Consider the following 237,500-nt stretch of genomic DNA (forward strand, 5'->3'; position numbering starts at 1 on the left):
TCCCTGGCTTTCTGTTGCTGTCCTGGTTAGTGAGGTTAAAAAAAAACGAAATTGAGTTCAACGTCATGAAAACCTAGCAGGAAATCTCACAAGTAGAGCGGAACAGATGTTGGGAAGCTTCACTGTATAAGTAGTTGATGGAGCTCAGTGCTATTGAGTCGAATCTGAACAAGGTTCAGAAGACACAACAATGAAGACAGTGGTCCAGGAAGTGTGACCTTGAAAATTCAATACTCTTTACACCAGTAGGAACTGCCAGGCAGCACAGAGAAGTTTTAGGACGTGATGATTTTGCCATAGGGTGATACCCTTGTAAATTGGGTCTGAAGGCTATGGATTGGCACCAAATTTTGGTCCTGTTTGGCCTAGTAATCAGCGACATTCAATATAAGATGAGACCATATCAAACAATGGCCAGCCCCGTGTACCATCTTTGAAAGACAACCCAGAGGTAATTAATGAAGATAGTAGTTGTCTCCTGGGATGTCACCATTAGAGCTTAGAAATTGGTCCATGAACTCTTTTAACATGATCTCTTAGGGTCTGCATTTCATTTCACAGTGTTTCTATTTTCAGTTCTAAACATTTTCCTGGGTAGGGGTAACATGAAATAGTGAAAATGGGGCTTTACAATTAGACATGAGTCAAGAATTTGAATTCAAGTTCAGCCACTTACTAGCCATGTGTTTTTGGGCAGCTACTTAACCTCTGAGCCTTGCTTTTCCTTTTTAGTAAAATGAGATTTCTGTGGTGATTACATGAGATGAAATGTATGAAAGCTTTGGCACAGAGTAAGAGCACCTCCTTCCTTGAGATAATGGGTTTGAAAGTTACTATTCCCCTGGAATAGTAACCGTATTACTATTACTAAAAGTCTGACACTATTCCCCTAGAGATGTAACAAAATGACTGCTTTCTCTAGTATTAATGTTACTGGATTTGTTGGCCAAGTTGTACTCTCCTCATCTTTTTGGAGAGGGTGTGAGCTTTGCCTGGTGTCTTTGTTTTTAGTTTCTTAAAATCAGGCCCAGTCATGACTCTATGCCTTTGTGTCTATAGTATCCTTTGCCTAAAACGCTCTTCCCTCCAGAGTGAATGCCTAACTACACCTTTAAACTTATTGCTGGGGATGTATCACCTCTCACAGGCTTTTATGAACAGAGTTAATATCTCCATTCTCTGTGCTTCTCTAGCACCTGGAACATTATAATTACTTCCACACATGTCTTTTTTTTAACAGAAGCCAATAGCTACATGTGGCTCCTTACACTTAAATGAAATAAAATTAAATGTAAAATTCCATTCTTCAGTCAGATTGAGTACATTCTTAGTGCCCAACAGCTACTTGCATTGGCCAATGCAGGGAATATTCCCATCATTGAAGAAAATTCTACTGGACAGTGCTGTTCTAAATTGTGAACACTTCAAAGGCAGAAGAACTTGATTTTAAAAAAGTGTCTATGTTTCGACTTGGATTGGCAAACAGTAGGCACTTAGTATTTTTGAATGCGTGGCTTAAAAATCATAGAATAGCCTCTCGATTTCTAATGTATGACCTCATTGACTTCTCTAAGCTATATTATTTACTATTTTTTAAATTTTTCATTTCTTATTTTGTTTTTCTGATTATAAAGATAATACATGTTCATTACAGAAAAATTTGGAAAACCCAAAGAATATATACATATATTCCACACCCCAAAATAAATCATATATCCCTATTAACATTTTGGTGTAGGCCTTCTAGATTTTCATGTGTATAGAGGCATAGTTTTGTTTTTACAAAATTGAGATCATTGTATTCATAGTCTTTTGTAATCTACTTTTTTTTCACTTATCTTGTTGATACAGCTCTCCCCCATTGTGGTGAAATCTACATTATCATTTTTAATTGCTGCACAGATTTTCATAGTATAAATATACTACAATTTAATGAACAATTATTTTACATTTGGATAGTTACCGATACTTATTATAAATAGTTTCTGCTCTATCTATCTATCTATCTATCTATCTATCTATCTATCTATCTTTATCTTTGCTCACATCTCTAATTTGGATTCTCAGTGTAGGTTTCTAAATATGGAATTACTATTTAAAGGAATTGCACATTTTTGAGAATTGAGTCCATTTTATCTGGACCAGTTTTTTTGATGTCTGCCCTACGACAGACCTGGAGCCCTATATGAAGATGTGTCTGCTCTCTGAGCAGAGGATTCAGTGCTCTGTGACTTGTTCCATTCCTTTTTCCAGAGATGCCCAGCCATCTGTGACTACTTCTGACTATACAAAAGCCATGAGAATAAAAAGCCATGATATGTTTCCATAAAGACTAAACCAGCTTTCTCTTTAGCATAAAGGAATTTTTTAAATGGAAAGAATATTACTTGGTAAATACAAATATTTATAATTGTCAGGGTGCACAATATCCAAATTTTACAACTATTAGGACCAAACAAATAACCCCATCTGTTTACACAGGATTTAATTAAACAGTTGTGAGAAATAATGTAAACATTGTCAAAATGTGAACGATTCCTCTGCAGTGGAAATGCCTGATTCAGGGCTCTCTCTGGTTTCTGCAGATTATATGGATGATGACATGTTTTTCCAAGTCATTAACTTGGGCACAGCTTTGGGGCCAAATGAGAAGCTACGTTCAAACCATTCTAAGAGTCTGGGTGATTGGTGGGGCTGACAAAGGAAAGACCCTCTGTCATTCACCACCGTGGGAGCATTTGGGGAGTGTGATTGCCTGTGATTACTCACGGTTCAGTGATTCCATTGTTTCATGAAAACCTGGTTTCACTGATATTAAGAGAAAAAGGTAATTGTGCCCCCATCCAGGCTATTCAAGGTGACACTGTTCAAGACATTTCCAATGGGTTTTATTTCCTTTAGAACATTATCCTGTCATATTTTACATTAACATATTTTTTGCATTACATGATAGAAAAATACAAGCAAAGATAAGAAAATAAATGTCATGCCACCAGGACTCTTTCAATTACAGGGGACAGAAACCCAACTCAAAACTAGCTGAAGCTCAAGGTACCAAGTAATGGCTAGGTCAAGGTCAAAACAGAGCCAACCTCAAGGTGGGCTGGGTCCTGGGCTGCCCACGGCCTCAGGATCGTCCCTCTGAGGCTTGGACCCTGTTGGTCCATTTGTTGCATGTTTGCAGTTTCTCATATTGTAGAAGCCATACCACCCAGAGTTCTGGGTTCCTACGCTCAGTTCTCATCCAAGGGGAAAGAGCTACATGTCTACCTCAGTTTGGGAAGTTTTGGAAAAGAACTCTAATAGGCCAGACCCTGAGACAAGGCCTTTGATACATGGGAGGAGGTCCCAGCTGAGGGAGCAAGGAAAATGAGATAGGGACAGGAGAAGAGTCGTTAAAGAGATTGTCAGTGAGTGAGTTACCACGATGCACAATTGGAGTTCAGGCCCGCTGGGGTCCCGCAGGGGCAACACATGTGGAACACATGTCAGAATTCTCCCACCCGGGGACAGCGAAGGTAGGAGGCAATTGGCTTACAGAGTCCCAGCCAGACTGGCTGAAGATTGTTCCTGAGGGTGTTAATCCCCAGCTCTTATGGGGGCTCTGCATTGGGGCTGAGCAAGTTGCTGTAGTGCTGGAAAAAGGTCTCTGGTAGAGAAACAGAGAGACATGGATGCTTGACAGTGTGACAGAAGTTGTCCTTCACAGAGACAACTAAAACACTCAGTTTGGGAAGTTTTGGAAAAGAACTCTAATAGGCCAGACCCTGAGAAACACAGAGATGGGACAAAGCAATGCGGGGTGGGACACTGACAGCAGCTGCTATGCTCCTCTTCATTTGTCCCCTACTCCATAGACCAACAACACGATACCTTGAGGAGTTCAGGCGTGGTCACATGTTCATCTCTTAGGCCTGGGGCAGCACGCGATGGATGGAAGCCCCACCAAAACCATGTGGAGAAGGGGAAGCAGTTTCCCAAAGAAAGGGTGGGTATTAAATTACAGTTATTAGAATAAGAGTAGGAGGGATGATGAACAGATAATAATAATAATAATAATAATAATAATAATAATAATAATAAAAAAGATATTCACTTTCAAACTTAAATCCTCCTATAGGGTTATAACCACTGAATGTTTTGGTAAATATTCTTCCATATTATATTTATGTGTTTTCCTTCTAAACTGTGATCATACCATCTAGATACTTTATACCTTCATTTTCACTTAACAATATTTACTAAACACTTCAATATATAATGAACATTTTACTATATATGAATATGCATATGTTATTATAGGTACATATAAAATATATGAGTCAATATGTTTTTAAATTTTTGTGTGCTAAATGGATCTTGATTAAAAGTGGACTGGGAGGTCGATGTATGAAATCCCCAGTGGTGCCTCTGCCCAGAAAAAAAGTTTTATTGGTAGAATTCAGAGGCAGCTACGTTAAAAAGAGCACCAACTTTGGAGTCTTAGGGATTAAGGTTTGAGTTCCAATTCTTATAACTACTCATATGACGTTGGTACATGTATTTAATCTCACAAACCTCATATCTTAACTTATGTGTAGGAAATGCTAGACAAAATAGCAGCTGTTACTATTATCATCTGTAAAATGAGGTAAAACTGTCACTATTTGCAGATGACATGATATATATAGAAAACCCTAAAGATGCTACAAAAAAACAACAACTCAGAACTAATAAACAAATTCAGGAAAGTTGCAGGATACAAAACCGATACCCAAAAATCTGTTGCATTTCTATACACTAATAACAAACTATCAGAAAGAGAAATTAAGAAAACAGTCCCATTTGCAATTACATCAGAAAGATTAAAATACCTAGGAATAAATCTGATGAAAGAAACTGAATATATAAATAAATGGAAAAATATTCTGTACACATAGATTGGAAGAATTAATAGTTAAAATATCAATGCTACCCAAAGCAATCTATAGAGTCAATGCAATCCCTATCAAAATTCCAGTAGCAATTTTCACAGACACAGAACAAACAATCCTAAAATTTCTATGGATCCACAAAATAATAGCCAAAGGAATCTTGGGAAAGAAGAACAACGATGGTGGCATCATGCTTGTAGATTTCAAACTCTATTACAAAGCTATAGTAACCAAAAAAGTGAGCTACTGGCCTAAAAACAAACACATAGATCACTAGGACAGAATAGAGAGCCCAGAAATATACCCATGCATAGATGATCTATTAATTTATGACAAAGGAGCCAAGAATATACAATGGGGAATGGACAGTCTCTTCAATAAACAGTGTTGGAAAAACTGAACAGCCTCATGCAAAAGAGTGAAACTGGACCACTACCTTCAAAAATTAACTCAAAATGGATTCAAGTCTTAAACATAAGACAGTGAAACAATAAAACTCCTAAAAAAACCTCTAGGCACTAAACTCCTTGACATCCGTCTGGGCAATCACTTTTTGAATCTGACCACAAACAAGTATGACTACATCAAAATAAAAAGCTTCTGTACAGCAAAGGAAACCATCAACAAAATAAAAAAGCAACCTGCTGAATGGGAGAAAATATTTACAGATCATATATCTGATAAAGGGTTAATATCCAAAATATATCAAAAACTCATACAAATCAATAGCAAGAAAACAGTAACCACCCTAAAAATAGGCAGAAATTTGAATAAATATTTTTCTAAGGAAGACATAAAAATGGCCAACAGGTACATAAAAAGACACTCAACATCACTAATCATCAGAGAAATGCAAATCAAAACCACAGTGAGATATCACCTCATATCCGTTAGAATGGCTACTACGTAAAAAAATAAGAAATAACAAGTGTGGATGAGGATGTGAGAGGATAGGGAATCCTCGTGCACTGCCGGTGGGATTATAAATTGGTGCAGCCGCGATGGGAAACAGTATGGAGGCTCCTCAAAAAATTAAAAATAGAACTACCATATGATCTAGGAATACTGGGTATTTTTCCAAAGAAAATAAAAACAGTAACTCAAAAAGGTATGTGCACCTCCGTGTTCATTGCAGCATTATTTACAATAGCCAAGTTATGGAAACAGCTTAAGTGTCCATCAATGGATGAATGGACAAATTAATTGTAGATATATATATATATATATATCCATTATATATAACGGAATATTATTCAGCCATAAAAAGCATGAAATCTTGTCATCTTTGATACCATGGGTGGACTTTGAGGTCATTATGGTAAGTGAAATAAGTCGGACAGAGAAAGACAAATACCATACGATCTTGCTTATATGTGAAGTCTAAGAAAAAAAACACCACCCAATACGAAAAAACCCAAGCTCATTGATACAAAGAACAGATTGGTGGTTAACAGAGGTGGGGGGTGGGGGGTGGACAAAACGGGTGAAAGGGATCAAAAGGTACAAACTTCCTGTTATAAAATAAGTAAGTCATGGGATGTACTGTACAGCATGGAGACTAGAGTTAATAACACCGTATTGCATATTGGAAAGTTACTAAGACAGTAGATATTAAAAGTCCTTATCATAAGTAAACAAATTGTAACTATGCATGGTGATGGAAGTTAACTAGACTTATTGCAGTGATCATTTCACAATATAAGCAAATATTGAATCATTGTTATACACTTGAAACTAACATAACGCTATATGTCAATTATACTTCAATAAAAATAAGAAATAAGAAAATAAAATGGGGACCGTCACCCCTTACTGACAGCATTGTTAGAGACTTGAATTAGCTCATGTAGGCACTGTGCTCAGGAGGAAAGCCTGACGCATAGTAGGTTCTTAATTAATGATAACTTGCTAGCATGATCCCTTAACCTTATTTTAAGGCAGACTCTCCTACCAGGCAAAAATATTGGGCACCAGAACCATCAAAGGAGTGCCTTATGCCAAAAGAATCTCACACACAGAAAGATTTTTACTTTACCACTCACCACCCTTGAAATTCTACCAATTCAAAATTCATTTAGTATCAAAACCACCCTCTTATAAGGACACATGTGATTGCAATTAGGCCCTCCTGTTCTCCACCACGGATAATCCAGAATAATCTCACCATTTCAAAATTCTTAATCACATATGTAAAGACTTTTTTTCCCCCATATTAGATAACATTCAGAGGTTCCAGGGATTACAACATGGATATCTTCTCTGGAGAGAACATTTTTCAGCCTACTGTTATCTTCCTTCTGGCTCCCAAAGATTGCCATCTGTCCCACACATGCAAAATACATTCACCCCATCCCAACACTCCCTCACATTTCAACCCATTAAAGCATCAACTCAAGTCCAAAATCTCATCTTATCTAAATATCATCATTTAAATTATCTAAATCAAGTATGGTTGAGTCTCTGTATGATTCATCCTATGGCAAAATTCCTCTCCACCTAGGAACCTATGAAATTAGAAAACATGTTATTTGCTTCAAAACACATGTACAACGGTGGGACAGGCACTTATAGACATTCGCTTTCCGAAAGGGAAAAAATGGAAAGAAGAAATTCAAAATGTCAAAACCCAGCAGGGCAAACCCCATTAAGTTTCCAAGCCTGGGGATCTTCTGAGGCTCCAGGATCTGCCCTCTAGGCCCACGATTGAGGCAAGTGCTCCCATCATGTTTGCTTTACAGATAAAAAGGAGGCACAAAGAGGCAACACAACCTGCACAAGATCATACAGCTAATGAGAGATGGACAAGAGTGACGTCTCCAGCAGACAGCCTGCAGGGCCTATTCCATGGAAGTTCTCTGGGTTTATGGAGGGTCCCAGAAAGGTAGGGGGACTTCTGTCATTGCAAATGAAAGATACCTGCCTGACTACATCACCTTTAAAAATACTTCTGGAGCAAGCAGAGCACATGTGCCAGCTGTACTTTGCTCCGCTGCCTACACTCTCTGTGTTGACTTCTTTGATCAAAACCAGGTTTCTCCAATCATGAGCACTTGGAGCGGAGACCCTTGAGAAAACTGGAGGCAGTTTTGCAATGGGTCCAGGTAATCTCCCCGTACTGGTCACGCACATTATCTGAGTTCCTACGTTGGTCAAGGACGCGGGCTTTGGTCAGATGTAATGTGGGGTCTTGGCTCCTCCCCCACTTACTAGCTCCATGACCTTAAATAAGTTATTTTTAACCTCTCTAAGCTTTAGGTTCCTGTTTTGGAAAATGAAGTAATAATAGAACCTATCTCAAGGGTGTATTGAGAGTGAATAAAGTAATGATATAAAAGTGCTTAGCATGCTCCTTGATAAATGTGAGTTGTTGCTGATATTATTGCTGTTATTTCTCTGTTATGGAGTGATCTCTGGAGCTGATATCCTCCCGCAAATACAGTTTAAAGTCTGATTGATCCAGAGGCTAAAAATGTTTTGTTTGTTTTTTTAATTTTTTAAAGGAAAATTCCTCATGTGGCTCCAGCCCTGGGTTATCCGAAGATTCAAATTCCTATGCCCTTCTTCAAGTTCTTCCTATAAAGGAGTAAGTAGGAATATTAAGTAAACTCAATTTTCATCCTCTTACATCTCGCTTAAAATGCATACGTTTCCCCCTTTGTCTTAGCTCTATGTGTGAGAGGAAAAAAAAAATCTTTAGGGAAGAAAAAGTTGCCAGATTCATAAACCAGTTTTCCTATTACTGAGCTTCTGCAAAGAAAGATGCCATAATTGCTCAAGGTGAAGGGAAAGAGTTAAGAAAGCAAATTATCATGAGGATCGACCAATAGGAGCTTTCTGAAGACCAGGGAATATGTTTCTATCTTACCTGTCAGCAGATATGAAGGAATAAAACTGCACACTCACCAGAAGACACCTGTATGCAATTACTATTGCACTAGGTTTTCCTTTCCTACTTTACTTTCACACACACACACACTACAAAGAATAGCTTTGTCATGAGGTTCCAGCCCAAGTAAAGGATGGGGATGAGGTGAAGGCCCAGAAAGCGGGAGTTGCCCTGCTAACAGTGTGAGTGGCAAGCATGGTAAATCAAAATGAAACAAGAAAGATACCGGGGTGGGGATGGGGAGAGATATCTGGACTCGGTTAGCTTTGATTAAATGCTATTTCCCACAACCTGTCTTTGATCACAGATTCAATCTTTAGAAGGCCAGATGTGGACAAAGCCAAGGCAAAGGCTCATGGACAATCGGCCCAGCACTGACTGTGGAATATCTTTTGTCTAATCTAGTGATTTTTTCTTGATTGAGTGAAGCTCATTAGCCAGGGGCCTTAGGAACACATGGGTATTTTGTCCTTTGAGCCAATGATGGAAATTCTTCCTGCAGTAGCCTTCTAGAGTTGCTGATTTTTAACTCCCGTCACTGGTTTCCTGTGGAAAAACTTCTCCAACTGGGTTAATGTTTGACTTGGTTTACTTTCCATATACTGTGCATATTGGGTGATACTTGTATATGCTTATTTATTCAATAAACATTTACTGGCAGTACCTCTAGGCCAGGTATGTGTAAGAATGTAGCAATAAAACTAGACAGATGCAGCCTCTGTCTTCATTAACTTTACCCTCTATCTGGGAAGAAGACTTTTAGGCCATTGTGACAGAGCATGGTGAAGCTTCCGTTGATTAATAACAGCAGACATTAACTGAATGATTATCAGGAGCCAATTACAAAGTGCATTACATGCATTATCTCATTTAATCCCTGTGACAATTAGATAAGGTTAGTAATATTTAATAAATAATAATTGAAGAAACTAAGGCAGAGAGAGGATAATTGCCCAAGATTACGAGCTAGTAGGTGGTAGAGCTGGGCTATGAATCCGGGCAGTTTGGCTTCAGAGCTGGTGCTTTTATCCATTATTCTGTAATTAATGAAGTTCTAGGTAGGGTTGGGGATTGGGTTCTTTAAGCTGGTACTGGTGTTCCAGGTGTGACTTTGCTGGGACCGGAAGGATGAGCAGGATTTAGCCTGGGAAAGCTAGCTATATCAAACATAAACACTTTCAGCTTCTAGTAATGCCTAGTCAATAGTTCCATAATCAAAGAAGAGGTTATTTTTCTACATAACAAAATGTCTGGTGTTAAAGTTTCTAGCACTGCTGCAGAGGCTCTAAGAAATCTGGATTCTAGTCAGAATCCTTTTCCTTTCTTCCAATGGTCGGCAGTAGGTCAGGGTCTCACAATCAATTTCTGTGAAAGCTAGGCAAGCATAGGGGTGAGAGTTTTTCCTTACATACCTTCCTCTTAGCAAGTAGGGAAAATCCTTCTCGTTCCATAGTGACTTCCTCGTACAAATCATTAGCCAGAATTGGGTAATCCACCTCTGGACCACGTCTTGGGCCCACCTTCCCTGAGGCCAAGGATGTCCAGGATTCTGTAGGCAAAAAGAAGAGTAAATTTTGAGTAGGTAACCAACAGCGTCTGCGAGAGTAGAGAATAGTGTTCAAGGCAGAGAAATGCATGTGCAAAAACTTGGCAGAAAACCAGAGCATGACAAAGATGAGGGTTGGGAAGAAGCTTAGTACAGCTGGAAACAAGCTTGACTGATGTCCAGAGATGAAGCTGGAAAAGGATGGAGAGCCCCAAGCACAAAGGGCCATGCATACTGTAATTAATGAAATTTTAGGTAGGGTCAGGGATTGGGTTCTTTAAGCCGGTATAGGCGTTACAGGAATTTACACTTTGTGCTAAAGACAAAGGCAAGTCAACAAAGGATTTTAGACAGGGCCATGACCTGAGATGATTTGTTTAGGAAGATCATCCTGGCAGCTCTGTGAAGTCTATTTGAGGGGAACTAGAAAGACGAGAGGCAGGGAAATTTGTTGGGAAGATGCTGCAATGGTCCAGGTGAGAGATGGTGTCCTGAGCTCTTGCAGAGGTAGAGTGATGGAGAAAGGAGGGCTGCCATATTTAGGAGGTAGAATCAAAGATGATGATTGGATTTGGGAGGGAGGGCCTGAGGGGCACGATGAGAACTACTGATGATGATCACCTGCATTTCCACTACCAGAAACAGCACCAAGAAAAGACAGAACTGCTAAAGCCAATCCTTGGGATTCAAATTTACTATAGTGAGTTGGCAATTACTACAGAAGGAAATCCTTACAGTCCACTCTTTGTAGATTTGAATTTTATTTCTGTTATACATATACATAGGTTACATCATGTACCTCTACAAGCTTACTCTAAGAAGCTGCGATCCCTTGCCCCAATTCACCTCCCTAACATGGCTGTTCCACAATGGCATCTACGTCATTCTTCTGATATTTAGCTTTAACTTCCAACTAGATGGATTATTCTGCTATTTCTTGACTTCTAACTCTGGAAGGATTAGGATTTAGGGTTTTACCTTGTTTCACCTCCTCAATTTCCACCACACATGGACACACAGAACCCCTTCCTCTGAGCCTCTCAATATCATTATATTGTATCTCTGTCATTTTAGGTTAAAACAGTATTTAGTGTTTTCTTTATTATGGCTATGTGAATATCACTAACAAATGAGACATGTAGAACATCACGATTACATTTTCTTTCTTGCACACCGTTTTTTTTTGTTTTGTTTTGTTTTGTTTTAATTTTATTTATTTTTTATTTATTTATTTATTTATTTATTTATTTATTTTTTATTAGTTTCAGGTATACAAGACAAGGTAATACTTAGACGTTCATCATTTATATCCCTCACACTGTGAACCCCCCTCCCCCCATCCACTATCCCTCCGAACTCACACTGAACCATCACATTATATATATAAAATTATAGTTGGCATTCATTAATGTTTAGCTTCTGGTGTACAATGCCATGATCAGGTATCCACAGTATCCCTGAGGTGGTCTCCCAAATAGGACGCATGTCCATCGGATACCCAACAAAATCTTTACAACATTATTGAATACCTTCCCCAAATTAATTTTCAAAAAAACCCTGAGGCCATCTTGTGGTTACCAGCTGCTTCCAAATCCCTTCACCTTTCCCCTTATCCCCAACCCCCCCCACACACACACACCCATCTAACAACTCTCCTTGCACACCGTTTTTGATAATACATTGCCTAGCTTTCTGTTAATCTAAAAGTAAATCAGTATTTAACTCTCCATCAGGAATGGAAACATTCTTTCAAGATATTCAAACATATTAGCTTATCTAATGATTTCACTTTTTTTCTTGGCTACATCCATCTGTGAGGCTTCAATCCTCCTTCTCCAATGTGGACTGGTTGTTCTCTGTTCCTGTGTATCGGTTAGCTATTTCTGCATAATACATCGCCCTAAAGTTTAGGGATTAAAAACAACGATCATTTATGTAGCTCACAATTCAGCAGGCTGGCATTTGGGGCTGAGCTCTGCTGGCTGTTCCTCCAGGCCGAACTTGACTCCCTCAGGCATTTGCAGTTGACTGCAGCTCTGCCTGTTAGGGTTGGGCAGCTGGCTATGGGATGGCAGGCCTCACGGTCTCTTATGCTCCAGTGGGTTAGCCCGGACCTCATGGTGGGGACAAGGATCCAAGAGACAGAAAGGAAATATCCAAGGCCTCTGGAGGCTAGAATTGGAACTGGCTCACCGTGACTTCCATCACATTTTACAGGCCAAACAAATCACAAAGTCAGCCCAGAAACAAGAGGAACAGAAGGAGACTCCCGTCTTGATGGAAGGATCTGAAACGTCACTCTGCAAAGAGCATGGATACAGGAAGGGAGGTCAGCAACTGATGCTATCAATTCCAGCCACCCATCAGTCTGACGCACAGCTACTGTCCTGGGATCTCCTTTCACTGTCACCCTGGGAGTGCATTTCTGACCCTGCTCATTGGATCCCCTGTATGTCAGTCAGACTGCAGAAACCACGCCAGTTATTTTACCTGTGTATGACATGTAGGTTAAAGGGGGTGGCTGAGCTGGTGCTGGTATCTAAGGGGACACAGTGAAGTTGATTGTGCAAGTGTTGGGAAAATTGAAAATTGATTCAACTGTTGCTAAAGGGAAGAACTGTTTCTGCCAGGGTGAATGAACACTTGCCAGTGTGACGCTCTCAGGAACTGCAAGTAGACAGAAAGCAAACAGAAGTCCCCTCTTCCATCTCCAGCCCTCCAGCCTCCCTCTAGCAACCCCCCCCCCCCGCCCCATTAGCAGAGCTTAACAGGGAGCCTGCTGGCCAAGGTAAAGGAGAATTTCAGTCTTGGCCTCGGCATCACACAGCAGAGCCCAGAAGTGTGGATTTGCAGCTGCGAGACAATAAGCTACTAACTGGCACGCCCTGTTTTGTGGTTTCTGTGTCTCGCTCATCACTTGTAATTGCCTAAGGAAGGAATGCATGTAAAGTAAATGTCTTCAGATCTTTAATGTCAAAATTATCCTTAGCCTACCATCAACAATAATAATTTGGCCAAGCATGGCATTCTAGTATGAAAATCACCCCCCTTATTATTTTGAAGGCACAGCTCCATTACCTTCTAGCATCTACTGTGGCCACTAAGTGTGATGCCATACGGATTTCTGAACCTTTGCATGTCACCTGTTGTTGCTTGTTTGATCTTTTCTCTGTGGAGGTTTTTAGGATTTTATCTTGATCCCTGTGTATCTTGACCTTTCACAATGATTTGCCTCAAGTTCTGTGTTTTCTTTTAAAATTCACTCTGCAAAGTACTCGATGGGTCTTTTCCATCGGGAAACTCATTCCTTTAAGTTCTGGGAAATTTTATTGAAATTTAGTGAAGTCTTTGATAACTTCACTTCTTTTTTCTCTCTGTCCTCCGTCTCTCTCTGGAACTATTATTAGTTGGGAAATCATCTAATTTTCTCATTGTTGTTCTTTTGCTGTCGATTCTGCAACCCCCTGCTACCCCCCGTTTTCAGTATGGTGCCCCCAGATGAACATCCTTCTGGTTTTGCCTCTCCACAGAGTACACCTCGATTCTGGGATATGGAATGGTATTCACTTGACTGGGTGAGGCAGGAGCCGTGATACAGACGGTCAAGAGGGTGTCTCTTACACAGACTTTCATCCCATGCTTCTGTTTTAGCCCCACCTGTGCTCTGAATTTGAGATGTACTTGGTGCCTTCAACATCTGAATCTCTAGGGAACGAGAACCGCTTTCCTTTTTGGTGTCCCCCACCTCAGATTTAGCTTCCATCTTGTCTGGGGCACTGAGTCGGTCTCACTTGCCCACCTGCTTTAATGTCTCTGACCCCCCGTTGACCTTGTCAGCACCACTGGATAGCATCTCTACAAGACACCAGCATCTCTACGAGACAACAGAGACATGATCAGCTTAACTGGGAAAGATGGTGAATGTGCTTCAGAGTTGTGGCAGCTGGTTGCCGTCGGGTTCCCCAACGAATCATGGTGTCCTTCACCTTCTGCAGTTCCCTCTCACATTGAATCTGAGCTTGGCCACTGGAGCTGTGACTTGTTAATGTGAGGCAAGCAGAGGCTCATGCACTGGATTTTATTCTCTGGCTGCTAAGAACCCTGAGACCACCAGGTGAAGAAGCAAAGGCAAACCTCCTGGATGGTGAGAGACCACACGGAGGAGAAGCCACACCGGCCCAGCAGAGCCCCGCCCTCGGTCACACCACCTACCACCTACCCGCTGACAGCACATGAGTGAGCTTGGTTAACACCAGCAGAAGATCCACTCATCTGAGCCCAGCCTAAATCATTGACTCACACAACTGTGAGCAAAAAAAAAGATTTTTGTTCTAAGCAATTAAGTTTTGGGGTGGTTTGTTATGCAAGTGATAACTGACACAGAGGTGTTACATTGAAGCTTTCTCTTTTGTTTCCTTTGTATGTGTAGATCACACAGAACAAGATTATGCTGGTTTTGTTCTTGTCATGGTAAATTCACACTTATTTTTATCCCTTTATTACCATTTTGGTGTGGTTTGGGGAAGGAGTAAAAGTAAACATACACATAAATTCTATCACCTTTACCTGGAAAGCTCTCTTCATTTCTCTTTCATTAGCCCAACAGATATTTATTGAGCACCTAGCAGGGAGCAGCAGCCCCAGGAACTTGTAATAGCCCTCGTTTAACCTTTACAATACTACTCTGCATAAGGTATTAGTGTCCCCCTTTATCAGATAAGCAACCAAGACTTGGTGAGGTTAATTGACTTGCACAATTAGTAAGAAGCATTGTTAGCATGTGTGCTCTGAGCTAAGTGTCAACAAAGCCCCCATAGGTCCAATACAATTTGTTGACCTAGGAAATAGGCACTAGAGATGCAAAACTTGGGATGGATGACAGACCCATCGCTGAGTAGACTTGACCTGACAGCTGATTGGATATGAGAGGTGAAGAAGAAACAGTGCCTGAGAATGCCACCTCCTGTTGATGGGCCTTCGACCCAGGACTGCTATTGGATAGCACCACTAACAAAAGGGGACAACAGAGGCATGGACATCTTAATTGGAGAAGATGGAAAACATGCTTCCGAGGAGCTCTCTCAGATCTTTCTTGTCCTCTGCATCTTCAGATTGAGACTCTGCTGAGCGTGGCTGTCACCATTACTTACTGCCTGCTTTTATTGGAGAAGATTGGTTGGTGCTACTTACAGGACATTTTCCCAGGGTGAATGGTAGTTTCTGATCATGTTCCTTGGTGGTGGGTGGGAAGCTAAGCCCTGTGAGGCTCAATACAGTTAATGGCTGTTGAATGGTTAAAACTCCAGGCATTGCTTGGGAAGTATTCCCGGAAAGCTGCCAAATGCCTTTTGCGCTCCGTGTAAGGGAAATTAAGTGCCAAGAAAAGTGTGTTCAATTTAGATCCATCTGGTCTGGGTTGCTTCTTTGCCTTCTTATTCTCTGGGAAAGAGAACGATTCAAAGATACTTTGCTATCATTTTACCCTGCTAAGAAGCAAGGGTGTTGCCGGCCCAGCATATTGAAGAGCGGAGAGAAAAGCTGCTCTAATTCTAATTGGGAATAATCTCACCTCAGACCAGAGCTCATCATCCAGGGTGCTTGCTACCAAGGACACAGAGCTTAGGAGGAAAGAAAGGGTGTCTGGAAGAATGAAGAAGTAACCCTTGCTAGAAAATGGTCTTTTACAGTCCCTGCTAGTCAGCATGTGGACACTGGAGGCTTGGGTGAACAATGTCCCTGGATTCCAAATAAAACCCAAACCATACATTCTGGATTTTCCAAGTGGCGCCTACATCAAATGCTCCTTCTCAGTATTAAATCATGAGTTTAGAGTATCTGGTTAATGAATCTATTAATATAAACCACATGGGTTTATAATAAAAAAGGTAAATCCAAGATAAAGTACATCTTTTAAAAATAGTTGTATTGAGTTGTAATTTATGTATTATAAAACTCACTCATTTTTAAAGCATCATCATTTAAGTGTTTAGTCAATTCATTGATTTTAGTAAATTTGATAAGTTGGGCAACTATCACCACTATGCAATTTCACATTTCTTTCACCCTGCAAAGTCCTCTGGTGTCTGTTTGCAGGCACTTCCCATCCCCACTGCCAGCCCCAGGCAACCACTCATCTGCTTACGCTCTCCACACATTGGTCTTTTCTAGAAATTTCACATAAATTCAATCATATAATATATACTCTTTCGTGTGTCCCTTTTTATACTTAGCATAATCTTTTTTGAGGTTCATTCACATTGTGCCATGGACCATTAGTTTGTTTCTTTTAATTGCTGAATTGCAGTTCACCACATTTCTTCTTCACTCCATCACCAGTTAATGGACATTTTGGTTGCTTCCATGTTTGGCTATTAGGAATAATGCTTCTGTGAATACTCTGTTATAAGTGTCTGTGTGGACATCTGTTTCCAAGTCTCCTGGGCATATACTTAGAAGTGGAATTTACTGGGTTACTTTATTATTATTATTATTATTATTATTATTATTGTAATCAAGAGTTGTTTAGATTCTTTTGGAATTCATTTTGGAAAATCGACACTGTTGGTGACGTGTGAGTCACTCATACGACACTCCAGCACCCATGTGCCTTTGGAACGTTCACGGTCATATACATTGAATCACATACATGGTTTTGTGTGTAAGTGTAGGCTTCTGACTTCTTCATTATGCCTCTAGTTGTACCCAAACATTTCCATATTGAAGTATATATTATTTCAAATACATTACTGTCTTTTAACCTCCTTTTTAACCTCTTTTTAACCTCTCCTCTTTTAATCTAAGAAAGATATTATAATAATTTTTTAAAATCACATATACAGGCAGCTTATATTATTTATGAGCTTCATTTCAGGATAGTAAAGAGGGTATTATAAAATATTTTTTCTTATAGAAAGGGAGCCTTGGGACAGATTAGGGACTTTAAGTGCCGTGGTACCTGTGAGTGTTTAATCCTGTGCTCAGAGATGCTAAATGAGAAAGGCCACTGGTCATCCAGATGTGACGCAAACAGAAAATGAAAACAATTGTCTTGCACCAGTTGCTTCGATCATCAGGCTGTGGCCTCGTTCTTTCAGGCCAGAATCAGAGAGACTAAGAGGGATAAAGAAACCCGAGAGAACCATCATGAAAATGTACAGGAAGAGCTTCAGCTTCTATTACTCGGCCTGCGTTTCAGAGTGAATCACAGCACAGACTCACAGGCTGACCCAGCAAGCTGGGCCCCGAGGCCCATGCAGTACAGCCCCACATTCTACAAATGCAGAAAGGGAGGCCTGGAAAATGGGGTGGGAGGGGCTGACAAGCCACACGCCAGCCAACCAGCTCGGGGGGGGGGGGGGGGGGGGGGGGGGGGGGGGGGGAATCCGAGGAGCCTGACAATTACATGTCTCTTCAATCCATCACACATTCTTTAGTCATTTAGAGAAGAGACTGAGCCCTGCGAGGGGAAAGGCTACGACAGAAAACAGAACTCGGTTTCTCTCCTTCCTTGCCCAAGCAGCTCTGACCCAGACTTTCCTGCCCCCTCAATAAATCCGACCAACCTTCCCAGGTAAGAAGGTAGCACTTACCTGTTGTTATTCAGGCACGTGTGTTTGGGAGTTCGCACCACCTCCCCCCACTTCAGGGGTTTATCAAAGTATGTTTGTGTTCCTTACCTCCATGGAGGCCTGGAAAAGGAAATCATCTCCGCCTCATTCGGTGCTTTTTCGCCCCTCCTTACAGGGACTGGAAACCGCTGATTTGCCCCTTGATCTGGCTCTGCACCCCGTCAGGCTCTTCTCCTTCTCTGGGCTCCTACACCATTTAAAGAAGAGAAGAATGTTCATTAGAGCAGGCAGTCCGACCCTGGGAGATCGGGCCATGCAGGAAGGTGGCCCACGCGTGGTCCTGGAACCCTCTCTCGACTGCCGGTAAACTGGATGCAGAAAGGGACCCCCAAGGTGGGACTCAGCACACCCCACGGGGTTCTCACTGGAAGAGGGTGGTATATGGAGGGGGCAGGGATCTTTTGTCACCCAGGTGAGGTCATCATTGAATTCTGGCTTTTAGGTTTGGGATTTTAAAAAAAGAAGAAAAAAAAAACACTGACCAGGACCTTGGCAACTCATTTGTGCAAGCACTAGTTATCTGTAAAGGAAGCACCATTCCAAGGAAGCCTCTGGAGTCCAGGGTGGTCCACTGAGCCCTGGCGACTGGACTGCACTCCTAAGGTGCAGCGGCACCGTGGCCTCCCGGGGCCCATAGCTCTGCGTGCGCTGCGACGGCCCTGCCTGCCCATCACCCACATGGCGGAGACCCAGGTGCCTGGATGGAGCCCGGCAATTCTTGCCTAGGGCTGGGCACCAACCTTCCTTATATCCACGGCAAGCTCCAAAGCTGGCCTGAGGTTTTTCTCAGTTGTAAGCACACCGGAGGCAGACATTCAGGTCGTTCTGTGCAGCCTCTGTGAGGATCAGGCTTTGGCCGGGGCCCTGATGGATGGTAGCTTAGGGCTGGGCCTCCAGTGTGAGTAGGAAGAGGAGAGCTTGGGAGAGGCGAGCACCCATGCAGCACTGGCTCTGACGTCAGGACAGCCCGCCGTAAAGGCCGGGCCTGAACAATCTGTTCCCAGAGTCCTTTTCTTGTGTTTATGATGGAGAGATCACTGGCTCTGGAACAATTACTGTGTTGCAAATAAAGCATTATGACTGGAGGTGAGAGAAAAACAAATAGCAGGCACTTTGAAATCTGGCTTCTTTAGGGTTTCCCAGGTGTAGAGCCATTGGAGCTCCCGGAGCCCACTGGGAAGCTGCTGGGTGATAGACATTTACGGAGGAAACAGAAAAAAGAACAGTTACCCTGCTTTGGAGAAGAGACGCACATCTAACTGGGAAACTGGGAATGCATGCCTTGCTGGCAAATCGCAGTGTCTGTCTGAGCATCAAGGAAAGCTGAACTCAGGGCTTTAAAAAAAAATGACGTGATCATACCCCCTCCTTTTAAGAACTAGAGCAAGAAACGACAGAAGGGTTATTTTTAACTCAGTCATTTGCTCACTGCTGATTGAGCACATCCTTTCCTTGCACCCAGGTAGATGTATAGAGAAAGCAACTGAGTATGAGAGAAAGCTAGGCAGGGCAGAAAGAGGTCTTGGAGTCAGGTCTTGGAGGCCACTGTCTGCATTTACATCTGACCCTTCAGCTTCTCGTCTTTGTAACCCTCCCATCCTTGGTTTGTCATGTGAAGCCTCATAAAGCTGTTAGGAGGATAAAATGAGGTCCATGGTAAGGGCTTAGGACAGGACCAGGCATCTGATAAATATCTCATCACACACTGGTGGCTATTAAGCGCTTGGCCACCAATGTCCATATGCAGCAGCTAATGTGTGAAATAGCTGGATTTTAGAGTAGAGCAGTGGGATTTTGTCATTGTACACAGGCTAAGTCACCCAACTCTCTCCTTCTTTGTGCACTAACATGAAAAGGATCATTCTTTTTCTGTAGGGCCAAGGTCCATTTCAAGATATACTTCTATTCCATAAAATGTTAAATTGGGCAAGATCAAATATATCATCTTCTCCAGACAGCTTAACTTTTTTAGGTGTACAAGTCAATGTTTTTTTGTATATTTACAGAGTTGACCAACCATCGCCATAATCTAATGTTAAATCACTTCCACCCCTAAGTCGCCCCAAAAAATGTACCCTTGAGCAGTCATTTCCCATTTTTCCCCAGCCCTCCCCCTCCCACCTTAGGCAAATATGAATCTACTTTCTGTCTCTATGGATTGGCCGATTCTGAACATTTTATAAAAATGGAATCATATGTGGTCTTTCGTGACTGGCTTCTTTCTCTTAGCTAATGTTTTCAAGGTTCATCATCAGTCAATGGACATTCGGGCTGTTTCCACTTTGGGGCTATTATGAATAATGCTGCTATGAATGTTCACATATAAGTTTTTGAGTCGACATATGTTTTCATGTCTCCTGGGTCGTAGGAGGGGGACTGCTGGGTCATATGGTAACTATGTTTATCCTTTGAGGAACTGCCAGACTGTTTTCCAAAAGTGGCTGCACAGTTTTACATTTACACAAGCAACGTATGAGGGTTCTAATTTCTCCACGTCCTCACCAACACTTGTCCTTGTCTGTCTTTTTTATCACAATCATTCTAGTGGGTGTGAAGTGTTATCTCGTTATGGTTTTGGTTTGTATTTCCCTGAAGGATAATGATGCTGAGCATCTTTTCAGGTGATTATTGGTCATTTGTTTATCTTCTTTGGAGAAATGTCTATTCAGATCTTTTGCCTACTTTTAATTTGGGTTGTTTATCTTTCTGTTGTTAAGTAAGTGTTCTTTATGTATTCTGGATTCAAGACTCTTATCCGATACGTATGATTTGCAAATATTTTCTGTGCTTTTTTTTCTCACTGTTTTGATGGAGTCCTTTGAAGCATGAAAGTTTTAAATTCTGGTACTTCCCAACTTGTAAATCATCTCTTTTACCACTTACACATTTTTGTCACGTGTAAGAAATAATTGCCTAATCCAAGGTCATGAAAATTTATACCGATGTTTTCTTCTAAGACTCTTACAGCTTTAGCTCTATTTCATTTAAACTAACAAGGAAACTAAGACCCAGTGAAGGTAGGATTTGCTCCAAATTATATTGCTATTAAGTGTCAGATAAGTAATTTTTTAAAGAACAGCTTAATTTTGTACAAAACCCAATTCATATTCATCCTGAAATGGAATCAATCTTTAATTTGAAGCTAATAATGATAAGAATAGATCCCATTTCTTGAGCAATTAGTCTGGGTCAGGCACTGAGCCACATGCATTCATTTGCTTTCTAATTCTCAAAGCCACATCATAAATAGCTACTATTAACACCCTTATTTTAAAGCTGAGGAAATTGGTACTCAGAAAGCTTTCCTAGTAACATGTCCAAATTCACACAGTAAATAAGAGCAGAGCTGGATTTTAAACTCAGGGATCTCACTCTTCTTGTAGGATATCCTATTTGAAAAACTAACGATTATGGCTAAAACCCTAATAAAGGGCTTCTGACAAGATAGGAACCTGCTAATGACATGAATTGGGCCCCAAGTGTCATGCCCATTCCTTGTCACATCTGTTGGTAATTTCTCTTGGTGGGGTTTGGTTGATTTGTGGTGGTGAGAACCCAGCCACAAAGCATCTGGGTTGCAATGAAGTCCTGATTCTTTTTCTTTAAATCCAATTTTCCACTTGGTTTGGCTAGGGCAGAAGGAGGTCAAATTCCGTGGCAGAGGTCAGTCCTATAAGGTGTTTGTCTCTATTTACATAATGCATCGGAACATTTTGAGGGGGGAAAATCCATCTTCACTGACGAGAGCCTTGGGAACTCTCTCTGGATGTGACAAGCAATCCCAAGCTTAGATTTCAGTGTTAGCCACATACAGAGGTCTAAGTTTGCCATTTCAATCAGACATATTTATTTACATGTAGAAATTCCCAGTGGGAAGCTGAAGAACACAACTTAAGAGTGGTCCCCAAGTGGGAAATTGAACAGTACACTGAGCTCCTTTTATTTCCATTTAATTTACCATCGGTATCATTACCATTATTTTGTTAATCATTTCACTAGCAATGATGTGACTTGGGACCAAGGTAATTGCAGCCAAATGGGGAAGCCGCTTATCTGCAGTATATAGTTAGCAAAGGCTTTCATTCACTTTTTTTAGGGGTGAGTATTAGTTCTTTCCTTTATTCATGGAGCTGCCTTGAGATGCTAAAGATATTACGAGCTCCCTGCAGCTTAATGAACTCTACACTGGGTTGAAGAGAGGTTTCTGTAATTTTCAGCTCTCTGCTGCCTGAAACTGTATCCCACTGCACAGGGAAGTAGTTTCCTGAGATTCTAACAAGCCCACCTGTTACGGACCATGCCTGCCCCATGGTTTGAACAATATGGAATAAATGATCAGGACTTTGCACTCCAAGACCTGCTTCTCCTATTTGACAGTGGTGTGACTTTAGTCAAGTTACTTATACTCTCTAAGTCTCTATTTTCTTATTTATTCAAAAGAAGGTAATACTACTTACCTCATAAGGTAAGATGGATAAAAGACTCAGGGCATCCCTGGGCCCATAGTAGGAGTCCAATAAATACTGTTTCTTCTCTGAAAAAGTGCAGGCGTGGAGGACCTTCCTGCCGAATCTCAGGATTATTTGGGAGCCAAGTGCAAGGAAAGCGGTGAGGAACTAGTAACTGAATGTGGGCTACCTATTGGTTGGCAAGACCTTGGAGGGGCTACAGAGGCGTTCCTGATGGGACACAGTCTCCCCTCGAGACTGCAAGGATCGTCTCTGTTTGAAAGCTAGAGACCCCATGGGATGTAGCCTCCCCGCCTCTGCGCTCCACCCACTCCGCCCCGTGCCTCTCCCCTCACTCATGTATCCCATTACTCTCACCACCCTCTTTCATTCCCACTGATGTGCCAGACATTCCCTCCTTCCTCAGGAGGGAACAGGCTGTTCCACAGCCTATTACTCTCTCCTCTAACCCCGTTCACTTGGCTGAAGCCTCCTACTCCAAAAAACCAAAGGGTTTCTTCCTTTATTCCTTTATTCTTCTTGTCATTTTCTTTGTCATGTTCTCGTTGGACATGCCCCTGATAGGCTCTCACTGATCACTTGTGCTTCTCTGCACAGCACAGGTTGGTTTGCAGCAAACGGGCTTCTGTTTGTGTGAGATTTTTAATGTAAAATATCTCCCACCAGCAGAGTTAGTTTTTAAAGCGTGGGTCTGGGAGTATTTTGTTTGCACCATCTCGTTAGGAGGTGTTCAGTAATACTTGTTTAATGAATAAAGGAAGAAACCCTTTGGTTTCTTTTTGGAGAAAAGGCTTTGATGCTGACTGTTGAACTCTCACAGTCTTGAGTTAAGACTTTCGAGCAAAGGCAGAAAGCTGAAACATGAAAGCATTAATATTAGCTGACACAGTGGGCTTTCTATCTGCCAGGAGCTTTTCCAAGTACTTCTATGCATTAACTTGTTCAATCTCCATAACAACCCTATTATTGCTATCATTCCCATTGTAAAGATGAGGAAACTGAGGCATAAAGAAGTTATTTCCAGGTAATAAGTGGCAGAGCCATAACTTGAACCTAGACACTAGCTCCAGAATGAATACTCTTAGCCACTACATATACTTTTCACTCATTCCTCCTGCTCTAGAATATGCTTTTCTTCTCTAGTCCTCCCCCACCCACCACACCCACACAGGTTTTGGGCCTCAAGTTCCAGGTGAAACAGCACTTCCTCAGGGAGACCTTCTCAGACTCCCACCTTAGCTCAAGCCCCAGGTCATCAACACTCATAGCATCCTGAATTCTGTATTCACAAATTCTGAGTGGTTATTTCCTCCCCAATTGCAATTCATGTTTTATTTATCTCTGAACCCTTTGTCGCAACGAGCACAAGCTTCAGCACATAGCAGGTGCTCAAAAAACTTGATCATAATGGAATGCTCCAGTGTCATCAGAAGCTAGGTATTAATTACTATGTTTGATGATATGTCATTACATGTAAAATGTGCATCAATTTGACCCAGTTATCCTACTCTAGACATTTACCCTACAGAGATAATCATGCAAGTACAAAACGCTGCTGCTGCAAGGACTGTTGATAATGGGAAGAAATTAAGAACACCCTAAGATAGTGATCATTAGGGGACTAAGTAAATTATGTTCGCTTGACATAATAGACTCCGATGCAGCCTTCACAAAGGATAATATAAGATTTACCGATGATAACATAGAACCTTATCCACGCTATAGGGGTGAGTGTTAAAAAAAAAAGCGCAGAAGACTAACGGCTCACTTTACTGAGAGCTTACTGTCAGGCACAATTTACATCGACTAGCTCATTCATTCCTCTCAATAGTCCTTTGGAATAGGTCTGTTCTGTTAGACTTCCCCAATGTACAGACAAGTAAACTGATGCGTAAGTGGCAAAGCCATATTTCAACTCATAATTATCTCCAGATCTTATCATCTACATTATACTGTCTTTGTAATCCTGTTACATGATATTGCATAAACACTATGACAGAGATTGTCAGATACTGGATACCCTTGGATATCCATTTTCTCCCTTCTTTTATGGTAACAGGATTTTGGGCTAGGCATATGGCTTTCTGAATAAGGACTACATTTCCCAATGTCCCTTGCAGCTGGGTATGGCCATGTCCCTTAATTCAGGCCAATGAGATATAAGCAGAAATATTATGCATTCCTTTGGCACGTCTCTCTCTCTCAATCTCTCTTTCTTTTTTGTTCCATCTTCTCTCTGTTTTCTAGAATGCAGATGCTGCCCTTTAGATCATGAGATGGGGTCCATATACAATATAGCGCCCAAATGGAAGGAGCCTGGGTGACTGATAGCCTTGAGAACCTTGCCACTCTTAAACCACCTACCCAGACTTCCATGTGAGGGACAACGGAGCTGCTATCATGTTTACATCATTGGTATTTTGCTTGTCTGTTATTTGTAACTGAACGTAAGCTAACACACGCACACACATGGGTGTGCACATACACAGAGACATTCCTGCAAGGATGTTCTTCATCGTAGTGTTAACAGTGGTTGCCTCAGGACTGCAGGATTTGTAGTGATTTTTATGTGATCGTCACAATTCTCTGACAACATGTGCCACTTTTTACAAAAGCAATAAACCTAAAGAAAACGATATCATCATAGCCTCCACTCTCTGCCCTAGTTTTAGTTCAGCAGCCAAATTCTCAGGTACCCGACATGCATGCACAGCACTGTGCCTCTGAATGATTGCTCACCCTGGCTCTCTGGGGTGCACTTCTGGCTTGCCTGACACCGAGGCTCAAGATCACATCTGCACACATGCATCTGCACCACAGCATCGTGTTGAGAGGGGGAGGAAAGATTAGCTCTATGCCCTCCTCCTCCCCAGGAAGGGAAGAAAACCAGAACATCAAGCCAGAAAGTCAAGCCAGAGAGAAGACAGATGGAACTATACCCGTAGGTCATTCATTTCTTGGATAACTATTGATGGAGGACTCATATGTTCCAAGCTCTCTTCTAGGGGCGGGGATACAGCTGTAAACAAAGAGTCTTTGTTGTCATGAAGCATACAGCCGAGAGGAAGGGACAAACAATCAACAAGTATGCATTTACCGCCCTTGATGTTACCTGGCTTCGTTGAGCTGGTCTGTGCCTGAACCCACTGTTGGTGATAGTTCTACTTCTCAGAAGGTCTCAATGTCTCATTGCCTTGTTCATTCACTTGATAAACTCTGAGTGCCTACAAGCGCCGGGCTGTAAACTGGGAATTGAAAGGCAAGCAAGACAGTCTGTTTTCAAGATTTGGCCAGACTGATGGGAGGGTTAGCATGAAGAACAAGGAAATTACGTTGTTATTGTTATTAGTAAATAATAACTAATATTTTTTTGGACATGAATTATGTGCTAAGTCCTTATAGATAAATCATTTCACTTAATCTCACAACATTCCTTTGCAGTAGGCTTTGTTATTGATCTCTACCATGCAGATAAGGAAACTGAAACAGCCCATTGCTTCCCCAAGGTCATATAGCTTGCGCATAGTGGAGCCATGCTGCCTCCCCATAAGGCAGTGGCGAGGCAGCCTGGCTCTGGGGAGGACCATGCAGCTCCCCCAAGCCTCTTGAACTTCTGGCCTCCAGTGTCAACTGGAATTGACCTTTCTCCCAATCAGAGGCTTCTCTGTATTAGCTTATTTAAAGTTATGGTGGATATATCAGGGAAAGATTTAGTCATCTTCCTCAGAATCTCAAAACCTAGACTTAGGCCTGGCTCTGTCACTCAGTTACAAAGTAGCATTACATATCACATTCCCTGTTTGTGCCTCAGTTTCCTCCTCTGTAAAATGAAATGATTAGATGACAGTATCTGTAAGATAGCTTCTGGATCAGCAACTTATTGATATTAAAGATAATTCAATAAGTGGGTCCAAAATAGTTGAAGATGGAGATAAAGGTCCTCTTAAATAAGATACAGAAAGCAAAATCCTTAATAAAGGGAAAAGGTTGGTAAATTTGACTATTTCCAAAATAAAAACGTCTCCATCTTAAAAGACACCAAAATAAGTTAAAGTAAAAACACATGGGGGAAAGTATTTACAAAACACACAGAGACATTCCTGTTTAGGCTACATAAGGAATTTCTCAAATAAATAAGAAAAGTTAACCCAAAAGAAAGATGAGCTGATCCTGACTAGGCAATTCACAGCAAAGAATATTAAATGGACAATAGAAATATAACTACATGCTCAAATTTACTAATAATGAAGGAAATGAAGATTAAAACACGAATGAAATACTGTTTTTTCACCCACGAGGCTGGTAACAAGTAAATATTTGGTATTACCAGTTATTGGCACATATGTAAGGAAGACGTGACCCTGTTAGTGAGAATAGGAGGGCAATTTGGCAATATCTGTTAAAATCTAAAACATTCAAATACTGGACCCAGCAGGTCTCTTTCGCAATATGTCTTTTAGAGAAGCACCCACATCTGCATACAGGAAGGCACATACAAGAATGTGTACTCCAGCATTGTTGGTCCTCACTAAAAATCAAAGCAAAGCAAAACTGGAAGGAGAGGAAGACGCTTAAATGCATGTCTACATGAACCTCATGAGTTCTACGTTGTACAATAACATGTAGAAAATTAAGAGTGTTGTGGAGTCATGTCCTGACCTGGGAAAATCCAGAGGATGCACCAATGGGTGACAAAAAATAAGTTGTGGAACAATACAGAGGATGATGCCATCACAGGAAATAATAACCAACTGTTCCCATAGAAACTGCATAAAAGAGAGTGTGGAAACAAACACCCAACTGACAGCATAAATTAGCTCTGGGGAAAGGAGGAGAAGAAAGAGTGTAGAGGAGGCTTTATCTATACTGTTTAGGTTTGTTTCGAAGGGTAATATATCCATGTATTACTTGTATACCTTGAAAGATGGTTTTGTAAAGTATTAAAACATGTTAGGGGCTGATGATTGGCAGGTTTCCCTTATTCCAACCCCCAAGGAAGAGAATTCCTGTGCCATACATGATAGCTTCATCCCAAACCAACTCACGCCCCCCACGCCCCCGGCATAGCCCTTGTCCAGTTCCGTACTGGACACAGTTCTCTGGAACCCAGCAGAGTCTGTGAGGCCAGGCACTCATCTTCCCCCTTCAAAGATTCCATTAGAGTCGTTTACGGTGCTTTGACATTTGTTCACCCAGAGCTAACTGCAGGGCGAGTCTATGATTACAGTGGTGTTTCTGGTGTTTTACATTTTTTTTTTTCAGTAAAAAGAAAGGTTGAACATGTAATGTTAACACATTCAACCTGGAGTAAAAACATTTCAAAGACTTTGGAAATTGATTTTTGGTGTGAGCAACCTGGAAAACATTTGTTAGACGTTTTGTCGTATGGGTGCTAATTTAGAGCAGTGGTTTTACAAAGTGTGGCCCCTAGATCAGCAGCAGCAGCAGCAGCACCTGGGAACTTGTTAGACATTCTGGGGCCCAACCCCAGACACACCAAATCAGACTCTTTGCAGGTAAGGCCCAGCAGTCGGTGTATTACCAGGCCCTCCAAATGACTCAGGAGCACACGCAAGTCTGAGAACCTCTGATTTACACGACTAAATATAAATTGCCTCTCGGAAAGCTCTACGCATCTACATAGTAACAACCTGAACTGAAGTCTTGTTTACATTTCTACTCATCCTTCGGATCTCAGCTGAATCATCACTTTCTCAGGAAACAGTGTTCTGGTTCTATACATTTTCCATAACCCCATTTTGCATATTTCACAAGTGTATTTTACACTGATTTGTGTAATCATCTGACTAGGATTTGCTCCCCCCCACTACCACCCACCATAATCTGCTTGAGTATATACCACAGGCACATAGCAGGTGTTTGGTAAATATTGGTGAATGGATGGGTGAATGAACAAATCCTTCCTAGCATGTTTTTCCCCTGACTTTTCAACACGTGTTCCACAATTTGATAATGAAGCTTTCGTCATCAAGATCATCACTATTGTTCCCAGATGTGAAACCTTGGTGACCTTTTAAACCTGTCACATTCATTCATCAGGCAGTTGCCAAGTCCTGTGGATTCTTCTACAGGAATGTCTCCCCTGGCTGACCAGGCATTCTCAGAGCCAGTCAAGCCACGTTCTCATCAGGGCACTCTCAGGTGAGGTGAGCAGTCTCTGTCAACCCCAGTCTCTCCCCAGCCCACCTGAGCAATTTCACTTAAACACAGTGTTCGCTAAAATTGTAGATTGCAACTATTGATATCTGATTGGCATTTTACAGTTTTCAAAGTGTTTTTATTTATATTAAAATGGTAGCAAACATTTAATGGTACCTTACATGCCAGGGACTGAAATGATTCCCATGATGATGATAAAGGAGATATTTATTACTTCTTTTATGTTTTCATGGAAGGATAAAGCCAGGGTTAGAGGAGACTAAGTAACTGGGGCATGATTACTCAGCTGCTAAGTGCATTTTGACATCTGACTTTGATTCTGTGACCTGTCCTCTGTGCTATAAGGTCACTCGCCTGTCCTTTATGCACGGTCCCCCAAACTCCAAGCTGTAAGAGCTTGGATTCCATACCTGGTGTCTTCTTGTCACTCATCCATGTCACTCCTCCTGCTCAAAGCCACACAATGAGAATAAGCCTGTACACTGGACAGACGATGGGCTCTGGACACCGACTTGGGTTCAAATCCAACTGTGTGATCTACAACCAATCATTTATCCTCTCTGAACTTCAGTTTCTCTTTTTGTAAAATAAAAATTATGACCTCGTAGGTTGCAAAGAGGACTAGATGAGAGAGTTCACTTACCAGAGTATTCAGGGTAAGCATTAATCAATATTAACTATTATTATGTCTATTTCTGGTTCTTTTTATATCAAATCTGAACTCTATCCCCCTTTTGAGGCTGCATGTAATCTGGGCTCCTCTTTTCTTCTCTAACTGCATTTCTCTTTATTCTAAAAAGAATTGTCTTTCTATCCTCTCAGTACATATCGTACTCATTACCATATTTCCAATAACAAAAAACATGGATGCCCTTTGAAAAATAAAATCAAACAATACCCAAAACTACAGAGAAAAGAAGTTTTCCTGATTCCAACACCCAGAAATCACCACTTTCTTGTATCTGAGTGTACGTTTACACACGTAATGGTACCTAGATAGGATGTGTTCTGAAATCTGCTTTCTTTCACTTAGCAATATTAAACAGACATCTTCCCATGTCAGTAAATATGTTATATCATCATTTCTGATAGCTGCACAGTATGGTATCACATATAATATGTTCTAATAATGGACTGTATTAACTACTGCTGCATAGCAAATCACCCCCAACTCAGTAGCTTAATACACTTTTAATAAATATTATATATTACATATATTCTATGTAAACTATACATGTTCTCTATAAATTTCATATATAGATGGATGTATATGTCCCATGTCTGCAGTTTGGTTGGAGTGTGTCTGACCTGGGCTGGCATCAGCTTGGGTAGAGCTGCTTCCATTTATAGCTGCTCTGTCAATAGGTTGGCAAGAGTGGCTCTCTTCTGTATGTCTCCCGTCCTTTCTGGGGCCAAAGGGCCAACTGGGGCATGCTGTGGAGAATAAGAAACACTGAAGGAAAGCAGAAAGTCTCAAGGCCTCTTAACATTTAGGCTTAATGTCAATTCTGCCCACATACCATTGGCCAAAGCACACCACATGGCCAAGTCCAAAGTCAAGGGATGGGGAACTAGACCTTGCTTGTGATGAAAACATGTGAGTGCAGATTGAGGTGAGACTGACAATCCATTCTACCACATAGATAGTTTCCGATGTTTTACTGTCACGAGCCATTGTGAACCTTCTTAAACATATGAGGTCTGACAATTAAGTTTGAAAACTTGTTGCAGTAATGTTGCTAATCTTTTTTGATATCAGAGGGATTATTCATTATGAATTTGTACCAATTGGACAGTTAACCAAGTTTACTATTTGGAAGTGCAGGGAAGGCTGTGTGAAAAACTTAAGACAACTTGAACTCTTCACCAGCAATTCATGGCTCTTGCATCACGACAATGCACCAGCTCACATGGCACTGTCTGTGAGGGAGTTTTTAGCCAGTAAACAAATCACTGTATTTTAGTCAGTAAACAAATCCCTACTTACCCAATCTGGGCCCCAGTGACTTCTTTCTTTACCTGAAGATAAAGGAAATATTGAAAGGAAGACATTTTGATGACATTCAGGACATCAAGCGTAATACGACAGCTCTGATGGCTATTCCAGAAAAAGAGTTCCAAAATTGCTTTGAAGGGTGGACTAGGCGTTGGCATCAGTGCATAGCTTCCCAAGGGGAGTACCTCGAAGGTGACCGCACTGATTTTCAACAATAAGTTATGTAGCACTTTTTCTAGGATGAGTTCAGGAATTTATTTGTCAGTACTCGTACACTTTTATTTGTCCAATTTTATCTTCTTTTGATAAATTTCTAAAGTCAAATTGATGTGTCAAAGTGTATATGCATTTCATATGTTGGTGCCTACTAACAGTATTCCAGAAAGATTGTATACTCCTAATAATAGTGTAAGAGAGTGGTGGTTTCCTCACACTTTGCTGCTAGTAGGTTTCAGTAATTAAAAAAAAAAAAATGCCTCAATAGAAGAAACATATCTTAATTTTACTACATTTCTTTGATTATTTGTGAGGTTAGAAATACTTTTTGTTTTCTGGCCTTTCATAAATTTTTTGAATGACCCCTTCATACACTTTACCTCATCTCACTCTTTTTCAAATCAGATGTTCACAAAACTAGGATGAAGTCATAGCTACCTTCTCTTAACCTACCTTGTGTGGAATTGTGTGCTGTCACCTCACCACCATACCCTACACTGAGGCAGATGCAATTAGCTAAGTTGGCAAGAAGACAAAGCATTGAAGGGGTTCATGTCCTTCACTTGACTGGGAAAAGCCATGGATCCGACCTATGCAAGGTCAGAACTAGGGCCGATATTCTGTGAAGGGTGACCATCCCTGCACCTGACAATGCCGACTCAGAAAGAAGAGGCCTACTGCAAAACCACTACTACTATTATTATTTTTAAAACAGTACCAAGGGCTTTTATTTTTTTCACACTTATCATGCCATGAATTCATAAGGAATGGATTCCAGCAGGTCAGTCTCCTTTCCACTGGTTTTCACAAAGTGTTCTTCTCTGGGTGGAGCAGGCTGGCGCTTCAGTTGAATCTGGGTACCTTTCTCTTCGGCTTCTTTTTGTGACCATTTTCCTTCATGCGTTTCAGGAAGCTATATTGGCTCTTACATTGCTTAATATGCTGAACACATACACTAAGTCTCTTGGCAAGAATCTTGCCTTAACTTGTTTACAACAATGCCAACTGCATTCTGAGTGACACTGTAGACTGCCAGTTTTGCCATGGTAATTTTACGGGCAATCGTTTTTGAACAGTGTCCATTCTCTGGACGTCTATAGTATCACCTTTCTTGTAGATTCACAGGTATGTGGCCAAAGGAACAACTCCATGTTTTCTAAAAGGCCTAGAGAGCATACAGCAGGTGCCTTTCCTCTTTCCCTTTGTGTCAGTCATTTTGGTGAACTACTGGAAGATGGCATTTCCGGCTGAAAGACCATTGTTATTTTTTTGATGGCAAGAGAAAATACTTCTATAATCAATGCCACAGATATCTAAATGGTTTTCAGTTAAGGGTATTTTAATTTAAATGAATGCACTTCTAAAATCACAATCCTATTTGGCAGATTCTGGGCAGAGAAAGAAAAATCCTAAATCCTTCTGCTGTAGCCAGAAATGCTTTGAACTCAGGAAAGAACGTCAAGAGACCCTGACTTCCCATCCCTTTGCCTTTTTCCAGGGAACCTGAGAGTCAGGGAGATTGTAATGATTAGGCTGGAGGCCACGTAATGTAAGAATAACGACGATAATAAAAGCATATACTCGTATCACTCTTTTCAGGTTCCTGGTATTGCTCTAAGGCCTTTACATATATATTAACTCCTTTAAGCCTTGCAATCACCTTATGAAATTATGATTCCTATTTTGTAGCCAAGGAAACTGAGACAGGAAGGGTATCCTTGCCCAAAGACCCACAACTAGTAATTGGTGGAGCCAGGATTCAAACTCAGGTGATCTGGCCCAGAGTCAGTGCTTTAATCACTTTGCTAGGATTGCCCCCAATGCACAGAATGTCCCTAAGTGGATTCTAAGGAATACTGATCCTGCAGGAACCTGAATGATAGTACATGGGAAAGGAAACTTTGGGTTGAGGATAATAGGTCTCTTTACCTCAGCACTTCTTATGGCCTATATGCCAATCAAAAGGTAGGTTTTAAAGAAGCAAATTAACCATGCAGCACTTCCCAAACATATTTGACCCTTTAAAATTTTGTTTCAGAAAAGATTTTAAAGAATCTGTATCCCATAGACCACGTGCTTTTAAACACGAGTATATAGCATAGAGGGCTTTTGAGTCAGACATCTGGGCACAATGGAGCTGGCATGTGCACCAGCTCAAGAGCCAATGGTTAAATGCTCAGAGATTGTGCAAGCCAGTTGTTACTCTCAGCCATTATTAAAAGTTAAATTATATAACTTTATAATCAAATAAGTTACATTACAAAGGTAATGGGTATGCAAAACTTACCACTTCTTATTTTACTACACTTCTCTATAATCTACGCCTGAAGGTTATTTATGCCTATGTTGTCTATTCATGTCATTGTGTTTCTGTGGTGGAAATATCTGTGTGCTCTGGAGCATCTCCCAGCTCCATGCTCAGTGATGTCGTGTTAGGAGCTCGAACTCAGCCATGGTAAGAGTCTTTAACCACCCAAGTTGGCAAAGATTCCGAACCAAGGCTCTTTTGAGGGGGTCTGTTTTTGGAGAACTGGATGTTAAACGTTTACCAGCACACCACTGGAGACACATATGCTGAAAATACTGATGTCACTATAAGGGTGATTTTGAGAAAGTGACTCTGTTTTCAAACTTTGGTCTATTTCTTAAAACTGTTGGGAGGGTTGCATAAACTAGACTGGATTAAAGCAGTGGTTCCTACAGATTCCTGAATGCTACTCAAGACCTACAGCCTGAGAATCTCCTTTGATGGTGTCCAGATCTGCACCTGAAACAAAGCCCCCCAGGACATGTAGATCTGCGAATGGGAACAAGGGCTGAAAGCCTCCAGGGGAACAGCACAAGTAGATTTCTGGACTAACAAGCTATGAAAAGTTCTATTTCTCCTCTGGCTTTGGCATAAGCAGCAAGCACAAAAGGAACATGTATCTTTCCGAAGTATGACTTGTGACAGGGCTGAGGGAGACAGGGTGCCCCTCCCCCACCAGAGCTATTCTGTGTCGCTGATCCCCTATTTGTAACTCAACCAGCGTAGGCCCATTTCTCTAGGCCACCCAAAGGATGTGGACATCAGTCATGCAGTCACACTTCATAACGCTCTTTCCTATCACGAGCTTCACCTGTCTGGGATCCACAGCTTGGCAGCAGGGCCTAGACACCAGTCCCACTGCCGGCTGGGCTAACCCTCTTGCTCATCGTTCGTACCTGAACAAGGCCAACAGCAAAAGCTGACCCACTGCACCAGAGCCGGACATCCCAGACCCCACTCCACCTCTGTTCGCATCCTCAACTCAACTGTCAGAGTCACATGGGCACTATGTTTGATTCAATTTAAAATGTTTTATTTTTAATTGCTTAGGCTAAATGTATATGTATACAATGTCGAACAATGAAGTTCGCGAACTTGTTGCAATGATGTTACTCACCTTTTTTGATATCAGAGGGATCATTCATTACGAATTTGTACCAACTGGACAAACAGTTAACCAAGTTTACTATGTGGAAGTGCTGAAAAGGCTGCATGCAAGTTAGACAACCTGAACTTTTCACCAACGATTCATGGCTCTTGCATCACGACAATACACCAGCTCACACGGCAGTCTGTGAGGGAGTTTTTAGCCAGTAAACAAATCACTGTTTGGAAAACCCTCCCTACTCACCTGATCTGGCCCCAATGACTTCTTTCTTTACCTGAAGATAAAGGAAATATTGAAAGGAAGACATTTTGATGACATTCAGGAAATCAAGGGTAATACGACAGCTCTGATGGCCATTCCAGAAAAAGAGTTCCAAAATTGCTTTGAAGGGTGGACTAGGCGCTGGCATCAGTGCATAACTTCTCAAGGGGAGGACTTCAAAGGTGATCGTGGTGATATTCAGCAATGAGGTGTGTAGCACTTTTTCTAGGATGAGTTAGCTACCTTAATTGTCACACCTCGTAGTTATAAAATCAAAGATTTTATAGCTATGTAGCTATAAAATCAAAGATAATAAGTGCCCTGAAAAAACAAACAAACCAGTCCTCTTTAACCTAACTCCTCCCCAGAAATCAACCTGTTTTAATTTGTTAAACAATTTGTTTTGAGTTTTCTCACGGTCACTTTCACATCCCTAAATATTTGTTTATTTTCTATCGACACCAGATTGTGTTTCAAGTTCTCACTTGGTAAGAAAAACTTTAGAGTTCCTACTTTCTTTTCCGCTTTTCTGCTCCCACCTCTTTCCCCTCCCAGTTAATGTCCGCTGTCTTTCCACATTATTAAGGCTAAGTAGACTTCTGTGAGATGCCATTTGCCCATCCATGCCTGAGATTTTGAGATTAAGTGGCTACTGTGATCTTCCTGGCTCAGCACATGCAGGATTGTCATCAAGTGTTGGTCACATAAAATGGCAGGAAACAGAGAACATAATTTTGAATCCCTCAGCTATCCTTTTGTCTATTTAAGGAAAAGATAGGTTTCTTTCTTCTTCTTTTTTTTAATCACAGGAGTTGTCTCATTAAACCAAACACCGTAGAACAGCATGAGGATGGGGCAGAGGAAGGTGTAAAAGGAAGAAATCCTATTAGGGTTCCCAGCAGGAGGGTCACTGGAGATACACACTAATGAAAGAAAGACCTGGGGCTCCATTCATGGTTCCTGTGGTCTCAGCTCCAGTTCTAAAGTGTGTGTGTGTGGGGGGAGGGGGAATGGCTGTTTGCTTTCAGAAAACATTCCAAAGGCACTCAAACCACACAAAAGGTTCCGTTCTTGCAAAAAGCTTCAGGATGGAGATGAGGATAAAAACATCACTTAAAAAAAATCCTTGCTGTTACTATTGTTATAAAACTATTACCTCTAAGATTTTAAAAAGTTATCTGATCAAGATTTCTTATTAGTTAAAATATTCCTAATTATTATTAGTTTATGTAGTTGTATGTTGAAGAGATTTTTGGAATCACTCATAATTTTGTCCTTGATTCCTTACTTATTAATTCATAAAGAAAATAATAAAATATTTTACAAATAATTTATTTTTAAGAAAGATTAGTATATCTGTGCAAGCAATTTTCACACACTTACCAAAAGTGCAGAATTACCCTTTCCAAAGTCTAAAATATACCATATTATCTACTTTTTGAAAAGGATCGACATGTAAGACAATTTAAAACTATTTAAATGTGTATATCTTGACTAAATGACCCATCCACATGCAAACCCAGGGTTTTTCTGTGGGGTCAGGACGATTTGATAGTCTTAGGCTCTGAAATTTAAAAACATCACAATGGATGAGGAAAAAAGAGACATTTGAAAATATACTAATGAATGATACACAAGGTTTCCTAATTCAGAAGGGCAAAATAATTCACTGATAATAAAACAAATAATTAAACAGGAGAAACTGCCATAGTACCACTGGTTAATTATAGAAAAACGGCCAGTCTAGGTGATTGGTCAACAAATGCTGCATTCATTTTTTCATTCAACAGATTTGAATTGAGCTCCTACTATGTGCCAGCGCACAGTACAGCACTTAATAAAATGAACAAAAATCCCTATCCTCCTGGAGCTCACAGTCTAGTGAATAAGAAAATAAAAAAGATAAACTGGCAAAATACAGATATTAGATGGTGATAAGTGTTATGAGATAAATAAAGGGGGAAAAGGGTTTGGGGGGTGAGTGTGGGTATTGCAACTTCAAATTGGCCTTAGAAATCTCACTGAGAAACTGACTTTTGAGCCCAGACCTGAAGGAGGTAAGGGAATGAGTTAGATGACCATCTGGGGGAAGCTTTTTAAGCAGAAGGAATAGCCTCAATCAGAAGCACGCCTGTCATGTGTGAGGAAGGAGAGGAAGGCCAGTGTGGCTGGAGATGAGTCCGTGGGCGAGTAGGAAACGGTTTCAGAGAAGTAATGGGGCGTGAGATTGTGTAGGGCTTTGTAGGCAAGTGTAAGGACTTGCTTTTATTCTGAGATGAGAAGCTTCTGTGAGTGTTTGAGTAAAGGGATAACAATCTGATTTATAGCTCAAGAGGATTATTTCGACTGATGTATTGAGAACAGATGGGGGTAGTGTACAGTGGGTCATAGCAGGAAGCTGTTAGGAGGGTCAGATGAATGTTTTTCATAGAAATTCCCTTAGTACTAATCCTATTCTGCCTTTTTAACCTTATTCTCCTATTTCTCTGGGACATTCTTAAAAATAGAGATCAGGCAAGATGGTAGATTATATTCCGAGCACCTGAGCCTATGCTTGAAAATAGGGACAGCAAGGGTCTAACACTCTACCCTTTCATGCAAAGCCCTCTTCAGTTCCAGGGAAGGAGGGTCTTATAATAATCTAGACCAGTCGTTTTCAAACTTGTTTGGTTTCAGAACCCCTTTACATTCTTAAAACTTAGTAAGGACCCCAAAGAGTTTATATGGGTTACATCTATTGATATCTTATCATATTAAAAATGAAAACTAAGAAAGCTTTGTAATATTTAATTCACTGAATAAACCCACAGTAACAAAATTTTTTAAATGAAAATTATTTTTCAAAACCAAACCTATTTATTAAGAAGAGAGGTGTTGTTTAGCATTTTTACAAATCTCTTCGTTACCTGGTTTCGTAGAAAGAACACAGCTGGGTTCCCAGAGCTGCTTCTGCATTCAGGCTGCTACGATGTTGTTTTGGTTGAGACATATGAAGAAAATAAGGTCTCATATAGATAATCTTCTTCAATACTAAATCCAAACTTGACCAGTAGTAGTTTCTTAAAGGTCAGTTGCAATGTGGAATCTAACATTTATCAGGGAAACTTTATCATCTCCTTAGAATCCAGTGGTTGACTTTGCCCTTTGCACGGGTATTTGTAACATTACGCATTTTGGGTGGGAAGGATATTAGTTCGTGAGTCATGCAGATCTTCAAAAGGACTCATTTCATTATCCAATATCAAAAATCAGTTGTTACTACCACTGACCAGGTTCAGGACATGCTACCCCAAAATATGGCAACTTGGCATACCGAATATTTCAAGCTGAAAAAATCTGAGATGTGGCATGTGACTTCTTTTTTTCTATTTTGTTAGTTCCGCTTGTGACCTGGTTGCTTCTCAGTAAAGAGTGAACACACAGTGTTCAACAGCCACCATCAGAACAAACATATTTGATCTGTTCTTATGATTTCTTCCATCTTCAGGAAGGACTTTCTGACCTTCCTGAAGCAGACATAAAACCCTCACATAGGAGGTGCCCTCCCTGTACAGGGAGGAAAGGAGTAGCTCTGAAAATGAAGGGACAGAGAGCAATCTGAACAAACAGGACTTGCTAAGTTTGCCAGGTTACTACGCTTAGCTCACCTTTGTCACATCGTCCCAGGACTTTCCACTCTTCAGCAAACCTACCAGAAAAACACTCAGGTTCAACTGTTTCTTCTAGTTTTCATTTATTTCCCTATGAAGACTTCTGTGTCATGTAAAACTTGTATTAAATGTATACGCTTTTCTCATTAACCTGTCTTTTGATACAGGGATTCCAGTTAAAAGCTTAAAAGAGCAGAGGAAAAAGATATTTTTCTTTCCTTCTATCATTAATCTCAGTCTTTTTTACAAATTGAGAAGCCTTCAAGTTCCCAGTGGTGGATACGTTTTCCAAAATTCTAGTTTGAAAACTTAAATTTTATCATTAGCAACAAATTCTAGCAGTTGTTTTATTTGAAGTAATAAGCTCACCCCTTTTTTTTGCAGGACAATGTCTGCCATAGTTTGTCAGTCATTCTTTCAACTAAAAATGATGTTCCATGAAAAAAGTGGCTAGTTCAGCTCACAAATCAATCATACAAATGTTTTCCTGGTGAGAAATATTGTATTTCAGCGCACAGCAAAAGTGCTTTATCAGCATCATATTAATATCAAAAGAATTATTAAAAAGACATGTATCATAATAGAGCCTCAAGGCATGTTGAATAGTGCTGATATAAAGCAATTTCCCCAAGTGTCTCTCTCAACGTTGGCAAGTTTGGGTCCAGAGCTCTCTGAAAAACCCAGAGGTTAAGGACATTCATGCAAATCCTTTTTTTAAGAGTCAGAAGAAGTCCAGTAGATAAGTTAGTTTGTTCAACCATCTCTAACTTTGAAAAGTTCTATTTGCACATTTCTCTGGTATTTCTCAAGTATATAAATATTGTATTAAAAAAAAATAATAAGGTAAGTCTTGGTCAATCCTCAAAGTCGTCCTAAATGGAGAACTTCCAGTTGCTTAGCTCCACATTTACAAAAAACATCGTCCTTGTAATCTGTGTTCTATTTTATTTTCTCCACCATGGTCAAGAATGAATTGCATGAGGAAATATTCTACCTAGAGTATTAGTTATCTCTGCTCCAATAAAATTTTATTTACCAAAATGGGCAATGAGGTGGATTTGGCTCCAGGCTGTAGTTTGCCAATCCTACAGTAGGCAACGCTGGACTTCATCCATCGCACTCACCTTGACCTTCCTTACAGATTGAAACTCCATGACAGTACTGCATACTTGATGCATACTTTTGAGATGTTCTGCTAACAATGTGAACACTGGATGTTTTGGGTATGTGCTATTGCTCAGAAGCTTCAATGATCATTTCTGGCAAGGCTAGCAGGAGATAAGTGGTTATTTCCTGTTTTAATAGGGTAAGTTATCGTCCGGTTTTAATTTCTCCTGTTGAATGTTCTTAGCAGTGCTGTTACTTGATAGCATGATTGGTGAAACCGGTATGAATTGACCTCAAATTGGTAACTTCACACAACATATTTTAGATATTTCATTTTAAGAAGTGAGAGAGGTAGAATGCTGAAAGACAGAGGTGGACCCCATTGGTTAATCTAGATTAAGTGATAAGAAAGCAAATAACTGTAGGACCAGAATTACTTGCTTACCTCTCAAACAGGGATCATTTAAAATGACAGCTCCCGATTTATTTTCAAGTGTGTTCCTATCAGTTAGGGCTACTTATTGGACCACTTTGAGCAATGCTGTACTTACTCAAGAGTTCTGTTTTCTTGGGACACTCCTTCCAAAATGTTTTGCTCAGAAAATACTGGTCTACTCAATAGAGATGACTATTATCCTTGAATGAACCCCACACATTACAACATAATAATGTTAGTTTTCACAAAGGAATATAGGAGAAAAATGCATTTTCTTAACAGAAATAAAATCCTTGGGATAAAGTAGCTATCTATAAACGCCCATCTGCCACAGCATGAAAGGACATTGTATTTATCATTGTCAAGGGCTATGAAGTACTTATTTTTCACAGCAGTTTAACAGCCGAAATTCCAATCAAAGAGCTAACATTTGGGCTCTCATATTCTCATAAAATGTTCAGGTACATAAATTAGAATGTTCCAGCCTGCAAAGGCTAACTGAACAGATCTAACTGTGGCTGGGCTATTTATAAACAGGAGAAGAAAAATCGTAAGAGCCACTGGGTAAAAAAATCCCACGAAAATCAAGAGTTTTGAAAATAAGTAATTTTTGAGAAGTACTTTTTAAAATGGCCAATATTTGTTATGCACTTACAAGAAAGAAAACAACAAAAAAAGTATATGGTTCTTGGTTACTTTAAAAACCCATTAAATGGGCCGGCCCGGTGGCTCAGGCGGTCGGAGCTTCGTGCTCCTAACACCAAAGGCTGCCGGTTCGATTGAGGGCCAGTGGGCTCTCAACCACAAGGTTGCCGGTTCGACTCCCACAAGGGATGGTGGGCTGTGCCCCTGCAACTAACAACGGCAACTGGACCTGGAGCTGAGCTGCGCCCTCCACACCTAAGACTGAAAGGACAACAAGTTGACTTGGAAAAAATCCTGGAAGTACACACTGTTCCCCAATAAAAAAAAGTCCTGTGTTCCATTAAATCTGGGAGGCTTCTTTGGTTTATCACCCCATCTTACTCGTTTGTCATGAAGCCATTCCAGGAAAAATTTCAAGTACTTTGGGCTGTATTATCAGCACCTTTCCAGTAATGGTCTGAATTCAGATCCGTGATGAAAACAAGCTGGCTGGTTTAACATAGTGCAAACAGAAATCATGCTCATGAAGACAAACTCGAACACTATGGTCTAGAACACCATAATTTGAAGGTATTAATTTTCTCATTACTAGAGAAGTGCAGTTCTCTCATAAAGACCAAAACACAATTTCTTTTTAATACAATTTTTGCTATTAATTTCTGCTGTAATCTTCCCACCCATTCATGGACTAGGGTAGTACTTGATGAGGCTGACAATTCTCAAACTGATCTAATGTAAATGTCAAATATTCTCTGGAAGGGGTCGTTGAGTGTATGATGATGATGACACTATCACTGATTGTTTTCTATTTGCCAACTCCTGGGTCAAGTAGTTAAAAAATATTAACTCACGAATTGGCACATTCCTGGAGGGAGAGAGAGGTTAAGGAATGTGACTAATACACTCCCACAGCAAGAGGTGGAGCCCAGGCTTCAACCGAGGCACTGACTCCAGAGCTCATGCTTCTCACTACTAGGCTATGGAATCTTGCATATGTTTTGTTTTGAAAAAGAACCAGTGGTTGAACTGAAAAGAAGCATGTGAACCACTTTTCTTTAAAAGTTCATTTTCTTAAAAATGACTCCTTTCTTAAGACTTGTTTTATCAACATCAAAAAAACCAAAAAGAGACCCCACAAACAATCCAGTTAGACACTGGGTAGAGGACCCGAACAGACATTTCTCCAAAGAGAACTATATACAGATGGCCAAAAGACATATGAAAAGATGCTCAACATCACTAATCATCATTAAATGCATATCAAAACCACAATAAGATACCATCTCACATGCCTGTCAGAATGGTTATCAAAAAGTCAACAAATAACAAGTGTTGGCGAGGAGAAAAGAGAACACTCTTGCACTGTTTGTGGGGCTATAAATTGGTGGAGCCACTATGGAAAATAGTATGGAGATTCCTCAAAAAATTAAAAATAGAACTACCATACAACCCAGAATTCTACTTCTGGGTATTTATCGGAAGAAAATGAAAACTCTAATTTGAAGATGTATTTACCCCTATGTTCACTGCACCATTATTTACAACAGTGAAGATATGTGTCCATCTGATAAACAGATAAATAAGATGTGGTATATATACACAATAAAATATTACTCAGAAAAAACAAATAAACAAAAAAACTAAATCTTACCATTTGTGACAACATGGATGGACTTAGGGGGTATTGTGCTAAATGAAGTCAGACAGAGAAAGACAAACACCATATGATTTCACTTATATATGGAATCTAAGAATACAAAAGAAACAAACAAAACAAAAACAGACTCATAGATACAAGAGAACAACTGATGGTTGCCAGAGGGAAGGGGGGTTAGGGGGCTGGGTGTCAAAGGGGAACAAGAGGTACAAACTTCCAATTATAAAATAAATAAGCCACAGGAATATAGCGTACAGCACAGGGAATATAGTCAATAATATCCTAATAACATTTTATGGAGACGGATGGCTACTAGACTGGTGGTGATCACATCGTAAAGTATATAAATGTCGAATCACTATGTTGCACACCTGAAACTAATGTAATACTTTAATAAAAAAATTTCAAAAAAAGACTTTACTTCTGATTTTATAAAAAGCCTTAATATTTTAAAATGTTATTTTATAATGTGAATGGCTGTTGTATACATTTTATTAAATGTTTTCTATTCTGCATTTCAAACTGAGTCAATAATTGTAAATGACACAATTGTACAGAGGGTTACAAGTACCTTAACAGTTATAAGTTTAACTTTGCAAGTAAATCTAGTTTGAAAAAGGTATTACATTAGTAAATAAGCACATGTTTATCCCAATCTTTAAAAACTTTTATGAAGCCTAAGATAAATGTATTGGAATTACATTTCCTGGGCAACACTAGAAAACTAAATGGTTAAAGAATATTTGTGAAGAGGGAAGAAACTACAAAAACTAGGTAACTGTAGGATAATCAACTAAGCTGTCTTCAAATATGAACAGCGTGATACTTTTTCATATTTTAGCCCCTTACACTTGGTCTTTAATCTATTATATATCGTGATATTCTAACAACACAACTAAAAACTACTCCTTCTCAGAGAAGAAATCTGCAATAAAATGTGTAATGCCTTTTGTAATTACTAGTTTAATAAAACATTATCCAAACAACTAATCAATTACCAGTGTTTAAAATTTATAGTAGGAAACTGACTAAAAACAACAAAAGACTATTTCTGTTTCAAATTTAGGCCAATTGAAATAATTTTTAATACAGCTAAAGCCGGTGCAGGGGCTACATTTGGTTAAATCTCTGGCTGACCAGACTTCTAAGAATGTGATTATGTAGGTGGACCGCTAGGATCAGTGGATTCCACTCCTTAGCTGTATGACATCGGATTCCTATCACAATTCTATTGAGGAGACTCATTAGGAAAAGACCATCATCTATGAGCTCCCATTAAAGCCCCTTTCCCCACCCCCTATGCATCCCACCCCCACAATAAAAACTGTTAGTTGTGCTGTTGTTGCTTTTCACTGGAGACCATAAGTTTGAGTTGAATTATTCAATATGAGGGTCACAATGAGAGAACGTGGATCTTTCTTATTCTTGTGAACTGTGATCTTTCCTTTCAAGGCTTCACCTATAGAAGAAAGGCAAAAAACGTGTTTAAGAATTCAGGGAAAACAGTCTAACAGAAAATTAGTATACCTAGTACTTCTCTCTTTGGTTGTGAGATGTTTCACTAATTTTTAAAAACTTTTTAATTGTCAAATCCTTGCAAAAGAGTAAGCAAAATCACAGAGGTCATGCAGGATTGAGGAGCAGTTTTATTTCTCCCGAATATGAGGTCCGAGGCATACATGAAAATACAGGACATGGTTCTTGCCCTCAAAGAGTTCACATAAGGTCAAAGGTGAAGAAAAATATAGGTTGGTACAAAAGTTAATTGCAGTTTTTGCCATTATTTTTAACCTTTTAAACTTCAATTACTTTTCCACCAACCTAATAGCTACATCACCAATTACACAATAGGTATATGTCTAAAGTGTGCTGAAGGTGAGGATTAGGAAAGGTTGCAAGGCAGTACAAGGCAATATTTCATAAGAATTAAGGCATGAGTTATGTGGGGACTAAAGTCATGGTTAACTTAAGGAGTGCACATGGAATGGCACTGAAAAGGAAAAAGCATGTTACAGAGAGTCTTGAGGGAATGACATCAGAAACTGAAAATTACAGCTGAGGATACTTAAATGTATATTTTATAGAGGCTGTTGGCCTTGAAGGTATTACATAACACTGTAAATGGAAACCAGAATTTACACAGGTGAAACAATGAACACAAAAAACGATTACATATTCTTTTAAAGGCAAAAACTGACTCCCTAAAAACTTGCATACATTGTATGCTCCAAATTTTATTTTATTCAAAAACAGAATTATATCTATGCACTTTTCTGATTACAAATACTTCTCATTTAAGTTTTTAAAAATTTCTTTACCAGGAATCATTTGAAAATAAAAAAAGAAATTGCTAAGTTGTAACTGATCACCATTCCTTGCTTTAAGATCACACCAAATAATATCAGGTATAGTTTCACTATTTGGATACACACAGAAAGACTCCATATAAAATGACTGAGAAATCTATATACAATGATCCACATACTGAATTAATATCTTTTTTTTTTAGAAAAAGACTGCAAATCCCCACATTAAGGGATAAATGAATCTGAATGTTTTTCAATATGGTAGTGAAATAACAGACTAAGAACATATCAAAACTATCTAATAATTTTATTTATTTCAGAGTATAAAGATACCATTACTGATATATTCTATACATCCTGCAGAAAAGGTAAGGCTTATATAGTTTAATACAGAGAAAAAAGACATATTACATACAAGGGAAGAGAAAAAAGAGTGACCTGAGAATTTCCATCAGCCAGACATGTCGTTGAAGTGATGAAAGAAGAAAATCTATCAACTAAGAATTCAATATCTAGCAAGAATCTTTTAAAAAACGAAGGTAAAATAGGGACTTTTTTCAAAGAAACAAGAGCCAAAACTTCTTTTCCACTAGACCTACCCTACAAGTAATGTTAAAGGCAGTTCTTCAGACAGGAGGAAAATGACACCAAAGAGAAACTTGGATCTCTACACAAAGGGTGCTAGAAATGGTAAGTATATGGTAAATATAAAAAATTTTCTTTTTAAAATTTATTTAAAAGATAATTAACTGTTTAAAGCAACATATTGTGGGGTTAAAAACTTTGGGGAAGGAGAACTGACTCTAGGTTTGTTTGTTAGTTTCAGACAAAGCTGACTTCAGGGAAAAAATATAAAGAGATAAAGAGAGACATTTCAAAATGATAACTTGTTCAATTCATAAATGCGACATCATGAATTTTTGTATGCACGGAGTTTCGAAATGCATGACACAAACCTGACAGAACCGTAAGAAACAGACAAATCTACAATTATTGTTGGAAATTTCACTTCTCCTTTGTTGATAACTGCAGTAACAGCTAAACAGAAAAGCAGAAAGAATATGGAAGACTTGAATTACATTACTAACCAACGAGACCTGACTGACATCTATAGAACCAAGACAGATCATATACTGGATCATAAAACAAATCTTGAACTATGTATAGAAATCATACAGCATTATGACTCTGACCAAAACTAAATAAAATTAAAAATCAGTAACAGAGGGATACTTGAAAAACCCCAAATATTTAAAAATTAAACAATAGACTTCTAAATATTCCATAAATGAAAATAAGAATCATAACTAGATAGCATTTTGATCTGAATGATAATGAGACACAACATATAAAACAATGTGGCCTAAATATGACTAAAATGCCTAAAACAGTGCTTAGTGGAAAAATTTATAACTTTAAATGCTTACATTAGAAAACAAAGAAAACAGGGCAGAGGTCTTCAGTGGTGAATTCTATCAAATGTTTAAGAAAAATAATACCAAATTACATAGAGGAGGGAATATTCCCCAACTTATTTATTGAGGGCAGCATTATCCTGATACCAAAACAAGATAAATTCATTAGAAGAAAACCGTAGATGAATATCCCTCATGAAGATAGATTCAAAAATCCTTTGAACAAAAGAAAAAAAATCATGATTGTCTCATGAAATATATAAAATGGAACCGACAAAATTAATTTGTAATAATTTTCAGCAAGCTAGAAACAGAAAGAATCTTACTCAACCTCTGAGAAACTATAGGTAACATCATTCTTAATGGTGAAAGACTGAATGAATTTTTCCTAAGATTGGGACTGAGTCAAAGATGTCCATTCTGACCACTTCTAATTAGTATTCTATTGGATGCCTTACAGCATTAAGGTGCAAGAAAAGAAAAACAAAAGGATATGGATTAAAGAAAAATAAAAAATGTAAAAACAATCTTTATTTGTAGACAACATGGTCTTATATATAGAAAATCCTGAAGCAATACGCAAAAAAAAAGCTACTGGAACTGTAAGATGATTTAGCAATGTCTTAGGATGTAAGGTCAATATAAAAAATTAACTTTATTTCTATACATTATCAATAAAGAATTAGAAATTAAAATACAAAACCACAATATCATTTACAATGGCATCAAAAAAGCATACAATACTTGAGATAAATATCACAACATATGTGCAAGATTCAGACACTATGAAATAGCGCTAAAGATGATCTGAAATAAACGGAGAGATACGTTTTGCTTGTGGATGGAAGACTAAATATGTTTAAGATGTCAATTCTCCCCAGCATAATCCATAGATTAAACACAATCCCAAGCAAAATCCTAGCAGGCTTCTTTTGGGTAGAAATTAACAAGTTGATTTTAAAACTTATATGGCAATTTAAAGGATCTAGAATAGCAAAAACAACTTCGAAAAAAAATAGACACACAGATCAATGGGACAAAATAGAGCTCAGAAATAGACCTATACATACATGGTCAATTAATTTTTGACAAAGGAGTCAAAGTAATTAAATAGAAAAAGGACAGTCTTTCAAAGAAATGATGATGGAACAACCTAATACACATTTGGGAAAAAGATGAACTATTACTCTTAAAAATTAACATAAAATAGATCATAGACGTAAATGTAGACCTAAATGTAGAAGGCAAAGCTACAAAAATTTTTAGATTAAACATGTAAGGAAATCTTTGTGATGTTAGGGTAGCAAAGTTTTTTTGATTGACACAAAAGCACGAATTTCAAAAATAGTTAAGAAAATGAAAAGAAGAGAATTGGGATAAAAATATGTACTAGGAACATATATATTTGACAAAAAACTTGTGTCCATATGTATATTCTTACAACTCAACAGTAAGATGACAAACAATTCAATTACAAATTGAGCAAAATATTTTAACAGAAACCTTATAAAAAGATATACAGATGACCAATAAACACATGAAAAGATGCTCAACATTATTAGTTATCAGACAAACGCAAATTAACACCACAACTATCACTGCATATATAATAGAATGGTTTAAATTAAAATGACTGGACTTTTTTATAAGTGGTGGCAAGGATATGGAGCAACTGAACCCACAATGGTGGTAGGAATGTTAAATGGTATAGTCATTTTGAAAAAAATTGCCAGTTTCTTATAAAGTTAAACATACACTTACCATAGACTCAATAATTCCACTGTTAGGTATTTACCCAAGAGAAATGAAAACATGTCTGCATAAAGACTTTTACATGAATGTTTGTAAGAAATTTATTCATAATGGCCCTTAACTGAAAACAATCCAAAAGTCTAGCAGCAGGTGAATGCATAAGTAAATTGAAGTATGTCCGTACAAAGGACTACTACTTGGCAATAAAAAGGAACCAATCACTGATACACAGATGAATCTCAAAAATATGCTAAGCAAAAGAAGCTGGAGTACATTCTGAGTAATTCCACTGATACAAAATTCTAAAATACCAATACTTTAGTATTAGTAATACTACTTAGTAATATTAATATGCGTAAGAGAGCAGAACAGTGGTTGTCTTGGTCAGGGACTGGAGCTGGGGACGACCACACAGGGGATCAAGGAAATTTTGTTGAGTGATGGAAATATTTTATGTCTTGATCAGGGTGGTATATACGTTTGTCAAAACTCTTCGAACTATACAGTTAAAATGTGAATTTTTATTGTATGTCAAATATAGAATAAAGTTGTTTTAAAAATGTGATGCCTTAGAAATAAACAAAAATAAATGTAAGGTAGAAGAGAAACCAAAAAATCCATTATGGAGATTCAGTACATGGTAAGTAGGACATTTTTAATCATTGAGGAAAGGATTCAATAAAATTGTATAAATATAGTAATACAATATTTTTAATATGATATCAAAGTCAGAAACCAAAAGGAAAAGGTTGAAGATTTGACTATGTAAAAAAAAATTCTATAAAGATACTTTAAAGAAAAGAAATGAAACAATGTTACTTCCACATCTTAAAATTAGCAAAGAAAGTCTGAATTTTGAATTGATTCCTTATGATGGATTATCAGAAGTGGGATATCTTAAAAGGTATAGTGTGTATTCCAGTTTTACATTCCTGCTATCCTCATCAATATTGGGTGTTTCTACAAATCAAACCATCTTCCTCAAGTATGGGCAACACCAGTCTCGCCACCCGCCTGCCCCCATCCCGGGCCTCTCTGAGCCCAGAGACCCCATCAAAAAAGACTGTGTGTGTTGTCTTCCTCTTCAATAAGTTTCTTGTAGTCCAGAGGAAAACAGAAAAAAACACAACCCATCTTTGTTATTTTGATAAACAACAACCAGAATCTGAGTGCTTTGATTTGCATTTCAGTGATTATCAGTGGTGATGGGTATTATTTTGAATGTTTAACAACCATCTTAAAAAAAATCTTTTTTTGCATTTACTTAGATTTTCTTGTTTGATGTATGGTTGCAAATATTTCTTTTTGGTGTATGTACCCTAATGATTACTGCTCTTTAAGTTGCCTTAGAAGTGTTTTAAAAATGTTAAGTTGACTTTTGTGTACATGTTCTATTCAATCCTTAGTGTAAATTAAAATAGGAAGGTTCCATGGTGCTTATAAAGCAGGTTATCAAATTCTTCATTTCAGGTTTAAAGGATATGTCAACAAGAGCTGTATATAGTCTAACTCAAGATGAACTAGTAATGGATACTTTTGTTAAATTTTCACATGAAAAAATAAATTTAAGCGTCAATATTAAACAAAACAACTGAATAATTAAAAAGGCATAACATTATAAGCTCATAGCATAAATTTCATGTCTAAAAATGGAATATAAGTAAAATAAGTATTTCTATAATAACCTTAATTCCAAAATGAGTGCAAACAGCACCTATTTTAAGTTAATTAAATAGCACAAAGGGTCACAGTAATAAATACATAATTCACACTGCTGAACTGCCTTCAATTGTTCAAGCCTGACTAAAGTGCCAAGGCAGTGGTTGTAATACCAGAATAGATCGGAGTAATTAATCAGTGTCAAATAGATATAAAATGACTAATGTTGTTAAGCGTGTACACTGTAGTGAGAGCTGCAAAGGACATTCTCCATGGAGCTGAGCTGTAGTACTTTGTTTTAATCATCGGCAGATGGCTATTAGTACACCACAAAGCAGTGTTACAGTTCAATCAAGAATAAAATTCATTTCATTTCAATTCTGTTCTAGTGGTTTTTTAAAATTAATTTCTTCCAGAACAATGAAATTTCATTTCCCCAGAAGGGGGTCATTATTATCACTATTAAAGCTTAGAGTTAAAAAAAAAATGAAAAAAAGAAAAAGAAAAATGGATTCTTCATATAAAAGCTTACTGGGTATATGTAGAGAAGGAGAAATAAATAGCTTGGTTTTAATCATATTTTTAAAGCCAAGTCACATGAAAATAATCTGGATTTTTGAAGTAAACACTGCCACATAAGTTTATTTAAAATTGTAAATTATTTTTAAAGGAAAAGAAAAAAATACACCCTGACTTTAAATATAAAGTGTTCTCTAATTCCTTTAAAAGTATTCATTCGTACTCCCACAAGGCTGGAAGTGCTCAAATGTTTAGAGCAGTACTTTCGGAACTATTTTTAGGACTACATTGTGAATGAAATAACAAACAAAACAAAACAAAAACAAACTAGGCTCATTGTATTATAGTTCCATTTTGCTTTTGGCCAAATGTAGAATTCTTAATCTGAGAAATTCCCTATTCACACTGTCTTTTCCCGCTTTCTAAATATCAAGTCTACTCTCCAAGGACAGATTTACCATTACCGAAAAAAAAAGATTAACCATTACTGATCACACACACACACACACTCCACACACAATCTAGGTAGAATAACTGCATAGGTATGTTTATAATATTTTACTTATTTTAAAAAATCCTGTCATATTATTTTCTGGACATTAAAATATGGTTGACACAGCAAATCTTCCTGATTAGACTCTTGGCTTTATTTGATTTTATCTAAAAATGTTATATATAAGCCAAAACCTACGCTTAATTTAACTAAACCCAACTATAAAGAGCTCTTCAGCATGCCAAGATAAAACTGGAACACCAACCTGCTCAAGTACACTAGTATGGTGAAATTTCTGAGAAAATCAAAGTTGACTAATGGTCCAACCAAATACAACAGCTAGATAAATGCCGCTGGCATGGTCACTCAAGGTGATCAGAAGAAATTAAATTTCCATGACAATGCATATTACTCTACCTATTTGTTTGTTCAGCAGAGTATTTACAATATGGCAAGTACTGAGTGAGGGTTCTATTAGCACCCTGTATCACAGCACGCTGGGCTAGTACAACACAGATGTAGGTACGAATTGACCTGGGAGAACAAGAAGGGGAGCATTTAACTGAGGACAATGAGGGAAGATTTACGGAAATAAGCTGAATCATAAAGGGAAAATTGGAATTAATCAAGAGAAAGAGGTCAAAACAGCTTTCTTGGTGTAAGAATATCTTAGACAAAAGCAAGGAGGAAGAAAAGATAGAAAAGTTAGTTGAAAAATGAGCTGAAGCATATGATGGACTTGTGTGGGGCGTGACAGTGTGGGGTTAGAAATGCTGAAAAATGGTCAGATTGTAAAGGGCTATGGTAAGGAACATGAATTTTATTCTGGACATTATGACTGTCCAGTGAGGGGTTTTATTTTTTAAATTAACTTTATTAACACATAAGTTACATACAATGAAATATACACATTTTACATGAGCAATTCAATGAGTTTTACCAATTATGTCACATTCATAAACTTTTGCCTACCTCAAATCTCAAAGATTACCTCTGTTATCTTCTAGACGTTTTACTTTATCTTTTAGAAGTTTTAAGATTTTAAATTTAGGTCTATGACTCCCTATAGAGTTGGTTTGTGTATATGGTGTTAAGGAAGAACTGAGATTCATTGTTTTTCTATACAAATATTTAACTGTTTTAGCAACATTTCTTGAAGACTATCCTTTTCCCATTGAATTACACTGGCCCTTTGGAAAAATTCAACTATACAAAAGTGGGTCTATTTCTGGTTTATTTTCTACTTGTTCTATTAATCTATGTCTGTCCATAATATATACTGATACTACACTGGGTTAATGTAACTTTTAAATAAGTTTAGAAATTATAGTTAAATTACAATACAGTTCTTTCTCATAATTGTTTGGCTACTCTGTCTTTTGCATTTGCATATAAATTCTAGAGTCAGCCTATATTTCTGTCTTGCTTAATTCTGCAGTGTTTTTTTTTTTTTGTACATTCTTTAGTTTTTAATACACACAATCATGTTATCTGTAAATAATGACAGTTTTCTTTCTTTCTAATGGCTTTTAGTTTTTTGTGCTTTATTGCAGGGGCTAAGACTTCCAACATAAGAGAACAGGTATGGTGAGAGTCCCAGACTTAGGGGGAAAGCATTTAGTCTTTCTTCATTCAGTGTGATGTTTGCTGTTGACTTTGTACGGATCAGGCTGAGGAAGTTCTTTTATTTCTAGTTTGCTATGATTACTTATCATGAATGGATATCGGATTTTTTTCAAATGCTTTTTCTGCATCCATTGATGTAATCCATGGTTTTTCTTTAGGCTGTTAGCATGGTGGATCACATTAAATGATTTAAAAATATTGAATAAGCCTTGCATTCCTGGAATAAACCCCATGCAGTCATGGTGTTGTTCTTTTTATAATATTGCTGGATTCAATTTGCTAGTATTTTGTTGAGGATTTATGCCTCTATACTCATGAGGGATACTGGTCTGCAGTTTAATTTTCTTATACTCTTTGTCTAGCTTTTGGCATCAAGATAATAGTGCCCTTATAAAATTAGCTCTCTTTGATTTTCTGGAAGAGACTCTATAGAACTGGTATTATTTCTTCAAGTGATTGAGAGAATTTGCAATGAAGCAATTTGTGCCTAAAGATGTGTTTTATGGGAGGTTTCTGAGGCCGGCTGCCTGGTTTTGTAAATAAAATTTAATTGGGACACTGTCAAACCCACTGTCCCTTAGAGTTTCAGGTGTCTGTGGGTCCCACTGTTGACACTATTACTACTGCTACCACTGTGGGATTATCTAGGGGCTGGAGTACGAGAGAACAGAAAAACATGTAAAAGAATGGGGATTTCCCCCAATGCTCTGAGCATTGGGAGGTGCTTTCCCCATTTCTCAAGCTAGAATTAGAGGGCTCCTTTGGGAACTCTGTTTGTGCTGGTGCCCTCTTCCAGGTTTCAGGCTGTCTGGAGTCAGGATGGGGGATACTAGAGAAAAACAAATCGTAATTTACACCAGTTCAGTTGTACTTCAAATTCTGGTTTTCTTTACCAACGCATCTGGTATTGCTTTTCAGAGCTCTCAAAGAGGTGTTCCATGCATTCTGGTTTTAAAGCTACAATTGGTGAGCAAGATATGGAATGTGCTTACATCATCTCACCTGGAACTAAAATGACTGTGTCTTTATACTTAAGTGTGTTTCCTACAGATAGCATTTAGTTAGTTCCTGCTTTAATGCAGTTTATTTCTGCCTTTTAATTGGCATGTTCAGACCTTTTTTTAAAAACTTCTTCTTTCAAGCAGTTTTAAGTTTACAGCGAAACTGAGAAGACAGTGCAGAAGTTTCCCATATCTTTCTGGCCCCACATGCACAGTCTCCCTCATTATCGACATCACTTATCAGAATGGTACATTTTTTTTTACCAAGAATGAACCTATATTGAAGACACGTCATAATCACTGCAAGTCTATAGTTTACCTTAGGTTTCACTCTTGGTGTTATATATGAGGTGTGATCAAACAATACGGTGAATGCTTAAAAACAATGTATTACAGTAAAAGACACATTGCCATTAATCTTTCCTCAAAATACTCCCCTTTGTTTTGAACACATTCATCCCATCATTCTTGCCACTTTCTGAAGCAGTTCTGGAAGTCCTCTTTCATGAGTGTCTTTAGTTGTACTGTCGTGGCTGTCTCGATGTCCTGAATCGTTTTGACTTTGGGGAAGAGCCAGAAGTCACACGGTGCCAGATCTGGTGAATAAGGTGGATGAGGACACAATGTCATGTTTTTATTTGATTAAAATTGCTGTACCGGAAGCGATGTGTAATACGGAGAGTTGTCATGATGGAGGATGACTGATGGCACACTTTAAAACACACCTTCTCTCAACTGTAGCTCACAACCATCTGACTGCACCGAACAAGTTGAAACTTGTCAAATATTATTACTATAGTTCGACGCGAGGCTTCTCTTATTGAAGATCCCTGCCTTTTTCTTGGATGGCACTCAGCAGCAGCATTCACCATATTTTCTGATCACAACTGAAGGCTCCATTTCACACATCGCTTCTGGCACGGCAATTTCTGTCAAATAAAAACATGACAGTGTGTCCTCATACACCTTATTCAATGGAGCTGGCACTGTATGGCACTTCCCCAAAGTCAAAATGACCATGAAAGGTAAACGTACTGAATCAATTCAGGACATGCAGGCAGCCACAACAGCACAACTAAAGACACTCAAAAACGAGGACTTCCAGAACTGCTTCAGATAGTAGCAAGAACAGTGGGATAAATGTGTTCAAAACAAAGGGGAGTATTTTGAGGGAAGATTAATGGCAATGTGTCTTTTACTGTAATAATTTTTTTATTCACTGTATTATTTGATCACACATCATATTTGTCCATCTGTTATCTTCTTTTGAATTGAAATTTTTTTCATGATTCTATTTTATTTCTACTGCTAACTTATTAGTTGTATTTTGTGGTTGCATTTAAAATATTTTAGCTGTTGCTCTGGGGTTTACATTATACAATTTATCAGTTTACCATTAAATTGCTTCACGTACAATGTAAGAACTTCATAATATATTTCCAATTTCTTTTTTATCACTGCCAAACATTTTATGTCTCCATATGTTTGAAACCCATAATACATTGTTTTTGTTTTAAATGGTCAATTATCTTTTAAGAAATTAAAAAGTGAGATAATAAAAGGCTTTTTAATGTACTCGTACATTTTTTGCATTTTCCTTCCATTCCAAGAACTTGCTTTAATATATCATTTTGCTGGTCTGCTGTAGATGAATTCTTTGAGCATTTTTCTTCTTGAAAAGTTTTTATTTAGTCTTCATTTTTTAATATATTTATTCTAGATATAGAATCTAGGTTGATAGTTTTTTTTAGCACTTTAAAAATGTCATTTAGTTATTATCTGGCTTACATAGTTTCTGATGAGTATTCTGAAGTTATTCATTCTTTGTTCCTCTCTCTACGTTTCCTTTTTCCCTGATTAACTCTAAAGATTTAAAAAAATTATCACTGTTTATCAGCAATTTATGATGTGTTTTGGTTTTGTTTTCTTTGTGCTGGTCCTATTTGGGGTTCACTGAGTTTCTTCCATCTGTGGGTAACAGTTTTTACCAAATATAAGAAAATTTTGGCCACTATTATTTCTTCAAATATACTTTCTGTCCATGCTTCTTCCAAGGACTTCTATTATTACATTTAAATTAGAGTGTTTCATATTTTCCTACAGGTTACTGTAGATATGTTCATTTTTTAAAAATATTTTTCCCCCTGCTCTGTGCTTCATTTTGGATACATTTTAATGCTGTATCTTAAAGTCTACTCATCTTTTATTCTGCTGCTAATTCCATCCAATGACATTTTCACTTCAGATACTGTAATTTCCATCTCAATAAGTTCTACTTGGATTTTAAATGGCAGTGAAGGAGACAGAGAATATAAACAGTGTCAGTGGGAAACCTTAGAATCATACATCTCCTTCCCTGTATTCTGAAAAAGTCAGTTACTCTAAAGATTACTAGGTAAAGAACAGCTAGGATTTCAAAACTTCACAAGACATCAAATAACAATTTGTTGTAGTTAGGCAGGAGAATTTTCAAATACTATCTTAAATCTTTCTCAAGATTAGAAATGAATTAGTATTCCTTTAAAATACTAACATTAGGACAACAAAATGGTTACAGTGAAGAAGAAAGCAACATTTTCAAGTTTCCAAACCTCAATCCAAATACCAGAGTTACACAAAGACAAAACAAACAAAAAAATGAGGATGTGAAAGGATTTCATTTGTGTTTGCCTCATTTCAGTTTTGCCTGTGCTCAAGGTTTTTGGAGAAAGAGAAAATGACACCATCAAGGTTTTATTTCCACAGCATTGCAACCTCAAAGTGAAAAATAACCACAAGGTGCTGCTTTACTCTAATAGTGTTTATTTGCATCTACTAAATTCAACTTATGTGTCAACGGTGAAATCAAAATGATGTTAGAATTTTATGAAATATTTTAAACATATAGAGAATAATATAATCATGACCTCGGACCCACTACTTGGCTTTGTCAAATATTAACATTCTCCCACAGTTCCTTCAAATTTTAAAAGAAATCAGATATATGGCATTGAATGAACCCTCTTTGCAGCCTTTCCTGATCCTATTTCTATCCTTTCTCAGAGGTAACCACTATGTTGAATTTAGTGGTTACCATTAAGTGTTGCTTCTTACTTTTGCTATGTGTGTATGTATAGTTGTTTGACGTTTTTAAACTTCACATAAGCAGTATACTGCAAAACTCAATCTGCATCTTTTTCTGCTCAATGTTATTTTTAATACAAAAAACGTATATGATTTATTTTATATGCTACACTTTAATATATACAACTATCATATTTATCTATCTTCTGATGATGGCTATTAAGGTTACTTCCAACTTTCACTTCCACAAACCATACTGTTGTGAAGGTCCTTATACACAGGTTGTGGGAGAGATTGTTCAGAGTACATACCTAGCAAAAAAACTGTGTGGCTGAAGAGATGGTACGTCTAGACTTAACTTGATATCAAACTATTCTCTAAAGTTGTACCAAGACTACCAGCAGAAGAGTATAAAAGTTACATTTGTCTAAATTATTGCCAGCACTCGGCACTGTTAGATTTTATGTGATTTTATAGTGATGGATAAGATGTTATGTCATAGTTTCAATTATCCTTTCCCTGAGGAACTAGTGATGTTGAGTATCTTTTCATTGAGCTTTGTTGTACATTCAGGTTTCCTACAGTCAGGAAGCTTTTAGTAAAGGTGGGACAAGATAACTTAGATGTAACAAACATTTTTTTTCTTAAAAAAGGTTCCATAATCAAATTCTAATGTTTGGAGCTAAGTGTGTAGTATGCAAGAACTATGGGTGCTCATATCAGTGAACCATCAATGAAGTATACAGTATAGGAATGTAGAAGTGAACAGTCCTTGAACACTGTGTAAGATTTGAGGAGGTGGAGACAGTGGAGTGCTTTCTAGAATAATGTATTTTGAATATGATCACTGAATGACATTCTCTTTAATTTATACTTTACCTCTATTGTGATTTTTCTCTTTAGGCACTTGGGAAATGAAAATATTTTCTTTTGGTTATATTTGCAACTTAGTAAGTACTAATTATGTAGGTAGATGGTTAGCTCTAAGAACATCTTATGTTAGCCTCTGTTATATTACTTCAAATACAGGGCACATAAAAAGTGGTTGCAAAATGAATGACTGTTGTTTACTTCAGAATAAGTAAGACATCACCCCCCCCCCCTTTATTTTTCTTTCTCACCTGCTTTAACTGAAAATGGCTTTTCCAATAGAAATATTGTTTGTTTCCAGTGTGTTTTGGTGCTCTGGGGGCCCGTAGAGAACAAGACCTGCATTGGTAGAGTTCAAAAGTATCTGATGAAGTACAAGGTTTTTAATATCATGGTACATTAATCTACTACATCAAATACAAGCTCCAATTGCTTACAACAGCAAAATCTTTATGATCAAACACCTTGGGGCACAAAAATAAAATACAATGTATTTCACATAATTAATTCTTATGAGACAATTCATGATACTTACTCTCTTGTTGCAATTCTTCTCAAAGTATATATCAAAATAGCCAGCAATTGCCTGTTTTAAAAAAACAAACAAACAAGGAATACAAATAATTATTAAGCTAATTATATGACATGATTATTCAGTCTTTTAAAACATGGCAAATAAGAAACCCTTTCAAAGACAAGACACCTCTTAAACTTATGGCAGGTCACTATTTACCCTGGAAAAGATGTTGTAAGCAAAAGTAAAATAATATAATTTGGCTTTTCCTCACAAACTATATAATAATAAGAGTAATAATCCAAACCAATAAGGCTAATCAATATGTGTTACTGGGAAAATGATCATGGTAGACTACTGAAAGGGGAGAGACTACATGGAGTGAGAGAGCATCAGCTGGCCCCCAGTTGACCCAGACTCTCCTGCTCGGATGCTGCCATGCGAGTTAAGCCATCTTGCACATTCCAGCTCTCGTCCAGCCTCCACGGCCCCTAGACACCTGTAGCAGCATAAAAGGCCAGCAGGGAGAGACCAACAGAAGAACCAGTAGATAAGTCCAGTCCAGATGACAGAATCAGAAACGAGTCTAAGTGATTGTGACTTCAAGACATTAAGCTTTGAGGTGGTTTGTTACACAGCAATAAATAACTAAAACATACTCTTTTATACAAAGACAGCTCATTTAATTTCTTCAGATATCATACGTCCAATTCTAAAGCAAAGTACTATAAATATTTTTGCAATGAGATCAATGGAATATTTAAATGTTACTTTTTTCTAAAAATGAAATAGAAATCATTTTATTTTATTAATAATAGTACTCAAATAAAACTTACGTTTAAGCAAATACCCAAAGGAGGAACTCTGAAGTAACTCTAAAGGTTACTGTGAGAGTACAAAACAGTCTCCAAAAGAAATTAACATATTCAGATGAATATATAATTTTCTTTTTGTTGTTTAAAATTTAAGTGGTACCGTTCCTTTTTCTTTCATTAGTAGGACTGGCTTGACTTAATCTATTTTTAAAACTGGCATTAAATAAAGCTTATAAAGTATTAAAAACAGGACACTGATTATTGTAAAATCACTATAAAGCTAATTTGTGTACTCTACTGCTTTTGTTGAGAATATGAAGTTTTATTGATCTGTAGGGTTAATATGGATTGAATCCAAACCAAATTCAATATTTAACCTTGAGGTTCATTATACTTCAGAAACCAAGAGAGAATCGAAATACTATTTATAATTCTGTCAAACAGAATATAAAGCAATGTAGTACTCAGCTAGAGATTATTATAGAAAACCATGTAGCTAATGAGAACATTCCTAAGACATAACTTTTTTCAGTTGATTTCCTGATACCTTCCATTGACTAATTTAATTGTTTCCTTAAATTTATCCCTGTATTTCTATCTTGTTCATTACTATATCCTTAGTGCCCAAGCAGTGCCTGGTCCATAGTACACAATATTTGCTGAGTGTGCTATGATAAAAATTCTACTACAGTACTTATCATACTATATTTTAGTTAGTTTGCCTATTGGACTGTAACTTCTTTATGAGCAAAGCCTATGTGTAATTTATATTTCTATGCCCCAGCGTAAGTCTGTTACAGAGCAGGTTCTCCATAAATTTTAGTTAACCTTTTTAGTCTTCAGTTTCTTAAATATAGCTAGCCTCATTACATAGTCAATATACTTTATTAAATAATTGAACAATTAACCTTAGATGGAAATAATAATTATCAACTCTGAAAAAAATGGAGAGTTTGGGACAAATATGAGGAGGAGAAAGCTAGAGAAGAGCATGCCCTAATTCTATGTATAATGTTGCACAGGTCTCAGCCTAATGCCAAACTGCGTAGCTCGGGTTGAATCCAAACCAAAATAACAAAGGCTGAGGGAAATGAACTAAAACCTGAATCATTGACACAAGTCTCAGGATTAAACCCTGAAAAAAAAAAAAAAGTGTGGGGAAAATCCAAACCAACAAGTAAAGGCTTAGAGAACGAAACTGAGATTTGAAAAACCTGTACAAGTCTCAGACTAATTCCTAATGTGCATATTTGCAGAAGAGACTCAAAATAGTATAGCAAATACTTGGAGAACGAAACTGAGATTTGAACCACTGTGTGCCCAGACACTGTTGACAGTGCTTATGTTCTGAATTTAACTGGGTTGACTGCCTGCTGGCATCAACATTCTCCAGACAATTAATTATAAGACGACTGAAAATCCACACAACATAGCATGCACAACGTCTAGAATATAATCCAAAATTACTCAACATGCAAAGAACCAGGAAAATGTGATCAACTCTTAAGAGAAAAGACAATCAACATATGCCAACTCTCAGATGACTCAGGTGTTGGTACTATCAGAATGACATTAAAGCAGAAGTTATAAATATGCGGGTATGAGGTAATAGAAAGTAGGTGACAGAAAACACATTGAATCAAAAGATTGGAATTCTCAGTAGAGAAACAGAAACTATAAAAAAGACCCAAATGGAAATTTTAAAATTGAAAAATACAATAACTAAAACAAAAAAACTCCCTGGGCTGAATTGCACAACGGCGGTAACAAACGAAAAAACAAAACAGCAGTGAATGTGAAGGTAGATCAATTGAAATTATCTAATATGAAAAACCAAGGGGTAAAGATTGAAATAAAATCCACAGAGCCTCAGGGACTTGTGAATCTAACAAACACATATGTAATTGGAGGTCAAGATCGAAAGGAAAACGCTATTGGAGCACGAAAAAAAAAAAAAAAAAAGCCTTTCAAAATTCTATATCCAGAAAAAGTATCCTTCTGGAATAAAGGCAAAATAAGGACATTTTCAAGTTAAGGAAAACTAAAATAATTCATTTCTAATGGACTTTTCAGGAGACATTTTAAAGTTCTTCAGGTTGATGGGTAATAATACTAAAAGGAATCCTGAAACACCAAAGATAATAGAAGAACAACAGAGATGATAGATGGGTAATATAAAAACTACCTTTTTCCTCTGAATTCCTTTATAATACTTATGACTATTTAAGGCAAAAATTATAACATCATCTGGTGGGGTTTATATGTACGCACATATAATCATAAAGATCAGTGCAAGGAGTAGGAAGGTAAGAGGGAGGAAGAGTGAAATCCCAATATACCCAAATATTTAAAAAATTTGGAACTGAAGAAAGCTTTGTAAGTACCACACAAAAGGCAGAAACTTAATATCAGGGAAATTAAAAATTTTAGTATCAAAACTAAAAGGCAACAAATCTGAGAATACCGGGGGTGCCAATAAAACGTATACACATGACTTGTACTCGTCTTTTGTTATCAGTATGTATTTAGTATTACAATTTTAACACAGTTTTTTTCTTTCTTAAAATGTGTATATATTTTTTTGGCACCCTCTGTATTTAAGATGTATGTAAAACAAAGGGTAACTTGTTCTTTGTACATTTAACTACTACAAATTAGTAAGAACACAATATGTGTAAAGAAATTAAGAAAAGACAAAGCATTTATAAAATTTATAAAAGAAAAATCAAATGAAATCATAAGCATTTGAAAAATATGTTTGACCTAGGAAAAGTGAGTAAATTAAAACAACCAGATACAATTTTCCTTGATTATGTTGGAGATAACATTTTTTAAATTATAATATCCACAGTTCAGTGAGAAATGTGACATTCATATTGGGAAAATAAACTGAAATAACCTTTTTACAGGGAAATTAACAATACATATTAACAGACAAAACATTTATATTAAAAAGAAGTCAGACACAAAGTAGTGAACACATATGATTCCATTTATATATAGAAAATTCAAAAACAGCAAAATTTGTGTTGTAGGTCAGTATAGTATTTACCCTTGCGATAGGGGTAGAAACTGGAAGGGGTAACATGGTGGGTTCCTGGGAATACTGTTTCTTAAGCAGAGCGCTAGGTACGTGGTGGTATTCACTTTGAGCAACTTTATCAAACTACTTATGATTTGTGCACTTTTCTGTTTTATAAGTGATGTTATGCACTCAATTGTTTACATAATGTACATAGTTACTGATTCAGGTATTCTAAAAATTATTCTATGGAAATTAATTAAGTATGCTTGCAAGAATTTAGCCATAAGATGTCAATTTTAGCCAAAATTTTAAACAAGTGACCAGTTAATAAATCATAATACCTCCTTATAATGGAATACCATTTGGCCATCAAAAGTAATCCTGTAGATAAATATTTATTGATTTGGAAAAATAGTCAAAATACATCATTAGATGAAAAGAATAATATGTATATTATGGGTACTTATATGTAATGAAAATGTGATTATATGTGTATATATCTGGAAAGATATTCACTAAGCTACTGAAAGTGGATGATAGATTTGGAATATTCATATTCTTTATGCTTACTTATAAATAATATTTCTCATAAAAATAAACAGCTTCTGTGATAATAAGTTATTCTGAATAACAGTCGAAATAAATGATCCACAGTATTGCATGAAGAGGCATTCGATTCAACCATTATCTTTGCATCAGTTCTCTCAGTGAATCCCTGAGGTCACTCATCTCTGTAACCCCATGGCTAGGGCACTGTCTAATATGTAGGAGAAAGCTACATGAATTTGAAAAATAAAAAATGTATCCCCAAATAGTATTTCTAACAAAAATAACATTTTCCAGCAAAAGAGATTAGCAAACGCAAAATGAGAGAAAGGAGAGGAGAAAAGATGAAAATGGAATAATCGCAGTAATAAGAAATTGCCAAATTATATGAAAACGTTAAGAGGACTTCTAAAGATTTTAGTAAGTGGGTTCCATGGGGCGGGGGGGTTTACTTTACATATATTTTATGTACTCCTTATATTCTGTTACTGAAAAAAAAAAACTAAAACAAATCCTAATAAGCTAACAAAACTTTTTGTAAAAACAACAAATTCAGGTTTAAAAGAAGTTCTTACAACATTATCAGAAAACGTGACCTGAATCTGAAATGTGTAACACACACAAAGTTAAACATCATATAGTTAATCTGGTAAAAAAAAAGGCTGGCATATTAGTATGGTAGACAAACTGTAAATTTTATATTTTATATATATATATATATATATATATATATATATATATATATATATATATATATATATATATATATATATATATATATATATTTATTTATATTATATAATTATGTACAGGTATTTATAACCATAGGTCTTAACAATGAGGAAAGGCTAATACATGAGTTTACAACAAAATTAAAACATAAACATAAATGGGATTTATAGATGATGTAATACAGAACTGTACACCTGAAATTATGTAATTTCATTAACAATTGTCACCCCAATAAATTAAAAAAAACATAAAAAGATTTGAGAATACAAAGATATTTTAGCACTGTCTTTCAATCCCCAAATCCAACTATCTATGAAATTTACTTAAAAATATCAAAGAAAAAAACTAACCCACCCTCAGACCCCCCAAAAATACAGTGGAAAAAATAAAACCACAAAAAAAAACACACGAAAACTGGGTAGTCTGGGGTAACCAAACAATAGTTTATAAGCCTCAAGGCAAATAAATAAAATAGGAAAGAAAAATCAAACTGAAAGATGTAATTAATTTTTGTTCTAGGTCAGCAGGGGTCTATGACAAAGATAAATCTAGAATCACATCTATTTTATAGTTCTCTTTGGAAGGCATCATAGTATCTTCAACTCCACGTACAGATTTACCTTCCTAATGACATGTGGTTGAGGGTAACATTAAAATCAGTTCCACAACACACATCAAACAGAAGCACGAGGAGATGTTAGGAAGAAATTCACCTGGGATTTAAAATTATGTGCAGATAATCTACTTATTAGATAGTTAGTATTTACATAACTGAGAAAGTGGGAGACACTTGCTCTGAAAAACCAAAGGGAATTTCTGGTTTAAAAACAGATATTTACTCTCAAACGCAAGCAAGGCCTAGAATGCCACTCAAAGGAAAAGGGCTTTTTTTTTTCCCCTCTGTAAATGATTCTTAGTAATTAAAACAGATATTAGAAAGAAGAGAGAAAAAAAGCCTTAAAATTAAAACATAGTCATATAAACTACGTGTGTCAGCTGATTTGGGGACAAAACTATTTAGGTTAATACAGAATATAAATATGCCACTTTTTGTCAATTTTAGCTTCACTACCTTGTTACTATCACTTAAACAGGCTATCTCTAGATCTTTTAAATGTTAATTCCAATGAACTTACCTTCTCTCTGCGCAAGTCATTCAAATGTAAGAAAAAAACAACCAAAGGAAATTGAAAATGAAAACTAATAGGCAATGGTAACAAATAACTGGAGCACAGCTTGACATGTGCTTGAAAAAGATCAGATATGTTAGAATGCCTGACCACAGAATAAATTCCTCTTTTGTTTCACATATAGCAGGGGTGCCAAAAAAAATGTGTATACATGACTTGTATTCATCTTTTGTTATCGGTATATGTTGAGTATTGCAATTGTAATACAGTTTTTTCCTTTCTTAAAATGTGTAGTATACATTTTTTGTGGCACCCTCTGTATGTCTTGTCAGGGGCAAATGGAACTGCTGAGGAAAAAAATAAGCATTAAAACCAAATATTTATAGGAGCTGAGTCAAGCTGCAAAGGCAAGGTCACAAATAAATAAAATTTCATTGAATTATACCACAGTCAGAAAAATTTTGGTTATAACATCCCTTTAGACTGAGAGAAGAGAAAACAAACGGTAATTAAGAACAACAATGATGATAGAAGAAAACAGAATGAAAGGAAAATACATTTACATACAGTAAATTTCTGGGAGAATTGGATCATGTTTGCAATTTGCTGAGAATCCTTCACAATAACTTTGAAGTACAGAGGAAAATAATACAGGCATGTAGCTTTGTTGTGCATCTTAAATATTCCTAAGAATTAGAATACAGTTTCAGAATGAGCTGTTTGTCACTTTGGATTTCAGAAAAAGAAAGAAAATAACTCACAGCATTTATAAATGGAATCGTTTAAAAATCTATTTTAAGCCACATTTTGCTTATTTATCCCATACACATAAAGGTAGGTGCACACGTTCATTTTACACATGCTCATTTGAAGAACAATGACTTGAAATAAAAATGAATTATTTTCTCATGTATTTTGGTGTGATGCGTAATTCTTTAAAGAGGACAGACATATAATGTGTGTATGTAACAGGATGGCAGCCAATGAAATAAGATCAGACTAGACCTTAAGAGGAAGAAGGAAATTAAAAATTATCATTATCACTATCACCTGCAGGGAGTAATTTATCATTTCTGTTCTTCATTGGTATCATGTTCCAACAGCGTGTGGTTACAGCAGATACAATTAGGCAGCTGTCCACAGAAGTAGGAGGATAATGTGCTTTTGATGGAGTTTATCCAAGCATGGAGATAGACTGCTTGTAATCCATGCAGTAGAATCACTATAACGAAATTACAATTCATTTTTTTGTTTGAGTATTTCTTTCAAAATCTTAATATGGAATTTAAAGCCAACTGATGAGTCTAAATCAAGCAGAGAAAGAGTAAGAAGGTAATGCATAAAAAAGATTTTTAGTTTACATCACTGTATGTATATAAGTCAACCAGATGAAAATACAAACAAAAGCCATAAAAGCTGCTGCATAATGAACGTGGACTCTACTAGTAATAATTGGTATTTAAAGTAAGAAAACATAATCAACAAATATGAAAATTATGTATTATGAATTTTCTCCCAATATTAACTGTACCTTAAATTATGGGCTCTTCCTTCTTCAATTAATTTTCTATTTTATCCCAAGAGAAAACCTGCATCTTTTCTTTCTTTCATGATTCCTCTAGGGAACAACACACATTAAGTGCCATATACTTCTCAAGGGATATTGTCAAGTTGAGTAGTTTAGAAATAGACCAAGCAATATGGAAGTGGCAAAACAGACAATAGGTCTAAAAATACTGGGGGTGCCAAAAAAATGTATACACATTTTAAGAAAGGAAAAAACTGTATTAAAATTGTAATAATATATACCCATGAATAAAGATGAATACAAGTTATGTGTATATATTTTTTGACACCCTCTGTATTTTAAAAGGTACTTGTACTGAACTCAATACAATTAACTTTTGATCTACTTGAAATATTCCCAAATTACAACTGAATTTTTAAAAAATGTACATAGACTGCTCCCTTGTAATTTCAAAACTGCTTTATATTATAGCAATTTTAGGAGGCAAGAAGGGTCACCTCTTCAGAGGCTAAAACATAAGTACTTTAATTCTGATATTTGATAAACTGATACTTTACATGCTCTAACTGCTCTACATTTCTTGCTGGCTATATACACAAGATACTGTTTTATACATTCAATATTCAGTAAGATTTACCAAAATTTTCACTTTTAAAAACTTTTTAAAGTATAACGTACATGCAGAAATTTTACACGTAAGTGTCACATCATGGTGAATTTTCAAACAGAATACAGCTGTGAAACCCACATTCAGATCAAGAAATAGAACATCCGGCTCCCCAGTAATGCCCCTGATGCTCCTAGCTAATCCTAGGTACCTCCACCCCCACAGGGTATATACTATTCTGATTTCCCTTTCCCCCACGGCTTTATTGAGATGTAACTGACATATAACATTGTCTAAATTTAAGACGTGCTACGTGTTGATCTGATACTTACAGAACGCGAAATGATTGACACCATCACATCACATAACTATCAGGTGTTTTTTGTGGGGTTTTTTTTTGTACTGAGAATATTTAAGATTTACTCTCTTAGTAACTTTCAAGTGCATAACAGTATTATTAACTATAATCACCATTATATACATCAACTCCCCAGAACTTATTCAACTTATATCTAGAAGTTTGTACCCTTTGGCCATCTCCCCATTTTTCCCAGCCACTGGTAACCACCATTTTACTCTCTGTTTCTACAAGTTTGGCTTTTTCAGATTCCAAATATAAATGATATCGTACAGTACTTGTCTTTGTCAGATTTATTTTACTTATAATGCCTTCAAGGTCCATCCTTGTCACAATGGCAGAATTTCTTTCTTTTTATGGCTGAATAATATCCCATTATATATACACCACGTCTCCTTTATGATGGGCACTTAAGCTGTCTCCATGTCTTGGCTATTACTGATTTCCTTGTTTTCTGAGTCTTGCCTTGGTAACGCTTTAATTTATCTCTCTGATACCTTTAAACATACATTCTTTTACCTTTTTTCAGCTCTTATAGTTGTTCTCAGCTAAAGGGCGACTACATTTTATGTAGTCCACCACTACAGGAGCCAGAGTCTTCACCACACTATTTATTTCTACCTAAGGCCTGCTGCCTATAACACTCTCCCCCATTCTCTAAACTAGTTCTTTCTTACTTGTTATGTCTCAGTGTAAACATTACTTCCTCTGGGCAGCCTTCCCTAATCCCACAGAGTAGGTTCCAGCACACCCGTTAAATGTCCCTATCCTCTCTAACACCACTCACCATACTCATAATGCTTTTTGTTCAGCTGGAGACCCCTACAGGCCCTGAAGGGCAGGCTCACCATGTCTGTGCTCACCTCCATATCCTCACTGCCTAAGCACAATGCGCGGGCATTCTCCCTAAACAGGGAAAACGACTGTGTAGTTACAAAGGCATGAAATAGCCTGGGATGTTCAGGGACCACAGGAAATTAATAAAGATGTGTTAATTGAGTGAGCAACTAAATGAATGATGAAGTGATATAAAATGCTCAAAAGAAAACCATGATGCTTTACTTCTCTTATAACGTCTTATTTTTTCATTCAAAACTGATTATTAGATGTTAACTACTTTACAGAAATACTCCCTGATGTCTGTACCAACAACCATTAATCATTCCCCACTAATTTAGTGCATTTGGTATTAGGAAAGTTTTGGGGAAGAAGCCAAGCCTAAGGTAAAAAGGTAAAAAGTTAAATATAAGGTAAAAAGTTAAATATAAACAGGATTATCAAGGAGTAGGTAAGAGTGTGTCTGGCCCAGGGTATCTTTTATATGCCTCTGTATTACATTCCATTATAAAGCATCATATTACAATTATCTATATAAATGTGGCCCTCCCTTACTAAACAAAGGTCTCTGGAGTCAGAGCCATTCTTTGTTATTATATCCACAATGCCTAACACAGAAGCTAACACACAGCACTAGAATTCAATACATGCTGCTTGAATAAAAGTCATCTTGAAAAGTAATTTTTTTCTGTGATTGCCACTGAAAAATCTTGCAGCCCCGTGCTTCTCTATATTTCGATCTCCTTCTGGTTCTGCACACATCATCAGTTTCCCACTGCTCAATATCAATGTTCACTGTTTCCTTATATTCCATTTTCCATGCTGCTTTCCAAAGTTTCCTAGAAGGTATCCACATAAGGGATCAATTGGACCATCTAATTACTCAAATGGCAGAAAATACTATCAATGATAAGTGAACATTATATTTTTAACACAAAATAGCAAATACATTGAATTTAAAAATCAAGGCAGAACAAAAAAATTAATTCTGTGACTGCTGCAGAGGTTTACAACTGAACACTATTAAAATTCATTTTTGTGGCTAGGTGTTCAAGCTCTACTAAACGCCACTTGTTTTTACAAGCTTTTAGAAGTAAAAATTAAGAGATGAAACATTGAAAGAAACTCTGACAAGAAAAAGGGGGCAGGTAGAAGATATGATAAACTTTACTTTCCAGAAATGAACAGGATTTTTTCCCTTTTTTGAAAAGTGATGTAAAAAGATGGCTACTACCTCCTCACCTGAGCCCTTCTAAAAAGTATCTAATATCTGCAGTAAGAACTAAAAATCTGGTAGTATTTATTTATGTTTTTCAAAGAGCAATTATACTAGTTATATAAAGCTTTGGCTTTATATTTGTAATTTCAGGGTTTTTGTTTATGTTTATTTGTAATCTCTGCACACTGCTGGGTGAGATAATGCCCTATATCTCTGAGGCCTCAGGACTCAGTCTGGCCCATCCCACATCCATGGGGTTGAATGCTGAATGAATAAGGATGAGAAAAGAAAAGTCAGACTGAACACTATGATGCAGCCTTTGGGGACAGCCTGCACATATCACTTGTTATAGAAAAGGCATTCTGTAATAGTTACATCACTGTCTCAGTGATCTAGAAATTAAAAATGTGACTGTAAAACTGTCGGCAGAAAGGAAGGATTTTGCTTTGAGAAGCAGCTGATTTGCATGAATGTAGCACGTTGAAAGACGGTCTCATTTCTCTACTACATTAGCTATTCAGGTATATGAATAGGTCAAAAGTTTTCGTTGCATACTTTGGCCTATAAAGAAACTAATCTTCCTTTATAGACCAGTGGCACTTCCAGCCAAACCAGTTACACTGCTTCAATCCTGATAAATAAGTAAACCCACGTACAAAATCACACAACCCTAAATCCCCGTAAGCAAATGGATAAGTTAAAAATTAAACTTAAACAACCTTTTCTTTAAGAAAAGCAGCAAGATAGGAAAGTGAATGGTAATATTAACCGGACCATTTTATGAGCATTTTCTTTGTGCCAGGCATAGTGGTAAATGCTTCCATGTATTATCTAATTTAGCACTCAAAATAATACCCAGGAGATAGGTACTCGTGTTATGATCTCCGCTTTTCAGATTAAAAATTTGAAGTTTAGAGAAATTAAATACCTCTTATAACATTACACTGGTAAACTCACCCCATTGGATCTAACGCTGAAGCTTCTAACCATAGTGCTACATTATCCACTGTTTAAACTTTCCTCTTTGATTATAATAATTATCAGAAAACTCCCTTCTATTTCATGATTGGTCCTTTTCTCATTTAGTCTCTAGAAAAGAGAAAAATGGGATGATTTTGGTAACTATTAAGTTCTGAGCCATCTGGTATATGTAACAAAATTCTATTTTTCCAATTTTTGACTTATCTTTCCTTAAAGACTGATTCTTCCTGTGAATACATACATATACATCAGATGTCTGGAGACATTAGGTGCTTTAGGATTTTTAGAAGAACTGAATGCCAATATTTACTATGGTTTTGCCAGAGCGTAAGTTAAAGGGAATCTGAACTGGAAGATTACTTCCTTATAGGTCATTACACCAGGGAAAACTGCCTGAACCAAAGAGAAAACTACCTGGTCAAACTCATTTATTATCACAACCTAATAATTCTAATTGGCAGCCTCTGAGATAAGTCTAGAGAGAACTCCCTTGACATCTATAATCAAGAGTCCACTCTTATTGATTATTTGATAAAAAAACCATTTTTATGCTTATTGCTGTGCTTGAGATAAGTATTTCAGTACTGCCTGAGTGTGATTATTTCTCTCATAAATTTATTCTGACCCTTGGCATTGCTGATTTCAAGCATAACCATATACCTATCTCAAATTAAATTATGTTTGTTAATGTAGCTTAAGAATTTCAACATTCCACTCAAAAATGTAATTTAAAACAATTTATTGTTCAGTCCTTTTATGATATAACTCAATTGGAGGCTTCAGAATCAATGTTAATGAATTTTTAAAACTGCAGATTCAGAGACCTTATTTACAGCATGGCTTTCTAAAGACAAGTTATTTTACTCAACTTCAAGGTTCCTCATTTTGTGGACTCTTGAATTTTGAGTAGGTTTAAATAATAGTTTAACATTACAGGTGATTCTTCCCACTATTCTACGTGGTGAACATATACCTCCAAGTTAATACGAGGTGGGAAACATATATTCTTTAACATTAAGATTTTCTTAATGGTATGTTTCCAAGGAGAGAGTACAAAACTAGATAGGAAAGCAACTAAACAGAGAATGGGTTGAAGAAATCCAGATTTTAAAAAGACTAAAATCCTCTGGAGTCCAGTTTAGAAGGTTAGACTCTCTTTGGTTGGGAGAAAAAATGAAAGATCAAAAAAGATCAAGTAGAAGTGCCCAAAATTTTGTAGGTAATGCATAGAGTACACTGAAACTTCAATCAAATCTAAAAAATATAAGAACTAGATAAAATCTATTTGAATATGAGAGAAAACGTCCTTTTATAGTAGACGATAAGTCACATAATGGAAAAATTTTTGATAATCAAAATTACTCTGGAAAATCCCTTTACTAAGGTTTCGAATTGGAGACAAACAAATAAACCATCCCTCAATAAGTTCAATACAACCAGTTCTTCTGGCAACGGCACAAATCACCGTCTCTTTGGCTAGGCTCCAGATGAAGTAGATGGCGTGTAACAGAGTGCCATGTTGTATTAAGAATATATACTTTTAGAGACAAGAATCACACGCAACCCAACAAGACGCTCATACTAGAAAAATACTTGGACGCTGATAAATAACTGACAAACTGGCAGATGTGTTTTCCATCTCATGCTCACTTTGGGGCACATGTGCACTAAATAAAATAGAAGGTAGAACCGACTGCACTATTTAGATGATTGTTCCTCTCATGGACTCTCTTGTTTTATTATGTTAATTGTTAATTTGGATTAAGTTATATTTTCATATGATGCTACTCCATTGGAGCTGCTTTTTAATAAACAGCTTTTAGAGCCCATTAACCTCAAGAAGTAGCACAAGTTAAAAAATACATCCTAGTTCAAGAGTGATTTACGTAATTTTATGATTACCTAAAATGCCTTGTTAAACAGTATTAGCTTATTTGGGGAATATTTTAAAAACATCCCCCTACAAAGCATTCTTTGATTCTACTCTCATATGTTATATCTGGACAAAATATATCACAAGTGTGACTTGACAAGGCAGGCCATAGAAGAATACCCCAATTCCCTACTGGATATCACTACTTGCATATCTCAAAGGCATTTCAAATTCAACATATTAAAAATTGAGCTTCTGATCCTCACCTCTAAACCTGTTCTTCCTCCAGTTTTCTTTGTCTTACAATACCATCATTCTTCAAATTGGAGTCACCAGTGTTACCTCTTTCCCTTATCTCCTATTCCTTAATCCACCTTCATGTCCTATCAATTTTTCCTTCTAAATAGGCTTTGAATATGTTCATTTTTCTCCACCTCCACTAAAAAACTACCTTTGTGCAAGTCATTGCTATTTCTCGCCTGAGCTGCTGTAATAGCCTACCCACTGGCCTCGCACATCCACTCTGGTCTCCTATTTGTTCTCCACATTCCAGCCATGATCTTTTCCAAGTGCCCTTCAGATCACATCACTCTGTTTAAAAAGCTTCAATTATTTCCCACTGGTCTAAGGAAAAGACCAAATATCACAAGGTGCTAAACTATCTGGACAGCTCTCCACCTTCTTTAAACACTATGGTCTACCTGTTCCAGCCATGCTGGATTTCTTTCATTTCCTTTTACTCATCAAGCTTCTGGCCACTAGAAGCCCTTTTTTTGGTTTGTTTTGATGAACCTTTTAAGTGAAATATCACATACATGTAAAAAATACAGATATTCTTTTTTAGCCAATGTGAGAATCATTGTGTATTTAAAAAAATGTTTTATGAAGTATACAGTATAAAATATATAACACTGTATAAAAGTGAGCACATCACTGGGATACACCTGGGTGAACTTTTACAAAGTGAACACACTCGACTACTACCCAGACCTATATAAAGACCACTCCCAAACCCCAGAGCCTTTATTATCCCCCTTCCAATTATTAACTCCTCCCACAAAATGTAACCATTATTCTGATATTTATCACCATACTTTAGTTTAGCTTGTTTTGAAAATTTACATATTGAAACTTTTCTGTATCTGTCTTTTTTGGGGGGCTTTTTTTCATAAAAATTCCATTCATGAAATTCATTCATGTTGTAGTGTATAGTGAATATCACCTCTTTTAATTGGTATACACTACTCCAAAAATATACCGTTTTATTTATCCATTCTACTATTAATGAATGTTTAGCTTGTTTCCAATTTGGGGCTATAATGAAGAATGCTGCAATGGACATTCTTGTACATGTACTTTTGGTGAACATATGAACACACTTCTGTTGTTTGAAGACTTGAAAATGAGATGGTTAAGCCATAGGATAAGCATGTGGTCAGCTTTGGTAGCTATGGCAGGTAGCTTAGGTGTATAGAAACCACTTAGCTCAGTACCTATGCGTCATCACTCCTGCAGTTCTTAGAATATTCTCCTAGTGTGATTCTTTAAAAATGTTCAACCATGAAAAACTTCTAACATATGAGATCAGACAATTAAGTTTGCAAACTCACCCTAGAAAAAGTGCTCCATACCTCATTGCTGAATATCACTAGGGTCACCTTTGAAGTACTCCCCTTGGGAAGCTATGCACTGACGCCAGCGCCTAGTCCACCCTTCAAAGCAATTTTGGAACTCTTTCTCTGTAATGGCCATCAGAGCTGTCATCATATTACCCTTGATGTCCTGAATGTCATCAAAATGTCTTCCTTTCAATATTTCCTTTATCTTTGGGTAAAGAAAAAAGTCATTGGGGGCCAGATCAGGTGAGTAAGGAGGGTGTTCCAATACAGTTCTTTGTTTCCTGGCTAAAAACTCCCTCAGAGACAGTGCTGTATGAGCTGGTGCATTGTCGTGATGCAAGAGCCATGAATTGTTGGCAAAAAGTTCAGGTCGTCTAACTTTTTCACGCAGGCTTTTCAGCACTTCCAAATAGTAAACTTGGTTAACTGTTTGTCCAGCTGGTACAAATTCATAATTAATAATCCCTCTGATATCAAAAAAAGATGAGCAACATCGTTGCAACAAGTTCCCAAACTTAATTGTCAGACCTCATATACACAATTATATTAGGTTGGTGCAAAAGTAATAGCATTTTTTTGAAATTCTTTTTAAACTTTTAACCTGCAATTACTTTTGTACCAACCAAATACAACCTCTGATAACCTATAACTTATATTCAGCGGTTACCAGTATTTGCCACATTTACTTCATCTATTCTCCCTTCGTCCCCCTTTTTTGGCTGAACTATTTTGAAGCAAATGCATGACATCATGTCATTTCTCCCCTACACACTTCAGTTCACATCTCTAAAATGTATGGATATTTTCTCATATAACTACAATGCTTTTATCACATGCAGTCAAATTCTCAATAATTCTTTGGTTTATCTAACCATAATTCTTATGGTTTATCTAATCCATAAGGTGGATTATAATATGTCTCCCCATTAATGCCTTGTGAATAAAAGAACTGTTTGGCTTATTTCTATATTCCCAATGCCTTACAGCTCGTAGCACATAATACTACTTAAAAAACAGTTCTGTGGGGAAAAATGAAGAAATTTAAGTATTCCACCACCAACTAAGCCTAACTATAAAGGTCCAGGTTTCAGAAAAAAGTAGAAAATACAGGACCATGCTCTAGATCATACGGTCATTCATGCAAGGAGAAACCTAAAACTGACCATAGAGGCAGAATCACATAATTAGAAATGCCCTTCCCCCACAAGACATAAAATTTACTTAATGAAGCCTATTAAAATATATACCAGATGTCCCACTAAAATCTATGATGCAAGTTTAAGACAAGTCTTACTATTTCTAAGCAGCACAGATGTGTTTTAATAATTAGTTTCTTTAGCTGATTAGCTTTGCAAGGTCAAAATTAGGTCAATTTACACCCATAAGTACTAAGAACTGATTTTACACCCAGGAATGAGTTTGGAATTGGTAGGTTTCTACTGTCAGAGAATTTCCAAAAGCCTTGTAAAAAGATTTAAAGAACACTATTGCAAAGAAATGGGCCCATCTTGATTTTTTTCTTAAGCCATTAAAAAATATAAAGCTTAATTAAAAAGTAAAATGAAAACAAAAAGTACTACAAGTAAGGGATCTCTAAAGTTTGAATTGTAAACATGTAAAGTTTCTTTTAATAACATCTACATTAGCCTTAGAAACCCATAACTCAAAGACTTGCTTTGACTCCATCCAAAGCTAAATATTGATGCCTCTTATCTTTTGACCATTTGTCAAGTACAGCATTAAAAGAAAAGAAAATTGGGAGATAACACACACTTTATTTCTGGCTTACTGACTTCACTTTTGTTTATTTTTATTTACTTTTCCTAACTTTAAAAAAGTCCTAAATATGTAGGCTCAGATTTATTTTCCTGATTGAACTTTCAAAAACAATGCACTCAGAGGCTTCAGTTTCTAGTTAGGATGCAGAGGTATGCAAAAGACCTGATGTAACAAAAAGAAAACACTGGATAAACTAAAGAATCATATTTTTCCTCAAAACCATCAAACAGCCTTTGAAGCAAATAAATCTAAATAAATTATTTCTAGAGAGGGATGAGCTGTTCCTAGTTGAGCAGACAGAAAACAGTGGTTTTCATAACTGAGGGCCATTTATCCAACACTGGGTCCATGTGGGCAAAGTAGCAAAAATGCCACAAGCACAGGAATTTTGCTGGGACAGGAGAACCGAACAATTTTTAATGGGTTGGCCTGGGCTTAGTATGGTGCACTGGAATTTAGAGAAGCCGAAAAGGCAGCGCCAGTCTTCTCTGCAAACCAAGAAGGCAGATGAAGCTCGTGGCTGTGCTTCAAAGCAGGAAGAGAGAGGTTTCCTTGCAGTGCTGAGATCCTAAAGCCAAAATCATCTGCAACCACACAGTTCATCATCATCATAAATATGACAGTGCTAGTCAACTCTCTGCTATTCCAGAAACTCTTGCCCAGGAAGATGACGTTTGTTTAAGGCACCTCAAAAAAAACCTATTTATGTTAACAAGAGATTTTTCAACTAATCCTGAGAGTAAATACCATCTTCTCAAGAGTAGATGACTCAACTAGATTGTTTATTCAAGGTTCATTTTGAAACCCAAAACTCACTTACTCTACCAATTCTCAACTACATAATGAACCATGCCAAATCCAGATCAGGACCTTTCCTCTCCCCTCTAACCCCTTGCTCTGCATTGAGAGACCTGTTGAAAATCAGATCTCCCAAACATAATAAAGTCCTGACTTTGTCTTCTTCCTTAAACTCAGTTTTAGTTTGATGGTCTTTTCCAGGAAGTGGGCAAGAGGGAGGGTCCTGAGCCTATGGCTGATCCTAGACATTGGAAGTTAACTGCAATGGTACAAAGCCCTGACCAAACTCAACTCCTGATTAGGTGAAAGAATTAGCCCCTCATCCTAGCTACGGAACAAGGAAGTGGACTGTACTAGGAGAAAGTATTTAGTCTGTACTATTCTTTTATACAATGTCTAGCATAAAATATGAAATTATGAAATATGAGAAAAAACAAAAAAAAGATCCATAATCAAAAGAAAAAAGCAATAGAAGTACTCACAGATGGCTCAGGGAATCTGCAAATAGACTTTAAAAAATGATTACAAATATGGTAAGGAATTTATATAAAGAGATTGAATAAATTGGGTTAAAAAGATGAAAAATGATGTCAAAAACTAAAAACAGAAATTCTTGAACTAAAAAAAACCCATAATATTTAAAGTAAAAATATTTATTGGCTATCTTAACAGCAGAAAGAATACAGATGAAGAAAAGAATAATAACTTAAACAATATGTGAACAGAAATTATCCAAAAATGAACTTACTAAATGGCCACCATTTTTTTCAAACTTTTCATCCTTGGAAATAGAATAGGCTTCTTAATTTAAAATAAAATCTTTTTTTGATAGAGAGTGGGGAGTGAGAGAGGCAAAGTTTTTATTCTTCCTCATGGAATACTGCTTGTAACATTTAACGACCACTATAATTTTTCCTCCAGAAAATACCTCTCTTCTATGCTTCCAGTCCTAAACCACCCTGTCTGTATTTCTATATTCATATCTTTATATTCATAATGACCTATTCTTAGCACCTGCCTCTTGTCACTTAAGTGCCTTTTCAAGACAGAGACTAGGTATTATGGTTTCCTTCCTTTTCTTTTTTCCTTTCCTTTGGCCTTTCTGTGTCCAAAGATTTCAGATGTGTACCTAGCACACAGTCAGCATTTAATATTTGTTTAATAAACTGAAATATCTGTTAATATAAATTTTATATTAATATAAAGATTTTAAGTTATGATAAAAATTTAAATAACTTTCAAATGCCACTGTACTCCTATTTATGTACTTTGATAAAATCCAAAATAAAAGCCTTTATTGTAAGAGGTTTGTAAATACAAATATAAAGTCTGCTGTTCATAAAGTATACAAATCTCTAATCACTGTTGTACACCTGAAACTAATATAATATTATATGTTAACTGTAACTGAAAAATAAAGTTTAAAAAAGTTTTAGGAAAAAAAAATGTCTGCTGTTTTTGATTTAATCCATTGGTTCATCTTTAACAACAGTAGTAAAATAAAAATGCCTAGCAAAAATAATTTATAAAAATAGTCTTTGTTAAATATGGTTTAAAAACATATTTATGAGTTTATAGAAACTGAACATTGCTGTCCCAGTCATTATTCCAGTGCATGCTAATAGAGGTAGAATAAAAGAAAATATAGTGCTGAAATTAAGATATAAAACTTATTGCTTTAAGAGATGATATATCAAATAAAAAATCTTTCATGTGAAAGACATTATTTATATATGTGAACATGTAACCTCATAAAACCATCTTAAATATTTTCATTTACAAGGTGAACAACTCATTTGTTTGACAAACGGCAGTACGAAAAGTCATTTAATGTATACCTAAGGTTATAAAAAAGGGTGCTTGTCTACATCTTTAAGGAGCTTAAATAGACAAATGCCAATAAAAATGGTGCTGGAACATATCGAGAACATTACACAATTACATAAATGTCACCGAAAATAAACTAGAACTCACAAGATAAAACATATTAGTTTTAAATTGTATAGGACTTAAATCACCTGCTTTTGAATATCTATAAACTTTCCATAAAATAATGGATTTTATTGTTCATTTACTGCAAGGTTAGGCATACTGATATGACAGAACGTCAGCTAACTAAAATTTCATACCTTATCATAAAAGCAAGACTGATTTGATCTAAACTGTCAATATCATATAATACAGTAAAAAATGGTCAGAAAATTGCTATTGTATGCATTACTAGTATTCATTGGAAAATTATCCTTCAACCATTATAGACAACCAAGCCTTAAGACATTTACATATAAATATCGTATCATGTTAAATTCCCAAAAACATAAAATAAACTGTCAATGCACAATATTAAATTAAAAATGCTGTTAAATTTCTTCGGTGAGTAGATGGATGCGTGTGCATGTGTCTCTATGTATGCTGATGAGGGAGACTGCAAAAAAAAGATGTCTTTCCATTAAAGGTTCTAACAAACTTGAGAAAGCCATCTAAAAACACTATCAGTCTACACCACACATGCTACTGAAATTAAATGCAAAGAGGGTATTCTTAGCATCTTGTTACTTTGAAAAATCCAATTTTCTCTAATATTTTAATTAGGCCACAAATTTAGAATCTCATTAAGAAATAAATGGTTATGCATATACTTAAAATGGGCTTAACTACTCAGAGAAATTGTCCATCTTATTTTTCAGCCATGCATTCAAGTTCCAAGCACAAGAAAAAAATTTCATATATTTTAAGGTTTGTACTTAGCAATACAAAACTGGATACTTCTTTCTTCACTCTTATCTAAAGAAGCCACATCTCTTCCTTCCCAAAGTAACTTCCTCCATCTCTTTACCAGGCACTGTTTCGTATTTTTAGTATTTTCACTAATTCTTCTGACTATATACAGGAGAAACAAAGTTCCAATTAGGCACTCACACTTTTTAATACTTTTGCATAATAATTAGCTCCAGATAGATGGTAGGGGAAAAGTGTAAGGAGATGGCACCACCTCAAAGAGCAAAATAATTGCAGCAAACATGGGTAGATAGTTGGGATTCACAAATAATGAAAACATACTACAAACATTAGGTAACAAAATCGTATTCATTTCAGGCTCATATTTGAGGAAGCATTCTGGGAAGAAAAGGAAATTTCTAAAAAATGTAGATGCTTAACCAAATAACTATAAAGTTACTCTGAAAGCATGAAGAAAAAAATTTTTCCAAGATCTACTTCTCTCTTGCAAAGAGGATGAGATATGTGGCTTATTGTATAACTTACTCATGTATATCTGTCAGTCCAATCTCTGAGGAAGAGCACATTTTGATTATACACATTCTCTTTCACTGTTCCTCCCAACAACTACTAGACTACTGGCCAAGAATAAAAATTTTCGAATCTATTTCAAATGTAACATGAAACTTCATTTCTTTCAACCTGGAATTTGTCATTCATAACATTTCTCTATGTTCCTTTAATAGTTTATACTTTCCACCAGGAAGATTTTTTGGGTCAGGAAGGAGTAAGTATATCTCACAAAACTTTATAGAGATTTATTTATTTCTTCACTCATAATATGGGACATAATATCAGTACCCACTTCAAACGGTTATAATGAGGACTAAATGAAGTAACACTTTTAAAGTGATTAGTACATTAAGATTTCCAGTCAAGATGGTGGAGTAGGTAAACGCTATGCTTGCCTCCTCTCATGACCACATCAAATTACAACTAAACTACAGAACAACCATCACTGGGAACTGCCTTATGCCTAGCTAAACAGAAGCCCTACAACTAAGGACATACAGAAGCAGCCACCTTGAGACCGGTAGGAAGGGTAGAGATGGGAACAAGCTGGTCGCACACCTGTGTGTGCGAGGAATAACTTGGCTGTGGAAATCCCCGCTGAGGAGTGAGGGGTCCCAGCCGCACACAGGGCTCCCTAGCCCAGGGCCCCAGTGCCAGAAAGAGAAGTCCCCAGCTTCTGGCTGTGAAGACCAGTGGAGGCTATGGCTGAGGGAGGGCAGCTGGAGTCCCAGGCGCTCCTCGGAAAGGATCCGTGCAAGGACTTACTCACTGACCCACTCACTCACTCTGAGCTCCAGCGTTGGGGCGGCAGCTTGAAAGGAAGCAGGGGCACATGGGGAGGAACTGAGTTGTCTGCTTCTCCGTCTCAGGGCAAGGCGGGGGGGGGGGGGCATAGCTTTCTCCCAGACAGAAGGACTGGCGGAATCCATTATTTCCTTGTTGAGCCTCCTCCCTCCCAGCCTGCAGCACAGTTGGCCTCTATATCTGAGTCTCCATCAACCTACCGTGTTTCTCCAAAAATAAGACCTAGCTGGACAATCAGCTCTAATGTGTCTTTTGCAGCAAAAATTAATATAAGACCCGGTCTTATTTTACTATAAGACCGGGTCTTATATAATATCAAATAATGTAATGTAATATAATATAATACAATATAATACTGGGTCTTATATTAATTTTTGCTCCAAACGACACATTAGAGCTAATTGTCTGGCTAGGTCTTATTTTCGGGGAAACACAGGTAATTCTGATCATTTACCCAGCCCTGGGGATTCCCTGAAACCCCATCTCATGTAACTTACAGGTCCACCCAAGCCACTACCAGTGACTTTTCCATACAAACAGGCTGTCTTGACTCATGCTGTGGACTTTCCTAAAATCTCTCAAAGGTTCACAAACCCCAAGAAAGCGGCATCTCGCTTTGGCATGCCCCATACCTTTTGCTGAGTGGCCCCAAGCCTGGCATTGGCAGCAGAAAGCCCTGGATTGAAGATCGGCATCTTGAGGAACCTCCACGCCCAGGGTGGTGGCAGCCATTTTCGGATTGCTTTGTGACTCATGCCAGGTGATCCTGAACTTGGTCTGTGGCAGGGCCCCTCCCAGGAGGCTCCAGCGCTGGCATGCCCTGGGGCCAGCTTCAGACACCAGACACCAGCCGCCTCTGAGGATGACACATCCATAGGGCAGACTGGGCAGAGCCTGCTATGTAGGGTCAGCTTCTACACGATAGCTCCTCCACTGTAGTCATGGCCAGTCCTCACAACCAATCAGCCTGAGGATCAATCCCTCCTATTGCTGATGTACAAACAGCAACTAACGCTCAACTACAACAGGAGGGCACACACAAACCACACGAGGGACACATTTGCAACACCAGTTCAGGTGACCAAGGAGACTGTGCGACTGGGCCCCACAGAACACCTACTACATAAGGCCACTCTACTAAGATCATGAAACATAGCAGCTCTACCTAAGACACAGAAACAAACACAGGGAGGCAGACAAAATGGGGAGATTAAAAAACCATGTATCAAATGAAAAAAACAGAACAAAGCTCCAGAAAAAGAACTAAACAAAATGGAGACAAGTCACCTACCAGACACAGATGCAAAACACTGGTTATAAGGACGCTCAATGGCCTCAGGAACTTCAACAAACAAATAGGAAACATAAAAACGGAGACAGAAAACACAAAAAAGAGCCAGTCAGAAATGAAGGCTATAATAACTGAAATAAAGAATGCAGTAGACGAAATCAACAGAATAGACGAAGCAGAGAATCGAATCAGTGATTTAGAAGATAAGATAGCAGAAAATCCCCAACTGGAACAGCAAAAAGAAAAGAGAATATATAAAAAAAATAAGGACAGTTTAAGGGGCCTCTGGGACAACATCAAGAGCACCAACATTCGCATCATAGGGCTACGAGAAGAAGAAAAGAAAGAGCAAGGATTGAAAACCTATCTGAAGAAATAATGACAGAAAAATGTCATAACCTGGGGAAATAAAATGACATACAAGCCCAGGAAGCACAGAGTCCCAAACAAGATGAACCCAAAGAGGCCCACACCGAGACACATCATAATTGAAATGCCAAAGGTTAAAGACACAGAGAGAATCTTAAAAGCAGCAAGAGAAAAGCTGTCAGTTACCCACAAGGGAGCTCCCATAAGACTGTCAGTTGATTTCTCATTACAAACTTTGCAGGCCAGAAGGGATTGGCTCAAAATATTCAAAGTGATAAAAAGCAAGGGCCTACAACCAAGATAGCCCAGCAAAGCTATCATTTAAAATCAAAGGAGAGATAAAGAGCTTCCCAGATGAGAAAAGGCTAAAGGAGTTCATCACCCCCAAACCAGTATTACAAGAATACTAGAGGGACTTCTTTAAGGTGAAAAAAAAGAAAAATCAAAATTATGAATATTAAAATGCCAATCACTACATATATATCAACAATTATTTTAAATGTAAATGGATTAAATGCTCCAATCTAAAGATAGGGTTGCTGAATGGATAAGAAAATAACACATGAAGTGTGATCAAAAGATATGGTGAATGTTTAAATAAAATGTATTACAGTAAAAGATGCATTACCATTAATCCCCCTCAAAATACTCCTCATCGCTTTGAACACACTTATCCCATTGTTCTTGCCACTTTCTGAAGCAGTTCTGGAAGTCCTATTTCACGTCTTTATTTCATCCTCCATCATGACAATGCTCTGTGTCACACATCGCTTCTGGTACGGTAATTTCTGTCAAACATTAGGTTGGTGCAAAAGTAACTGCGGTTTTTGCAATTATTTTCAACCTCCTGAACCGCAATTACTTTTGCACCAATCTAATAAAAACATTACGGTGTGCCCTCATCCACCTTATTCACCAGATCTGGCACTATGCGACTTCCCCAAAGTCAAAATGACCATGAAAGGTAAACATTGTGAATTGATTCAGGACATCAAGGGAGCCTCGACAGTGCAACTGAAAACACTCACAAAAGAGGACTTCAGAACTATGTGCTACAGAAAGTGGCAAGAATGATGGGATAAGTGTGTTCAAAGTGAGGGGGAGTGTTTTGAGGAGTACTAATGGCAATGTATCTTTTATTGTAATAATTATTTTTGTAATTTAAACATTAACTGTATTTTTTTATCATTCATTGCCTGTATGCTTTCTATAAGAGACTCACGTCAGATCGAAAAGCACACAGACTGATATTTCATGAAAATGGAAATGAAAAAAAAAAAAAAAGCTGGGTCAGCAATACTTATGCCAGGCAAAGAGACTTTAAAACAAAGGCTATAACAAGAGACAAAGAAGGACCCAGTAGTCCCGCTTCTGGTATTCATCCAAAGAACCCCAAACCACTACTTTGAAGGGACATGCGCATCCATATGTCACTGCAGCATTGTTTACAATGGCCGGGGTGTGGGGCAACCTGGGTGTCCTTCAATGAATGAATGGATAAAGAAGAGGTGGGACTTATATAATAGAATATTACACAGCCATAAAATAGAATGAAATCTTGCCATCTGCAACATGGATAGACCTAGAGGATACTGTGCTGAATGGAATAAATTAGGCAGAGAAAGACAAATGCCATATGATTTCACTTATATGTGGAATCTAAAGAACAAAATAACAAATAAAACAGAAACAAATTCACAGATAAGGAGAACATTTTGATGGCTGCTAGATGGGAAGGGGGTTAGGGGCTTGGGTGAAAAAGGAGAAGATATTAAGAAATATAAATATAAATGGGTAGTTACAAAACAGTCATGGTGATATAAAATATAGTATAAAGAATATAGTCAATAATTTTGTAACAACTATGTATGGTGCCAGATGGGTACTAGATTTATTGGGGTGATCACTTTGCAAGTTATATAAATATCGAATCACTATGCTGTACACCTGAAACTAATATAATATAGTATGTTAAAAAAAAAAAATTCTACTCACAAAAAAAGAAGGGAAAAAAATAAAGTGATTAGCACACTGCCTGACACACAAGAATTCAATGACTTAGATATTATCACCATGGGAAGACAATTTATATTGATTAATTATTTGACAGAATAATCTCAGAAGAGTTAACGTGGAATAGTAAGTAGTGAAATTTATATCTTCAGTTCCTGACATGCAATCAATAAATATGATTCGAAACTATACATGCCTCTGCAGGTGTTACAGAACTAGGTTACTCAGCAGTAATCAGATATATACAAGTCCACTCCAATCTCCTGCCACCCTCCTCCCAAACTCCAGGCCTATCTCATTTCCAGACTTTTATATTAAAATCATTCAGACAATTTGGGAACAAAAATATAATTCTAAAAGGTTTTTTACAGCTATAACAATTTATTTCTGATTTTTTTAATGGAACTAGGAAGGTACAGAGAGAAATGCAGCAAGTATCTATTTGATACATTATTCTTCAATACAAAAATTTTTTATTACAATGTTTAGATTAAACAAACCACCATTTTTTCATTTTTTTTTCTATTTTACTCTGTTAAATATACAGAATAAAACTAAGATCACTAAAGGATAAATACAATTTTTCAACATAAAGCTTCTTGTACTCTATCCCAAATAATAGAAAATAATTCTAAATATGTGTTATGAAACTTTCTATAATGTAACACTACTGTAGCTAAACCTACTTTCGAGACTTATTGATAACTAGGGTACAACAGAACCTAGATTCAGCCAAACAGATGTGCTGGATGAAGATTTGTAAAAGGCACGGGACAGCATGAGTTGGATGGGGGGATAGGAACAGGATGGCAGTGAAGGGGTTTATTCATCTGGGGTTGTCAGTGGTGGCGACCCCTTACTGAGTGGGTTTACAGGGCCTGCAGCGGTAGAGGCAGCTTTCTCCTTACACCAGAGCAGGTTTTGTAGCAGGCCAGTCTTAAGGTGTACTTCTAGGAGTTGTTTCTAGAAATTCAAAATATAGCCCCTTCCTTTAGCTCTCTTAATCTGTTGGGAAATTATCTTATTCTCTTTAGCAAACCCCTTTCTGCTTACAAAAACAATCTGATTTGGACTATGCCACCTGAAACTAAGAACTCTGACCAATACTCAGAAAATAAAGAACATTTCAATGAAACTCAATAAACTCATCTGTCCATATAAATTTCAAAAATGTGCACAACTAAAAGCAAACACAGTTTTTGATGTCGTCGCTAATTTTACATTTGCAAAGGTCTCCAAAAGTAGATTTAAAATAATATTATTTAGTAATACTGGTGATATGAAAATCAATTTCTATACAGGAATTCTGTTATTGATTGGTCATTTGTCATTAATCAGGAGGTCTTTTTTAATTCTCAAGGATTACTAATATCAAAAGACAGCGTAAATCTAGGAATTAAAGCCTTTAGCCTGACTAAATTACTTCTGTTACTGAAAAGCAGAATTAGCAAATCTGGAAAAAATGAATGAAATTTTGCTTTCCATCAATTAAATACATATAATGGGTGCCCCAAAATTCTAAATCTGGAATCTAGATATTTAACTTTTAAAAAATGTAAAACCAAGTTCAACAAACAGAATTCCTCAAAACATCAAAGCACATTGTTAAACTCATTTGGATATAAAATAATTATTGGATCAAAATGAACTGAAACAATTCTAAAGAAGCCATAAAATCTTTTGTATGTCAATCTGAACAAAATATTTGAAATAATTAGGTTGAAGAATGAAAGACTATAGTCCGGTTCACACAGTTTTTGACAACAGTTTTCAATAAAATTTTTAACTTTTGAAGATATAATTAGTATTGTTAAAATTGTAATTTTTAAAATAATATAAATATATATATATCAGTATCACCTATAAAATTTATACTTTCTTAAGTAAAGGCCCACATTTTAACATTCTGAGTCTCCTGGTAAAGGCAAATATTATCATAACATTAATATACATTTAGAAATTATTTCAGAAAGAAAAAAATTAATATATTTTAATTACCTAACATTTCTGGCCACACTGTAGGTGCATTCACATGTTATCTCATTAATCTCTGTAACCACTCTTCAATATAGAAAGAGTTATTACCATTTTTCTTAAAGCAGTTAGTTAGTTAGTCTGTGGTACAGATTGCCTAGGTAACTTGAACAAAGTAACAAACTAGTGAGTGGTAGAACCAAACGTGAATCCCGATCTGTCTAACTTCTTAAGCCCATCCTTTTTGTATTATACCAGGTTGGTTTTTTAAAGAAAAGCAAATCATCATTCTTTATTATTTTTCACACATAAATATAAAATATTATACCTAATAATATCTTACTTCCATCTCAAATGAGTATTAAGAGTTATTGGGAGGAGCAGAACATGAACTTCAGTCTATGAAGATAAAGCTTTAGTGCTCTCAATTAATTATGATAAGTAATTATGAAGAATCTACAAAGAAAAATCATAATGTAAATATGGTTTCTGAATACTTACACTTCTGAACTGAACTTTATTGAAGTCTCCTGACCTATTAAAACAGATCTGTTCAGTACACTAACAAAGGCAAAGATAGAATGTCAACGGCAATAGTCTTTTACATTAATCACAAATGTGGTAATTAACTCATTAGCCTGCCAATCAACTGCACTGCTAGTGAAATTTGTGAAAGTAGAATGAAATAGCTTACCGTGCACAAGGATGTCTTTGTGATTTTCAGGGTAAAATCCGAAGAAAACTCCAAATCTGAGACAGATGTGGTATGACAATCTATATGCTACCCATTTAAAAAAAGTAGAGGAAATAATTTAGTAAAAAGTAAAAACAAACCCAAACCAAACAGATAAATATTTTTTTATTCAAAAAGGAGTACTGTAAACCAAAGTCTTGTGAACTTTAATCATTCACACCTCATTTTGGAGATTGTTTCCAAATTTAAGGGCTACTAGCACTATCATTTAATTTTTATTTAAATCAAATTAGTATTTTTTACTTAAACTTCTTGTAAGAATAGTATATATCAAATCATGGCTCTGATATAATAAAGTTTTTCTAAGACACACTACTTTCAAATAAAAGATGTTTCCCTGTGTTCCAACTAAAATCATTTTGTACACCACTAGTGGTATATATTTGCTATAAATTATGTGTGGTAATAGTCAATATTTTTATAGGAAATGCCAACTTGAAAATATGCCAATGAAGAGGACAAGGTATTTTAGAATTCATTTTGTAACTGCATTTGAAGATAAGTTTATTAGATATTAGCAAAATCTACAACAATTCCAACCAATGAGTAAAAAAAACTATGAAGATTCAGCTAACAAAAATGGCCAAACATCCTTATATTTAGACTTTTCCCTGGTTCAGCTCCTTCTGTATTTCACTATGGAGAGTAGATGGAATCAGCTACAGCAGTGTGACCAGAGTATACTGTAAAGCTGTCAAATGCTCACACGTCATCAGTACATGTAACAGTGAGCGCTATTCATATGACTACACACCTGAGGCATTACTCTAATTTAAATAGTTTGAGAAAATTTGAAAGAAGTTACAACGTGGTTGCCTTTTAGTTGTAGAGAAGTTGGGGAACACAGAAAAAATTATATTTACCTAAACAAACAGATGAATAAATAACTGATTAATGTTTAAAAAAAAAGAGAGAAAGGGTATGTATACTTTTTGAATACCTTCATTTCTCAGTCCTAAATTTTCTGTTTCAACTATTTATTCATAGCAGTTTTTGGTATTTAAGAGCGCAGTAGAGATATTAGCCCACCCCTCCCCCCCACAACCCTTCTCTTTCTGCTCAGCCTTAATAAGGCTGAGGTGGCTGTAACTGTATGCTCCTACCCTAAGCCAAAGAAGCCAAATAAATCCCTTACAATCAGTACCAGAACATGAACAATCCTATAATCATTAACCAGGCTATATTCTTTTTTCTTAAAAAGCTGAATACAATTTTAATCAGCTCGCTCTTGTTGAGAAACTTTACATTTTCATTATTCTATACTAATTTTAAATTCTCTATCCATTTAATAAAATCAGTATTTACTGAATATTTACTTTGTGCAGAGAACAATTATTGATGCCTTGAAAGTAACAGTGTGAGTAAAAAGAGGAGATAATGTTCTGAACCTAACATTAAACAAGTTTGCTTGCTTGCTTGATTTATTTAACTGAAACAAATTGAGGAGTTTTTAAGAAAAGCAATATGGCTTTTCACTGCAAAGTTATTATTCTATTCATGCAAATTTGACATAGCAAAATTCACAATAAAAACTAAATATTATCATAGTGAAGAATAAGATATTAAAACACAAAGAAATTAACTGAATAATCTGAACATAGTAGGGCTTTGGTTTCATGGGAGATTTCAGTGTAATGACTTAATCTGAAAAGCCTGGAAGAAATTTGAATGAGAAAAGGTAAATTGTGTGGAATATATGATATGAATGAATTATACGTCTACAAATGAGAAGCTGGAATAAAGCCAGGAGGCAGTGGTGAAGCAGAAATGGCAATACAGCACTAACCCAAAGGAAATGATTCAAGCCCTCAGTATAAGGAATTTCAATATATAAAGAGAAGTGATTTCAAAGGCTGACATAGTCAACTGGTAAGCATTATGACTTCAAGTTGCTTTAGAATGATTAAAATAGGAAGAATAATTACTGTTTTGAAGGCCCACATAAAAAAAAAATCAACATTAATTTTAAATACTGAACTCATAAATGAAAACAAAGAAAAATGAAAATGCTGTTATAGAAAATAAAATTGGTAACAAACACTTACCTTAATGCTACAAGGGTCTGAAATAAGAGTCTTTGGATCTAAAACTTCTACAACAGCTTCTGGAATAACTGCTTTCTTCATGCAGGACATGTTAAAGCCATAGACATCATCCCAAAAAGCAATTCTATCAGCGTGTTTATTCGTATCACTTACTGCCACAAGGCTGATTGTGCAAATATCAGGGTAGACTGTAAGAAATAAAATATCCAACAATTTAGCATGATCTCTCTTTAAGACGAAATATAATTTCTTAAAGGCTAAATATAAATAATAAATCCCTAAGTATGGATGACTAGCAATTGATCACTAGCAGTGGTAGATTAATGAAGGTATAAATCAGGAAAATAACTAAGTTTCATTTTGTAGCCTCTTTAAAAATAAAAACTATTTCCATTATTGTGATGGTAAGATTAAAAATAAGGATTTCATTGACGAGTTCTTATTAAAATAATTAAAACAAAATGACAATTAAACAATCCTGAAATGAATATATTTATTAATATTAAACTTATAATTACCCTTTCTTATTATAAAAAGGAAATATCTATGTACATCAAGTATGTGCCAGAGAAGTTATTCTAATTTATAGACTACGGATACATGTCCCTATTGTCAAGAAACTTCGACAATTTTGACAAATAGATGGGCAATTATTTGTGAGGGGGAAGTCTGAGGGATTTAGGGAGTTTACCGCAAAAACAGCTAATCCAGATTTGGCTGTAGCAGGAGAACAGGAGTATAATGTAAAATAAAAACTGAAGTCAATAAATTAGGAATGGGGAAGGAAAGAGTACTCTAGGGAAAGCAAGCAGCATGCATATAGGGTCACAGTTAATATATACTCCAATTTGAGAGAAACAGTGAGATATAAGGGTACAAAGGTTAAGTACGGACCAAAGAAAATATGGCTGAATAAACTACATTAGTAACTTGGACTTTATTCTAAGAATAATGATGAGCGAGTAAAAAATTTTACACAGGGTAGCAACTTGATCAGATTTTGTTTTTAGAAAAGCCATCTGGAGTGGAGAATGAATGGGAGGGTACAAGACTAACACAGACAAAATAAGAGATAGTTGTAATAATCCAGGTGATCTGAAGTAGATGGCTGTGGGAATGCAGAGGAGATATATTCAAAGGCTATTTAAAAGGTAGAAACTCAAAGGACTATAAGATTGGCTGGCAGTGAAGGTGAGGAAGAGAGAAGAGTCAGGATGACAGTTTTTAGCTTTAGCAACTGGGCAAATTATGGGACTAATCATTAAATAGGGAATACATAAGGGCCAATTCAAGAGGAATATGAGAGTTTATTGCTCGTAAGAGAAACAGGTAAAAATATCCAATAAGCAGCTGAATATACAGACCTAAAAGTCAAGAGATAATCTTGGCCCAAAATACAAATTTGGAACCATGAGCATACAAATGGAAATGTAAGTTATGGAACTTACATGAGGTCTGCTAAGGAGAGTACATGACGAGTACCAGAATTTATGGTATGTGTAGAAGAAAGGGAGGTTGAGAAGAAATAGCTGAGAAGCTGGGGCTGCAGAAGTTAAGAAGAAAACCAAGAGAGTAAATGTTAAGAGGGGTAAGGGAAGAGAATGTTTAAGCAAGACCCTCTCTTCTAATAACACACTTGTCTTTGTAACAAAATTTTTAAAATATTAATTTTTACTAATAACTGTCCTTCAAATATCAACATTTATCATGAATTAAAATATAAATCATACTTTCCTGTATCAAGAAACTGAAAGCAAGTACATATGTACCATAGAAAAGCACACAAAAAAAATTATTTCATGGTTATTAACTAGTCTCCAGACTTAAACAGTAGAGAAATAATTCTCTCCTTCCCCAAACTTTGCTTCTATCCACAGCCTTGGGAATTTTATTATTCAATGATAACAGCACTAACTTATCTTCCAAGTAAAGCCCATGATAAGCTCTGCTGGTGTCAAAGCAATTGCTTCTTTCAAACCTGACAAGTGAGATACCGAGAAAAAACACTTGGTGCTATACCAGTGATAAGAACTTCCTCAAGTCCATCCTACCTAAGGGGACAGGTAGGCAGATATGAGAAGCAGATGGGCTAGAGTCCACTGTCATGTAAATTCATGAACTTCTCCTCTCCTCTCCTTCCACAGACATGGTAAACCTCTTGACTGGGCTTAAATTCCTGACTGATGCAAATTCTTCCAAGCAACTGGTTTGTTATTGAAAATGCTGACCCAGGAAGAACATCAGCTACAGAAAAGGATGCTTAGCTTCGTGAACCAGATCTTTCAGATGCGGAACACTGAGGAAGAAACAGAATTCTGAGGGAACTTTAGGTATTTGGCAACTTCTCTATGTATCCTTTGTTGGACTTAACATGACAATCGTATAAGCTATCCCACAGCAATTTCATCCTTAAAGAGGAACATCATAAAGGTATAGATCAGGGGTTAGCAAACATTTTCTGTAACTATTTTAGGTTTTGTGGGCCATGTAGTGTTTGTTCAAACTACTCCTCTCTGCTGCTCCAGTATGAAAGTGGCCAGACAATACATACATAAATAAATGAACGTGGCTATGTGCCTATAAAACTTTATCTATAAAATGGGCAGCAGGCCAGATATAGATACCCCCGATATTGAGGGGGAAGAAATGGATGAGGGAGGTATTATCAGAGCCACCATATTGGACTACTTACAGCGTAGTCTATGGGTATCAAATATCCTCTGGAGTTGTGCAGTGCACACACACTAGAGTTATTTAACATAGTTCATAGAGTTCATTTTTAGAATATTAAAAATCTTAGTGAAATTTTAAAAATAGCATCAGTTGCTGTATCAGGGGTTGGCAAAATGGAGCACTGGTCAAATTCAGCCCACTGACTATTTTGTAAATAAAGTTTCATTAGGACACTGCCACACTCATTCATCTACTTACAGTCTATGGCGGTGCAATGTTACTGGAGCAAAGCTGAGTAGTTGGGACAGAGACTATATGGCTTACAAAGCTGAAAAGATTTACTATTTGTCCTTTGGTAGAAAAAGTCTGCTGACCTCTGGCTCTGTAGCAATGAAGCAATATGATGAACTAGTACTACTACTAAGAATTAAAAACAAGTTTTTCATAAGAAAAAACTACAACTTTTAAAACTAATAAAAAAACAGTTTTGAAAATATGTTGGTAAGAAGAAACAAACTAAAGAGGAATATGGTTTTACTTTTTTCAGTGTTGAGGTATGTTTTTCAAGTTATTTCACAAAGATATAAAAAATAATAGTTTTTGTGTTTGTTAGAATTAGAAATGACATTATTTTTCAGTTAGTTAAGATCTACGACTATTCAGAAAGGACTTGTAATCAGTGTTATAGGTCATTCTGGTTCTATATCCACCTCCTCACAGCTGGCTAAAATTTGGGGCCACCTGCCAAAATCCTGACTAACCTTTTACCTTCACATTCTGACACATTTGTCATTTGATTTTTTGTCACACAGAAGCATAATTGAATAATTATTCCTTCTTGTAGGTGAAATTAACAAAGCGCTGATTGGACAAAAGCACCCTCTTAAGAGACCATTTATAAATTCATGGCTTTGACATCTGTGTCCTTCTCGATTCACTGCCCAGAATTCATTTGTCACTAGAACAGCTCACATGGTGAATAGATAAAGATGGGAAATCCTTTATCCCTCAGAAATGCCTCACAAACTTTTGGACACTAAAGGATAAGATTGAGATGCATAAAGAAACAATTCTTAGTAAACACTAGCATCATTGCTTGTATATAAAAAACCAGAGTAAAAAGGTTTAGAACAAAAGGAGACAATAAACAAATCAAAATAAACTGTTCTTCTCACAGTACACATGCACAATATGAAGATTTTAGAGAAATAATGATTGATAGGCATAAAGAAAAATGAAAACAATAAACAAATACTGTAAAGTTTCAAGATACAAAATCAATGCACAAAATTCCATTGCGCTCCTATCTAACAACAAAAAATGAAATTTCATAAAAAGAAATGAAAAAAGAATTCCTCTTGCAATTCCAACTAAAATAAAAAAATACCTAGGAATACACGTAACAAAGGATGTGAAAGAAACTGCTTTTGCAATTGCAACTAAAAAAATAAAATACCTAGGAATAAACTTAACAAAGGATGTGAAGAATCAATACAAGGAAAATTATAAGACATTATTAAAAGAAACTGAGGAAGACACAAAGAAATGGAAAGCTATCCTGTGTTCATGGCCTGGCAGAATCATCATAATTAAAATGGCCATATTACCCAAAGCAATATACAGATTTAATGCAACCCTCATCAAAATCCCAACGGCATTTTTTAAAGAAATAGAACAAAAAATCATTAGATTTGTATTGAATCACAAAAGACCCCAAATAGCCAAAGCAATCCTGAGAAAAAGAACAAAGCCAGAGATACCACACTCCCTAACCTCAATTTATACGACAAAGTGACAATAATCAAAACAGCATGTTCCTGGCAGAAAAACAGACACACAGACCAATGGAATAGAATCAAGAACCCAGAAATAAACCCACATATATATGGGCAGAAAATTTTTGACTAAGGAGCCAAAAACACACAATGGAGAACAGAAGGCTCTTCAATCAATGGTGCTGGGAAAATTGGAAAGCCACATGCAAAAGAATGAAACTAAACTGCCGTCACCATATACCAAAATTAACTCAAAATGGATCAAAGACCTAAATATAAGACCTGAAACAATAAATTGCATAGAATAAAGAGTGGGTACCAAACTATGGGACCTTGGGTTCAGAGAGGATTTTATGAATTTGATCGCAAAAGCAAGGGAAATAGAAGCAAAAATAAATGAATTGGACTATGTCAAACTAAAAAGCTTCTGCACAGAAAAAAAAAAAACCGAAGAGGCAACCAACTGAATGGGAGAAGATATTTGCACACAACACCTCGATAAGGGGCTAATATCAAAAACACACAAAGAACTCAAACAACTCAACAACAACAACCAAAAAAAAAGGTGAAAAATGGGCATAGGACCCAAATAGGCACTTCTCCCAAAAAGACATACAAATGGCCAATAGATATACGAAAAGATGCTCAACTTCACCAGCTATTAGGGAAACGCAAATGAAACACACAATGGGATACATCCTCCCTCCTGTAAAAATGGCTATTATCAACAAGACAAGAAATAACAAGTGTTGGAGAGGTTGTGGAGACAAAGGAACCCTCATACACTGCTAGTGGGAATGTAAATTGGCACAGCCACTATGGAAAACAGTATGGAGTCTTCTTCAAAAAACTAAGAATAGAATTACCATACAACCTAAGTCCCTCTTCTGGTTATCTACCCAAAATATCTGAAAACACTTATCAGTAAAGATTTATGTACCTCTATATTCACTGTAGCATTGTTCACAGTGGCCAATGCATAGAAACAACTGAATCGTCCTTCCACAGATGACTGGATAAAAAAGATGTAGTATACATACCCAATGGAATACTATTCTGCCATAAGAAAAGATGAAATAGTGCCATTTGCAACAACATGGATGGATCCTGAGATGATCATGCAAAGTGAAATGAGTCTGACAGAAAAAGTCGAGAACCCTATGACTTCACTCACATGTGGAATATAAAACTGAAAGCAACAAATGAACAGTATAACACAAACAAAAACTCATCAACACAGACAACAGTTTAGAAATTACCAGAGGATAAAGGGGGAGAGGGTTTGTAGAAGAGGGTAAAGGTGGTCAAATATAAGTGATGGAAGGAGAACTGACTCTGGGTGGTCACAGAGTCACAACACACAGTACAACAGACAGACGATGCATTATAGAATTGTATACTTGAAACCTATATAGTTTTAGTAACCAATGTCACCCCAATAAATTTAATAAAAATTTAAAACACAAAAAAAGAAAAAGCCACTAAATCAGCAAATATTTTGGGAATTGAGTAAGCTTAAAAAATCAATTTCCAATTTACACAGTAAGTATATCTTTAAAAAATTAACTAAAACCTATTTGGAAATTGAAAACATTTTCCCACCATTAACTTATAATAGCGACTAGTCCACCAAAGTTTAGCTAGGCTAAAATGCTGTAATATGTACTAAAAAAATATGTACTAAAAAAAGTAAAAAATGGTATTACCGTAATATCACTGAACAAAACCAAAATAATAAATGTGAAAAAAGCAGATCTGCAGATGAGTAAGTAGACATGAGTATACCGTTATGCTTAAATACATTTCAAAACTTTTATAAGGTATAAACCTACCACTAATCTCATTATTTACCAGCTGTAACAGGAGGAGAAATAACATTTATTGAGTAACTACTTTATGTCAAGCATCTCATTTAGACTTTAGACTAATTCTATAAAGCGGAATTATAATCCCCCTTTTACAGATAAGGAAACTGAAGTTCAGAGAAGTAAAGTAACTTGCCCAAATTACTGGTCTTAATCAGCTAACTAGATAACTAGTCATCTGACAACAGAGGGATTCAACTTAAAGTCTAATTGTAATATGTATATATGCTTTCCGTTATGTATGATGCTACATTTTATGCTTTTCAAATGGAAGAAAGAGAAAGAGGAACCGTATGTTCTTAAGGTAAATGGGCACTTGCTGAAAGAGAAAGAGGAAGGAGAAAAGGGTTGAGAAAGATTGGAGATTAATAAAACGTCACAGCGAAGTGAGGAAAATGGAAACGTTCAGGCTTATTTTATTCCTTCTGAGTAAAGAAATAAGATAGGGTAAAAAGAAACACTAAAAAAGAAAGCAGCCAAGCAGAAATCAGGGAGGAGTAAGTAAACTGCACTCCTCAGTTTTCCACAAGGAGAGGGAAACAGCAAGGAAAGTATGTTTGAAAATCTGGAAATTACAACAGGCGATTTCTTATTAGCATAGATCAGGTTTCCAATGTAAAACCATTCTCAGACGCAGGTCTATCAGTGAATACTATGCACCGTGTTTCCCCAAAAATAAGACCTCGCCGGACAATCAGCTCTAATGTGTCTTGGAGCAAAAATTAATATAGGACCGGGTCTTATATAATATAATTAATATAACATAACATAACATAACATAACATAACATAACATAACAATACCGGGTCTTATACTAATTTTTGCTCCAAAAGACGCATTAGAGCTGATTATCTGGTTAGGTCTTATTTTCGGGGAAACACGGTATGTGCCACTCTATTTTGCTGCCCCCTTCTGAAATGTCTGTGGAATTCTCTGTGTTATGAGAAAGGGCCTGTTTGCGTCTATGGAAGCTGAAAATGACAGACACTTGCTTTCCTCCCTCCCTTGCAGGTTAGGCATGTGCACATGACCCAGGTTCCACTAATGATACGCACCCAAAGCTGTATCTTTCAGAGGCAGCAGTGCCTACTGTTGGTGAGATCAGCGGTGTCATCTGTGTCAGCTCATTCCCAGCATTAGAAGTGGTCTCACTTCTAAAGCAGTCATATAAGGTAGTTTTGAATATTGTTCCTGGCTGCGTAACTTTCAGACTAGTTTCTCATAGAAGTTTTGTAACTTAGTCTATACTTTTAAGAAATTCCTTCTCTGCTGAATAGCCAGGGTAGATTTCTATTTCTTCCAACAAGAACCCTGACTGATGCAAAGAGAAACATACATTGTAAATACATTCTTAAAACAGGACTGTTCCACTAGTTTCTGGTTTAGGCTCTAATGTGGGGACTGCACATCCGTATTTTTAACAAAAGGCCCCAGTGATTGTGATGGTCTGTCAAAATTAGGAAACAGTGAGTTAGGAAATGGCTGCCATAGAAATTCTGCACTGTACTGGACATAGTCCTCAATTTTATAACCTGACAATTATAACTCAAAGAAGATGTATATTTTAAAGGACCCCATTAGAAATTTTAGTTCTGACCACGGATGTGTGGGTGGGGGGGATGGGGGAACCTTACATTTTGCTTTTAAGGGAAGGCACTGAAAATACCATTCTTCTCTAATAATGTGAAAGATATTTCCTTTAATGGCTCCTAAATTTTCTATGCAACCATCATGATTTCACAAAAGTATTATCAGTTTTAAGAAGTTTCAAAGAAAGAAATTTTTTCTTTGTGTTCCTATCAGATCACAATTTCAATGTGTCCCATTCCTAAGGATGTCAACCCTAATTACATGATTAAAGCGGAGTCTGCTGGGCTTCTACACTGAAATCTACTCTTTTCCCTCTTGTAATTAAAAAATAGTTTGTGGGGAAGTTCTTTGAAACTAGGTAAATACCCCATTCTTAATCTAACTTTCAGATTATTCATTTATTTATTTATATCTCAATGGATTTACTATTTCCTATTTTATTCAAAGAGTTATAAGCAAAAAAAAATTAAAGGTAGAAAGTATGGAATGATAGAAGTAAACTGTTCCTACTTGCAGATAACAGGATGTTAATATAAAAAAGCCAAATAAATTTATAAAACAATTACTAGAACAAGCAAACTTAGCAAGGTCATAGAATACAAGGTTAATAAACAAAAATCAATTGTATTTTTACACTAGCGGCAGCAAACTGAAAAATGCAATCTAAAAATTTCCACTTGTAAGAATGATAAAGAAATTTAAATACTTAAGAATAAATTTAACAAAAGATGTGCAAGATCTCTATGTTGAAAATTATTGTTAAAATGCCAAGAGAAATTACAGACTTTAAAAAATGAAAAGATATACTGTGTTCGTGGATTGGAAGACACAATATTAAGATGCTGATTATTCTCAAATTGATTTATTCATTCAAGCCAATCCTATCATAATTTTAGCAGTCTTTTTTACATTGATTGATTCTAAATTGATATTCTAAAATTAGTAAGATTCTACAATTTATTATAGAAAACCACACATACATACACAAAAAACCAAACGGCGAAAGCAATTTTTAAAAAGAATAAAGATGAAGGGCTTTCTTTACCTGATATCAATACGTAGTATAAAGTTACAGTAATTAAGACAAGGTAGTATTGGTGAAAGAATAGACTAAATAGATCAAACTAAATGAATACAGATACAGACCCACATGTACCTGGTAAATTCGTTTTCAACAAAGCCGCCAAGCAATTCATGGGAAAGGATAGTCATTTCAACAAAAGGCATTGGAAAATATTAACATCTACTCTTACCTCATATAATTCACAAAAATTAATTTGAAATGAATTACAGACCTAAATGTAAAATCTAAAAATTCACAAAGAAAACATGAAAATTCTGTGCAATCTTGAGTAAGGCAAAAATTTCTTAGATTGGACATTTACTTAATATGACAGAGACTGAGCACATGTTTAAGAGTCATCTGTATATCCTTTTCTGTGAGCTGCCATTCAATTCTTTGCCCAATTTTCTATTGGGTTTGTGGTCTATACATCTGTAGAATATATGTTAAGGAGATTAGCTTTTGTTGGTGACAGGAATTTATTTTTTCAATCTGCAGTTTCTCTTGTGACTTTGTGTATGGCATATTCTGCCATTTATAAGTTTAGTTGGATATAATCAAATTTATCAACCTTTTTTCTAAGGCATCTGAATTTAAGCTCGTATTTAGAAAGACCTCTTCCCTCAAGTTTATAAAGGAATAGACCTATGTTTCCTTCTAGTAGTTTTACCTTTTCTCTTCTGCATTTACGTTTTGACGCATTTACCATTTACAGTATATAATTTATTGTGTGGGTTAAACATTACTGTTTTTTATTTTACAGAGGGCTACCCAATGGTCTCAATACAATTTACTACAGTAAATTATTTCCTTAATTATATGAGATTCAATATATTGTTGGGTCTATACAAGATTTTCTATTCTGCTCAACTATATGTCCATTCAAGAACAAATAATATATTATTTTTGTTATTGAGGCTTTAAATGTGTTTTACTATTTGGTAGTGCTATTCTTCCAGTCCTCCCACTCCTATCCTGCTGCTACCCTTCTATCTTAGCGTTTTCCTTGCCATTCCTATTTAAAAATTTTTTTTAAATCCCAATTTTTAAAAAAAATCTGTTCATTGGGATTGATTACAATTTTAGGAAATTTATTCTATAAAAAAATTTTCAAACACATACAAAAATAGGGAAGAGCATAATTAACTCGCCTGTCCTTAACATCTATCTCCAACAACTGTCAATGTTTTTGGATTGCATCTCATTTTAAATTAATTTTGGGAGAACTGACATCTTTATGGCACCGTTCTTTAAATCCATGATTGCCTTTTCATTTATTTAAATCTTTGTGCATCCTGCAGTAGTAAAGTTGTCTGCATATAAGTCTCGCTTATTTTTCATCATGTTATTTTGTACCGCTATAATATACTAAATTCTTTCATTATTTATAATTTTCAGTTGATTCACTTTAAGTTTCATATGATTAATTTCATAATATTTTGCCCCAATTCCCTCTTGTTTGGTATCAATATCACGAGTGTTTTCATGTTGGGGGTTGGGGGAAATTGCCTGAATATCTTTTTTCATCCCTTTAACTTTTCTGAATAGTTTTGTTTTAGATGTGCCTCTATAAAGTATACAGACTTGGCTTTTCTTTGGTGATCCAATATCCAATCTGAAATTCTTGTGTTCTGAATAGGTGAGTTTAGCCTACTTACATTTATTGATACAAGAAATATTTTTTGTTTACAACTCTACCATTTCATGTTATCTTTTATGTATCTGTAGTTTTTATTTTGTTTTTCAAGTAGCTCACTACATGGTCTTTTTGTTTTTTTCCAGAGTATTAGTCCTCATATTTAGGAAGTTTTATAGTTTTGTTCAAGTAGTTAAATATATAATTACAACCTCATAGAATATCTCTATTTTCAACACTCCTTACTAATCTCTCATGAGTAATGATAAAATTAGTGTATTTCCTTGACCTTCCCCTTCCTTTCCCTCTTTTTAATCACCCAATTTTTAAAAAAACTAAAAGGAGAACGCACAGATGATACAACAAATACAGAAGTAGGAAGAGTTAGTGCACAGCTTTAATATATTTTTCAGAAAAGTGAGAAATCAAATCATATCCCAATGTATTTGATCTGAAAGAGTAGAAAATACCATTTCACTTTTTATAAAGTCATTTTAATTGAGGTATATTTATATGCAGTAAAACTCACTCTTTTTGACTTTTTTCGTGTATAAGTCTATGTGATTTGATAAATATATAATCACATAATCACCATCAAAATGTACATATAGATAAGACGTATCACTGCGAGCCTCACCACTCAATTTTAATCAATTGTATAATTTTAATATCACCTTTGTAGAGCTAAATGTGATTATAATTCTATTACTTGATTTGTCAGCTTTAAATGATATTCCATAAATTCCTGCTGTTAAAGATAAAGCAATTGAAGTATATGCACTTTCTCCCACTTGCCTTCTGCATTCCCTTTCCAATTTTTCTGAGATACAGCATGTGACATTGTTATGGTACAAAACTATTCTGCATTCTATGTTGTTATCCTAAAACATACATTTGCATTCTATGTTGTTATCCTAAAACATACATTTGTTTTTGCCTTATTCTAGTTGTAAAAAAAAACAACACCGGTTACGACCACTTTCTTAGTTTTCCTCCTCATCTCTTGGTTGGTTAAATGTAAAACACTACAATTCCTAACACACAATTAGGATTAGTAAATCTTAGCTAAAATTAGTATAAGTAGTCTTTAGTAAGCCCAACTTCATTAGCTTTACAAAATTATTTTTATTAGTAGTAATAGTAAATGAGTAGTTGCTTGGTGATAACAAGGAGAATGAATACTCAAGTTATTGGCTAAGTTTTATAAAGTTTCACTTCATGCTACCATATATGCATATGTGTGTATACATGTGTGTACATATATATTAAAAGAACATAAATTGAACGCTAATTCATATAAAAATGTAAATTGGGGTCCCTTCATGCTTATATGGGTCTTCAATATTCTCCTCTCATATTCTAATTCTTTCTAAAATCTTTATAGTATAAATTGCTTAATAAATCTTTCCTTCAGCAAAACATGAAAGAAAACTTTACTTTGCAACAGAAGAATAAGCATGATGATTGCTGACATTCATCAAGGCATACTCAAATACACACAATAGACTAAACTACTTCATGTTACTCATTTCTGATTTTTCCTTCTTTTCTCTTGATTCTGTTAAATAACATTCAACAGCACTATTTAGGCAGTTAAATGCTGACCTCTCTTCAATATACTTCCAGATCATCTTAGTGCTAATATTAGTTATATGAAAATTTAGAAAAAGCTAGACTTACGAGCCTCCAATTTATCCTTTTGATGATGGGAAATAGCACTGCCACTATTTCAACTATAACCTCATTACTCACATGCTGTAAGTTCTTAATGAATTTCATCAAGAATTCAATTTAAATGTATTAAGTTGCTGTCACTCCTTCAGTAAGATCAATGAATATCACTCAGGGAGGTATGGAAACAGTTTTCCGAATCTTCCCTAGAACAACTTCAAGGTAAAAAAATCAGACTCAATAAAATACACTTTAGTACGGAAACAAGGAACAGTGAAAAGAAATATCCAACAGATCTGAGTTTAAAAAAAACAAAAATGTCAAGGCTTGGCTGCTTAGCATATATCATCCAGGACCCTTTTGTTTCTAAAATCTCAAAGAGCTGTTTTCAAAATTACATGTAATAACATAAGTAAAGGCAGAGTATATTATTTGGCAGCTTGTACAGACAATTCACAAATGGTAGATAACACTAGTTAAGTCATTAAATATAGTATTCATTTTTTTAAAAAAGCCACTGCAATTATAGAAAGACATAGCCAATAGTTGCAGGGCAAAATATATCTAAGAATTCTAGCCAGGTTCATGTCAGAGATCAGGAGCCTATCTTAAAATGGATGTAGAAAATACAGTGATAAAATGAGAGCATTTGAAAAAGAAAGGCAATCCATTGAAATGCTATTATAAAAAGAACTCTGTTGTCTTGGAAAATTTTCTCTGTGCTTTATGTTTTGGCCTTACTGATGTCTATTGTACCATAACTACCAAAGTAATTTCATTGAACATGGATAGGCAGGAGGCATAAGTATGGTCCAGTGCTTTATGTCACTAGTTGAAGATGTCTCCTCCTTTTCATCCATTTTTATAGAACAGTTTTATCAACTGCACTGACCATGGACGCCATTTGTTGATCCTGAAGCTTTGAGAAAGGGAAGGCGCAGGGAGAGGTGAGTGAAGGGAAACCAATGTTATTCAATTCGATTGTAATGATTCAATTCAATGAGCACGTACGATGTTGTATCTATGCTCCAGGAGATGTAGAGCTCGCTGAACAGTCAAAGATTAGCAAAACATAATTCCGGTTCTGAAAAAATATTTTGTTTGTGTACAACTGTTCACAGCAAAAGGCCTGTAAAAACCCAATCTCACTTAGAGTATGCAGAACTAAAATGATTAAGAGTTCACTAGGGACACGAAAAGAAAACCTTCTAAATTTATTGGGATCCATTTAAAAACACTGATTGGGTATGCTGTGCTTTAAAAACTAAGTAAAACCAGTCACTATTTAAATGTTCTCATTAAACCACCTGGAAGCCAGGTTTATGTATTTAGTGAAGTCATGGAAAATTTGCCACTAAAGTGAATATACCGTACTTTACCAGGCATAATGCGCACTTTTTTGCCCAAATTTGTGAGGGAAAAATAAGGATGTGCATTATACATGGGTAGTACTAATTCCATACCTATAGAAATGTTTTTAATTCTTTTATTTATGCTTACGAGTTAAAAATGTAACTCTAGAAATCAATAATGATATCCGTATGCAAAATAATACCCTGAGATAATTGGTTTTGTGGAACTTATGACGAACTTGAAATGAGAGTTCTTGGCCTTCTGTGATGTGAAAATATCGTAAATTGTTTACCAGTACATAAAATTTCTTGTACCTTGTATCTGTTCTTGTGTTTTGTAATTATTTGTTACATAAAATTTCTTATACCATGTTAAAAAATAAATACTAAAATTCCTTTATAATAAAAAAAGAAACAAGTACCTAAATGTAAACAAATAAAAATTTGAATTAAAAAATTAAAACACAAGATTTTTGTCCCTGAAATTTGGGCCAAAAACATGGGTGCGCATTATACACAGGAATGCATTATATATGGCAAAATATAGTAACCTCTAGCCTAGCATAAAATGTTCTTTTGAAAAAACAAATAACTAAATGTCATAAGAACTGAAAAAACAAAAACTTTGTTAGATTTTGATTTGAATATCACAGCTTCCAAACCTAGTCCTTTGTATTTTTATAAAAAGTGTTCTTGAGAATACCATTAACTTTGAGTCCTGCATATCTTATACATAATGTTCTACTATCAACAGTGTACTACTAAACAAATGTCTTAAAGCTCCATCTAATGGAAACATCTTTCATCTCTATTGGGAATTTTCTCAGTCATGCACAGTTTATTTGAAATCCAAAGGTTCATTTGGTTCTGCCATACTAAAATTTGATTATTAAAGCTAGAATTTTATACTCACCCGATCCTCCTTTTGCCAAGTATCTGTTCTTTGCATAAAGGACAGAATCTAACATAGACTCAAAAAGAAGAAAATAGCCCTGTAGAAAACAGGAAAAAAAAGTGGATTTTAGAAATGTGCAATATCCTCATATGCAAATCAATTTAAATACCTGGTGTACCCTTTTAATGAAAAATATATATTTTTGCCTGTACTATAAAATGTTCTACAAAGTTTGAAATTATTTTTTGCAGTAAGTTCTCCACATAATAATTAGAAAATCAGGCCAGAGCATAAAAGTGAATCCAGAAAGTTTATGGATTCAGTATATTCAGTAGAATGTACTGCACCTTCTTTACCTGGGCTTCCACTTTTTAGACGATTGTTTCTTCCTCATTAAAAAAAAAGAAAATTCAGATGGAAATGGTTAACAAATCCTATAATTCTCTGAAATATTGAGAAACTAATCCAGAGCAGTGGTTCTCAACTATATTTTGCAGTGTCTGGAGACATTTTGATTATCACAACTGGGAGGGCGAGGAGGAGGGATGTCACTGGGTAGGTAGAGCCCAGGATGCTGATCAACCTCCCACAACGCACAGAACAGCCCCCACCACAAAGAACTGTCTGGCTCCGAATGTCTGCAGAGCAGTGGTTCAGATATCCTGGTCTAGAACACCATGTTCTGCCCAGTGACTTGCTCTTTGGTTAAAAAAAAAAGGAGGGGGGATCTTTAATCAGTGAGGTTTGAGAATATCAGATGCTATATACTCCTCTTAGAGATTCATATGCACATTAGCACATTAATAGTTCTGAGAAGTGTTATGATGAAGAGGACAGGTGAATATATTTTAACTAAGTATATACTCTTTAACTAGAGACCTGTTTTGTTTTGTTTTTCTATTTAACGCCTTGCACTAGTGTCGTCTGAAATACATACAGTTCATGAAACACTGCCCTAGTGTACTCCAGATTTTAGAGAACACTAATGAATCCTCTACCAAGAAAGAATAATCATAGCACAAATGAGAAGATAATTTGCTATTACTGGTGTCACGACACAGTACATTCTAATAGTATGCTACACAGTTATTAAAGAAATGACAAGGTAATCATGAGTGAGAGCTTAATGTCAGTTTCAGTCTTTTCTCCTACTGAAGCCCAATCACCAACAGCCCTGCACAGCAGGAAAAGTTAAGTGCTCAGCACACAATATACCTTATTATTGCTTAGGGTGAAACAACATGAATTTTACCCTAGTGTTAGAATTCTAAATCAAAATTATTCTCACTCATTTGTTTTGTGCACAAATAACTGTTTGACAGGATAAATACAATAGTCTTCAAACAAAGATGAGGGTTTTAAAGGTTTCTCTAGAACAAGAAAAACCTGCAAATCTAAATGGATAATCTTCAACAAGAGATTAAAAGCAAATTTAAATTACAGAAAATCCAGCTCTCATGCTTGACTCACTTATAAAGGAACCTAATTAAATTGCCGCTAGCATCTCTACTTTGGCATTTACCCCCAACACACTAATTCACTGATAAGAAAACAACTGCCTACAAAAGAAAGACTTAGCAACAAAGCTCTTTTATTAATGTGTTTGCATTATGAAAATTAAGGATTTGGTGGAAACTCTTTTTCTGGATAGAGTACTTCAGTAATATAATTCTTACAAGTTAGTTCCCCATTAGCATCATCTGTGTATTCAAAGCACAAGAGACTTTTGGAATTCAACTAAGAAACATTGATCAATCTGACAGAATTCATGCAGATCAATACACACGAACACTAATAAATAAGCATTAATCCGTTGATTAAAGTGAATTATAATTTATGCCAAGGAATTATTAAAAGAGGAGGCATCTATTTAACCTACAGGAAAAAGATCAGTTGGTAGAACATGTCACTAGGTTAAAGAAAAAAATGATTTCTATTTGCAAGACTGCTGCATGTTAAAACATTAAAATAAAATAAACCCACATTTTGGTACAAATTAAGCATTCATTATAGCCTAATCTTTTAAGGAACAGGTTTAAAAAATAGTTTATTGATTTGGCATTGTGTCAAAACTGTTTCTAGTATTACTCTTTCAAAGTAGTTGGCTAAGTCTAAGTATTTTGCTTTCATATGCTCAAATTCCATCTTACTCTCATGTACTACAAGCAAACCAGAACAGTCTTTTTGATCAATAACTGACAGTAGCTCCTTCTAGCAACACGCTTCTTTCCTGCGTTAAAGATAAAGTTATTATTAGCCATTCATTAGAGATTAAATTACACCATATTTTAAATTGGTATTATGGTCAATACCAATAATACAGAATGAGAATGGACTCCTGGATTTAAATCCCAGAAGAGCCCCGTTTTTCCTATGTGACCTTGGGTAAGTATACATCATTGTGCCTCAGTTTCTTCACCTATAAAGTGACAATAACAATGACATTCTATTTCATACAGTTGTTGTGAGGATTAAATATATTAATACATGTAAAAGGTTTGAAACAATAAATCTCATTAGCTTAACTGGAAAAAATTAAGTGCTATGTAAAAAATATATTTGTGAGTGGCCGGATGGCTCAGTTGGTTAGAGCGTGAGCTCTCAACAAGGTTGCCGGTTCAATTCCCGCATGGGATGGTGGGCTGTGCCCCCTGAAACTAAAGACTGAAAACAGCGACTGGACTTGGAGCTGAGCTGCGCCCTCCACAACTAGACTGAAGGATGACGACTTCACTTGGAGCTGATGGGTCCTGGAGAAACACACTGTTCCCCAACATTCCCCAATAAAAAATTAAAAATATATATATACATTCTTTTTCTTTGTAATATATATATTACCAAAAAAATTATATATATATATATATATATATATATACACACTTGTAAAAGCTAATCAAAATTTTTAAATTATGTTTAATAAATTAGAGAATAAGGACTTACCAGACAGTCCAGAATCATGTAACATTTAAAGCATGGTCATATATTACAATCCATGAATAAGAACTACAATTCCTGTTTTTTCCCACGAGTCTACCAGAATACATTTTCTTATGTTATTTCTTTTTTCACACCAGCCAAGACTATGTGTATACATGTGCATACCAATATACATGAACACATATTGACAATTAAGTTTGTGAACTTGTTGCAACGATGTTGCTAACCTTTTTTTCGATATCAAAGGGATTATTCATTATGAATTTGTACCACAGGACAAACAGTTCACCAAGTTTATTATTTGGAAGTTCTGAAAAGGCTGCGTGAAAAAGTTAGATGACCTGAACTTTTTGCCAACAACTCATGGCTTTTGCATCACGACAATGCACCAGCTGACATGGCACTGTCTGTGAGGGAGTTTTTACCCAGTAAACAAGTAACATATTGGAACACTCTCTCTACTCACCTGATCTGGCCCCCAATGGCTTTTCTTTACCCAAAGATAAAGAAATATCGAAAGGAAGACATTTTGATGACATTCAGGATATCAAGGGTAATACGATGACAGCTATGATGGCCATTCCAGAAAGAGAGTTCCAAAATTGCTTTAAAGGGTGGACTAGGCCCTGGCATGGGTGCATAGCTTCCCAAGGGGAGTACTTCAAAGGTGACCGCAGTGATATTCAGCAATGAGGTATGGAGCACTCTTTCTAGGATTAGTTCTCAAACTTAATTGTCTGGCCGTGTGTGTGCGTGCGTGCAGGCGCACTTAAAATTTCTTTAAAATTAAGAAATAAAAATTAAAAACCCAATCAAAAATAATTTGATCAAATTAGTGCCAATTCCAACTTCAAGATTTTTCTCAAAAAGATAATCAGCAATTTTTTTTCCCCTGGGCCAAAAACATCCATTTTACTTAATACTCTGAACTTCAGTATTTATACTTAAGACTTTCCCATATATCTGCTTCCATTTGAACCAATAAACACCAATAAGCATTTCTCCACATATCCCTTAACAATTACCTTAGTTAAGATTAGAATTCTGATAGGTACAGCAATAATATAGTTTCTAAGATTCTACCTATTCAAACAACCTAATTTTCACATTAGAGAAATCAGTACTAGAGAGGTTAAGTGACTTATTCTAGGTCATAACTGGAAAAATAATACTGGACAATTTTAGTTCCCCTTACAAAACAGTGGCCTTAAGATTCAATTCCCACTGCTGCTAAGCTCAATAATGAGAAAGAGTACAAAGAGACAAAAAAAAAAAAAATGATAATCATCCCTGACAGCAAAACTACTCTTTCATAAACGCCATGTTTTTGCTTCTCATTTTTTAGAGTCAGCCAACATAATTAGGTGAGAGAATTTCAGAAAGCAAATGATCAAATGCTTTTGTTGATGCATGTAAAGGATTTAGCATAGTGCCTGGCAAAGAGTTAACACATAGATCATTATCACAGGACTCTTTAATTTGGAAGAAGGCACTATATGGGGTCAGCTACTTTGCAGTAGAGCTAGGCTAACGTAGAAAGAAGCAGAAAGCCACAGCAAGTCTTTCTTTTTTCCCCAATTTTATTTCCTTTTTTGCTTTGCATTGGTGTATAATTAAAAACAATTTCTCTATATCTATTTCTGATATATTTTTCATCTCAGTAGCAGCTATTGCTTGCGTAAGTTTCCTTTTCTGTGAAAATACTTTCTAAACCTTAAGTTAAAGAATAAATGAACTCGCAAATGAATAGAAAAGTATTCCTTCAAAACAATAGATTATACATTTCTTCACATTTAGAGTATCTCCTAAATATGCCACCATTTTTAAGACTCAATGAATTGTAACAATTTTATTGGTCATTCATTTCATTTAGTATCCAGATATCTGCTCAACTACTATCTCCTCAAAAAGAATTTTCATTCTGTCTCTACATAAAATATCTTCAAGCTCCATCTCTTAACCCTGTTTTCAATTTCATCATAGCCCTTAAGAATTAAAATATTATTTATTTTGTGTTTACTTCCTTACTAAAATGAAAGCTCCAAGAGGAGAAAGGCCTTTGTCCATATTGTTTGAAGCTCTATTCCTGAGGGCTAGAAATGTGCCGGAACACAGCAGAAACGCCAATAAGTAATTTTTGAAAGAATAAAAGAATTAGTTATTAAGACTATATATGATATCATTACACTTATTAAAAAGAGACAATGCCTTTTTTGTTATTTTTCTGGTACAAATTAAAAATCTGTTACTTTAAAATGCTGTTTTGCTTTCTAAAATTAAAAATTTCAAATAATGATGATGATAATTGTTAAAGTTCACTGTATTGTTTCTTTACACGGATTATTTAATTTTCCCCACAGCATATTTTATTATTTCCATTTAACTGATAAGAAAATAAGTCTTAAAATATTAAATAATTTAAAATAACAGTACTTGAAAAACAGCTCATAATCACAGAATCAGTTGAATGAACCATATTTTGAAACTTGGTCTGTCTAACAAAAGAGGTCAAGATCTGAATCACTATTCTATGTTGCTTCTTAAATTGATTTTTACATGATTAAAAATAAGATTTAGTATTTGTATTATACCATGCTACATTTAAGTACTCAAATGTTCTGAAATGAAAAATTTCCCATGTAGCATATTAAATAAGATTAGGATTTACAAAGGTATATCATTCATAGTTCAGTGTGATAGCTTAGTTGGCAACTAGCTCTTAGCCACCATCTATTGTGAAAATTACCCATTTAGAAAATCAATGGCATACCAGAATATATGTAGAACCAATATATGACACTTTATGAGATAAATTAATATGCATAGTTAAAAATATTAGCAGATGGAGAGATTCATATATGTATTGCTAATGGTTATTGTCCTTTCTCTCAACTTTCCACTTTGCTAAACTTCATTTTACTATAGGCTCCCTCCGTGATAGTATAGTTTTTAATTTCCTGGGAATTGTCCTTGGTTCTGAACCAAGTCATTTATTACTGATATCAGAAGGCTTTGCTCCAAATGCCCTGCTCATCTGCAGTGTAATTCAGACTGTAATTTCACAGGCTGCTGCTTCACCTGTAGGGGTGCCATCTGGAAGAGAATTATACCCAGTATTTTCTCCCATGATGCTCATGGGGCACTCTTCTTTACAAACTGACATTTACTTTTTAAAATTAAAATTTTCATGACACTTCAAAAATTAATTACTAAAATGGAACACTTTGATTAAATTTGAAACTAGAACATTAACGTTATTCATTAAAATGGGAAACTTATTTTTAAAATGCCTGCTCATGATATTCTTGGAATAAATTAATGATAAAAGAAACTTGTATTATCTTTAGGATAAGGTGCTTCAATGATCTTTTATTTTTTTTCTGTTTAAATAACTAGATTACTAATACACCCTTAGGTAGAATTAATTATTTTAAAAAGTGAGGCAAGGGAGAGGCACAAATAAAATGAAGAGTTAATCTGTACAAAGTTTAGTGAAAAACAGTCAATAATCTGGATTTATTTAAAGACAAAAATAAAAGATTACTTCCAACAAATAAAAAAGCCTACAAAATCTAATCCCTAATTCTTAGTATATTTCTGAAACATAATAAATATTTGATGACCTTTTTTCCAATATTACTCTCAGTTCTATAAAACTTACTGTAGATAGAATTTTATCCAATGTGATTGGAACTACTAACCCATTGTTAATTGAAAACAATACATTTTAAGTAAAAACATATAAATGTAGATTTGTTTACCAATACTTTTTGAGGATGGATCCATCAATTGGAATTTTCACCATCTTCCTTGCATAAACCACACCCATAATGGATTGTAAATAATTTCATTTGAGTAATTTTAAAATAAAAAAGAATCTCAGGGCATTTGCCAAGTGGAGAGCCCCTGAATCCTATAATTCCTACCTTCCTGTTCTTAGTCTTTCACAATTTAACTGACTACTTTGTTCAACGACAAATATTTTTTAAATCTTGCTCAATATTTATGTTAATATTAACTGATTTTACATAAATAAGCAGGTAAACAAATACAATAAACTCTTGGTAAACACATAACACAACTGACAGAAGCAGAACAGGAGCAACACACTGAAGGGAACTTACTAGCTTTAAGTGTCCAGGTAGTCATAGCAATCCAGCAGGTGTGACACAAAAAGAATGCAGAACATCTACTTGGTGAATTAAATGCAGAAAGCTTCGATTGCCTCTCCAGGTGACAAAATAAGTTGTCATGATGTCACCTTTTTTAGGAAAATCTTCCTTGATGGCCAAGACTAGGGCAGTTGGCCTTCATTATCATCTAAGTTAGAGGCTGAGTTATTGTCAATGCACAGAGATGAAACCTCTAAAGCAGGGTTTATCAACCCTGGCAATGTTGACATTTTGGGGCAGATAATACTTTATTGTGGGGGATGTTCTGTCCATTGTAAGATGTTTAGCAGCATCCCTGGGTTCTACTTACTAGAGACCAGCAGCACTCTCCTCCTGTGCCCAGTCACCTCCCTTCCCTATTGTAACCTAAAATGTTTCCAGACATTTCTCATTGCCCAAATAACCACAGGGGGCAAAACTGGACACCATCCCTCCATTGAGAACCACTGCCCTAGAGATATCCAAAAAATAATTAGAAAAACATCTGTTCCTAACCTACAGTGTTCTCTGCTAAAAATGTACTAAACTTAAGATTTTACAGGATATATCTGATTTCATCTGATCTCAGATGACTTTACAGGAAGTAAAGTAACCTCTATTTATTTCACTGTTAAATTTATAATAGCCTTAGATATTGAATACCTGAATTGCAAAGATTTTTCAGTGATTCCCGAATCTCACTTGACTCTTTCATTTTAAATGTGCTAATGCTAACAACTTTATCACAAATAAGATAACATAAGTTTAAAAGTAATTATGTAAAAAAGGTTATTAAAAAAAATTACATGACTATATAATATGCAATAATTTGGGTAAAAGTAAATAGAACATACATTCATATTTATTTATAAATGTTTAGAACATGTTTGGAATAATACACAATTAATTAGAAAAAATTAGACTAAAGGACTAAAAATATTATCAGGGAAAAAGAACAATACTTCATAATGATAAAGAGGCCAAATTTTATCAAGAATACATAATAATCCTAACGTGTATACACCTAAAACACACATAAAAATATCTGAAGCAATAAATGACAAGAACTGAAAACAATTCCTGAACTTTAGGTAGAAAATGTGTATTACCCTTTTAGCACTCAATAAAATAAGTAGACTTAAACTAATAAAGATTTAAAAGACTAAATGATACTATCAACCAACTTGACCCAACCGATATATAACACTCCATTCTAAAAGAATGTGGAACATTCAACAAAATGGACCATAAGCTGAGCCATAAAACAAGTCTGAAGAAATTTAATGGAATGATAACACACAGTATGGCCCTTGATAGCAACCAAATCAAACTAGAAATCAGTAACAAAAAGATATCTACAAATACATGGTGATGGAAGGAGAACTGACTCTGGGTGGTGAACACACAATGGGATTTACAGATTATGTAATACAGAATTGTATACATGAAATCTATGTAACTTTACTAACAACTGTCACCCCAATAAACTTTAAGTAACTTTAAGTAAAAAAAAAAAAAGATATCTAAAAATTTTCCAAACAGACATTAAACAACATACTTCTAAATAACTTGTGAATCAAAGCAGAAAGCACTAGGGTAATATTTTGAATTGAATTAAAAAATTGTGGGGTGTAGCAATAGCAGTCATAAAGGGAAATTTAGTTTTAAGAGTGGTGGAGAAAGCAAGGTACAGACCGACATGTAGAATATGCTTATGCCACACTAAATATAAGGGTGGGGTTTGTAATATATTTTGTTCATTGCTTTATCCTGCTTACAACAGTGCCCGGCACATAACAGCCACAAAATATTTGTTAAATGAATAAATGTCCCAACAGGTGGGAATATACATGCATGTTTTATAACAGATTAAAATATTTCAGGAAGAATACATTAGAAACCGTTAATTGATTTTGTTGGCGGATTCATGGTAAGTCCTAAGTGGTAGTGTAAAGACAAGGGAGGGATAAAATTTATAACTTCTACGTGTTATTACTTAGTCAAAACACAGTAATAAAATTTACATGTACATCACAGAGCAGCTATTTGTCAGAGCAGCTATTTCATTATTATTTCACTTGATCACCACCTTCCATGCAAGAATGAGAATAGTGATAACTAACACTTACTCAGCACCTACTATGCGTTTTTACTGTCCTGTAGGACTACTTCCCACCTCGTCTCATACAACATACAGTTCTCCCTTTTCCGTGTTGTGGACTTGTGGAGACATACTCAGCACAAGAGCTGATTTCCTCTGCATAGTTTGAAAAACTTTGATGAGTTTAAAAGTATTATCTCCACTAGATGGCAATCTCACTTAATCAACAAAAGACTGAGAGTCAAATTGGCTCTTTTCCTCAAACTGCAGCACACAGTCCAATCAGCAACTCTATCAAAGGAAAAAGTGAGTCATCTCAAAATCTTTCCAAATGCACACGTGGGCCTTACCCCAGACTTACAGAATCAGTTTCCAAGGAAGAGGGCAGAAGATGCACGTGTATTTCTAAAACAATATTCCCAACCCCAAAGTGGTTGGGAAAAAATCATTAATTATAACTAGATACTCTACTCTTAAAAATATAATTATTAGCTAATACTTGTTTAAGAAAATTATGTTAAGGTGTGCATACGAGTGACTCTATAATAGTTATAAAGTACAGATTTTTGACGCTGTAGAAGGGATGAACTCTATTAACAGTATGATCCAGAACTTAAAGAACAGGATCTCATTCCATTTCCAGCAACTGCATTTTAGGAACTAACCTCTAAGTACAAAAATTTGCTAGAAGAATTTGGAAAAAAAAGTACACCTTATAAGATGCATCAGTAAGCTGGTTTTCACCTTTAGAGCACTGGCTAAATCTAGTTAATGAACATGGGAAAACAGGTAACAAAACCCACGGAGTCATCTGATGTGAGGAAAATAAGAGGAAATTGTCCCAAATAACAAAGCAGAGACAACAAAAGGTATCTACAGAGCAAATGTGCACTTAAAATCTCATTTGCTGCCAGACCTCCCCCTCCTAGCCAACTCAGTTTAGAACCTAAATTTACAACCCTAATTTACAATGCCTAGTGGCAGACAAACTTCAACACAATCATTTAAAAGTGATTCTGCAACATACTCTGTTGGAACGACCATACAAAAACAGGTAGTCTCATACCTGTTAGTAGGAAAGCAGAATGAATATTGAGAATTTGGCAATAACTAGTAATACTAAATATGCATTGGCCCCTTGGCCCATTAACTGCACCTCTAGGAATGCAAAATGAAATGACACATGCATTCCTAGACATAGGAATACTATAAATGTAAATATAGTATTATCTGCAATAGCAAAAGAATGGAAGAAATTTAAATGAGTGTTAGTTGTACCCATTATATTTACATATACAATAGAGTATTATACAGCCACAGAAAGGATCGAGGAGTATCTTTATATAATGATTGATATAGAGTGATTGCTAAGATATCATTTTAAATTTAAAAAAGCCAGATACGAAGCAATGTGTCGAGTATGCTAACTGCATTAACACAAGGGTAAAAATATAAATATATACATATCTGATATTTTAAAAATAAACCAAAACCAGAAAAAAAAAAGCATCATCTATTCACTGAGGGACAGAAGGAATGGAATCACGTAATGTTATTTTTTCACAATTAAAACACAAAACTGACCTGAAAAAGGACAAAGAAGTAATCCTCCCAAACTGAAGATAAAGGAAACAAATCTAACTGCATGTTAGTTGGTTACATGACCAGAGAAAAGTAAAAAACTCTATAATCTTAAATTGAAAATATCAGTGTAAATTCATGATTTTTTTATATTAAAAAAAGAGATATCTGTCCATTAAGAAAAACATATAAGCAATGACAGTCTGGTAGCAATGAACACTCCTATAACCCAGACTGTGATCTCTACACACTGTTTTCCAATAAAAGAACCAGGATTTTTTAATTCCAAGCTTAGGCAGTACAAAATGACTATAAAATGCTTTATAGTACCAGAAAGTAAAATCTGAATCATAAACATACTTATTTTATATGTTCTGTTTTTCATTATATGTAATATATAAGAACAACTGGGATTTGTTACAGGGACATTAAGAGGCAAGTTCAAATGTTTACCATTAGCCAAAAATGGGCCGACCTTAACATCAAAAATTATAATGACAGGGCCGGCCCGGTGGTTCAGGCAGTTGGGGATTTGTGCTCCTAACTCCGAAGGCTGCCGGTTCAATTCCCACATGGGCCAGTGGACTCTCAACCACAAGGATGCCAGTTCAATTCCTTGAGTCCCGTGAAGGATGGTGGGCTGCACCCCCTGCAACGAGCAAGGGCAACTGGACCTGGAGCTGAGCTGCGCCCTCCACAACTAAGAGTGAAAGGCCAACAACTTGACACTAAATGGCACCCTCCACTACTAAGATTAAAAGGACAACAACTTGACTTGGAAAAAAGTCCTGGAAGTACACACTGTTTCCCAATAAAGTCTTGTTCCCCTTCCCCAATAAACCTTAAAAAAAAAATTATAATGACAATGATTTAAAACGCATCAAATATTAAAAATACGTAAGTTCATAATGACACTGAAAACAAATTTTAAAATCCCTTTAGAAAATGCTATAAAAACAATTCACAACTCTGAAAATGGCAAATAAACAAAATAATAAGCATTTATCCTATTTTTCCTATATATATTTCATAACCAAATATTTGATGAAAGTACTTACGAATAATTTCAGCTAATAAATATAGAATAAATGGTACAATTAGAATATCACAGTTTTATAACTACTAATGAAATAATGAATCTAAGAAATCATTTTCAATGGCTTCTAAAACCTTTAGGACAAAGAATGATAGGGATCTTTGTAATGAATAGATTAGGCTGACAATTCCAAAAGCCATTGATCAATCTCAATATAACAGAGACAGCTAGACACTAAGAAACCTGAGACTCAAAGCAACAGAAACTAACCACCACCACCCCACATGAAGTATTCGGGGGCGGGGGGGGGGGGGAGCGGGAAATGCTTACATTTATTAAGCTTCTATTTATGAACCTTGTATTTCCAGTTTACAAGAAATACAAGGGATAGAAAAACACACATTAAATGACATGAGGATGCAATCATCACACGGCAGAATATTGAAAATTCTACAAGACAAATGACTCAGTTTCTTCAAAGAATGGCAAGAAAAAAAAGTGAGGGAGGTGAACATATAGCTTAGGAGATTTTAGACTTGATACCAAAAGCATTACCCATAAAAATCGACAAATTGGACCTCATCAGTATTAAGAACTTTTGCTCTGAAAAGACCCTATGAAGGGGACAAGCTACATAATTGGAAAAAATATTTGCAAACCACAGATCCAACAGAGACCTAGTAAACAGAATTATCAAACTCAGCAGTGAAAAAACAAGCTAATTAGAAAATGAACAAAAGACATTTCACTGAAGAGGAGGTACAAATGGTAAATAAGCATATGAAAAGATGTTTAACATCATTAGACATTAGGGAAATGTAAATCAAAACCACAATGATATATCATTACACATCTACCATGTTTCCCTGAAAATAAGACCTAGCCGGACCATCAACTCTAATGCATCTTTTGGAGCAAAAATTAATGTAAGATCCGGTATATATGTTATGTTATGTTGTTATGTTACGTTACGTTATGTTATAACCGGATCTTATATTATAGTAAAATAAGACCGGGTCTTATATTAATTTTTGCTTCAAAAGACGCATTAGAGCTGATGGTCTGGCTAGGTCTTATTTTCGGGGATACAGGGTATCAGAATGGCTTAAATAAAAAATAGTGAAATATGAAATGTAGGCAAGGATATGGAGAAACTGGATCACTCATACATTGCTGGTAGGAATATAAAATGGCACAGCCCCTCTGGAAAATAATTTGGCAGTTTCTTATAGAACTAAACATACAATTTGCATATGACTAGCAATAGTACTCATAGGCATTTATCTGAAAGAAATAAAAATACGTTCATGCAAAAAAATCTATATACAAATGGTCATATAGCTTATGGTAATGTTAAGTTGGGTGATGGGTACATGAGGTTCATTGAAATATTCATTCAACATTTTTTATATTGGAAATTTTCCCTAGTAGTTTTATAATATTAAAAATAAATACAGTGCTTCTGCATTTGTAATTATCCCAAGTACATGGCAAAAACAAATGCAAATTACTTGAAGTAAAATTCAGGCATCAAAGAATTTTCTATAGATAAAGTTCCTTGAAAAATATACAGTATAACATCAAACTGGTCTAAACACTCAAATTAACAAGAGTAAGCACCATGAGAGCAACAGAAACAATAGTTAGCAAAAGCAGACCTGGAAAAATGTCAGATACTGTAATTAAAAATCACAAAAGATAACTTAAATATGTTTACAATTCATAAAATTAAAAGAGGCTTGAAAATAGTAACAAGCAAACAAGAAAAGTTTTAAAAGAACTGTAGAGAATTCCTAAAAGAAAAATATTTAAAAATTGAAACAAAAAACCTCAACGAATGATTTTAACAGATCATTAGAAACAATTTCAGAAAAAAATTAGTGAGTTGGTGGACAGAAATAAAAAAATTATCCAGAGTGCAGCCCAGAAAGCAAAACATTACAAAATATGAAGGAGGTTAAGAGGCATGGAAGATGGAGAAGTCTAATAAATATATAATAGCGATTCTAGAAAGATTTATTAAACAGATACAAAAACCTCAAACCTTAAAGGAAGTTTGATAAATTTGATACACTAAAAATTAGGAATGTCTATTCATCAAATCACACCAAAAAATGATGAAATGACAAGCCACACACTGCCAACAAACACAAGTGATAAAGAATTATATATCTGTCAAGACAAGCTAGGTTATCCTGTATTAACAAACAACAACGAAATCGTCACTTAAAACAAAACAATTTATTTCTGGTATCACAGGCTGACAAGAGGTGTTGCTTATTATAATTACTCAGGGAGTCAGGCATGTCAAAGAGTCACATGTAACTTCAAAGGGCACAAAGAGTTAAATTCTATCATGTGCCCCAAAACAAGGAGAAGCAGAAGATATAAGAAGAGCCCTAGTAACAGACTGGTAACTAGAATAAATAAGGAACTCTTTCAGAAAAATAATAAAAAAATAAAAATTCCAAAACAAATAAGAAGCAAAAGAAATTAAGAAAAAACAAGCTAAAAGCATATTAAATGGCAGGCTCTTAGTTCTTAAACATTTCTTAATATTTGGATATGTGTTGTCTTTTAAATTCTTATAAATTGCACTCCAGAATTTCCATCCCCAGTTACATAAAGAACTGAGAAAAAATTAGCAATTAAAAAGTCACAATATTATTTTTATCTTGAGAACCCACATGTAATGGTTGTATCTGCTTGGCTATGTAAAAAGGTGAGATTTCTTTCTTTCTTTGTAATCACTTATAGAATTGCCTGATATGTGCATCAGATTCTGGTGTAAAGATTATTTAATAATAAAATTGTGTTCTTTCTCTTCTAAAAATAAAAAGTCACAATAGAGCTGATCAAGGAAAGCAGAAATAACAGCAAAACTGACATCCATGATAAGACGAAATACATAAAATGTGTGTGCTTCAGGGTTTAGTGCTTCTGTAAGAGGGACCTTAGAGCACCTAGTCAGCCTTCATGCAGACAGCAGAAGTGCCAATGCCTTGTTTTTTTAATGGTAGATTCTAAAATATGGCAGTAGTTACGTTTTTCTCTTTTAATAACAGCATAAAGGATAATACTTAGAATTATTTTTAAAAATCAGTTGAATGTGAAATTCAACTAAATCAGTACTTAGAAAAATTAACCTCAATTTCAAAACATTTGGGAAAAAACCTGAAAATCAATGATCTAAGCTTTGATTTGAAGAAGGTAGTAAAAAGAAGAAATCAATCACTAAAAGAGAAGGAAACAATAAAGATAAAATCAGAAATCATTACAACAGAAACAAATGTATGATAGAAAAAAAGTAACAAAGCCAAAATCTGGGTTCTTTGAAAAGAGTAATAAATGACTAACCCTTAGCAAAATGGATCAAGACAGATCATATGTAATTTGCTAATGACAAGGAATAGGTTAAGCTTTGGGTTTATTTTTGGTCACTTACTTTTACTGGGTAGAAGCACAAATTAGTAAAAATAAGGTGAATACTGAAATCCTGAAAAGGTCAGTTAGCCTCATAGTCATTCAACTTCAAAGCTGTACTCCTAACTTTAAATGGGGTACTCCCCAAATAAACACTCTAGTATTAAAAAGGGATAAAGGGAAGAGAGCGAAATGGAGTATACCCAATCAATGTATCATCACTATTGAAAAACATACGCAAAATAAGTAATCTTTCAAGAACAGGTCAAGGAAGTCATTCATTAGAACAGATAAACTAACGCCAGTCCTAAAATTTTCATTTCACCAAATAATGACTTCAGAGTCCTGCCACCTAAATATTGCAAATTTGGAGAATCCATCAAAATAATATAACATGTAAAAGAGGAAGGAAAAACTAAGAGGACAATTGTCTTTACAAGCCCTTTAAGTCAGCTGAAAAAAATAATGTAAGTCATGGCTTCCTAAACTTGTCCTGAAGTACATCTAAGAGCTACAGAGAATGAATAGGAACACCCAAGGAATTAGGGAGCAACTTACTAAAATCAGCCCAGTAAGGGCTCAAAAAGTTATGAAGGCTAATGTTTTATCTTAAAAATCTGTGACAATTTTGTATTCTATTCCATAAATATTGTCTTTCCCCTCCCAGATCTTCACACCATATCTAACTTGTTATTTATCAAGTTAGATAAATGGGGGTTCTCTAACTCCAGGTTGGAGAACACAGGAACAAGTATTATTTATTACAAATTGGTGGCATTTATATGATTACTCAAGGCTTCAGAATCAAATATATAACCATGGATAATTCGTAAGAACCACCTTATAGTAATTATAATAATTACAACAGAACCAACTGAGTTACATAAGAGAATCTGTGTTTGTAATAAATGCCCATCTGTCTGCAAATGCAAACTATTAAATTTTAGGAGCTTACTTTCACTCTCAGGTAGAAGTAAATAGTGTTACTAAAAAAATATAGCTATACAATTTTAGAATTTGAAATTAACAAATAAATAGTTCCTGTTTTCTCACCGGTATAATGAAAAATTTTTGTAAGGGCAATTGATTCATATTCCTGAATAACTTATCTCCTTTATCTTCATAATTTACAACTTATTGAGCAAAATTATTATTTATAAAAGCAATTCATATCAGACTTAAAAGCACAACTAGATACAATATGGCAAAGGGCATTATGGAGGACAAAAAGCAAATAAATCCAATCAAATCAATTACACTATGCACTAAATCTCTTGGCAAAGGCAACTTCCAGAAATTTGATTAAAGAGCTATATTTAAAATATTATATTTAAAAAGCAAAAATTTACTTGTAACACATAGTTGTTTCAATATAAACAACTTTCCTTAAATAACTAAATATTTTCACTTAGATTTAGTTTCAAATATATAAAAAAAAGAACATACATTTGAGTAAAATATGTTACTATACTTTGCTAGACTTTGCTATACTTTTCTTACTTTGCTAGAGTAAGAAACAACATGGCTGCGGAGTGTGATCTGAATTCTAATTTGAACAGATATTAAGATTAAACAAAGGAGAGGCTGGGGAAGTGATTGAGAGCACAGATGAGAACAAATGTAAACATTATAAAATGGAAATAATTATACATATAAGGAGCCTATTCTTAATCACATTTTTATTCTGTTTTCATCTTATTCTTAATTCAGATGTCAGCACATCTATGAAAAAAATATTCTTATAAACCAAAATTTTCCTTTCATTGTTCAAGCATACAATTATATACCTGTTTATACTGATAGTACTTAAAAATACTACTGTGAAATATGTATTGTATATTTTATCTAAAATAATTAAGTATTATAAGTATTGCCTAAAAATAGTTTACAGGGTAGCAAACTGAGAATTTTGCTTAAAACATATACATAATACATTTTAATTCAGTCAATGTTAAAAAAAATACTAAAAATATCCCCAACCCCAATAATTCACATCCATCAGGTGATTTTCATACCTCTTTGCACTAATTATAGGCAGGTCAATCAGAAAATGCTAGCCACAGAAACAGAGGGTCTTCTGTTCTTACAAAGAGCTCATAGCTGAGGGAGAAGTCTTAAGAATGGACTTCCCCCAAGTGTTAATATTCTTTACTTTGTGCATATTATCATTTTTAACTTTTATTTATTGAATAGCCTACTCTAGCAACTCAGTCACCAGTTATAGAATGCTTAAAACTTTCTACAACTTACAAAACTGAAAGCTAATTACTAAGATCTTACATGCCAGGAATCGTTCTAAAAAATTTACATGTATTCATTCATTTAATCCTCACAAAAACCCTATAAAGTAGGTACTACTGTTATCTTCATTTTATAGAGAAGGAAACTGAGGCACAGTGAGGTTCAGTAACATGCCCAAGGTAACAAACCTAAGAGTACAAAATAGGACCAAGAAATCAGGTTGTCTTGACTCCAGAGCAACATTCTGAACCCTGTCGTATGATACCCCTCCCTACCTCCATGTTCTGCACAGAAAATTATAAATAAAATCATGTCTATGGCCAGTGAATTTCCATCTGGGAAAGTTCTCTTATCATTTACCAACGCTAAGCCCAGTGATAGACTTGGCCATTCTAAGTAATTCCTGGTTTTCCGTATTGAGAGAATAGAAAAAGAAACATGAACAATTAAACATAACACACTGTGAAAGCTGTAATAGAAACCTAAACTAAAGTGCAAAAGAGAGGGAAAAGATTTTTATATGTAATCAAGGGTTAGAGAAAGAAAGCTTTGTAGAGGTGATGTCTGAAATGAATCTTACAGAACTACTAAGAATCTGCCAAGCAGGGAAAATAAAACACAGTAAGAAAAATAAGGTAATTTGTTAACACATATTTTGCTCTAACCAATCATTGGTATCTTTCGCTAAGGAGCAAACTACTTCAGCCAAAAATATACTAATGAAAACATGACTATAAAAACAGAAATAAAAGACATTAAAACACCAGTAATCTTTGTCATCAAAAGAACATTTTTTACTGTTAATTTTATGTAACTTTATATAATCTACTTTTAATTTTGAAACTTGTTATTGATATTTATTTATTTATCTATTTAATTCAAGAAATACTGCAGTGAAAAGATATCTTTTTGTCTAATGAAATAAAGGAATAAGAAGTGAAAGGAAAACAATAGCAGGAGATATAGAGTTGGGAAAAAGTATTTATCTTGAATCACTGGAAATAACATCAGATTATTTCAGAAATTATTTTAAGTAAACAAAGCAATACATACTAAACATGTACAATCTTACTTAGCTTACATTTTTCAGAATAATATATATAAAAGAGGAAAAATATAAGAGTTTTTAAAAATATTTAAATTCGGGTCAAAAGCAAATTTCTTATCAGAAAGGAAATGCAAAAATAAACCTATATAACTGAAAATTTGTCTTGTTAATCTCCTATACTGTCTCTGACTCTAATTAATTCAGCTTATCTAATTTACTAAACTACTGATATAATTATTTAGTATATCATTTAAGGCAAGAAAACAGATCAGGAAAGGCCACCTATCCTCATGGCAGTTGGCTGAAATGGCATGGCTTCACTGCCAGACCAAATGAAAAATAATAAAAATTTCAAAAACAACAAAATTTTAAAAACAACAAAAAATTTCAACATCTAACAGTTTGAAATGTGACCTATAGTGGGCTTCATGGTTAGTCTGTGGACTGTTGGTAAAGCAAATCACAAGCCAGTCTTTCTAAGTGAAACAGACTATAAATCTTGAAAAGCTATTTACCAATAATAAAGAGTATTAAAGATGAACAAAGAATATACCAGTTTTGTGGGTATAGGTATGTGCGTGCATGCGCATTACACAGATACACCTGTGCTGGTGAAGATGGGGTGAGAAAGTTAATTCTGAAGTTTCAAGGATAAATCCAAGGATACTTGAGTAAAGAAAAAATTTTAGGTCACATCTTAAAAAGCAAGCCTAGATAGAAAAATTACAACAGATTTTAGACAATTTGAATGTATATCATGAATGATCATAACAATGAAACATAAAGTTTACCTAACGTGTTATTTTGCTGATGGTCCGGATGTCAGGTACAAAAAAAAAAAAAAGAATCATCTCTGGCAATTATATCATATAATGCCAGGATCTTATCTATATATTTCTAAAGAGGTCATGCTGAAAAACATAGATGGAAAAAACAGCAAAACCAAATGAGTCAATCTGGCTTAACTCCACAAGAATCAGAGATGCTTACTTTGAACAGTTTTAATAGGCAATCAAAAATAGTCATAAAGAATGGCTCTATTGGTAGAGCAAAATGTGAAAAATAAGAACAGATACTCATAGGTATAAATATTAACATCTTATAGAGGTTAACTGTTTCTATTTAATTGGTAACAATTTTATCAAACAGAAATTTAAAATTAAAGGCAAGACTAACTCTAGAAATTCATAAATCTGCAAGGCAAGTGACAGTTTATCAAATAACATGCTAACAGTAATGATTTGGCTTAAATTTCATTCTTATTAAAGAACATCTTCCAAAATAGAGGCAAAGTGCATAAACAGCTGAAGGCAAAAACATATTTAGATTAAGCCATGGAATAGTTAGTGAACCATAGTACAAGAAAACAGATATATTTCTCTGTAATATATGGATGTCTACACTGCTATACTGGATTACAAGTACATTAAACATCTGCATCCAATTCTTTAACATATATTCCTTTTTTAGTCCTTCCTTGTTTGAAAATACTTTTAAAAAGAGAAAAGAAATGTATGCTATAGCTTAAAATTGCGTTCTTCTAGATTTTTGTATCCTTACTATTGTGTATAAAAAAAAATCAAAGACAGAGGATTCTATGCAATATATTTTAATTTTAAAATGCTGGTGCCTGAACATGTGGCTTTAAAATAAGATTTAAAATAGTCATTTACCACTTTCTCACTGTTTCAGTCAAAGTAGGAATGCCTGAAATCTGTTGGATATATTTTAGAAAGCATACCTGCTCCTTGTTTAATTATGTAATTGGAATTTTTCAGCTTCTCTGCTCAGAAATCATAGTGGCAGCACCAAAGTTAGGAGGGGATTTACAGGACTTAAAAGATACTATAAAAAGATACTGCCAATCCACAAGGATAACTTAAATTTTTTTAACACAAGCCTACTTAAGTGCAAATTTCATTAGAGAAATAAGGCCATCCAGAGTTGGTTGCTTCAGAATAAATGCCATAAATTACAATGTCTAATGCTCCACCTAACTCATTTAACATGATCTGCTAGACTTCAACTCCACTGACGCTCACAAGGAAAGGCAGATGGTAAGATAATGCAAACTCTTAAGTTATACCTTTGTGAAGAGGAAAAATAAAAGTTCTCAATTCTCACCTCCTGGACACTGATTTGATTCCCTCAGTGAAGTGCTTCTGAAAGTACCTGGGCTCCAAATAACTGACTCCTTTCATCTCAGTTTCCAGGGACTCAGTATTGTTTCTGTTACAATGCCTTCTTGATAAAGGCAGAGATCACACCTGATCAATCTGCCAAAATGAAATGTGCCCTTTAGGTCAATTAGAGTCTAACTAGGAGAAGTGTTACGATAGGCTATAAAAATAGAGAAAAATCAATGCAGAAAGTTGGTTACACAAAGGTATGAGAATTCATCATCCAGAGATCAAGAGGAGAGTGAGACAAATGGAACTAGCAACACCAGGAAGGGACTACCATTCCTAGGCTAGAGAGACAAAGAGGCACTGCTACAAGAGCCCAGAGCCACGGTCACACAATGGATGCTGGAATTATGACACGTGGGTCCAGTGGAAACTGGAGACACAAAAGAAACCGCTTCTGCCAGCAACACCCCTAGAGGAAGAGAAGTGAAAAAAATGCCCTGGCTTCTCCCTTCCTTAAATCTCCCATTAGTGTTTCCCACTGGGTTCCTCAAACAGAGTAGAAGTCAGCTGTCACTGGAGCCTAGGAAAGGTAGCCTGCAGACTTAACCATCTTTCAGCACAGAACAAAGCAGAAGGCTATAAAATGGATCTAAGGGCAAACAAGCCCAGGACCAGCATACCTTTCAATAAAGTTCACATCATAAATGTGACAATCTCTTAAATTCACTCCTCTTCCCAGCTAATTTTTATTATTATTCCAACAGGCTCTAAGATTTGAACTGCATATTAATACTTCTAGATCACTTTTCAGATTTTGAAATACATTTACTAGAACTTCAATATCCAGAAGTATACTTCTGCTAAGTAGGGCAACTCTTCTAAAATGTTCAACTTGGTGACAGGAAGTTTAGTAAAGTATGTCTTTTAGTTTGCTTATATAGTCTAATTCAAGTAATTTTCAAAATACATTTTCAAGAAAAATAAGTCTCTAAAGAAACGAGGATGCTAGCCAACATTTAGTATAAACTATTTTAAACGGTTGCCAAGTAAGTGACTCAAATGTTCTTTCTCCAAAGTACCTTTCCGTAGTCTTCAAAAAGATGTTGGCTTTTTAATTATACAGAACTAAATTCATACCTTCTCACTCAATTCATAAGACAAATCAGAGTGCTGATACAAATTCTTTGGTATGAGAAGAATAATGGCATTAAGAATTGTTAAAAGCCAACTCTAGCATTGAAAAAAAACACAATTTCATTTACAAAAGAGTAACTGCCAACAACAATGACTATAACTGGCTCCAGATTGGAACCTAACACTATATTAAATCTGAACATTTCACAAGCTCCATGAAATCCCAGCTACTTTGCTAGAATTATTACTAAGTTTATTCAAAACATAGATAATTGTAAAGCAAAGCATTATTTTAAAAATTTTTTGAATTCATTTAATGAAAATATATGTATCAAATACAGTTTTCTTTTTTAAAAAAAAAGCATAAAATTTTCCAAATGGTTAAAAAATTGGTCTATCTAGAAATACTCTCTACCTTGTCTTCACTGAATTGGCATATTGATAAATCAAATCAGTTGTCAAATATCATTAATTTTACTTTATATACATTTTTAAATAAATATTCTGCTCTTGACTTATGATTTCAAAAGCAAATTATAAAGATATATAGCATATCTTAATTCTAGTATATTAACAATGCCAGTAAATTCTATTTTATGTGATAAAGGACACTGAGTACATGGCCTAACAGATCAGAAAGAAGACATTCAGTATGATAATAAGAGAAGCAACGTCGTGTTAATTTTGACAAAATTAACCTAATAAGTCCTTACTAGCCTTTGGAGGGTTTTAGGCAAATATATTTACATCTCTAAAATTTACAAAGTAGAAAAATAATACAGTAATTCTTTATTATGACTTTAAAAGTAAAAAGGCTAACTTATTCTCTTTAAAAAGATTATGATAAGTAATAAAATTAAATGCAGAAAACCTGCTACTTTATTCATTGATTTTTTTTAAAACCAGTAAAAGTAGTTTTTTCTACAAACACTTACCATCCACTCAGATATAATAACATCCACTTTTTCTACAGGAAGATGAACTTCTTCAATCTTTCCTTTAATTAGTATGATAGTATCTTCAAGTTTATTTAGTCTGAAAATTATCATAAGGAATTAAATTAGCATGTTAAAGATTCTGAAAATAGTCAAATCACATAATTTCTTGGCAATTGTTCAAATTATTTTGTGAAACCAAAAAGTTTATTTATTCCCTGGACATATCATTACTTTCTGGTCACTTCATGAATGCCCAGGAATATTTCTGCTTAATATTACAAGACACTGTAGCAGTATTTAAAACTTCAGCCTGAAAAGAAATCCAAATTTTACCAAGAAGACATGTCAAAGTAACTGGGTCTTTTTCGTTTTTTTAAAGGGAGGGGTAAAGACAGACAGACAAACAGACTAGCCAACAAAATTATGTTTTTAAGAGAAATGTGTCATACTGGAGAGAGATTACAAGTCAGACGCTCTTATTTTGAAACCCAGATTCTTTAGTATTTATTTGTCAGCTAAGTGATCTTAATGAAATTATATAATAATCTTGCTAAGCCTATATGCTCATGTGTAAGAGAATGATGACCCCTGCCCTATCTACTTCACAGCCTATTATGAGAATCAAATATTTGTGAAAGCTTTGTATGTTGCAATTTGAAATAACAGTTAAAAGAGATCATTTCAACAAGTTAAAAGAAAACTGCTAAGTTTATATCTAGTTACATAAATAATCAATCCTCACAGGACGTACATTTGAAGTATAAAGGAATTTTTTTGCTAATACAGGACAGATCCCCCACACATATACCTTTATCATCGTATTATTTACATAAAACTAAATGTGTTCATTTTAAGGGTAAATTTTGTTGAATTTAAAAAAACAGAGATACTTGAGTGACCACCGCCATCATCAATATACAGACACTTCTATCTCCTCAAAAAGATTTCATTTTCTAGAAAATCCTCCAAACCACAGGTGCATCCACTGATTTTCTTTCCACTACGTATTAGATTTGTATTTTGTAGTTTCATTTATGCGTAAATGGAATCATATTCAATGTATCTTTTTGTGTCTGATTTCTTCTGATAAGCATACATTTCAGTTTTAGATTCATACATATTTTTGTGTATATAAGTAGTTCACTCTTTGCTATAGGTGAGCAGTATTCCACTGCATGGATAAAACACAATTTTGTTTATCTACACACCTGTCGATGGAATTCTGGACTGTTTCTAGCTTTGGGTATAATGAATAAAGCTGTTAAAACTATTTGTGTACAAATAGAGTTGCTCTGTCAAGTGGAAGTGTATATCTAACATTCTAAGAAACTGCCAATTTGTTTTACAAAGTGCATGTACAATTTTACATCCCACCAGCAATATATGTGCATTCCTCTTGATTCACTTAGCATTGTTGAGCTTGTAAGATTTCACTATAGTTAAAAATTGCATTCTCCTAATGAATGACCAAGCATTTTTTCCATGTGCTAACTGGGCATTCTCCCATTGTCTTTTGTTCAAGTTTTTTTGCTCATTAAAAAAAATCAGGTCAGTCTTAATGTCATTGAATTTTAAAAGTTCTTTACATATTCTGGATAAAACCCGTCAGATTTATGTATAGTGAATATTTTCAACCATACTGTGGATTTTTTTATTTTTAATGGCATGTTTTAAAGAGCTAAAGTTTTAAATTTGGATAAAGACCACTTTATCATTTTTTTCTTTTGTGGTTCATGCTTTTGGTGACATAGAACAAATCTTTTCCTACATCAAATACTTTCACCTATGTTTTCTTATAAAACTTTTTAGTTTCCGTTTCAAGTTATTTTTTCCATATAGTATCATGTTCATTCTTTTTCCTGTCAATATCTATTATTATGGTGTTGAAAAACTTGGTTGGAAAACTATCACAAGTGATAATTTCAGCTTTTTGGAAAAATTATCACTAATGCATGGAATTACTTCAGTATCTTTTTCAAAAATCAATTAACCATATATGTATGGTTTATTTCTGGACTTTCAATTCTGTCTCAAGACTTAGATGTGTATGTATAACACTTTCTTGGTTACTACGGTATAGCTTTAAATTAAGTCACAAAATCTGACAGTATGCATTCCAACTTAATTCTTTTAAAAAAATTCTTTTGACTACTCTAGGTCATTTGTAGTCCCACATGAATTTTAAGGATCAGTTCACAGTAATGTTCTGCACTTTTCAGTCTTATACTTGTGTTCTGCATCATTCATGTTTCAGGCATATTTTGTTAAATTTATCCCAAAATGTTTGATAATTTTGGTTGTACTGTAAATGGTATTTTCCTAAGTTTCAATTTCTAGTTGTTTGTGGCTACTAACAGAAATAAAATTAATTTTCATATTTTGACCTTCAATCCCATGACAGTGAAAAAGGTTTTAGTTTCAGCAGTGTTAGTGCCTATTTTATGAATTTCTCAGGATTTTACATGTACATGATCACGTCATTTGGGAGTAATGACAGTTTTACTTCTTTGAATTTTTTTTCACTTTTATTTATTTTAAGTGTGTTTTTCCAGGACCTATAAGCTCCAAGTCTAGTAGTTGTTTCAGTCTAGTTGTGGAGGGCGCAGCTCACAGTGGCCCATGTGGGGATCGAACCGGCAATCTTGTTAAGAGCTCTGTGCTCTAACCAACTGAGCTAATCGGCCGCCCTCAGATCTGTCTTTTATTTCCTTTTCTTGATTTATTGTACTTGCTAGATACCCAAGAAAATTCTAAATAGAATTGGTGAGAGTGGACATCCCTTATTTGTTCCCAGTTATAGGGGGAAAGCATTCATTAACTATTATTTAATATGACATTCCCTGATGGTTTTTTTATAGATGCTCTTTATTAGATGAGAAAGTTCCCTTCCTTCCTAGTTTGATGAATTTTCCCTGTGAATGAGTTTTAAATACTTATTCATTTTATACCTATTTGTTATATCAATTATTGACAGGAGTATTGATATCCCCTAACATGATTAGAAACTTGTCCATTTCCCCTTGAATTTGTCAGTTTTTGCTTCATGTATTCCAAAGATTTTATTATTTGATTATAGGTTTAGTATTATTATGTAGTCTTAATTATTTGATCCCTTCATCATTATGAAATGTACTTTATTCCTAATAAATTCTATAATATTTCCTATGTTTGATATTTATATAGCCACTCCAGCTTTTTTAATAATTTGTGTTTACATATGTTTCTCCATTCTTTTACTTTTAACCTATGGTATTTTACATTTAAACTGGATTTTTTTAAAGACAGAAAAAAGAGTTGGGTCTTTTTATCCAGTCTGATAATCTTTGTTTTAATTGGGTCTTTAGACCTAAGACTGGAAAATTATGGCCTGCTAGTCTGTGGCCAATTTTTGTATAGCTTAAGGGTTGTTAAGAAAGAAGAAAAAGAAGCAGTTAAAGTGACAGAGACCACAGATGTCCCACAAAATTTAAAATATTCACTGTATTACTATTACTACTTACTGGCCACTTACAGAACAGGTTTGCCATCCCTTGCTTTAGAACACCATAGAAGCACGGCTAAGACAAGGAATATAGTGAGAAGATCTAATACAGAATTAAATGGGATCCTAGAAAGAGAAGAAATAAAAGGGACAAAGAAAGGACGAGAATTTTCTAGAAATGATAAAAAGCACTAAGCATTAAGAAATCCAATGAATCTCAAAAGATCATTAAAAAAAAAAATCTAGGCATTACAGTAAAACTTCAGAAAACCAAAAATAGAGAACATCTTCAACAAAGGCAGATTACACCTTCAATGAAATAATTATTCTGACAGGCAACTTCTTGACAACCACAATGGAAGCCAGAAGACAATGGAATCATATCAATGAACTGGAGCAGGAGTGGACAAAATTTTTATGCAATCGCCGAATAATAAATATATTAGGTTTGCAGGTCATGTGGTTTCTATTGTACAACTATTCAATTGCTATTGTTGTATGAAAGCATCAATAGACAATATTTCAACAATAGGGCATGGCTGTGTCCCGACTTTATTTACAAAAAGTAGTGGTTGGTCCATGACTGAAGCTTACTAACATACTAGAGCAGTATCACTGCCAACCAGGAATTCTATATGCAGAGACAAATATTTCCAAGAATAAAGGCAAAATATATTTTCAAACCAACAAACACCATTTTGTGTGGCAACAGCCATAAATGCACAATGAAGGAAATGTTACAGAATTAGTTCAGGAAAAAGAAAAAATGCCCTAATCAGGGAAATAGGAAAGACTGAAAAAAGAGAATGGATATATGTGGGTGAGTGAAAACAAAGGACCAGATTGTCAAATCTGACTCACACAAAAGAGAAATAATATCCCGTGTCAAGCTTTATAAATAATTTTTAAAATATGGGCAATTAAGAGGTGTAGACAAATCAAGGAGAAGTCTGGGACATTAAAGGCAGCTGCTTTGGTCTTTCCTTCCCTATATCAGGCATGCACTCTCTGGCCAAGAGTAGAGAAGGCCTCTAAGTAAGATACATGGGTTATCAATTCACATGGTTAAGGAGCCCTTCTGTATGTACCAGATTGCTCTCTACTTCTTCTGAGTCTCTTAGTTGCCTGTATCTTTGAAATTATTAAAAAGCTTAATACTGTAATCTCTCTAGGTAATCCTGGGTAATCAGGTTGATGTGGAGTCTGATTTAAAAATATGCCAGCTCCAAGTTGTACTATGAGGAGGACCTTTGTACAGATCCATGAATCACAAAGGCTGAGGCACTTTTTGGCCAGAAAAACGAGGGGACTAAAAAAAAAAAAAAATATGAGGAGGATCTCATCCTGGGATGGATGCCTACACAGCCTTGGTATGAAATGGCAAAACTTAGACTCAGGGAAGTTGACTACTGGCTTGATAGGGAGGAGTAGGCAAAGGGGAAGATGATGAAAAATTCCATTATCTGGCTATCACTAGCGTTTCTGCTAAATGCCAGTCCTCTCAGAGATGAGAGGATGGCAAGAGAAAAGATTTAAGTTTTCCCTCTCACTAGAAGGCCTTCTTACATTTATATGGCTACCTGGAAAGATAAAATATTTACTCAGAAAGTAATGAACTTAATTAAGGCTATGGGTTACTCCAAAGACAATACAGATAGATGGAGGACAAGATCAGAGTGCGGGCAGTGTTTTGTGAAAGAGATAGGACATTTTATAGAAACAAACCAGAAAAATCTGGTAAATTATTATTGGTATAGACAATCAGGAGGATACATAGCTTATTTTACACACAACTGAGTAGAAAGGATTACTTGGGTTGAAGACAGATCCCTAAGTGGCTATGAACAGATGCTTCCAGGTAGTATGACAACTACACTGCTACAGTGAATAAAAGCTGGGCTGCAATATACCTACCCCAAGCGGGTTAAGTGCCCTGCCTTTTCCCCAACCCACAAGTAGAATAGTCATCTGAAGCAGTAGGTATACTATGAGTGCAAGTGAACTTAGGCTGCTTTTATGAAAACAATATAATCTAATGCTACTGAGAGATGATAATAGACATGGAAATCAGCAACCCCTCATTCTTGGGCACTTTATGTAATCTTGCTATTGGGAAGCCAAGAGAATATTCAGGAGGCAATATCTGATTGTCTTATTCAATTACCACGAATGGAACTGCATGTTTTTGACCTATAAAAGAAAGGGGCAACAACAAGAGAAAAGACAGATAGAGGAAACAAAAACCAGCTCATTGAGAGGGGTAGTTTAGAACACTTTTGAAAAACGTATGATAAAAGAGGAATTTGATAGAGGTCTTCTAAGGAATTATCAACAAGCTTTATAGAGGATAGTTCAAATCCTGGTAGTCATTAGGGTCATCCAGGCTATTCTTTATAGAAATTATTGCAGAATATGCTGTAAGATTGAAAATACCTGAGAAATATCTGGCATGGAGATATTGACCAAGGTCAGAAAATACCCTGGGGAAGAAGTTAAAATAGCTGACTCATAATTCATGCACAGCCTTTACGGGGGGACATTCATCCCCTAGGTGAATTTTCCATTAAAAGTGACTTAATGTCCTTGCATTGTCTGGGAGGAGGTTAGAAATATTAACAATACACTTTGATATATTTTTTCGATGTCTAAGTGTTTTATGTTCTTTAAAGAAATACAACTGATATTTGTACATTTATTATGTGTTCAGCACCTTGACACTTTTAGTATTGTAATACCTTATTTATGGTTTATTTCTGAAGTCTATTTTCATCAACAATCAATGAACAAGAATAATTTTGTTTCTTCATTTCTAATTCTTATACCTTTCTTTTTATTGCCTTGGTGTACTATCTAGGAGCTCCTTTACAGTGTTGCCTAGAAGAGGTGATGGCAAGAATCCCTGTCCTGTTCCTGAACTTAAAGTGAATGCTTTCAGTGCTTCAAGATGTGGGCTGTAGGTTTTGTTTTTATGGATATTCTATATCATGTTGGGACATTTTTTTCTAGCTCTACTTTGCTACAAGTTTTAACACATGGGTATATTAAAGGGATATGGAATTTTATCGAATTATTTTTTTCTGCATAATGATCTCAATAAATTTTTCTAGCTGATTTTCTCATATTTAACCAACCTTGTATTTCTGGGATGAACCTTACCTTCCAATATATTGCTCAACTAGTTTTCTAACGTTCTTATCAGGATTTTTGCATATATACTCATGAATGAGTGCCCTGTAATTTCTGTTCCACTGCCTTAGCAGTTTTAGTACAAAGGTTACACTGGCCTCACACATGGATGCTTGATTCTTGACAAAGAGGCAGTGCCCAGCGCATTCAGTAAGGGGGGCTGGGACAACTAGGTCATTTAAACAGATTACAAAAAATACTAATAATACTGGAGCACCACTTCGTACCAAATACAAAAACAATGCCTACTAGATTACAGACCTAAATGTAAAACACAAAACTGTAACACATTTACAAGAGAATAAAGGATATCTCCATAAGGTTTCTTCTCAACGCACAAACAGTGGCAACCATAAACAAAAATTTTGCTCCATGAAAATTGAGAATTTCAGTACATCAAAGAATACCATGAAGAGAATGAAAAGGTAACCAAGAATGAGAGAAGACTTGCATTACATAAAATCTATAAACAACTAAAATCTGAAAAATATAAAGGTTGCCTACCAATAAATAAGAAAAAGAACCAGCTCACAGGAAACCTCAGCAAAAGATATAAACAGACATTTCACAGAAAGGAAATCCAAATGGGCAATAATCACATGAAAAGGTGCTCAGTGTCATTAACAATCACAGAAATGCAAATTTAAATTGCAACAAGATACTGTTAAACTGCCAATTGGAAAAAAAATTTAAAGGTAGACAATATCAACCAGAACTGTTACATACTATTGACTGGTGAGAGCATAAATTGATATAACCACTTTGGAAAAATAGTCTGGCAATATCTGAAGGTATGTATACCCTAAAGCCCGCAATTCTAAATATATACCCCACAGATATATATGCACCAGGGCACATGTACAAAAAATTCCTAACAAAATTAGGAATAATAGCCTTACTCTGGAAAACACAAAATGTCCATCAAGAACAGAAAAGAATAATTGTGATATATTCATCAATGGCATTCCAAACAATAACCATGAACACACTACAGCAATACACAACATGAGTGAACATTAAAAATAACGTTGAGCAAAACAAGGTAGACAAAAAGCATGCATAATATATAATTCAATTTATTTAAACTTGATCAAAATCGAGTCACCTAAACTATCTTACACGGATACCTATCTATCTGGTTAAAATATAAAGCAAAGCAAGGAAGGTGATTACCATGAAAGTAAGGATGGTAGTTACGTCAATCAGACAAGGACCACATCTCACTAAGAAAAGCAAATGGAAGTGGGTGGGATTCTGAAGTGCTGTGATGTTCTATTTCTTGTTAATTATGCATTATCATGCATATTATAACATGCTATGCTTCACAGACTTTTTAATAAGCATGTAGTATTTCACACAAAAGTTAAAAAAGGATGCTTATGTCATATTTTTTCAAAGAGATATTTAATATAATTCTTTATGATAAAATTGCTGTGATTGCTTACTATTTATTAAAATATTTATTAAGGTTTTAATAGCTATAAACACTTCAAAGGAAACAAAAAGCAATCTTCTTAAAAAAGCAAAATGTTCCTACTGCCTAGAAATAGCTCCAGAATGCTTATGCTGAAACAAGATGTGTTCTGTAAGAGGCCATCTGCTCAGGCTGTTTATTGTCTGCTACAAGTCATAATCCTATTTGCATCAGTAATTACTTGTTCAAATATAAATGTAACAGAAGATTAAGATTTCAGAAAATACACAGGAAAACAAAATGACAAAGGCCATAATTCCTAGTAACTCTGTATTCGAACAGCCCCAAACAGATACCATTCACACAGACAACCTCTTTCATAAGACTGGTAAGCATCACCTGATACCTCATTTATGAAAAGAACTATAGATTTTACTACTGTCCTCAAGTGGCTACTCACTAAACCTTACTTTAGCATAAAAGTATTTTAAATGAATTTTATCTCTAGAAACACCTGCTCAAAAACTAGCATAGCTTTAATTTATGGAAATATGATATTGTAATAAAAAGGGTGTTTTAAGTAAATCTCTTAACCTGTAGGCACTGAAATTATCTATTTTTCTGAGTGGAAATTGTGTTAGAAAAACACACACATATCTTATTTCCTATATTAAAAGTAGCAGTTTAACTTTTATTTCATGATACAGGACATCATTATGATTATCTTGTAGTGGGCATAGAGATAAAAGACATAGTCCACGCACTTAAGAACATGGTCTAAGGGAAACAGACAGTAAAGAGCGTAGGGAATACAGGGGCATAGGGAATACAGGAGCTCACTCATACGAGTGAGTGACATTGGAGCTGAGCCAGGAAAAGACGGCATCCACAAAGAAGTACAGGGGTATGGGGTACGGGAAGGCAATACTTGATCGAACTCTAATAACAAAACCCCTGCACGTTCACATAGTTAGTGGGCAATGATGTCATTCTGTATGCCCAAAGCCATGGACCAAGATAAATCAGGATGACAGCATATTTAAAGTAAACATGAAGCTCTTTCCCAACTTGCAAGATGGCGGGTGAAAAAGCTGGGAAGCCAGACACTAAGGAGAAGAAACCTGAAGCCAAGAAGGCTGATGCTGGTGGCAAGGTGAAGAAGGCTAACCTCAAGGCCAAGACGCCTAAGAAGGGGAAGCCGCACTGCAGCCGAAACCCTGTCCTGGTCAGAGGAATCGGCAGGTATTCCCGATCAGCTATGTATTCCCGAAAGGCCATGTACAAGAGGAAGTACTCAGCAGCTAAATCCAGGATTGAAAAGAAAAAGAAGGAGAAGGTTCTTGCTACTGTCACAAAACCAGTTGGTGGCGACAAGAATGGTGGCACCCGAGTGGTTAAACTTCGCAAAATGCCTAGATACTATCCTACTGAAGATGTGCCTCGAAAGCTGTTGAGCCATGGCAAGAAACCCTTCAGTCAGCATGTGAGAAAACTACGGGCCAGCATCACTCCCGGGACCATTCTGATCATCCTCACTGGGCGCCATAGAGGCAAGAGGGTGGTTTTCCTGAAGCAGCTGAGCAGTGGCTTGCTACTTGTGACTGGACCTCTGTCCCTCAATCGAGTTCCTCTGCGTAGAACACACCAGAAATTTGTCATCGCCACCTCCACCAAAATTGGTATCAGTGGTGTGAAAATCCCCAAACATCTCACTGACGCTTACTTCAAAAAGAAGAAGCTGCGTAAGCCCAGGCACCAGGAGGGGGAGATCTTCAACACAGAGAAAGAGAAATATGAAATTACAGAGCAGCGCAAAATTGATCAGAAAGCCGTGGACTCGCAAATTCTGCCAAAAATCAAAGCTGTTCCTCAGCTCCAGGGCTACCTCCGCTCTGTGTTTGCTCTCACAAATGGGGTTTATCCTCACAAACTGGTGTTCTAAATTAATTAAGAAGGACCTAATTAAATGCCTGAACTGTTAAAAAAAATAAATAAAAAAAAAATAAAGTAAACATGAAGATTCCTGATAGGCATCTGGTGTCTGACACAGGTTTTGCACCATGGCTGGTCACACAACAGCTACATGCTGCCTATGTGACCAGCTCTTTGAGAACTATAAAATCTAAGACTCAAGCAAACTTCCTTGAGACATCTCACATGTATCTCTGAGGTTCACAGGTACCTCCTGTGACTCTTGCAGAGAAAGAGCGATTATTTTGGAGCCTGTACATGACCTCTTTACGGATGGATATCTATTTCTCAGTCCCTGGACTGTATCCTTTGCTGTAATAACCCTTAACTGTGAGTACAACTTCATACTGAGTAATGTGCATTATTCTAGTGAACCAATGCGAGTTCTTCTAGTGAACCACTGAACTACTGGGGAGTCATGGGACCCCACCCCCCCAAAAAACAAGACCACTGAATGGACAGGAAATTAAGGGGTTGGGAGGGTGGGAGAAGAAATGAATTTAGTTTCCTTGTAAGGTGTCTTAATCATCTTCATTACCTTCATTCTATGGCTTTTGAGCAACAAAATATTGTTTTACCATTTTAGCCTCATCAGTGGTTCAAAATTCTCTTCAGCTTTAACTCACTATTCTATGTTAATTGAATTAAATTCAGAAACAAAATATAAAGGAACATTTCTTACGTCAAGAATGTATCCTGGTGTATTTTGTAATCTTGTTTCAAATCATATATATATATATATTTATATATATATATATACACACACATATACATGTGTGTATATATATATATATATATGTATATATACATATATATTACCATTACTTTTTAAAATCATTATGTTAAGTTACTTTATTCTTTTCAAAAACCTTTACTCAGCATCTAGCAGGTATCAGACACTTTGCTAGGTGTTAGGGATAAAAAGATTAAGAAGATAAAGCTCCTGTCCTAGAATCTAGAGAAGGACACTTATATAAACATAACAACAGATCAAAATACCCTCTAGGCTTTTCTTAATGCTTCATTTCTAACAGTATTAGAGACATAGGTAATAAAAAAGATTGCATCTTTAATGTCATACTGAGATTGAAAGTATTGCATTGTAGCTGTATGATGGATCGACCTTCTGATGAAAACTCCTCTGCAATAACATTCAAAAGTTTGAATAATGAGCTATTATTCCATGACTGAGTCGATGAGAAACAAAAGGCAGCCAGAGTAATGGTAAACATATTACCAGAAGCTACCTCTGCTTCCTGAGGGTGAAAGTATACAATTTTCTGGCATTTGCATAGCTTTGCTATACTTAGGTAAATTTACGTTTCTGAAATGATTATTCACTGCAGAGTTCAAAGTATGACAACAAGTACAAAAAACAATTTCTCATTCTTTCCATGTATAACTTTAACTTCTATTTGGCCTTGCTAATGTAACATTTTTGAAAATCTATATTCTGCTTTATTCATATCTACAACCTCAGAACCAAAGCCTACCTTCTTCTTAAACCCTAATATATGCATTATATATAATATATGTTATATGTATGTTATTAATGTATTATATATTATACATTATATATAATGTATAATACACGATGTATATTATATATTATACATTATATATAATGTATATAAGCCTTAATATATGTCCAATTATATTAAAACCAAAACTTACTAATTCTAAACTAATTTATTTAGAAATGTTAGACCTCTTTTTCCAATAAAGACATAAAAACTATTTTATCATTATTTGAACACAATTCAAGGATTGTAAATTGATTACATTTAAAATAGAAATCAAGTCAAGTGGTTCCAGATGCTGAGAGAAGTACGCTACGCTGCCTCCTCAAATGCTAGAATAGTGGGCCAGTAAACTGGGGGATATTAACGATAAACTGTTTCCTGCATATTCTTTTATAGGTTACATTCACAAACAGAAGAACAAAAGTTAGTTTACCCTGCAGTGTAAATTTTAAATTTTCGAATGGAAGACAAAGGAGAGATGCTTATGAACACCACGGAAATATATATCTTTTCACAATATAAAAAAGAAAAGAGAGTATCTCTGAAGAAATGGTACAATGTTGACTTAACCAAAACAAAACTTACAAAAAGGCCTGATTTTCATACACTATAGGTTCTAAGTAAAGCAAACCAGTGAATGCAACCAATCCATGCCCGGTAAGTGGTTAAAGGTAGAGACAGCAATAGTAAAGTGGCTGTTAGGATGGACTCTGGAGTCAGGCTTCTTGGGATCTAATTCTGGCTCCACTACAAATAAGAAGAGTTAGTTAATCTCTGTGCCTCAATCTCTTAATCTCTATAATAAGGATAATAATATAATGTAATTGTACCTACCTCAAAGGAAAGTCAACAGAAGTACTAATGTTAGCAATATTTATTATTATATCAAAGTACATAAAATTGAGTGCTAACTCATTTTCAATTAACGCTGTCATGCAAAGTTCCATATATTATACTCCAGCACTAAATTTTACACACAGACTTTGAATATAATCATTGTATAAACATATATTTAAAAAGTCACTGGGAATCAGGACTTCTATGAAATAAAATGAACCAAAACAAAACAATACAAAGTAAAATGTGGGGATATTAACAATATCACAATCCTTTTCCTTTTCTTCTGTAAAGGAATTAAAATGACAGCACGTCTAGTTTTGCTTTGTAGAAATCAAAAATGACAAATTAATGCATAAATGGACACGGTCTTTTGTAAGATTAGAACTTCTAATAGAAATATCTGGTCATAACCTTACTATCGACAAAAAATATTTCTAAAATAATCTCTTCTTTTGGACAGTGATTCTCCTGTTTGTTTGGATGGCAATGCACAATCAAGTGAAGGTGCTCTTAATGGACACTCATAAATGATGATGTATTTAATGGTGTCTTAAGAACTAGAAAAAATCTTTACTAGATTATGGAATTGCATATATATACATGCAACATATATGCATATTCTCCAATATGAAAATCATAACCACAAACCTATTTCTACGAAAATCTAAGCCAGACCGAAGTAATATTTTTCATTAACATTAATTTGGTACTTGTTAATGGTAACAATAGCTACTTTTTGAATACCTACTCTAGGCCAGGCAACATGCCAAGGGTTTATATGTATTAATATATTTTACTTATACTTATATATATTTACTTTATATTTATATATATATTACTTTATATTTATGTATATTTACTTATTTATCTTACTCATAACCAAATGAAGTAGTTATTATTATTTTCATTTTGACAGTGAAACAACTGAGGTTTCAAAATGGTTCGATGTAATTTAACTGAAGTTAAAATAACTGGTAAGTAGTAAAGCAAGGACTTGAAACCAAGACGAACTCAAACCCTGTGCTCTTAACCACAAATCCATACTTCTATATCACGCAATAAAATCTAAAAATTTAAAATTTTTATGTAATTATATTAAATTTTATACTAGTCAGAAAAGATCAATCTTCATCAATGTTAAGAAGAGAACATGTGTACCAGCGAGAGGGTCATTTAAGAATCATTGCTGGGAGTCTAATGTGCAGCATGATGATGACAGCTAATAACTGCATTACACACTGGAAAGTTGCTGAGAGAGTAGATCTTAACTGTTCTCACCACAAAAAAGAAAAGGTAGTTATGTGACACAAAGGAGGTGCTACGTAATGCTAGGGTGGTAATCATTTTGCAATCTATAAATGTATCAAAGCAACACAATGTACACCTCAAACTTACACAGTATTAGGCGTCAATTCTCAACAAAGCTGGGGGAAAAAAGAATTGCTGGAAAGCCTCCTATTAATTATTTATTCTGGAAATCACTCCTAAGTTCCAAAGGTAAGGTGCTAAGTACACAGCTAAAGAAATCTAGTTCTATAAGCTGTAGTTCAAATAAAGGCCTTTTACTAGGACATAAGCCAATCGTAAAATCAATCATTGATCAATTAACCTAACCTACCTCCTCAAAGAAAGGAGATATTTTTAGAGAATATAATTAAGTTTTAAGAGCTAAATTAAATCCACTCTGCCTTGTTTGCAGCCATTTTGGAATTTACTTATTTTAATTTGAAGGAGGCACAAAGGCTAATATTGTCAAAAACAAAAAGATAAATAACCCTTAGTCTTGAGCCTAATTGTTATTTGCTAAAGGAAATATTACTGACATAAACATTTAGTTTTATAGATACAATATTACCCTGTATGTCAATGATTTCTAATTTTATATTATAGTTAGCATATTTATAGCCATAATTAGAAAGACAGAAAATTGTATTAAAATAATTTTAATCAATGAGAACTGTAAAAAGATTATTCATTGATCAAACATGTCTAGTTCAATCCAAGTTAAAATCTTATTATTCTGGAATGAATTTTTACTAAAAGACAAATGTCTTGCGTCTGCGTTAGATAGCTATTAAAGACAAGAAAACCTGTTAATCGTCAAAATTTAAAAATAATCTTAAATCAAGCCTTAAGTTCATCTACCTTATGATATCCATTGCCTGGTAAAGGATTTCAGATTGATCAACTCCAAGAACTTTCTTTGCCCCAGCTTTAGCAGCAAACATAGAGAGAATTCCAGTTCCACAACCAACATCCAAAACTATCTGGTATAATAAAAAAACAGATGTTATTGAGGTCTAATATTTTTAATTCTATTCATATATTATGCTGTTTCTGGCTAGGAATAGATCACAGAAATTTAAATGGTTACCAATCAAATATGGTAATAATTTCTATTTGGGGAAACTGAAGATATCACAATGGGTTGTTTTAAATTCATAACAGTATACTTGGCTATAGTCTGTTGCAATTAGATGCAACAATGTAAATATAAGAGATGTTTTACATGAAATAATCAACTTCCATAGACTTCTTAATAGGCAAGTATTCTCTGTTCTTAATTTCTTTATTGGATGCATGCTCTAACTTAGGCTTAGCAATTCTAAATTTTAACAGAAATAAACTTTCTCAAGTTTAAATGGCAGGAATTAAGCAGCATAGCATGATCCAATACAATTAAAAATTGTTATTAAAGAAATCATGAATATAGAATATCATCATCTCCCTTACATTTCCAAAATGAAATTTTCAACTCATTTTAACAATACAGGAACAAAAAGTTGACTTCTAGAATTCAGTAACTTGAGAATTTAAGTTTTAAAAATGATACTCATTATCACTGGTGAAAGTAGTAAGAACCAAAGTTTAAGATGATATTCAGGACAGCAGGGAGCAATTATTTCTAAACCAATAATTTCATACGGTTCTTCCCAGAACAATATAATGAAACCTGTTCGTTTACAGTAAAAAAACAAATTTCCAACGAAAACACATTACGTAAAATTCTCAGAGGTATGCTACTCTGTGAAATAACTAAACACTGCACAACCGTAAGTCTTCCATTATCAATGGCCTAAGACCCTATATACTTGTCCCAAAATATGAAATTACTTCAGCACTCTTCTACTACAAGGGCATTATTAACACAGGCATTGATTAGAGTGATGGGGGATGGCAACAAACAAGACCAAATGCCTGTCCTAAAACACCTCACAATCTTGTGGGACAATGAATAAACAAAGAATATAAAATAACGTCAGGTAGTGGTGTCACATTAAAGAAAAATCAAATGCCAGAATAGAGGTTAGAGCAGGGGAGAGAGCATATACCTTTTTTTAGGGAGGTCTGCAAATTCTTCTCTAATACATGTGAACACAGAACTGAACGAAATAAAGCAGTAGAGATCCGGGGGATGTGCCATAGAGGACATTAAATGCAAGGCATAAGATTCCAGGTAAAGCAAGAAGGCCAGTATGGCTGAGCTGGGTGAGAAAGAGGTTGTTTGGAGGTAAGGTCAGAGTTAAGCAGGGGCCAGAGCACACACAGCCTCTGGATTTTATTCTGAGTAATGGAAGCTACTATAAGAGAAACAGAACTAGAATTAAGAATCTATTATATTGCTCAACAATTATTTTATTTTTTTCACTAATATATTCACTTAGTTAAAAGCATGTATCTTATTTATCCTACAAGAGAATTCTTATGCATATAGAATGCAATATATGTTTTCCCTTCCCCTTTTTATACAAATGGAAGCATACAAAACTCTGACAATTCCTGTTCTGACAATTGTCAGGAACTCTGACAATTAAGTTCCCAAACTTGTCGCAACGCTGTTGCTAATGTTTTTTGATATCAGAGGGATTATTCATTACGAATTTGTACCAACTGGACAAACAGTTAACCAACTTGACTATACAGAAGTGCTGAAAAGACTACGTGAAAAAGTTAGACAACCTGAACTTTTCACCAACATTTCATGGCTCTTGCATCACGACAATGCACTAGCTCACAGGTCACTGTCTGTGATGGAGTTTTTAGCCAGTAAACAAATAACTGTATTGGAACACCCTCCCTCCTCACCTGATCTGGCCCCCAATGACTTCTTTCTTTACCTGAAGATAAAGGAAATATTGAAAGGAAGCTATTTTGATGACATTCAGGACATCAAAGGTAATACGACGACAGCTCTGATGACCATTACAGAAAAAGAGTTCCAAAATTGCTCTGCAAGGTGGACTAGGCGTTGGCGTCAGTGCATAGCTTCCCAAGGGGAGTACTTCGAAGGTGACCATAGTGATATTCAGCAATGAGTATGTAGCATTTTTTCTAGGATTAGTTCGTGAACTTAATTGTCTGACCTTGTATTAAACCCACTATGCTACATATTTTGTTTTATTTGACAATGAATTTTAGAGATCTTTCCATATCAGTTTATAGAACTTCTTTCTCTTATGAGGTAGCTGTGTAGGATTCCATATTATGCCTGTACCATAATCTACTGATCCACTGCTCTACTGATAGATATGTAGTTTTTAAATTTTCCTATGACAATCAATGCTGTAAATAAGCCCATATCTAACCCCATTCACACATGAGTAAATCCACAGAATATATTCCTAGAAATAAAAGCACTGTGAAAATACTGTATCAGAGAGTATACACATATTTATAATCCTGCTAGACATAACCAAATTATCCTCCATTGGGTAACTCTACTCATGAAGACTCCAACCAGCAATGTGTTAAGTGCCAATTTCCTCATAGTTGAGACTATCTATGGAAAAGATAAGCAAACTTTCGGATTTCTGCCAATTTAATAAATACAAAATGATGTACTGGTCTAGTTTTAACATGCATTTCCATTATCATGAGGTTTAGCATCATTCCACATGCTGTAGAGCCATCTTTACTTCTCTTTATGTGAACTATCTACTTATATCCTTTCTCCATTATTCCAATGAGTTGTTAGTCCTTTTTTTAATCAAATTTTTCCTATAAAAATCTTACCAAATAAGAGTTCTTTACAAATTAAGGAAATTATACCACTATATTATGACTTGTAATATTTCTTCTCTGCATATATTTTTGTTGTCTTTTGATTCTGCTTAGTGATTTTTGCTATGCAAAAATTCTTTACTTACGGTCAAACTCATTAATCTTTTCGTTTATGGCTTCTGGATTTTGATTATAATTAGATTGACCTTCCCCACATTCTGCCATATTTCATTCTATTTCATCTTCATTTCCTTCTAGTACATTTATAGTTTCATTAATACAGTTTGTTTTTTTATCATGGTATACACTAAGAGTAATGGTTCCAACTTCACTTCTGTTCAGATGGCTAACCAATTCTTTCAATATGTTATTAAATAGCTTGTTTCCCCAACTGATTTGACATACAACTGCTATGGTCTGAATGTTTGTGTCCTCCCCAAATTCACATACTAAACCCTTAACCCCCAAGGTGATGGGATTAGAGGCTGAGGCCTTCAGGAAGTCATGAGGGCACAGCCCTCGGGAAAGGCATTAGTACCCTTATATGATAAAAGAGGCTCCCGGGAGCTCCTTTGCCCTCTCCCACTATATAAGGACACAATATGAAGCCATGTCTATGAACCACAAAGAAGCCACCAGAATTAGCTAGTACCTTGATCTTGTACTTCCCAACCTCCAGAACTGTGAGAAATAAATTCTTGTTGTTTATAAGCCACTCGGTTTATGGTATTTTTGTTACAGCAACCCAAAGGGACAAAGACAAGAGCCTTTAACATTCACTAAAATTTCTGTGTATGTTGTGGTCTATTTCTGAATTTTATTCTGCTCCACTAATCTACAAATCATGTGCCAGCAATTATTCTAATTACAGAAGTTTACAGAATGTTTTAATATCTTGTAAGGCTGGTTCGACCTCACTGCAAAATTGTTTCAGTGTTTCTGGATAAGGTTGTATGTTTATTCTTCCATAAGAACAAGAGAAATCAGCTTGTATAGGTTTTTAAAAAGTCTTAGCATTTTTATGGGGATTGAGTTAAAATTATAGAGAAAACGGACAATTTTATTTTCAGTTTCCCTATTCAAGACATGGTATGACTTGGCAGAGAAAGAAAAATCTTATATGATCTCACTTATACCGTGTTTCCCCGAAGATAAGACTGGTTCTTATATTAATTTTTGCCCCAAAAGACACATTAGGGCTTACGTTCAGGGGATGTCATCCTGAAAAATCATGCTAGGGCTTATTTTCCGGTTAGGTCTTATTTTCAGGGAAACATGGTATGTGGAATCTAAATTACAGAATAAATGAGCAAACTAAACAGAAATAGTCTCAAAGATATAGACAAAAAACTGACGGTTGCTAGATGGTGGGGGGGGGGGATGAGGGAGAAGGTGAGGGGATTAGAAAACACAAATTGGTAGCCATAGTATTGCCATGGGGATATGAAAGACAGTTTGGGGAATATAATCAATAATGTTGTAAAGATTTTGTAGGGTATCCGATGGATACTTGTCTTATTAGGGAGACCACCTCAGGGATGGTGTAGATGCCTGATCACTACAGTGTGCACCTGAAGCTGAATAATATTGAATGTCAACTATACTTTAATATATATATAATACACGCATATGTGTGTGTGTATATATACACACACACACACACACATATGGTCACAGGATGTGGAGTACAGCATGAGGAACTGAGTCAGTGGAACTGCAACAGCCATATACGATGTCAGAGGGGTAGTAGATTGGGGGGGGTTATCACTTTGTGAGGGGTATAAATATCTAACTATTACATTGTTTTGTATACCTGAAACTAAAAAAAAAAAAAAAAAAAAAAAAAAAAAAAAAAAAAGAACATGGTATGATTTTCAATTTATTTAAATCACCTGTTATGTTCTTCAGGGTTTTTTAAAAACTTTTTCATATAAATCCCATACATTAGTTTTTTCCTATGTATTTTATCTTCTGTATTGTTTACTATTATAAATGAAGCCCTTTGTTCCATTATATTCTGAAAATAAATTTATCAGAACTGACTGCAGAAGAGAAAAAAATCTAAACAGCCAGATTTGCACTGAAGAAATAAAGTTGTAAAAAGGCCACGACTCTGTGTCAGCTGTCCTCTGCCCCCTCCAAGAGGGACAAGGCCCAGTGGTTTCGTAGGGAAAATGTGACTGCTCCTGTGCATGTGGCCTGTCTGGGTGAGTCAGCACATTTTAACAACTACTTTACACACAGAAAGTTAAAGAGTTTTAAGATGCCATCTATACAACATCATTACAAACAAAAATAAAGTATTTTTTATAGTTACAAATAAAATGCATTAACCACAACAGCAAGAAAATACTACATTAAATAGCAGGTACATGTATAGTATGGTTATAGCACATCGGTTTGAAATAGTACATGGCATAAAATGGTAATAAAATGGAAAAATATGTAACACAATAGTGGTAAGTTCCCAGAAATTTTCATTGAAATAAAGTATCTACAAAATTAAAAAACGAAAAATAAGAAGTTGGGGTGAAATTTAGAAGTTTGATAGCATAGTGCTTTCACAGCGGTGTTTGGGAACATCCACATTCATGCACTGGTTAGGGAGACAAGCTGGCAGCACTAACACCATCTAGGGCGTAACCTTTATGACCCAGGGAGTCCACTGCTAGAAATTTATCTTATTATTGGACTCTCAAACATGTAAAAAGGTTTTTAATAGTTTGTATTTTCATTTGCAGCATTGTTTCTAATATAAAAAATTAAAACAATTTATGGACTTTCTTACATTGGATATATGAGCCATTAAAAAAATGTTAAGGGGCCGGCCCGGTGGCTCAGGTGGTTGGAGCTCCATGCTCCTAACTCCGAAGGCTGCCGGTTCAATTCCCACATGGGTCAGTGGGCTCTCAACCACAAGGTTGCCAGTTCAACTCCTTGATTCCTGCAAGGGATGGTGGGCTCCACCCCCTGCAACTAAGATTGAACATGGTACCTTAAGCTGATCTGCCTCCCAGATGGCTCAGTTGGTTGGAGCGCATCCTCTCAATCACAAGGTTGCTGGTTCCACTCCCACAAGGGATGGGGGGCTGCGTCCTACAACTAGCAACGGCAACTGGACCTGGAGCTGAGGTGCGCTCTCCACAACTAAGACTGAAAGGACAACAACTTGAAGCTGAACAGCACCCTCCACAACTAAGATTGAAAGGACAACAACTTGACTTGGGAAAAAAAGTCCTGGAAGTACACACTGTTCCCCAATATCCCCTTTCCCAAAATAATCTTAAAAAAAAAAATGTTGAATGTTAATAAAGAATTGTCTCTAAGAAAAATTGATGAGTGATGAAAGCCAACTACAAAAAGATATGTATCATGTACTCCAATTAGAGTATGCATTTTTTTGTAAGACTATACATACACACAAACATATATTATTTATATGTCTATGTATATAGTTATATACATATAATTCTTATTTCTCATTTTGCAAATGAGGAAAGTGAACTTCAGAGAGTGAAAGTAACAGGCCCAGGATTATATAGCTGGTAATTTGTAAAGCTAGCATTCAAACATAAGTCAATCTGCTTCTAAAGCCTACGTTTAAATTAGATTTTTCATTGTGTATTAATTATTTACTACATTTAGCTCAGAATTAGGTAACTGAGGAAATAAACTAAAATTTGATACAATCAAAGAGATAGAAATGATAATGGAATAAACTAACATTTATAAAATGATGAAATTTAATTCACTTTTTTTAAAAAATAAAGAAAAAACAATTTTATCTGTATAATAGTCAAAAGCATAAAGAAGGCATCTGAGTTTCTTCAACAAGTAGAAATTAATTATGAGAGGGTAATAACACGATTAAATGCCACCCAAAGTTAAATTAACTCTGAGAAATGATATGGCCTCCACAGGAACTTTGTGAACTGAAACAATATTAAGAAAGGAATGGAGGAAAGGAGGCAGAAGGAAGGGATGGATGGAGAAGGGAAAGAAGTGGGGAAGGAATACATTTTTAACTATAAGCCCCTTCTTGAAAAATAAATCTCTTCTATGTACTACGTAATATGATACAGAAGATAGTGTTGTTGATAATGAAGGTTGTATACCTAATGGAGATAAAAGCAAACAAAAACAATGGTAATAAAACTTAGGAAAGCATTATTTCATACATTTTTTAAATGACATATTTAAAAATTTCGTGAACATATTCTAATATGGCACACAGAAATTATATGACCTATATATAAAAAATGGTGTGAATTAAAATGTAACTAATGGATTCCATCCCAATGGTGCTTACTCATTCTATTTTAACATAATGGTGCTCAAAGTGTAGTCGGTTAAGGGCACAAAACTAAGAATAAAAACCCTTAGATTTGTTTATTTAATGGCCTGTTTTGTTTTTAACATTTTTTTATTAGTTTCAGGTGCACAAAACAATGTAATAGTTAGACATTTATCATTTATATCCCTCACACAGTGACAAACCCCTCCCCCATCCACTACCCCTCTGACACCTCACACAGCCATTACATTTCCAGTCTCTATTCCTAATGCTGTACTCCGCTTCTCGTAACTATATATGTATATAAAATTGTGTTGACACTCATTATTGTTCAGGTTCAGCTTCAGGTGTACAGTGCAGTGATCAAGCATCTATATCATCCCTGAGGTGGTCTCCCTAATGAGACAAGTGTCCATCGGATACCCTACAAAATCTTTACATTATTGATTACATTCCCCAAACTGACTGTCGTAACCCTGTGGCGATTTTGTGGTTACTGACTATGCTTTCTAATCCCCTTACCTTCCCTCTTATCCCAACCTCCCTCCCATCTAGCAACCCTCAGGTTTTCCTCTATGTCTCTGAGACTGTTTCTGATTAGTTCATTCATTTATTCTTTTCTTTAGATTCCACATATAAGTGAGATCATATGGTATTTGTCTTTCTCTGTCTGACTTATTTCATTTAACATAATGTTCTCTACGTCCATCCATATTGTTGCAAATGGTAAGATTTCATTCTTCTTTATGGCTGCGTAATACTCCACTGTATAAATGTACTACAGTTTCTTAATCCAGTCGTCTACCGATGGGCATTTTGGTTGTTTCCATGTCTTGGCTATTGTGTATGGTGCTACAATAAACATAGGGGTGCATAAATTTTTTTGAATTAGAGTTTTGGATTTCTCCAGATAGGTAACTAGGAATGGACTAGGAGTGGAATTGCTGGATTATAAGGTAGTTCCATTTTCAGATTTTTGAGATACCTCCATATTGTTTTCCATAGTGGCTGCACCAATCTTAAGTCCCACCAACAGTGCACAAGGGTTCCCTTTTCTCCACATCCTCGCCAGCACTTGTTGTTTGTTGATTTATTGATGACAGCCATTTTGACTGGGGCGAGGCGGTATCTCTTTGGGTTTTTATTTGTATTTCTCTAACGATTAGTGAGGTTGAGCATTTTTTCTTGTATCTATTTGCCATCTGTATGTCCTTTTTAGAAAAATGTCTCTTCATATCCTCTGCCCATTTTTTAATTGGGTTGTTTGTTTTTTTGGAGTTGAGTATTTGATAAATTTGGGATATTAACCCCTTATTGGATATATCATTGGCAAATATCTTCTCCCATTTAGTAGGATCCCTTTTTGTTTTACTGATGGTTTCCTTTGTTGTGAAAAATCTTTTTAGTTTGATGTAATCCCACGTTTATTTTTCCTCTTACTTCCCTCCCCAAGGGGATATGTCAGTAAAAATCTTACTCCGGGTAATGTCTGTAAAGTTTCTTCCTATATTTTCTTCTAGGAATTTTATGGCTTCAGATCTTACATTTAAGTCTTGAATCCATATTGAATGTATTCTCATATATTGTGTAAGAAGGTGGTCCAGCTTCATTTTTTTGCATGTGTGTGTCCAGGTTTGCCAGCACCATTTATTGAATAGACTATCTTTACCCCACCGTAAGTTCTTGCTTCCACTGTCGTAGATTAAATGACCATATACGCAGGATTTATTTCTGGGCTCTCTATTCTGTTCCATTGATCTATGTGTCTGTTTTTATGCCAGTACCATGCTGTTTTGATTACTGTAGCCTTGTAGTATAATTTTACGTCAGATATCGTTATATCTCCCACTTTGTTCTTACTTCTCAAGATTGTAATGGCCTGTTTTAGGGCAAGTCAATTACGCTATTGGTTTCAAGTTTCCTCTGGTGTAAAATGAAGATAAACACTTAGCCTGCCTAGTTGTAGGAGTATTGCATAGCAATAATGAGACAACATGTTTGAAAGTAATCTATAAATTGTCAAGTGATATTTAAATATATAGTAGTATATTTTCTAAATCTGCAGCCATAGTATAATAAAGTATCCCAAAGTATTTAAAAATATGAAAGCTCTACTGTGTTTCCCCGAAAATAAGACCTTACCAGACAATAAGTCCTAGCATGATTTTTCAGGCTGACATCCCCTGAACATAAGCCCTAATGCTTCTTTTAAAGCAAAAATTAATATGAGACCTGGTCTTATTTTCGGGGAAACACAGTGTCTTATTTAGTATTTTTAATTACAGAAAATTTTAACCTGAATCTGCATGAAGGAGTTAGAAATTGATACGTGTAATATTTTATGTTACAGTATATTTTTGAGAAACCGTAAATGCCAAGCAAAACTACTTATATATTGATAAGTTAAATGAAAGCATTTTAGGCAAAGTACTAAAGCAATATCCTCCCAACCTATTAATAAGCCCTTTTCTGACTTTGGCTGATTTAATGTCTTCAGTAAGAGCAATAAGTAGAACACTAATTAAAAATTATATGTTTTCCATGGTCATGTATTTTGTCTGCAAATATATAATATATATACTAAATTTCTATAATACTATTACAAATAAAAAATGAGAAGCAGACAGTGACTGTGTAAAAGGTCTATGAACCCAGTCAGATGTGTTCCATATACATAGAAATATTCATGATTACTTAATTTCTCAATGATTAACCTTATACTTGCGCCTTTTCAGTATTTTCAGTATCCAGGAGCACATTGAAAAACTAACCTCTAACTTACTTTCACTTAACAAATTCTTATATTATGCATATCAAAAAGCATTAAGAAAAGATGGCTCAAAGAAAGTCAATGATGGTGCTTTTTTTATAATAGCAAAAATCATAAAAGTTTAGAACCAGAAGGTTTAAAGAAGGCATTTTACAGATGAGGCTCAAAGAGATTCATCACTTGTCTAAAATTATATAGCTGGCTCCTGAGAAGCCAGGCAGGACTAGTGATTCCTAGATCAGTACATGCTTAATTTCTATACAACATATTAAGGAAAAATAAAATAAAACTCTGGGCATAATCTAACTATAAATATAAAGCAAAATTTCTCTAATGGTAACATATTTGCTTCACATATTTTAGACATACATATTAAATAAAATTTTTCCAGCACTTAGTACAAATATAAAAACTAACTATAAAAAAATTCTTAGTCTCACAGACAACAGTTTAGTGGTTACCAGATGGTAAACGGGGAGGTGGGTGGTAGAAGAGGGAAAAGGAGATCAAGATGGAAGGAGAACTGACTCTGGGTGGTGAACACACAATGCAATATATAAATGATGTATTACAGAAATGTACACTTGAAACCTACATAATTTTACTAACCATTGTCATCCCAATAAATTTAATTTTAAAATATCTTAGTCTCTGCTGTGCTAACATAAATAGCATACAAAAAAGCTAAGCACAAAGAACAGATAAAACCTAAGATTTAAAAAATGAAATCACCTATTTGTCTATAGTGGGAATCAGCAAAAACAGACACACACCGTCATAAACCGTTCATGACAGGTAATGCTTTGGCCAAAAGATATCAGAGCATCATATAAACTTCACTGTGCAACTCAGCTAAGTCACAAGTGAAACACTACTTTTAGGAAACAGGTATGGAAAATGAAAAGCCAATCTATATTATACTCCAAACAATATAAAAATCAGGCAAGAGATTTTTCAAAACAGAAAGGTTGTCAGATACTACTGCAATATCATGTTACACCCATGAAATAACCTTAGAGAAGTATCTTCTAAAATGGAGGTGAAAGGGGAATTATAAAAAACTGATATGTTTTAAATATGTGTTCTTGAAGTGAAAAAAGTGGGGAAAAATTCCCAAGCAAAGGTAAACACGTGGCAGAAATGATAATATTGCCTAAATTAGTGGACTAACTTCCAGTAAGGCAGAACAAACAGAAAACCTGAATTTTAAAGGTAACCGTGCCAATGTAGAGAGGGAGGGAAGAAAAAAGTGAAAAAAGTTCATGAGAGGAAAACCAAATTATACAAATTACACACACACACACACACACACACACAAACACACACACACAGTGTGAAAGATCGTCTTTGAAATAATCTGAGGTGGTATTAAGACTAATATTTAAACAATGTGTCTCATAAAGGGGTAGATAAATGAAGTCTTAAAAGAAAGCATATAAAATAAATTCTACCTTACAATATTAGCCCATATTTATCAATAACTTCTTCAAATTATTAATTTTTAACTAATTAACACAAACTAGAATAATAATTAAAAGTGTGCTTTGGTATGAGGTTTATCTGATACATTTGAAATTCACAGGAATCACAGTAAATCAAAAATATAGTCTAAGTAATATTCCTAGATAATCAAAGTTTAACTAAGCCGTATCACTGTAATTACTGATTTCAGTTTTAAAAAATATGTTGAACTACAGTACCAATCAGCTTTTCTTTTATCAGTATTCTGCCCCAAAGAGCAGCATCATAAAAGTCTTCCATGAAATAAAGCCAGAGTACATTAAATCAGCTATTATCACAATGATGACCCAAGAAAGGATTTCTATTACCTAAAGTCCACATGAAATGTACAATTCTGTAGCCTACGCTACTCACCTTGTCTTTGAAGATATGTGGATTTTGGTATATAAAATCACGATAACTTTCTGTTCGTACTTTGTCCTAGGATGGAGAGGGAAAACGTTATGTTTACAGAATAGTCTGAACAAACAAAAATTTTTTAGGAAGATATTTTCTATTTTATCACACATTCTTGTTTCCATAGCTATTTGTTGCCTGGAAAACCCCAAGCTTAATTTTGTTTTCCTAAAAGTAAACAAGAAGGAACAGAACTAGTAACAACACACACACAAAAAGTTTAAGAACATCACTGAAAGTCAAATGAAATCTAAGTTCTTAAAAATGTACACATTTCACCTTGACATGCATTATCATTAAGAGACTTCAACTGATAATTAAAGCTAACAGAAGATGAACAGGATATTTTGCTCCTTGGGCCAAGAATCTAGAGCCTGACTCCCTGCATTAGTTATATTAAAAATCAAAGAAAAAAAAAAGATAGATAAAAGTTACAGTTACATATGAAAAATGAAGCTAAATTGAGTATAGCTTTTCTCAGAAAGCCATTTGTCAGCACCTATCTAATTTATAATACTGTTTTGTTTCTACAAGTGTCTGTAGTAGGAAATGATGCTTAAAAACCTGTAAGTTTACAAGTAAATCATTTGAGCCCTGTAGCCCACGTTTATGAGACTTCCACACTCCGGAGTCTCAGGACCAAGGCAGTCACTGAACGCTAATATTTACGTTGGTTCCTAAGCAGAGATGATTCCCTTTTAAATCACCTCAGTTGAGACACAGAGGGAGGGCTCTGCTGCCAACTGACTAAAATGAGTATGACAAAACATCTCAGACTGGGAATTCTACTTTTGGGTTTCATACTAGGTAAAAAGGAAAATAGTACACCAAATGCTGTGATATAAAATTTATACAATCCATACCTGCTCCCAAAATGTTTTTATGCCAATATTTGGATTTAAAAAATATAAAAAGGAAGTCTTAAATTAAAAGACAAGTCGTTTTACTTAATTACTAGATCTAAACAAGGGGTATTCCATAATTAATTCCATGCTTTCAGATAGAATTATTTCTAATGGCTTTACAAACAAAATTTCAAATCAGGCTTATTAAATCTTTCCCGGAAAGATTTTAAGAAAGTAATTCTTAAGTAATTTTTTAAGTACAAAAAAAATCTAATGTTTAAATAAATTCACACATATTAACTAATTTTTAAACTGTCTTTTTAAAAAACAACATAGTATTTCATACATTTTTACCACTTTTATACTCTTCTTACACCATAACCAGTGATTTTTGCTGACACAACAAAACCTACAAGAGACGAACATCAGTCAAGAAGGCAGTCGCTCAGAAAGCTCCCACCGATCACACTGCCTCACCACAGCTCCAACTTAATCACAAACATTCCAGCTCCTGTCCTAAGTTCATGCACTGCTGCTCGGCTCGACTATAATCCTTCATCTGGGCTTTTCCTACATATCCATCTGTTTTTGTTCATATGATCACCCTGGTGCAATGAAATTCAAAGTACACCAAACAGTGCATTGGACCTAGCAGAGTTTCAATTTAGTAACTGAATTTTTCAAAGAAAAATCCATTAAACACGAAAATGCAAGAAAATAAAACAATAGCCCTCATAACCATTTCTAAAAATTTTTTTCTAGCAAAAGATTAACACTTCAATACAAAATAAGGTAATAAACAGAAAAAAATTATCATTGTACCAACCTATTAAAACTGAAAAACACAGAATAAAATCAGAGCTTCAATATTAAAAAGCAAGATAATCTTTTAAGACTAGAAAAGGGTCATTGAATTATGCCTACGAATATAAAAAAATTTTAAGAATGAGACTAAACACAACAGAAAAGTTATATACTATAAAGTTTACATATACTACAAATAACAGTATGTTTTAAATGTATAGGCTCATGAAAGTGAACAGAATGCATGAGTCAGCAGCAGATTCAACGAAGAGAATACAGTGAAGAAAACTTATTTAATGGTACTATGAGCTAAGATAAATGTCCATCACCAGGATGAAGGATGTTTTTCTTAGGAAAAAAGAGTGATGCACTTCAGACGTGTAAGATTAGTCAACAATGACTCTAAAGTGGCATAAGATTTCAAAGTTCATGTAATCTATCCCTCTATCGATTGTATCTCCGGAATTCAAAAAATTACCTGCATCTTAACTCCAGGAAATAAAATCACAACCTAAGATCACACACTTCATTTACAATATAATTCCAACATATGCCAAAGTGGTGTCACTAAAATATCTAAGATTAAGCAACAAAAAAAACCCCAAATAATATTCCTATAAAAGCAAGGCCAATTCTAAGCATAAAAATAAGTCCTGTATATATGGCTGCTCGATTTAAACTATTTCTAAATATCAGGTGAAATTCTGGCAGTAGCACAACCTTGAACAGATTATGTATGCTAAGAATTGTTTTGATAAGAAACAAGAAATACTGCTTGATATAAGGTACTTTTCCTCTTCATGCACAGTACATGCCTTAGCAAAATATAAAATGGAGAAATAGCTCTTTTTGAATGGAACATATCCATATTTCCTATGAACATTTAATCAAGTCATCTCCAAGGAGAGGTAATCACATTATGCAACAGCTATGGAGGATTATATTAATAAGGATTCTTAGAATGATTCTCTAAAAGGGGAAAGATAGCACTGAAAACTTCAAACTGAAACTTCTTAAATCTATATGTACATCACAAGGACTTAAAGATATATGATCAGGTGTGAAGATCCTTTAGTTATTGATATACAGCTACAAGTGTCCAGAACACAGACTTGGAAATAAGTATTCGACCAGGATTTCCAAGATGACTGTACTGAGGACACTCACATATACTATCTACTGGGAGTCTCAACCTTATCTGCCTGACAAATGCAACACAATTTCCATACCAAAGGCATTAAAGGGTCATGACATTTAAATTGATGGGGTGATTTAAACTGACAAACATGGGCTTAGATTAAGTTCTTTAAAGAAAATATTCTAGACACAATAAAATTAATTTTAACAAAGAAAACAGAGTAAGTCAATTTCTTTTAAACAAATTCACCCTGGACTTAAAATAATTTATTACTTATAATAAGATAACTGTTATCTGTAATGCTATGTCATTACCCAAGTGACAACAAAAAGAACCACCGTGACATGTCATTAGTAAAGAAATGAAATGGTACTGCTTTAAAAGACCTCAAGTAATTATAATTACTATTAATCAGCAAACCTGCACTCTTTGATCCTGCAAAACTGAATGAAAAAAATATATACATATTATTAAATATCCCTGGTTATTTTTAAATACATATGTTTCAGGGAAGTATAGTCTTAGGGCTTCCATAAAATAAAACAGTCTTTTGAGGAAGGATTTAGGAATTTTTGGTTTGTTTTAAGAAAAGGTAGCAGCATCTAAAATTCACAGAGACAAACATCTAAAATTTTCAATAATTTTTACGTTCCAACATTTGTATTACTCTAGTCATTTTCAGTTTTACTGAATTAAAACATTACATCTTACTATTTTACAATCTATACATAATAAAATATAAAACTACCATTATAAAAATTAAAACCAACCAAACTTAAATACCTGATTTGACCAATTTAGAAAATTCTTCTAATATCAATGATTTCAAATGTAATAAAGTTATGCCATAATAATTGTGAGAATTATTTATAATTAAACTTTGTACCAAAGAATTATTATTTGCCCAAATTGAAGTCAGTATTCCTATTTAAAACACTAACATTATTAATTTCCTTTGTACATTAAAAGTAAACATACGATTTGTTTCTATTTAATAGGTGATCTTGAGAAGACTAAAATCATCAGTTGTTCTCTACAACATTCTATTTAAAGCAAAAGTAATTTCATAATAAGGATTAATAATGATGTTAAATAGAATTTAACATCATTATTGACATCATTATTTAACATCAGAATGACTTTGGTGCTTCTGTAATCTTTTGAACCCCAAATGAGCTATCAAGCACCAAAGTGATTTAAAAGTCAGCTCTCAAAAAAAAAAAAAAGCAGTCCTTCACCACAGGTATTAAAAACCTGTTTTATTTTATTTTTCCTTTAGTATGGATATGGCGCATCTGTGCTCTTTTCTAACCTTTAGCATTTCTTCATGTATCCCATAATGCCCGTATGAGCTGAAATAAACACCATCCTCATCCTCCTGGAGGTCTGCAATAGTTGACGAGCCGGTTCTGACATCTGCGTTCATCACAAAATCCTGAGCAAATTGTCTGTAATCAATTTGAAATACACCCTTGAGACAGGTTTATTGGACCATGAAAGAGGGAAAAGCTAGAGGTTGAGGAAGAGGAAGGGGGAGGGAGTGGAGTGTGAAGTGATGATGAACCTTCTAAATCACATTCTATCTTAAGCAACTGAAAGCTCCCCCTGCTGGATCTTACTTAAGCAATGGCATGCTCAAACCCAGTTGTAAGCATTCCTTCTGTAAGACAAAAGCACTGCCAACTGCAGATTACAGCTGTTTGTATCTTTCAACTGAATAAAATAAACACATTACCTTTATTCAACTTTATTATTTCTCATATTCCAAAATCTTATCATAGCAGCTGAATCAATGTAGTAATCTATTTCAACACTATTAATATTCTTTAAAACCTTATTATCTCCTGGAAGGGTTACACGGGCAGAAGGTGGACTCAAATTGAGAATTATTTACATATACCAACACCATCCACTCCAGCTCTAAAACTCAGTTCCCTCTCTGATCACAACATATTAGGAATCTACAAGTATGCCTGGGAGAGAAGGGCAAAGAGGCAGGCAATAGAGTCTGTGATTATTAGGTTACCCTGCATAAAATCTCAGAAACAGGGAAGGGAAACTATAATCAGCTCTACTATCCTTCCTGCTGAATATTCTGGTAAACCATCAAACCGAGGGTACTCAGGCACTAGCAACCAACTTACAAATCCAACAGATAAAATAGAGGTATACTTGGTAGAAATGCAGAATCTCAGGACCTACCCCAGATCTCCTGAATCAGAAACTACAGTTTAATAAGATCCCCAGGTGATTCACATGCACATAAAATTCTGAGAACTAAGCCAGTAGAATGCTAATTCATTAGAGAAAACCACGCTATGCATCTGGTTTTCTCATTAAACAATATTTGTCATAATTATATTTTGATTCTTTAAACACAAAAATTCCAATCCTATTTCCCCCAAAACTAAAAAATATTAATCTCTCCACTTTAAAAGCCTAAGAGAGGAAAAATAAAATGGAGAAATCTATTAGAAACAGGGTAATCCGAAGGAAGGCAGTATGAAAGAACAAAAATATGTAAGAGGACAACACTCCCCAGAACAATTACTATTTGTATAAAAGTAATTATAAAGAAGCACATTAGAATAGGTAAAACTACAGAAGTTTATGTTAATCAATTTTATCCACAATGTATAAAAATGTTGTGTATCTTTAATATTACTAAAATTAAATGTCTACATTGTGCTTTCCAGTATATGAAATGTTTTAGCATATTCCATCTAGTTACTAGTTGTATTATTTTGGAGTCTAAACAATTAATTTTCTATAAAATTGATAAATTACTTCATTCTTTGCAGATCCTCACGCATTCTAGCTAACGCAGCTTCAGCAGACAGTGCCCTGGCTTCCATATGTTTCAATTTTTCAACAACAGAGGTATTTTCACTGAGTCCATTGGGGTATGAGAATGGGACTGACACCGGTTCATACAGATCTTCTACATCTAAAGAAATAAATGGACATTATTACCAGGCCATCTTATAACAATGAAGTACATATAAATATGTTACGAATAAATATCTACTAAGTGACCATTATGCAGCCAACTGAAAAAAATTAGTAAAGGCACTTTACATAAATATATATTATCCAAACTGTTTCAATTTGAATTTAAAGACCATGCTGTTAGTCTAAGTTTTTCATTAGTTGGCTAAATTGAACATATATGTAAGCATCAATTATACAAAACCAAACCCAGGAAGAAACAAGAAGTAGAAGGAAAAAACTAGTATTTATTGATCACCAGGTATTTTTCAAGTACATTCATTACATCTCATTTCATCCTCAAAACAAACCTGAAATGTAAATGTCTGTTCCTATTTTAATGGATGGTAAAAATAAATTTCAGAGAAATCAAGCGACTAGAGATTCAGAGAAATCAAGCCAAAGTCATACAGCTGTTAAATGAAGGAACTACGTAAGATTCAAACTCATGCCTGCCTTGATCACTTGGTTGTGGTCGTGTCTGCAGGACTTCACTGAAAAGTTAACATCTCCTCTGTAGGTAATACATTTCTTGGGGGAGACATTTTAACTATGCAAATCCTATTCCGCTTTAAATTTTTGTCCACAAGTACTCCTCAAAACTGTCAAGGTCATCAAAAACAGGAAAGCCTAAGAAACTCATAGTCAAGAGGGGCTTATGGAGACATGACAATGAAATGTATTGTGGTATCCTGGATGAGATCTTGGAACAGGAAAGGAACAATTGGGAAAAACTAATAAAATTTGAGTGAATAAAATGGAGTTTACCTTTTTTTGTAAGTATGTTATAATACTTGAAACATGTTCCACAAAGGATATGTTCATCTTACCAAATTGAAGTAAAAGGTCATCTTCTAGTACCGGCTTCAAATACTCTTCTTTGTCCCAAGGCACTGGATTGTATATGGAATTCATGTACTCAACGGTAGGATTCTGGATGTAAAATTAATTGCATGTTTTTTCATTGCATATAATCACAAAATTCCCCTAGCAAAAACTAGGAAAATTAAACAATAAAGGAAATCATGTCTACATTACACAAAATCTCTATTTAAAAAGTCTATGTTCACCTGTCATTTCATTTACTTAATTGGATCAATGGTTTCAATACACATTTTTACACTGTTTGGATCTAGAGGAAATGGCAATATAAGCACTCATTTGAATAGAACAGAAAAAGAACAAAGCATTTGAAAAGTAAAACAGAGCACCACAGTACTTGAAATGACACTAGAAATTATTTCTGACTTTATAGAAAGACTATGTTTCCCTTTATCTGATTCTGAATTACTTTTTCACACAACATTGATTCCTCTTAGCAGTTAAAAATGACACTGATTAAGCATAGTATGTATCTATTTATTTGGTGCTGTGTGTTATGGCAGTTTCTAAAGTCCATGATTCCCCCAATATGATCTGCCAAACTTAAAACAGTTCTTTATATAGCAGTTCCTTGTATTCTGTTAAAAATCAGTGCATTGATAGTCACCATTGATAGTGGCATTTTATTTTCTAAACAAAACGGTAAATGAAGCTATCAACTTACCTTAAGTCTAATAAAATTTATTAGTTTAATATATCCATAGAATTCAAGTCCTAAAGGGGAAACAAAAAGATAATACACCCATTTTAAAATACGAGTTTCGTTTAACTGACCTGCTGTATAGAGGCTTCCCTGGTTAGACAAAAAAAAAAATTTCTGTCCCCTGCAACTTATAATATTTTTAATTTCTTATTGAGAACTAGATACAGTAACTTTGATACTTCTGAAAACTTTAATTGAGAAAAAGCCATAGGTGACAGTTTTAAAAATGTTTTACTTGCATTTCTAAAAACTGGGAAATTAATTTTTAGAATTCTACTCATTTCTAAGAAAAATACAAATCAGGAAAATTAGGTCATTGATTTTACCAAGTATTGGGCAGTTGATATTAAAGCTGAAAGTTTCTAAATCCCCAATTTTATGGTGCCTACCAAATTATAATTTTGCCAGGAGATGAAGTATACAAAGTATACTAACTTTACATTTAGTTAAATGATACAAATTGAAAACCAATGAGGCTTGTTTTCTGGTTCTCCTATCTTTCCAGAAATGAAACATCATTTAAAACAAGGAAAGCAACTGTATGTCCAACCAACTAGTAATTATTTGCCCTGAGAAATATTGCTGAGGAACATAACAGCATACAAAATGTTTTACACTTAATAAATTAGGTTTAGAAGGAAAATACCTTAACATAATAAAGGCCATATATGACAAACCCTCAGCTAATATCATAATCAATGGTGAAAAACTGAAACCCTTTGCTCTATGTTCAGGAACACGACAGGGCTGTCCCCTATTACCTCTGCTTTTCAACATAGTGTTGGAAGTCCTCTCCAGAGCAATCAGGCAAGAGAAAGAAATAAAAGGCATTCCAAATTGGAAATGAAGAAGTCAAACTGTCACTTTTTGCAGATTACATGATGCTATACAATGGAAAACCCTAAAGACTCCACCAAAAAGCTATTACAAACAATAAATGAATGCAGTGAAGTTGCTGGCTACAAAATCAACGTACAAAAGTCCATTGCATTCCTATATACTAACAATGAAATCTCAGAAAAAGAAATAAAAAAAAACAATTCCTTTTGCAGTTGCAACAAAAAGAATAAAATATCTAGGAATAAACTTAACCAAGGATGTGAAAGACCTATATACTGAAAACTATAAGACATTTTTAAAAGAAATTGATGAAGACACAAAGAAATGGAAAGACATCCCATGTGCATGGATTGGAAGAATCAACATCGTTAAAATGGCCATATTAACCAAAGCAATATACAGATTTAATGCAATCCCCATCAAAATCCCAATGGCAGATTTCAAAGAAACAGAACAAAAAATCATCAGATTTGTATGGAACCACAAAAGACCCCAAATAGCCAAAGCAATCTTAAGAAAAAAGAACAATGCTGGAGGTATCACACTCCCTGACTTCACCTTGTACTACAGGGCAACAATAATCAAAACAGTATGGTATTGGCAGAAAAACAGACACACAGACCAATGGAACAGAACTGAGACCCCAGAAATAAACCCACATAAATACAGACTGATAATATTTGACAAAGACAAAAGCATACAATGGATGAAAGACAGCCTCTTCAATAAATGGTGCTGGCAGAATTGGAAAGCCATGTGCAAAAGAATGAAACTGGACTGCTATCTGTCACCATGTACCAAAATTAACTCAAAATGGATCAAAGACCTAAACAGAAGACCTGAAACAATAAACTGCATAGAAGAAAACATAGGTACTAAACTTATGGACCTTTGATTCAAAGAGCATTTTATGAATTTGACTCCAAAGGCAATGGAAGTAAAAGCTAAAATAAATGAATGGGACTATATCAAACTAAAAAGTTTCTGCACAGAAAAAGAAACCATCGGCAAAATAAAGAGGCAACCAAATGAATGGGAGAAGATTTTGCAAACACCTCCGATAAGGGGCTAATATCCAAAGTATATAAGGAACTCATATAACTCAACAACAAAAAAATCAATCCAATTAGAAAATGGGCAGGGGACCTGAAGAGACATTTCTCCAGAGGACATACCAATGGCCAACAGACATATGAAAAACTGCTCTACATCACTAATCATCAGAGAATGCAAATAAAAACCACAAAGAGATATAACCTCACACCAGTCAGAATGGCTATCATCAACAAGACAAATAGTAACAAGTGTTGGAGAGGCTGTGGAGAAAAAGGAACACGCATACACTGTTGGTGGGAATGCAGACTGGTGCAGCTGCTATGGAAGGCAGTGTGGAGGTTTCTCAAAAAATTAAGAACAGAATTACCATATGACCCTGGGTATCTGCCCAGAAAATCTGAAAACATTTATCTATATAGACATAGGTATGTGCTCCAATGTTCATTGCAGCTTTTACAGTGGCCAAGACATGGAAACAACCAAAATGTCCTTCGATAGATGAATAGATAAAGAAGTTGTGGTACATATACACAATGGAATACTATTCGGCAGTAAGAAAAGATGAAATAGTGCCATTAGCGACAACATGGATGGATCTTGAGATTATAATGATAAGTGAAATAAGTCAGACAGATAAAGTACAGAACCATATGATTTCACTGATATGTGGTATATAAAACTGAAAACAACAAAAGAACACAAACAAATGAAGGAACAAAAACTCATAGACATAGACAATAGTTTAGGGGTTACTAGAGGGTAAGGAGGGAGGGAGTCGGTAGATCCCCTATATTAAAGGGGATCAAATATAAGTGATAGAAAGAAAACTGACTCTGGCTGGTGAATACACAATGTGATATATAGATGATGTACAAATTGTACACCTGAAATCTATGTAACTTTACTAACAATTGTCATTTTTTTAATTTAAAAAAGAAACAAAACATTTTATATGTATGATGGTATACAAAAACTATTTGATAAGTGAAAAAAATACAAAATTATATTTAAAGTATTATTCTAACTCAGTTTAAAAATGTACATTAAAAACATGGGGAAAAAACAATGAGGCTAAGTTATCCACGGGTTACAAAAGTAGGTGCACTTGAATATATGATTTATAAACATATTATATCACGTTTATCTAATGTTCTTCTCAGATGTTAGCAAATATGGGGGCCAAAAAAAGCAATTCTGTATTTAGTTAATTTTAGTGGAATAGTGTAGGTTTTTTATATCTATTTAAAGAAATAGAAGGCTTTAGTAGTATGTTTAAATGCATTTCAAAAGAATCATCATCTAAACATTTTGCTTACCACCTTAATTTCAGTAATCTTTTTTCATGCTGTCTTACCAAACTCCCTATAAAATTCAACCTTGTATATCTTGAAGTTCATGTTATGCTTTGAACTCGTAATTTGTCTTTTCTCGTAATGACCCACCTTCTTTTCCAAAGCCTACTTCTACCTTGCTCTCCCTAATTCTAATATATTCTCTTGTTCTTGCGAATTCTAATATAATAAAAATGCAATCACATAGCTAGCTTTTTCCTTTTTAGTTGTGAAACCAGTATAATCTTAAATATAGTGAATCTTATCTACTAGAATGACTTATCTTTCTTCAAAAGCCATTTGTCAAAAGAACTTCATTTTCATAATAGGCTATTGCTATATACTTCACTATAATTAGACTTGTTTAGAAAAGGAAAGGTCTGGAAAAATATAAAATTTTCTTTATTCTAAAAAATACTCACCATGTTTATGGACCATGTTATCAATGTTAAATTGATGCTCAGATTTACAGTGTGAAAATGTTTCTTCAGCAGATGTAAATAATCTGAAAAATCAAGCAATAGGCTTCATGGAAAAGTACCGAAAAGTCTAAATATTGATATCACGTTAAATATACACTCCTCCCTCTGCTGGTTTCTAGTTTTATTTCCAATTTAGAGAATACAAAAGTGCATGTAAATGTTAGGAACCCAGAACATCTAAAAAAAATTAGTACTTCTGAATCCAATTTTATACCTAAAACAAACTACCCATTAAATGTTAAAGTGAATTTATTTGCCAATTTACAGCACTGAAATTATCAAAGTTTTTAAGAGAACTCCCTTTGATAGATTCTATTTTTCTCAAGACATGAAATTCCCTACATAAGATTTTTTCCTCCTCTAAGTGTCAATTCTGCTTTTGGAGGCTCTGAACTGCCAAAGCTCAAACTGCTTTTAGAAATAAAGCAGAAAATGTAATTTTGCAGCTGGCGTATTTCCAAAGTACCATATTTCCAAAGTGATCTTGTAGTGTTCCCAAAGTACTAGAATTATAGACACTGTGAGGACCAAGCCTCTTTAGTATGTGACCTACAAAAATGAAGGACATGTAAGTAGGAATATACAGCAGAGAAGCTACACCCCTCTTTTCCATGCCTCACATATGCAGCAGTTTTCAACAAATGTTTACTGATAGATTATTTCTGCAGTGTTTATGCAGCCTACCACAAAGTACATCCCCGATGCTCAATAACTTTTATGACAACAGGAGTATACGGAGACATTCTATAGCAACCAAATGAGACTACACGTGGGAACAACGACAGGTCAAGAGGAGTTAATACACCACCAATCAGCGTCATGCCCAAATTTATAAAGGCAACTGGAAGATGTTTATTTAAATTAACACTGCCCAATGCCAACCACGCCTTTTTCATGCCCACTTGCCCAGGACAGCAGCCAAAGACAACACTTGAGATGAAGAGGCGGACTTTTAAGTGGAAAGAACATGAATTTGGACATAAGGCAACCTACAGCTTTGTGACCTTAAACGAATTACTGCTATTGCAGTCTCTTTTCCCCGACGTGAAACGGCATCAATGCCTTCTTCTTCATCAGGTGGGGAGCCCCTACCTAGGCAAGGGCATTCTTTAAACGGTTCAAATGAAGTGTTGCACCTGAGAAGTTCTCCACTTGTCAAAGAATTACAGAACAGTAAGGCAGGAAGGGTCCTGAGGGATCGTCCCGAACTTGTTACTCATTAGCATCGCTTGAGACAAGGCCCTTGTAAACACAGAGAATTCCTAGACCCCAACCGTGATTCAGGAGGAATGAGTTGCACTGTGCACATCTGTATTTTTTCAATGTCTCAAATGGCGACATTGTTTCAATGGTGACAATGCTTCGAGGGTGACAAAGGCGCAGAACCAGATGTGGGAACCACAGATCCGGTCCCAAACCCTGTTCTTTTACAGAAGGGGAATCTGAGGCGCGTCGAAGCCAGCGTGGCTTCCAGTTCGCGGCCCCTCCCTCGGTACCACGGAGGGTCTTCCATCTCCATCCACAAGCCCTCGCTCCAAACCACTAGTTCGAGAACTCGCGGGCGCGGCACTCGGGTTCCACTCCAAACGAGCACACCGCGCAGACCCGCGCGGCCCGGGGGCGCCGAGATGGACGAACCTGTCACAGAACAGGCAGGGCGTCTGCCGCCGGTCGCGGGGCGGGTCGGCGTCGTCCTCGTCCTCCCAGGCGGCCTCGTCCCCGCTGTCCGACAGTCCGGGCAGGTCCTCCGCCTCCGCAGCGCCCCGGCCGCCTAGCGCGCACACACACACACACACACACACGCCCCGTCAGACCCGCCTCGGCGCCAGCGAGCCCCGCGCGCACGAGGAGCAGCGCGGGGACGGCTCTGCGCGCGGAGAGCGCTCCCCCGCCCCGCTCCCCGGCGGCCCTCACCAGCCCTGCCCCCTTCCCTGCAAGGCCTCGCCGCCCAGCTCCGCGTCCCGGAGGGCGCAGGCGGAGGGAAGAGTCTTTCCCCGGCCCCAGGAGGCGAGGTCTGGGGGACCGGGACAAGCGGGTGCCGAGGGGCCGGGGATACCCACCGCTGGCTAACGAGCACATGGCTGTGGTGCCCCGGGAGCCCGGCGCGCTAGGGGCGGGGACCAGGCTAAGCCGCGCGCACGCGCAGACGCCGCCGAACGCGTGGGGCCCGGGACCACGGGAGCGAGCGCGCGCGCGATCCCGAGCGCGCGACAGGGCCGAAGTTGGGGGACCGTCGCGGACGCCTAGGAACGCGAGGACGCGCGCGCCGACTCGCGGGCGCTTCCGGCCTCGAGGGCGCGGTGCTGGTCACGTGAGCTGGGGTGGGCGGGGCGAGCCCGGGCCCTGCCTCCTTCTACCGCAGGGTTGACGCAATGCGCACTGAGTCTGCGTGGAACCAAGAGCTGAGCCTCGCGGGCTTTAACGTGATTTTTGTTTCCTCCTTGGGCTGTGGCAGGTTATGGAGCGGGAAGTCCTCGCCCGCGGCCCTGAGCCCCGAGGCGGAGACAGCACCGCGGGTTTGCAGTCGGTACCACGCCCTCGGTGCGTCCCTCTTGCTGGGGATGAGCGGTTAGTGGGAGACGGCCAGCGGCGCCCTCTGGTGGCGGAGGAGGCCGAACACACAACTCAACCCTTCACCCTGGGCCCCACCCCCCAGTCTGTTATTGGCACTCATCATCTTCCCCCCTCAAGGCCTTTGCTAAGAATGCTCTACAAAGGGTGGGGACTTTCTGTCTCGGCCGGAAAGTTCCTCAGACCACCATTTCTAAAGTACGTTCCACTGTCATTCCAGTAGCACCATTAGTTTCTTCCTTAGCGTCTACCATTTGCTTGGGTTTTTTCGGTCTCACCTATAACACTGTACCACGGGGGTAAGGGCCTTGTCTCTACTTTCATTTCTCCGGCACATGATACGTGGCCTAAACTTGCAATAGGCAATGGATAAATTTGCTGAATGAAAATGATGCCTTGTATTACTAAACTTTTTCTCGTTGTACTCCCCTCCCTTAACTGTAAACTTCGACAGAACAGAATCCATCAAGTATTAATTTTGAAGCCCCTTTAACATTGTAGGATATTGCCAGAACATCTACTGGCTCCATTCCATTAGACTTCTTGTTCACTGATATATTCCCTCTGCCTATGTGCCCAGTGGCATCTAGGAGGCATTTAATAAGCTGAGTTAATTAATTAATCCAACTTGGTCCTTCATCCTCCCAACATTAGCTCTCTCCAGCAAAGCCCATCTTCTCCGTGTCAGTATAACGTTTTAAGGGAAACCTGCTATTAACACCCAGTCATTCAATGTTAACAGTTAAAAAAAAAAACCAAAAAACAGTAACACCCAATTTAGAGGGGTGATTGGATCAGAATCTTGTCTCTTAAAGTTTATGTCTTACCACAATGCTGGGCTTGAGAGGGAGTAGCTTTTTTCTCTGCTCTAAAGATAAACACAGACCCTCCCCCATCATCCCACTCTCTAATGACACCAGAATAAAATGTTGAACAAGACTTGACAGGTTTGTGGGTAAGGAAATATACAAAGAATAACTTAAAACTGGCCACCAGGTTTAGCTGCTTTTAGAGCCCACAGGCCTCAGGATATCCTCGTGGGGTCCCTTCACTTCAGGCCTCACGTCTTGGAGCTCATGCTTGTTATCACCGAAACACACAGGCTCTTCAGCATCAAGCCCCAAAGGAACCCCACCTGACAGGAGGAAGATGTTCTATTTCCTTCCTAAAGCCCACTGGCCTTTATCTTCCAGGACCCACTGAAGCTTGAAATGACTTGGCATACTGTAGACCCTATAAACACTGAATCACTCAAATCACTTTGCTTCCCCCAGTGCAAAAGTTAAGTTTCACCACCATCCTTTGTTCCATGATGGAAATTAGCACTGTGTGCTCTTGACTTTGACCCCTCCTTCTGCATCTTCCTTTCCTTTCCCACAGTTTCTAAAGTGCAGCACTTTTACTGGCTGTGTGAACATTTTGTGGTTAATCATTATAGGGCTCCTAAACCAATGAAGAAACCCCAGGATTTCGATTTTATTCATCCATAGCATGTGCTGATCCAGCAAAAATTAACTGGAACTTCCTGGAATTCTACAGACACTGGATGCTCTCGCAGAGTGGTTACAATACAAACTATGGGATCAGGACTTGGGTTAGAATCCTGGTCCTGCCGTTTCTTATCTTCAGGTCCTCAGCTTTGGCCTCTTGGGCAAGGCACTTAACTGCACTGAGGCTCAGTTTCCACCATCTAAGATATGGGAATGATAGTGTAACTGCAGAACCTGGCCTATCCTTTTTTCCGGAACCACAGTTTAAACCTTGGATATACCACTTAGGAGTAACACTTGTGAAACACCACTCACAAGTAACACTTGTGAACCCTTAACTGCTACCCACTGAAACACTTCCTTTGATGGGAAAGACATATTTGAGCCTTGCCTCCTGCCTTCTTGCCAGTGGACTCACAAATAAAACTTCTTTCTTTTCTCAAAAGCCAGTGCCACAGTATTCACTTTTATGCGCAGCATAAGTATTGTTTGACGGGTTAAAGGACAGATAGCAGATGTAAAAGTGGCACTTAGCAAGCACTTGATCAATATTAGCTATTATGTCATCCCATTGGCCAAAATACTGCATATTATCACTGATACTTGGGTATTTTCTAACAATCTAAGAGGTATCCAGGACTTGTCCATTAATGTTTTTTCTCTCTTTAATTCTCCCATGAATTACATAAGCTCAGTTATACAACAAATTTTATTATATATTCTAAAGTAGTAAGGCACAATTACATGCAGTCAGCATTGGGTAACTTGGAGACACGAATGTCAACAATTTTAGAACAGAACTCTTACATGGTATATAAGGTTTGCACTGCTGCTGTGCCTCTGCAGACGAGCATTTCAAAGCTGGCCTTCCCAGTAGTGGCATCAGAATCACCAGGGGAAGCTTAAATCAACAGATTCCTGTGCCCGTACCCCAAAATTCTGAATTCAGAAGGTTTAAGGCAGGGCCTACGAAGCTCTGTTTTTTGAAAAGCTCCCTGGTTGATGTACAGTTGACCCTTGAACAACGTGGAAGTAAAGGGTGCCACCGCAGTGTGGTCAAAAATCCACATGCAACATTTGACTTCCCAAAAACTTAACTACAGTCTGCCCTTCATATCCATGGGTTTCACATACACAGATTCAACCAATCACAGATCAAAAACAATATTTTTGATCTGAGATTGGGAATCCGCAGATGCAGAGGGCCAACTGTACTAATAACTTACTGTTGACCAGCAGCCTTATAACACAAAGAGTAGATTAACACATATTTTGTACATTATATGAATTATACACTGTATTCTTATAATAAAGTAAGTTAGAGAGAAGAAAATGTTAATAAGAAAATCATAGGGAATAGAAAATACATTTACGTATTTATCGAAAGAAAAATTCCATGTATAGGTAGAACCGTGCAGTTTAAACCCATGTTGTTCAAAGGTCAACTGTATATATATGTACAACCAGGCTCTGGACTACTGATGCAGAATACAGTCATTTTTTTGGATCTGGTTGGTTGAAAAACAGTGAAACCACAGTTAAAGCACACTGACTTTTTTCACTCCCTGAAATTACCGATTAGGTGGTGGGGTGTTGAGTTTTACCAAAAAAAGGATTTCTCAGGTGTGGTCATGGCTTCAGAGAGCCGTCGGCATGCCCCAGGTCGTGGATGGCCTTGTTCTCCAGCAGTTCCTTCTTCTTGTCACTTGGTCTCACTGCGTTGTTCAACATCGCTCTAACCACAGTCACCACTGGCACAGAATGCCCACTGGCCCAAGACTGCGGTAAGGAGCCAAAGAATTTCCTAACCAACCATTCACTTGGGCGAGATTCTTCCCTATCACATAACAGAACTCTAAAGAAAAAAAAGAAAACGCAGAGGAAGAGATGGTGAATTGCACTCAGACCACAGAGGGTACGATGGACTGAATTGTGTCTCCCCGAAATTCCCGTTGAAGCCCCAACCCCCAGTGTGCCTGTATATGAAGACAGCACCTTTAGGAAGGTAATTAAGGTTCAATGAGGTCATAAGGGTGAGACCCTAATCTGATACGACTGGTGTCCTTACAGAAGAGGAAGAGATAAGATCTCTTTACACACACACACACACACACACACACACACACACACACGCACGCACGCACACAGACGAAAGATCACGTGAGGACACAGAGAGAGGAGGCCACCTGCCAGCCAGGAGGAGAAGCCTCACCAGACACTGACCCCAATGGTACCCTGATCTTGGACTTCTAGTCTCTAGAATTGTGAGAAATAAATTTCTTTTGTTTAAGCCACCCAGTCTGTGGTGTTAGTCTGTTACAGCTGTCAGAACAGACTAATACAGTGGATAAAAGGTTTTATTTGATTCATGAAGAGGATTTTTATTTAACAAGGCAGCAAAAGCTATCCAGGAAATTTCACACTATTTTGAACCTGGCATGACCAACGGTCTACCCCTTCCTTCAATGCTAACAGGTGGGGTTCTTCAGAGAACACCCCACCTCCAGACAGCTTCTTTCATATCTTAGGTATCTTAGTTGTAGACCTCTTCCAATGAAAAACTACCTTCTAGGGAATAACCAACAGTGGTGTACTCTCAGGCAGTATGAATACTCACCCAGGCCGAAATATGGAATAACGATCAAATTTTAATTCTTCCACCTTATCTTCCACTTCTCCCTGTTTTAAAAAAAAACCCACATTATTAATATTTAATCAAGAGAAATTTACTATAATGCTTAAGAGAAAGTAAGTTGGGGTTCTGAAGATAATCTGCTCCAGAGGATCTCAATACAACTGACCCTTGAACAACATGTGTTTGAAAAGCACAGGTCCACTTATACATGGATTTTTTTTCAGTTGACCCAATTGAAAAACCCATGTTCAAACCCATGTTTTGCAAAGGTCCCTTCAAGGCTGGGAATCCACATATGTGGAGAGCCAAGCGTAGTTATACACAAATTTCTGGCTGCATGGGAGGGTCAGCACCCCTAACCCTCACATGTACCTACAAATATCCTTCTCTAGGTTTTTAGATGCCAAAGAGTCTGGGAAGTCAAGGAATAAATCATTTCATCCTAATATGTGGTAGAGTTAAAAAAAAAAAGTACTGAATGAGTGAATGTCTGCACAGTCACCCAACATCTCATTTGACAGATATTAAAACAGATCCAGAGAGAGTAAACGACAAGTTAAGAGTTCAACCATAAAAGAAAAACTTCCCATTAGTCCAGAATTAACATTCCAGGCTGGCAGACATTAACCTTTGTTGATTTCCAGGTAGCTCCAGTGGGTCAGAAGACAGATCCACAGTATTACTCATTTCCTAACAAACCCCACCAAATCTTAAGAAACAGTGAGATTACATGTAGATGATGCTTTAAATTTGTTAAAACCATGAATTTTCATGCCAGGCATCTTTATAGACAGAAATGCCAAAGAAGCTCAGGTCACCGGTACGTCTAAAGGCCTTTGAAGTAAGCAGCATGTTCTCCTCCTCCTTCTTGGCCTGTTCATACCATTCATTTGGCACTTAACCGGTCCCTTGTTTAATCTTAGGTAGCTTTTTAAAATTTTTTCTTAATTAATGTTTTTTAGTATATTCACAGAGTTGTGCCACCTGCACCACTATCTAAGTGTAGAATATTTCATCAATCCAAAAAGAAACCCAGTACCAATAAGCACTCACTCCTATCCCTTCCCTCCAAGTCTTAGCCAGCCACTAATCTCTCCGTCTCTATAGAGTTGCCTATTCTGGTCATTGCATATAAATGGAATCACACACTTTGTCGCCTTTTGTGACCGGCCTCGCTCATTTAGCATAATGTTTTCAAAGTTCATTCATACTGTAGCATGTCTCATTCCTTTTTATAGTTGAACGATATATTTTGTATGTGTATACTACATTTTATGTATACATTCATCAGTTGATGGATTTGGAGTTGTTTCCACTCTGGCTAGTATGACTAATCCTTCTTTGAACATTTATATATGTTTGTATGTGGACAGGTTTCTTGGCTTTTTATAAAGATGTGTTTTGCCTCCATGAGCAGTGTGCATAAGAGGTAACGCAGCAGGCTGAGATGGCTGTCCTTAGAAAGTTCTGCTTGCAAGGCCAGCGTGTGGCTTGGGAACTGGGATTTGAGGAGTGTTCTCATCATTACTGAACTGGTAAAGGGTAGTTGACTGTACCTAAACTATTTGTACAAATAGTATGGTTTATGCCGAGCACTTGCTCTCCTTCTGGAAGTCTGTAATTTTTTTCTAAGCTGAAGGTGCCTACAAGACTGACCCCATAAAACCCTTGGACTCCTGAGCCCAGGTGAATTTCCCTGGTAGACAATACTCATTGCTGGAGAAATGATGCATGTGCAACACTCAGAGAAGACTCTTAGAAGCTTGTACCTAGTTTCCACCAGACTTCACTCCACGCACTTCTTCCCTTTACTGACTTTGCTTTATATCCTTTCATTGTAAGAAATTGTAGCTGTGGGTATAACTATATTCTGAGTCCTGTGAGACCTTTTAGCAAATCACCAAACTTAAACAAGCACATTATAAATTCCTTGAGGGCAAGAACCATACCCAATAATAAAATATTATCTATTCTGGGAAACTTTAAGAATCACTGCCTCAAAGTCTCGTCTAATGTTAAGATTCCATGCTGATATTCAAGACCAGAGCCACCATATCTCATTTCATGATTACTGGATAATCAACACGGGGAACGACATTGGAAATTATCTTTCAAATCACTCCTATTTACTAAATATATCCCTGCAAAACAGTCATGCAGCTATAAAAATGTATAATATAATGCATTTAATGCATGTGTGCATCATTTAGCATTTTATATTATTTAGTACTGCCAATTAGCCAGGGTTCTTCAAAGGATATGAAAGCTAGAAACCTGCACAAACCTTAACTTGCAGATATAAAAAATTGCTCGACTTATCAGCTCCTTTAGAGGACAGCAAGTTGAAATGTTTGCACCCTCCAGCTTTTGCCAGCTCGGCAGATTTCAGGACATAATCTCGATCAACACGAACAAATCCCTCCTGAGGGGGAAAAAAAGGTGAGTTATTTCCAAAACGCTATGAGTTCATCTTAAAGATTACTATTCAGCTTGGGTGGCAGGCTAAGAGGCCTGGGGGGACATGGGTCTAAATAAAATGCATCCAAGCAATACATGAAGTCGGCTTAGACCCTGGGAAAGGCTCCAAGTATGATCCTCAGGACACATGGGCCAGTTTTATCAGCAAGGCCAGACCACAACAGAAAAAACAAGGACAATGCGTGAACTGTTTTCTTGGTTCTTTTTCGTTGTGGTTGTTTAAAAAAAGTAAATAAAAATTTTAAAACAAACAAACAAGGACAAGGATATTGAAACACAGACATGAAACAAACTGGCAAGGAGCAAAAGGAACAATAAGATCAGGCTGAGAAACTGGTTTTAGTCACACATTGCTTTGTCTTTTAATAACTTTACAACCTGACAGCCCTCTCTCTGTTTTCTCTATTTTCTTCTGTGTCAACTCTACCATGGTAGAGTCTCAAAGCAGGGCTGAGAACACTATCCAGGTGCTATGAGAACAAAGCCTATTTAATTTCCAATTTTTGTGTATGTTGTCAACATATGTTACATATTAGTAAAGACTGCATCCTTAAAGTCTTTTACTGAAAGGTGTATAATTGCGAATGTTTGGGGACCCCTGGTCTAGACTCAGTCCAGTGAGGGTAGTGCTTGGGTCTTTCTTCTTAATTCACATCACAGCCTCAGGACCTGTCTAGCACATGGAAGGTGCTCCAAAAATATTTGAATGCGTGAATAAAAGCCCAATGAAAGCAGAGAAAAGGCAAATCCAATTAGAAACAGAAACAATTATGTGTCAATGAAAGGAGGAGAGAAGAGGATGGTACAGACAATAGAATCTAGACTCGGGCCTCACTGAAGGACAGTGCCTGTTCCCAGAAAAGGGACTTCTATGTAGTAACACTCTTGGGACCACCACAAATTCTGGCATCCTCAAAGTCAAGGGAGCTGAAGAGAAGTCGAAAGTCTACTGAAGTTGAACTTCCTAGGTACCTACAATTATATAAATAAGGTTTTATATCATGAGGATTCTAAATCTGAAGATTGATGACTGCCCCAATGGTTTTTTGTTGTTGCTGTTTTGCTAAAAATTTGCCCTATGGTAGTTATTGACCCTAAATGTTTTATTTCATATGGAGAAGCGTATCTTTCATAAGATGTTAAATGATACCTCAGGAAACATCACGTCCAACCCATTCATGGAGATGTGAAAACATGGTCCAGTGGGCCGGTGAACTGCCGGCTAATAAGTGAGAGAGAGAGCTGAGAGTGGAATGCAAATTCTTATCTCCAAGCAGTGTTCTTTGCTGTACCCACGTTCCTTCTTATCCCATACTATCCCTAGCTAATGAAAATGACTAATTCATAATTGTGGTAGGTGGAACAATGGCACCTCCAAGATGTCCATGTCCTAATCACCGTACTGGTGAATATGTTAGGTTACAAGATAAAGGGGAATGAATGTTGCAGGTGAAATTAAGGTTACTAATCATCTGACCTAAAAATACTATTATTCTGTATTAGCCACCTGGGCCCAGTGTAATCACAAAAGTCCTTAAAAGTAGAAAAGAGAGGCAGAAGAGAAGGTTAGAGTTATGCAATGTGAGAAGCACTTGAGCTCCCCACTGCTAGCCTTAAAGATGAAGAAAGGGGACCATAAACCAAGGAATGCAGGTGGCCTTGAGAAGCTGGAAAAGGTAAAGAAACAGTCTCCCCTAGAGCCTCCAGAAGGGAACACAGTCCTGTCAACACCTTGATTTTATCTCAGCAAAGTCCCTGTAGGACTTCTAACTTACAGAACTGTAAGATCATAAATTTATGGTGTTTGAAGCCACTAAATTTGAGGCGATTTGTTTCAGCAGCCATAGAAAACTAATACAAAATTCAATTTTGTAACAAAGGCCTATGCAAACATTTTTAACTTTGTACTGAAGTAGATCATGCAAGAAAAATAAACATATTTTCAGTACAGAGCTCAATGAATTTTCATAAACTGACCATCCTTTGCAACCATCTCCAAAATCAAGAAATAGAATATTACTATTACCCCCACACACACACACACCGACACCCCCCCCCCCAAGCCTCTTTTGTCCTCCCTTCTCATCGCTCACAGTACAATTATATCTGCAGGGCAGTGTCATTTTTCTGCCTTACTTTAGGGAATATAAACTCAACTCTTAACAAATGAACTCAACACCATCCCCTTTTGTGTTGTATACTTTGACATCCTATCTTAACAACTGACTCACCGACCTGTCCTCCACACTGATTCAGACTTATGTTGTTGCTTTTTTCAAATCAGTGTGAAGCACACCAATTTTAATTCTCAGCACGTCCTGAGAGAGGGATGTGATTCTCCTCAGAGCCATTCTCCTAAATGAGATTTTACATGTGCTGAAAGTGTGCCAAGGAAAACAATCTAAAACTACACAGAAAAATTCTAAAACACTCCGTTTTTCTTCCACATCTATTTCTTCCCCTCATTCCAACTCTCCGGAACTCTGATTTTAACAACAGGTTTGTTATTGATAATAAAACCACATAGGTGACTAGTGAATATAAATTCCTTTTTGCTGTTGCCATGGTTTTACCACTATTTCTCGCAAGTTGCATTATAGTTGTCTCTGTTAAAATGCTTTTTCTTTCATCAGCTTCTTTAAAAATAAGGGAATAATTCAGCCAATCACAAGTCTCTAGACGGACGCTGTCTCTCTCACTTAATCCAGGGCCAGTAAAAGGATAATTTGATTAAACTGAGACCCTAATTTATCTGGCTTTAGTTCGGATCAGCCTCTCCTTAATAGAGTGCTGTCGGCTCCAATTGTTTGACGAAAATTAAAGTGACATAAATACCATGGGACTTTTTCAATCTCATTAGTCAGCTAAGGCACCTCAATACCACCCCAACCATCAGACGCTGGCGTCCTTCCTTTCACCCGCCTCACTAACAACTGACAACCACTCCTTGAAGGAGGAGCACCCACGCCGCGGCAGAGACCCCCACGCTTAACCCATCATCCCTGCTCAATGGGTCCTGTTGACAAGGTGCCCATACCTTTCTCCATCGCTGTTCTCTGGACAAAGCTAAATATTGTTTTATTAGCAACCAATAGCTGTTAATCCACACCGATTTCACAAATCCTCTGAGCCCTCAAGCTGATTATATATACACATTTTTCCAAGCTCACAAATTTTGAGTCTCACTTCCCCCACCCTGATGCGTGGCCTTTTAGCTGGTGAATGAAACGCAAAAGCCAAGGGGGTCAACGGCTTTCAAGGACACAGAAACCAAAGTTAAATGTGGATCCTGGTGACTGACTCAGAGATATCAACACACACACCAATTTTTCTTTGGAGCGAAGACGATTCCATTTACAGACAGAAGGGAGCCATCTTTAAAATCCTATTATTAACACCTTTTCTTGTTTTCTAACAGCTCAAATAAAGAAGAAGAAAAAATACAATAGAAAAACAAACTACTCCTTTTCCCAGAAATACAATGTTCAAGAAACCCGTATTTAGTTTTCCAAACCATACGGCAGGAGAAACGACGTCTCTTCTGAGAGCAGTAAATCGATTATGTTATTGTGTCCTTATGATTCCACAGTAGGAGTGTCCCACGCTAAGCTAGGAATCAGAGTTCCTTGTAGAAAAGGAATCGATTAAATAAGTTCCCACTACAAATTTCCTTTCCCAGCACCCACTGGAAAGAATACAGTCCTATACACAACGTATACGACTCAGGAGCGATATCCTCACAGGCTCTACAAACATCTAGGGAGACAAATTCTTCAATTACTCTTTATTTCACGTCTTATTAAAATCCAAAGCTACTAAGTATTTCTTCTAATCTTCTTTACCCATGCCTGAGAACTGGGAAAACTCTGGCTTAAGAACAACTCATCCTAACAGGTATTTCAGCACTGACTGATGTGACAAGGAAGCATGCTGGAATGGCTCAAGGTCAGGGGAATCCTTTTCCAAGAAGGGAGGAATCCATCATTCTGTAAAGGGTCCCGTTTAGCCATATTTCTGCTCCAGATTCTTTCTCCTTCACTCCAACCCTATAAATTAGACTAGAAAACAGAGATGCTGAAGAACAACAAATGGGATACTCAGACACCCCATTTGTTTGTGTCCTGGAGGGCATCCCTGTATTTGATGTACAGTGGTGGAACCAAGACCTTGATCAGAGGAAGAGCTCTAGATAGAAAAATAAAATCAAACAGATACTGAGGATTCCTGAATCAATCAATCAAAAAAATTCTCACAAATTTTTTCCTTTGGGGTATTCTTTTCTCCATGTCAAGAAAATCAAAGAATTCTGCAGGCTAACGGGGTCTCCGCAATCCCTACCTCTCAGTACAGACAAGGAGCCAGTGGCCCACAGGATCTAACCCACATCCCCAAGGTCTCACAGCTGCCTGGTACCAAACAGAGCCTATTATCTGAATCCCTCAAACCATCTAGGACCTCGTCACTTCACAAGCTCCCCACCAACCAGACATCAAATAAACCAGTAGAGATTACAACAGGGGTCAGCAAACTTTTCCTGTAAAAGATGAGATAGTAAATATTTTCAGATCTGCAGACCTCTGTTTGCATTACAGAGCTCTAACATCAGAGCACAAAAGCAGCCATACGTAACACAGAAAGTAATGGGAATAGCTATGTTCCAATAAAATTTTATGGATTTTGAAATTTGAAATCTGAATTTTGAAATGTCTTATATTTTCACATCATGACCTAATATTCCTCTTTCAAAATGTTTAAACATTTAAAAGGATAAGACAATTCTTAACTCACAGGCTGTACAAAAACAAGAGGGCTGTATGGGGCCCACAGTGAGTAGTTTACAAGCCCCTGGATTACAAGAGTATACCGTTAGAATCAGAAGCCATGGGACTTTAATGATGCTTAATAAATATTACAATGGCTGCATTAATCCCATTAATGGAATCGTCTATTCCATACAATCCAAGAACCTGGACTGCTGGAGTCTATGCCTACTAGGTGAGGAGATAAATAAAGAGGTGAATCCACATCACACCACTTCAAACTACCTAACCAAATCCTTCTCTTAATACAAGTAAGGGGAAAGCACTATTCTCAGTGGGATCTGCGAGTGTTTACTCTTCACTCAAGGCCCATGTAGATCTGATTTTCAAAGGGTATTTCAACATTCACTAGCACACACGTGACTCACTAAAACACGGTGAAGGGCACTTGGGATGACAGTACCTGGAAAACCAGCAGGTGAAGACGACTAATAGATCCCAAAGCCTCCTGAAGCAGGTCCAACAAAAAGAGGTGAGTTAGCTGCATCAGAATCTTCCAAATTTCTCTAAGCTTCCAACCTTAGAGATTCTGACCCACTAAATCTGGATTAGGACCAAGTCAGGAAGCCACTACATTAATTAGATAACTATGGCTTGTGAGTGTGAGAAGGAAGATTAGCATTTAACCAGCTACTGCTAAAGGAAATGGTTTTTCAATCAGCTGAAGAAAGCTAGTAGGCCTATCCCTGGCACCAGTTTTAACAGAAATCTGGGTAGACTGAATTTTATGGGTTTCAGTGTTTTCCCAAAAATTCATATGTTGAAGTCCTAACCTCAGAATGTGACTTTATTTGAAAATAGGGTCACTGCACCTATAATTAGTTAAGATGAGGTCATACTAAATAGGGTGGTTCTTAATCCAATTTGACTGGTGTTGTTATAAAAAGGAGAAATTTGGACATGGCCACATGCACAGATAAAACGCAATGTGAAGAGACCCAGCAGAAGGCAGCCATTTACAAGTCAAGAAGAGAAGCCTGGAAACGATCGTTTCCTCATAGCCCTCAGAAGGAACCAATCCTGATGACACCTTCATGTCAGACTTCTAGCCTTCAGAACTGTGAGACAGTAAATTTCTATTGTTAAAGCCATTATAGTTATGGCCCTTTCGTATAACAGCCCTAGTAAACTAATACACTGAACATCATAGGGAAATAAACTGGCTACTCAGAGGACTTTAACACTAAGACAGGAACCTTGAATTTCTTCAAGTTTCTCTACTGGACACTCAGATTGCTAAGGCAAAATATAGGGTGTGCCAATTACAAAACAGTTAAAGAATAACCCTAGGCTTGCCACCAGCTTTGCAATATCCATCTGATAAATTCTTTTTCTACTAAGTGGGCTGCTGACCCAGAACACCAGGTGGGGTGAACTTGGAAATCCAGAACCCCCATCAAACAACTATTATTACCTAGGCACTTGTGAATTCTCACCTCTTTGAAATTGCCTCAAGTTATCACAGCCTCCAAACTTTATATTACATCCGATCTAAACTAGTTTCAAATTTAAAAAAAAAAAAAAAGACTTTCTGTAGGAAATGTCAGCTTACTTTCTGTCACTATCGTCTTAAACCATTTAAACCCTAGCTCATTTCTGAGACTGTATTTGGCTGACTAGTCTTATCTCTTGTTTACTTCATTAATTACGTTTATCTTCTCAAACAAAAGGTATTGAGTACCCGGAGGGGTGGGGAACCAACTCCATCTAAAAAAATATTCTGGATAGAAAAAGACACCCAATGCCTCTGATTAAAATTACATTACACAATTTGAATGCAACAAAACAATTTAGACTTTTCCCTGGACTCTATGAGATTTGCCTTATGTCATGGAAATCAACTGCTCTATGCCTAATGCAGTGGTTTTTATTTTGCTGAGTCACCACCAAAATCAGGTTGGCACTGCAGACAGAACAAAACTTTTTCAATGCTTTCAGAGGGCACACCGCTTGTGACTGTCCATCGAACAGAAAAGACTGCACTAGTTGCTGAGCAGGAATATGACCCTTTCTACGAGACATAATGTGCCAAATTCTAGGAGAGTCAAACTTTTCTCCAATCCACACTTCTTAGCACAGAGCTTAGAAACCCAGCTATGTTCCAAAGTGGACACTGTAGAACTGCAGAAGATTTGGAAATCGATCCCTACTGAAAGCATAAATAGAATTACTCTTTGAATTGCTAGGAGGCCCAGAGAAAAACATCTGAACGTAACCCCTTGGTTATACACCAATACCGTGTTTCCCTGAAAATAAGACTTAATCGGACCATCATCAGCTCTAATGCGTCTTTTGGAGCAAAAATTAATATAAGACCCGGTCTTATTTTAACATAATATAAGATCTAATCTAATATAATATAATTAATATAAATAATTAATATAACATAATATAACATAACATAACATAATATAATACCAGGTCTTACATTAATTTTTGCTCCAAAAGACGCATTAGAGCTGATGATGGTCCGACTAAGTCTTATTTTCGGGGAAACATGGTAGTTCTTAACCATGTGTTCTCCTAATGATTCTGATGCAGGGGCCTGTTTCTAAACCTATAGTAAGAATTGTGGTCCTGCATATTTAATAGACTGCACATTTAGCTCCAGCGAGTAAATTCTGCTAGAGGGAGAAAGTAGAGTCAAGGCATAAAATAAATAAGCTGTATTAAAACTTGCCCAAGATCTACGTAGTAAGTTATGACTTCTAACTATGTAGTAAACTATGACTTCTGGATAGGGGCTGACGAACTTTAGCACACCATTAAAAAGAAAGTAAAATGTGTGTTAGAACAGTTCTGCGTCAGTGAAGGCTGAATCACCAGTGGGTTGAATCATCGCTGGCGGCTGAGTCATCACTAAAGACTAGCTGATTCGTGTCTTTGTTTGACGTTCTATCTCAGAAGTTTAAAGCTTGGCCTGAATATAGGTTGAAGCAAATCAAGTAAGTCAGAGCAAATGCTTTAAGTTTAAGACATTTATAAAGAAAAAGGAGGAAAAAAAATGCTAACTGCTAACAGCATGAGTCAGTTGGTTTACCTCAGCCAGGGGATACAGTGACAGCAATATTTGCAAGAGGCAAGACATTGTAGATATGTATGATGTCTCCAGCACACAGGCCTGAACTCAAGGATTACTTTGAGGGAAAGATGAACTTATCAGCACTATTCAAAGTACAGCAAAGAATTGGGCAGCATATGATAAGAGTGTGTTTATATTTAAGCACTGCAAATGTAAAGGAAAAGAGTGAGCAAGAAAGGAATCTTTGACATTACTGGGCAGTGAAAAGGGAACGGGGTATATATATAGTTCTTCCTTACCGCCCCGGCTTTTTTTCTGGTGGTACCCAGGCAACAGAATCCAACATCATGACCTTGAAAGGCAGCAGCATAGTCATCCAACTTTTCAAAGTCCACCACTTCTTGATTCTAGGTAGGAAAGACACGGCTGTATACAACTTGATGTTACTTTTTTAAATAGACAAAATACCCTAGATTTAAAAAATCAATTAAGAACATCACTGAAGAGTCTACCCTCTTCACATCAAATTTTGCAAGCTCATTTCCTCCCACCAAAAAGCAATTAATCTGAATTCAAAATCAACAATGCGCTTATATGGACATAGTACACATAACTGGACTAGGGGTGATCCAGGTCTCAAAAGTCACGTTCAATTATAATTTTCTCTCTGGAAAAATAAAAAACCTGTCTCTATATTACCAAGAGGGATACCAATAAGTTATAATATGGGGGCAAGGAATGGTGCTTAGAATTTCAAAGACCTAGGTCTGAGTCTTGGGCCTGTTAATTCTTAGGCCTGTAATTTTAGCCTATTTACCATGTGCCTCAGTTTTTCAGCAGTTAAATGGGAATGATAATCTTTCCTTCAGTCCAATCAATGAAGCACCTGCATTAAAATCAATCAGTGGGTGCTTGATAAAAGGGTGCATATTCTTAGGTCTATTCTTAGACCCATACTTCTGAGTCAGAAACTGCACTTTTAATAAGCACCCTTGGTAATTCTCATGCTCACTGAAATTTAAGAACCTCCATCTAACCTCATAAGTTTGTCATGAAACTTGAAAAAGAAAGTTTGAGACGTTCCCATCATACAAGAGTTGAAATATAATGTTGCTTTCCTTCCCTGCCCTCAACTCTTTCAAAAGAATTTTCCTGGCACTGTACACAATGAAGAAAAAGATGTTTGCACAAAGTGCCTGACCAAAAGACGTGCAAAGTACAAAACTCGATTTCAGTTTCTAATTACCAGAATCGTGTGACACGTCCCATGGAGCCAGACCACGAAGCCCACGTTACTGCCTATGTCTGAGCAAAGACATCCATTTTAAACAGAAAAGTCTTGATGGACCAAAGACATATGCAAAATGACCCGAATAGGACCTGCAGAAGTCACGAACATTTATTTGTGAGACCACATGTGAGACCATCTGGAATGTTCTACCTGTGAAACCTGTGGAACTAAGTCCTACAATTATGGGGTCTCGGGATTATACTCTAGTTCAATTTACTTAAGTTCACGAATTCAGTTTAAATGCAGGGGAAGGAATTTCTATAAAGCTCAGACTTCAAATATATAGGGGATCTGCACCAGACTGAATTTGTGTATCATTTGGTTAACCATGAAAGTGTAAGTGAAAGTCAGGGGAATATTACACTTACAGACACAAGGCGGCAGCCCTGGCAAGTCAGGCAGGGCAAATTCTTGAAAGTGAATTAACAACACTTTCACAGCCATAGACCGTCCCTGTGAGGCAAAGCATTTTCTGACTCACTAACATCAGTGTGGATTGGACAGGGAGACAAAACAAGCCAAGTGGACTGTCTCTACAACCCAGCATTGAATGACCCTGGAAGTGTTGTTCTCCGTCTCCCCAGCCTCCATTACACACTACACCCAGCCTAATAGGTGCCAAGACTGAGAGGACTTTGCCCAACGTTATACAGAGAGGAGGCGGACCTCGGCCCACAATCCAGGACTCCAGCTTTCAGTAAGGGCTCTCACAGACCAGTCTTGGCACATTCTGATCAGCTCTTGCCGCTTCCACTGGCCAGGCAATGGTCAGCCTTTAAGCATGAAATATTTCACCCCGCAGAATGACTGCGGGTACATTTTTGAGTCCCAGCGCCAATACCCACCACATTTTTATAAGCTTCCTCATCAAAGGTCAGTTTCCTCCGGCCAATGACTGTGACTCTGGAAAACAGGCTCTGTTCCAGGATTTCTTTTAAGAGCACTCTGCCGGTTTCCCCACTGGCGCCCAGAATAAAGACGGACTTATTCTGCATCTTGAAGTCTTCCCGAAGCTTCGGCAGCGCCTCTGTCCCGGCCATGCTACAGAAATAACATCAACAGGTGCTGATCTTCGGCTGTTTAAGGGGCGGCCTGGCTTTCCCTGGGTAACAAGGATGATTTATTCGCTCTGGAGGAAGAGATTGTTATGGTCCGCAGCCTGGGCCCAGGGGAAAGGGCTGAGTCACCTGCAGGGCGGGGTTCCTTGGCACATGCCCGGCACCTGAGACAACCCGCACCTCGGAAGGGGACACAAACTGCTGGCACCAAAAGGCCTCGTTCCCGCGTGGTACCCTTAGTTCCGATCCCTCCCTCCTCCGCCCACAGGGTACAGGCGGGGGGGCGGGGGGGGGGAGGAGGCGGGGACCCAGCTCGGTGCCCTACGTGGAGGGGTTACCTGGAGCCGGCCCCCAGCCCTGCGTCCTCAAGCGGCAGCAGAAGCAAGGCAGCCACCAGGGCGGCCAGCAGCGCCGCCACCGCCGCAGCGCTCAGGGCCACAGGCCTGAGCATCCGAGCATCCCTCCTTCCCAAGGGTTCGTTGTCCTCTCACCCCAGTCGGTGGGCGCCCCTCCCAGGTCCGCCTCAGGTATCCCAGGCGAACAAGCCCGTGCCTGCTGCAGTTAGTCTTCCGGGTGGCTGGCCGGGTCGCTGCTGGCCCCGCCCACAGGGGCGGGGCCTGGGGAAGTAAGCGCAAGTCCGACCAGAAGTTTGGGCTCTGGTTGCACCCGCCCGAGAGCACGTGCGCAGCAGCGGGCAAGGTGCGGTGCTCCGAGACCTCCAGGACCCTCTCCTCGGCGTTCTTCCTCCTCACCTGGGCTGAGCTTACCCACAGCCACGGCCTCAGCCAACAGACTTGACTTTGGCTGATCCCTTTCAAAACCTGCAATTTCAAATGTGTGCTGGAAATCTCCGTCTCGAATTCACCATGTCAAATCCAACTACCCCAAACAGGAATAGGAACAAACCTATTCCTTGCCTCTCTTGGGTGTCATTGTCCCTATACATGCGCACACTCCTCACCCGTCCCCTCTAGGCGTCCTGGTAATTGGAAGCACAGCATTCATCAACCTTGGCAGACTCTACCCTGGGAGGGAAGGCACCACATCCATCTTATGGCTGTAGCCCCAGCTCTTGGGGCAGTGTTTAGCGCTTAGTAGTTGCTCAAGAACATTTTTTGCATGGATGGATTTCTTGATATCTCAGAAGAGACTAAGAGGTCAAACGTTCTTACTTTACAGATGATGCCTGCGGATGAGGCATGACTTGTGCAAGTAGTAAGCCTCGGGCAGTCTCTTTAATAGAGACAACATAGGGCAGGGTTAAAGGGGTGGTGGGTAGAAAACATGACAAGGAGCTCATGGGCAAAGGGTGCCCTACCACACCACCCCCATGTCCTTCCAGAGCTCATCTCCTTCCCCACCTCAAAGACAGTCCCTTTCTGAGGGGGAATTCTGTTGAGATAGCATGTCTTCTTTCTAATAAAGAGGAAGCAACATGAGGAAGGCACATAAAGAACCTAAAGGTCCCATGCAGCGAAGGAGCACCAGATGGAACTGAGGGTTTATTTAAGATACGGGGCCAAATGACGAGGGAAAACACAGATGTCATGAGCCCTGAAAGTCAAGAAGAAGTGAGAGATGGTGTATTTGTGTCTTACCGCTGCTGTAAGTCACAAATTACCACAAACTGGGTCGCTTACAACAACAGAAATTTATTCTCTCACAGTTCTAGATGCCAGAAATTTGAAATCAAGATGTCAGCAAGGCCATGTTCCCTCTGGAGGCTCTAGGAGAGAATGTTTCCTTGCTTCTTTCAGCTTCTGGTGGCTCCAGGCATTGCTTGGCTTGCAGCTACAAAAGTCTAATCTCTGCCTCTGTCATCACATGGCATTCTCCTCTGTGTTTATATGTGTTCTCTTCTATCTCATGTAAGAATACTTGTCATTGGATTTAGGCCACACCCCAGATAATCTAGGATGGTCTCATCTGGAGATTCTTAGCTTAACTGCAACTGTAAAGATCCTTTTTTCCAAACAAGTTCACATTCACAAGTTCTTGGGGTTAGGAGGTATAACTATCATTTGGGGGGCCACTATTCAACCCACTACAGATGGCAAACAGGACAAATGTTAGTCAAATTTTAAGAAAAGTTGTTGCTCGATGAGCTCTACATTTAGTGGATGAAGATGAAGCTGAAAGTAATGTGCAGAGAAGGGATAAAGATAGATGAGGGCTTTTGGTTAAAGCTCTTGCCAGAGTAACCTGTGGGAGGAAGGCATAGACCAAAGCAGTCACTGCAAGAAAGAGGAAGAAGTAACGCATTTAAAAGACCTTATCAAATAGCTATCGTATTTAGTTATTTGAAGTTCTCTGCAACATTATGGGAGGAGCATGGGACTTCGAATTAGAAGATCCATTTATAAGCCCCAGGTAGTGCATTGACTAGCTGTGTACATTTGGTCAAGTCCTTAGTTTTAGTCTGCTCATCTATAAATTGGGGGTAATAGCAAAACCAGCAGACTGCACAGATTTAGAACAAAGTTCAAATTAGACACCACATGGGAAGGCAGTATAGGCTGGCAGTTAACTGCACAGGCCATGGCATCAGACCACCTGGTTTAAAACCCTGGCTCTGCCACCAGCTAGCTAAGTGACTTTGGGTGAGTTTCTTACACTTTCTGTTTGTTGGTTTTCCCATTTATAAGTGTAAATGATGATAATTACCTAAATCATAAAGTTTCCATTGGAGGGTTAAATGAGATGGGCCAAATTAAAGCACTTAGTACCTATCATGTAGGAAACATGGAACAAATATTATATTATTATGGAAAAGAACTTTGTAAACATCTAAGTACTATTTCCAATTCTGGTTACACATGGGCATTTCTTGAAGCTTTAGAAAAATAAAAATGCCAGGGTCATGCCCTAGACCTAAAGAATCAGGATCAGTAGTTTTTAAAGCTCTTCAAATGCTTCTGCTGCACAGTGAAAGGAGCAATTCACCATGGCAGAACATGTTATTAAGATCCATTTCCCAATAATATCCCTAAGGAGAATAGATATATAGTCTTTTCGTTAGGAAGACCATATAGTAAGCTGAAGCAACCTGGATTTCACTTCCAGTTTTTTAAAAAGCACTTACATAGCAGTTGATATATTCCAAGTACCATTAATCACTTTGTATGTATTAACTCATTTAATAACTGCAATATCCTTATGAAGCAGGAATTATTATTATAGATAAGGAAACTTAGGCACAGAGAGGTTAAACAGCTCACCAAAAGTCACCCAGTTAGAAAGTGGTAGAGCCAGCATTGGAACTGCAGTCTTCTGGCTCAAACAACCACACCAATCAGATTCTCTCAAAGCTGTAGTGTCTCTCAAAACATGTAGTCTCTCTAAACCTCAGTTTCCTTATCTGTAAAATGGGGATTATAACATTTCTTACTTCATAGGGGCCTTGTGAAAATGAAGTGAGATGCTGCATGTAAAGCACTGAGTAATGTATTTAGTATCTACTAAGCACTAGATGAGTCAGCCATTATTTTAATAATTTTAATGTTATCACTAATTATTCAGTTTCATGGAAATATAATGCAGGTTCCAGTTTAAGACTAAGTTTCCGAAATAGCAGCCTGTTCATCCATTTGCTGGGGCACGACACCTGATCCAAGGCAATGAGGGATCTGTTATTTGCACTTCCTATCTAAGCCTCTGTTCCTTTCCAGAGGTCCCACGTAAAAGCTATATGGGGCACAGGGAGACTTGAAAAACTAAAAGCCTGTTTTAGTAGTGAACAAACAAAAAGCTCTGCAAAACATTGAAGAACAATCAGCACTGCTTCGAGGGCCCCTTTAAGTGAAGAAAAAGTGAGAGGAGAGGGGGTATGTTTTCTTCTTCCCAAGAGAACCTGCAACTTTAACTTCTCAAGTTCAGAGTGTTGGCCTGGGTGTGTGTGTGTGTGTGTGTGTGTGTGTGTGTGTGTGTGTGTGTGTGTGTGTGTGTGTGTGTGTGTGTGTGTGTTGTATGAGTCTCTAGGAATAGGAACTGAAGGAAATTCAAACTGATAAGGTTAATTATAGCCTAGTGGGACTAGGGAAACTCAGGTGACACAACATTTTACAATTCCTGACACTAATTAGAGTACATGCAGAGAGGGAAAACAAAAGTTTAATCTGCAAGGTGTGTGTGTGTGTGTGTGTGTGTGTGTGTGTCCTGGGTGTAGAAAATAAACCCAGATTCAGTTTCCTGAATGCATCGGCACTTTTGATTACTTTCCACCACAAAGCACAAGAGGGCGCCAAAGAAGGTGAAAATTTTTGTTTTCCTGGGAACCATTCAATGTTAGAAAATTCTCTGATGTTTTTATATAAGGATGCTTACTATTCTCTTGATTTTTTAAAAATGAAATAACTATGTGTGTAAGTTTATTGGCTACTACTTATGGGTGAGATGGGTGAGATGGGTAGTTAGCTTACAAATGAAAAAGATAAAATAAGTAAGCAATAAAATAAGTAAACTGGAGAAGGCAGAAGGTAAAGGAAATTGCTAGTAATTAATTCCTTTGTCAAACATGTATTAGTTGCTGTTTGTGTGCCTACTAGTTAAATGCTGTGGGTGCAAAGATAAATTAACCCACAATTTTGTATTGAACTCATTAGTAACATCCGAAGTCAAAATATTCATACCTTATTTTTTCTTATTTGAAACTTTCCTTATCCTCTTTACATATTCACCCTTTAATGTTTTCAAAGGATGTTTGTGTAGTGGTTAAGCACAAAGGCTTTGAAGTAAGACAGCTGGGTTCAATTCCCAGTCCTGCCACTTTCTAGCTATTAACCATTCTGTGCCCTAGTTTCCTCATTTGCAAAATGGGATGATTATAGTACCTGCCTCATTGGATGCCGTGAAGATTAAATGAGATAACCCCATGCAAAATGCTTGAAACTGTGTCATCTTTAAAAGCTCAGTGCCTCTTCATTCTTATTCAGATACTACCCATCCTTGGAAGTCCAGCTGAGATCATAGACAGAAAGATTGGCCCATAAGGCATTGTTTGATATAATTATTCAGGCCAATAAATTCTCTTTTGTTTCAGTCACTTGCAATGAAAGAATCTTGAGCGATATAGCAGCTATATTTATTAATTTCTTAATTTGTGTCAGTTACTGTGTGATACCGTTTCCATATCTTATCCGTTTTATCTTTTAATCCTCATAATAGCTTTATGAGGTAAAGATAAGATAGGTACTGATATTATTCCCATTTTACAGATGAGGACACTGAGAGTAAAAACTGTTAAATAACTCATCTAAGGCAGCACAACTAATAAATGGAAGAATCAACATCTGATTCCATTCCTAGTCTTACTCTTATTATAAAACTGATATTCCTAGGGGTGGCCAGTTAGCTCAGTTGGTTAGAGCGTGGTGCTCTTAACACCAAGGTTGCCAGTTCAATCCCTGCATGGGCCACTGTGAGCTGTGCCCTCCACAACTAGATTGAAACAACTACTTGACTAGGAGCTGATGGGTCCTGGAAAAACACACTTATTCTCAGAAATGACACAAATACCCTCTGGTATAACACGTGTTTAAAAAGGTATGACTTCAGTTGTTTATGGCTCGACGTAACAGTGGCACATTTCCACACCATTTGAACCTTCACTGACTTCTCTTTTCTCTAAGTATTGGTCAAAGTCACTACCCCTCAACTATCTAGTGTGCTATACTATTTACTAACCTTCTTAATAGAATGAGCAACCTATGAAAGCAGTACTTTGTTTTGCTCACTGTTACATTCCCAACAATAGAATGATGCCTGACACAGTATAGGCACTAAATAAATATTTATTGAATGAACAAACAAATGTGGGTTAGCTTTCCTTGACCACATGGCACAACATGGAGAGCAGATTACTTGAGAACATTACACACTTGATAACACTGGTAAAAAAAATCCCTTTTGTGTTTGTTTCTTCCATATTATCACACAGTAGAAGCTAAATACACACACACATACACACACACACACACACACACACGTGCACGCGCTCCTTAACTGATAGATGTAGCAACTCTACCCTTAAAGCAAGCTTGTTTCCCTCAGATTCCACAGCAGGATTCTGTGAATGCCTGGTTAGTACATTTAAACTGAGGGTAAATGTTCCCACACTCTATTCGAGGCTCCATCCCAAAGGGCAAGACAGGGTCTATTTTCTTGGCACTGTTATGATGGAATTGGCCTAGAGCCTAAAAGATCTGGGATCTCATCCTGGTTTTGCCACTTGCCAGCCATGTGGCCTTGGACAAATTCTTTAGCCTCAATGAACTTCAGTTTCCTCAGGTGTAAAATAGAAATAATATCCCAATTTTTTGTGAGGAACAAATTATATGGTTATAAAAAGACTGAAAACCCAAGCAAGATACATAAGGAAAGACATAAATTGAATTCATATCCTTTCTGGGTAAAAGAGATTTTAAAATATCATTTTGATGACTGAATTCCTTATATTAATGAGCTGGTGTGGATAGCATAAGATTTGGCTGAATGCAAATGGGAAAAAAATTTAGCCAAATATAATTTGGAAGAAAGCAGTTCGGTTAACATTAAATCGGCTCATAGGACAATGTGGTCAAAATAGTAGTTTAGTGAAGAAAACTTAATCTTCTCATTATTGGTTTTACAAAAAAAACGTTGGTTATTTTGGTTTACTTTGGGGAAAGAGTCTTTTTACATCTTTCAATGTTTTTGTCTTTTTAAAGAACTCGGAGTTTCTTTTCTTTTTTCTGTTTAAATCATTTTAAGAACACTTTTGAGTTGGTTTTTCGTCAGTTTGGCCACTTGTCAAATGTGTTTGCTCTCAGGAAATCTGATTAACATTGATTCATTATTTATAACTGGTAATCATAATTGAATAATTATAAAAATGTATTACCAGAACATAGTCAACTTCTCAGCTTAATAAATATTGCAGTTTCCCTTTCAAACATCTGAGCTCTTGGAAACGAGCTGCTTTGGGGTCTTTTTTTTATCACTTTTATACCATTTACTGTTAAGAGAGAGCAATGAAGGGAAGAAAACCTTGAGTGTAGAGGAGGAAGCTTTCAGGACTCCAGGGTGGACAAAACCACCATTATTTGCCAAGAGGCTTCTAAAACCTCCATTTAAATTTAAAACTAGCGGGGAAACCCAACTGTTGAAGTGGAAGAGGAAAGGTTGTTGGGTGGGAGGAAGGCTCCCACCCCTCCACTAAAAATGAGGGGATTTTACTGGAGTCTTGATGCTGTGGACTCGTTTGAAAACACAAGAGGGCAGTGCAGTGCTAAATATCTCAGAACCATAAGGACTCTTACACACTGACTTGCATCTAACATGACATTAAGGAGAGGAAACAAGCCGAACTCATAGATAACAGAGTAGAATGGTGTTTGTCAGGGCCTGGGAGGTGGAAGAAATGAAGAAGGTTGGTAAAAGGGTAGAAACGTTCTGTAAAATGAATGTCTTGGGAAATGGGATTCTTGGGAGAATTAAAGGAGACAATGTATGGAAAGCACCTGGGACGTAATAGCTGCAGCATAACTGATAATTATTATTATTGCCAAATTTTATTTTCATAATACTTACCATTCTGAACAAGACAAAATACACAATCTGATCACAACAGCCAACAGTTCATTTTCATCCTCATTATGGGTGAAAAGTATAATTAGTTTAGCCCTGCCACATTCATTCTCATGCTGAAAAGCCATTTAATGACTATGGAGAGCAGTATGATATAACTCATTATAGAAATTCGAGTTCTTGCAGAATCACAACAGATAAATTGTCCTATTATATGTTAAGATGATGTTAAAGAAAGGTTTATAAATCGAGCCCAACAAGCCAAGAATTCATAATCTCATTTTTCTTGTCAAATCCCAGTACCTGATCCAATAACAATAGTAATGACAATAATGGTAGTCCTTATGTTTCCAAATGACAAGACTTTAATTGATGAAAAGAATTCATCTAAGCAACTAACCACCATGATGTCAATCATAATAAATCACTATGGATAAATCACTCTGCAAATACATGTTGCTTGGTGAGAGTTGAAAGAAAAGAGTACCAAGGACTGCAAGAGTCACTGGAATCTTCTTTTGTCCATTAAAGATTATTACCTTAGAATCTAACATTTAATAGCAGTAAATATTCTGCAGGTTCAGAAACATCTCTACTATCACTCCTGGCCTGGACAAATTCAATCTGAATCAAGAATTGAAAAGTGAAAAGACTTACGTTTACTCCCAAGTTGTATATAAACAAAAAGAAGAGAGTGAAGTCAGCTGCTAGTATTTCAAGTTCCCTTGTTCATCTGAAATACTCTATGCATGTACATTTTTTTAAATCTTACTTTTTAATTAAAATATAGCATTCTGCCTCATATTCTTTTTGGTACAAATCCAGTTATATGTAAACGAATGAAATGAAATGGAAACATAGTAATTAAATTTTTAAATAAACGTGATTGTTGTGTTAAAATAATTACACATGCATATTAAGAAAAAAAATCCAGAAGAATCATTTATTTGAAGATAACATAACATTGGCAATAGTTTTGTTATTCTAATACAACAAAAAAAATAACCCCCATATACCCACACTACATTGGAGATGATTCACCATCTTCCTCAGTAACTTCAAAAGCATCTGCTTCAGCTCTACTTACTATGAAATCATCATTCAGTTTTCTAATATGCTACAAAAATGTATATCAAAATTACTATTTTATACGTATTGTGTTTTTGGAGTCCAATGCATGCGGCAACTATCTGAGTTGTTGTACAACGAAAAACAAAAATGTGTTCTTTGTAGGAAAACTAACTAGTGATTTAAATCAAACCTACTCTAATTCAAAGAGAGGAATGGTTATCAACTGTATAACTATGGCCACATGCATAACTTCATCTGCAAACCAAATTCCTCAATTTAAAATTGGATGGCCATTTCCTTGGAATTGCATGGAGATCACACACTTTCAACAGGGCCAACATGAATTCATTTGTTTGGTATTACTCTCTTTCCCCGGGATAAGATAGACTGCCAGAGAACATTAGTTCCTTCTGTGGTCATGGTTCAAAAGTGGACCAAATTGTTAGTAAAACATGCTAATTGTCAGAAACAGATGCTTTAATATGGGTAAGTCATTCTTGACAATGTAATCAAAGCTTTTGGAATGATGATATGCCCTTGAAATATGGATTCCAGAATTTAAGAGTTGGATGAGCCTTTAAGTCATGTAACTCTTCCTGCAGCCTCTGTTTGGATTAAGCTGGAGACTCTTTTGACCTTGTAAAACTCCCCAAGGAGGAAGATTCTATTCCTATCTTACTAATTGATTCTAAGCACTTACTAACACAGATGTTTAGGTCCTTTCCTAGAGTCCAAAGTAAATTTGATATTTTTGTAGTGTTTCCCATAAATTTCCAAATGTATACACATCATGCTGTTGTAGAAAGAGCATTAAATTTGGAATCCAGAGGTCTGAACTTGACGTTTCCTATTTGACCTTCATCCAGTCCTTTATTCTTTCTGGTGTTCAGTTTCCTTATCTGTAAAGTAAAGCTAATAATCCTTACATATCTCAGAGGAGGGAGTGAGACCCTAGTGAACTAAGGGATGTGAAAATACACAATAAAACTGCAGATGTTTATCTTAAGCCTTATGATATTTAGGAAGTTTAGAAAGAAATAAAGATTTAGGGTTTAGATCTTAAATAATTATGCTACTAGGAATCTTGATTATGATTGTTTTCAATACACTAGACATAACACTCTCTCAGGGGTCTGACCCCTAGACCTAAAATCTACAAAATTTCAACACCCATCCATTGCTCTTAGACTCTTTTCAAGCACTTTGCAAACTTTTAATCATTATACAAATTAAGCTGTTACAATAATGACTAGTGCTGCTATACTAGGAGCCAGGGAGCCACGTGTTTCAGAGAAGCCTTAAGGCTAGATTGTCTAATAAGGACTGGGCTGAAGAGTTTTTTGGTTTTTTTTGGAACCTTTTTTTTGTTTTGGAACCTATAAGGCATATCCTTTATGAATAAATCTAATTTCCACAGAACTTGACTATCCAGAAAAATCACATGATCCTAAGAGCCTAGTCAGCATCTCCGAAGTCAAAGAACCATATTGATAAGCAAAGTAGCAAAGAAAGTGTTTGCCATTTCATAGCGCTTCTCAGTTTTCTAAGCTCTTACAGATATTACAAACAAAATGTGTAATATGACTCTCATCATGTGAGTAATCTCAGTAACTTCAAAGGTGGCAACAAAAAGTAAAGAAAGAACTATCATGAGTTAAGCTGCTTAGATATCTTAAAGCAAAACTGTAAAATCAATACACAGATGTATACCAAACTGTGCTATGACACTAACATCCATCAGAATATAAAGCTGTACCATTAACACAATGAAGTGGAGATTTGTGCCCACTCAGCATTTATTTCCTTTTCTCCCCATTCCTAAATTTCCTTCGGAAAATGTCACTCATTGTCTAGCATCTATGTACTTTGGGTGGTATTGACCTCATCCTTTGGTCTTGGGGTCAGCCCTGATTGCTGTAGGCCAATCTGGATAATCCTGACCTCTGTCATTATTCATAAGTGGTGCAATCACAGTAAAACTTAGAACTTTTGTTTGAAGGATATCGGAAGCATCTTTCTCCCCAGGATGTGAATGACAATGTCCATTGCCCAGCATATTGCTGGCAGCCATCTTAAGACTAAGAATGATGCCAACCTGACAATAAATACACCCAATCAGAAGAGCAGAGCAGAGGTGTGTAGAGAAAAGAGGTGGAGCCTAATCCATCTCAGGGCTCTTCAGTTATGAAAGCCAATACCTTTCTCAATGGTAGTTAAGCTACTTTGAGATTGATTTTCTGTTCATGTCACACAAATCATCCTAAGTGATATATTTACTATATAAATTACTTTTGCAACACGTATTGCATAATTGGACATTCACAATGACTCAGTGGAGTGGGTTTTAGTGTTATCTCCATTTTACAGAAGAGAAAAGAAGTCTCAGATAGGTTCCTGAGCAGCCTAAGGTCCATAAGAGTTAGAGCCAGAAATGAAATCAGGTATTCTAGAGTCTAAAACAATTACTTTCTACTCTAGTATGTCCTGTCGAAATGCCAAATTAAGATCAGATTTTTGAACTTTCATGACCTTGGTAACATATAAGATTTTATAACTATTAATTCTGTTAAGACATGGTAGGCACATATTACAAAATTTAGAATGTCACTCTGGTTTACAGCAGTGGTTGGGTTCCTTAAATTTTTAATCTTTCTGCCATATGTGAGTATGCTATAACTTTCGCTGAGTATATTGCAGTTCTTGCTCTTTATAACAAGGCAGAAATATTGCTCTTGAGTTACATGAAGTTGGGTTATAAACGTCTCATGGTTAGTGCTACTAGCACTGATGTTGGGTGTCCAGTGGAAATCTTCAAATTGCTGTCAATTTCAAAGCATTATTCTTTGAAGATAAGACCCTATATTAACATATTATTTGTTTTTCAGCATTTTATGAAAAAGTCTATTCTCTGATGTCATTGCTCCTACTATAATAAAAAGTCTCAATTGATATTCATTCATTTGGCAAAAATTTATTGAGGACAAACTATGTGTCAGAAACTACTAGAACTCAGCTACACCTATGAATAACCATAGTTTATTCCACTCTTAGATTTACCTGTCTCTTTAACTCAGTCAGCCAATTAGTGATTATTGATTGAGCATTTTCTAGGGGAATGTGAGGGATTCAAGATGTGGTCTTTGTTTTTGAGGAGCTCATAGTAGAGTTGGAGAAAAAAAAAAGAGAGAGAAATACTGACACATTAAACTATTTAAGAACAAATAAATTTTATGTCTGTAGCACTGAATCTGTTTACAATTTGTGGCTACATCATGAATATCACTATGAGTCCAATTTTCAGAGGAGACTTCTGGAAGATAGTGGAACATGAATCCAGAAAGAATAGGGGCACTAATCCTATTATCCATAATAGAGGGTCACTATGCTTCAATAAGACCTACTTCCACGGATCTGGCTCTAACTTATGCTTAATTTAAGGAAAAATTCCAGCTCTTTAGCTGGTGTTATCATCTGTAAAATAGGAATAAAACTAAAACCTTCATCGGTGGTTGTGATTATTTAATCATATGATGTATGAGATGAAAAATATTTTTATACCAGTTAGAATGTTTTCAGTTATAAGTCACAGAAAACCAATTTTAATTTGGGCTTAAACAATACAAGGAATGTATTCTCTTTCTTAACTTTATAGTTTCAGGCACAGCCTTATCAGGGTTCTACCTTTGTTTCTCTTTAAGTTTCTATAATTTTTCTTTCATTGTGTAATGGTTTTGTCTTCAGGCTGGCTTCTAATGTTTTTCAGAGTATAGTTCTTAAACCACTCTCATCAGAATCTCTTATAAAATTGAACCAGAATCTTGGGGTATAAGGTAGGGAGAAGGTGTCCAAGAATCTCACATTTTAATAGCATTCTAGGAAACTCTTAGGTACACTAAAGATTAGGAACCAGGGGGTGGCCGGTTAGCTCAGTTGGTTACAGCATAGTCATAATAATACCAAGGTTGCCAGTTCAATCCCCACATGGGCCACTATGAGCTGTGCCCTCCTTAAAAAAAAAAAAAAAAAAAAAAAAGTCCTTCTTTCAATAAAGATTGGGAATCATTCGATAGCTCTGAAAGAGGAAGGTTAAAAGGCAATCTATTCCAGATTTGATATTTGGCTCAGATCTCCTTTGCCTATTGTCTTCCCTTCAGACATTTGACACATACACCACTGTCTTCATAGGGAAATCCATAGAAGGAGAAGCAGGTGGAAAGGAAACTTGCAGAGAGTATTAGGATTTTTTTATTGCAGCAACAAAAACAGGCTCTGGCTATATTATTTTTAAAAAGGAGTTCATTAGTTAGATATCAGGTGTTCACAGAATTGACAGGAGACTGAGGAACCAGGTTTGGAGACAGAGAAAGAAGCATGGGAGACCTGGAAGGTTAAGCATCAGAAACACTACACAACCCTTGCCATACCAACGGTCTAGCCCAAAGTCTGCTCTGCAATGCAGATGACTTCCAACTCTCCTGAATCCTTGCACTATTTGCTTAAGATTTAAAATCCTGGGAGAAGGTGTCTGATTGGTGAAATAGAAGTCACATGTCTGTTCTATTGTATATGGGTTGGAGAATGAAATCTGGCACTTTGGGCTTCTGGGATAACAGCTAAGTACCACCTCCTATCAAGACCACAGGCAAAGGGGAAACATCCAGAAAGGAAATAAGAAGTGAGACTACCTACAATTCAATAGTAATCAATCAATCAATCAATCAGTAAATAGGCAAAGGACTTGAATAAACATTTCTCCAAAGAAGACATACAAATGGCCACCAGGTACATAAGGTGCTCAACATCACTAATCATCAGGGAACTGCAAATCAAAACCACAATGGGATATCACCTCACACCAGTTCACATGGCTATTATCAAAAAAAAAACAAAAAGAAAGAAAAAGATAAGTGTTGGCAAGGATGTGGAGAAATTAGAACCATTGTACACTGTTGGTGGAAATGTAAAATGGTGCAGCTCCAATGGAAAACAGTGTGGAAGGAGGGAGGTTTCTCAAAAAATTAAAAATAAAACTATGATTTCATCCAGCAATTCCACTTTTGGGTATATATTCAAAAGAATTGAAGTCAAGATCTCAAAAAGATATCTGCACAGCATCCATTGCAACATTATTTGAAATAGCTAAGATACGGAAATAACCCAAATGTCCATCGACAGATGAATGGATAAAGAAATTTGGTATATACATACAATGGAATATTATTCAGCCTTTAAAAAGAAGGAAATACTACATTGGCAACAACTAGGATAATCCTGGAAGACATTATGCTAAGCGAAATAAGCCAGTCTCAAAAAGATAAATACCATAAGGTTCTACTTACATGAATAGTCAAACTTATAAAAGCAGAGAGTGGAATGGTAGTTGCCAGGAGCTGGAAACAGGGAGTTAGTTGTTCAATGGGTATAAACTTTCAGTTATGCAAGATGAATAAGTCTAGAGATCCACTCTACAATATAGTGTATAAGTTAACAACATGGTATTGTGCGCTTAAAAATGTATTAAGAAGGTGCATCTCATTCTTACCACAAAAAAGGGGGGGAAACTTTTGAAGGTGAAGGATATGTTAATTGCTTTGACTGTGGTGATAGTATCATGGGTGTATGTATGTCAATACTCATCAAATTGTATACATTAAACATGTACAGTTTTTGTTTAATCGATTCTATCTCAATAAAGTCTTTTTTTTAAGTAGTTGGACTAGATGCAGGGCAGCCAAATAATGGCAAATGTCCACTACAAGGAGTGGTCACTAAAACATTTTTCAAGGAGAACTGAGCCTGCCATCTGGAAAAGACCTCCCTGGATCTGAAGGGTAGCATGATATGGGCAGCCAGACAGCTCACTACTAATAAGTCCCAAGAAGGAGTCAAATGAAGTTCCAAATTCTCATTCGTATCATTTATATAACACGCAGGGTCTCTGTTGAGCAGGCAAAACCTCTGCAGTTCAGGAAAGGTCCAGTGAGTAAGACTGTTTGTAATTCCCTATAGTATTTATTTCTGGGATTCCCATTTATTTCTGGTGAGTCTTAAAATCAGAACTTGGGAGTTTTCATAGAATCCTAAAAACTCCAATCTGTAAAAATCATTAGACATCAAATAATACACTGGTTTAAACATGTTTGTGCTTCAGAAGCCTTTCTTCAAAGCTTGATATGCTAAGTAGATAAAAGTAGTTTTGGTTGAAGTGGGGTGCAGTCCTGAGTCGTCTGTTCGGCCTCCCCCACTTCATCCACATCCTTTCTACCCGCCCCCAGAAGCACCAGTGCGCTATGTTAGTCATCCATTTCTGCAATAAAGTTGCATAATAAACAACTGCCAAGACGGAATGGTTTGTAACCAAGAGTATTTATGTTCTTTCCTGTAATCCTGAAGAACACACGGTGTCTTGCCTTGATTAGTAAAGGAAGGGTAGCTGTTTAAAGCTTAAGGGGGGAGCCAAGTAGGCCATGCTGCTTTAATATACATTGCAAATCCTTCCATGAATGATACCCTCCTTTGGTTCCGCTTCCACTACTCTTCTTTCAGTCAAATTCTACAAATTTATAGACTGCCTACTCAGTGCTTAACCCTACCCTGGGCACTTGAGAAGCATAATTCAAACTGTGGTGGGAGCATTTGACACTAATTTACACTGAAATATGAATGATCTGTTGGATCTCTTCTCTGCATGACTACTGTGTTTCTCCGAAAATAAGACTTAGCCGGACAATCAGCTCTCATGCGTTTTTTGGAGCAAAAATTAATATAAGATCCGGTCTTATTTTACTATAAGACCAGGACTTGTATAATAAAAGACCAGGTCTTATATTAATTTTTGCTCCAAAAGACACATTAGAGCTGATGGTCCTGCTAGGTCTTATTTTGGGGGAAACACGGTATAACCACAGAGAGCAGAGACGTCTAAGTGGATGGGGGGGGGGGGAGTAGGGCCCTATTGGGCAGAAATGCAGGACACAGGGTTGCTGAGGGCTGCCTCAGCCTATTTTATAAAGATCTGTAGCTTACACTTTTTAAAAACGTATTTCCCAGGACCCCTAACACAGAGCTGTATATTCAGTCCATGCTCAGTAAATACTTCATTAATTTGTTCATTCAGTCCACATTCATGCACCTGCTATCTCCCAGGCAGCAGACACCTGCCAACTGATAGATCTGTCTAGCAAAACAGTAACTCCAAGAGATCATCATCATTTTCCTTCACGCACTTCCAATAAGCATTGGTACCATAGAGTCAATAAGATAGATCATAGGGCCTGGCTCCGTGAACTACAGAGCGCTGTACAAATACCAAGGATTTCCACTATTATCACTATTGCTACGGAGCAGAGATGAGGGACTCAGAATATGATCCTTGCGTCAGGTTTCAGGAGGATGGAGCCTGTGTGATGAGGAAGGAATGCCAGAACTATTGTTTTGATCATTTGACCATTTACTACATCCTTAGGCACAATTGTAGGTACTGAGTACACAGCAGTGAACAAAATGAACATATTCTGTGTCCTGATGGAACCTGGTGGACAGAAAGCTGAGGGCCGTGTAGTGATTACAATTTCTTTGAGTCAGTTGTCCCACAGTACAGAATGTCCTATCTGTGCCAGGCCTGTGCTAGGGATACAAGGATTTAAAAAATGAAACAAACAACAACCCATCCTTGCTTACAGGGTACTCACAGACGCACAAAGAAGCAGCTAGAATGACGTGTTAAATTGGTGTCATCCAAGATGTATTTGTAGAGCTGCAGAGCACAGAAAAGGCTACTATTATTATACTTCTTATGGGAAAGGGGCCCAGGGAAAGCCACAAGGAAACATTGATGTAGGCTGAGCTTGGAAGGACAGAGTTCACCAGATGGATCTGTGAATGTTGGGTTAAGACTTCATCTTTATGGTTAACACTGGACCATTCAAAATATATAGCTTCAGGGTCAACCGGATGGCTCTGTTGGTTAGAGCGTAAGCTCTGAGCAACAGGGTTGCCAGTTCAATTCCCTCAGGGGATGGTGGGCTGCTCTCCCTGCAACTAAAGGCTGAAAAAAGGAAACTGGACTTGGAGCTGAACTGCGCCCTCCACAACTCGATTGAAGGACGACTTGGAGCTGATGGGCCCCAGAGAAACACACTGTTCCCCAATATCCCCCCAAAAAAAATTATTTAAAAAATATATATAGCTTCAGAAAAAAACTCAAACAGAAACAATTGCAGCAAAGTAGATTTAGGCTTAATTTGGCTCATTAACAAGCACACTTATGTAAAAATTAGTTTTCCCCTGATTTTGTTAAAAGGTCCCCAGTGAGTCCTGTCATCAGTAACACACCACTCTGCACAAAAGGTGTTTGTTGACAAGTGTGGTTGAAACACAGACTTTTCCACATATTTCCCTATTTTAATTTTATCTCTCCTAGACATTGTTTACCAACTTGAACAACGACAAAGTGAAAGAAGAAAGAGAATGGGATGTGGGGGGAAAGGAGAGGAGAGATAAAGAGATAGAACAGAAGGGAAGGGAAGGGAAGGGAAGGGAAGGGAAGGGAAGGGAAGGGAAGGGAAGGGAAGGGAAGGGAAGGGAAGGGAAGGGAAGGGAAGGGAAGGGAAGGGAAAGAAAAGAAAGGAAAGGGGAAAAAGAAGGAAGGAGGGAAGGTGGGAAGGAAGAAAGAAGGGAAGGAAGGCTGGAGATTGATTTCGGGGCCATATTCATGTAAAGATTAAAATCCAGCACAGAAAAGAGACACTAGTTCTACAAAGGAGCAACATGGCCCTGCACCAAATGAGGTGTGAGACAAGCACCTTAAAAGAGTCAAAAGACCAGCAGCCAAAATAAGCGGCTGAAGACCTGAGAGGAATAAGTCAGAAAAAAAAAGGTAATGGAGCAGTACCTGGCAGAGATAACCTAATTCCAAACACAGGCAGAGACTAGGCTTTTGTTCTATTTAATAGGATAAAGGGTAAAAAGCATGTAAAATTTTACCCCAGAGCACACAATCACCTAAAAATAAAAATTGCTTCAGCAGAGGCAAAGTAGTTAAAAATTGGCGGTTTGCAGAGAAAGAAAACTAAAATGTCCTATCCTGTGTGCAGTGAGCAGGCTGATACTGTCTCCCCAAAGTCAGCAAAGACTGTGCCCTGAGGGTCGTTGGCTTTAAAAACCAACCAGGGATGTTTCCTGCCCCTCCATTGAACCTTTGGCCCAGAGCAATTTCCCACTTTGATAGTGATTCCTATTTGTCACTAGCCCTGGTTCCACTAAATATATATATTTAGCTCTTTTGCAAGAGAACAGTTGGAATAGGCTCCTGGGGAAGATGACAAAGCCATCCTATCTCTGATTGCTATGACTGAGTCCTAGAAAGTTCCGTTCCTTGAAATGTCTGGATTCCAGGCAGCTGCACATGACTTGATTTTCAAATAGAGTCCTGGGACCATCACTTCCCTGGGGACTTTGCCTTTTAAGCTGCAGAGCGACAGGCATCCAATGATACCCATCCTGACACTGGGAGCCCAGGGAGAAATTTTACGTTTCACAGCTGAACCAAACTTCACAATGCGCCAGGGAAGAATTGGTAAAAGGTTGAGCGAGAGCGATGGTCTTCAAATTGGAATACTAATGATGACCTTTAATGAAGCCTGACAGTACAATCTGTTTCTCATTGTTGCTTAAGTGCCAGCTCCCAAGCATACCCTGGCTTTCAAGGAAGGGACAGGCTGGGATAAATGGGCCCTGCTGGTGAGCAGGCATGAGCACAGCTGATCTTTCAGCCGGGATTAAATTAATTAAAGTGATTCTCTCGGCCAAAGAATTAGTCTTTTTATCTGTCATTACTGTATTGTTTATTAATCTCCAATGGAGTCTAATTGGTATCTGAGCTTTTGGGGGCAAGGGATCTTAGAGTGATAGGGATGAAATTGTCCTCATTTGGAATGGGGAGAACAGGAAAGGTTGTTTTAGTTCTAGATGTGACATGAGCTTGTTAATTTAAGACCTTCATCAAAAGACTACAACAGCCCAAGGCAAGAACAGTAAGGCAAAATGAACCTATATGGAGAGAGAGGGTTAGCTGGGCTGGCTTTGCCCCAGATCAGTAATCAATGGAATTGTCCTAAGAAACCTACTACAAGCATGGCATTGTGCCAGGGCATTAGAGGGACCCATTCATATGCTGTGGTCCTTAAATAGGGTGCACTTTAGTGAATGAGAGGCCTCAGTCCCAGGCCCCAGACGAATCTGGAGAAAACTTGAACACTCCTATAATACAAACTCAATAAAAAGGAAATTGCCATCAAAGTTTATCAAAGCTGGGGTACTTCTTAGAGTGAGAGAAAGGGCCCAGCCAGGCTTGGAACATTACAATGTCAGGTGGGGTCAAAGGTAATACGGTCTTTTCTTTTACTCTGCTTTCAATTTTATTCTCAGGGCTGGGATGAACTGTGAAGGATGACCTATGGAAGGGATCTTGGGGCTGGGAAGAGGAGAGGAATATATACGAAGGTCAGACAATTAAGTTCGCGAATTCATCCTAGAAAAAGTACTACGTACTTCATTGCTGAATATCAGTACAGTCACCTTGGAAGTACTCCCCTTGGGAAGCTATGCACTGACGCCAGCACGTAGTCCACCCTTCAAAGCAATTTTGGAACTCTTTTTCTGGAATGGCCATCAGAGCTGTCATCATATTACCCTTGATGTCCTGAATGTCATCAAAATGTCTTCCTTTCTATATTTGCTTTATCTTTGGGTAAAGAAAGAAGTCATTGGGGGCCAGATCAGGTGAGTAGGGAGGGTGTTCCAATACAGTTATTTGTTTACTGGCTAAAAACTCCCTCACAGACAGTGCCCTGTGAGCTGGTGCACTGTCGTGATGCAAGAGCCATGAAATGTGGGCGCAAAGTTCAGATCATCTAACTTTCTCATGCAGCCTTTTCAGCACTTCCAAATTGTAAACTTGGTTAACTGTTTGTCCAGTTTGTACAAATTCATAATGAATAATCCCTCTGATATCAAAAAAAGGTTAGCAACACTGTTGCAACAAGTTTGCGGACTTAATTGTCACACTTCATGTACAAGGCATCTTGAGACAGCACAGCCAGGAAACGAGAAAACCAAAATTCTGTTTGTATTAGTAAAGGCTTTTTAGCTTGCAAGTGACAGAAACCCTGTTGTCCTTTGCCTTCATGGTCACTCCAGGGAGGAATATTCTAGGAGAATTCCTGTAATAATGGCTATACTGCTTACGCAGTTCTCTCCTATTGGTTTGACTTCTGGCACCTACAGTGGCACCTACGGGTTGCAAGAGAAGCTTATCAATTTCGAGACATTATTTTGCAAGCGTGGGACCTCTCTGCCTTCTAATCTGTTAATATTCTGTCAGTGACAGTGGACTGAAGTCCAAAGCCAGAAATCTTGTTCACCATCCTTAAACGTAGACACCACCCTTGTGGATTCTGTCCTTTAGCAACAGTCTTGCTACTCAATTTCCCACTCTGATCATTAGGTGTCACCTTGGCCTCTGCTAAGCAAAATAATAGCCTGCGTTGGGAAACTGTTGATGTTCTCTTACCTCTAGGCTGCATCGCAGTAGATGATGGTTACGACAAAGCCAGATAGGTAGGTGTTTAGAGGAATAGAGAGGGTCAGTCAGGCTTCCTTGGTCTATGCTTATAATCCAGATCCCAATATTATTTTCTGTTCTGTATTCTGTCTCTTCCCTTCATTTGTACTATATATAAAAGAATTTATAAAAGAATCAGCTTTCTCCATGCAGGCAGAACTAACCATCTTGTATTGCTGGTCACAGCAGAAAGACTATCTCAATAACGCCCCTTTGTTGCTAGCATTCACCTGGTGGGTGTCCAAAACTCCCAAGGGCTCGGCCCAGTAGTGTCCACCACCACCATGCCAGTGTTGGGGAAAGGATGCCCCTTCCCGGCTGAAGCTCACCTGATCTAAGGTGGGGAGAATTCCAAGAGCTTCACCAGATTGCTATTTGCTATTGCTACTGCTTTTTGGGTTTTATTTCTTCCAGGCCCTTTCACTGCTCTCAGGTCGAAAAGAAGCAGCCATAATGCCACCGATAATAAGGCTACCTGACTATTTAAATTTAAGTTTAAAATAAATAAAATTTAAAACTCTGTACCTCAGTTGCACTAGCCACATTTCAAGTGCTCACTGCCACATGTGGCTAGTGGTGACCATATAGGACATGGCAGATACGGAACATTTCTACCACTGCAGTGCTTATCTAGATAATTTCAGCACCTCCTCTCCCCCCGCCAAAAAAAGTCTGCATTATCTATATTGCTTTGCTTGTGAAAAGAAATCATAAAGCCTATATCAAATGTTTCTTAATATCTCTTTATGAAATTAAATATACAACATCACCCGTTATAGGCATACATCCAAGCCAGGATGTAAAAGGATAATCAAGGCCTTCAATCAAATCTAGGCTAGCACTTTATCTACTTAAGTCAGTTTCAGCTCTCAAGAAGACTAGAGATTATAACTCAGAAACTTCTCAAGAATTCAGTCCAGGTTATAATATATTACTAACTAAAATGAGAAATTCTTCTTTATTTTCATTCTCCATGTGTATTTTGCCACTGAACCTGTAAGGGAGGAAAGAATCCTAAGTTAACACACTGTTGATGATAGAAGACATATCCTAATAGTACAATGCATGAGGTCCTTCCTCTCTAGGGGACCTAGTATGGAGCCTTTGCTGTTGAAGAAGCTGACACAGTTCTCACCTTTTTAGCATTCCTACTAAAGGGTCCTAAGTCCTGGCCTGCTGACAGTGATTGGCTACAGAAAAACACAGAGAAAATAAAAAAGATCTCAAAATTGTATCATAGAATAAAAAATGAGAAAAATATACCAAGCATAATATGTATAGAACCACGATGGAGATATAGACCCATCTACCATGTTTCTCCAAAAATAAGACCTAACCGGAGAATAAACCCTAGTATGATTTTTCAGGATGACATCCCCTGAACATAAGCTCTAATGCATTTTTCTGGAGCAAAAATTAATATAAGACCCCATCTTATTTGGGGGGAAACCCAGTATTAGGTTGGTGCAAAAGTAATTTCGGTTTTTGCAATTATTTTTAACCTTTTAAACCGTAATAGCTTTTGCACCAATTTAATAGATATAGATATAGATTATACAGATACATATATTATTATACAGAGATATATAAATTATTATAGCAACGTAATTAAATGAGATGATACACATACAGAGCTTAGTATAAGACTGGGCACAAATAGTAAGCCCCTGTTACAGTTTAGCGGTTCTCTTGATTTTTCACTTTTTTTTTAAATGGAAGTTTAGTTTCTGGTTGCAAGCATACTTCTATTCTTCCTCCTCCCTCCCCCATGCTGACTAATAGTGATTCCACAACTATTTGGCAGCCCTTTGGTAAGCACTCTGCATGTATTATCTCATTTAAGCCTCAACACAACCCAATGAGGCAGGTACCATTGTTATTCCAAGCTCCAGAAAAATTAAATAACTTGCCAAGATCAAATAGTTTACAAGGAGTAGAGGAGAAATTTCATGCATGGAGTCTGGCTCTAAAGCCAGGATTCTTAATCCCTGTGTAAGAAATTCCAACACAAGTTGCAAAGTACTTTCACTCCAATTTATTGTGTGAAAAGCTTCAGAAAATATTGATCCCCAACAATGAATCCTTGTACATCATAAGGCACATACCTAGCACTCTAACCCCTAGTGAAAACAGAGGCAAGACGGGGGACATAAATTCAGAACAATGATAATAAGGAGGATAGCAAACCCATATAGCAGTTACTTTGTATCAGACACTGTTCCAAGCGCTTTATATATTGTACTAACTAACTCATTCAATTTTCACAATAATCCTACGAAGTAAGTACTATTATACCCATTTTTCAAAAGAGAAAATGAAGCAGAGAGGTTTAGTGACTCACAAAACACTACGCCCTACTGGTAAGCTTTGGATCTGGGATTTGAACTCAGATAGTCTGACTCCAGTGCCCCTACCCATCACACTGTATTGTCCCAAATGTTGCGATCCCATAGCTGATAATGTCTGTTACTGAAGAAGTGATCCAATCACACAACTACCACTGCCACAACAAACTTAAAAATTCCTGAAAATTGAAGCTACAAAGTCTTTAGCCTAATGTTAAGAGAAGCATATAAATAGAAAATTTAAAACAGTAAATCCAGGGCGGTCGGATGGCTCAGTTGGTTAGAGCGTGAGGTCTCAACAACAAGATTCCCAGTTCAATTCCCACATGGGATGGTGGGCTGCGCCCCCTGCAACTAAAGATGGAAAATGGCGACTTGACTTGAAGCTGAGCTGCACCCTCCACAACTAGATTGAAGGACAACAACTTGGAGCTGATGGGCCCTGGAGAAACACACTGTTCCCCAATATTCCCCAATAAAATTTATGGGGAAAAAATAAAATAAACAGTAAATCCAACTGTTATGGGTATTCTATTCCCATAGGCTACTGGAATTTTTATTCTCCACCACTCCACTCACATTTCCTTATTGTTATTTCTTTCTTACTCACATAAATACACAAATACACTTACCTCCTTTAGAAAAACTTGACCATTCTGTTTGTCTTTCGGAATTTTTCTGACTCTTCACACTTGAGACTTGTAGCTTCTTGAGCCGCAATATGCCCGAAACAAAAGAGAAGATCGGTTGAAAAACATGAGTGGATTTTTCTTAAACAATTGCATGCTTCTCTCACAGAGCTGTTGTGAGGATCAAAGCGAGAATGTACATGATCTCAATGTCGCTTTGAAAATCCTGAAGGCCTTCAGAAATGTAAGAGATCATTATTATCACCATATGAAAGCAAAATGCCAAGCTCTTTTCTCAAAACAATTGCTCCAAACACAAGGAAGGCAGGGTTGTGGTTCAGTCTTTCTTTTCATGGTCAGACTTGAGCATTTTCATGGTTTTTTCGTTATTGCTAATATTTGTTTCACTGGGATTGCACAAGACTTACACAAGCCCATGAAGACTATGCAGTAAGATTCATTTATGAATTGGTCAACAGATGACACATTTTTTTCAGGGAAATTTGCATTTGTCATTGCAATCCTTGAATTTACTGCTCAACACTGAGTCAGTTCCTCAAAGAAGTCTTTGTGTTGTGCTTCGGATTAAGAGTATTTCTTTCTGTCAAAGCTAGACAAATTCTGCCTAGAATGAATTTCTTTTTGAGGCACACCCAAAAAAATGAGTTGGTAAAAAGACGCTAAGACGATCCTTTGGATATGATGAACTGAGTTGAACTAACTTGCCCTGTGGCCTGAGGAAGGCCAACCAATTTTCTCTAGGTAGACTTCAGTTTTCCTAGCTACAAAATGGGGAGGGTGGACTAAGATTTTGTGATCCCTTTCGACTCTAATATTTTATAATTCTAAGATTCTTTCCTTGCAAGATGCTCAAAAGATTAAATATAGTGGACATGGAACATAACAATGGATAAAAGTTAATGCTCCAGAAGGAAATGTAAGACTTCATTCTAATCAAAAATCTGTACCTCTCACTGTAGAGTTAACAGAGTATTTTCAGATATGTTATTGCATTTGATTCTTAACCTTTGAAGTAGTGATTTTTATTCCATTTCAGTTCCATGATGGAACTGAAACTCAGAGTAAGTAGTAAATTTCTCTGCCAAAATTCCACATTTAGTGAATGGTGAGTCCTGGACTTAAACTATAAGTTTGAGGTATTGTATTTCCGCTATTCCATGATACGTGGCAATTTATTATAGGAGGAGATTTTTACTCCCTCCTATGAAGTGCAAGTGTTGGTATTAAAAATTATGCCAGTGACACATATATTCTCTCATGGAAGGATGATGAGAAACTGGTTGAATTAGAAAGTTTAAAATCTTATTGGGCCTATTTCATAAGCATTATGAAGGTAAAAGTCTCAAAAAAAACCTAAATGCTGTATCTCAACATTCACTCACTCATTCATTCATGCTTTCATGAATTTAGCACCTATTTGTCAAGTGCCTACTATACTGCTAGGCATGGTGTTTGGAGACTCAGCATGAATAAGGCAAAGTTCCTGCTCTCATAAAATGTATAATCTCACAGGAAAAACAGACAAACAGGAATAGTTCTGTTATAACGTTCGTTGGGAAATGCTTAGAGTGCTATAGGAGCATGGACTACAAACTCTGTCTGGAACACTAGAAAAGGCTTCCCAAAGGACATAGGGTCTAAACTGAAAACTGGAGGAAAAGGAAGAAATCACTGGTTATGGTTATCACTATTTGGGAGATGTTCTATGTAGAAAGACAGCATATACAAAGGCAGTCTTTCTATGCTCTCTCTTTTACTTTTGTAAAGTGATTGCCTCTTTTAAAGATAATGTTTCTAAGATATTTAAAGTACAGAAATAATATGTGTGTTGTGTCGTATGAAATAATATAAAGGTCTGTAAAGAATAAGTTAATATTCTCTTTATCTCCCATCTCATTCCATTTCTATCCAACCAACATGGATTGCTCTTGTGTAGAATCTTCCTCTCCCCCCACTCCATCGTACCGTTATGATGTAGCTGGTTTGTTTTAAGATGCTTGGACCAAGACAGTGTGGTATTATGTGTGTGATAATTGGTTTAAGTCACACACCAAGAACAAGCAGTTGCCCTAACCCAGGTGTGGCTACTATTATTGCTTCAGCAATCTTCATCTCTGATTGACGTAAGGACACTTAGCCGAATTGTATAGTGAATGTCAGAAGCGGCTCTCTCACAGGTGAAGTTAGTAGCTTGTTAGCATGGATGTTAAAAACAGGTTCTCATTGGTGAGCTTATCTAAACTCTTTTAGAGACACTCCATTTCCTTGCATGGATAGGATTTAGGACTCTAATAAGATCTCTAGCCTGCTCTCTTAGGGATGGTATCTGAGACTTTATCCTAAAGGGTACGGGTCTTGCTTGTTTTAAAGGATTTCTGATGGCCTGATATAGGTCATAAGAAAAATAGAATCTTGCCCCTGCAGTATTGTCACAATTGGGTCAAGGGACCTTGTCATGCAAGATGGTGAGTAAAGCAACTAATGGACAGAGCTGGACTTAATTGAGCTTCCAGAACTGGTGGTGTGACCTGTTTGTGCTTGTTTGCTAATAAATGTTCATATATGCAGCAGAACTGAGTGGGAGACTTGCTTTTATTACAGCCCTGTAGTGAGATTGTAGGGAAGTAGATAACTTCATTTACCTAAAACTTTTAAAAGGTTAACACTATTTACCAATACGACCCTAAGAGGAATGCATGACTAAACTGGCTTAGAGAAGTCCACAGTACATACAGATACACACACACATTTGCAAAAGTCTAAAATAGTAAATACATACCATATCATATTAATTTCTCTTTTTTTTCATTTAACAAATATGGAGTGGTCTAGCTGGATTACAAATAAAAATATAACAGTTTGTTTAGAGGATGAAAAATATTCTATGGAGTAGATACACTCATTTATTTTACCATTTACCATATACCACTATTAATGAATAGTTTCAGTTTTGTTTTATTTTTGTTTTTTATAAGCATTGCTATAATAAGCACCCTGAACTTAGAACCTTATTATTGATGTTTTTCTTTATATGGAATGTATTTTTTAAAGTAGGATTGCAAGGCCAAATGGAAGTTTGATACATTAAAATGAAGTATATTTTAATACATATTTCCAGATTACTTTCTAAAAAGTTTGTAATGATTGACAAATTCTTTCATCTCATTAATTTACGTGAGTGCCCGTTTTCTAGTACTATCCTCTCCAGCTCACAATGGTATTGCTCTTTTTATGTTTTGGGTCAAAGTGGTACATTATTGTCACTATATTTATGGCATCTCCCTCATTCTGAGGTTAAGCCTTTTTTGCTTGTATTTTACTCCTTTTGGATTTCCTCTTGTGTGAATTTCCTATTTACATCATTGACCCAATTATAAAGTTTGTAGGAGCATTTAGTACAAATATTACATTGTTGTTTGCTATATATTTCTTTTTTTTTTTTTTCTAGGCTACCATTGCTTTTGGATTTTGTCATGGTATATTTTGGCAGGTTTAAAATACACCTATTTTCCTTCATGGCTTCTGGGTTTCCTGTGATTAGGAAGGTCTCCCACATATAGGTTTCTACAAATATTTTTCTAAATTTCCAATTTGATTTTAAAACATGGAATATTTAATCCATCTTAATTTTTTTTTTTTTTTTACATAAGATGTGAGTTAAGGGATCCTTTTCTTCCAGGAGAATAGCCCATACTATTATAAAATGAAATATCTATTTTTACTAAAATAGAATGCCACATATTTTATTTTAAGTTCTCCAATATGCTAGATTTTTTTTTAAGATTTTCTATTTGGCTCCAGCACTTTGTTTTCCTTTTATTTTTCTATGCTCTTGCCAACCTATACCATGAGAACAGTAGACCTATGGTAAGCCTTACTTTCCTTGGTTAGTTATTGTTTATTCATAAAAATTAATTAATCAAGTGAAAAAGCAAGTTATTTATGTTTAAACATAAATGTTAAAACATGTTAAAACTCAATATTAAGTTATTTATGTTAAAAGCTCATTATTGAAAAATATGAAAAAACAAGTGGAAACAGGCAATAAATCAGTTTTACTTTGTAACTTTGGAAACCTCCTTTTCTCCCTCGGCTTCAGTTTGTTCATCTGTAAAATGGACATTATAATTGCCACCTACTTCAAGGGTTTATTGGAAGGGGCTAAGGCGATTAGATAGAAAGTAACTTGTAAATTCTAAAGGGTATTACAAACTTAAGTTCTTATTACTCACATGTTATAATATGTGGGACACCTATTTCTTTATGGAATATGTCTGACTATGTAAGCATGATGACCTTATAAAGTGTCATGAGCCTGTTCTTGTTTCTCCCACTCAGAAGAGAGGAATGGTCTACAAGGCATTAAAATCACATGCGTTTTCAAAGCCCTTGCCAACTAATTGGGAGGAACTATAGAAAACAAATGGTGATGATGCACAATGCAGTGTGGAAAAGCTGCCTCCTCAAATCCCCACGTTAAATAGACTTAAGCATTCCACTTTGTGGCCTCGCCTGGGGACGATTCTAAGAAGATCATTCCCCCATGGCAGGCTGGGTAAAGGGTAAAAGGTTAACAGGCCAATCCCAAGATAAGGTGTTGGCCCAAATTAGGTGTTTAGAACATTTGCTGAAGAACTTAGTCTGCTGAGTTTTTGTTTCCACCAAACAAAAGTATTCAGGGAACAAAAAAGAGATTTGTGTGTGAAAGAATTCAAGACATTTAGTTAGATACTATCTTCTTCCCTAAAGGAACTAAAAAGGTCAAAAATTTCCCCCTATTTTAAGGAGACAACTGCAGATTAAAAAAAAAAAACAAAAAAAAACCACGAAGGCTTGTTTTGTGTTCTGAGAAACGATATCATATTGGCAGGATCCCCCTGTTCAATAACTTTCGTTTGGAATTACTCTTCCATTGAGACCAAGCCAAACCACCAGGGAGTACATACGGTGGCCTGGTTCTCTGGTATCTAAATGCTTCCAATATCTGTTTTACTTTTTAGGGCAATGAATTCTCCAGTGAAATCTAGTCTCAGGGCAAAGGCAGGAAGAAGGAGATAATTTCAGAGTTTGAGAAAAGAAGTATAGTTGGACACCTGCCCTCACCCCTAACCTCACCTACTCCAAGGCCAAAAATGTTTCCTCAGTCATCCTGCAAAGCACTGGCTTGGGCTATGTTGTTATCCAAAGATGGAATTCTATAGCAATGAGATCATGGACCTGGAAAACGGCATTTTTGAAAGGAGAGAAGAGCCTTTCTTTAGGCATTTGTACAACATACTCTGTTGAAAAGGCCCCTGGTCAATTTAAGCTAGTACCAGAACTCTCATATCGCCTTTCTAAATTCTGAAGATGTTAGCATAGATAGAATGCAAAGGATCACGTTAGCAAATCCATATAAAATTGGTACCGATTAAATAAGATTTTATCTTGATTTTGTAAGGGCAGGCCGGAAATTTTTTAAAACCAAAGCTATTTATTGTACATGAAACTAACTCCAGAAGCAATAAACTATCAAATTTAGAAACTTAAGTGTGTGGAATCAGATACAAGGTAAATTGGGGGTGGCATGGGGGAGGGGTAGTCGTGATGGTGGCAATTATTCAATTTACAGAAGGAATTGCATATAGAATTCTTTTGGATAGCAAGCTGCCTTGATGAGTTTAACTGCTATGGTATACAGAAAACAAAAACATGAGTTACACCTTCTGCGTAAGATAAAATAAAATGCCACAAAAGCAACCAGGAGCCTAAAACCCTATTCCTTAGCAACATGAAATGCTTCTCATCTGTGATCCGAATAAGCATAGTTTGTTCTTCAGTCCTTCTTTCAAGCAAAAAGGGCACTTCGTGAAAAAGCAGCCGGTTCAGCTGAGAACTTGAACAGTCACACAGTGTTGTACTTTGAGGGAATCATGAAGCTTTGGTAGGAAGAATGTTTCATATGTACCTCCCAGGTGATTGCCTCCCACAGAATATTGAAAAGATTGTATTCAAGGGTCAAGAGTTAATAAAATGACTCATTTCTACTGCTTCATCAAGGACAGTCTTACGAGAGCCTGGAATTTTTTGTTTCCTGCAAGTGTGTGGTGGTGAAGAAGACAAAGATTATATTAGCACCACACCTTGATTGGTGCTAAACCCACTGTTTTTGCACCATCAGTGCAAATATCGACATAGTGAAAAAAGGAAAATAGCATCTTAGTGCAAAATGAAAATAGTTTTGACCTCATAGAACCCCTCTGAGAACAACGGTGCCAGCCTGTAAGTAACATGAAGACAAGCCCTGCCTCCAGTGGTGTTCTGGGGCCAGCTTGTACTGGCTTGCAAGAGCTAATTGTTAATTTTACAGGAATTTTTGCAAGGGAGGTGACGATATATTGGCTGTTTGATATCAGTCATGACAGAAGTGTTTGCTCCACAGAAATCAACCGATGTTGTAAATCAGGGTCTTTTTGTTTCTTCCAGAGAGCTAATTGTTAAACATCTACCAAAACACCACGGTCTGTGTCCCTACTTCTTTGTGAATCAGCATGCCCCACTGTGCCTGCCACATAAAGGTATTTTTTTAAAATGGGTTAAATAAACAAGAGTAAATAAATAAATGTGCTAATGCTTGATTACCTCTGGGTTAACTGTTTATTCAGCTCCATGATTTCTTTTCAGAAACCCTTGGGCCAGATATGTTTCAGGAGTCAGATTAAAAATAAAAAAAACCTGAAAATGATATCAAACATATAACACACATTACATAAAACCCTCAGCAGTATCTACAACAGTACCTCAATGGGCCAGAAAGGTTGTAAGGAGCCAGGTTTTGCTGCCAAATGAGTTATACAAAAAAATCCTTTGGTTTTCTGAGCTTTAGGGATTTCAAAATTACATAAAAGGAGTGTGGACGTACATCTATTAGGCCTCGAGCTGGCAGAGCTGGGACTTTGACGCTGTCTGGTAGTTACCTTTCCAAGGAAACTGCCCAGTTGAAGCCAATCAGACTCTGACATCTCTCCTATCTCTAGATAGGCTGTACAAGGTTCACCCTTTGTAGGTGGAAAACCAGGTAATTGCCTTGGCCACACAGAAAATAAAAAACAAACAAAATGATGGGCTAGGTACAATTCCCAAAAAGTACTGGGCTGATGGAGGCAAGAAACACTGAAGCAAGTGGTGAGCAATGTTGAATAAAATTCTCTCTCATTGCTCCACAGCAGTTTCTCAGGCCCTTCCCCCGTGGGGAACGAAGAAAAGCCCCTCTCATGTTGCTGTGTATGCCTAAACAACCAATAGCTGGATTTATTAACTTCATATCTTTAGCGAGGAGTCCATGTCAGACCTACCACAGGCCTAAAAATGGCTCCTGCTGGGCCCCCAGTATGAGGACAAATGGTGGGGCTAAGAGTGCAAGCAGAGCATGAATAGGCCTAAATTAGACTGGGTGTAATAACGCATTTACTAACACCTGTATTAGTCTTCTATCACTAGGGGTGAACTGCTGTCGGACAAGCCATAATCCCATAAGCTTTTCATTTGCATATCCCTCATTAGCTGATTAAAACTTGAAGAAGGCAGGTTTCTGCAGCTGCTGGGCCCATTCCTTCACACTGCCTGCCTGGGTGGTTTGGGTAATGAAGTCATGTGGGTGGATGTGAGGTTTATATGTATGGAAGGGATTAAGAGTATTAGAATTTGTGTGAGCTGATGTTGCCATATTCTCTCTTCTGGAGCCCAGTAATTGGATGGGAGGAGAAATGGCAGACCCATTAGTTTTGTTTGTTTACTCAGGAGCAGGGTGCTAGAGATTCAATTTTACTTTCTTTGGCTCCCTCGCCTTTGTGAAGCAGGCCTGCTTTGTCTCCTCTGGCCCTGAGCACCTCCAAACACCAGCCCCACTAAGGCTAAGGCGATTCAGCCACAAAGGAGAGACATGGTGACTAGAGGCCCAGGGAGTAGAAAGTGCAGCCCCAACTCAAGTACTACTTGAAGGCAGCCCAATCCTGCCTAGTCGAATCCTGGGAGAGAGAGCAAGAGATAATTGAAATTTATCAACACTTCTGGGGCCTTTTTTGATTATTTTATTAGTTCTCCACATTTGGGATTAACAATCCTCAGCATCAAACGCACCGCAGGCTCCTTCTTTGGGAAACGAATGGTTAGACATTTCAGAGGCTTCACAAAGCAATTGTTGTGTTTCCCCGGTTTGCATAATTTTAATAGACGGAAAGTAACACGAAGAAAAAAATCCATTTCCTGTGCTGTTTGTACAGCTGGAGACAGCGCTCCTTCGGCTTGATGATGTAAGAGAGGCGCCATTGTCTCGCCCCTCAGCCCGACAATGCGGTCCCACTAACGTTGTTAACATACCGGACTGGGCAATTCTGAAAACTTTGAAGCTGAACATTGTCTCCAAAGTGTATGGGGCGCCACAGAGAGAACGATGTTTATTCATCAGCAGGCCTGGGGTTTGCAAAGCCCGGAGATGAGGACGTGCACCAGCCGAGTGAAGATGGGAAATGGGGACTGATCATAAGGTCAGAGCTTGGAGCCAGAGAATAGGGGGGAAGGGAGGGACATGTGGATTTGGGAATTTTCTTTTTCTTTGTTAAAAATATTGGAGAAGTAAAGGAGGTTATTTCAACTCAAATTCGGTGAAGGTTATTTTATATTTTCAGTTTTCGTTATGAAAAGCCACAGACCCCACCTCCATCCCCAAATTCTGATGTGACACTTACTGTGCCGGTAGTTTTGTCACTTGCTGAAATATTCCATTTTAATTGGGTTTATGTTTTTAAATGTCTTTAATGAAGGAACAAATTAAAACATACCCCAAATGCAAGTCCAGATGTCTGAGTTAGGTCATTTGCAGGGTTTTTAGTGGAATCTTTTAGTGAGATTAAGGGATTCAAATGAGACCCCCTAGGCAATAGCAGAGAAATGCAATACCAGTTGTTACAAAAGGATTCCCACAGTCAAAACCAAGTCAGTAAAAACAAAATGAACAAAAAAACAAGCAAGCAAGCCAGAAAACCAAATGAATAAATAAAAACTCCACACAATAACCATCCTCTTAGTACCTCTATATCTTACCCATCAGCAAAACAAAACTTTTCCATTGCTATCTCCCTCTGCCTTTATTATTTTAATCATTTTTTTTTCCACTCCTGGTAACACTATTAGTAAAAGCAATGGAATCCCCTGGGCTCAATGCTCAATTCAGCTGACATTTTGAAGCCCCTACTCTCTGCTATGTTTAAGTTAGGGTTAGAAAGAAGTTTGCCAAACAAAGCATGCATGATTTCAGCCACAACATGGCATTGCCAGTGAGGATTAAAGGAAATCTGGTTAGAAAGGTAGTGAGAAGAAAACAGGGGAAAGTTTTATCATATAATGACTCTTGAAGCCAGAGGTCCATTGACTCGCAAGAGTAGAAAGAACCTTTATAGATCCTCACATCCAACGATGCAACCAAAACTTTAAGTCCTCTCTTAGCAAAAATTCAATATACTCCAAGCATTTCTGACCTCTCACGTTCCGTAAATTTTCATAACCCTGATCTACAAGTTGATCTCCTAGCCACTTTACATTCCTCTCAAGCTTATCTTTGCATAATCTATTCTTCATGGGGGAAGGAAGGCATTTAACAGTCTTGAGCACCTACTTACCATAGAGCAGGTGCCAAACATGCAGCACCCTGTTAAATGGAAATCATTATTCTCATTTATATATAATGACACTGAGGCTCAGGGAGACCAAGCAGCCTACTCAAGGACACACAGCCTCTAAGTATATCAGCTGCCCTGGTCTGATCTCTTGCTGCGTAACAAACCACTCCAAAGTACTTGGTTTAAAACAACAACCGTTTTATTATTTCTCATGATTCTGTGGTTTGGCTGGAGGTGTTGCTGGTCTGGGCTGGTATGGCTGGAGTTGGATGGCCTCACTCACAAGTCTGGGCCTCGGCTGGGATGGCTAGGACAGCTGGCCCTCTCTCTACATCATTCTTAAAGAAGCCAATGCAGACTTGTACATGTGGGGGCAGCCTTTCAAGAGAGTGAAGCAGAAGGTGCAAGGTGTACTGAGACCGAGGCTCAGAACTCATAGTTACTTCCCTGCATTCTACTGCATTTACTAACCAAAGCAATTCACAAGACCGGCCAAGGTGCCCAGGTGGGAAAACAGATTCTGCTTCTTGCTGGGAGGAGCCGTATAGGAGGTTTGGCCACTTGCAATTAAACACCTGCTCTGTGGTCTATGCTCTTAACTCTGGAGCCAGACAGTCTATGTTCTGATCTTGGCTTTGCTAGGCGTTAGCTATGATGCCTTGAAAAGTTAACCAACCTCTTCCTGCCTGTTTTCCCACCTGTAAAACAAAGATAATAATAGCAGGACCTTCTTCAAAGGGTGGTTATGAGGATTCAGTGAGTACATATATAAGGCACTTAGAATATGGCCTGTTACAGAGTCTGCACGATACATAAGTATTACAGTTTATTATGTTGCTGTTGTTAATTGAGCTGTTGTACTGTCTATCTCAATATTTATTGATGTTTAGTATGTGCTAAGACCTCGGGACACAAAACAAAGGAATTGGGTGGGAAAGATTTAATATTTACTTACCACCTATGTATGTAGGCTTCATGCTAGGTGCTTCACATGGAGTATTTCATTTAATTGTTACAAGAAATCCAGCAGGATAGATGCTATTCTCCCTGGTTACAGGTAAACTAAGGTGAATAAGACATAGTTTCTTTTTTCAAAACACTCATACTCTTGTGTGGGAAACATTACCAAAAAATAACACTGTTTGGTAATTTCACAACACATTCATGTACATTATTAACTCACTGGAACTCAATAGCATTTTTGTCATTCCTGTTAAGCCACTGAAGACACTGGTGTGCAGAGAAATTAAGTATCAAAGAGGTCAAAGCTAGTGTGAAGAGCCTAGATTAGGACAGTGTCTTCAGCCACTTTGCAATAAGCTTTTCCATGATGCCCCAATGTCTCACTTATTTAAGTCAGCAAGTGTCATATGAGGAGGAAAAACATCTCCAGAAATTGCTAAGAAAAACTGGGACTACATGAAGGCAGAACAGCCAAAAGAAGCAAAAGATGACTGCTCCTGGTACATTCCATACCCTGTTATAATGCTTCCAGTTGTTTGCTGAAATCATTTTTGGATATGGTATGCCTATTAAGCAGATATGGCAACACTAATGTACCATGGCCTTCTCAGGACTAGAGTCATAGAGCCCAGTTCATAACAGGAAACAGTTCCACAGCTGGCTTGGTTTGTAATAAGCTCACGGATGCATAACATTAAGCTAAGGCTAGGATGGCCACTACTAGAACAGCTTTCGAAAAGTGGGGATCCTCCATTTAATTTAGGATTGCCACAGCTCCCAGTCAAGGCTAGACTGTGGCTCCCTTCACACATTGGAGAGGACCAATACAAGCCATCAAAAACGAGCAGGGGTTGGAGTCAGACAGAGGTGGATTCTGATCCTGATGGCACTGCCATGCCCAGGCAAGTTCTTCACTCTATGAATCTTGAGGTCCTCACCAGTAATAAGAACACCTTTGTTGTGTGGACTGTGTGAGGTCCTACATATAAAGTACTGAGCGCAGTGCCTGGTACATGGTAAACTCTTCTTATTGGTGAAAGATGAATTGATAGCATTGGAGTGAGGAACCTAAACATGCCCAAATCTTGCCCTGCAATCACCCCTCCTTTTGAGGGAGCTAAACATAAGAGGAATAAAAGCAGAATGGAAATCAAAGTCCCATTTTGGCTTTAGCTGCATGCACACTCTTGTCCTGAGTGCTGGAAAAGCTCTGATTGGACCACAGGGTTTTCGCTTCAACACTAGGCAGAGCCTTGAGCCTTTGTGCTCTTTCCCAAACTTAAATCCCAGAATTGTCTGCCCTCTGATGGATGCGTGGGGGAAGGAGGTCCGAGAAAAGAGGAAGAAAAAGTTGGCCAGATTTGGAAGGAGAGAAAAAGAAAAAGGGAGGAAGAAGCAGTAGAAGGAGGAAGAAAAAGAAGAGAAAGATGGCTGGGCCCATCTTGATGTGCTAGGCCCTGTCTGCGTCTGCTCTTCACACAGAGGTAGGAGGAAATGGTAGGGGTTTATTAACACGGTGATCCTGTCTATTGGTAACCATGACCTATTCAATGTTTTGAGTCTTATTATTCAGATTAGCAACTATTCTTCCCTTGACAGAGGTCCTGAAAAAGGTGAGTGGAAGTAGACTCAGGCCTGGGAGACAAGGCTGAAGACTCACCTACCCTAGAGCACTCAATATGCTGTCGCTAGAAGGAGTGTCATTGACATTGTTGCTGTTTTACATTTCAGTGATTCGGTGTCTTCACTATTAATGTAAAGGAAATTGGAGAGTGTAAGGACAAAGTGTAAAGGACAAAGTTTCCTTTCAGCTCTGAATTAATAATAATATTTCAGAAAAAGCTATAGATAAAAACCTATAAACCAAAATTCATTGTTTTCTAGTGATCTATATGGAGAGATAGTATGGCATAAAAATAGAGCACAAAGAGTCATATTTGGGTATATTATTTAAATCCTGTGAGTCTTAGTTTCCCTATCTGTAAATAAAAACGAATGATAACTGCCCTCCAAATTTGGGAGAATTAATGAGCTAAGGTAGGATAAAGTCTTGTATGTGGTCAAGTTTTAAGAAATGGTAGTTTATTATTATTACTGAAAATATGGTATAAGATTCTTTATTTTATCATCAATTCTGATCCTTTTTTAAATGATTCCATTACTTTATTTTTTTTTCTTTCCTTTTTTTTTTTTTAATTGGGGAATGTTGGGGAAGAGTGTGTTTTTCCAGGACCCATCAGCTCTAAATCAAGTCGTTTTCAATCTAGTTGTGGAGGGCGCAGCTCACTGGCCCATGTGGGAATTGAACCAGTGACCTTGGTGTTATGAGCGCTGCGCTCTAACCACTGAGTGAACCAGCCGCCCAATTCCGATCTTTATTATGCTATTCAATGTACTCCTACTTTTTCAGCTTGAAGTTTATGATCTCTTACCCCCCACCTCTCACCACCATTCCAAACTCTCACAGATCATGTCCAGGTGGAGCACTGCAATACATGAAGCATCAGATTCAGATTCAGAAAGAACTAGAATTGAATCTAGGCTCCATAGTTTTACAGTGTCGTGACTTGGGACTTGCTTGACTTCTCTGAACAGCCTTCTTACTTAAATAATAAGTCTGTGGCAAAACTTCTACTTGTTAACCCATGATCAATTCTCTCCCTTTTTATCTGGGCATACAGCTACCCAGTTAGAAGACTACATTTCCCAGCTTCTTTTGCAGCTAGTTATGGGCACATGACTAAATTTTGGCCAGTGAGATACATGAGCAATTAGGAGTGTTAAATGGCCCTTCTTTAATATATCTTATTTCTTGGAACAAAGGCAGGATGACTGGAACTCAACAAACTTCTTGGCCCCTGGAGACGATTGAAAAGAGAGCTGAAGAAGCCTAAACCCTAAGATAGTGGTGGTGGTGGGGGGGTCCTTCCATCCAGCCCTGCAATGACCAGCCCTGTACATCTCATGAACAATTAAAATTAATCGACCTTGTTTAAACTAGTCTTATTTTGAGTTTTCTCTCACCTGCAGCCAAACCCATATAAAGTAATGAATGTTCAAGTGCTTAGCACATTGTAGCCACTCAATAATTTGAGTTTCTTTTTCTCATCCTCCCAACAAGTTCATTCTTCTTACTATAGTAAGAGCCTTTATTAAATTCAAGTATTAAACAAGAAACTCCACAGATGTGCTTATGTTATCCCCATTTCAAAATCATAGATGGAGTTATGATGAAGGTCAAATGACACAATTCTGTAAAAGCATTTTTTACATTGTAAAACTGTCTGAATGTAGGCATCAAGACCCTTCCCTCTAAGGCCATCCCCTCTCTGACCAGCCCTGTTCTTCCTCTCTTCTCCTACCGCTCTCAACCCCTCCTTCTTCCTACCTCGTTTTCTAGCTACGCCAAACAGAACAACTCACAGGCAAGTCTCAGCCTTTTCTACTGATGGCAGAGAAAAATAAGCACGGACCCCAGGAATATCTGGAGACAAAGCCTGAGCACCCTTATGGATAAGCCCAAAATATCTTGGAAGTATTAGATTTTTATCTCAAAAACTTAATTTGAACATTCTTTCTCCTCTTCTATATCCTATTTGCATTAAGAAAACTATACGGTTCAAATCATTCAACTTTGACAGCCTGTGCCTTTGAGAACTCCCCAGATCCAGATCTCGATCTGAGAAGGAAGCCCACATTTGTCACATCTCTGTGCTTTTTTGTGCTGCTTCTTCTGCGAGAAATGCCTTTCCTGGAACTTGTACCTCCTAACCGCTGCTGTAAAAGTGTTGTTGATTCCTTCAAGGAGACTTAGTTCCTCTCTAGCAGGTTACACATTCCTACACGATGGTACGTAAGAGATTACATCTAGACTGGTTTTGGGGGGTGGGATATTGAGAACAGGATGGGCTGTCTCTTCATTCGTCTATAGTATCCTCCAGGGAAATGACTGCAATTTTATACCATCGTCACTACGATAACTACCATAATTCCATCCTCGTTAGGGCCTAGCATTTGCAGGGTCCATTATAGATGCTCGTTAAAGATCAGACAGAATGCATATGAATACATGTTCAACAAGTATATCAAACGAAAGAGGCAACTTTGTGGACCTTCGCCTCAGATTTCACCCCCGTGCACTGTCCAGTTTGATTGGGGTCACCTCCAGCAGTGACCTCCTCCATGGTGTGGCTTACCATACTTCTAAACTGGGCCCTGTACACTTCCACATGTATGATGGAAAGATAAAGGCAATCCCCTCCAACCCAAGTCAGCCAGCTAGGAAAATCCACTGCCAATGTCCCAGTGGTCACCGAAATGTCATTACTATGAAGGTTGACGCTAAGCTCCACACACCCCACATTATCAAATGCCCGTTTGCTTCATGTTTTGTCTGGTCTGTCAGCACCATTTACTACTGAGTAGGTCCCTTATCTTTATTGATCACTTAATTTATCTTTTCTTAACTTCCCTTGCACCGTCTGGTGCCGTGTGTCCGTCTGTTGAGGTTGTCATGACTGGTTTGCTCGTGAAATAATAGGGGCAGCAGGTGGTGTGACTAAGTCGACCCTTTGCAGAATGGGGGACCATTCCCAGTCCCTGTCTCAACCTGCCAGTGTGTCTACACCCTCCCAGCTGTTCCACATTAAAGCAGTCAACTGTGACTTTACAGTCCGGGTTTTACACAACTGTTTTACAAACTGGGAAGAAGGTCTTTTGTCACAAATCCTTTGTCGGGAAGTAGAATGAGGGGAGAGAGCGCCAGTTTGAGACTTGGTGCATTTTAATGACTATGCAGATAGACGCACACTCCTTTGGTAAAGGGGGTGTGGATGGGGTGGGAGGCTGACCCGCAGGAGAGAGAGCAGGCTGACTCCTCGCTCTTGAGATGATTTAATAAGAGGAGCAACTGCTCTTTCAACACTAGTTTCAGCTTCAAACAGACCCTCTCCTCCATGAAAGCCTTCATTCCTCTTGTAACATAAAAATAAGGGCAATTAGAGTCCTGTGTTCTGGGGCCAATACTCTAGGGGCAACTTTTATGCAGTTGAGGAAATAGCAAGTAAGTTGTGCCTTTGGGACTCAAAAGCCAGTTGTGTTTATGATCAGGGGCTTGTAATCACGTGTGAGAAGAAATGAGACAAAGTAAAAATAACACAGAGTTTGAGTCAGACAGACCCAGGCTCCAAAGTTAAGTGACTTTGACGTAACTCACTATTAATAATATGATATATCAAAATGATTAGTTCTGAAAATAGAACTCTTTGATATGACATTTACTCTATTAACTAGAGTACCTACATTTTGGTAGAAGCAAAACAGCAAGGGGGAAATGATTAAACTTAAAATTGTGGAAAGAGTACATTCGACTAAAAGTCAGGAAACCTTTCATGCTCTCTTGTTAATGCTAAGAAGCTGGTTTTGTTTAGGAATATCACATAAGCACTGTAGGCCTACTTAGTAAACTGTATTAAATGTAGTTGATATCTAAGGTGTGTAAGTTGGGGAAAGTGGATGGCAATTGGGGAGGGTGACAAGGAGAGTGAGACCATTGTCTCTTTTTCTCCTTATTTGCGTAGATCTGATGAATGCGAATTTCCACTTTCTTTTAGGTACGTATTAGAATTACACTGTTAGCTCTTCCTCCCATTGGCTCTTCCCTAAGGTGGGAGAGGGCTAGTCTGATTTCTGGGAGCCACTTCTCTCTCCTCGGTGGTATGGGATATTAAATGTTGCTGTTTCCACAAGGCCTATCCTTCTCATTTTCTGGTTGGCTGACCTAGAGGTCAGAGGTACAATATTGTCCTTCCAGCCCTCACCTCTTCACCTGTGTGGTGAGCAAGCCTGGGTAGAACCCAGGTCCTATCTTCAAAAGTAGAGATACTCATATGTGACCTACTGACAAAAATGTCTATAACTGATCCATGATAACTAATGTAGACACTGTAATTAAGCATTTAGAAATCGGTCAATCCAACCTAGACTAAATAACTTAATAAGCATGAAGCAAGCTCATTTTTTTCACATTAAAAGTTATAAATATTGATGTAGCCAAGAGGAACATGTAAGCATTAAATGTTTATATTGAAAAACAAGTAAGTGCTTTAATCAATCATCTAAGATTCCATCTATGGAACTATAGAAAATATTATCAAATTAAAACTAAAGTGAAGGGAAGGACATAATAAAGATAAGAGCTGAAATCAATAAAATTAAAAACAAAATAATACAGAAAACCAATGAAGTTAAAAGTAGTTCTTTGAAAAGATGAATTAAATTGATAAATTTCTAGCCATGCTGATCAAGAAAAGAAGGGGAAGGCACAAATTATCAATGTTAAGAATGAAACAGGAGACATCAATATATGCCCTACAGAAATTAAAATGATAATAAGATAATAATGTAAACATCGTTGTGCCAATAAATTTGATGACTTGGGTGAAATGGACAAATTTCTTGAAAGACATAAGCTACCCAAGAAGAAATAGAGGATCTGAATTGTCCTTAATCTATTAAAGCAATTTAATTTATCATCAAAATCTTACCCACAAATAATACTTGAGGACTAGATGGGTTCCCTGGTGATTTCTGCCAAATAGTTAAGGAAGAACAATGACACTTTTATGCAAACTCATACATAAAATAGGAGAAAACATTTCTTGAGTGATTTTACAAGGCCAGCTTTACCCTGATAGCAAACCTAGAGGAAGACATTATAGGAAAAGAAAACAACAGGCTGGTATCCCCCGTGAATACTAACACAAAAATTCTTAACAAAAGTTTATCAGATAGAATCCATAAATACATAAAAGATTATATTAGGTTGGTGTACAAGTAATTGTGGTTTAAAAGGTTAAAAACATAATTGCAAAAACCACAATTACTTGTGCACCAACTTAATACATCATGAGCAAATAGAGTTTATCTCAAAAATCCAAAAGGCAAGGTTGAACATTTGAAAGTTAATCAATTTAATCCATCAGGTCAATGGACTAAAAACAAAATACCCTATGGTCATATCAATAGATGCAAAAAAGCATTTCACAAAATCCAACATCCATTCATGATAATATTTTCAACCAGTTAGAAGAGCACTTCCTCAACTTTATAAAGGACATCCCTAAAACAAAACAAAACAAGAACTATAGCTAACATTATATGATATTTTTAAAATGGCAGAACTATAAAAACAGGGTCAGGGTTGCCAGGGACTAGCATGAGGTAACTTTGGGTGGATAATTCAAATATATCTTGATTGGTTGGTGGTTACATGACTGCATATATAGCAAAACTCACTGAACTGTACATCTAAAAAGGGTGAATTTTACTCTGTGTAAATATACCCCAACAAACCTAATTTATTGTTTAAAAGTGTTAATGACTGATGCCTCTTATAAAAAGCTTTGGAACAAAACTAATACATAGGTGAGTTAAGTCTACTTTTTAAGGAACAAGTATGCTTATGTGTTTAAACTGTTCCAGAGAACAGAAAAACATAAAGAGTTCCCCAATGTTACACGAGACTAGCCCTAAACCGATGGCACAACTTCACAAAGATAGCAATTAAAGAAAACTCCAGGATTGTGATTACAGATATAAATACATCACATGAAATATTAGCAAATCTATTTCAGCAATATTTTAAAAGAATAATGTACCATAGCTAAATAGGGTTTATGCCCAAATTTCAGAAATCTTTCAACATAGTAATTTGTTGACAACTCTTCCTAATTTTGAAAAAAACTCAATTAACAAAAAGTAATGATATAACTTAATATGCAACTGGAATAGAACATTATGAAATTATTAGCCAAAATCCTTCTAAATAGTGAAATACCAGAAGGAGAAATGAAATACAATGTCATAAAAGTAGAGATAAAGTTATAGTTATTACAGATTATATAGTTGTCTTCTTGGAAAACCCAGGAAAATAAATGCAAAGCAATCCTGTCACATGCTATACAACATGGTTGAAACTTGAGAACATTATACTAGTGAAACAAGCCAGTCACAAAATGATAAATAGTGCCTCATTTTATATGAGATATCTAAAGTAGTCAGACTCAGAGAAAGTAGAATGTGGTTACCAGGCTCTAGGGGGAAGGAAGAGTGGGAAGTTGTTCAGTGGGTACAGAACTTCAGTTTTGCAAGATGAAAAAGTTCTAGAATCTGTAGCATAACAGTGTGCATATAGTTAACACTGCTGTATGGTATATTTAAAATGAATTAAGAGAATAAATTTTTCTTTGTGTTTTTTACCACAATAAAAAAATATTACTGGAACTAATTAGAATATTTGCTATATTTTAATAATAATCTAAGACTAGAATGCTACAGAAAGTAGCAACCAATTGTAAAACATAATGGAAAAGCAGATGCCGGTAGTAATGACAAGAACAACAATATAATACCTTGGGTAAACCCAAACTTGCAGAACCTATTTAAAATAACCATAAAACTTCACTGAAGATCATAAATGAAAACTTGAATAAATGGTGAAAGCTAGTGTGTCCTTCAATGATGAAGCCAGTTATTATAAAGATGTACACTTTTCTCAGATTAATCTATAAGTATAATGAAATTTCAATAAAAATTCTAATTGGATATTTTAAAACTCAAGTACAATTTTAGGTATATCCGGAATATTAAGGTCTGAGAACAGTGTAGAACATTTTGAGAAGGTAATCAATGTTCAGGGCACAGTGTTATGTTAGATGACAGATATCAGAACATATTATAAAACTCCAGTAATTAAAACAGTGTGGCACCATGTACTTTCATTTTCAGAAAAGACAGGAAATTTTTCTGACTTGAAAGGTCCAAAAAATATATATAATAATAATAACAAAAAGAAAGGTCAGAACAGCTCTCTGACATTGCTCTTAGCAATATTTTTTTCTGATATATCTTTTTGGGCAAGGGAAACAAAATAAAAAATAAATGGGACTACATCAAATGAAAAAGTTTTCACACAGCAAAAGAAACCATCAACAAAATGAAACAACAATCTACTGAATGGGAGAAGATATTTACCAGTGATATATCTGATAAGGGGTTGATATCCAAAATTTATAAAGAATTCACGCACCTTAACACCAAAAAAATCCAAACAATTCAATTGAAAAATGGACAGAGGACCTGAAGAGACATTTCTCCAAAGAGGACGTACACATGGACAGTAGACATGTAAAAAGATGATCAACATCACTAATCATCAGAGAAATGCCAATTAAAACGACCATGAGGTATCACCTCACACCTGTCAGGATGGCTATCATCAATAAATAAACAAACAAGCATTGGCGAGGATGTGGAGAAAAGAAAAGCTCATACACTGCTTGTGGGATTGCAAACTGGAACAGCCACTATGGAAACACAGGATGGAGTTTCCTCAAAAAATTAAAACTAGAATTACCATATGACCCAGCAATCCCACTTCTGGGTATTTATCTGAAGAAATGCAAAACACTAATTCAAAAAGAGGTTTGCATCCCTGTGTTCATTGCAGCACTATTTACAGTAGCCAAGCTATGGAAGCAACCTAAGTGCCCATCAATAGACGATGGGATGAAGCCGGTATACATATACACAACGGAGTATTACTGGCCATAAAAAAGAATGAAATCTTACCATTTGAAACAACACGGATGGACTTAGTATTTTGCGAAGTGAAATAAGTCAGGCTGAGAAAGACAAATACCATATGATCTCACTTATATATGGAATCTAAAGAACAAAATAAAGTAACAAACAAAATAGAAACAGACTCACAGATACAGAGAACAAAGTGACTGTTGCCAGATGGGACAGGAGTTAGGGGACTGAGTGAAAAAGGTGAAGGGATTAAGAAGTGCAAATTGGTAGCTATAAAACAGTCATGCGGATGTAAGGTATAGCATAAGGAAAATAGTCAATAATACTGTAATAACTATGTAGGGTGCCAGGTGGGTACTATATTGATTGGGGAATCACTGCATATATTATATAAATGTCTAACCACTATGCTGTAAACCTGAAACTAATATAAAGTAATACTGAATGTCAACTGTAATTGGAAAAAAAGATCAGAAACATACCTACGTATATAATGAATTTAATATGTGATAAAGGTGAGTTTTCAAAATAGTGAAGAAAAGATCTAAGGTCCATTATTCAATAAGGAGAGCTGGGACTACTGGCTCATCATTTGGGAAAAAATGTTTTATCTTTACTCCTTATGATATATCCAAATAAATTTCAGAGACTTTAATTATTTAAATGTAAAAGGTAAATATTCAAATAATCATAGAATGAAAAAGGACTTTACGAGGTCAACTGCTGATGCAAAGCTCTAAGGAAAGGTTGACAGATTAAAATACATAGAGTTAAAACCTCAATGAGAAAAAATATAAACATCATTAAGAGACAAATGAGAAGAGAAAATACACTTACAATGTGGTTGATCACCAAAACAAAACACTTACAAATGAATGAGATGAACATTTAGCTAAAAATATAGGCCAAAGACATCATGAGGAATTCAAAATATAATTCATAAAAATAGAAAACATATATAAGAAAAGATATTCAACTTCATTGGTAATAAAATAAATGCAATTTAAAATTGGAATTATTTTAATTTTAAAAATATTACCCTCTGTGTTCATCTTTGTTATGCTGATAGCAGATATGAATTTACACAATTTTACCAGAGAACAATTTGACAACACCCAAAAATACCTCAGTAATATTTATATCTTTTGATCTAGAAATTTCCCTGCAAGGAACTTATCTTAAAGGAAACATTGCTCAAGTGTGAAATATGCAAGGATGTTCATTAAAGCACTGTTTACAATTATGAAATTAGAAGCAGCTGAAACATTTTGTGATAAGAATTTGGTTTTAAAGATTTATGAATATATACTCGTATGCAATTGTACAATTACATCCTTTGCAACCATTAAAATTATGTTATAGAAGAATATTTAACACCATAGAAAAATGTTCAGGTAGAAAAGCAGATGTAATGTGATCCCATTTGGTAAATTAATAAAAAAATATTATAAAGCAAAAAGAGTAGAGGTATACAGTTCAAAATGCTAATAGTGATTTTTCTTTTATTGTATCAGTATTATCTAAATTTTCTAAAGTGAAAATTTTCATTTAAAAATGATCCAATTGGTTTTATATTGTTTATCTTGCCTGTGGCATGCTTATGTTACAGAGTAACTGTAAGAATTATCTTCATGTATATGCAATTTTGTAGGTCAAGTTCAGGCCATATTCTTGCCATATCATATCTAATTATTTGGCAAAATATCTATCTCCAGGAGACCACGAGCTTCTTCAGACTTATATACAGTTTCATAATTCTTTTCTTTTACCTATCATGTTTGTTTTATTATATTAATGAAAATATAATTGTATATCTGTTGAATCTAATAAACATTTTGATTTATGTTTTACATGTCTTTGCTTTCTTCATTTCATTTGTCTAGTAACTTATTCTTATTGCATTTGACAAATTTATAGCTCTGTTATGGGTTGGGAATAAGAAAAACGAAAACTGCTTCTTCAGCACAGATAGTTCTAGAAGCACTATTCTAGTGACAGATGTAGAGGCTCGTGAGTGTGTGCGCGCGTGTGTGTGTGTGTGTGTGTGTATGTTTGTGTGTCTGTGAGTTGTTTCCCTTGTAATTTGGGTAACTGTCCATCCTGCAGACCCAATGTTCTCTTTATAAGCAGTAACAATTCTAGGAATTCCGCTTGGTCTCAAGTACAAGAGCATCATTTTCCAATACATCTCTACTGGCAATCTGTGACTAATTCTCAACTCTTTCTGAAATTGGAGGGGAAAAGGCATGACTGGCCACATCAAACCTCACCAGGAAGATTTTTCCAGTTTTAAAATCCTAAAATTCTACCAGGGCTTATTTAAAACAAACAGGTTGGTTGGTTGCCAGGGTCAACGTACAACGAAGTCTCCTTACCCTTGTTCTCTTCACCAATCTTGGACACTTCCCTTCAACTCAGCCAGTGGTTGCAGATACCTGCTCGCGCTGTACAGCCCCTCCTCTGCTCTATAATAGGGAAGATGAACAAGGTCGAGTCTGCGCCCTCAAAGGATGTACAGCTTATTTTATAATAAGAATTGCTCTTTAAATGATGATCCCAAAGCCACTTAAGATCCAAAATTGTCAGGAAACATTCAATTGTATTTTCTTCCTTAGGTAACAAAGTAGTGCCAGAAATGCTAGTAATATTTTTATACGTAAACAACAATCAAAATAAATAGCTTTTTCCTTAAATTTCATTGAATTCAGCATTAATTTTAGCCAAACACCAAATTCCTTAAGGTTTTTAACCTTACTGATATAGGTTTTCACTGCACATTTGGAACTGTTATCCAAAAAGGATAGAACCTTCATTCCCAAACGGCCTGACCAACGTCTGCAAAACAGCTACAGGCAATTAGATGATTACCTTGATTTCATTATACCTCTGTTTTCAACATTTGTCTTAACTTTTTTGCTTAAAATTTTTTTGTGTGTTTACTAACATACGTATTTATAGGTTTTTCAGTTGAGATAATTAATTAGACATAGCATTGATTTCCTCTGGTTTGTTGATGTTTTCAAGGAGTGGAATGCAAGGTTTATATAACGTTCCTAATTTCCAGGCTTTTTCTCTGCTGAAAAGTGAAAGCCAAGACCTTAAGAGAGAATGATCTAAATAATTTTTATTTTGAAACTAATAGTTTAACTCAACCATTTATGAAGAACTTCTTTCCAGAATTTTTTTCCAGGAAAATGTCTGACATTCCCTACGAACCTACATACTTCCATTTATTATAAAAAAGAAGTTAGGTAATGTATCCTATTTCTTTTTGGATTAAGCCAAATAACTTTGTCTCTGGTTCACAATTACTCAACCCTTCATCTATATTACTTTTCTTTTACTTCTCATTTTGCCTATCTTGCAATTTTATTTAAATTGCCTCAGAACTTCTATGGAAGTACATACACATCCCTCAAAAGTAAACTGATGAAGTTAATAATGGCAGTTAAGAATGGATTCTATTAGGTCATTCCTCTCCTTTCACTACTATTTTGTTTAATTACTTAGATTTCAAGGTCTCTCAAGAGCCTCGATTTATTTCTTTTAATGAAATCCATGTAGTGATGTAATCAGGTATAAATATTTATTGAGGTAAAATTAGATATCATTTATTCTTTCCCTCCTAATGAAGTCAGAAATGACTCCTTAGGAGTCCAAAAAAGATAATTTTTTAAAACAAAAATAAAAAACTTACAAGCGACCAAAACCAGGTAGTGGGTTTGTATTCCCCAAGAATAGTATTCCCCAAGAAAATACTAGTAGAAAAATTTGAAATTAATCTTTAAGAACAAAAATTCAAAACAATATACAAGATATTTAAACAACATGGAAAATGAGCAACATGTGTTCTTAAAGACAGTATCAATAATTTAACTTCTAACCAAAATCTGGGGTTCAGGTTTACTCCTGAAGAGAAGTGTGCTCAAGGATGATGATGTTTCTAATATCTCTTACACCCTGCATCAGTAATAAAACAATGTGAGGAAGCAATTGAAATGCCTGCTATCACATTCTGGACATTGGACTTTCTCCTAACATCTTCAGTTGAAAAAATTCTCCAGTTGGTGTTATTTACTGTGGTCAGGCGATCAAATAGCAGGGTCTCTCACCTCAGGGACACAGGACGTAAATTAGAGAGAAGGCACAAGTGAACAGAGTTTGGTGGTCATTTGAGACCCTGATGGACATTTGTCTACCTCACAAAAGCCTCCATACAATTGGGCTTAATTTGTCACAACTGACAGTTTGTGCTCTAAAGAGGCCCAGATCTGGAGTGGCACAGATGTTATGGTTTTTCTCCTTCTTCAGATTGGACCCCAAGAACAAAATTCACCCAGCAAAGTTAATAATTCCACGTAATCTGCACAACCCCAAATACCTTTCGAGTACCTTTTTCTGTCTCTTTTTTCTTATCTCTCTGATATTGTTCTGATCAATTTCCTTAGCATGAGAGAAACAGCCCCTCAGCCATTGCCAGACCCAACCATCAGGAGACCTACAGGGACACAATAATTTCAGTAACCATTCGAAGAACTCTAAAAACTACAAGCTCAGATAACATGCCCACCAAAATCTATGAGCTTCTGGAAGACAGAGCTCTTTGCTGTATCTTCTCACAGCACACAACTTGGTTGATCTCACAATAGTCTCTCCACAAATGTTACAGAGAATGACAGAGGAACTTGACATGTCAGTTTAAATGCCAACGAGCCCATTTAAGTCAGTCTCCCTTACACTAGTTTCAAAGAAAGCCCAATTTGTAATCAGACATCTACAGCAGAGCCATAAGAAGGTACAACTGCAATTGATGCTTGCAGCAAAAGTCATCAAACTCCTGTGCTTTTTTGATTTTTTGATTGTTCCCAGAAAAATGACTGAGGAAGACAAAAACTGTTGTGTAGGCACCTTGCAGTGAGTCCAGTTTCTTTATAACTGTCTTAAGAGTAATTGAATCTGCCCTTTAACAACTCACAAATTATCTCCTGACAACTTGAAATAATAGACCTTTTTGTTAAAAGGAGAAAGCTTGTGGAGACCAAAGGTTAAACAGGTCTTTTCATCATGATAAATCACTGGTTGATGAGGTCACTATTGTTGGGTATTATAACCATTCCCTTTAATGCCATTACCTCCTGGTTGTAAAACTGACACTACTCATGGTCTGCATTCTTTGAACTTTTCCACAATATCGACTGGCTTTTCTGAGCAGATGTTCCCTGGATGTGATAGCAAAAGGTTACTACAATTCTTAGACATGGAAAGAGCTTCAAGAAAACTTATGGAATCCAGACGGTCCAGGCATTTGCAGAGAGACAGTAAGAGGTAGCGGGAAAACAAGAACATTAAGCTTTGAGTTTGTGACCATAACATCAATTTCCTGTAAGAACCTGAGGTGATACAATGCGGCAACTAGTACTGGAGAGCTTAATGAATGGTCATGAATTAGAAATAAGGTGATAAGTGCAATTAACATTTGGATTACTCCTTACACGTTACATGTCTCTATTAATAGATCATCTCATTTGATCCGTACAAAAACTCTGTTAAGTTCCATATATTATTACCACTTTTAGATGGGGAGACTGAGAACCTGTGGAGAAATCAGTTTCCTAGGTCCTGCAGATTTTAGATGATGAGGAAATGCCAACTCTAAATCTCATGCTCTATCGTACTGCCATTGCCACCAGCAGAAGAAATTAGCCAGTTATGCAGTCAGCATCAATAGTCACTCCAGATGTTTCCTTTACAAATGACAATTCCGCTATAGAGTAGTTCTTCATTTGCCCTTAATAATTTAACAAAAAAAAGAAACTATATCATTTCACAATAGAAAGATTTTAGAGATCAATTACATAGGGAACGGAGGCGCAGAGGTAGGCAACTCAGCAACACTTGAAACCAGATAATGGATGAATGATCATCAATGTCACATTTGCAGGAGCATTCTTAGGGCAGAATGACTTCCAGGGCACATTTGCAATTTTTAAGTCTGAAAAATCTCTCTTCCTTTATTTTTGTTGTTGTAGCATTGTTTTGTCTTTATTTTGCTTACATAGCTCACAAATGCAAACTTGAATTAATCCAGATATGTAGCTGATATGAAATCAAACATGCACAATGCCTTCTAAATCTACACAATTAGTATTGTATAAGCAGGACATCCAAGGATTTCGGCATTAGTTATATATCCTATTCAACTAATGTCCAGTGCACATCTAATGTCTACTGTCTTTGTGAAAGAAGAAAACAATGGAACAATGCAATTGCCACCACTAATGAGCTAGTAGGCACTCAATACATACAAGTAGAATTAACCTGAAAAAGTGTATAAATTTATACTGTACTTGTTTCATAAAAATGTGAAGCATTGAAATAATTTAAATGTTTTACTTTTTGAGTTGTTGAGAAAGAACTTCTCTTATAGGGGAATAAGTCTAGAATCATTCCCCAATTTTGCTACATTTTTTCCCCTCATAGTAAGTTATCAAATAGGCAGCTTTAGCCAATCATTGCTACTTCAGTCTTGAGTCTGGGTTTGCGTTACCTTTGAGAGGACACTGATGAAGTTCAAGAGGAAAAAGAAAAAGAGATTTTAAAAAAAAAGAGAGACGCAAGAGTGAAGTTTACATCCAGTATACTGGATATTCATTAAAGGCAGTGACTATGTTTTATTTACTTTTCTACCTGGCAGATAGAATACATGTTTATTGAATAAATACAAATTCATGAACAAAAACTTCATGTGTACACTATAGATAATGGCTTGAGCACTTCAGACTTCCCTTTTTAAAGCTAGCTCACTTCAAACACTTAATTTGTTATTACAACTTCCACGGGTCAATTAAGTGGGGTATCAGTTTGTCTATTTTGACAGATGAGGAAATGGATTCACAGAGCAAGCAGCAAACTGCATAAAAAAAGGAAATACTTATTTCAAAAGGATCTCGTTCTATTTTTTAAAAATTGCTAAAGGGAGACTGTCCAAACTAAAACTGATAAAGTAAACGCCAGAAAAGACAGTATTGGTTGTATGAGTTCCTGCGAAAAGGGAAACAGATTTCCATTCTTGGAAAAACAGTCAAAATCTTTCCTTTTGCACAACAAAGGATAAAATTGTATTGAAACATTAACTTAATCTCCCGTGCTTTGTCTCTAAACCACCAAAGACTCTGAAATAGGCGGAAAGCTCTGGATGTCTGGAATCTCATATCAAAGCCCTAATAATTAGCTGTTTTTCACTTCTTTTTTGAGAACACAACCCTGGATCCGCAGGGGGGATTAGGCAAATGGTAATTAGTATGGCTTAATTTCTAAACCAAAGCTCAAACCAGGCCTACTCAACATTCAGATGAAATCTGAAAAAAAGTCAGGAACATTCAGGATGTTTTGAAACATATGAGTATTAAGTCCTGTATTGGTAAAACAAATATTGTGCTTAATTTCAATTTTCACCTCTTTCAGGTGAAAGAGAGTCTGAATTGGAGATTGAACCTATTCTCTCACTTCCGGGGTTATAGAGCCTCAAGTATTAAATTAACTAAAATAGGGGATTCCAAGAACCTGGGAACAGGTCAGTAGATGAAAACATATAAAAAGAGGATGACAATTTACATTTATTTCACTTGAACTCACAACAATGTTGTATTGTGTTAGCTTTGGCTGGCATAGTTATTCCCATTTTAGATGAGGAAATCGAGGTTCTGAGAGGGGAAATGAGAGGCTTGCATATAAACCTTTTAGGAAAAGGCTCTTGCCTCTCTGCTTTTATGATTCTGGGACTTTTCCTACAGACAGTGCAGTACAGTGGTAAGCAGTATGGGGGTTACAATGTCTGCAGTGCTTTAAAATACTTTAATATAATCATGTCATAGTATGGATGGGCCAGGTAGCTTAAACTGTAACTCTAGGGGTGGTAGGTTCAAGAATACACAGGTGGTCAAGAATACACTATCCAGGAGCGGTCAGCTTAATGCTATCTCAGAACAGACACATTCTAGAGGAGGCCGAGTCATTCTTCATCAATAGCTCACACATTGCTAACTGGTATGCTGGCTGTCAAAAAGGGAATATTATTAGTGAAACTAGTATCCTGTTAAACAGTATAACACTTAGAAAAGGGGCTTTCCTTGGTGAAGTCAGAGGCATTCAAGACATAGGGATGAGCTAACATAGTTTAGGGTCCCTCCCTATCCTTGCATGAAGAAGGTACAAGAACCCACCAAAGGTTCTGTATTTTGAACCTTTTAGGAATGAAACCACAGGAGCAAAGGGAAAGAGATCCAAAGGCCCTGAGAAGCTTTTGAACCTTTTAGGAATGAACCACAGGAGCAAAGGGAAAGAGATCCAAAGGCCCTGAGAAGCTTGCTTTCAGGAGGAATAGGAGACAGGTACACAATCCATCAAGCCCTGTTGGACTCGTTGCTGTGGACATTTAGTGCCTACCTTTGGCACTAAAGGATAAACTCTGACTTTCAAATTTGGAATCAAAGGAATTCAAAGAATCTTACTCTACAGTTTCAAATTTGAGCATCATCTCCGTTCCTGCTTATCTGGCCCTGACCTTGGGCTGTCAAGGTTTGATAACTTGGCTTCTGCCTTCCTCCCTGGGACTTGGTAACTTGACCAGCACCTTGACGGCCTGCATGTGGATCCTCCTCAGCAGTCATAGCAAGCCCAGGGTTTGGGTCCTGCTCTTGAAACACAGCCCAGTGGCTGAAGCCCAGCCAGGAAAGTATAATATTCACACATTTGCCTAAGACAGTCCCAGGTTATGCCTGTTGACTTAGTGTAATTATTAATAGCATTCCCTTTCACTTTTTTTAAATTAAAATTTATTGGGGTGACAATGGTTCATAAAATTACATAGGTTTCAAATGTACAATTCTGTAATACATTATTTATATATCACGCTGTGTGTTCACCACCCCAGAGTCAGTTCTCCTTCCATCACCATATATTTGAGACCTTTCACTTTTTAAAATGCCCTCATTCGCATAAGAAATTATCTGGTCATTCTACCTAGGAGAGAAAATAATCTCTTCTTCAGCATTATATTCCTAGTACTTAGCACAGGGCCTGGCAGGGAGATGGGGTTTCATATGCATTTGCTGAATGAGTGAATAAGTAAATGAAAGAATATGTCACAATATGTCACCTGGGGCCAGTCTTCCTTGATATTACTCCTGCTAATCTGACTTGCAAACGCCACTTGCCTTGACTTTCAAATACATTCTTACATTGTCTGCAGCCATTTAAATTAGGTCAACTCGAAGAATCTTCTACCAGCTAAAGCTGGGACAATTTGAATATCAATGAGAATAATAACAGCAATGGGTTGAGCACATTAAATATGATTAAACCCAAAATTCAAAGTGATAATCACAAGATTCCAAAACAAAACTTCATTTGCAATCTTTGGAAGATCCTAGGGAAACAACTCATTATTTTTAAAAATGGTAAATTAAGCACTGATCCTACCTTTCTCATAGGACTGACTGACTACCTCACTTTAAGTCATCAGTTGCTAAGGAGAAGTTTATCTTTGTAAAAGTACTGGCTAATAAATGAAAACTGAGTAATATATTTAGAATATCAACATCTTACAACCCCTAAGACATGATAAATTAGGCCAGTGGTTCTCAATTGGAGAAATTTTGCTCTTCAGGGGACAGTTGGCACTGTCTGGAGACAATTTTGGTTGTCACAACTGGGGGAGGGGTGCTTAAAAGCATCTGGTGAGTAGACAACAGAGATGCTGCTAAATATCTGAAATGCACATCAGACCGTCCCTCCCAACAAAGAATTATCTAGCTCGAAATGTCAATAGTGCCAAAGACGAGGCACCTTGATCTGGACAATGATTATCGGTGGCTACAAACGTCACAAAAATGCAGACAAGCAGATGGTATGTGCCTGCTGATGGAAGTACACAGTACTTCTTATGAAGCAGCCATGCCAGAAAATCAATTGAGTCTGATCAAACCTCTAGTTTAGTAGCTCTCAAACTCTACCCTTCATTCAAATCACCAGGTGGGCTTTGTAAAACACAGATCTCTGGGACCCTCAACCAAAGTTCCTGACTTAAATAGGTCTGGGTCCAAGAATTTGAATTTATAACAAGTTCGCAAGTGTGGATGTTGCTGGCTCAGGACTACACGTGGCAATACACTGCCAATTTAAAGGAAATACAGAGGGCAAAAGAGTATGTTAATTAATTATAGTATTCATCATTATACTCTTCATTATAACATTGTAGTTCATTATACCATTCTCTCTTTTTGTCTATGCTTGAAATTTTCCATGATTAAAAAATGATAAAAGGTTATCTGTAGAAGAAAATTTAATATATGGGAAGCAGTTTAAATTATATTGTTAAGATAAAACAATATGTGCATAGGAAAAAAAAACTAAGGTAAAAAGTCCAATATGTTTACTTTCAACATCTCTGGGTGGTGGTAGAATTATGGCGATTTTTGAAAACTTCATTTTGCTTTTCTGTATTTTTCAACATTAAAGATGCTCCTTCTTATTTTAAGAAAGTTCTAAAAATTGCTTTGTGTTCAGCCTGGTGAACTGTACTTGTAAGCGTCTTTATCTACTTCTGTCCTTTTATACTTGTGTCTATATCTGCATCTGTCTTCTTAGTGTCCTTCCTTGTCTAGTGGAGAATCTCCTTCCCCAGACACAGTCCTTTGCAGGCCATGGTACCGTCTGTAAGTTGGACAGTCCTAAACTATACCCTTGAAATAACACAAAGTGACTACCCCACGAGGCACAATGCGAGCTCTAAGATAGTGCCACTGAGGTTTAAAGGAACGTTAAATTAATTAAATAAGGAGGCCATTAGACTGAGGTAGTTCTAATGCCGTGACAACCTATGTAAGAAAAGCAAAATCTAAGTTTTTAAATGTCTCAAGGCTATGAAATCAAACCCTAAAGACAACCAATCAGAAACAGCCAACGAGGCTTTAAGCTACAGTCAATTAAATATTTCCCTTGCTTTGCGTCTGCCTCTCCTTCATAAAAGTCTTTCCCCTGGCTCCTGTGGGTGAAGTACTCCTAACCACTTCAAGTTTGGCTCTGCTCGATTCCAATGGATTTTTGCTTAAATAAACTCTTAAAAATTTTAATATGCCACAGTTTACCTTTTAACAGGAGGAAAGACCACAACTCTCCTGATACAAGAAATAAGGAAAGGCTGCATGGAGGGGGAGGGCCCATTTGAGTCAGAACATGGAGAGGATGCAAAAGATTGTGATAGATGGAGAAGTAGATAAGGAGGTAGTAGTTGAAGAAACAGGCAACCACAGTGACAGAAACCACATAGGCAAGGGCAAAAGCACAGAATCAGGTGAGCTTGGAGCCTGCTGGGCAGGAGCCTGGAGCCTGGGAAGCTGTACTGTGTTTCCCCGAAAATAAGACCTAGCTGGACAATCAGCTCTAATGCGTCTTTTGGAGCAAAACTTAGTATAAGACCAGGTCTTATTTTTGGGGAAACACGGTAGGAGATCCGGGAGGTTGTGGACACTGGTGAAGGGCAGAGAGTGCTCCACAGGGCTTGTGTTTAAGCGTTTTGCTTTCTCAAGGGATTTGCCTTATTCTGGAAGCTTTCCCTGTATTGTTGCCTTGGGTAGGTCTTTTCTGCTTTCCTTTGCCCCCGATACTGGAGACAATTCTCCTCTCCCTCCACTATGGACTGTCCTCTCCTCAAGTAGGTGAGTCTATTAGTTTCATTTCCTCAAAGACAGCCCACAAATGCACAGGGCCTCAAGTTGGAGGACCAACGAAAGAGATTGCCAGGTCAGATGCGTTCTGTCAACTTCTCTGCAGCCTGCGCACGTTCCTGACCATGGCCCCACTAGCTGTGTGCCTGCTCCTCTGAGGAATGCAGCTGCACAGGTTCCATTCATTTATCGGGCTTCCAAAGTGAAAGAAGTAAAACATGTAAAAAAAAAAAATGCTTATTTCGTGTATGCTGATTAGCATAAAATTGCTCCTTTGTCTCAGCTGCTAAGAATGACAATGGTGCTGAGTTCTTGGCTGGGGACATTATCCCTCTCCCTTCCTCCACTCTAAATTCAAGAAGCCACACCACACAAGACCCCAGGGAACCAGGATCAGCCAAACTTCCAACTGCAGACACCAAGAGAGGGGTCATCTCTGGGTGGAAGTACAAAACTTCCACCCAGAGATGACCCCTCTCTTGGTGTCTGCAGCTGGTAACTCAGCTGGGACAGAAAATATTCCTCCCCAAAGTGCAGTTTCTGTGTTTCTTCAGGAGCAGAAGGTTAAAACATCAGAAACTTCATTCACTAATTTGTTCTTTTGCTATTTATTCATTGGCTCCTGTG

The 237,500-nt window shown here is 36.6% G+C and overlaps 3 protein-coding genes across 9 annotated transcripts; 1 reads left to right on the forward strand and 2 right to left on the reverse strand.

Moving 5' to 3' along the window:
• Window positions 1-41,448: 41,448 nt before the first annotated feature.
• PRMT3 (protein arginine methyltransferase 3) lies at window positions 41,449-164,610 on the reverse strand. 4 transcript variants are annotated; one of them, XM_081064925.1, is made up of 16 exons: window positions 164,378-164,610; window positions 163,956-164,088; window positions 162,258-162,340; window positions 158,570-158,619; window positions 157,854-157,956; window positions 156,823-156,982; window positions 155,348-155,483; window positions 151,207-151,272; window positions 139,412-139,533; window positions 124,849-124,948; window positions 102,151-102,229; window positions 87,613-87,800; window positions 85,508-85,594; window positions 57,246-57,296; window positions 56,962-57,049; window positions 41,449-43,465 (listed from the first exon to the last, which is right to left on the reverse strand). In XM_081064925.1, the coding sequence occupies exons 1-16, from the start codon at window positions 164,394-164,396 to the stop codon at window positions 43,356-43,358; spliced, it is 1,575 nt and encodes a 524-aa protein (XP_080921051.1). In that variant the 5' UTR covers window positions 164,397-164,610; the 3' UTR covers window positions 41,449-43,355. The 4 variants fall into 4 exon arrangements, with proteins under 4 accessions (XP_080921051.1, XP_080921053.1, XP_080921054.1 ...); XM_081064926.1 differs by lacking the exon at window positions 41,449-43,465 and adding an exon at window positions 51,622-53,706 and having other exon boundaries at window positions 164,378-164,459; XM_081064927.1 differs by lacking the exon at window positions 163,956-164,088 and having other exon boundaries at window positions 164,378-164,477.
• LOC308503231 (large ribosomal subunit protein eL6) lies at window positions 134,008-134,874 on the forward strand (the record flags this gene model as incomplete). Its single annotated transcript, XM_081062385.1, has 1 exon — window positions 134,008-134,874. One exon carries the CDS (start codon window positions 134,008-134,010, stop codon window positions 134,872-134,874), a length of 867 nt encoding a protein of 288 aa, XP_080918511.1.
• A 2,463-nt stretch (window positions 164,611-167,073) lies between the features above and the next one.
• On the reverse strand, window positions 167,074-182,288 carry HTATIP2 (HIV-1 Tat interactive protein 2). 4 transcript variants are annotated; one of them, XM_081063731.1, is made up of 6 exons: window positions 182,174-182,288; window positions 181,470-181,726; window positions 179,633-179,740; window positions 171,298-171,435; window positions 168,996-169,057; window positions 167,074-168,233 (listed from the first exon to the last, which is right to left on the reverse strand). In XM_081063731.1, exons 2-6 carry the CDS (start codon window positions 181,662-181,664, stop codon window positions 168,008-168,010), a joined length of 729 nt encoding a protein of 242 aa, XP_080919857.1. In that variant the 5' UTR covers window positions 181,665-181,726; window positions 182,174-182,288; the 3' UTR covers window positions 167,074-168,007. The 4 variants fall into 4 exon arrangements, with proteins under 4 accessions (XP_080919857.1, XP_080919858.1, XP_080919855.1 ...); XM_081063732.1 differs by having other exon boundaries at window positions 181,470-181,665; window positions 182,174-182,282; XM_081063729.1 differs by having other exon boundaries at window positions 181,470-181,665; window positions 182,021-182,257.
• Between the last annotated feature and the right edge of the window lie 55,212 nt (window positions 182,289-237,500).

The sequence above is a fragment of the Rhinolophus hipposideros genome (genome assembly GCF_964194185.1).
Source record: "Rhinolophus hipposideros genome assembly, chromosome: 10".
NCBI lineage: Eukaryota > Metazoa > Chordata > Mammalia > Chiroptera > Rhinolophidae > Rhinolophus > Rhinolophus hipposideros.

Excerpts from the sequence above, each read along its gene's own strand:
- PRMT3 (XM_081064925.1), bottom strand. Across the intron at positions 156,983-157,853 it reads TGACCTTTTACTTCAATTTG|ATGTAGAAGATCTGTATGAA; the intron begins GTAAGATGAACA and ends TTATTTCTTTAG. Across the intron at positions 85,595-87,612 it reads CAGACCCTTGTAGCATTAAG|CATATAGATTGTCATACCAC; the intron begins GTAAGTGTTTGT and ends TTAAATGGGTAG.
- HTATIP2 (XM_081063729.1), bottom strand. The coding sequence starts at position 182,133 with ATGCTCAGGCCTGTGGCCCTGAGCGCTGCGGCGGTGGCGGCGCTGCTG. Across the intron at positions 181,666-182,020 it reads GGGCTGGGGGCCGGCTCCAG|CATGGCCGGGACAGAGGCGC; the intron begins GTAACCCCTCCA and ends TTATTTCTGTAG. Across the intron at positions 171,436-179,632 it reads CCAGAAAAAAAGCCGGGGCG|GAGGGATTTGTTCGTGTTGA; the intron begins GTAAGGAAGAAC and ends TTTCCCCCTCAG.